This window comes from Elephas maximus, chromosome 21 (assembly GCF_024166365.1).
Source record: "Elephas maximus indicus isolate mEleMax1 chromosome 21, mEleMax1 primary haplotype, whole genome shotgun sequence".
Taxonomy (NCBI): Eukaryota; Metazoa; Chordata; class Mammalia; order Proboscidea; family Elephantidae; genus Elephas; species Elephas maximus.
The window spans coordinates 15,388,927-15,675,650 of record NC_064839.1 but is presented as its reverse complement, the minus strand read 5'-3'; the positions used below and the strand labels follow the sequence as shown (position 1 = coordinate 15,675,650).

At 49.3% G+C, this 286,724-nt stretch overlaps 2 protein-coding genes and 1 pseudogene across 2 annotated transcripts; 1 reads left to right on the top strand and 2 right to left on the bottom strand.

Moving 5' to 3' along the window:
- Positions 1-98,344: 98,344 nt before the first annotated feature.
- Positions 98,345-99,068, bottom strand: LOC126064537 (ribosomal protein L18-like; annotated as a pseudogene).
- A 26,984-nt stretch (positions 99,069-126,052) lies between these two features.
- On the top strand, positions 126,053-267,970 carry PEPD (peptidase D). The gene is made up of 15 exons (XM_049863712.1): positions 126,053-126,134; positions 137,014-137,197; positions 139,202-139,329; positions 149,720-149,783; positions 156,933-156,980; positions 158,847-158,908; positions 177,096-177,140; positions 192,471-192,546; positions 194,985-195,031; positions 240,982-241,050; positions 242,493-242,570; positions 252,900-253,048; positions 263,378-263,562; positions 266,833-267,024; positions 267,477-267,970. The coding sequence occupies exons 1-15, from the start codon at positions 126,118-126,120 to the stop codon at positions 267,612-267,614; spliced, it is 1,482 nt and encodes a 493-aa protein (XP_049719669.1). The 5' UTR covers positions 126,053-126,117; the 3' UTR covers positions 267,615-267,970.
- A 4,329-nt stretch (positions 267,971-272,299) lies between these two features.
- Positions 272,300-283,017, bottom strand: CEBPG (CCAAT enhancer binding protein gamma). The gene is made up of 2 exons (XM_049863726.1): positions 282,861-283,017; positions 272,300-276,451 (listed from the first exon to the last, which is right to left on the bottom strand). The coding sequence occupies exon 2, from the start codon at positions 276,359-276,361 to the stop codon at positions 275,912-275,914; it is 450 nt and encodes a 149-aa protein (XP_049719683.1). The 5' UTR covers positions 276,362-276,451; positions 282,861-283,017; the 3' UTR covers positions 272,300-275,911.
- Between the last annotated feature and the right edge of the window lie 3,707 nt (positions 283,018-286,724).

Sequence of the window (286,724 nt, the reverse complement as noted above, 5' to 3'; positions counted from 1 at the left end):
ACGGTAGGATTCCCCAGAGGCTGTACATTCTCCCAGCCCCATGACAAGAAGGCCAGTGAAGGCTCTCAAAAGGAAGGCAGGGTTTTAAGCAGTGTGCACAGCATGCGTGGTGTGATGGATAGCTTTTATATGGCTTTTCTCACCATGGTCTTGTAACACCACCCAAGTGATTAGGTGGGAACTATACAAATAAGGTAATTATGGCCAAAGAGGATTGGTTAGTTTTGCCATTCTGCTGCTTAAAATAAGCCAACCCAGAGGTGAAAGGAGAAGATACTGCCACCACCAAGAAAGAAGAGCCAGGGGTGGAGCCCATCCTCTGGATCCGGGATCCCTGCCCTGAGAACTAGGAGATTGAGAGAGATCAAGAGAGAGAGAGCTGTAACAGCGAAGACATCACGAAACAGCAGTAAAGAAATGGCAGCAGCGTAACCAGGAGATGGTTAGGAGACTGCCCAGCCCATGGAGCAAGAAAGCTAAGTGCCTTTGGGCAAGAGGCTTGCTGGTGGAGTGGGGTGCCTCTGACCACTTGGTGGAGCTAGCTTTGCTGACCACAGAGTTAGAGCTGAATGTCTTCAGGCTGAAGCTTACTGTCAGAGTGGGGTGCCGCAGGGCACTTACTGGCAGAGCTAAAAGCTTTGTAACACCTGCCTGAACAGGGCAGAGGCAGAGGGGCTGGGGGCCAGAGAGACCTGCCAGCAGGCGCGGCTGAGAAGAGGCTGTCCTGATGGAAGAACCATACCTGAGCATTCCTGAACCTGAATTGTAACCTGTTGCTTCCCTAATAAACCTCATAACTGTAAGTATGGTCTATGAGTTCTATAAGGCCATTGCAATGAATTATCGAACTCAGCTGGGAAGTAGAGAGTGCCGTGGGAGGGATGGTTGGCATCAGAATTGGTAAAGACAGCTGAGAGAGGAGGTATGTCTGACTTCTGCCTCAGGAATCAGCCTTGGGCTGTTGACCTTGATTCTCCTTCCCCCTTGGGAAGTTAGAGGTGGTCAGACACAGCCCCCACACCATTTTTACAGCACGGAAAAACCAGGGTCCCTGCACTCTAAGCTCTATTCCCCGGCAGCAATCGCTCAGATGCAATTTAGTTAATTCCCTTCCATACTATCGCAGCATTCAGGCAACCTCACACAAGAGCAGGAAGGGCAGACTCCTGGGGATGAAGGCACCTCAAAACCAGCCTCTCTCGGACAGAGACCATGGAAAACCCAGCGTCCGACTTGCTCTCTGGCACATAGGAAGTTAGAAGCACTCCCATTCTTTCCCTCAGGCTCTGTTGTTTTAGGATGATATGAAATGAGTCTAAAAATGGCCAATATTTCTCCCCCAACACAGGGCATAAATCACTTTATCTTTGGGGCTTTCTTTGTGGTATTGATTCTTCTGTGAATGGAGGCAGATGGTTTCCATATTGCATCATCTAATATTCCTCCGGTTTGATTTATAGATTTCTTTGTGCATTACCTGAACATCAACAAGCCTTGCATTATTTCTTGCACACTTGTCAAATTAAGGTAAGATTTTCTTATTGGCCTTTACCCTCCCCCACACAAAAAAATGTGTCTGAGACATTTTCCAGCAAGTATTAAAAGGAGCTAGGCCCTCAGATGACAATTAAGAGGATGTAATTACGAAGGGGATCGTCATTGTCTGTGCTTCGGATAATGATTTAATTTTAGTTTCATGTGTTCGCTCAATGGAGGAAAAGAAAATAAGCTGAATAACCTCATGAAAACGACGAGAACAATTTGGCACCATTTATTCCTTAATTTACCAAAATGGGAAGGAGCCGGGGGAGCTTGGCACTCAGGCCTTCCAGAAGGAAGGAACACTTCTTGAGAGGTACAGAAGCCGCGTGGAAGAACCAAAATAGAGACGAGACTGCCGTTCACTGCGATGTAACCAAACAGAGCCAGCGAGGGTGTGAATTGAATCTAACTTCAAGCAGGGCAGGAAATTCCATTTGGGTGCTGCATAAGGCCTTCTCCTACGTTGTTTCTCCCACTGGCCTTCCTACAGCCGGGCCAGGCCCAGCAAAAGGGTGGTGGCATCCCCAGGAGTCTGATCATTGTCTGCTGGGACACAGACAGATGGGCCTGCCCTTCCTTCTCCTTACACAAACTGTGCTCTTCAAGGCAAGCAGATGCTGGCTGTGTCCATCCTGAGCTAGCCTCAGTGTGTCCAAACCTAGGTGCAACACGTGCACCCGTGACCACATCGGGCCTGGGCCACAAGGCTAGCTTTGGCATCCCCATGGTCCCTTTCAGCAATCAGGCTCTAATTACATCTATCCCCAAATCTCAAGAAGCTAACAAAGGGGATTCCATTGGTAATGCCTGGCTGTACTGTCCAGCACCTCTGTCTCCATCTCTGTCTTGGTATCTCACCTATGTGCACGGTAGTTATCCCCAGTCCCTCTCCTCCCTTTCTTCAAACTGTACCCAGCTGTCCCCAAGTTCCCTCTCCTCTCACTCCCAGGCCCCCAGCTCCACCGGCCTGCTCCGCTCCCCACCCCCTTTTGTCTGCTCTGGTAACTGCCCTTCTCTGGTAGCTCTGTCCCCTCTTCCTTCTGGGAGGGACCGATGGGATTTGCCTCTTCTCATTATCTCAACACTGGACAAAAAGGCCCTGGGACCACCAGGCAGACAGAGTTCCACTCAGGGCAGGAGAGGCTTGAGTCCTCACCTGTTAGTGACTATTTTGCAGGAATCCACACACCTACAGGTTCCTCCCTGACATTCCTGGTCACGTAAAGCATGAGGTGCTCAGTTCCCCCGCACAAGGTTTCCATCTCCAGCCACACAACTAATGTGGCCTACACAGCTGTGTGCTAATGAGGCCCTTCCTGTCCTGCAGCTTCATTCTCAGACCCCCAATGTACAAGAGAGCTGAGCGAGCGAGGCCCACCTGGGGTAGAGAGTTCCTGATCCTGTGACCAGGGGGCAGAGGCTAGAGCCAACTGGGCCCATGAAAGTCCTGGCTTTCAGCAACCAGGTGCAGTGACTCCCTGAGTCTCTTCCCAAACCTGAAGATAATTATTCATCTGCCACAAGCCTGGCCCTGCCCGCTACCTCCCCAGAGCTGGGCAACCGCTCCTCCCAGAATTCACTTTTCAAATGCTTTCTGAGTGCCAGCCATGTGCAAACTCAGAACCAGGGGGCCTGGCTCTCCCAGGAGCCCAGAGAGGCAGTCCTCAGGGGGCCTTGGTCCTGGCACCATCAGCCTTCCCTTCATCCTACACAGCTGGAGAAGGCCTCTGGGCAGTGCTAGAGAAAAGCAGGGCCTCGCTTCTACAGAACCCCCAACAAGTCTTGCAACGTGATAATTCTGATTCAATGCCTAAAACATTTCCATCTGCCATTTTTCTCCATTTTCACACCCACATGTGTCTTAACAATCAAAGAAGCCAGGGGTCAGCAAATTACAGCTCACTAGCCAAATCCTGTTTCTGTAGATAAAGTTTTATTGAAACACAGCCATGCCCATTCATTTCCATATTGACTATGGCTGATTTCACACTACAGAGGCAAAGATGAGTAGTTTCAACAGTGACTTTTTAGCCTGCAAAGCCTAAAATATTTGCTACCTGGCCCTTTAAGAAAACGTTTGCTGACCTCCGACTTAAACTACATACATAATTTACTTATAAATCACCTGTCATATAACTTGTCGGGATGTTCAATAAACTTTGGGTAAGTTCCTTGAACACTATCACTCAAAGGGATAAAAATGAAAACCCTAGAAGCTCAGCATAAACTATATACATTCCCAATTCTAACACCGTACAAAACCAAAAAAAAAAAAAAAAAACCAAAAATCTGTTGCCGTCAAGTTGATTCCAACTTATGGTGACCCACACATCTAACTCCACACATCTCTATATATTACACATGTGCAAAGGAATACATTCACCCAGGAAAGAGCTTAAAACATTATCATAGTAAAAAATGGGCAAAAGATATGAATAAACACTTCACTAAAGAAGACATTCAGGTAGCTAACAGATATATGAGGAAATGTTCACGATCATTACCCATTAGAGAAATGCAGGTCGAAACTGCCATGAGATTTCGTCTCATTCCAACAAGGCTGGCATTAATCCAAAAAACACAAAATAATAAATGTTGGAGAGGCTGTGGAGAGATTGGAACACTTCTACGCTGCTGGTGGGAATGTCAAATGGTACAACCACTTTGGAAATTGATTTGGTGCTTCCTTAAAAAGCTAGAAATAGAACTACCATACGATCCAGCAATCCCACTCCTTGGAATATATCCTAGAGAAATAAGAGCCTTTACACAAACAGATATATGCACACCCGTGTTTATTGCAGCACTGGTTACAATAGCAAAAAGATGAAGCAACCAAGGTGCCCATCAACGGATGAATGGATAAATAAATTATGGTATATTCACACAATGGAATACTACGCATTGATAAAGAACAGTGAGGAATCTGTGAAACATTTCATAACATGGAGGAACCTGGAAGGCATTACACTGAGTGAAATTAGTCAGTTGCAAAAGGACAAATATTGCATAAGACCACTATTATAAGAACTTGAGAAATAGTTTAAACTGAGAAGAAAACATTCTTTTGTGGTTACGAGATGGTGGAGGGAGGGAGGGTGGGAGAGGGGCATTCACTAATTAGATAGTAGATAAGAACTACTTTAGGTAAAGGGAAAGACAGCACACAATACAGGGGAGGTCAGGACAATTGGACCAAACCAAAAGCAAAGAAGTTTCCTGAATAAACTGAATGCTTCGGAGGCCAGCATAGCAGGGGCAGGGGTCTGGGGACCATGGTTTGAGGGGACATCTAAGTCAATTGGCATAATAAAATCTATTAAGAAAACACTCTGCATCCCACTTTGAAGAGTGGCGCCTGGGGTCTTAAATGCTAGCAAGCAGCCATCTAAGATGCATCAACTGGTCTCAACCCACCTGGATCAAAGGAGAATGAAGAACACCAAGGGCACAAGGTGATTACGAGCCCAAGAGACAGAAAGGGCCACATGAACCAAAGACTACATCATACTGAGACCAGAAGAACTAGATGGTGCCAGGCTACAACCGATGACTGCCCTGACAGGGAACACAACAGAGAACCCCTGAGGGAACAGGAGAGCAGTGGGATGCAGACCCCAAATTCTCATAAGACCAGACTTAATGGTCTGACTGAGACTAGAAGGACCCCAGTGGTCACGGCCCCCAGACCTTCTGTTGGCCCAGGACAGGAACCATTCCCGAAGCCAACTCTTCAGACATGGATTGGACTGGACAATGGGTTGAGGAAGGATGCTAGTGAGGAGTGAGTTTCTTGGATCAGGTGGACACTTGAGACTGTGTTGGCATTTCCTGCCTGGAGGGGAGATGAGAGGGTAGAGGGGGTTAAAAAAGCTGGCAAAATGGACATGAAAAATGAGAGAGTGGAGGGAGAGAGCAGGCTGTCTCATTACGGGGAGAGTAATTGGGAGTGTGTAGGAAGGTGTATATGGGTTTTTGTGTGAGAGGCTGACTTGATTTGTAAACTTTCACTTAAAATGCAATAAAAATTATTAAAAAAAATTATCATAGTGAAGATCCCTTTGAAAGCCACCCCAATCCCCTCCACTCTGCACTGGAATGTTTGGTTTGTTTCCTTCCAGAGTTTTTTTCGAGACATGTATTTACAAATACATAAGTAGAGAAATAGTTTTGGTTTTTTTGTACATGGTTTTTAGTCATAAATTGTATATATGATGTCCTATAGTTTTATTTTTCCACTTAACAATAGTCTTGGATATCTTTCCCAGTCAATACATATAGATCTACCTCACACTTTTTAACTGCCCAGAATATTCCAAGGTGTGGGTGTTGCAAAGCTTAACCTCAGTGCATACAAACATCACGAACGGCCAGTCGAACTTGGCATAACCAGCTCTCCTTCCTTCCCAGTAAAAAGGACCCGCTGTCTACACATCACCTTGGAAAGGGACATGTCGGTGGATAGACCACAGGTCTCTGCTACACACCCCATCTATTTGAAGACGCCCCCACCCCTGGGAGCCCCTGAGTCCTCATCTATAACAGCCACACTGCCAGGGAGTCTGCCTGACCCCCAGCCTCCTGGCAGTCCCTGAGACCCATGGCTCCAAAGACCCCATTCAAAGAAGCTATTTGACAGGAGAATCACTGCGAATATAAATGACTTTCTCAGAAGCTTGGCTTTTTAAAAAGAAAGATGAATCTGGCCCCTGCAAATAAAAAACAGATTGAGAAGCTAAGCTTCGTGGAGTGACTTAAACAGGAATTGAGAGCTGGCACCCGCTGGGAAGAGTGTAGCAAAGGCGGCGTTTGGAACAGGCAGAGCCTAGAGCTTGGCTCAAGAGCATACCCAGCCCCCCTCCCCCACCTTGTTATCTCATCCCCTTCCCCTCCCCTTCACCATCTCCTCCTGCTCCTCACCACAAACACTCACTGAGTGCCCACCCACTGCACGTCAGCCTGTGGGCAGCACTGGGACCACAGCCCTGCCTCATCCTTCCTGGAGCTTCAAGTGATGCATAGACAGGCCCTGAGAAGGGACCATCACATGCTGAGGTGGTCAGCATGAGGAAAGGCCGCTGTGCCTGGAACATGCAAAGTGAGACTTGAAGGAGGTGGGGAGGGGGGGCATAAAAGGGATGGGGAGGGCAGGAAGAGTGTAAACAGGGGAGCCATGTATGCAATTTTCCATTTTAAATGCCCACTCTGGCTGCTGGTGAAGAATAGATTTGTGGGCGGCAGCTCCTCTGTCCATTTACTCTGCCCACTAAGGGGCAGCCTGGCAGACCCTGCTGGGTGCTGGGCACACATCTAGTGGAAGGAGCAGGGTTCTGCGTACGGCTGGGTCAGGGGCTGTGGAGCCTGCAGGACAGCCTGTGGATGGGCAGTGGCCATCACTTCTCTCCTGATGGCCAAACCCTGAGGGTGCTGGAATGCCTCTGAAGCAAAGGTTTTCCTGTGGGGAAAGAGAGGGGCTCCAGGGAGAGCCAGACTCTGCCCCAGCTGAAACCCATGAGGACCTGGGTGAAAATCATCACTGGGCTGCTGACCAGCTGGAGGACCACGGACATGGGGCTTAGCCTTATTAACAATTCATAGGGGTTTGTTGTGAGAACTAAATGAGGTAATATACATAATGCATTCAATCTAGTGCTGGGCACGTTGGAGACATTCAGCAAATGCCTACTGTTAGCCATGCCTCCAGCAGGCATCGCTCAGCAAATGAACAATTTCTGTACCTGTTGACAAGCAGGGAGCACAGGAAGCCTCCCTCCCAGAATAAAGCCCCTTGGCCCCGGCCACCACACACGCAGGCCATGCTGCAAGTACCATGGGGGTTCTGTGCCCCCACGTAGGGAGTTAGGCGCACTAGAACATTCCCTCCTGTGATGAACTCACCTATAAATAGATGCTGTCCATCTTGAGCACGTGGGGGGTTTGGAGCTAAGGAGGGAGGTTAAGGTGAGTAAATGGGAAAAGAACTTCCTTGCTTAAAAAAGCTGCTTAGAATGCAGAGGAAAGGGACTTCTCTGTTAAGAATGATAATAAACACTTGCAAAAATGGCTCGATCATACCTACTATTGTGAGGATGGCACAGGGCCCAGCAACATTTCATTCTCTTACACGTAGAGTCGCTATGAGTAGGAATCTACTCCTAACAACAACAACCACCATTTGTTTAATCTCTTTTTCTCCCAAATTCCCATTGGAAAGATAAAATAAATATAAAAATGGGGGAGGGGTGGAGCTGGTATCCATGGAGGAAGCTGGTCAGGGTGCAGCAGCAGGACAGACATGGCAAGGAATTCCTGCCAGTCATGGTGAAGAATGGCACATGGTGATGGCTAGCTAGCCATTCAGAACACCAGGTCAGGGTGCCTGGTAGAGCCCAGGGCCCTAACTCTGAGGTCCAGGAATGCTTCAGGAGGGCACCAGAGGTCAGCCCCACGGGGTGACCTGCCATCCACAAGCCCCAATACTTCAAAATATAGCTTCAGTCTATAAAGCACAACAGATTAGGGCAAAAGAAAGGGACCTGACAAGTCACCAATCATAAAGGTTTCAACGCTTTTTAAATGAACAAGCTATGTAAACGAAACTGAGATATGATTAATCGATATAACCAACCAACCAACCCATTGCTCTTGAGTCGATTTTGACTCGTAGTGACCCTAAAGGACAGAGTAGAACTACCCCATAAGGTTTCCAAGGAGCCCCTGGTGGATTTGAACTGCTGACCTTTTGGTATGCAGCCGTAGCTCTTAACCGCTACGCCACCAGGGTTTCCAAATCAATATAATAAATATAAAAATAATAAATCTTTGTTTTCCCAGCAAACAGAATTCACAGTTTTCTCAATCATTCATAGATAATTTACACAACTGGGCTTATATTAAAGTACAGAAAAAAATCTCAGTAGAAGTCTCTACTCAACCATGATGCAATAAAATAGAATCTAACAAAAGTGATATAAAAATGTTTGCTACAGCATTGTTTTTAAAAGGAAAAAGTGAAAAAATATAAATGCTCATTAGCAGAAGAATATTTAAACGAACTTTGGTCCATCCACGTTCTTGAATTCTATGCAACTGTTAAAAAGAAGTGCCCTCCGCGCTTCCCCCCCGCCACAAACTAGGTAGCGCCTGGCTACGATCACTGACTGTCCAGAGAGGGGTCACAATAGTGGGTCCCAGGCACAGTGGGAGAAAAATATAGAACAAAATTCAAATTCACAAAAAAGAAAACAAAACCAGAATTACTGGCCTGACAAAGACTGGAGGAACCCCTAAAACTACAGCGCCCAGACACCCAGCTATCAGAACTGAAGCCACTCCCGAAGTCCACATTTCAGCCTAAGATTAGACAGGCCTATAAAACAAACAATATCACATGTGAGGAAAGTGCTTCTTAGTTTGATCAAGTATATGAGAACAAGTGGACAACACCTGCCAAAGAGCAACGACGAGAAGGCAGGAAGGGATAGGAAAACTGGACAAATGAACATGGGGAACCTGGGGTGGAAAGGGGGAGAGTGCTGACACATTGCAGGGATTGCAGCCAATGTCACAAAACAATTTGTGTATAAATTTTTGAATGAGAAACTAATTTGCACTGTAAACTTTCATCTAAAGCACAATTAAAAAAAAAAGTGATCCGTTCATCTATTATTAAGTACTAGAAAAAGGCTGGTATAAAAAGCAATAGATTGAAGAGATAATGGCTGAGAATGTTCCAGAATTAAACACAGATTCCTTATACTGAAAATGTACACGAAGTGCTATGCAGAGTTTTTAAAAAAAAAAACAACATACACGTAATAAATTCACCCATTCTGATAAAACTCTAGGACAACAAAAACAAAGAGAAAAATCTTAAAGGTTACTGGAAAGAAAAGATAGATCACCTACTCACAGCGAGACTAACAGCAGATATCTTAGCATCAAGACATGCCCAGAAGACAATGGAGTAATATAACATTTTTTTGAAGTACTGAAGGAAAATATAGCCAACCTTTTGAGTTATTCAAGAATGCGGACAAAATAAAGACATTTTCAGACACCCAAAACTAAGAGGTATTGCCACCTAAATTGAAAGGGTTACTAAACAATACATTTTCACAAGAAGAAAAGTGAATTCAGAGGGAAGGAGTAGAATTTTAAGAAATGAACAATGGTAAAATTTGTTAGTAAGTTAGCTATTGACTATAAATATCAATAATACTTTTTTGTATTAGGTGGAAAATATGAAGTACAGTGCTTCATTCCAATGTGCTAGGGTCCTTGCTTGTGTAGGTGGATGACAGAGAATTAAATACGTATGTTAACATTTTAAGGGTCCTCAATAAAACAATATAAATATAGTCTACAGGTTTCAATTCGACAGAAGAAAAAAAGAAATATAGAAAATTATATTGATTGAACAAAGCACAGAAGAAGAGAGTGGTAAAAAGAACTCACAAAATAAGGTAATAGAAATAAATCCAAAATATTAGTAATGACAATAAGTAGTGTGAGGTGTGGAACCCCCTTGCAGTAAACAATTTGGCCTTTGGTCCTGGTTCCTAAGAGCTGGACCACACCTGAGGTCAATGAATGGAAGCTAACCAGACCAAGAGGCACCTTGGTGATTAAGCCTCAGGAGGCATGATATAATCAATCAAAGCCATATGGTGAGGCCAATAAAGGCCTTGGAAGACGAAGGTTCAGTGGAACTTCCTAGATGGTGACAGCAAACATCTGCTCTTGGGAGGGCAAGTGAATTCCCTGGGGACATGGAAGTTCAGTGCCAAGACCCCTCCCAGACCTCATTCTATGTGTTTGCATCCTTTTTTTCCTGCTAGATTAAAGAATGCCCTTTCCATGGAGTTTGTGAATCATTTTAATGGATTATCAGATTTAAAAAACAGAGATGGGGCTGGTAACTGCTGACCTAGCCCCAGGTGAAAGGGGCTGTGCTAGCAGCTGGGGTATGAACTGACCAGGGAGGGGAAGCTGAGATTTCCACAGAATGCGGTTGGCGTGTGGAGTGGGATGTATTATCCACCACACATTTGGTGTCAAAGTTGGGTGATTTCAGGTTCCTTGGAATGGCTTGATATAATTGGTGATGAGGTGGAACTAATGGGAATCAACTCAATGGTAGTGGGTATACTGATAATCTAACATTTATTGATTGCTCACTACATGCTAAACCTTGGTCTAAGCATTTTGCATGTATTGGATCATTTAATCCCCATAAAAATCCAATGAGTTATTATTATCATATTTATTATCACCTCCAAGAAGTTAAGGAATGTGTGCAAATCCCCATAGCTGGTAGAGAGCAGAGCCAGGATTGAGAACTGGGCATCCCGGCTCCTGAGCCCTTGCCCTTCCCCATGCTTTCTGCTTCCTTCAGAAACAGAGGCTTAAGATACACATAGAGCTCACTACTTTCCATGTACACACACACAAAAAGACAGAGACTATCAAACTGGGTGAAAAAAAAAGAAAGACTGTAAATAAATGAGTGAAAAGTAGAATGACAAGAAGTACTAACCAAGGGAAAGCTGACATTGTGATATTATTATCAGATAAAAGAGAATTCAAGGCAAAGAGCATTAATAGAAATAAGGAGCAGCACAACATAATAAGAAAAAGCCGAAAAGAAGGAATAACAGTTATGAACTTGTAGGCAACTAACAACAGAACTTCAAAATACAAAAAAGCAAGCCTGGCAGTTACAAGGCAAACAAACAAATATCATCAGAGTGAAGGATTTTAATAGATCTCACTCAGAAAGGGGAAGATAAAAAAATTAGCCAAGGATATACAAGATCTGAACAATGCAACTTCAAGATTGATTTTATATATGTACACATGTGAGTGTGTGTGTATTCCTGTAACCAGCAAAACAGAGATGATATGTTATTTTCAAGCACATGTGAAACATTTATAAAAACTGACTATATACCACTTTACCACATACCAGGTTACGATATATAGGAAGGAACTAATGTAATACACACCACATTCTCTGACCACAACTCCATATTTTTATATTCTAAGATGCACATTTTTTATATCATGTCTGAAACCAGGATGCATCTTACAATTGATGGCATGTTATAGTTTAACTAGAAGTTTTTTTCCCCCTTAGTGGTACCTAAAATAATGGCATGCATTATGATTGATGGCATTTTAGATTTTCATGAAAATATATCTTTTCAAATTTTACAGGATACATTACTATCTAACTAGAAATTAGTTACAAAATAAAAAGCTCTAAAATAATCTCCTGGATACCTCTCTTACATCAAAAAAAATGCAATTTTATATGATGAAAAATTATGATGACAATTTATACTTACCCAAACTTACAGAGTGTGGCTAGAACTGTACTCAAAAGAAACTTTATAAACCTACAGACTGAAAGAAAATCTTTGGCTACGACATATCCAACAAAGGTCTATAAGTTTCTGAAATCTATAGAATATTTCAACACCTCAATAACAAAAAGACAAATAAGCCAATTAAAAAATGGGCAAAGGATATGAACAGACACTTTACCAAAGAAGACATTCAGGCAGCTAAAAGACACATGAGGAAATGCTTGCAATCATTAGCCATGAGAGAAATGAAAATTGAAACTACAATGAGATGCCATCTCACCCCAGCATTACTGGCACGAATCAAAAAAAACAGAAAATAACAAATGTTGGAGAGGTTGTGGGGAGATTGAAACTCTTATGCACTGCTGGTGGGAATGTAAAATGGTATAACCACAATAGAAAATGATATGGTACCTCCTTAAAAAGCTAGAAATAGAAATACCACACAATCCAGCAATCCCACTCTTAGGAATATATCCTAGAGAAATAAGAGCCATCCACACGAATAGACATATGTACACACGTGTTCATTGCAGCATTATTCACAACAGCAAAAAGATGGAAACAACCTAAGTGGCCATCAACAGATGAACGGATAAACAAATTATGGTATATACACACAATGGAATACTACGTAACAATAAAGAACAACGATAAATCTGAAAAACATCTCAGGACATGGATGAATCTGGAGGGCATTATGCTGAATGAAATAAGTCAGTCACAAAAGGACAAATACTCAAGAAAAGGTTTACACACAGAAAAATCATCTTTGATAGCTATGTGGGAGGGCAGGGGTAGGAATGGGAAATCACTAACCAGATAATAGACAAGTATTAACTTTGGTGAAGGGAAAGACAACAGTATAGGGGAAGTGAGCACAACTTGACCAAGGCAAAGTTATAGAAGCTTCGTAGACACATTCAGACATCTTGAGGGACCAAGTTACTGGGGCTGAGGGCTGCTGACCACGGTCTCGGGGGACATCTAGGTCAACAAACATAACACAGTTCATAAAGAAAATGTTCTACATCCTACTTTGGTGAGTGGCATCTAAGGTCTTAAAAGCTTGCGAGCAGCCACCTAAAATATATCTATAGGTTCCATCCGATTCAGAGCAAAGGACAATGAAGAAAACCAAAGATGCAAGGAAAATATTGGTCCAAAGAACTCATGGACTACATGAACCACAGCCTCCACCAGCCTGAGCCCAGAAGAACTAGATGGTGCCCAGCTATCACCACCAACCGCTCTGACAGGTATCACAATAAAGGGCTCCAGACAGAACAGGAGAAAAATGTAGAATAAAATTCAAATTCACAAAAAAAGATCAGACTTGCAAACAAGTTAGCCAATTAAAAAATAGCTTATTTTTCAAACTTCATTTAAAAGCTTTGAGTCAAGAAGTATGAAGGTCATTATCTTAGATCAGGAAAAACATTCTCATGGACTAACTCTGCTTTGCCTCAGGGATCTGAGAAATCACTACATTTTTACTTCGATTTCTGATTTCTTAAATAAAAACAGGAAATTCAGATGGTCATTTAAAACACTTTAAAAATGGTTCAATGTGAACTTATGCTAAAAAAAATTAAGTTTTTGGTGAGCAGCGACTGGGCTCTTAAAAGCTTGTGAGTGGCCATCTAAGATACAACTATTGGTTTGTTCCTGTTCAGACCAAAGAAGAATAAAGAAAACCAAAGGCTCAAGGAAACAATTAGTGCAAAAGACTAACGGACCACAAGAACCACAGCCTCCACCAGCCTGAGACCAGAATTAGATGGTGCATGGCTACCACTACTGACAACTCTGACCAGGATCACAATAGAAGGTTCTGGACAGAGTGGGAGAAAAATGTAGAACAAAATTCAAATTCTTAAAAATGACCAGACTTACTGATCTGATAGAGACTGGTGGAACTCTTGAGACTATGGTCCTTAGACACCTTTCAAACTTGGAACTGAACCCACTACTGGAAACCACCTTTCAGCCAAATAATAGGCAGGCCTATAAAGTGAACAATAACACCTGTGAGGAACGTGCTCTTCTGGACAATCAGCTACACTCAGCTTTTGCCCAAAAGTAAAGTTAAGAAGGGAGGAAGGGGCAGGAAAGATGGGTGAATGGAAACAGGGAACCAAGGGAGGAAGGGGGTAGAGTGCTGTCCCATTGAGAGGATTGCAGCTAATGTCACCAAACAAAATGTGTACAAATTGTTGAATGGAAAACTAACTTGTTCCGTAAACTTCCACCTAAACCACAATATAATGTTCAAACACAAACAAAAAGACCAGACTTACTGGTCTGACAGAGACTGGAAGAACCCCCGAGACTATGGCCCCTGCATACCCTGCTAACTCAGAACTGAAGCCACTCCTGAAGTCCACCTTTCACCCAAAGATTAGACAGGCCTATAAAACAAACAACAACACACATGAGGAACCTGCTCCTTAGTTCAGTGAAGTATATGAGGCCAAATGGGCAATACCTGCCCAAAAGCAAAGATGGGAAGGCAGAAAGGGACAGGAAACCTGGATGAAAGGACATGGGGAACCTGTGATGTAAACGGAAAGGGGGAGAGTGCTGACACATTGCAGGGATTTCAACCGATGTCACAAAACAATTTGTGTATAAATTTTTGAATGAGAAACTAATGTGCACTGTAAAATTTTACCTAAAACACAATAAAAGAAAAAAAGAAATTTTAGAGTTTTAAATAATTTATTCTGAAAGAAAAAAGATAATAACTGGACTTTCAACTTAAGAAATCAGAAACAGAACAAGAAAATAAACCTTAAGAAGGGGTTAAAGATAAAAGGAGGGAATACTCATTTTTAAAAGTGCTTAATACTAGAATGTATAAGTAAATTCAACAGCTGTTAGAGAAATTCAATAAAAGAGACAAATCTCTTGTAACATCTAATCAGGAAAAGAAAAACAACATTAATGTGAAAGAGATAGCACCAGCGGTACAAAAAAAAATTATCAGAATATCAGAATACCACATATAATTCCGTGCTAATAAATTAAAAAATCTCAATTAAATGTACGATAAGTCTAGGGAAGCAAAGGTTATACAAACCGATCTAAGAGGTAGAAAAACTGAATAGAAAATAAATGTGGAAAACAATCATCCCCATCCCTGGAGGCATTATCATCTTCAGATAGTTTTCACTGGAAATTTTCAAACCTTCAAGGACCAGAAATTTTCTATGCTGTTTAATATGTTCCAGAGCATGAAGAAAGGGAGGAAACGTCCTAATTAATTTTATGAATAACACATAACTCTGATACCAAAACCTGTCCAAGATGAAACAAAAAATAAAACCACAGACCAGTCTTGCTTGTCAGTATAAATGCAAAAGTCCGAAATAAAAGATCACTGCAGACATACCCTACCCCACCATCACCACCCCCAGCTTGAAATTCACAGAAATGCTGGGTAAATTTTAACACAAAATAATGAAATACACAGTTGAGCTTGAAGGAAGAAAAGAGAACCTTAGGTGCAAAAAATGGAGAGATGTGAGAATTGAAGCAGTGCACTGTTTTTTTTTTTTTTTTTTTTTCACTGTCAGCTGGCACCCCAGAGGCCCAGAACGACAGATGGCCAACCCCAGAGGCCAGGGCCTGGGGCTTTAGTGTCCACAAGGGACAGGAGATACACCCTGGGTCCTTGTAAGATGAGGAACTGGAACTAAGCTCCTACACCATGCTAGGAAAAATAGAAATGTCCATTAATAGAAGAATGTTTAAATAAACGCTGGTCCACCCAAACTCTGGAATCCTATGCAATTGTTAAGAAGAGTCATTCCATCCATCTAATAAGAAGTTCTAAGAGAAGAGAATGGGAAGCTGGTAGAGGGGCCCCTAGCTCAGTGAAATAGAGGCTGGAAAACTCAACCCCTGCCTGAAAGAAAGCACAAAAAGGCACTGGGGGAGGTGGGAATGTCTCCATGGAAATGGTGCCAAGCCTGAGCCACATCCATGGAGTCCAAATTTACGTGACCTATGTGGTGCTAGAATCCCCACATCCAGACATACCGGGGAAAATTAAGTCCCAAACTGAGGCATCTGGGGAAGCCCGCTGCAGAAACAATTTTAAAAATGGCCTGAAGCAACACTTTCATGAACCAGGAGGCGCAAGGCTATCATAAAAAGGAATGAATCAATCAGTCAATCAATCATAATCTTCACTAGTCTGAATAATTTTTTGCTTTTCTAGAACATCATGTAGAAATTATAATCCACCAAAGGAAATGATTCACTGTGAGAGAAAATTAGCTGATAGGCAAATAGAAGGACTGGCACCCTATGAGCCTGAGATGAGGAAAAACTTAGAAAGGGTAATAAATTATGTTTAAAATTATTAAATAGTAAAAGAAAGATGGAGCCCTGGTGGCACAGTGGTTAAGAGTTTAGCTGCTAACCAAAAGGTTGGCAGTTCACTCCTTGGGAATCCTACGGGACAGTTCTTCTCTGACATATAGGGTCTCTATTAGCCAGAATCAACTTGACAGCTTTGGGTTTGGTCAAAGAAAGAAATTATCCAAGTACAAGAAACTACAAAAACAAGCATGTAGATTTCAAGGCTGTCTATTAGAATTTCTAGAAATAAGGTGATTAAAATTAAAAACTCAATAGAAGATTTTAATAACAGAATATTTCATAAACTAGGAAATTTAGTGATCTACGAGATATATTTGAGATAAAAACCCAGAATGTAGACATGGCAAATATGAAACTGTAGTTAAGAGAAAAAGAATAGAATGAGAATATCTAAAATAATACTAATAACAGTGAAGAGTCTGGTAGAAACACACTCCCAGGGATGGATGCAAAGTCAAGTGCCTTCCAAGACTTAAAATAATAACCTTGAGGTAAGCATGCTAGCGTCAGTGCTGGGTCTCTGGAGCATTTCATGGAACACTAATAAGACTTACATAGAGCTGACCATGTGCCAAGTGCTCTTTAAAGCCCATTACAGATAGTAACAATTCCTATAGCAACCTAAGAATTTGGTAATATATCATCTGCAATTTGTAGAAAAATAAACTGAGGTACGGCCACCTGTCTGTCTTTTTGTTATACTGTAGTGGATTGTGTGTTGCTATGATGCTGGAAGCTATACCACTAGCATTTCAGATACCAGCAGAGTCACCCATGATGGACAGGTTTCACAGGAGCTTCCAGACTAACACAGACTAGGAAGAAAGGCCTGGTGATCTGCTTCCAAAAATCTGCCAGTGAAAACCTTATGGATCACAACAGAATACTGTCTGATATAGTGCTCTAGGGAGGAAGATGATGACCCTCTAGTTTGGGAGGCATTCAAAATACACAGTGGCCGCAACAACGGACTTGAGCATATCAACAACTGTGAAGGTGGCGTAGGACCAGGCAATGTTTCGTTCTGTTGTACATAGGTTCGTCAAGAGTCTGAGCTGACCCGATGGCAACTAACAACAACAAACTGAGACACAGAGAGTTTAAGTAATTTTCCAAAGCTATTAAGTATTGGAGTAGGAGTCAAATCCAGGTAACTAGCTCCAGGCTCCATATTCTTAACCACAATGCTATACTGCCCTTCATATATCTGACTGGCGTTTCAAAAGCTAATACTGAGAACAGAGAAGAGGCACTATTTGAAGAGACAACTGAAAATTTTGCAGAATTTAGGAAAGCCTTTAGTCCTCGGATTGAAGAAACCTATCAACTTCTAAGCAGGAGAAATAAAAACATACACCTAGAAAAACCTCAGTAAAGCTGAGAAATATCAAAACAAAGAAGAATCACAAAAACAAAGAGAGAAAGACATCCACAAATGACTGACAGACTGATTCCAAGCTCCTCTGAAGAGCAGTAGGGACCAGAAAAAACGGAATAAGGTCTTCAAATGGCTAAAGAAAAATCACTATATCCCAGGAATCTATACCCAGCTCAGCTATTAAGGGCAAAATAATATATCTGAACAAAGGCCAAGAAAGTTTACACAGGCCTTCCCTGAAAGAACTACTAAAGGCTTATGTAAAGAAGTTAGAAATGAAACCCTGAGAGAAGGTGTAGGGTGTAAAAAGCAAGGGTGAGCAAGGAAATTTAATAGACAGCTGTAAGTCTATATAATCATTAATTTTAAGTAATAGCAATAATAATGATGATTAGAAACTGTAGAGTTTATAAATAAGGCGATGCTAAAATTAGACACTAAAAGGAATGAGAAGGGAGTATAATCAGAATTAAAGTGTTCTAAGATCACAGTATTGTTTTGGAGAAAGGTACAGATTCTTATTTATGTCATGTTGGGTTAAACCAAGTATGCATAGTAAAAATGTAGAGGCAGTAACTCAAAAGATTAGATAAGAAACTTAGAGGGCAGTGAGTTTATGCTAATGGAGGAGGAAACCAAAAAGAGGGTGAGAATGGTTGTACAACTTGAAGAATGTAATCTGTGTTACCGAATTGTACATGTAGAAATTGTTGAATTGGTGTTATGTTCTGCTGTGTATATTCTCCACAGCAACAAAATTAAATTAAAAAAAAAAAAATACCCAAGTACTTTCCTGGACCATCCCATGGAAGGAAGTCCAGCCCTGAACAGTCATGTGATGTAAGACCACTCACTTCTGCGCAGATACTTAGAAGAAAAACAAATGTATACCCTACTTAAGCAAAAAAAAAAAAAAAAAAAAAAGAGGTAATCACTGAAAGAATAAAAGTAGAATGTGTAAGTTTAGAACCAGTAGAGGGGACAAAAAAGGGGGGAGTGGGGGAATAAATAAAATCCAATCAATCCTTTAGAAAGCAAAAAATATTTAAAAAAAAAGAATGAATGAATGAATGAAAAAGTAAGGTAAGTAGAAAACATAAAATAAAACAACAAAAAATAATGCAAATACACCAGTAACCACAAAAAAATAAAAACAGATTAAACTTGCTTTGAGAGACACTTCTAAAGCATAATGATGCAGAAAATTTGAAAGTGAAGACATACTAAAATGGATATACCAGGCAAATGCTAACCAACATAGCGGTGTCACTACAAAAATTAATATAAGGTAAAATAGATGTTAAGACAAAAAAAAGCATCCTTGCCGATTAAGAAGATCATTATATACACACACAAAGAGAATTACTCACAAGGAAGAAAGAACAATCTTGAACCTGTAGCACCTAATAACATTGCCTCAGAAAATACAGATTAAAAATTGATGAAATTACAAGGAAAAAAAAATCAACAAATTAATAATCATATTGTAAAATTTTCAAACACCTCATTCTGAAACCTATCAATGAAGCAGCCAAAAAATTAAGGATACGGAAGATACAAACAGTACAAATAAAAGAACTGAGCTTCAAAAAATACAAATATAGGTCTCAACCCACCTGGAGCAAAGGAGAATGAAGAACACCAAGGTCACACGATAACTAAGAGCCCAAGAGACAGAAAGGGCCACATGAACCAGAGACCTACATCATCCTGAGACCAGAAGAACTAGTTGGTGCCCGGCCACAATCGATGACTGCCCTGACAGGGAGCACAACAGAGAACCCCTGAGGGAGCAGGAGATCAGTGGGATGCAGACCCCAAATTCGCATAAAAAGACCACACTTAATGGTCTGACTGAGACTAGAGGAATCCCAGCAGTCATGGTCCCCAAACCTTCTGTTGGCACAGGACAGGAACCATCCCCGAAGACAACTCATCAGACATGAAAGGGACTGGACAGTGGGTAGGTGAGAGATGCTGATGAAGAGTGAGCTAATTATATCAAGTGGTCACTTGAGACTGTGTTGGCATCTCCTGTCTGGAGGGGGCATGGGAGGATAGAGAGAGTTGGAAGCTGGCAAAATTGTCACGAAAGGAGAGACTGAAAGGGCTGACTCATTAGGGGGAGAGCAAGTGGGAGTACGGAGTAAGGTGTATATAAACTTATATGTGACAGTCTGACTTGATTTGTAAACGTTCACTTGAAGCTCAATAAAAGTTAATAAAAAATAAATAAATAAAAATAAAAAATAAAAATATATGTAGAATTCTATGTTGTTGCTGATTTTAGGTGCCATCGAGTCAGTTCCTACTCATAGCGACCCTATGTACAACAGAATGAAACACTGCCCGGTCCTGTGCCATTCTCATAATCATTATGCTTGAGCTCATTGTTGCAACCACTGTGTCAATCCATCTCATTGGGTATAGAATTCTACACCCAACAATCATAGAATCTGTATTAGCTAAAAACATAATGGAATAAAAAACGAGCATATACTAAGCGGGACAAAAAGCAATTCTTGACCAATATTAAAGAACCAATAGGATGCAATCACACTCTCTAACTACAGCGTAATATTAAAAACAGACTTTTTAAAAAAAGGAAAAAAATGCCCTTGAAAATGTTAAAGATTCTAAATAGTTCATGAGTCAGAGAATCATAAAGGGAATTATAAAACTTCAGATTATTGAACGAGTAGTATAATAAAATGATTATATGCCCTAAAAAAGTTAAGATTTAGTCCGGAAATGTATTACAGAATGGCTCAATATTAGATCTATTAATATTTATCACATCAATAGATCAAAGGAGAAAAACCATATTTATCCCCATAGACAGATTAAATACATTTGAAAAAAAGCCCCCTACTATTTATAAACAGTAATATAGAATACTTCTTTAACATCTGAAAAAAATCTCATCTCCATAACTCAATATCATGATTAATGGTGAATCTGAGTCATTCACATTAAAGTCAGGAATAAAATAAGGAATGCCCACTACCACTACCTCTATTTGACCTTTATCTGAAAATGCTTGCCAATGCAATTAGAAAAGAAAATTAAATAAAACTATAAGTATTAGAAAGGAGATAAGATTATCTCTATTTGTATATGGCATGATTTTCTCCCCAGAAAAATCAAACAAGAATAAAAAGTTTTTTTTAAAATAAGATTTTATTAATGTGAGCAATTATAAGATGGACATACAAAGCCAATGGTTTTTCTACACCCGATGATAACTAATTAAAACACGTAATAGAAAAAGATCTCGCTCACAATAGCAATGCAAACACTAGGCATAAATTATATGACAAATATATGAGACCTCCATGAAGAAAACTGAATAATATAATGGAAGACTTGAGTAAATACAAAAATATTTCATGTTGTCCTTAGTATGCTTTGTTTGTTATTTCACTAAGAAAATTTAAGTACTAAAAAGAGAGGTTCCAGAGTCCAGAAATAAACCCTTACACAATTGAGTTTTTACAACAGTGTCCCGACGATTAAGTGGGGAAAGAATAGCCTTTTCAACAAATGGTGCTGGGACAACTGGATCTCCACGTGCAAAAGAATAAAGTTAGACTCTCTTCCCTACACCATTAACAATGATGTATTTTGGCCCTGTGGTACAATGGGTTCCCTTCTGTGGCCTTTTAGTCCTGGGTATGTGGGGAAAAAAAAAAAACCTAGGAGGGGATTTCCCAAGTTGATTGATATTTCCTAAGTGAGCTCTAAATGACTTGATGGCTTGTTATGTTTTTCTAGTCTGGCCTGATAATTGACAAGCCCTGAGTTGATTGACATTTCCTGAGTAATCAAGGATTGATTGAACCCTGATGCAGCTAAGAGGATAGACTGGGCTCCAATTCCGCTCCGAAGGCCCCAGCTTGAAATTTACAAGAAATGGCCTACATAAATGGCTGAAACATAGAGGTTTGCAGGAACCTCCCGATCAACAAGAGCCAAGAGGGGAAGCACATTCTTTGGACACAGGGCCCTGTGCTGAGGACCCTTCCAGACTCGGTGTAACAGCTGCTACACTGAGCTTTGACACTGAAGAGCTGTAATACTGGTGGAAAGCTGGACCCGGTTAAAGAGTTAGACCTGACAGAAAGCAGAGCAGTCAGCTGCAACCAGGAGCAATGGTAGTGGCAGTGGCAGTGGTGGTGGCAGTAGGGCCTGGACTACAGAGCAGAAGCAGCAGTACAGGGCCAAAGCAGGTTGCAGAGCTTGGGCACCTCAAGCAGGGGGCTGCTCTCAGGGCTTGGGTACCCCAAGCAGGGGGCTCCTAGAGCTGTCATGATGCTGGCCTAGAGTTGTCCTGGGGCTGACCAGGGGGAGCTGGGAGCCTGTCAAGAAGGGCAGTCAATAGCAGAGTCCGTCAAGAGGAGCAGCCAGCAGCAGAGCCCACAGAGTGATGTCACTGAGTTTCCTGAGGGGGGAGGACGAACATCAACTTTCAGGAAGGGCAAGCAGGTCCACTTTGAGACACTGAGGCCCTGTGCTGGGGCCTCTTTCAAACTTTGCCCTTTGCATTCCTTTGTTTATATCTTTCTCTGTTTATATCCTTCTGTTATTAAAGTTCTTATCACAGATACGGTATTTCTCTGAGTTTTGTGGATATTGCAATAAATTCTCAAATCCAGTAGAGAGAGAGAGAGTGCCATGTGACCACTGCTGTCAGAAATAATGGAGAAGCTGGAGAGCAGCAGTTATTTGACTTTGCCTCATAGGAACCAGCTTTGGTGGTGATTCTTACACTCAGTGGAGGCTGGGATCTTCCTCTGCATTGTCCCTTATATATTGCCAGTGCCTAGAATGGTGCTGGCATACAATTAATTCTCAAATACTTGTTGAATAAATGGATTGGAAGACTCAAAATAATACTATATAATACATACAGTAAAGAAGTCAATATTTCTGGACACATACTAAATTTATCTATAAAAGAAGCACAATCGCAATACAAATCTCTGTCAAATACTTTTTGAAACTAAAGTACATCTCTTGTTGTTAGTTGCTGTCAAGTTGTCTCTGACTCATGGCAACCTTACGTATAACAGGCAAAATGTTGCCTGGTCCTGTGCCATCTCCCAGCACTATATCAGACAATATTTTGTTGTGAGCCATAAAGTTTTCATTGGTTAATTTTCAGAAGTAGATTACCAGGCCTTTATTCCTAGTCTGCCTTAGTCTGGAAGCTCCTGCTGCAACCTGCCCACCATGAATGACCCTGCTGATTGATTCAAGATGGCAGCCCAGTCAGATGCATCACGCCATTCCTCTCCAGCAAAGACCTGAGAAAAAAGTGTAACAGATACAGATGACAAACCTGGAACCCTGAGCATCAAATGAAAGGATATAGAATTAGATCAAACAGCAGCTGGAAAAAGAAATTTAACGACAGCAACGAATGGGGAGAGATATAAGTGGAGGTGCCTTGTCAGCCGGTCTGGCACAGGGAGGCTATTTTGAGACAAAGCCAGCAGCAACTCTGGGTGAGAAGCATACAAAGACAACATCATGGAACTCTCAATAGGAGATAGAGAAACTGCGAAGACATACCCAGAGTGAAGCAAGGTGAGCAGGACATGAACTGGAGCAGCCACCTGCTCCACACCCCCCAACTGGAGAGAGTACATGCATGCCCCCAAGCCACCTGTCCCGTCCCTCCTCCACTGGAGAGAGTGCCTGAGCAACTCCAGCTGCCCACCGCATCCCTCCCCCGCCAGAGAGAGTGCCTGCGTGGCCCCCGGCCGCCTGCCCCTTTCTCCCCTGCCACCCACCCCACCTCTCTCCTGCCAGAGAAAGTGCCTGCTCTGATATATCAAAACAAAACAAAAATCATAAATAAATAACACTTTAATGCCTCCGAGACAGCAGACAATATCAAATCATATGAAGAAACAAGACAAGATGGCTCAACCAAGTGACCAAAATAAAGGGGCAGAAAACCTTCCTGAGGAAGAGATGGTAATGGAACTGCCTGATACGGAATTCAAAAGGCTTATATATATAAAATATATATATATATATAGGGTCCTCAAAAGAGATCAAGGAAAACAGACAAAACCCTAGAAGAATTCAGGAAAACAATACAAGAACAGAATGACAAATGACACTAAGAAAGTATACAAAAACAGCAACTTGAAATCCAGAAGATTAACAATAAAATATCAGACGTAGATAACCCAATCAAAGGACACAGAAGCAGGATTGAAACAATGGAAGAAAGAATTAACAAAATAAAGGCCAAATCCCTTCACACCAATTTGTTTGAGGATCAGGAAAAAAGAATGAAAAAAAAAATGAAGAAAGGCTAAGAGTTTATACAGAAACAGCAACTTGAAATCCAGAAGATTAACAATAAAATATCAGAAATAGATAACTCAATCAAAGGACACAGAAGTAGAATTGAAACAATGGAAGAAAGAATTAACAAAATAGAGGCCAAATCCCTTGACGCCAATTTGTTCGAGGAACAATCAGAAAAAAGAATGAAGAAAGAAAAGAACGCTTAAGAGTTATGCGGGACACTACAAAGAGGAATAATTTATGTGTGATTGGAATCCCCAGGACAGGAGGAGACCAAAAAAAAAAAAAAAAAAAAAAAGCACAGAGAGAATTTTTGAAGATCTCCTGGAAGAAAAATCCCCAAGATCATGAAAGATGAGAAAATTTCCATCCAAGAAGCTCAATGGACCCCATGCCAGATAGACCCCAAAAGAAAGTCACCAAGACATATCATAATCAAACTTTCCAAGTCCAAAGATACAGAGACAATGCTGAGAAAAAAAAAAAAAGAGCAGCTCGAAAAAAGAAATATCACCTTCAAAGGGGCTCCGATAAGACTAAGCTCGCATTTCTTGGCAGAAACCACACAGACGATGAGAGGACATATATAAGACCCTGAAAGAAAACAATTGCAACCGAGAATCACATACCCAGCAAAATGGAAACCCTGGTGGCGTAATGGTTAAGTGCCGTGGCTGCTAACCAAGGGGTCAGCAGTTCGAATCCACCAGGCGCTCCTTGGAAACTCTATGGGGCAATTCTACTCTGTCCTATAGGGTCGCTATGAATCAGAATCGACTCCACGGCACCCAGCAAAATAGCATCTCAAATATGATGGTGAAATTAGTACAGAAAGTAAAGGAATTTATTTAAAAAAAAAAAAAAAAAGACTATCCTTATAAGAAATATTAAAGGGAGTCCTTCGGTTAGAGAACTGACGACATCAGACAACAATCTGAGAATAAGCCACACAACAGCATCACCAAGATGCCAACCCAGACAGAGAAATTTCAAAAGTAAAATAAAGCTTACAGAACCAAAAACAGGAAACCACAGATGTCAATCTGTAAGCATCAAAAACTTCAAAACAAAAGGGGGAATAAATGCTGTAGACACAGAACTTCCATATGGAGAGAAAGGCATGGTGCTATTAAGAAAGAGCAGACTGTTTTAAAATTAAGAAGATAAAGGTAAATGTCAGAGTAACCACAAAGAAAGTTAATAAACCCACTCACCAAAACGAAGACGAAAACCATAAAGACTCAGTAAACACAAAATCAACAACAAAAGAAATGAAAAGAAAATACATAAACGAAAAGAACTCAGCACAGAAAATTAGGAGGAACAAAGAAAACAGCAACACATTTAAGTGCCACCGCTGGGATTTGAAATACCAGTGGCATAGTTTCCAGCATCCTATCAACACACAAGCCACCATGGTAGGACAAACTAGCCAACCGGTGATAGAAAGTGCACCTACAAGAATGAAAATGTGATATCACACAAGAATAATAATGAGAGAGGATTTGGCTTCTAAGACCTTAAAAATGTGTTCACAAACTATAATTATTACAATAGTGGATTCTGGGACTAGACATAATAGAAAAGAAGAATCCAGAAGTGGCCCCAATTATATGCAAGAATTCAGAAAATAATAAAGCTGGCTTTAAAAATCAATAAGCAAAGAGTGACTGCTCAATAAATAATGCTGGGACAATTGGCTGGTCATTTTCCATACGCAGGACATGCATGTTATTTATTACTACGTGAGTACAGTAATACATGCCAAGGGAAATGGCTTGAAGAATCGTAGGTAGTTGCCTCAGGGGAAAGGACTGGGGCGGGGGGAGGGATTAACAGGAAACTGGGGTTTATTATAAACCTTTTATTATTTTGCCTTTTTCAACTAGATATATGTATTGCTTTGATAAAAAATAAAAGTTATTTTAAAAAGCAATACGCTTGCTTCCCTTTCACCTATCAGATTGACAACGATGAAAAAAAAACGAAGATTCCCAGAGCCGATGTGAATAAGAGAAAAAAATGCTCAGGCACCCCTGGGTATAACAGAGGTAGGAACTTTCTGGAGGGTAATTTATCAGGAAGTATTAAAAGACTTAAAACTGTGCATACCCTTTGAGACAACAGTTCCACTTCCAGGAATTTACCCTGAAATTACACAAAGGTAAAAAAAAAAAAAAAAAAAAATTTTTTTTTTTTTGTATGGCTAGAATGTTCACTTCAATATTCCTTAAAATTGAAAAACAAAAATGGAAACCACCAAAATGTCCAACAGGGACATATAAATTATGATAAATTCTTATGGAGCAACGCTGTGCAGGTGTCAGAAGCAGGATGGAAATAGATCCATTACCGTGGGAAGGCATTCGTAATCTATAAAGCAATTAAACAGGTTATACGATTAAACGGGTTATATGTGGCACGCATAAAGATTGTTGCATTTTTATAAAATGAATATAATTTATGAGCTTAGGTATACTGTTCTTGTTAGTTGCCGTCAAGTTGATTCCGACTGTGGGCGACCCCATGTGCACAGAGCTGAACTGCTCTGTAGGGTTTTCAAGGCTCTGAGCTTTCAGAAGCAGATCACCAGGCCTGTCTTCCGAGGACTTCTGGGCGGGTTCAAACTGCCAACCTTTTGGCTAATAGCAGAGCGCTTAACCTTTTGTACCACCCAGGGACTCCTTATAAAATGAATATAATTTGTGAGTTTAGGTGCATAAAGTTATGTACACATCAAATACCCCCTCTCTGTAACAATGCATGGGTACACCAGATCTGCAGGAATGGTCAAATGTTTATTTCCTTCTTTGTGCTCTTTTGAGGGGCTGAGTTTGTCAGGACCCAGCCACACCTGGGGTCCAGGCAGCACTGAGATCCCAGAGCGGAGATCCTCGAATCCCTTCCCGGCACATGGGGAGGTCCCAGGACAGGGGCTACAAACGGACAGAGCTGAGCCCAACAGCTCTGCAGCAGTGGCCCGTGGTCCTGGCATTTACTGCCTCTTTTGGGGGCTCTGGCCAGGTACTAGGCATCAGGCCCCCACCTTCCAAGTGGGAAAGTGTCCACCTTGCCAGTGAAGGCTATGGGCTACATATTCCCCAAGCCCAGGAAGCCAAATATAGTCCACACAGACATGTTTTGTTTGGTCAGCTTGGACTTCTGTTTTAAATTTTTAAAACAAAAATTGCTCTACAGATTTAGAAGGCAAGAGATTACATATAAAAATCTACCTATTCTTGAGTATTCAGAATACCTGGCCTCCCCGGACCCCGTACCTCCCTGCAATGACTGCTGGAGCCAAGTCCCATTGCCCCTTGGAAGAAGCATGGGCCCTCAGACATCCCAGACCCTACCACCCAGGCCCTGAGACCTACATCACTCATTTTTGTAACCCACCTGGTCCCAGCGGACAGCTGAGTTTGTCACCCTGGGCGATCCCAGCCTCCCAGCATACGGGCTGTCTGGTGCTCTTTTCCCCTACTTTAATAGCAAACAGGAGCTATAGGCGTCAGGTCCCCTCTTCCCCTCAGCTGTGGGAACCAGTGCTGACACCCCAGTGCCCCCACCCTGTTTGCCCTGCCCCTTTGGAATATAGGAGTTTTCTTTGCAGAAAATCCCTCCTAGTCTGCCTATCCAGCCAGAGGTAGGGAGCCTGACCCACTGCAGAGGGGGCATCAGCTCAGAAGCAGGGAGCCCTTTGGCCCTGCTGCTGTTCAAGTCTGCTAGGGGGACCTGGTCCGAGGCCAAGCAACTGGTCAGCACCTCACCCCAGCCTTGAGCTCGGAAAGGGAACAGAGAGCAGAAAGAATAATCCATGGCCCGAGGGACTCTGATTCCATAAATTCTAAGAGCTGGCACGCCTTGGGCTGAGTTCCCTGGAAACTGAGGTGGAGTCTAGTGGACAGCAAGCTTATGCTGAGGACTCTTGGGAGAAACTCCTGTAAGGAGCTGAGGAGGCCAGGAGTGGGCTGAGGGAACAGCTGACCCTATGCTCCTGCTGGTCCCACAGGGTGCCCTGGAGCTGGGAGGGCCCTTGACAAATGCTTCCAAATTGAGACAAGGGGTCTGGTCCTTTGTGCCCTCACATCAGCCAGTCATTGGAGGCAGGATGGGCGGTAACCACAAGCAAGGAGGTCCCCTGAGGCCAAGGGCAGCTTGTTGGAGGGCATCACTGGGAAAGTCAGCAACAGATATGCCCAGCTGCCCAGATGTGGCCTCAGCCCCAAAAGGGTCTGTTGAGGGCAGAGCACCTTTGCGCCCATTACCCGGCATTATCAGGGATGCGTCCTGGAGGAACAGTGACAGGTCTGGAAGGGAGAAGCCTGCTCTCAGTGGTGGTGCCTGCTTGGGAAAGGCCACATGGGAAGGGCGAGAAGCACAAGGAGAGGGCCCTGAAAATGCAGTCATGGCCCCGTCATTTATTTGAAACAGAACATTAATTCTGACTGTCATTAGAGTCCATTTCAACTCTGTAATAACATAAAAAGTTAAGAGACTAATTTATTCATACAAATCTTGTTAGCATCCAATTTCCACATAATGCAACATATTCCTTAAAAAGCTGACAAAGCAGGAGAAAGTAAAAACATCAAAAAAGACATCCACGGCTCTCACTGCCACAGCGCCAAAGGTGAGGAGACGGAGGCCAGGGCAGGGAGCCTGGGATAAGAGCCCACGGGTGCTGCAGGGGCAGGCTGAGCCTGGCTCCCGCCTTGGGAGGCCCCGAAGGTGCTCTGGCCCCCAGCACATCCCAGACCCCCCCCACCCCCAGGTTGCGGGGACCCCCTCCTCACCACCCACTGGTCCCCCAAGCTGTCCCAGAGTCGTGCCCCTGCCCTTCAGGCTCCACAGACAGCTCCCCAGCACCTTCGTCAGCAAATTCATCCTCAAGAGCCAGTAACTCCTCTTAATTACACATCCGCGGTGTTTGCATTAGAGAGCTGTCACCCTGTAATTTACCCGTACACGGGTTTTAATTGTACATTAATCTTTTCTACATGCCACTCCTCTGCTAGAACCTGTAACAGCAGTGGTTTAGGCCATTTTGTTTATTCCTCCACAAAAATAGCTGATGAATCTGAGCGCACACAGGCCCCCCTCCTTCTTTTCCAGGATTACCTGCTGCGTGCTGGGGCTGGAGGGAGGTTCCCGCCACCTGGAAGCCACCTTTAACCACAATACTTGACTGTTTGGTGGCTCACATAAATTCTAGAGAAAAGGTCAGTAGCAACAAGCCATCTTCCAATTACCCACCACATGCTCTCTGGGCGGCCCTCTCCACAGGCTCCCTCACAAGCGTTGGCAAGTGGGTCCTGAGAGCGCTGGTTTCAGGTGCATCTCACAAGGGAACGGAGAGCAATGTGTGCACCTGAGAAATCCCCCCGTGTGGAGGTTCCAAGGTCACTGGGAGGACCAGGAAGGAGAGCTATAAATGACAAAGCCCTGGGCGGCTGCCAGGGCCCCAGGAAGCTACATTTAGTATATCATTCTCCAGGCAGCAGGAGGAAGCCCTAACTCCCTTTCTGACGGAATCTGAATGGAATTTGTTACAAGAACACTGTGACTGAAATATCACCAGTTGGCTCTTCATGACAACTCCGCCATAGATTGCAATTGCAACGGGAGGTGACTGTGGGAGTGTCAGGTGGCTGCTGCGCTCTGCAGCTGGCCAAGAAGGCGGTAAGGGAGCCCCAGACAGTATTTATGAAATCTAGATGAAGCCCTACACAGGCAATGAGCTGATATCATAACATAGATTTCAAAAGCGCCTTGACATTTGCCCAAGATCAAATTCCCTCTCGCAAAGGCCTGCGTGCATTCCCCCACTTCGGCAACCTTCTTCATTTAAAGCCTGTAATTAACACTGGAAAGGGAAAAATCAGAGGGATCAGGGTGGTGTCGCGCAGCGCATAAAATATTACCATGCAAGCCCATGTTTCCTTGGTGGAAAATATTAATGGTGTTTTTCAGTGATGGAAGACAGGGGTTTGATGATTTTAATTGTTAAACATTTCCCAACGGCCAAGACAAAGCTCCAGTGATCTTCTGACTGACAAGGCTCGGGCAGCAAATTTGGGTGAGAAGATATGTGGCCACAGTTCATCGCTCATCAGCCTAGGAAACAAAAATGAATGCAGGGAATCTACTTCCTTGGGGCCAAAGGTTTCGTTTAGATCCAGCCTTTTATTCCTTTTAGGATACTCTTGGAGACACCGAACTGTTAGGAAGGTGACATTCCTGCCGGCTGGTACTGAGCATCACCCGCTTTCCCGGTGGCCTAGGTGACAAGTTATTTGGGAGATGCGGAAGACCAACTTTACCAAAGCAGCCTCCACCTCGTCTTCCACCTCACAGGGCTCCTTCTCCTACCTCTAATACCTGTACCGGGACGAGTACCAGGCAACCCCGACTCATGGTGACTCCATGTGTGTCAGAGTAGAACTGTACTCCGTTGGGTTTTCAATGGCTGATTTTTCTAAAGTAGACAGCCAGACCTTTCCTCTGAGGCACCTTTGGGTGGACTTGAACCTTTTGGTTAGCAGCAAGCGCATTGTACCACCAAGGAACTCCCTTTACTCACCCCTTTTGGAGGCAAAGGCTCCCTGTGTACCAGGATTGAGATCCTGAGTGCTGAGACATGAAATATGTCATGGGACCCAGGTCTGAAGTCTCCAGAGATTGTTTACGATTAAAAGGCAAGGGCAATTTAGGTGGGTTTTGATAAACACTTCATAGTCTACATCCTAAGAGAAGCAGAATACTTGTCAAGCATGCATCTTTATGAGCCGGTCGCCTATAAACCTTGCACGAAAGTTCCGTAGTTAATGTTGGTTTGGCAGTAAATTGGCACGAGGCGCGGGTCTGCTGCATCAAATTAGTATCGACCCATAAAACGTTACTGAATGATTCCTCAAATCTGCCAAGTCTTCAAATCAATTTTGGAGAAAGCATCAAGTGTTGTTTTTTGTTTTTGGGGTTTTTTTTTTTGACGCTGATAAACCTTTCATATTAGTTATCACAGGAGAACCTAAACCTTTTTAATCTGTCTCTCCACACAAAAAAAGGTGTGTTGTTTTCCCAAACCGCTTTTAGCTCTTCCATCTTCACACGTCCGCCTCCGCATCACATAAACAGTGTGTGTCATGGACCCATTCGTTGCCCTATTTTAAAGGGATTGGTTCAGCTCCGGTTCGAACCCATAAGCCACTCCACAGAAGAAAGATGTGGTAGTCTGCTTTTGTAAAGATTTATAATCTTGGAAACCCTAAGTGGCAATTCTACTCTGTCCTACAGGGTCACTACGAGTCAGAACCCACTTGGTGGCAATGGGTTTGGTTTGGTTTGGTTTGATTTGGGTTGGGGTGAGATTAGTGGGGTTGGGTTGGGTTTGGTGTTTTGCTCACACTGTCCATGCCCCGTGGTACTGAAGCTTGGGGAGAACTTCCACCCACATCAGAATAAAGTTCTCACTCTGGTTTTTGACATGCAGCCAGCCCCAAGCTCTCCCCTTCCAGGAAGACTTCCATAACTCTCCTTGAACCCTGATCATTGCTTTATGCAACTAGACACGTTAGGTCTCCTGGGGTCTCAGTACACTACCTTCCTGTGGATTTTACACTGCTGACCTCAGGGGAAGGGCTCACACTGAGTGGTCCATGAGGTGTCACCTCCTGCCCTCTGTCTTTTGAGGGCCAGCCCAGGCGCCCTCCTCCATGGAGCTTCCCTGCAGATGCCCCAACTAGAATCTCTTGCCCTCCCTCCCTAGACTCAGAGATCCCCCCCCATCACCCCCACTGTTTGCACAAGAGTCATGTGTGGGTCTGCCTCTCCTCTGGGGGCAACGACTGGGTCTGTAAACCACACATGGAAGTACAGAACCTCAATTTGAACCTAGCGGTCTGACCCAGAGCTCTCATCCCCAGGCCATGCTGTTTTCCAAGTAAGCCACACCAAGGGAAAGAAGGCTTTGTTATGGAGCCCATCAAAATGCTGACGGGGCAGGATTACATGAGGTGGTAACAGACATGGCCCTTTTGCCTTCAGTTAACCAGATGGCATGTCATTTATGACAGGGTGGTGTTGAAAAGCTGAGGAGGCTGCAGGGAGCAAGGGTGAGTGCTGTACTCAGGAGGGGCCTCCAGGCTTCTCCAGAGGTACCCCAAAACAGATAAGCCCTTTAGGGATGAGGTCACCCATGGAAAGCTTCTAAATGGTCAGCCCTGGAGCACTGGGGGTGAGCGTGGCTACTGTGGGGACCAGCACAGAGCCTAGGGTCTGGGTCCCAAGGCCCACAGGCCTTGGTCTAGCAGCTAGCTTTGGAAAGGGGTAGAGCATTCAGATGAGCAGAGCACCAGCCTGAGTGAGACACCTTCCAGGGACTAAGAGCCCACCTTCCAGAGCCCTCTTGACAGCAGCCCAGGTCACAAACAAATCCCCATCAAGTCAGTGGGGGTGGGAAAAAAGAAAGAAGCCAAAGTGTGGCTGTTCATCCCTGTGGTCCTTTGTCCAGTGGGTGTTCGTGGGGCTCCACTCTGTGCCAAGACCTGTCCGATACAGCAGTGAACACCACAGACTGGGGCGGGGGTGGGGGAGAGGCTCAGTGTGCGTGGAATTTGTGAAGGAAAAGAAAGACATATAAAACCCCTGTCATCTGTTGTTGTTAGGTGCCATCGAGTCAGTTCTGACTCATAGCGACCCTCTGTACAGCAGAACGAAACACTGCCCAGTCCTGTGCCATCCACCCAATTGTTGCTAGGTTTGAGCCCATTGTTGCAGCCGCTGAATCAATCCATCTCATTGAGGGTCCTTCTCTTACTCACTGACCTTCTACTTTACCAAGTATGATGTACTTCTCCAGGGACCAATCCCTCCTGATAATACGTCCAAAGTATGTAAGACAAACTCTCACCATCCCTGTTTCTAAGGAGCATTCTGGCTGTACTTCCTCCAAGACAGATTTGTTCATTTTTCCGGCACGATGGTATATTCAATATTCTTCACCAACACCATAATTCAAATTCTTCTTTGGTCTTTCTTATTGATTGTCCAGCTTTTGCATGTATATGAGGCAACTGAAAACACCATGGCTTGGGTCAGGTGCCCGTTAGTCCTTAAAGTGACATCTTTGTTTTTTAAGTTTTAAAGAGATCTTTTGCAGCAGATTTGCCCAGTGCAATGCATCATTTGATTTCTTGACTGCTGCTTCCATGGGTGTTGATTGTGGACCCCAGCAAAATTAAATCCTTGATCAAGTTCAGCATTTTCTCCATTTATCATGATGTTGCTTATTGGTCCTGTTGTGAGGATTTTTGTTTTCTTTATGTTGAGGCGCAGTCCATACTGAAGGCTGTGGTCTTTGATTTTCATTAGTAAGTGCTTCAAGATCTCTTCACTTGCAGCACACCAGGTTGTGTCATCTGCATAACGCAGGTTGTTAATGAGTCGTTCTCCAATCCTGATGCCGCGTTCTTCATATAGTCCAGCTTCTCTGATTATTTGCTCAGCATACAGATTGAATAAGTATGGTGAAAGGATAGAACCTTGACGCACACCTTTCTTGACTTTAAACCACACAGTATCCCCTTGTTCTGCTTGAACGACTACCTCTTGGTCTAAGCGCAGGTTCCTCGTGAGAACAATTAAGTGTTCTGAAATTCCCATTCTTCACAATGTTATTCACAATTTGTTATGAACCAAACAGTCAAATGCCTTTGCATAGTCAATATGCCATCTAGCCCCAGAGAAACTGATGGATCATGGGCCTCTCTGGTGATTCAAGAGGCTTGGGCAGGGCCTACCGTCTACATCTCTGACTAGCTTCCCTGGTGATTCTGGGGCAGGTGGCCAGTTCCCCAGCTTCACCCATAGAAACACCTATCGAGTCCATCCCTTGTCTTCCAGCACAGCAGATTCAAACCCACCCACCAGAGGGTATCTTAAGCCACCCCAAACCTTTAAGAATTCTACAATTTGGAGATGGAGGTGAATTTTCAAATTTGTTGAATAATGTTTTCAAGTTCAAAATATCCTTGGCAAAAATATACTGCATTAGTCATCTGGGAAGTAAAATTGAAGCCACAGTGTGATCCTTTACATATTCACCAGAATGACTAATGACAAAGACTAGTTACACGAAGTGCTGGAGAGGATGTGGAGCAACTGGAACTCTCAAACGTAACTAGTGGAGGGTGTAAGTACAACACTTTAGAACACTGTTAGACATACCCTATGAAAGATGAATATATGCATATTCTGCGACCCAGTAATTCTCTCCTAGGTACATGCCTATCAGAAACACACGCATATGCCCAAGAGACACGTGCAAGAATGTCCACAGCAGCACTGTTCATAACAGCCAAAAACTGTAAACAAGCCAAATGTCCACCAACAGGAGAATTTATAAATAAACTGGGGTGTATTCATACGATGTGGTCCCATACAGTAATAAGAATGAACAAACTATAACTACAACAGGGACGAATCTCACAAACGTGATGATAAGAAGCCAGACACAAAAACATACATACTGTATGATTCCATTTACATCAAGTTTGAAAACAAAGAAAAACCATCTGCCATTAGGAGTCCGGACAGCAGTTACCCTTGGTGGAGAAGTGACTACAGGGGACACAGGGGGACTTCTGGGATGTTGGTCATGTTCCGACTCCTGCTTTGGCACTTGATGCCAAGATATGTTTGGGGTGTGGATGCCGACTGCATTATACACTTATGATCCATGCACTTTTTTGCATGCATATTGTACTTGGATAAAAAGTTTTAAAAAGGAACTATAGTGAGTGCAGGATGGGGAGAAGGCACTGATGGAAACTGCTTAGAAAAGTGGGACTTGAGAGGACATTGGCCAAAGGGGACACACAGCCCCTAAGCCTTTGTCACGTTGCCAGGCAAAGCCCTTGACCAACATGCTTCCTTATACCCAAGCCCCCAAGCCTTGGCTGAGAGACCAGCCACAGGGTATACTAATAATAATAATGGCAGCTGCCATTCACTGTGGGCTGACCTTTTGTTAGGTAAACAGCTCACTGAAGTGGCTTCTATTGTTATCCCCACTTTTAAGATGAGGAAACTGTGTCCCTAGCCCACACAACAACAAAGTGGTGAAGATGGGATTTGAACCCGGACAGTTTGACTCCAGGTGCTGGTTTCAGTAATAACCCAGAGGCGTGGGGTAAGATGATGCGAGGCGGGGAGGGGTACAGCTGGTTGCCATGGCTGTCCTTGGACATTTTAATTCATGGAAGAGGAATTGAGAAGAGTTAAATAATAGGCATAGATTGTGCTTTCACAAGGATAAATGGTCATGAAATTAAATTTGCAGATGAGGCCAACCCTCACCAGGTAAAATAACATCAGCAGAGATGGAAGCCCAAAATCTGGGCAGGAAACAGCAAGATGGACACACCTCAGAGAGACGCAGTTTACCATACACACTGAGGCAGTAATTCATGCTAAATGACTTTCATGACAAAAAAGCGTGTGAGGGGCTGCTGTGAGGCATGGTGAGGTGACAAGGACCAACTGACAGTAGACTTCAGTCCCCAGCCACCACAACAGGGGCGGCCAGCATCCAGGTCAGAGCACGATGCTCTACAGACAGCCCCGTGCCCCATGCCCATGCCACCCCCAGCCCCGCACCAGCCTCTGCCAAAGGGATTCAAATAAGACGTGGGGAAAGCTAAGAGAGTCCTTAAGGAAAATTTCTCTGAAGAAGCAGGACTCTGATGTGTATAGAGGAAGCCATAGGTAAGAGGATTCCTAGATGTGAGAACCACACAGAAAAAGGTGAAGGTGTCAGGGGCCCAGAACACTGGCCTCAGGAAGCCAGACGCTGTCTTCATCACCCACTGGTTCAACCTGCATCCTGAATTGGGCTCAGCCACTGTGGACAGCCTGCCTGAATCACATGCTAGGCTCAACTAGTATAGACAGAGTGCCTGTATCATGAACTGGGCTCAACCAATGTTAAACAGAGTGCCTGCTTTGTGCCCTGGTTCAACCAGTGTAGACAGACTGCCTATAGCACATACTGGGTTCCAGTAATGTAGAGAGAGTGGCTCCCTGGAGTGGGCTCAACCACACCAGCTCCAGGAAACAGAGCTTGGTAGACCAGGCCATTATCTGAGGGGAAGCCAGGGCCTGAGCTGTGCTCAGCCACCAGGAAGACACCAATGCCAGAGAGAGTTTGGCAGCTCTGAGCCTTGTCCGGAGACCCCAGAGAGTGCAGCAGGCACAGACTAAATGGAGGCTCCTGGGCTCACACCCTAGGCTCAACCAGTGTAGACAGATGCATGGTTTAGCTCACACTGCCTGCCAGCAAGCACTCACTGAGAACCTTCTCCATGCCGAGCCCATCATGGCCAGCAAAGCCAGGAGAGAACAGGATTTGCACCAGCACTGTTAACTGCTCTTGTCTGCTCCCCCTCCTCAGGGCCTGGTTCGAGGTCCTGTGCAGAGAAGGACCTCGGTCAGTGTTTGCTGGGTACCCCATGCTCGCTTCAAGCCCTGCCCTCCTCTGGCAGAAGCTGCGCCCTGCATCTCAGCACTGGGGGAGGGTCTCAGTGCTCACAGAATTGGGCAGACGAGTCTGGTCCAGAGAGATGAGTCAGCCCGGAACAAGAGGCAGCCCCGAAGAGGGGGACAACTTGTCTGCCAAGTATGAGTCAATCCGTGTGCAGCTAGGGGCTGCTGGTAGAGGGGCTCTCTCATCTCACCCTCCACTGCTGAGTATGTGGCCACGTCCATGGCCATGAGGGCCGGTCCAGCTCAGGAAGGCCAGGTTGTTAAGGCCACCCTAATGGCGAAGAGCCCAAAGAATCAGCCCCAGAGAGGCCTGGGGCGGGGGAGGGGGCTGGTCCAGAGTGCAACTGTGCCTCCTAACATCCTCTCCTTGGCTCTCATCCCTCCTGTCCCCGAGTCTGGCCCCAGCCAGGGAGGAGCTGGCTTAGGCCCAGGCAGAGTGAGGACAAGGTGACAGCAACCTGGCTCTTGCCTGTAGCTCAGTGGTCGCTCAGCTTGGGGCCCGCAGCCAGCAACGTGGGCACAATGGGAAGCGGGGTGACTCACAGACCTGTCCCCCGACCCCAGCTCTGGCAGACAGAGCCTGGTGGACCCCACAGTGTCTGGGAGGAAGCTGGGCCTGGGCTGAGCAGCAGACAGCCAGTCACAGGGAAACTCACCAACATCAGAGAGCGTTTGGAGCTCGGAGCCTTGGGCAGCGCCCCTCACGGAGCATGGGAGTGGCCACAGACCAGCTCCCACCCAGAGGAGGCAAAGGAGAGAGGGCTGAGGATAAGGGAAGGGCACAAGACAGGAGTCCTCTCCAGGGCAGTTGCCAGCTGGCTGGTAGATAGGTGGCAGGCAAAGGGCCGACTGGGGGACCAGGAAGGAACTCAGTGGATGAAACACAGGCCAAGGCCACATCTGGCCAGCAGGCCTAGGGGTGACAACTCCAGAGGCAGGTGGACATGAGAGTCACAGCGTGGGGTCAGTACACAGGAGGGCTGAGGCCCAGAAAGGAGTGAGCAGGAGGTGGCACCTGCTCCACTCCCCAGGGAAGGCCAATCCAGAAGGAGTCTGGCCCAGCTGGGAGGTGGAAGCAAAAGACAGGCCCCAGGCAACCTGTCCGTACCACACCACTGGGAGTCTGCTACATGCTAGGGCTACGAGGTGACCATACGAGAGCTTAGAGGAAGGACGGTGGGTTAGCTGGGCAGGGGCACTGGGGTGCAGAGGCAGGACCACACCAGCAGCTGCCTGATCACCCTAGTCTTGGGAGGATAGAACCCAACCAGTGTGCACAGGAGGATGGCACTCTTTAGTCCAGAGGGACCCCTGCCACAAGTCCCGGCCCCACGTCACCCTCCCCTCCCTGCCCTCACCTAATCCTGTGGGATTCATGTCCTAAACCCTCCTAGCCCACCCACTGCTCTTGAGGACCACGGCACCTTTCTCTTGGATTACCGTAGCTCCCTTTGCCCTGGTCTCCTACTCAGTAGCAGCTTGTAGGATAGAGTCGGAAATCCCTCCCTGGCCTTTAAGGCCCTACAAAGCCACAACTCCTCCTGTGTGTCTCTCCTCCCTCCATCTGCTGGCCACAGGGCCTTCTCACAGCTCTGAGGGCGCTCCCCACTCCCCTCTCAGTCTGCGTTCCATGTACCTGCCACACCTCTGCCAGGGCACATCCTTCTCTCCCTCCCTCCCTTCCTTCCCCACTTAGTTCCAGTTTCTCTTTCTGACCTCACTAGAAGTGCCCTCCTTAGGGAGGTCCTCCTAACCCTCCTCTAGGTCAAATGACTCTATTGTAGGTCTCAAAACAACCTGGGTATCTCCTTTATATGTTTATCACAGCCTACAGTCACACATTTCTTTGTTTTTATTATTATTATTAGTGTCATTGTCTGGTGGAGAAAGAATCCCTGGGGGGTAAATCTCCCCCACCAGGCTGCAAACCCCGCCGAGGGCAGGGGCCCCGCCCCCAGAGCCTGGCAGAGTGGCTGACACCTAACACGTGCGCTACAAACATCCATCAACAGCAGAGTGAAGAGTGATGAGGATCTGGCACTGGGAGTGTGGAATTGAGAGCCGTTTGGCTCCAGGTTTCAGCGTTGACAATTCTAATTTAGTTCAAATAAATGTCGCTCACTGGGGCCAACTCTGGCCAGGGCTCAGCAGGCTGAGGGCACCTTACCCTCCCGTCAGGAGCAAAAGGAAGCATAGATTTCCCAGAAATGCGCAGTCTACAAGGTGGGGAGCAGCAATGCCAAGACCCAGGCCGCTGGCCTAGGAGGGCGGCTGAGCCTCCGTGCAGACATGCTCCGATTTCCAAAAGGTGACTTTTGAGATAGAATGAGAGTTGCTTCTTGCTGTCAACCCACCTGGATGCAGGCTTCCCAACGTACCGAGGCCAAGGCTGTGTTTCTGGATCTCTGACTGCCTACAGCAAGTCCGGCAGGCGCAGCCTAGAGCTCCAGACCACAAATGACAGGTAGCTTTGTACAGGGTAAAAGTCACTTCTTCCACGACCAATTTGTAAGTCTCACCTTCTGTCACAGTGATTTACCGACCACAGAGTCACACATCCTTCAGCAGACAAGAAATGACACAGTGTCTCCTGCGTCCTCTGCCAGCTGTCCCCAAGTTTCAATGGCTATCTGAGCCCACGGGTTTCCTCTGCTTTGGGGGCAGCCTTCTCCCGGGAGGGAGAGAAACAGCTGCTCTGCAGTCAGATGAGCCCTGGCTGTGACTCTGAAGACAGGACCAGAGTGCCTACTGCCCATCACTGTTGCCACCCAGGCTGCCCCCAGCAGACTCTGAGGCTCCGGGACACCCGACGCCTCGCACACAGCAGGGCCACATTGATCTCCGGCCAGCACTAGATAAACCTCCTTTTTATGACTCATTACCTTCTGATTAGCTGAAAGGCTGGGCTTTTTTTTTGTTGTTTTTACCCAGCGTTTACTGACCCTAACTGCTACGTGGTTCATTCAGGAGCTGCGTAATCCTCCCTGCTTCCCAGGTCTCAAGTTCTCTCCCTGGCCCACCTTCTCCTGTGTGGCCACCAGGCACAATTAAAGGCAAGGAGGTGAGATTTTCCAAGCAGAAAGGGCTAAGATAGGGACTTCAGACTCCAGGCCAGGCAGCAGGCAGGAGCTGGAGAAGTCGGCCAGAGACCTCAGTTAAAGGCACAGCTTCAGTCCTGCCGGTGTGCAGCCACCCTAGCCTCCACACGCACTTCCATGCCCACCCCAGGCTCCTCCAGCAGACACATCAGCAAACCACAAGAAAAGCTTCAAGCTCCACCACCGCCACCACCACCATCAGCAAAAACCACAAAAAGCCTATCTTACCACGCTGGCACAAACCTGCAGTGCAGAGCGGAGAAGCGGCCTACCATCAGGAGAATCTGACTTCCTCCTTTAAAATGAACTGAAGGCAGATTCTAAGCTGAGCCCACCAGGTACCCTCACCCAACAAACACATGGCAAAAAAGTAGTTACTGAACTTTCTCAGACTTAGTAGCTTACATAAATGGAGATGCGAATAAATGTTTAAAAAATGAAATTCCCTTGATACTCTGTAATCAGTAAATGTTCATTATGGAAACATAGCCGATATGTATGAAATTTCCCAAGCGGTACTCTGGCTGCAAGATGAAAAAGGCATCATGAACAGCAGGCTGAGTTACAAAGCCTCTCCTCCAGTCACAGTCCAGAGAAAGCGTTGCCAAGCCCAGGAGGTCAGACAAGCCCGCTCCTCTCCCAGCCAGAGCCAAGGAAATCAGAGGATGCTTGTTTTGCCGGCTCAGGCAATTTATGAATGAGCCCTCCCCACCTACACTGGCTGACCGATGTGTCTATATAAATCATTAATCCTTGACCTTGCTTTTAGAAAGCCCTGACTTTTTTATTTGGGGTCTTTTTAAAAATCAATATCTGGAGAGCATAATTCACTCTTGCAGTCTGGTTCCAGGTAAATAAATAAAGCTGTGCCATGCACATGTCCCAGGGCGAATGGGCCAGGCACTGGGATGGGGCCATCAGACTCTCCGGCTGTCTGTGCTAAAGAGCTGTTGGATCATTGATCAACCTATTGAGGCTCAGGATCTTCAGGATTTGAATTTTGATCCCTCCTGTGGGTCATTTCGGAGCCCTGGTGGTGCAGTAGTTAAGAGCTCAGCTGCTAACCAAAAAGTGGGCAGCTTTGAATCCACTAGCCACTCCTTGGAAACCCTATGGGGCAGTTTTGCTCTTTCCTGTAGGGTGGCTGAGTCGGAGTCCACAATGGGTCTGGTGGGTCATTTCAGAGGCAAGTCTGCTGCAGGTGCCTGAATGTGCTTCCTCTCCCCCACCCTCCCCAGACCCTGTCCTGCCATATGTGGTGGGCTGCCTTGATAAAAAAAAAAGAGGGTCTCCTGCAGGGATCAGAGTGCCACCCTCTCCTGTGGTCTTACTGCCTTACCTTTGAGAAAGGGAGAGGGTGGACAGGCCATGACAGCTGGAAATTTTTTTAAATAATTTTTATTGTGCTTTGGAAAATTTTAAAGAGGGCTTGATCACTCCAGAACTCAAGGCTGCCCTGTCCTAGGGCAGGATTTATCAACACCACCCCCCCCCAACCCCCACCATGAGCAAGAGTCAAGGTGAACTCAGACTTGAGGAAGTGGGCTTGATAGTTCTGCTCACTAGCAATGGGAAGGAGACCAATTCGCCCTTCATTCCTCTGACCGCTCCTCCCGCACCAACCCCGGTCCCCCAGTCCTCAGCGCCTCTCCCACTGCTCTGCCGCCCCAGCCAAATCCAGGCCAAGTTAGCTCATAAAGGGCCCAGGACGCACATTCCCCCCTCCACAGAGCCAATCACGGCTGGGGCCCATCTGGGAGTCCCCTGTAACACCAAAGACGGCTGTGAGACTGGAAGCCCCAGGATTGGTCCCCTACTTCCCTGTTAGAACCGACAACCGGGCAGCGAGTGCCCCGCAGCCAAGGGCGCTGCGGGCCGGCCACGCCAGCTGCGGGTCAGGGTTTCGGCCTGGAGACCAGCTGCACAGTGAAAGTTAGGGCGGCAGCAGCCCGGAGCCAAGGAAGAGAGAGGGGTGCCACAGACCCAGTCGTCAGCACCGCCGAAAACCGAGAGCGCGCCCACCTGTCCGCTGGCCTCCAACGAGCTAGAGGTGGTGTGCAGAACAAGAAGCCAGCAGCCGGAGTTGCATCCACCGCCAGAGCTCGGCTTGGTCCCGCGGTAAAGCGGTTCCCCTCACTGCCCACCCTGCAGAGCCGCCCGAGGCTCGGTGTCCCGCACTCCCGGACACACGCACGCACACACCTTCGCACGATCACTGACGCACACGCACTCGCCTGGAGCACAAAACAGGCCAGTGCTCGAGAGAGTCGCGGGGCGGGGGTGCGCGCGAGGGAGCGCGGGGCACCCTCCGCTGCTTGGTGGGAAGCCAAGGCAGCCTGAACTCCCCTCGCCCTGGCCGGCCACCACCCCGACCCCGAGTCCGAATTCCGAGCGCGCGGGAAAGCCCCGGGTGCCCTGGGCGCTCCAGCCGGCCCTCTCCGCGCTCACGGCTCGGCGCCCGACGCTGCTTCCCGGCGCCTAGCATCCAGGGTTGGGAAGATGAGCGGAAGGTCTACAGGGACCGACCAAGCCCTATGGGCGGCAGTTCACGGGCGCACCGCGGCCACTGAAATCCAAGGAGCGAAAGTCTAATTAAAGTTCCCGCAACTGGGGCGGGTCCCCAAAGTACAGCCAGACCGAGCCCCGCACGCCCCACCTCTGCCCGCAGCTTCGGACCTCCATTCAACGCCAGGTCGCGGACTCGGGGCGCAACGCAGTCCCGGGGTCGCGAGGGACCCCTCGGAGTGCCCTCTGGGCCGGGAGCCTGCGCAGGGCGGGGGCACCGATCAGGAAGGGGGCTCAGTGCACTTACCTGGCGCAACCAGCGCTCTCGGTGCCAGGGGCGCCTCAGCCCGGGCGCGGTCCCCGGCGCCGAGTCCTTCTCTCCGAGGTGCCCGAGAGGCAGGGAGGGCCCCCGCCCCAGCTTGGCCCGGGTGCTTCCCAGTGGAGCCGGGTGCGGTCGGTGGGCGAGTGGCGTGGGGAGGGCAGAGTGAGCGCGCAGGAGAGGGGAGGGCACCGTAGCGCGTTCCTCCTCTGTCTCAGGACCCGGTGGTCCCCAGCCTCCAGCCGCTGCCTTTCCCTCCCTCTTCCCGGCAGCGCCGGCGAATCTGGCTAGCTCGCGGGGAAGGCTCCCAGCGAAGTGCGAGCGAAGCCTCCGGCAAGGCTGAAAATAGCGCCGCGCCCGCCTGGCGCCCCGCCCCCGGCCCGGGCCCCGCCCCGCAGTGGTGGCTGTGATGGCAGTGGCGGGCCCGGCGGAGATCACTCCTGCGATGGGTACGATCCTCCTGGGAGGTCACGGACGCCGCGCCCACACGCGCTCTGCGGCTCCCGCGGGCTCTGTGGCCTCGCGCTCGGAAGGAACAGCGGATGGGTGCGGTCCTGCAGACGCAGGGATGGGGACGGTTATGGCTGGGGCCGTGTCAGTCTCTGGGTTCCCAATAGCTGGACTCCCGGCTGCCTCTTGTCCCTGCGTTGGTGGGTCGCTGGGGAAAAGGACAGGGTGTCACCAGGGTGGACTGTGAGCACAGCTGGGCAGGGGCGCGTGCCCAGGACCCAGCGCTACGGAGTGTGGGGCTCGCGCGACGCAGAGGATTGAACTTGGGAAAGATTCTGAATGGTCCTTGGGCTACAGCCTCAGGTGGCATTCGGCCAAGGCCTTGGGCCGCCTCAGCCCCTGTGTCTGCTCGGATTGGAAAATTCCTGGGGCTCTGGACTTTGTTGAAAGTGCCCCATGACCCAGGCTCTCCTTGAGGGCTTCGCCCATGAAGTCCAAATAGGGTCATCTGCCTGAGAGCTGGAAGGGGTTGTGGACAAGGCCAACCTGAAGAACCCACCCTCCACACCCCCTATGCACACCCACACCTATCAACAGAGAGGGGACATGGCCAGTCCATTTATATGGCACCAGGGCAGAACAGGGAAACGAACCCTTGCTCCAGATTCCTGTGCCATCTTCCTGAGAAGAGGCAGCCCCTACTTGAGGGGGTGAGCAGCCATTGGCAGGGAGGGAAAGACAGGCTGGCTTCTCACAGGAACTATGAGAAACTGTGAATCAGTCACTTCAGTCTTGAAGAAACATCCAATATTTTTTAAAAACCTACAGAGACGCCTTTAGTAAAATAAAGTGAAAGATGCTTGCCCTCCTCTCTCTCTCCCTCTTGCTCTCATTTTTCTTCTTGGTTGGCTTGCTGGGTTGACCCGACTCCAAAAGGCTGGCCCAGAGTGGGAGGCCGAGTTGAGGACCGTGGTCCTTGAGGGCCAGAGAGTGGTGGGCTAGGGGCAGAACTACTCCCAAGGAAGGCCTGGGAGCCCTCAGCACCAGGGCTCTGGAAGGCCTGGGTGGTACCCAGACTCTGTCCAGGGCATCCTTGAGGTCTCCTTAAATGCCCCAGGTAAGCTCAGAGCATCCAAAGGTGGCCTAGGAATGTGAGAAGACAAACTAAGACCATTATGATCTGCCTTTAATTCTTGCAACCACAAAGTTGTTATTATTCCCATTTTTGCAGATGAGGAAACTGAGTGCAAGGATGCCACCTAGTTGCTGAAGTCCACACATCTGGAGGATGGCAGAGACAGGATCCAGCCCAGGTCTGTTGGCTCCAAAGTAGAATAGGTTCTGTGCTGGGGCTCCCTTTCCAGAACTCTGAGCTCAGAGACTGTGCCACGCCCAGATGCGAGGGCAGCCATGCTTTACTGGCTGGGTGTTGTTTGTGTGTGGGGGGAGGGAGGGTGTACATATGTGGCTGGAACCACCCTGCCTCAATCCAGTCAGGTACAGACTGGGTGAGCTGAATGGAAGCGGCAAGGACTTAGTGTCAGGAAGAAAGCACCATGGAACCCTTATCCAATCGACGTCCAACAGCTGTCAGAGCAGAGCAGGAGGAAGGAGGATGGGCATAAAGAAGGGGAGGGTCAAGTGACCAGGACACTACTGGCCCTGTGTCTGGCCCTGTGTTCCCATCGCCCCTGGCCCTGCCACCACCCAGGGCCCTGGCGACAGGTTGGCTTGGCAGCTGCTTGAGAGCTCCCAGTCTGCATTGGGCCTTTGACCACAAAGACCTGGTGGTCAAGAGAACTCTTCTTACTGTGTACACTCTGGTGAGCAAGTGCGTGCACCCACACACACTCATTGGGCAGTGGAGAGAGGATGGGAGAAGAATTCCCATTCCCCAGCCCAACCCCACAGCCAGGAGGAGGCCCTAGCCACCAGGACTTCCTCAGATGTGTCTACACAGGCTTTCCCAGGACCAGGCTGGCAGTGAGTGGGGCTGGTCAGCCCATCTCAGCTGCTTTGCACATCTGTGCAGCAAGTCTCCTGGGAAGGGTATTTTTCCATTAGTTTTTCCAACTGTACTTATTAGCACTTATTTGCATCTAATATTCAGGCAGACATTGCTAAGAATCAACAATGCTGCGTTCCTTTTGACATACTCTACATTTTCAATTTTTCACTCAGACTTTCTTCTTGTTTCGGAGAGGCCCTCAGGAAAATCCGCAAAGGGAACCTCAACGCCCCTTCCCCCCACATCAACCTGCAATGTTTTCTTAGTCGAGATTTGCCAAGGGCTGCATGCCCTTTTTTGAAAGTCAGCCTGGGCCTCTGCAGCGAGGGAGGAGGCAAAGTGCTGCAAATCCCGGCATGAAGCCCTGTGTGCTTGCTTGCAGCTTTATACGTGTGTCTCCATAGAAAGATTAGTGGGAAACCTGTCCCTTTGCATCTCAACTAAAGTAAAAAGAAATTCTTGTTGGATGCCCTGTGAGTCCACCGTCTCAGTCCCGGGAGAGGTAAACAGAGGAGTCCAGTGGTCACTGTTTGCTGCAGCAGGGGTGGGAGAGGGAGGAGGGGCTGATGCAGGCTGGCTGCAGGCTACAGGCAGCCCTGTTCCGTCACTGACTCTGGGCCCGGCCCATTCCTGCCAGTGATGTTTCCTGCCCTGGGGGGGAGGCTGAAGGCAGCACAGGGAAGCTGAGATGCTCTCACATTGTGCTTGATAACCAAAAAAAGAGCCAAGCCCATTGCTGTCAGTTGATTCCTACTCTTAGCAACCCTATAGGACAGAGTAGAACTGCCCGGGTTTCCAAGGAGCGGCTGGTGGATTCCAACTGCCGACTTTTTTGGTTAGGAGCCAAACATTTAACTACTGCGCCACTCGGGTCCCCGGTGCTTGACAAAGGACACGTGAAACTCGTTGGCAAGGCTCTGAGCCTCGAGTCCCTTCATGGCTAAGAGAAGAGCCAGCACACTTTTCTGCAGAGGGGCGTGGGGGCCATCTGTAGTGGCAAGTCTGGGAGTATCTCTGTAGTCTCCTTCTATCCCATGTGAGAAAGAAAAAATGCTGGCTCTCCAAGGTACCAGCTGGTGGCCTTAAGCGTGTCTCCCAGTCCCTCGCAGTCTGTTTCTTCCTTTGCAAAATGGGGACAATAGACTCTGCCCTCCCCTCCTCCCCATGTGGCAGTGAGGAGTCTCAGGTAAGGTGAAGGGTGTGAAAGCACTTTGGAAAATTGAGTCCTGTGACTTCAAAGACACCTGGCCTACCTGCCTTGAGCCAACCCAGAGCTCTCCAACTGTGTTCTTGGCCTCTGTGCCAAGCATCTAGTCCTTTACTGGCCTCTGAAATACCATGACGCTGAGGTTTCCCCAAGTCGGTTCAACACACACACCAGCCCCCGTCACATGCTGACAGAACACAGTCCAAATGGGAGGCTCTGCCCTGCAAACGTAGTTGCCTTCTCCAGCTGCCTCTGCTATGGATGTGGTGTGGGACTGTGGCCCCAGCCTCAACTCCCCCATTCGAATGGTGGGGGGATTAGACCAGAGCTCTCTGAGGCCCCTTCTAGACCTGAGTTGTGTTTCTACCATTCCTAAAAATTCCTTACCTGGAGGGGAGGCCTTGAGAAGTTTCAGGGTGAGGCGTCCCTTGGCCAACTGGGATCTAATTGGACAAATATTCCTTCCTGGCCCCTTGTTTGCTCTTTGCCATGATCCTTCTCCTTTTCTGTTACCCCCTGGGTTTCTGAGGAGCTGGAGGGAATGGGCCACTTCGTTTCCTTTTCTGTTGAGTCATCTGAATATTTCCCAATGTCGGTCTGCCTGCGTGAGGGTCCCCTGCATTAGCGGGGATGCTGGGGGTTCCAGGCACTCCATGCCCCAGATACGTGTTACCATGCTTGAAATTCCACTACCATCCTTCTAAGCAAAAGAATAGTTCCTCTTGCAGAGAAATTGGAACCCTCGTTCATTGCTGGTGGGATTGTAAAATGGTACAACCACCGTGGAAAACAGTTTGGTGGCTCCTCAAAAAGTTAAACATAGAATCACCATACCAAAACCAAACCAAACCCAGTGCCATTGCGTCAATTCCAACTCATAGCGACCACATGACTCAGCAATTCCGCTTCTAGGTATGTGCTGAAAAGAGTGGAAAGCAGGAATGCAAACAGATACTTGTACACCAGTGCTGGCTGCAGCACCGTTCACAATAACCAATGAGTGGAAACAGCTTGGATACCCACCAACAGATGAATGGATAAACAAAATGTGGTGCATGCTATGGAACACTACACATCCATAAAGAGAAATGAAGCCCTGAAAAAATGCTGCAACGTGGATGAAACTTGAACACATTATGCTGAGTGAAATAGGTCCCAAAGGACAAATATTGCATGATTCCATTTATATGAAATATCTATGATATCTATGATTTTGTCTACAGACCAAAGCTTATTAGTGGTTACTGGGGTGAGTGAGAGGGAGAGGGAAAGGGGGACTCACTGCTTAGGGAACACTGAACTGCTTTTAAGGGTGATGAGAAAATTTAGGAACAGATAATGTAATGGTTGAACAACATGATAACCATAACTAATATCATAGAATCATGCATCTGAAGAACGTTGAAAAGGCAAATGATTTGTTGCATATATATTTACCACAATAATTTTTTTTTAAAGAATAGTTCATATTTAAAGAGCAGATTTAGATGCTCAGTGGTTAAGAGCTGGGCTGCTAACCAAAAGGTCAGCAGTTCAAATCCACCAGGCGCTCCTTGGAAACACTATGGGGGAGTTCTACTCTGTCCTATAGGGTTGCTATGAGCTAGAATCAACTTGACTTCAATGGATTTGGTTTGGTTTGGTTTTAGATGATGCCAGTGTCCATCCTTAACACAGATGGGAGTCAGTGGACAGATAATGCCTTCTGGGTAGACACAATAGAAACCAACTGTGGCTAGCTTAAGCAAAAAGGGGGGCTTTCTAGAAAGGACCTATGGAACCTCTCAAAGCTGAGGGGCTGCTGAGGTCCAGGAGGGAGGCAGGTAGGAACTGGGACAGTAGGCTCCAGGACCTCAGGGCAGGGCTGTGGGCGGCCCCTTGGGAAGAGATGCACTCCATAGAGCTGTGAGATCACCGCCTGTGCCAGCCTTGATGCCTTTACTCCTCACCCAATCTAAAACCTGCAAAGGGCCCTTTGGCCGCAATACTAACCCCAGGCCCTAAGAAACAACCTATCCATGTCGCAAACTGGGCTCAGAGCCAGTACAGCTTCCCTATTAAGGTTTTGCCAAGCTCGGGTTCATTCTGAGCTTCTTAATTAAAAAAACAAAAAACCACTGGGATGGTCTGCTGCTGGTCACTCCTTCAGCTCCCACAAATCCTTGCGACCAATCACTACCTAGTGGCTTGCTCATGGTAGGGAGAGAGGTGCTGTCTAAGGTGAGGTATTAACTGCAGGAGGGGTCCAACACACTCGGAGCATAAACGGTAGAGATTTTTATTTTTACTTTGGGGAAAAGAGTTTTGAAATTCTGTTACAATACTATATTATTATATGTCATAATATGGTAAGTACTATTTAATTTAGGCAATGAATAAAGAAGATTGGAGAAGAATTGATGCCTTTGAATTATGGTGTTGGCAAAGATTATTGAGTAGACCATGGACTGCCACAAGAATGAACAAATCTGTCTTAGAAGAAGTACAGCCAGAATGCTCCTTAGATGCAAGGATATGAGACTTCATCTCACGTACTTTGGACATGTTATCAGGAGGGATCAGTCCCTAGAGAAGGACATCATGCTTGGTAAAGTAGAGCAGCAGTGAAAAATGAGAAGACCCTCAATGAGACAGATTGACACAGTGGCTCCAAAAATGTGCTCAACCACAGCAAGGATTGTGAGGATGGTGAAGGACCGGGCAGTGTTTCGTTCTGTTGAACGTCATAGGGTCACTATGAGTCGGAGCCGACTTGACAGCAGCTAACAACAAAAACAGTTTCATTTGGACCAGACAAATCCAGCATTCATGTCGTGCAGGGCTGAGCTAAAGTTTACTTTTTTACTGTCAATCAAAGATAGTGGAAACAGGCTTGGAGGGGGAATGGGTTGATTTCTCTTAAGACTGGGGCATTTTCTGTGCATCTATCTGTATCCAGATATGAAGAAGCTCATTAGAAGAAGTTCTCTAAATTTCGTCTTGGCTGACTCTCTCTTTTGGTTGTATGTTGTTAGTCATTAATCGAAGTGACTATTAAAGTGAGTAAGTTGCTGCATGACAGTAATAAAACGGCACTTCTTTTACAATGCTGACTGGTTCTCTAGGCTTCCCTCCAGTTTAGCCCAGGTTGGTAAGACTTGGCTCCCTTTTGTATGTCTGCTGGTCACTTCCCAGAGCAGAGCAGCTGTTGGTTACTCAGCTTCACCGAATGCTCTTAGAGTCTGAGAGGGGCTGTGGGGGTCCCTGAGGGCAGGACCTTCTGTCCAACATTGTCAGTCCGAGTGCATTTTCAAAAATTCTCCACCCTTATTAAGGATTATGCATCAGTTTGTTTCTTTCTGTCATGTGGTAGGAAAGTGGAGCTTAAGTATTTTTTAAGTTCCTGAGATTGCTAAAAATGTTTTTTTTTTTTTTTAATGCAAACTTGAATGCTATTCTAAATTCAATGCTTAGTATTAAGAACTAGGTTTGGAGATTCTGAGAAGAAAAGATTGCTTTGAACTAAAAAAAAACAAAAAACTCCCCAGGAACGTATATGAGATGTCACTGTGAGCAGCCATTAGGTGAGGATGCACGCCCTGAGACCCCCCCTGGCTGGGCTTAGAAATGTAACACAAAAACAGAGGACACACATGTGGCCGCTGTAGAGTCAGGCAGAGAGGACCTCATCCTGAGGAGCGTGAGGTCTGCACCCTCAGAGCTGGGAAACAAAGGGGTCACTAAGCTCAAAAGCCATTGTTGCCTGCTGGAGGAAAGATACTTTGAAAATCTCCCAAATGCAATCAGTTATTCTCAAGATTGTCTGAGACCATTTTAGCATAGGCAAGTTGTGCCATAATCCATGTGGTGGCCACAGCTAAGATGGAATACCAGCAGCAGGTAGTGCTCTTCTCTAAGCAGTCCGGAGCAAGTGGTGTTTTCACACTGTGCTGGGAGCCCACACAACACCTGGCAGTATGCATCTCCCCATCGGGACTGAAAACCAGAGCCTCATGGATGAGACATCCAAGGAGACAAGATCAGGAGGATCTCACCCATTGGCCAGGTTTAGTGGCCCTTTAGAGGGACATTCAAGAGCAGCAGATCAGGAATGCCGGCCCCAAGTCCAGCACCCACACTGGGCCCCTGACCTGTCACCTCTGCTGCTTGTTCTCCTGTGGAGAGACACCTCAATTACAAATACCCAAGTCGGCTTTGGAGGGAAGCACTGGAACCCTTATCCTGCAGATTTCCTGTGAAGGAGAAACTGGAAAAGCCTAACTAGATTTGGTTCTTCAGAGGCTCCAAATTGGAAGCAGATAATGCTAATATTTGCTGTTAACTCCTCCTGTCCGATGCCCTGGTGGTGCAGTGGTTAAGAAGTATGACTGCTAACCAAAAAGTAGGCAATTCGAATTTACCGGCCGCTCCTTGGAAACCCTATGGGGCAGTTCTACTCTGTCCTATAAGGTCACTATAAGTCAGAATCAACTTGACAGCAATGAGTTCGGTTTTTTTTTGGGGGGGGACCATCTTTACTAAGCCCTCCCCCAGTGCCGAGAAGGTACCAAGGTCAGCAGGCTTTGGAAGCAGATGATGTAACTTGCAATGTTAGGCAGATAAGGACTGTTCCAGAAGATTTGTGGGGGATTCCTGAGAGCAGGATTGTTCTGAAGAGAAACCCTTGGACACTTGGAAAAAATAAAAAATAGAAGGTGGTTGGTGCAGAAAATAAGACAAGCAACTGCCACTTGAGTATTGAGTTCTCCCTGAGCCCAGGAAACTTCTTCATCCTGCAGGCAGAGCCCAGGATGCCCTAGAGTTCAGAGAGCTGCCCAGTGGCATCCTTATCTGTAGCTATGGAAACAGTGAGACAGTTGCCTCCTTGTCGGCTTTTGTACTGGAGACATCTTGCTGTCAGTAGTGTTTAAAGTTGGCTTAAAAAAAAAAAAAAAGACAACCCAAATCTCTGCTTTTGACACTACGCAAAGGGGCCTGTGGCATGAAGGCAACCCTCCAAGTCCCAGCACGGAGCCTGTCACACTCTGTCCCCCAGATGGAACTTCCTGTCTGCTTGCTCTTAGCAGTGATATCTTGGGTTCAAATGAGTTTATCCTTCATGCCGGTTCCTGTATTGGTGACTTGTCCCAAGATTCAGAGGGACAAGACACAGGCCTGCCTCAGCCCTGGTTACAGGTGTGCTGAGGTGATGCCCATCTTGAACACCAGATGGTGGCAGTTTTGAGCACAAAACCCATCCCCTTTTGTTTGCTTCCAGGTTCAGACTTTCCAACCAAGCCCTCATTAAGGAACTGCTAGGGCCAAGATGGGGGGAGTCAAGGGAGAGAGCAACTCACAATCAAGGAGGAAGACAAATGGAATGCAAGGCAGGCTATGATGGAACCATGAGAAGGGTGGCTGAGTTGTGTGCCTAGGGGATCAGAGAGGGCTTAATGAAGGAGGTAGCATTTTACCTGATCTTGTCTCACCTGGCCTGTCTTTACTCACATCATATAAATATATATATTTAAACAAAAGATACTCTGGTACTTACAGATAAAGGACTCTCACTTTCATGCCCAGAGAAAGGATAAAATCTACCATTAGAAGATAGGATTGCTGAATTCCGGAAAACAAGCCTGGGATTTAGGAAAGGCAAGGTCTGGGGGAAACAGCCAATCATCCAGGACCTTTAGATGAAGTAAAGAGAGTATAGACAAGGAAAGACAAAGCATTTCATTTGTGTAGACTAAAACGGTTTCTCACCAAATTCTATCAAAAATGCTGTGGTTGTTGTTAGGTGCCAATGAGTCAGTTCCAACTCACAGTGATCCTGTTTACAACAAAATGAAACACTGCCTCGTCCTGCGTCATCTTCACAATGGTTCTTATGCTTGAGCCTGTCGTTGCAGCCACCGTGCCAATCCATCTTATTGAGGGTCTTCCTCTTTTTCGCGGACCTTCTACTTTACCAAGCATGATGTCCTTCTACAGGGACTGGTCCCTCCTGATAACATGTCCAAAGTAGGTGAGATGAAGTTTTGTCATCTTTGCTTCTAAGGAGTATTCTGGCTGCACTTCTTCTAAGACAAACTTGTTCGTGCTTTCGGCAGTCTGTGGTATGTTCAATATTCTTCACCAGCACCACAATTCAAAGGCATTAATTTTTCTTCAGTCTTCTTTTTTCATTGTCCAGATTTCCCATGCATATGAGGTGATTGAAAACACCATGGCCTGGGTCAGGTACATCTTATTCCTTAAAGCGACATCTTTGCTTTTTAACACTTTAAAGAGATATTTTGCAGCAGATTTGCCTTATGCAACCTGTCTTTTGATTTCTTGACTGCTGCTTCCACGGGTGTTGATTGTGGATCCAAGTAAAATGAAATCCTTGACAACTTCAATGTTTTCTCCGTTTATCATGATGCTGCCTAATGGTCCAGTTGTGAGGATTTTTGTTTTCTTTATGTTGAGTTGTAATCCATACTGAAGGCTGTAGTCTTTGATCTTCATCAATAAGTACTTCAAATCCTCTCCACTTGTTAGCAAGGTTGTGTCACGGGCATAACGCAGGTTGTTAATGAATCTTCCTCCAATCCTGATGCCACGTTCTTCTTCACATGGTCCAGCTTCTCAGATTATTTGCTCAGCATGCACAGTGAATAAGTATGGTGAAAGGATACAACCCTGATGCATACCTTTCCTGATTTTAAACCACTCAGTATCCCTTTGTTTTGTTTGAATGACTGCCTCTTGGTGTATGTACAGGTTCCTCATGAGCACAGTTAAGTATTCTGGAATTCCCATTCTTCGTAATGTTATCCATAATTTGTTATTATCCACATAGTCAAATGCCTTTGCATAGTCAATAAAATGCAGGCAAATATCTTTCTGGTTTTCCCTCCTTTCAGCTAAGATCCATCTGACACCAACAATGATATCCCTTATTCCACATGCTCTTCTGAATTCAGCTTTAATTTCCGTCGGTTCCCTGTCTACATACTGCTACAACTGCTTTTGAATGATCTTCAGCAAAAAAAAAAATATATATATATATATTAAGCTAACATTATTCTATTTTTGAAAATCACAAGCAGGTAATACTACATGAGATATGTCTGAAATAAGCAATGCTACTGAAATACAGCTTAGTGTCTGTCTTGGGCTGAGTTTCCCCAAAAGCAGACTCAAGACAAGCAGTCGGGTGCAGGTTGTTTATTTAAGTGATCTCAGGGAGCACAAGGTAGGAAGTGGGGAGGGGATGAGAGAGGGAAGGGAGGAAAATAAAGAAAGGATGTATTAATGAATGGGACACTACTGTGGGAAACTGAGACTTAACCCCTCTAGGGACTCAGTATAGAACCATGTAGAACACATCTTGGAATTCTCCAAGTGGAGGATAGAGACTGGGGTGCATCTTCACTGACTCCCAGTCCATTAGTTGATGGTTCTCCTGGAAGTATTAACTCTCTTGGAAGCAACCCAGCAAGCTTTGGTGATGACAGAAAAAGCCCTCGGGAGAGAAGAGAGATGCAGTTGTTTGAGATTGGAATTGCTACTGGGCTTTAGCTCAGGTGGGCTGAGAGGACACGGGGTAGGGCAACAGCAAGGTCTGCTACAATGTTATAACCAGTACAAGATGCTCGACCCAAACTACAATTTACATAGTTTTTCTCCTTTAGTTTGGTGATGCTATAAAGTATTCCCTTAGTGATGTTAAAGTGCCAATGTTAAAAGTTGTTTCTTGAGGTATTTTAGAGAAGATGGCAGCAGGGTTGGAGCATAATTTTGAATCTGCCAATAAAAATATAAAGACTAAGTAGATAGCAAAACAAATCCCATGGGAAACCTTTACAACAAAACTAGTAGACATTGTATCCCCTAAAATACCAAAATATTAGCAGATGGGGACAAGCCACCAATACTTCCAAAATCTGCATGGTATTAGTACCTGGCAGAAAGAAACAAAGGGAAGAAGCAGGGTGCTCGACAGTCCTGAGAACAGGTATAGTATAGTGATATATACCCCAAAATAGCCAATAGGTAGTCACTGGAAAGCACAGAGATCCAATATGAAAGCAGTAGCTAGAACTGGGAGGGGTTTGCCCACTCCAATAGTGTTTAAGAGCAAATGGTCTTAGATCTAAAGGAAATGGGACAGTTTAGCCCTTGTGAACTCTTGAAACTGACAAGCCAGGCTTTCCTCCCAAAACAGGGCCCCACAATGAGGAGAAACTACTGAAAGACAAATAAAAATTGAACAGGGTAGGGACAATAGAGGAGAAGGAAACTGAAGGTCCAGATAAAAGTGGAGATATTTTTATAAGAACCAGGAAATCTCAGGAAACAAGCTGCCATATTTTGAACACTACATAAAAATAGTAAAAGAGGGAGCCCTGGGAAGTTAAAATAATCCTGAACTCCACCTCCTCCTAAAAGTCAACAAAAATTAATTTCATATTTTAAAACATGAGCAACAGAGAAAGTTCAAGATCATATCCCATATAAACTTATTTTTTAAAAAATAGAGAGTGTGGAGTAGAATAACATTTCTGTAGACAGTGAAAAACATGTCAGAAAGACATGCCCATAGAAAAGTTATAATCTACTATTTCAAAATAAGCAAAACAGGATATTAAGAAAAAGATATGATCAAACAACATAAATCAGAATTAGAAAAACTGAGAAATGAAATGACAAACTCAGGAAATAATTAGATGTTAAAGAAAATTTTTTCAGAAATGAAGAATAATAAAAAAGAATACAAGAGTGAATAAACGCAACACATAATGCCTTAGAACAAATATAACAGAAAAAATAGAAATTTTTTAAAATCAAAAAGAAATAAACACAATACAAAGGATTCAAGAGACAGCAACACATCTTGAAGCTAGGCAAAGAAGATCCAACCTACAGAGAATAGGAGTATCTGAAGGAAAAAAAAAAAAAAACCTAAGTAGGAAAAATTTTATAAAAGGTTTGAAACTACATATTGAAAGATCACACCATGTTCTCAAGAATACTAACCCAGAATGACCAACATCAAGGCATTATTTTACCAAAATGATGTGACTTTAAAGAAAAAGAAAAATCCTTTTAGTATCTAGCTAAAAGTAGCACATGACTTTAAGGGGATTATGATCAACTTTTTTATGTAACACTTATGCCAGAAAAATATACAGTATCACATTTAAGTTACTCAAGAAAATAAAACGTGAGTCAAGGATTTTATATCTAGGGAAACTGACTTTCAAGTATAAAGGATACAGACAAACTCATCAACATGGAAGAATTCAGGAAATATTGTTCCCATGAACCCTTCCAGAGACATATACTAGAGAATGAGTTTCAGACAACCAAAATGACTAGACATCAACATAAGGATCTGGCTATTAAATATATAGTTATTTGTAGAATTAAGAATAAATAAAGTTTAAAAAGAAATGAGAATAATATGTAATGGCTATATGCTCTAACAATACAGATATAGTACAATTATTTGTAAATACGAGAAATAAGAGAATGGAGAAAATATATGGAAAAAAAATTTAACTGTTTTCAGTAATGAGTTAAGTGGGGCAGTATTAATATTATTACTCTGAGACTATTGTGGAATAAAGCAATGAATAATTGTTGGATATTTTAATTCTGTTATCTCCTGTGTCCTTGAAAACTAGGTTTCTTGGGAAAGAAAAAAAGAAATTCAAATATTAGAAGAAAGAGATTAAGTAAATCCTCCATAATTCTGAATTGGAATTGGAAGAATCAGTATAGGCTCATGAGGTATTTTATCTTCTTTTAAAAAGAAATAGTGAGTGAGAAAGAGAGGGAGAGGGAACTTCTTCACTAAAAGAAACCAGGACTTCTTGGAGAAATGGCTGATTCTTGTCTGAAGCAGGAAACGAGCCTAGAACGTTTATCATATCAGATAGCAAGAGGGCTAATAGAGACTAGAAGATCGTGTCAAAAGGATTCAGGAACTACCTATAAGAGGCTACCACTGGTCAAATATGGGACAATCTGAGCTTCAATAGAGATTATAATTATAATGGATTAAGACTCATCAAATATTTTTAAGCCTTTTAGTTTATAAAGTTACAAAAACATGGTCACCTCCAAAGGATGGTACAGAACAAATGCATTATCTTGAAAACTGATAAATAAAGGGAAAGTATCAATCATTTGTTCTGCCTTTAATATGTGAACTATACCACTGGGTAACCAAATGGCAGCTGAGTGGAAGCATCTCTTTATAGAAATACTCAAGTTAGTATATGAAAAAAAAAATAGAATTTGAATTTGACCATTTTGAAACCCCCCAAAGAATCAACAGAGCTAGGCATTGTGTAGCAACAGCTGTTAACATCTCTCTCTCTCTCACATGCACATACACACACAAAAGAGGCAACCATACATGAGTCACCTAATGGAAGAACTCAACCCCATCTATGGTCTTACTAAAAGACTGAATCTGAGTCTGATCCAGCCCCTGGATCCAGCTGCCAGTTTGCAGGAAATAGAGAGGAACATGTTGAACTGCACCAAGAATATTAGTCAGCAAAATCCAGACAGTGAGAAACTCTAGATTTTACCCAGGTTTTTTTTTTGTAAAAAGGCCCAGGTTCTTCAAGTGATAAATTGTAAAGAAAAGAGAGATGGAGAAAGATCCTGCAGGCTAAGAGACTCAAAAGATAGATTAAAAAAATGGCAAGACTGCATCATATATTTAGGGAGGCACACTTGGGTGATAAAATTATAAAGAAAGACAGTGAATTGATTCCTGTAAATGTCAGGATGGGGGTCACTTTCGCAGGGAGGGAGGCAGTTGAGATTTGAAGGAAGCACGTGAGGCGCTTCTGGGAATATTTGCAGAGTTCTTTGATCTGGGTGGTGGTGGTTATAATACCACATCAAACTATACATTTGTTTGGCTTTTCTTTTAATAATAAAAATATTTTTATTATAAATATCTTTAATTTTTTTTTCCCGGTCCCCATTCTCCAAAGGCAATGTTTGTGGCTATGACACTATAAAAATAGTGTGGAGGCAGTATCTGAACTCCTCTAACTTCACGAGGGGGAAGGAGAATCAAGAACAACAGCCCAAGGCTGATTCCCATGAGCTAGAGGTCAGACATGCCTCCACCCTCCAACCTTTTTTACCAGTTCTGACACTAGTCATTCCTCCCATGGAACTCTCTGCTTCTCTGCTGTGTTTGATAATTTATTGCAATGGCCACGCAGAACTCACAGACAATTCTCACAATTATGGGGTTTATTAGAGAAGTAATGGTTACAGTCCAGGTTCAAAGCACTCAGGAAACAGTTCTTTGATTAGAATAGCCTCTCTTCAGCTGTACCTGCAGGCACACCTCTCTCTGTCTGGCCCCTTGGCCTCTGTCCTGCTTGGGGAAGTGTTACAAAGCCCATTCAGCTCTACCAATAAGTGCCCCAAGGCACCCCACCTTCATCCTCGGAAATCCAAAATTGGGGTGTTTGGAAGGTAGCATGTTTAAGGTGGTTTAGATGAAATTAGTGCTGTAGTGGTTAAGAGCTCAACAGCTAACCAAACAGTCGGCAGGTCGGATCCACCAGCCACTCCTTGGAAACCCTATGGGGCAGTTCTACTCTGTCCTATAGGATCGCTATGAGTCGGAATGGACAGGGTGGCCCTACTCCTAACCAGAACCTTTGGAGCTCTACTTTGAAAGGGAGGAGTAGGTGGTTCATGGGGCAGGATACCATTTTCTCTCACCTGGCTTTTGTTTACCAGTCTCTCCCCAGGCCACAAATGCTGCCCACTCTTCAGTGTATACCTCCACCCCCTTTCCTAAAGGACAAGTTGCAGAAATCCCAGGGACTCTGCTTCCCTACAGTCAGATCTCTGAGCTATATTTTCCAGAGAGTCATTCTCTGTGACTCATTCAGTTGTAGAGAGGACTCATTCATTAACTTTATTATCCTAGTAAGCAGCAGGCCCAGAGTGAGCAAGACACGCCCGGACGGACCCTCACAAAGCTTACAGCCTGGGAGCCCCTGGGTGGTACACATGGTTAACACACTCAGCTGCTAACCAAAAGGTTGTTGGTATGAGTCCACCTAGAGACACCTGGGAAGAAAGGCCTAGCAATCGACTTCCAACAATTCAGCCACTGAAAACCCTATGGAGCACGTTCTACGCCGATGTACGTGGGGCCACCATGAGTTGGAATTGGCTCCACAGCACCTGGCAGAGGCGGTAGCAGACACTAAAGTTTCTGTGTCTAGTGATTTCCGGAAGTGGTAGAAGCTCCCTTGTTAAAAAAAAAAAAAAAAGGATAAAAATAGGATTGAATCACATATCTCTCAGGCGACCCTTGTCACCGTCGGTTTAAGTACAGTAAACCCATTTTGAGAGTATCACCCAGGAAGCGTAAACTTTATTTCATCGCATCGTATAATCCCCTGTAATGGAAAACCGGTAATGAAGATGCCTGCAGCAGGTGCAAACGGCGGTTTTGCATCAATAGAAACTTCAATTCTAATTAATCTCTTCTCGGCCAACGTAATTGAGTCTTCATGGGGACCACTGGACTCACCCCGCCCCCACCTCACTGTTGCCTTTGACAGGTCTGCCTTGCCCCCTGCTGTGCTGAAATTTGTCTGGAAACAAAGGGGAAAGCAGTGCTGATCCCATCTCCCGCGATGTGGGTTCGCAGTGGAGTCTCTTTATTTCCATCATCAAGTTATTACTGACATCCAAGGCTCTGAGCGCAGTCTCAGAGGCCTTCCCTTAGTATGTAAATAGCATCCTGCTTTGTTATTTATTTCTTAGCTCTCTTCTTCCCTCCCCGGCCCCCAGGGTTTTTTTCTTTCAAAGACATCACAAGGGTCACATCTCTCTTTGCTAACGCTGCACTCTCCACTTTAGCAGCATAAGAAAGAATTATGAGCAGGGCGAGTGCCCGTGCCCTGTGCAGGGTGTGTGTCTTGTCGCCTCTCCATCCTCCCAGGTTGAGGCCATAATTCATGCATGGGTGACAGCCAGTTTAAAAGCGATCACTGGGAAGCCACAAGAAAATGCACAGAATTCATAAGCTCCCAATAGTGCCTCGTCTGATCTATTTCCTTCATTACTTCCTTCTCCCAGTGTTAAATTGTGACCATCCTTAGTGTTGAGCAAAGTTGCATCAGCCTAATGTTCAAACCAGCTCTGTTAATTAAAATGCTCCGTTCATGCTGATTTCCAATAGTCTTTCCTCCCAGCAAATGTGAACACACAAATATACACCAAAGCCCAGGCTTTGATTGGCTCTTCGTGCCCACGCAGGGCAACAAGCCAAGCAGAGATGGGGACTCTGCCCACAAGCAAAGAATTGTTGTGGAAAGAGGAAGCTGCAATTTTGGAGGCCTCTGTTGAAGCAGAGATCATAACCCCGTAATGAGAATGAGTGCTTTGCTAGGGTGGGTGGTCTCAGGGTCTGGGATATGCCTCAGTGTCTTGGAAAGCTCTGCACCTCGTGTTGCCAGAGATAGATCTGGGTTCCTGCCCAGCCCAGGTGAGGCCCAGAACACCATCAGGTGAGGCCCAGAGCATCGTCAGGGATGCCTGGAGCAGCATGAAGGCTCTGCCCCTCCACTAGCCCATTAAACATATCTCTACCAGATACTCTTTTTCCAACTGACAGATCAAAGGCCCAGTCAGGAATTCAGGGCTGGGCCTGGGCAGAAAAGTGGGGTCTATCCCCGCCCCCACCATAGTTCTTGGACCTTGTTGTTTCCAAAGCCAGGAACACTTGCCTTGGTTTCATATTTATGGGAATAAAGACCACCAGGGCCAGCCAGGCCCAGCAGAAAGCCCAGAAGAACCAGAGTGAGGCGTGGGAATGGGGTCTGGTTAGGCTCCACGCCTTTAGGATTTGAGTTCCTTGGTGGGGTTTGGGGTCAGAGGGTCAGAAGGACAGAAGGCTTTCTCTGGGGTCTTGTCCTACCCCAGCTGTTCCCTCAAGGACTTTGAGGTATTTCTGGTGCCCTTGGTCGCGATGAGTTGGAATCAACTTGGCAGCAATGGGTTTGGTTTGGGTTTTTGGGGGGACAAACAAACCCCACTCCACTCTCAAACTCCTCACAGAGCCCCTGCCAGTCCCCATCACCCTGATCTCTATGCCCCATGAGACCTGTCTCTTCTTGCATCCTTGCTGCCCCTGCCAGGATGAGTAGATATTCCCTGCTCCTGTGGGCACTGAGCTGGCTTCTTCTCTCCTTATTTGCCAGATCTAGGCTAATCCCTGGCCACCACTTGCTCTTCTACTGCTATGATGTCTGGATATGGTGGGTAGGGAAGAAGTCTTAATGGCCATCCAGAGGACAATTGACTTGCAGCCAGTCCAGAGGTGCTGGCTGGAGCTACAGTGGTCTATTGTCTCCCAGGCCTGTTCCCCATTCTCACACCACACCCTGAGGTCCAGCAACCCTCACTGACCTGGAGATGACCACTGTGGCCCCAGAACCATATGAGGCTGAGCCAAGGAAGGTCAGAAAATGGAGGAGATTGGGGAAGTCTTGACTATAGAGGGAAAAATTGAGTTAACACCACTGCCTCAGGCACACTGAAGGCTGGGCCACAGCCCCTTGAGGCCTAAAAACTTGAGATTTTATGGATCACTTTGGAGGCCTGGTGGCGCAGTGGTTAGGTAATCTGGCTACTAACCAAAAGGTCAGCAGTTTGAATTCATCAGCCACTCCTTGGAAATGCTATGGGGCAGTTCTATTCTGTCCTATAGGGTTGCTGTGAGTTGGAATTGACTTGATGACAATGGGTATTTACATTACATCCAAAAACCAACGACAAAAACAAAATCTCCCTGTACCCCTTCCTCAGGTATAACCCAAAATGTAGACATTCCTCTCCAGAACAGAAAAAACGGAGGCTGGGGCCTGATGTCAGATAGAAAACAGTTTGGTTCCTGCCATTCTTGAACCTCTTTAAAAGAAGCATGAAACTCATTCCTGGACTTGGTCCCCAAGCTGAGCAGGGCTCTGGGGTTTTGACACCTAAGGCTTCATCTCAACACAAGGCCTGATGTCCTTTGTCACAGATCCTACACAAGCTCCCACACAGCTCCTGTCCTTACCATTGGTTATGGATTGAAGTGTGCTCCCCAAAAGATATGTTGAACTCCTATCCCCTGGCACCTGTGAATGTGAGCTTATTGGAAATAGGGTCTTTGAAGATGTTATTGGTTAACATGAGGTCATACTGAAGTAGGATGGACCCTATGATCATTAAGGTTGTGTGACAACTTGGTTGGGCCATGATTCTCAGTGGTTTGGAAGTTTTGGTGTAGCTTGGCAGTTTTATGATGATGTGATCACTTCCATGGTGAGATCTGGTACAATGTGACCACTTCCATGATGGGATCTGCTGTGAGAAGCCAGTCAGTTGAAAGGGAGTTTCTTTGAAGATGTGGCCTGCATCCAATGTAGGTGGACTCTCTGGCAAGGCTAGCAGACTTTTGCTTGCTCTGAATCCTGCAGCTGGCTCCTGTTGGTCTGACTTCCAGCTCTTGGGACTTGAGCTAGCAGCTTACTTGCTGTCTTTCTTGCCAGTCTTGGCATTTGATGGTCTTCACAGCCTGTGAGCAAGAGCCCTGCTGTCTGACCTGCCAATCTTGGGTTTGCCAGCCCCTATGGCTACATGAATAAGGGGAAGCCTCCAGCCTGACCTACAGACTTGGGACATTCCAGCTTCTACAACCATGTGAGTCATTTCCTTGATATAAATCTCTACATATGTTTATATGCTTTACTGGTTTTGCTTCTCTAGAGAACCCAACAGTTGTCATTCCTGTCATAATAGACTATATGATTGTCTGATTCAAAATGGCCAATGTCAGTCCATTTCACCTTGCCAACGCCTAGGCTATCGATGTTTATGCATTCCATTTCATTTTTGACAATTTCCAATTTTCCTAGATTCATACTTCGTACATTCCAGGTTCCGATGATTAATGGATATTTGCAGCTGTTTCTTCTCATTTTGAGTGATGCCACATCAGCAAATGAAGGTCCCGAAAGCTTTACTCCATCCATGTCATTAAGGTTGACTCTACTTTGAGGAGGCAGTTCTTCCCCAGTCGTCTTCTGAGTGCATTCCAACCTGGGGGGCTCATCTTCCGGCACTATATCAGACAATGTTCCACTGCTATTCATAAGGTTTTCACTGGCTAATTCTTTTCAGAAGTACACTGCCGGATCCTTCTTCCTAGTCTGTCTTAGTCTGTAAGACCAGTTAATACGACTATTATTCAAATTTACACACCAAACACTAAGGCCAAAGATGAAGAAATTGAAGATTTTTATCAACTTCTGCAGTCTGAAATTGACCAAACATGCAATCAGGATGTGTTTATAATTACTGGTGATTGGAAAGTGAAAGTTGGAAACAAAGAAGAAGGATTGGTAGTTGGAAAATATGGCCTCGGTGATAGAAACAATGCTGGAGATTGAATGATAGAGTTTTGCAAGACCAAAGACTTCTTCATTGCAAATATCTTTTTCACCAGCATAAATGGTGGCTATACACATGGACCTCACCAGATGGAATACACAGAAATCAAGTTGACTACATCTGTGGAAAGAGACAATAGAAAAGCTCAATATCATCAGTCAGAACAAGGCCAGGTGCTGACTGTGGAACAGTTATATGCAAGTTCAAGTTGAAACTGAAGAAAATCAGAGCAAATCTACGAGAGCCAAAATATGACCTTGAGTATATCCTGCCTGAATTTAGAGACCATCTCAAGAATAGATTTGATATGCTGAACACTAGTGACTGAAGACCAGACGAGTTGCGGAATGACATCGAGGACACCATACATGAAGAAAGCAAAAGGTCATTGAAAATACAGGAAAGAAAGAAAAGACCAAGATGGATGTTAGAGGAGACTCTGAAACTTGCTCTCGAATGTCGCTCAGCTAAAGCAAAAGGAAAAAATGATGAAGTAATAGAACTGAACAGAAGATTTCAAAGGGCGGCTCCAGTAAACAAAGTAAAGTGTTATAATGACATGTGCAAAGAGCTGGAGATAGAAAACCAAAAGGGAAGAACACTCTCGGCATTTCTCAAGTTGAAAGAACTGAAGAAAAAATGCAAATCCCGAGTTGCAATAGTGAAGAATTCTATGGGGAAAATATTAAATGATGCAGGAAGCATCAAAAAAAAAAAAAAAAAAAAAAAAGAGATGGAGGGAATACACAGAGTCATTACACCAAAAAGAATTAGTTGGCGTTCAACCATTTCAAGAGGTAGCATATGATCAGGGACCTATGGTACTGAAGGAAGAAGTCCAAGCTGCACTGAAGGCATTGGTGAAAAACAAGGCTCCAGGAATTGATGGAATATCAATTGAAAAGTTTCAACAAATGGATGCAGTCCTGGAAATGCTCACTCGTCTGTGCCAAGAAATATGCAAGACAGCTACCTGGCCAACCAACTGGAAGAGATCCATATTTATACCTATTTCCAAGAAAGGTGGTCCAACCGAATGCAGAAAGTATGGAACGATATCATTAATATTACACGCAAGCAACATTTTGCTGAAGATCATTCAAAAGCGGCTGCAGCAGTATATCGACAGGGAACTGCCAGAAATTCAGGCCAGATTCAGAAGAGGAAGTAGAGCCAGGGATATCATTGCTGATGTCAGATGGATCCTGGCTGAAGTCAGAGAATACCAGAAGGATGTTTACCTGTGTTTTATTGACTATGCAAAGGCATTTGACTGTGTGGAGCATAACCAGTTATAGGTAACACTGAGAAGAATGGGAATTCCAGAACACTTAATTGTGCTCATGAGGAACCTGTACATGGATCAAGAAACAGTTGTTCGGACAGAACGAGGGAACACTGAGTGGTTTAAAGTCAGGAAAGGTGTGCATCAGGGTTGTATCCTTTCGCCATACCTATTCAATATGTATGCTGAGCAAATAATCTGAGGAACTGGATGATACGGAGAAGAATGGGGCATCAGGGTTGGAGGAAGACTCATTAACAGCCTGCATTATGCAGATGACACAACCTTGCTTGCTGAAAGTGAAGAGGACTTGAAGCACTTACTAATGAAAATCAAAGACCACAGCCTTCAGTATGGATTACACCTAAACATAAAACAAAAATCCTCACAACTGGACCAATAAGCCACATCATGATAAATGCAGAAAAGATTGAAGTTGTCAAGGATTTCATTTTACTTGGATCCACAATCAACAGCTATGGAAGCTGCAGTCAAGAAATCAAAAGACACATTGCATTGGGCAAATCTGCTGCAAGAGATCTCTTTAAAGTGTTGAAAAGCAAAGATGTCACCTTGAAGACTAAGGTGCTCCTGAGCCAAGCCATGGTATTTTCAGTTGCATCATATGCATGTGAAAGCTGGACAATGAATAAGGAAGACCGAAGAAGAACCGACACCTTTGAATAGTGAGGTTGGCAAAGAATATTGAATATACCATGGACTGCCAAAAGAACAAACAAATCTATCTTGGAAGAAGTACAACCAGAATGCTCCTTAGAAGCAAGGATGGTCAGACCGTGTCATACGTACTTTGGACATGTTGACAGGAGGGATCAGTCCCTGGAGAAGGACATCATGCATGGTAAAGCACAGGGTCAGCAGAAAAGAGGAAGAAGACCCTCAACGAAATGGATTGACACAGTGGCTGCAACAATGGGCTCAAGCATAACAAGGATTGTAAGTATGGTGCGGGACCGGGCAGTGTTTCATTCTGTGGTACATAGGGTTGCTATGAGTCGCAACCGACTTGACGGCACCTAACAAAAACAACAACGACAACAGAGTACCCAACCTAAGACAGACCCTCATTCAATCTGAGTGCTGTCCTTATAAAATAGAAGAGAAACAGAGAGATACACAGAGGGAAGATGGCCATGTGAAGAAAGATTAGCTGCAACCAAGAAACACCCGTGACTACCAGAAGCCAAGATAGACAAGAAAGGATCTTGCCCCTAGAGCCTTTGGAGAGAACATGGCCCTGCCAACACCCTGAATTCAGACTCCTAGCCTCTAGAACGGCAAAACAATAAATTTCTGTTCTTATAAGCCAGCCAGTTAGTAGCACTTTGGTCAGCAGCCTTAGGAAATTAAGTCACCACCTTGGATCTCTACCGCTAACCAAAAGGTTGGCAGTTTGAATCCACCAGTCGCTCCTTGGAAACCCGATAGGGCAGTTCTACTCTGTCTCGTAGGGTCGCTATGAGTCGGAATCCACTCGACGGCAACAGTTCTCCTTTGATGATTTGTGAGTACATAACTAGTCACCCAGTCCACACCTCATCTCTCTGTGGTCTATGCTCCGCCACTGTTTGAGCCGTGCTTCTAGCATACGGCCACCTGACCAAGCACACTGGATGCCGAAACCAACAGTAACTATCAACTACGTACCAAATCAGAACATGATCCTCACTCTAGGGTTTAAGACCAGCTTCTTGTTTCTTTGAACCAGTGTCTAGACATGTCCCTGTCTTTCCTTCTACAAACTGTCATTCACACTGTTCCACTGGAACGCTCCCTCCCTACACTCACTGCCACTCCTCAAATAGCCTCTGGTGCCTGCTATCACCACTGTTACTCAATATTGTTCTGAGAGTTTTAGCCTGTGTAATAAGTCAAGAAAAAATACAGGCATGATGACAGGAAATAGGAAAGAAGGTAACAAAAAAACAAATAAACCATTAAAACGTCATCAACAACAACAACAAGAAAAGAACTTAGATTAATAGTTTCTCCTATATACAAATAGTAACTAGTTAAATATAACAGGGGGGAAAAAAAAGATCCCATTCACCATAGCAACAAAAATATAAAATATCCAGGAATAAATGAAAAAGAAATCTGCATTACCTGTATGAAAAAAAAAATCTATAAAAGTGTACTGTGAGATATAAAATAAGAGCTTAGAAAATGAAGAAACATGTTATGGCATAGGAAGACTTGGTAATAAAAAAAATACTTCAATTCCTGCTAAATTAATCTATAAATGTAAGTCCAATAAAGATCCCAGCAGAATTTAGGGAGAAGGATCTGATAAATTGCATCTAAAGTTCAATTGGAAGAATTCCAAATGGCCAAAATGAACAAAGAAATTTTTTAAAAATGAAGGATATAAAAACAGAATATAAAGAGACTGTCATTAAAAATAGGAATAGATGGATAAAATAGCAGAACAGGAAACAGTCCAGAAATAGATCCTTGCATATGTAGAAATTCGAGATTACTAAGGATAATAACAGGTACTTACTGGGCACTTTCTACGTGCTAGGCCCTATTCTAAGCACTTGGCATGTATTAGCTCATTTAATCCTGGCAATAACCCTATGAGGTAGGTTACTATTCATTGTTGTTAGTTGGCCGTTGAGTCAGCTCTGACTCATGGTGAACTTACGTATAATAGATCGAAATGTTGCCTGGTCCTGTGTCATCTTCAGCTCACAGATATGTTTAAGTCCAATTTTACAGATGAAGAAACTGAGGCACAAAGAGGTTGAATACCTTGCCCAAGGGCATACACGTTATATAATAAGACCGGAAGATAAAGTCAGTACAAAAAGGACAGCCTACAAAATATATGACATTTGGATAAATGGAAGAAATTAAGTTAGATTTCCTATCTCCAATCATGTACAAAATTGAACCCCGGATGTGGTAAAGGTCTAAATGTATCACTCAATTATACGTGTGGAAATTGTTGAATTGGCATATGTTTTGTTGCATATATTTTCACCACAAAAAAAAAAAAAATCTGAATGTAAGAAGAATTGAAAGAGGACTTGCTGTGCATAACAGCGTTATTCACACTAGCCAAAAGGTGAGAACAGCCCAAATGTCCGTCAACTGATGAACGGATAAATAAAATGTGGCATATAGTGGGATATTACTTAACCAGAAAAAGGAATGAAACGTTGATGAATGCTAACCTGGGGATGAATCTTGAGAACAATATGCTATGTAAAAAGTCAGACACAAAAGGCCACATATTGTATGATTCCGTTTACATAAAACATCCAGAGTAGATAACTCCACAGAGACAGGAAGCAGATTGGTGGTTGCCAGCAGCTGCGGGGAGGGAGGAGTGGGGAGTGACTGCTTAATGGATACAATATTTCTTTGGGGGGTGATGAACATGCCTCCGAAGGAGAGAGAGAATGGTTTTGCAACATTGTGAAGGTATTAAACACCACTGAATTGTTCATTTTAAAATGGCTAGTAGTTAATTTTATGTTATGTGAATTTTATCTCATTAAAAAAAAAAAAAGGACTAGAAGAAACTGCAGAAAAGTGATTTTATAATCTTGGTGTGGTAGATTGTCACAATAATGACCTCCAGTGAATCATAGCCCCCTCTGCACAGGCCGCTTTGCCTCATGGCTGTGTGTGTTCTTTCCGTCAAGAAGTAGTCTTTGTCTATGGCCCCTACCCCTTGAAGCTGGGCTGGCCTTGTGACTTACTTTGCCAATATAATGTGGGCCAGTGACATCATGCCAACTCCGGAGCCTTGGCCTTGAGAGACCTTGCAGCTTCCACTTCACCCTCTTGGAACCTTAAGACCATGGTGCTGTGTTTTAAGCCACTGTCTTTTGGAGTGGCTTATTGTGCAGCAGTAGATGGCCTGTACTTCGGAGCTGAGTGTGGCTTTTTTCTTAGTGCAGTGCTAAAGAAAGACAGAAATAGGCCAAATCTGACTACATAAAAATTTAAAATGTCTGTGAGGCAAAATACAAACAAAATACCACTAACAAATGGTACTCATCCTGGGGGTATATCAAAACTGCCTGGGGAGTTTATTCAACATACATGTACCAGCCCCATTCCGAGGAGACATTTCAGACTCTCCAGGGCTAAGGGTAAATAGATGTGGCCTACTTAGAGCAAGGACTCTGTAGCTAGGCAGTGGGCTTGAATCCATTTACTGGTTGTGTGCCCTTGGGGGAGTTATTTAACCTCTCTAAGTTTCTATATCTGTAAAAGTGGTATAATAATAGCACTTACCTCCTAGGGAGCTTGTTGTGAGGATTAGATAAATTAGTACATGCAACGCACTTAGAACAGTGCCTGGCATATAGTAAATAACAAATCTTAGCTAGCACGTGTACACTGAAAAATTTCCGGGTGATTCCAACACACTATTGTAAAGTCAAAAACCAAAATTTGACCAGGAATGTTTATGTGGAGAGTGTTTGCAACATATCATGGTGAGCAAGAGGTTATTATCCTCAACATTGAAAGAACTCTCAAAAATCACTAAGAAAAAGACGCAAAGACAAATGCATAAAAGACAGGCACGATCAATCCCAAATGAGAACCAAATGGCCAATAAACATTTAAAGACGTTCATTCAACTTCAGTGATAATCTGAAATGTATATTAAAATAATATTTTAGTCCCTCATATTTGCAAAAAGTAAAAAAGGATAATTCCCAGTGCCTCTGAGCATGTAGCAATATGCATACCCAATTGTAAGGTGATGCACTTCCCGGAATCTATCATAAGAAAATAATTAAACAGGTTAAAAACAATATACGAATGAGGGTGCTCATAACAACATTCTTTATAATAATCCCTGTATTGAAACAACTAAAATGCCCATTAACAGGCAATTCATGAAATGAAGGGTATTGTTAAGGGCCAAGGCAGGTTTTGAACAGGGTGAATATGACATGATCCATTCCTGAAGATATATATAGAATGGGGTGTCACTGTCCCAGCTGGTGGGGATGAGGCTGGTGGTAGGCTATAATATTTGTTGTTGTTGGGTGCTGTCCAATCGGTTCCGACTCATAGCAACACTGTGTACAGTAGAACGAAACACTGCCTGGTCCTGGGCCATCTTCACAATCATTGTTATGCTTGAGCCCATTGTTGCAGCCACTGTGTCAATCCATCTCATTGAGGGTCTTCCTCTTTTTCACTAACCCTCTACTTTACCAAGCGTGTTGTCTTTCTCCAGGAACTGTTCCTTCCTGACAACATGTCCAAAGTACGTGAGACTAAGTCATGCCACCCTTGCTTCTAAGGAGCATTCTAGCTGTACTTCTTCCAAGACAGATCTGTTCATTCTTCTGGCAGTCCAAGGTATATTCAGTATTCTTTGCCAACACCCTAATTCAAAGGGATCAATTCTTAAAATATTAGGACATCCAAAAGAGGCTGGAAAAGGGGCTTCTCCAGGTCAGCCTCATCAAACCCAAAGCTGCTGATTTCACCTCCCTCTGTCTAACTACTCTGTTTTCTTTTTCAATTGGTTCAAAACTTGGCGAGAGAAAGGAATTGTTTATTGCTCCCTCGAATGCCAACAATTTCCTTCCCTTTTCTTGTTCTTTCACAATAGGTCTGATTTGATGGGCCATTAAACTCAAAGCCCTAATCATTAAAATCATTAGCAACCAAAAAACCTGGTTGCTCTTGCTTTCTTCAAGGGCAGGAAGGGTTTATCGTTCAAACCTTCCCAGGAGGAGAGATGGAACATTTGCATTCTGTCTTTCTAATGTAATGAAAAGGTCAAGAAAGATCGAATAGTTGGATTCTCTAATTAAACAGGCTGACCATCTACTTTCTGCAATCATATATAATATATGCCAATTTTATATAAAACCAAACCAACCCACTGCCGTTGAGTTGATTCCGACTCATAGCAACCCTATAGGACAGAGTAGAACTGCCCCATAGTTTCCAAGGAGCACCTGGCGGATTCAAACTGCTGACCTTTTGGTTAGCGGCTGTAGCACTTAACCACCACGCCACCAGGGTTTCCGCAATTTTATATAAATACAGAAAAAAAGACTGGAAGGCACACACCCAAGGACGAAGTGGAAGAGGGAGCAAGAGAAATTTGTATGACAAAGTGTTAATAGTAACTGAGCTGTTGGGATCAAGGGTCTTGCTGTTTTCTTACATTTGATGATTTTTCTGTAATTGACATATATTTCCCTTGAAATAGAAAGAAATCTTATACATGATTAGGTCTTTGTTCACTTTTCAGCAGTGTTTCCTCAGCTCAAAATAATCTCTAATTCTAACCCTTTATTTTGACAGTGTTGGTAGGTCTCTAGCAGTCATCTTGTCCAATGTGGTCCTTGCTGCTCCCCAAGCCCCAACCCTACCTCCTCCATCCTGGCCTAAGTGCTTTGAGCCAGGGGTGGGCACTAACCCAAGATAGGCCAATTGAGGTCCCATTCTCAGGTTGTTGAAGTCCTGGTGGCCCAGTGGTTAAGAACTTAGCTGGCTATTAACCAAAGGTTTGGCAGTTTGAATCAACTAGCCACTCCTTGGAAACCCTGTGGGGTAGTTCTGCTCTGTGCTGTAGGGTTGCATGAATCAGAGTAGACTCAATGGCAATGGGTTGTTTTTTTTTGTTTTTTTTTTTTTTTGGTTTGCTCAGGTATTTGGAGTCAGGCTGAGAAAGTCATTCCTTCCTGTGACTAAACCAGTAACCTGTATAGCCGGGAAAGGTGGGAGGCCATGCTTTCAACCATGTGGTAACAAGAGTCCAGGCTCTGGTTCCTGGACCTTTCTGAGGCCCAGTTGGGTTTCTGTTCACAAGTTCTGCATCCGCTAAAAGAAACTTTTTTGTTGTTGTTTAAACCCATTCTCAACCTCTGGTACCAGAAGTGGAGTTACAAATCAACAGTCCCTGAAAGAAAACGCGCCGACTGAGACAAGATGGGAGTGAGAAAGTAAGGATTTCCCACCCAACGCTGAGGCGCCTCCCAACTGGGTTACATATCAGAGAAGCAATTGATTATGTTTTTTGGCTCTTGGATATAGGGTTGTTATGTTGTTAGTTGCTGTCGATTGAATTCTGACTATTGATGACCCCGCATGTGCAGAGTAGAACCGCTCCATAGAATTTTCAAGGCTGTGACATTTCAGATGCAGATCACTAGGCTTGTCTTCTGGGGTTCTTCTGGGTGGGTTCAAACAGCCAAGCTTCAGCCAGTAGTTGAGCACTTAACTGTTTGTGCCACCGAGGGATTCCTCTGGGTTTAGGATTAGGGGTCAACAGAGAGTAAGGCTGTAGGGGGCCCCTACAGTTGGATGTTAGCAAGCAAACCAAACAATAGCTCAGGTTTCACAACAGTTGTATTGCCAGAAAAAACAAAGCCTGCCAACAGGACCTTGTGATTCTCAGTGAGTGAGCCATCAAGGACATCAGTCCCCTCAAGGAGCTCTTGCTCATGTTCCTCTCCATGTGTCCCCAGAGGACACTGGGCAGGGAATCCCTCCTGGCTGGCAGAACTTGGAGTGGCTCCTGGCCAGGGAAGCAAGCCACCAAAGAATCCAGGCAAAAATCCACCCATACTGTCACGTCCTTATTCTCTCTTGACTGAAAATGGTATCTGCTCCGGACTGGCAACCAGAATGGGGTGCAGTTCTGTTCTAGAAGGTTTGTAACATGTTCACTCTTCTAAATGGGATTCCTTACAGCACTAGGGGAGTATAGAGAATTTCCATAATGAGCTAGGCACAGATGGAGTGGAGCAAGCTGCTCCCTCCAAAAAAGAGGAGCCTCATGGCTGCCTGCTTGGGAGAGGAGGCAGCAGGGGTTGGATGGGGTTTGGACACTTTCTGTCGGAAAGGAAGTCCTCTGATCCAGGATAGGGAGACCTGGATAGGCAAGAGGTGATATCCTGTTAGCTTTGTGTACCTGGTTCCAGGCCTCTCAACTCTGGCTGCCCTTCTGGCCTTGGGCACCATGGGCACCATGGACCACCACTGCATGGTTAAAAATATGTACTCCTTTATGCAAAATATACCTTCAGCTGTGTTTTGTTTCTTGAAACTTATAGAGTTTTTATTTTTTTACTGAAAGGTAATAACTGAGCATGATAAAAAATTCAAACAGGTCGAAAGGGTATTCAATGAAAGTAGGTCTCCCTTCCACTCCAGACTCCCATCCCTCTCCGGAGGCACCATGAACAGCTCCTCCTAATCCTTTCCGGAACTGTCCATGAGTATCAAATTGCTTTTATGCACTTTTTTTTTCAACAAACAAGAGCTTGTTATATACCCTGTTCAGCACTTTGTCTTTTCTTTTTATTTAATAATATCTTGGAGATCATTTCAGGTACTAATTCATTTTTTATTTAAATAAACCACATAAATAAATAAATGTGGCTGTGATAATTAGCTAACTGCTTATGAAAAAATGTTAAATTGGTTTCCTTCTGTACACTGCCCTCCAAAATAAATTCCAAGTAGTGGATTCAAGATTTAATTATAACAAATGAAACTCTCAAAAACAATGGAAGAAGATGTGGGTGAATGAATCTCCAGAGGTGGATCTTGGGTGGGGGAAAGTGCTGGGCCTGACACAAACATGGGAACTACAAAACCCAAGACCCACAGGCTCTCAGGATGCTGTTTTGTTCTCTTGTAAGAGAAAAGTGAGTTGGGTGGGGTTTGCCAGAAACGGATGCTGGGATAAGCGTCCACTGCAAGCTATGCCTTAAGGAAGTGCCCTTAGGGAGGACCAGGAAGGAGGGGGAGGCAGAGCAGGGAAGGGGTGGAAGCCCAGCAAGAGTAATTAAAAAACAAACAAACAAACCCATTGCCCTCAAGCTGATTCTGACTCATAGCAACCCTATAGGACAGAGTAGAACTGCCCTATACAGTTTCCAAGGAGTGGCTGGTGGATTTGAACTGCTGACCTTCTGATTAGCAGCTGAGCTCTTAACCACTGCACCACCAGGGCTTCAGGCAAGAGTACAGTTTCTGGCAAAGTCCCAACCTGATCCTGTGGGTAGCTATGAAGTTGAAGTTACACCTCAGATTTTGTCCCCACCTTTTTTTGGGGGGGGGGCCAAGGAGCTGGGCTTTCACATTCCTGCATTTGGCATCGACTAAGACTGCCCCAGCGGGACATGAACTTCCGGGCACTTGTTGCTTTCTGGGCCTGTGAGCAGAGCAGCTCCAGTGACCCCCGGTGGGCCTCTGATGAGTGGCATATGCAGCTGTTAGAAGCAACAGCTCATAGAACCCAGGCCAAGGGGCCCAGATGCAGTCAAAGGGAACAGAGGGATCTGGGCAGTGTCCACTACAGAGGTGGTGAGCTAGAGGAGGCCTGTGGAAGTCAGACCCATAAGATGGTCAGCAAGAGGTCAAGGCTTGAAGTTCCAGCTTTGAACTTGCAGTGAAAATCCCAAGAGGATGGGAGCCCAAGTTCTCACATCTACAGCCCTCCCCAGATGGCCTTAGTTAGGTACCGGGTCCCTGAGGCCAAAAGGCATCTTAGACTGAGTTCCCTGGGAGCTGATTGAGATGGAGAGTTTGGGGCAGAAGGTTTATGCTGAGGGTTCTCAAGGGCAAGGTTGGGGGTGGGGAAGAAGGCTGTGAGGAAGTGAGGAGGACAAGGGTAGGCAGAGGGGACAGCTGTCCCCCAGTGTGGTTACAACTGAGGTCTCAGCCAGTCCCACGGGGGTCCAAGATCTAGACGGCCTTTCAGAGTTGCCCCCAACTGAGTCAAAGGGTCTGGGCTTTTCTCAGCCAGTCACTGGATAGGGAGACCTCCCAAGGGGAACATATCCTTGGGCAATGTGCGTCTTTGTGGCTGAGGGTAATTCCCAGTGAGGGACAGCTATATTCCCAGAGCTGAGGGATAGAGACAGCAGCCCTGAAGAAGGATCTGGGCAGAACGCTGCAGCATCTACTGTAAGAGGCAACCTCGAGGCCTCCTCTCCTGGTAGCTACTGGCTGCCCTGACTCTAATAGAAGAGGGCTCAGTGGGAGGCCATCAGGCAGGACCACGCTCTGAGGAAATCATCTCTTCTGGAGCCCTGGGAGTGAGGCTGGGTGGGGGCCCCAAGGCTCTGGAGGTGCTGTTTCCCTGGCAGAGCTGCCCGCGGAGAGCTGTCAGAGGAGACATTCCCAGAAACCTGGCAAGGGGGACACTGAAGGTCAAAGGTGAGACCTGGATGGTTGCTCCAGCTGTGGGTGGGGAGGAGGTTTGAAGTAAGGTGGACCTCAGGGAACTAGCTGTGCCTCTGTGGGCCCAGCAGGCCAAGAAGGGTTCCCACAGAGGGCTAGGAATCTGCCTTTTCCCTTTCCAGCTCCTGGCAAAGGGGTCTGAAGGGCAGAGGGAGCCACACAGGAATGCCTGGGCCTGGCTGGCTCAGACAGAAGGGGGTCTCAAGGGCCCCTGCAGGGTGGTGTGTGCCTACAGGCCTACTGGCCCCACAGCCCCCCACCCCAGGCACCTCAGCTGCTACAGCTTTTAAATGAATTGTCCAGAGGACAAGACGTGGAAGGGGTGTAAGTAGCTGGGGAGCCACAGGAGTAGCTGAGGAGCCACAGGTCTGGGGGAGGCACCTGAGGTTTTTATGCATAAATTTTTACAGATGTGAAAACCGAGGCTATGGCCTAGGACAGCAATGGGGGCCCAGAGAGGCAGTGGGGGAAAGCACCTTCTGGAGCCCTGTGGGCTAGCGCAGGGCAGGATGGCTGCTCAGGGAAGGGGAAGGACTCCTGGCCCAGGTCAGGTCTAGCAGATAGCTGCAGAGTCGGCAGTGGGGTGGCTGGGCAGTGAGGCAGCCTGTGCTGTTGCCGTTCCCGTTCTGCCTAGGGCTGGGCTGGAGCGGGCTCTCAGGAGGACTTAGCTTTGGTCTGGTTGCCAGGTTACAGCACGGCCCTACCTAAGCATCCCTGAAAATCCCACTTCCCTGAAACATCCCTGACCTGGAGCCAGAGTGTAAGGGCCATGCCTCGTTATCGAAGGAGCAGACAGCTCTTCACTAATTGTCCTCGGCAAGCAGGACAGACACGGGTGGGTAGGCAACATGGGGAGGGCCCAGGCACCTCGTGCTGGGGGAGGGCATGCCCACCTGGATAGGGGACAGCCCTGGATCCCTGCTGGAGAGGCTGTCAGTCAGCTCCACCCTCCTCATTGTTCTCCCAGAACCGCCTACCCAGGGCACTGGGCTTCACCCCAGCTGCATGTCCCTCTCTTGAGCACCCCTGAGTCTCTGGGGAGCCAGGCGTCAGGAACCAAGCATTATGGATTATGTCCAAACGAGGAAGGACAATGAACAACTCAGAACGCAACTGTGTTTACACTGGTATCGATCCTGGCCTCTGCCGTGACTCACAGTGGAGAGAGAGGGGGCTTCAATCCACTCAGAATCTCTCCTTGGGACAGCGTGCGCTCCCTCCCCCCACCCCCAGTCACACACACACACCGGGTCTGGGTGGGAGGGGCTGCTCAGACAGTCATAGTTGGATGTGTTTGGGGTTCAAACCCCTAGTAAAAGGGGCTCCGTGAAGGACTCGAGGATCAGGGTGGGGGTATTCCGGGAACTGGGAGAAGTCAGCCTCTTTGTGCCCAGCTCACACGGAGTCTGGAGAACACAAATGACCAGTCCAGGGCCACCGAGTCACTCGTGCCCGCCCAGGCACAGTCCCGCCTCCGGGAGGAGCACAGGGAGGCTACAACATCAGCCCATGTGTCCTGGGTTTCGGCCATGGCTGCAATATCGACTTTCTTCAGGAGAATGTGGGAGAGGCAGACAGGATGGCATTCCATCTCAATTCCTTCCCTCCCTGAGGCCTTCATGACTGGGTTTTCTGGAAGGGGGTCCTGGTTAGGCAGTGGGGAAGGCACGAATGTTCTGGTGCCCTTCAGGGAAGCCGTGGACAGGTAGAGGGGGCTGTCTCTGGCAGTGAGGGGCAGTAGAGGATGGGGAGGGTAGCAAGCAGATTCCGAAGAAGGCAGAGCCTGTATGGACTCCAGAGGAGGGGCTTTGAGATGGGGATGACTTGGGGGTGGGCCAGAGCTGGAAGGAAGCCAGCCCCACTGAGCCCAGGGTTCTAGCTGTCAGCAAATGCTTCCACCTGTCTGGGATGAGTTGGTCTTTGTCCCTTTTATCATCCTGGACATTGTCCTCTGGGGTACTCAGAAAAGGGCCCTGTGTCCACACTGGGCTGGGGTGATGAGGGGCTGCCTGACAGCCAAGGCTAGTGGGCAGGGTCAGCGATCTTGGGAGCAGCCTCAGGGCAGTACTCTACCCAGAAAACTCCCTCATTGCCACCTGTGGAGGTATGTCCTTATCACCCAGTCTGGGCCTGTCCCTTGCACCTTTCCCTGCCCTCTCTTTGCAGCAACTTCAGGGGAGGGAACAGGAATCACTCAACTCTGAGTCTCTTGAATGTGCAGAAGGGCCTGAGGGCCGGGGCATGTTTGGAAAAAGGACACTGGAGAGATAGGTTCATGCTGCAAGCTGAGGCTAATAGCGGAAATCCCAGCAGGCGGCTGGAGGTCAAGGGAGACCTGGGACAGGGGTTATTCCCAGAGCCATTCTGTCCATGTGTGGGCCTGGCCTGAGGTCTAGTGACCAGGAGAGGAAGAAGTGTCTGGAGTCACCAGTAACTGCTGGCTCCAGAGACTGTGTTGGAGGGGCTGGGAGAACTGGAGTATTTCCAGAAAAGACTGGGTTCCCGAGCGGCAGATGCAGTGTTGCCCACGAGGGTGCAGTCTGTGAGCAAGCCTTGTGTCTGGTGCTGCTACTGACAGCAGACAAGCACCCAGGGCCTCAGGATCAGGATAGGTCCCAGGTGAGGGCTCCATCATGTCCAGGCTGGCAAGCTCCAACCTGGGCTTCTAGGGCCAAGGTGCTAGCTGTTTCATCCCAGACCTTCATCCAGAGCTGTGAGGACTGGCCAGGAACAGAAAGGCCCTTCCCTGCAGGCTGCCCTGCCCATGGGGAGCTCTGCCTGCCCCGCCCACAGGAGAAGGGAGACCTGAGTCTTTACCCTTGTGCCAGCCAGCTTGAGGGGCCAAAGGTCACAACTGAAGCAGCACCTGTCAAGAACATCTGTACAAACACATGTCCCCAGGGAGGGCAGGACGAACAAAGCCAGGCCCTGGTCACCCCACAAAGAGGGATTAGACTCACTCTAGGTGCCCATCCAGGGCTGGGACAAGGCTGTGGGGGGAAGGGAGAAGAACGCAAAACCCCTGCTCTCCACGAGGTTGGAACAATGTTGCAGGGGCAGGACAGGCTTCCGGAGCAAGTTTCTTCCAACTGGGGTCCTTGGCCCACATGAGAAGGGGATACCTTCAGGGGCTGCAAACAAAGGATCCTACATCCTTTCGTAGCCATTATGGGTTAGTGAGGCACAACTCCTTGCACCTCAAAACATTCCTCCATTTCACCGTGGGCTTCCTATCAGGAACCTACCAAATGAGTTACTGGGGATCACTGAAATTAAGTTAGTGTCTGTTGCTCTCCAGTGGGTTTTAACTCATGGCGACCCCATGTGTGTCAGAGTAGAACTTCATTCCATAGAATTTTCAGTGGCTATAATCTTACGGAGGAGCCCTGGTGGCGCAGTGGTTTAAGAGCTCAACTGCTAACCAAAAGGTGGGCAGTTTGAATCTACCAACTACTCCTTGGAAACGCTATAGGGCAGTTCTACTCTGTCCAACAGGGTCACTATGAGTCAGAATCGACTCGACGGCAACAAGTAATCTTACAGAAGTAGATCGCCAGGCCTTTCTACCACAGGCCATTGAGGTAGATTTGAACTGCTAACCTTTCAGTTAGTAGCTGAGTGCAAACCATTTGTGCCACTATTCAATCCATTAATCAGCATTTTACCAAGATCTCCGCTGCAGGCCACGTCAAAAAGCCTGCTGTGTGCACAGACACACAGAGCATGAGGGTGGCTAGGTATTGGAAAGGAGGGTTTGTTTTCAAGGCATTGCCAGAGCTACCACGTGTCAGTCGCTGTTATTCTGTGCTCGTAGATGTGTGGAGGAATAACGTGTAATGGAGGGAGAAATTGCTACTACTTAAAACGACAACTCTCTTCTGGGAGGACAGAACCTGGTGAAGAAAGGATGATCATCCCAGGGCCTCTGTTGCTCTTGGCAGAGGGTCTGCTCTTTATTCTGCCCCAGCTGAATCTTCCCATGTGTGTGCAACCACAGTGGGCCTGGAGCCAATTGTGGGAGTACGAGCTGGGGAGAGCATGCAAGAAGAACGGGGCACTCCTGGGGCCATCCACCTCTGGGAGAGGGCAAAAATCAGGACCCAGCCAGAACATGGGAGCCCAGGCCGGATGTGGAGAAAAAAACAGACCAAACCAAACCCATTGCTGTCACATCGATTCCGACTCATGGAAACCCAATATATGTCAACGTAGAGTTGCACCTCCTATAAACTTAGGCGGTAGATTGCTACTGGGTGGATTTGGACTGCCAACCTTTTGGGTAGCAGCTGAGCTCAAACCAGGGACCTTGACAGGGAGAAAAGGGGTTTCTAGTAAGCAGTCCCTCTGCTGTGGCCCACAGGCTCTCAGGCTTCAGCCTTGTTTTCTTAGTTGATTTGGAGAGGTTGGAGACATGAATCATCATGATAAAGTCCCAGGGGCAAGATACAGAGCAGAGGACAAGAATTCAGCAGAGGCAGCAGCTGGGAACCAGAGGCACCATGAAAATATAATTCACTCCCCATTCTCAGGGTTAGATTTGCAGAAATCTCAGGAGAGTTATTTGACTTTCTGTTGCATATGAAATATACCTAGATCTTAAGGGGCATCTGGGTTACATTTGTTAGGTTTCAACATTGTTGTGTTTAATTGTTAAATGTTGTTATCCAAGCTAAGGCACGCACATAGTTCAGAAATTCAAAGATTTCTGAAAGGCTTATAATAAGGAACAGTAGTTCTCCCTCCCTACACCCCAGTCTTAAGAGGAAGACCCTCGACGAAAAGGATTGACATAGTGGCTGCAACAATGGGCTCAAGCACAGCAAAGACTGTGAGGATGGTGCAGAACTGGGCAGCGTTTCATTCTGTTGCACATGTGGTTGCTAGAAGTTGAAACTGACTCGCTGGCACCTAACAACAATAACAACAACCCGGTCTTGCTCCCAGAGAAAACATTTTTACTCTTATGCGTCTTCATCCAGTGTTTTCCTCCACGTTTCCAAATCACATGGAGCCTTAGTGGTGCAGTGGTTATGTGTTCAGCAGCTAACCAAAAGTTCAACAGTTCGAATCCACCAGCTGCTCCTTGGAAACCCTGTGGGGCAGTTCTACTCTGTCCTGTAGGCTCGCTGTCATGGATTGAATTCTGTCCTCCAAAAATATGTGTCAACTTGGTTAGGCTATGATTCCCAGTACTGTGTGATTGTCCAGCATTATGTCATTTGATGAGATTTTCTTAAATCCTATCACTGTGGTGGATCAGGGGCAGTTACACTGATGAGATCTACAAGATTAGAGAGTGTCTTAAGCCAGTCTCTTTCAAGATATTAAAAGAGAGAAGTGAGCAGAGAGACGGGGAACTTCATGCCACCATGAAAGCAGTGCTGGGAGCAGAGCACATCCTTTGGACCTGAGGTTCCTGCACTGAGATGCTCCCAGACCAAGGAAAGACTGATGACAAGGACCTTCCTCCAGAGTCAACAGAGAGAGAAAGCCCTCCCCTAGCGCCAGCGCCCCGAATTCAGACTTCGACCCTACTGCACTGTGAGAGAATAAATTTCTCTTTGTTAAAGCCACCCAGTTGTGGTAATTGTGTTATAGCAGCATTAGATAACCAAGACAGTAGCTATGAGTTGGAATCAACTCTGTGGCAATGGGCTTGGCCTTGGGCTTCTTCATTCATCAGTTCTGTAATTCCGTTTTGCTGTCCTGCTGCGTGAATGAGTTCTTAGCTTTCCTATACCGTGTCTCCTCACTTCTGCTTCACTATTCACCATCACGCTTTTGGTTAAAACTATGGTCAGTGTTTACATTACTATAACTATGCAAACATTGTTTATTGATGAGTCAAGAGGCACACTATGATCTCATCCCCTTTTTTTGTCCAAACTTATGGTGTTTTTGCCCCTAGAATTAGTCGTTTACTTTTTTCTGCCTGGTTTTCAATGTACTATCATTAATTTTTTCCACATGCTTTGGCATCTCTGGCACTAGCCTATTAACAATATCTTTTATCCACTGTAGTACCACGGTTTCCAAACTTCACCAAGGCAGCCCAGGGCATTGTAGTGAACTCACAGAAGCACTGTAGGATATTTTAAGTTTTCAAGGGAAACACAGTGTTACTGGAGATTTGTCAGATATCACAAACTACTAGCAGAAGGTGGTTCAGTGTTTCAACATGAGGGCGGACAACATTCCTTTCAATGATGTCCTATCTTTGCAAAGCTGGATTTTTAGCAGTTGCTGGGTTAAAAAGCAAGTACCAGGCAAAAATCAATGTGAAACAGAAGTTGAGGGTGGTATATACAATCTGACTCAAAGGTTTGAGAAGCTATGCACTGTCCAACAGGTACACACAGCCCACTAGGAAGTAATTGTGGTTATTTAAAAATGAAATAAAAATATCATTTTTGTCCTTCAATTTTTTTTTTTTTTTTTTGCTTTATTTTTTCAAATGACTACTAAGTTGCTGGGACATAAATAATTATTAAGTTGTTTGGACCCAACTATTTAGTAAACAGAACAGTTAGGTATTTCTTTTAGCTTTGGCGCACCATGAAAAAAAATTTACCAAGACACCAAGGACTCCACGAACCAAAGTAGTTTGGGAACCTCTGCTTAAAATGTTGGTTCTGTTTTATTCCTGAGGAATTCTTTCCTGGAACCTTTTCCCTCTTGTTTTAGTCTTCTGTGAAGCAGTCACTTTGGGACCAGCCTTAGTGCCTCTCCTGTGTGGGATCCTTTGTTTTCTGAATCCCATGATGCCATTTTTGTTCTTTCTCATTTTGTTGGGGGATGTTCTCCAGTTCCATGTTCTTTATCTTCCTGAGAAAGAGTATATATGGAAGGTAAATATTTTTAGCATTTGGAGGTCTGAAATTGTCTTTATTCTGTGCTCATTCTTGATTGATAGTTTGGCTGGGTATAGAATTTTAGAAGGAAATTTTTTCTTTCATCAGAATTTTAAAAGCATTGCTCCATTGTGTTCTAGTTGTTAGCACTGTTTTTTGAAAAGTCTGATGCTATTCTAATTCCCAATTCTTTGTATGACGTCTATTGCAGACTGAGCCCCCCAGGAAGCAGGCTGTGAGGTGGAGTTTAGCATGCTGGATGTTTATTAAGTAGTGTCCTCCGGATAGACATTTATAGAAGGGAGGTGAAGGAAGCAAGTTTGAGCAGAGGGAGAAGTTTAGTTGTACTGCAGGCTTAACAATAGCCTTAACTGATCCCATGGGAGCTCTGGAACTAGGGTAACTAATCAGAGACATCCCATAATGAACTAAGATGGACTGACTTTTATATTGCTGCCTCACACAGCCACTAGATGTAGATCATTCCATGAAAGTGTGGCCTTAGACAATGCAGCTTTCTGCAGCAGAAATTCCTGAAGGGCTGAGTTGGGGGCTGTCTGCTGACGTCTGGGGCAACATATTCTTCCTCGAAGGCACATCTGGGAAGCACACCAGAGGATCCATTACAACATTTATTCCTGTTTTCTCACTAAAAAAGCATTTAGGACGCCTGCCCTAAAGCAAAGATGAGAAGGCAGGAAGGGACAGGAAAACTGGACGAATGGACACAGAGAACCCAGGGTGGAAAGGGAAAGGGGGAGAGTGCTGACACGTTGTGGAGACTGCAACCAGTGTCACAAAACATTTTGCATGTAATATTTTTGGATGAAAAACTAGTTTGCACTGTAAAATAAAAATTAAAAAATATATATATATAAAGAGGGGACACACACAAAGTAAATTTTAAAAAGTAGGGGCTTTTAAGACTGTCTCCTTATCCCTGTCACTTAAAATTTTACCTTGATGATCCTTGGAGTAGATTTACTTCATCTGTTATGCTGAGAGTTGATGGGTATTTTAAATCTAGAGGATTATGTCCTTCAGCCCTGGGAAACTATCATATTATATCTTTAATTTCCTCCTATCTGTTCTCTTTGTTTTCTTTTTTGGGACTCTATTGGTTAAAAGACAAATTGCGTTGGGAAAATTGGCTGCAAAAGATCTGTTTGAAGCATCAAAAAGCAAGGATGTCACCTTGAGGACTAAGGTGCGCCTGACTCAAGCCAGGGTGTTTTCAATCGCCTCATATGCACACAAAAGCTGGACAATGAATAAGGAAGACCAAAGAAGAATTGACGCCTTTGAATTGTAATGTTGGAGAAGAATATTGAATGTCCTATGGGTTGGTTGTTTGGTATGGATTGCCAAAAGAAGGAACAAATCTGTCTTAGAATAAGTACAACCAGAATGCTCCTTAGAAGCAAGGATGGCAAGACTTGGTCTCACATACTTTGGACATGTTCTCAGGAGGGATTGGCCCCTAGAGAAGGACATCATGCTTGGTAAAGTAGAGGGTCAGTGAAAAAGAGGAAGATCCTCAATGAGATGGATTGACACAGTAGCTGCAACAATGGCTTCAAGCATAACAACAGTCGTGAGGGTGGCAGAGGACCAGGCAATGTTCGTTCTGTTGTGCATAGGATCGCTATAAATTAGAACTGACCCAATTGCACCTCACAACAACAACATTGGTCAGGTGGAGCCCTGGTAGCGCAGTGATTAAGAGCTCAGCTGCTAGCCAAAAGGTCAGCAGTTTGAATCCACCAGCCACTCTTTGGAAACCCTGTGAGGCAGTTTTACTCTGTCCTACAGGGTTGCTATGTGTCAGAATCGACTCAAAGGCAATGGGTTAGGTTTTTAGGTTTATTGGTCGGGTAGAATGAGCCTCTAAGTTTCTCATTGTTTTGGCCTCCAGAGATCAGGCAGCACGTTCTCTTCACTGGGGAGCCTCCTCAGGCAATGTCTTGGCTCTTCTCCTAGGGATGCTCAATTGCTCCAAGAGGACTCCTCTGGTTTTTTAGCAGGGGATGTGCATGTGTGTGTGCGTGTGTGCACACGTATGTGTGTGTGTGCGTGTGTGTGCATGCCTATGTGTGTGCACTTATGTGTGTGTGCACACGTGTGTGTGTGTGTGTGTGTGTAGGTCTCATATCTGGCAAGTAGAGGGGGTTGAGTTCCAGCAGTCCTCATTGTTCCCCAGGCCTCTGCCGTATCTGGTCACCCAAAGTTCAACTTCTTGTTTCAATTTCTCTAGAAAATGAACCTCTAGCCTCTCATCTCCTGGTTACACGGGCGGGGGGGGGGGGGGAGGACGGGGCTCCAGTGGTTCTGCATAGCACTGTTTAACCAATTCCCCTGTTTTTTTCCCCCACCCCACCCCTGCCTTCCAGAACCTGGCCCCTCCATTGCTGAGTCTGGGGGTTCTATGGTTAAGGAGATCATATCACCAGTGCCCCCACTTCAAGGCATCCAGTGGTCGCTTTCTCTGCTCTGCTCAGCCTGGTTGCACTTCTCCTTCTACTTTTTTCACTTCAAAATCTATTGAAGCCTCTCACCACTGTTGTCTTCCTTATCTGCCTTTGTCTTTTTTGGTTAATACCTTTTTGAAGTGCTTCACTTTCATGGTGGCAGGGTTGGGCGGGGAAGAAGAAAATGCCAGAAGTCAAGCCACTGATTCTCCACAGCAGTTCTATGTTTTGCTTTGCTACTGTTAAGCATCTTGTTCCGGTGCAAGGCAGCATTGTTACCATTGGACAGTCATTTGTTCCTCTGTTTATTGGTTGGAGTCCCTGGATGGCACAAATAGTTAACACATTCTAACCAGATCTACCCAGTGGCACCTTGGAAGAAAGTCCTGGCAATCGACTTCCAAAAAGCCAGCCATTGAAAACCCTATGGAGCAGAGTTCAGTTCTACTCTGGCACATTTGGGGTCACCAGGAGTCAGAATTGACTCCACGGCAGCTGTTTCTCATTCTGATGCTGAGAGGGTGCCCAAGCCACCTGGGTCCAATGCAAGTGGGTGAGCCTGTCCTCCAAGAAGGGCTCAGTGCCAATGGCATCACTAAACCACTCCCAGGCTAAGGGAAAGCGCAGCCGTTCCCTCTTGTTCGGTGTTTAATATTGAGTTTCAGCCTGGCTCGTGATCACAGCTGCTGTCAAAGGGCCTACAGGAAAATCCGTTTTTATTGAAGCTGAAAAGGTCAGTTTTCTTGGAAGTCTCCATGGTGAAAATAATAAATGCTGCCCATTCAGACCCCATATGATATTTAGGCTCTCCAGCTGGAATGACCCCTGGGAACAGGCATGCGAGATTTTAATTATATTTCCTGTCCTTCCGGGCACAGTGGCTCAAAAGTGGCTGGCAGAACTTTCTCCTCCCCGGATAACAGGTAGATGGGTGATCAGGGAGTTGGCAATTGGGTGGCATCTGGCTCAGCCTGGGTGAGCTCCCAGTGGGCCCACAGGCTCAAGTGGGCAGGCTCACCCATTTGATTCAAAATGTGGCCCAGTAGTTGTGTGGTTTTTGCTGTTCAGGGCTCGTCCTGCTAATTGACCTGAATTTGCAGAAGTGTGGGCCTCTCCCCTTCATCTATCCAAATCCCACCTGTAGACAGGAACCCCTTTTTGGAAGCCTGAGCACTGCAGCTCGGCTTGTGGGCACTGCCAGTTTCTGGTTCTGAAAAATATCCTATCACCTGGGCAGGGCCACTAGAGGTGCATGTATATCTCACCTGGGATTAACTGATGATGGATGGAGCAGGGGCAGGAATGTGTAACCAAGAGGTCAGAGAAAGAGAAGTTGAAAGAGCAAGAGGAGCCCCCCTCCTAAGGAAGAGCAGGATAGTAGCGGGGGCTGGGAGAAAACTCAGGCCAGCCTGGTGTTTATGTCCTCATCCATCCAGGAGATGAGATAATTCCACCAGCTATCTCCTGATGTTTTTATGAAGCTTGCCTGGTACATAGTGAACCCTTTCAATCTACAAGTTTATATCCGTTCCTTAGTTCAGTAAAATGGTTTTCTATTTGATTTTAGAATGTCTTTTTCTTTTTTATTAATTGTGTTCTCCAGGAACACCTCTTATCCTTGTTGGATTTCCAGTACCTTTTCTTCATGTGTGTCGCCCTCTCTCCAGTCACTTCTATCTTCTTTTGCCCTTTTTGCTACATCCTGAGAGAGCTTCTCACTCACCCTCCATGTCGCTAAGCCAGCTGTCCACAGTGCCTCTCCTGACTTTTACTGTCCCTCATGCCTTTACAATTCTGTTACCGCGCTTTTTGAGTCCTCAGATTGTTTACCCAACTTCCAGCTCCATTTTGGCCACAGCTTGTTGTCATCTTCTCTTCATCGCCTGATTTTCAGAGTCAGTATTTTCATTCTGGAAAAAAAAAATCTTCATTTGTTTCCTGGAGTAAATATTTTCAAAATCCTGGTTTTTACTCTTCCTTGATATTATCTGATGTGGTTTTCTCTTCCACCTCCCTTTTCTCTGGGTGTTGCACGGCTGAGTTCATTCTTATTCCCAGGTTCCTGCCTGTCAATTTGGGGCTCTGCCGTATCCCATTGTGTGAGTAAGGTGTAGCCATCTTATTTAAGAAAGGGGACCCGAGGACCAAGTAGTGGTCACCACAGTAGTGAAGGGACAGGTAGAAAACAGCCCTGGCCCATAGAATTCTGCCTGGTGTGAGAACAGGTCTTCCCAGGCCCAACACAACTGCCTCGTGGCTGGAGGTCCATGGGGACAAAGGTACTCATCCATGGTCCACGTTACATCTAGCCCAGCTCTCCAAGTTAGACAGGTCAGGAGAGCTTTCCTCCACACCAGTGAATGCCCAGGTCAGAGAAACTACCCAGTAGCCCCAGGGTTTCTTCTGTAGCCAAGACTATGCTCAGGGTCGTGGGGGCTGAGGCCTCTGAAGACCTTCCCCTGGCTGCTATCGCTGGATAACAGGTGATGTGGGTGATGCTTCCCCAGTGTTTCCTTTACTTCCTTGCCCTGATGCCACACTGCCTTCCCAGGGAAGATGGCTGCGACTTTACTTGGGGCACAGTTCACCATGTTCAGCTGTCCAGCCCCTGGCAGAAACTTCCTGAAGGTTGTGGCATGTGTGTCATAGAATGAATTGTATCCCCCCAAAACATGTGTCAACGTGGTTATGCCATGATTCCCAGTATTGTGTGGTTGTCCTCCATTTTGTGATTGACATAATTTTCCCATATGTTGTAAATCCTAATCTCTGCCTGTGGTTAATGAGGCAAGATTGAGTTATGTTAAAGAGGATTAGGGTGGGATTGTAACACCTTGCTAAGGTCACATCCCTGATCCAATGTAAAGGGAGTTTCCCTGGGGTGTGGCCTGCATCACCTTTTATCTTACAAGAGATAAAAGGAAAGGGAAGTAAGCAGAGATTTGGGGACCTCATACCACCAAGAAAGCAGTGCCAGGACCAGAGCGGATCCTTTGGACCCAGGGTGTCTGTGCAGAGAAGCTCCTAGTCCAGGGGAAAATTGATGAAAAGGACCTTCCTCCAAAGCCAACTGAGAAAGCCTTCCTCTGGAGCTGAGGCCCTAGCCTACTGGGCTGTGAGAAAATAAATTTTCATTTGTTAAAGCCATCCACTTGTGGCATTTCATTTTAGCAGCACTAGATGACTAAGACAACGTGGCTGGTACCTTCCTTGAGTTTCAACAGAATTTCCTTTATTATTGTTTTCTTTTTTCCCATTTTAGGGAGGCAGATATGAGGCCTTTTCCCTACACTGCCATCTTTATTTACGTATCTCATACCTGTAAGTTACACACACCATGTCAGTCACAGCCCTTTAAGTACTTTCTACACACACCTGTAGTTGTTAAAGAATTTGGTGGATAATTTTTCAAGTGAAATCTTAATAAACCCAAACCAAACCCATAGAGTCCATTCCAATTTACAACAGCCCTCTAGAACAGAGTAGAGCTGCCCCACAGGGTTTCTGAGGCTGTAATCTCTACGAAGCTGACTGCCACATCTTTGTCCCATGATGCAGCTAGTGGGTTTGAACCACCAACCTTTCGGTTAGCAGCAGAGCACTTAACCACTGTGCAGCCGGGGCTCCTGAAATCTTAATAAGAGACAAAAATGTTTTTCTTGTGATAAGGCTGGTAGCATGTTTCTGAAGAATTTGGAGATAAAGAAAGCTCAGTTTCTTTGTCTTAAGATGGGGAAAATAACTTACCTATCCCAGAGGTCCTGTGGCCTAAATCAGTTAAGACAATCAGTACCTGTGAAGCCCTTAGAACAGTGCCTGGCACACGGAAGAGATCAGTAAGTGATATTTAGGAATTGTTGATTACGATAATAATTATAACTGCTATTGTTAAATTGCTACAGTGTGGTTGAATTCCATTCTGTATTTACAGTGATGTATACAGCAAGTCTCCAAAATGCAAAAGGCCTGAGGTTAGGATTATCTTCTTACTTCATGTTCAAGGCCGTGAGAGCTTCTTACTAAAGCACATCAGAGTATAAGCAACCATTTCCCAGGAGAAAAAAAGACCACGGTGCTATTGAGGTTTATCCTATAAAACTAATCTTGCCTCGAGCTCTTCTGATCAGTAAATAAATTTTATATCCACAGTAGTCACTTTCGAGGGACTAATTTTTAACTAAATGTTTAACCCTTTACAATCATACTGCACTCCACTTGGGGTTATTTGAGGCCCAGAGTCAGCTCTTCCTTTTCACAGAGCTTCTGAGGTCTCAGAACCTAGCTTCTTAGACCTGGAGCTATGATTCAAACTAGGGGAATTTCTTCTCTCTCAGAGAACAATTTGCAAGCAGAAACAGCTCTGTAAATTGGATCTGTGGCCTAAGGCTGTGATGAAATAAAACCTTGTGCATTTTCCAGCATCAGGGCTCCCAGGCTCTGAACCAGGGACGGTCCCTCCATTTTTGGACTCTCAGCTGATGGATTAGGCACCTGTTGGCCCCTAATCTCTGGCTGCAGTGACAGGAGAGGAGGGCTGCATGGGGGAGGTGGCACCGTGGGGGTCAGGCAGTTCCGAGGTAGGTTACAGTCTGACCATGCCAGCTGTGTGGCCATAGGCAGCCACACAACCTCCCTGAACTTCAGTTTCCTGGTCTGTGAGATGGGCTGACAATGCTGCTCCTGGGTAAAAGGGGCATCTTTGGGGAGGAGTGGTCTGCATACGAGCAAACACTGTCGGTCTTGCCTACCGGGTTGTCCCATCCTCTCCTGGCCCAGCTGTTGACTGTCCACACGTGCCTTCACTTACTCCCTCCCAGACACCCCATGGCCCACTCGGTCAGGCTCGGTAAACAGTCAGGCTCCACTCACCTAAGGGCCAAATCCCTTGGCCGCCCCCCAGCTCCCAGCCCCTCCACTGCCTTCGGCCTTGAGGAGGCAAGAGGAGGCAGAGCTCAGCTGACTCTCTAGGCTGCCCAGGAAAGATTCTTTAGGTCCAATAACAACCTGTCAGTGAGGGCCCCACCATCAGCTAAACACACAAAGCAGCAAGCCGTGGAGAAGGGAGCAGGCCCCCATTGCAGGCTGGGAACTCCCCACCCCCGTGGTGGGCACAGAGGGCCTGGGCTGTGTCCTGTGCTCACCGGGCGACCTAGCGACTTTAGCCCCACCTGTTCCGCCCTCAGCACTGACACTGACAGATCAAGGTTGGTGTGAAGGGGGCAGGGAGCAAGATGTCTACCCTTGACCTCAGCCCCACCCTCTGCGGTCAATCAAGGTTGTCGTTTCTGGATCGGGAAACACAGGTCACTTGCGCACACATACAGGCACCAGTGTACACATATGCACACAGTGCACACACAAAGATCTGCACACCTACATACATGTTTACACATGTGCCACACGCATGTGCACCACCCCAGAGACACAGGCCTTTGGGCACCTTTCCTGTCTGTGAGCCCCCAAGGCTGCCCCTGACCTGTCTGGTGCCCCCTCCCTCTCAGCTCAGGGTGGGCCCAGAAGGAGGACTGGCCTGGCTATCATCAGATGCCCTCTTGCCCCCTTGGCCCTGCTGCGCCTGGCCTGGGCTGTCCCAGGGGGCAGCCGCTGCTAGTTTTCCATTTTTTTCCCTCACCAAGGAGACTTCAGAAACCTGAGCCGCCTAAGGGTATGAGCTGTGTATGCAGCTGTACAGGATTCATTCTAGATCCTCCAGCGGCAGTATCAGACTGTACCGATTCCTGGCTGTCAGTGTCTGGTCTAGGCATGCATCTTCTGGCGACATCACATACACACACGCACATACACACACCAGGAACCTGCACACACAGTCCTAGACACAAATCCCCAAACATGTGTGAGCACGTGTCACACAAGCACACACACACGCCCGAGAGATGCAGACACACAGACGTGTGCACACGCTCACATAGATGTGAGCACACCACACATATTTCGATACACACAAACATACACGGGGCACTATCATATACAGACACATGCACACACACAGACAAGTTCACATACACTCTCACGAACATGTACAAAGGGGTGGATTACCCAATAAGCAAGGTAAGTACAGGCTTACTTGTGCTTACTTACTAATCTGTAGTGAACAATTTCACTTCATCACAGATTCTGCTTGTAGGTATGGCTGGCATCTCTCTCTCTTCCAACCCTACAGCACCTTCCTACAGAATCAAAGTCTCTTTTCAATTTACAGTCCCTGACAGGGGCAGATCACCTGGTGAGCAAGGTAAGCATAGTCTCTACTAATCTGTAGTGAACAGAAGCCATGTGAAATCGTTCACTACAGGCTATGAGTACGCACAAGTAAGGCTGTGCTCACCTTGCTTACAGGGTCATCTGCCCCTGCGTGTACAGACACAGGCATGCCTGTAAACACAAGCATGGAAGCAAACATGGTGCACACCCTCCTGGGTGATGGTAGGCTGCTGAGAGAGAACCCTAAAGCTGGTTTGGAAATGCTGCCCCTGTGTTCCCTTGTTCCAGGATGGGGTCCTTTGCTGAATGAGCAGGAGACCCTCAGGCTTGACTGACCTCTAAGAGAAGGGAAACAGAAAAAGTTGGTTCCACCTGCTCATTATTTTTCACAAGCCTGCAAGCTGGTGACCCCCATCTCTGAGCTGCAGAGACATCTTCAGGAGCATTCTGCTCAGGTTCCAAGGACTGACATTCCACATCTCTACAAATGGTCCCCCAACGGTTACCATGCTGTGATCCAGGTACTCAAATCTCCTCTCCCTTCCATGGACCTGGAAGTCATGGCGGCCTGCTGAGAGTCACCCTCTGTCCTGCCAACGCATGTGTCCACCCCAAACTCCTATGCATCCTTCAAGATCCTTCAAGACCAGCTGGATGGCCACTACTCTGACCCCACTCCCCAGGCAGGGGTGGGGCCCCTCTTCTGCTTTCCCTGAGCTGGGAACATACATCTGTTATTGTCCTTGTCACACTGTTGTTTAGTAGGGCTTGCTTATCTCTTCCTCGCCCGTTAAGCCATATTTGGAAGGCATCCTCCATGTCTGAAGGTGACATGAGTCTGCTCATAGTAAGCCCTCGGTAAATACGTGTTGGCTGAATGAGTGAACAAAGGAATGTGCCAATGTTGCTAAGTTGGTGTCTGTTCTCTTCTGTTTGGGAACAAGGATCTAGGCCAGCTGGAGAGCCATCCCTCTCAGCTCTAGCTCCTGGGCTCAGCTTTGTCCCCGGAGGGAAGGGTCTGCAGGGGAAGCCTAGAGAGGAAAATGCCATCACCTCCCAGCCCTGTTAATCAGGAAACGTCTGCCTTTCCTGGGACTCTCCCTTTTCTAAGTGGAAAGGGAAATTGAATCAGATGCTCTGTATTCAAATCTGTATGGATTTCAGATAATTGAATCCAAACTTTGTGTTATCATCCGGCTGTGGCTCAGATGAGATTTTCAGTCACACAGAGCGCTCGCTTTGTCACTCTAAAGGGAAACACGCAGCAATGATGCAATGACAAGAGAAGTGTTCCCAGGATGGCAGTGCCAACAGGCACGTCTCCATCTCCACACGCTGAACCTGTGCCCAGTGGGCACCCGAAGATGGGAACCTCTGCCAATCCCGAATGTTCACAATTTATTCATCTCATCCCATGGGTAAGGTCAAAATCCCAGATCTCCTTCCCTTCTGAAATAAGGTCATCTCATCCCAGCCTTAGGTTTTCACCTTTAAAGATGCTTGAGATATTTTGGTTCTTGAGTTTCCACATTTACCATTAAAGCAATTATCAGCTATAAATGCTCTGCTCCCTAAAACAATGCCATCAGAGGGTGGGAGCCTATTTGAAGTTATAAATACTTTTCTCCCTGCTATGTGTTTGGGGTGCTATATAAATCTTTAGGTGTGCAAATTTCACCATTTAAAATGTTCTTTAAAATGTAATGAAACTTTTTTTTTTTAATTCAAAAAGCCAGCCAATCAAAACAAGCCTCTCCCAGCCCCTCAGCCGTAGACCCTCGGTATTTGCATTGCAGAGCAACTGTCATTTTATTCATGGGTTGGCATAGCCACAGCCCATCAGTAATTAAACAGGGAACAGCTGTCACTCTGCGGTATCCAAGGCAGACAGGATGGAATAATGGGCCGGCAGTAGGGGGCTGGCATGATGGGGGTTGGCACAGGGAGAGGGCTGGTGCAGGAAGAGGTTGTGGGACTGCTAGGTCTGGGCGCAGGGTTGTCCCTTGGCTCACCCACTCCAGACTTCTGTCCTGGATTCTGTGGAAAGAGGGGCAGACGCTACATAGATGGCGGAGATCGAGGGATTGGGGGGATGTTTGCTCATTTATGCGTAGACGTTTACCGGAGGCCACAAGGGACTTGGGGGGAGGGGGGAGGAGTGGGGAGGGGCACTTCTATCTTCTACCTTGTAGCCTTCTGTGCTGTTTGAAATATTTTAGCAAGCAAGCAGGTATTACTTTTGTAATTGATATTTTAACAAGCAGGCCAGATATTACTTTTGTAATTGAAAGGGCTGATTTAAAAGAGGATGGAATGCTGAGCTGTGGGGACAGAGGAAGGGAGGGGGCTCCGGACCCACCAGAGCTCCTGCTGGACTCCCAGAGACTTGGAGGGAGTGGTCCTAAATCTCTGGATAGTCAAACCAGAAGGGGTACTTAAGACCTTCTTGCCCAATATCCCCATTTGGCGGATAAGAAACATGAGGAACGTTGAGGGCTGGAGAAGGCAGTGTTTTGGGGTAACCCAGTAACTGGGGTAGTCACTGGCAAAAGCCCAGCACTGGACTGAGAATCCAGAGGTCTGATGTAACCTCAAGCAGCCACATCCATCTCTGGGCCTCCATTTTCTCCTCTAGATGAATGGGAGGGGTTTTCAGGACTATTGCACAGAGGTCCTGCTGTAGTCTTCCTGGGGCCCTGTTTGAGGTGGGCCCATTCATGCCTCATGGGGCCAAATGGGGAGCCATAGGGTGGCCCAGCCCACTGCCTGTCCCTCCCACAGCAGCCTCCACCTGGATTCCCCTTGCACTTCCCCGACTCCCAGTCTGCACAGCCCTTCTCTGGGCACCTCTCAGGGTCTCTCTCCTTCCCTCCCTCTCTCTTCTGGGCATTTTCAGGCACAATGCCTCCCAGAGACTCCTGAGAAGTCCACATCAGGGGTCTGAAGGCAGGACCTCAGGACTCTGCATTCCTATGGGCCCAGATCCCTGCCCACAGCCTGAGGCTGCTCACCACAGGACAGCCTCTTTGAGGGCCCTTCCATCCTGACTCAGGACTCCTGCTGGTCTAGAGGTCAAGGAAGGGTTCTTCCTTCCTCCTGGTCCACATGGCTCCCTTGTCTTTCTTGATTCCTGCCCCACATGAGTCAGAGAAGAACTGAGCAGACCTCCCTGGCCAGGCTACAGGAGGGGAGCACCAAAGGCTCCCCCAGGTGGGGCTCAGCTGAAGGGGCCGTCTCAGTGACACTGGATAGGGGGGACACACCTTAGGGGAATGGACTGTGCTGACTGTGGTGTCTAAGATCTGGTAGACCCAGGTCCTGCACCCTCAGTGACAGTGCTGGCCCCTACACAGGGTCTTGAGTGGGGCACTGCTTGTCCTGGGTGTGCAAATGGTGATAGGAAAGGTCCAGGGAGCCTGTCTGGGTGATGGCTCTTGTGGGAGGCTTAGGGAGGAGGGTCTGGAGGGAGGGGCAAAGGCTGGGAATCTGGAGAAGATCCTTGAGTCCCTCACTGGGAGAAGGGACTGATGACAGAAAAGGATGTTTGAAATCAGGGGTCTCTGGTGAGGCTCCTGGGTCCCAGTGGAGAGAATTCCCCATGGGATAGACGGGGCCAATGTTTACATGGAGCAATGGAAGCTTTGTGCAACCTGTCAAGCTTCGGACCCTGAGGCCTGGGGAGGACACAGACACCCAGGAGCAGAAGGTCTCCTTGGCTGATGGCACACAGTGTCCCTGGCAGTGGCTGGGTTGTGTGGCTTCTGTATAGCACCACAGAAGGGGTGGCTACCAAGGTCTCTGTGCTCTGGGACGGGCAGAAAAAGCAAGCATTTTTGTGCAAGTGAGCATGTATGTATGTGCATGTACGTGTTAGTTGCAAGTCTCTACTAAACCATTTGGTTGGGTGGCCCAGGAATCCCCAGAGTCAGCTAGACTTTCCAGCTCCAGTGCTCCTCTTGGCCCTTTCCCAAGGAGGACCCACCCAGATGAGCCACCGTGGTGGAAGATGTCACTCCCATCACGTGGACAGTGGGGGCTTTCCCCATGCCCCTGAAGCTGTTTGTGAGAAAGCTAGTTGGGAACCAGCAAGGAGAAGGCATTCCTGGGACAGAGCTGCGAGGCTCCCACCACCTGTCGGCAACTTTCACAGATGTGGCTTCCAGGGCAAAAGGCTGCTGTGAGAGTGAAAACCTGCTCAGAGTGGGTGGGAATTTAGATTTCCTTTTGGCCTGCAGAGCCTGTTGGTGTCACGGGGCTAGTGGGCAGGCAGGCCAGACACTCTTCAGCTCCAAACACAAGACTTCAGGGGTATTTGCAGCGTGGTGGGAATACTAAAGTATCCGATAGCTCTGCCCAGAGCTGGGAGATGGTGAGGAGAAAGAAGCAGGAGCCAGGTTAGGTGTCTTGTATCCAGGGCTGGCACCTCTGGTGACCCAGTGTCTTGGGCACATGGCGTTGTTGTTAGCTGCAGTCTAGTGGGCCCCTGATTCCTGATGACAGAACAAACGCTTTCTGGTCCTGCACCATCAGTTGTAGATCAAGCTGTGTGATCCATGGGGTTTTCACTGGCTGATTTTTCAGAAGTAGATCTTAAGCCTTTCTTCCTAGTCTCTCTTAGTCTGGAAGCCCTACTGAAACTGTTCAGCATCATAGCAATATGCAAGCCTCCACAGACAGTCGGATGGTGGCTGCCGCACATGAGGAGCGTTGGCCGGGAATGGATCCCCTGAGTGGAAGATGAGAATTCTATCACTGAGCCATAAATGTCTCATCTTGGGTGCTGTCATGGATTGAATTTTGTCCTCCCAAAATATGTGTGTAAACTTGGCTGGGCCATGATTCCAGGTATTGTGTGATTGTCCACCATTTTATCATCTGATGTGATTTTCGTAGGTGTTGTAAATCCTACCCCTATGATGTTAATAAGTGGTGAGGGGTGGCAGTTGTGTTGATGAGGCAGGACTCAATCTGCAGGATTCGACTGTCTTCAGTCAATTTCTTTTGGGATGTAAAAGAGAGGCGGGGTACCTTGGACCACCAAGAAAACAGCGCTGGGAACCGAGCAAGTCCTTTTGACCTGGGATTCCTGCGCAGAGAAGCTCCTAGTCCAGGGGAAGATTGATGACAAGACCCTTCCTCCAGAGCTGACAGAGAAAGCCTTCCACTGGAGCTGAAGCCCTGAATTTGGACTTCTAGCCTACTAGACTGCAAGAGAATAAACTTCTGTTCGTTAAAGCCATTCACTTGTGGTGTTTCTCTTACAGCAGCACTAGGTGAATAAGACAGATGCATAGTTGGATCCAAACGTGGTGGAGAGATGGCTCCTGGCCTCTCCCATTCCCTGTTCTGGCAGATACACTGTCTGTCCCTTCCTGTACCTCTGGCTCCTTCCTTTCACCCTGTCACGTGCAGAGGGGGTCAATGTGGAACTGACTCGGGCATAGCAAGGGGCCCAGGCTGAGCACAATCAATTGTGCTCACAGGAGGGGGACTCTGATGGACAAGGCATCTCCATCCATCCACCAAGCCAGCAGGGAAACTTCTCCTGCCGCCACTGAGCATGTGGGGGCAGAGCCTCCCAACAAGATGCAGGTCCCACGTGGGTTGCAATATCCCCTCCTTGCCTCTCCCTGTCTTCTCTGTCCACACCTCATACTGGCCACAAGCATCGAGTGCCCCTAACAACAGTTATGATCACCATTTATTGATTACTTACTCTGTGCCAGGCACCAAGCTCTGTGCTGTACACGGATTATCTCAACAGTGCCTCGTAACAAACCCACAAGGTGGGAGCTGTTACCTTCTCCCTTTACAGATGGGGAAACTGAGGCTTACAGAGTTCTATCAATTAGGATGTACTAGCTCACCTATCCAAAACATATAGCAGTAGTCCTAGCTCCAGGACCAGGTGCCCAAATGATACCGCCAGAACTGTCTCTCTTCACCCAGCTCTCTGCCCAGCTCTCTTTCATATCGATACCATTCTCCAGCTCCACGTGAGGGAAAGATGGCAGCCAGCATTCCCAGACCCTTATCCACCCAGGAGCCAATCCGGTAGAAAGAGCAGGTGCCATGTCACTAAGCTGGGTCATATGCTTAGTGCCAAACGAATCACTCTGGCTAGGAATTGTGATGCTGCGGTTGGCACACCCCAGGGCTTATGAGACAGTCAGCTGCTCTGGAGGCAAGAGGACAGAGTGGGGAGAGGTCCCCAGAGGAGAATGGGGTGACCAGAGATGGATAACTCAATGCTGGGCAGGTGCCTACCGTGAAGGCCAGTTCTGATCTGGGGTCTGTGCAGGCTCCAAAGAACTCTTTCCCTTGCTTCCCTGCAATGGTCTGGGGTCAGTGGGCTTGTATGCCTGCCACAAAATCTTCACCGCACATCCACTGGAAGGACTTTGATGTGCCCCAGGCCTTGGGGACCCGTTTCTGTCAGCATCACCTCTGCTTGCGTTTCTGGGGAGGTGCACGGCGCTGGAGGTGGGGGGGTCCTCCAGCACAGGCCCTTCAAGCTGGGACCCTGGGGAACCGAATTGGGATGGCTAATGCACTTACATAACTTGAATATATGGGATGTAATTATTTTTAAAAATTTACCAATAAAATTGTCTCTGATTATTCTAGTCACAATACAAATAGCCTCAATTAGAGCAGAAATAGGGCACAAGTTTATGGCGCCCATGAATCTGAAAGTAACCTCAGCTCCAAGGCAGAAAAGCCTGCAGCTCCCTCCCGGTCCTGCCATGAATCCTGTGGCAAAATGGCCCAACTCCAGCTCGAGGGCAGCGGGCTGGGGAGAGAGAAGGAAGCTCCCTGGATCACTTGTGCCGCCAGACTTACTGGTCTCAGGCTTGTTGGGAGAGGGGAGGTCCCCAGGCCTGCTGGCAAGTCCAGGACTCTGACCCACTCGTAGGTCCATGCACCCCCTCCTTGCAGCCCTGGTGGCCCATTTGTCCCTCTGTGGTAGGCTGAGCAGCCTGAGACCCCGAGGGCCTGGAAAGGTCTCATTCAGGGCCTCTCTCCCAGCTCTCCTGGGGCTTCAGCTCTGGTCTGGCCCACCTGGCCCTCCCAGGCAGCTGGATTTGCAGGTTCCCTTTCATATCAGCTTCCACCTGCTGAGAGAGGCAGCTCCTGTTGAAAAGACCCAGGCTCATGAGATCCAACCAACCCCCCACATCACAAGTGGGGAACTGAGGCATCAAGGAAGAAAAATGTTCCAGGGTCCCGCAGCTAACAAGTGACAGGCCAGAGGGACATAAGACCCTGCCTCCCAGCCCCAGGAAGCCATGGTAGAAGGTGGGGATGTCTCTGAGACAACATCTGCCCGGTTAAAGGCCTGTCGGGACAGAGGTGGAACAGGCCATTCCTCAGCCGGGAGGCCAGGCCCTGGCAGTCCTCCCTGCCATCCCACCCCTCTCCTTCCCCACGGGCATCTTCACAGTGCTGAGACCCCGAGAGCCCAACTCATCAGGGCAAGATGCCCTCACCAGACAGCCATCCTCCAGGCCCAGTTTGTGAGCTGGGCTCGGCTGAGGTCCCCTCCTGGACCCACCGCTGTTCCTGCTCTCTGGTACCGCCCAGCCCAGCAGGAGGCTGGGACCTGAGGCATCTGAACATGCAGTAGCTCTCCCCTTCCCACGGCAGTTCCGGGACACACTGCTGACCATCCGCTCCAGCCTGGGCCACCCATCCAGGAACAGTGCCAAGTCTGCAGCTCGCTTAAGCATCACAGAAGCCTGCTTGTCATTGGTGCCCACGCACTTCCTGTGCCTGTGGAGACCCTGTGGCTGATGCTCCTCCAGGCTGGGGTGGGCTGGGCAGGAGCAGGCCTGAGAAGAAGGGGTGGTCCAGGGCCCCATAGCTAATGAGTGACAGGGACACAACAAGGTTGGCAATGCCCGTCAGCCTGGGTACCTTTCCTCTTTTTCATGAACTTTAGCAATTCCCTGCCAGGTTCTAATGAAAATATTTTTAGGATTTTTATTGAAATTGAAATAAAAACAGAAAAATTTGAGGAAAGCAGGAATTTTTATAGTATCAAGACTTTCCATCCAGGAAAGGGACATTTTTCTCTAACTTGTTGTTAGTTGCTGTCGGCTCCAGCTCACAGCGACTTTACTGAACGTTGCCGTCTTCATGATCGTTGGCATGTTTGGCCCATTTCAGTAGCTATCGTGTCAACCTGTCTCCTTGAGGGTTCCTTCATTTTCATTAGTCCTCTACTTTACTGAACATGATGTCCTTTTTTGAATATACTGTGGACTGCTGAAAGAACAAACAGATCAGCCTTAGAAGCAATTCGACCAGAATAGTCCTTAAATACGAAAATGATGAGATTTTGACTTGCTTACTTCACATATGTCTTCAGGGAAGTCCAATTCCTAGAAAAGGACAAGTTGGAAAACTTGTGAGACCTAAAAAACAAGGCAGTCCCTCCACACTCCAGCTGTCACTGTTTCTCCAACTTGGCATGCCTTTTGGACATTTTATATTTTTCTTTGTATAGGTTTTGCCATTTTCCTATTTATATAGTTTTAGTTTTGTTGGTAGTGTGAATTAGGTCTTTTTTTTTTTTTTTTTTTACTTTCTGGTTAGCTATTCACTGGTTTACGGGAAACTATGAATTTTTCTCTATGTATCTTCTATCAGACCACTTTTAGTGGCTCTAATTGTTACTGAAATTTTTAAATAACAGGGCAGGATCTGGGGTTAGTTGTTGTAGCCATGGCTGGCCCATTGGCCTCTGGTGTGCTCCAACTTCTGACCCTTGAGTGGACGCAAGGTTTGGTGTGCTTGTGCAGGGTTCCTGGCACCTTGTTGAAATGCCTGTATACCTCTCAGCCCTTGTGCAGACCAGGCAGCAGGACCGTGCCACAGTCCTTCAGGGAGTCCAGGGCCAGCTGGTCAAATGTGAGGGTTTTCTCTCAGCCTTGAGGATGTAGCTCTGGGCCTGGCTGCTCACTCTTAATGCACACATTTTTAGTTTGGGCATCTCCTGAACCCACCCACTGCATTGAATTGATTCTGGCTCGTAGCGACCCTATAGGACAGAGTAGAACTGCCCCATAGGAGTTCCAAGGAGCACCTGCTGGATTCAAGCTGCCAACCTTTTGGTTAGCAGCCGAGCTCTTATCCACTACACCACCAGGGCTTCCCTGAACCCACATATCATTCGTTATGTTCCCGACGACCACAGCCATATTGTTTTCCCAACCAGAAAGCTTCATCTCCTGGATCATCCAAGAAAGGGACAGGGCGGCTGGTTGGTTCAGCTCATGAACAGCCTCTTCAACACGATTTGGTTGAGGGTAGAGTCGGTTCATCTGGCCAGAAACCTGTACAGCTTGGCCAACAGCCTCAGGTAGATGTCCTGGCTCTTGGGCTCCTTGGGCTGAAACTTTTGGTACTTGTGGTGGCAGATGCCGACTCCCATGGTAGTGCCTCTGGCTTAGCCAGGTCCAAAAAAGCTGGCTAAAATAGTTTTGCAGTTAATTCTCTTGGATTTTTTAGATAAACATAAACATATTATCTGTAAAGAATGATAATATTGCTTCTTCCTTTCTACTCTTTGTATTGCCTTTTTTTTTTTCAGTCATATTGTCTTGGCTACGTACCCTTGTTTAAAACATCTCCAGCTTCTCACAGAGGCACCAGAGATAGACCCCTAAGAGCCCAGCAGACCCAAGCCCATCTGCCAAGACCCCTGATTCTGTGTTCCCCAACAGCACTGAACGTTCCTGTCTTTTCAGCACACCCACAATTTCAAATGCACTACATGTTCCAGGACTGTCTCTTCCTTTTCAGGGGACCTCCAGGGCCAGGCTATACATCAGGCACTGCTGGGGGTAGAGGCAACTGATCCCTGATCATCTAAGTGGCTCCTTATGCTGGGGGCTTCAAGGAAGATGTTGCCTGGCCTTGTTCTCAGAATCTCAGAACCTCTTGGGGGCCAGCGACCCACGGTTGCTACAGTGCTGACCACAGGAATGAACCCATTCCCTGATTTGAGATCCCTCTGAGCGTTTCCTCCCAAGGCCTGGCAGGCGGGAGTCTCCATGATGCTCCCAGCTGTGAAACCCTGGTCCCATCTTCCAATGGTGCTGTCAGATCCTTGTTCAGTGTGTGTTTACTGAGCACCCACTACCTGCCACACCCAGTGCTGTGGCCTGGGGGTGAAGAGAAGACCAGATGAGGATGGGGGAGAAGACTTGACCCATGGTGCACATGGCTCAGGAATTGGGAGCCAGGGACTGGGGGTGGCTTGGGGCCCAAAGTGGCCACTCCTGCTTGGCTTTATGGGGGCAGGGTAGCAATGTAGGGAACAGGTAGGGATCACCTGGCAGACAAGACAGGAAGAGCATGCCAAGTGGAGGCAACAGTAGCCCAGGGGTGCAAGAGGGCACTGTCTGAGAGTTCCAGGTCCAGCCAGGGCAGGACATGAGCTCGAAGGGAGGATAGGACCTTGGGCGAGGATGTCCAGGACAAAGGGCTTGTGCATTATACGGAAGGGCTCAGGTGTGCAGGTAGGAAAGGTCACTGCTGTTCCTGGATGGAACAAATGCATGCTACGTGCCAAACACTCTACTAACAAAGTTTAACAGAAGCAACAACGTCCCTGCCCTCAGGAGGCTTCCTTTCTGATGGAGGAGAGGGTACGTGTGGCACTCCTGGAAAGGTGTGTATGATAAACATCTTTATGTTTAACCTCTCTTTGGGGTTTGATTAGCTCCCTGACCCTCCCAAAACCTAAAAACTCATTGCCATCTAGTCAATTCCAACTCCTGGCAGCCCGATAGGACAGAGTAGAACTGCTACATAGGGTGTCCTGGACTGTAATCTTTATGGAAGCAGACTGTCACATCCTTCTCCCTTGGAGAGGCTGGTGGGTTTGAACCACCGACCTTTCGGTTAGCAGCTGAGTGCTTAACCACTGTGCCACTGGGGCTCCCTTAGCTCCCTAATCTGCTACCCTACAATTAATGACATTTTTAAAAACTATGTTAAGGACCTTTATTTTTTATTAAAAAAAATTTTTTAAATGGCAAATATAATCATTTTAAGTATACAATTCAGTGATGTTAATTATATTCACCATGTGGTGCAATTATCACCACTATTTTCGAAAGTTTTTCTTCACTCCAAACAGAAACTTAGTACTCCTAAGGTCCCCCTGCCCCACTCCACACACCCCCCCATCCCTGCCCAGGCCAGAGGAGTTTACACTCCAGGGACAATCATCCACTCAGACAAACCATTTCCATGGAATTATGTCAAACAGCAGGGGCATTAAAGGGAAAATGACGCAATTTTTAACTTGGAAAAAAGTTAACATGGCCTGGATTACAACAATAGCAGCAGCCACTTTTTTTCACAAGCTGCCCACTGGCATGAGCCCCTCTTCTCAAAGTCCTTCCCTTTCTCTGGGAAAGTCCTGGCACTCAGGATGTGCCCTGGCAGCCATGCCTGTGACACAGGCTTGGCCAAACAGATTTCCTTTCCTGGGAACCAGATGTGGATGGAGCTGAGCGCCCTGCTCACAGCCAGCCCTGGGGAGAGGAAGAGCCAGAAACTCCAGCCCCGAGGCCTTGGGCCATTGGGCCCCTCTTATTCAGTTCAGCTCTCTCTTTGGTCCACCCAAGAGTCACTCAAGCATCATGGTACTTGTTGGTTTGGGGCTGCCCAGCACCCATTCCCTCTTCCTGGGGTCGTGATTCCCCTGTGGGAATCACTACTCCATGCTCTAAGCCCATGTCCTATGGGTAGAGTTGTGTCCCACATGGAGGCAGGGGACAACATGTGACCAAGGCCAATCAGAACACTGCTTTTCTTTGAACTCAGTGATTGGCTCTGCGGTGGGCATGTGAGTGGCCGCATGGCTAACCCAGGGTTTTGTCTGAGCAACTGGGAAGAAGTACCTGCCATGCCCTAACGGACCCGCGCCTGGATGGATGTGGCCACTGTCTCCCACCATGTGGAGCCCAGGAGTGTAGCCAACAGTCAGCCAGAGCCCAGAGCCCTCAGCTGAGAGACTGTGGCTAAATCCAGCCCCACCTGAGGCCAGGCTGCCCTTGACAGGGTCTGCTTAGACCTGAGTAGGTTAGGTGTTGTCCCTCTTGCTACCCCAAAAAACTGCCCACATCCAGCATCCTCCCAGTAAGCCCACCTCCACTCTTCTGACTTACGTTAGCCCGAGGCAGTTTCTGTCGCCCAGCAGAGGAGCCGGTCCCAGGGTGCTTAAGGGGATGAGAATGGGGCAGTCCAGCCCTAGGAAAGCCTTGGAGCTGGCCAACCCAGGGTTCAGACCAGCACAAAAACCCATTGCCATCAAATTGATTTTGACTCATAGTGACCTTATGGGTCAGAATAGAACTGCCCTATAGGGTTTCTTTGAGTTGGAATTGCCTCGACAGCAGTGGGCTTGGATTTTTAGTTTTATGGGGTTTCTAAGGAGTGGCTGGTGGATTTGAACTTCTGAGCTTTTGGTTAGCAGCCATAGCACTTAACCACTGTGCCACCAGAGACAAATGAACCCAGCATTTTCCTTGGAGGGTAAGGACTGGAGGCGAGATCTTCTGAGGCAGATAGGACACAGCGTTTCTCCAGGATCAGGGCCTCAGGGGGCCACAGGAGGGTCACAGGTAAGGTGGCTTGAGCCGGGCCGGGGTAGCTTTGGGATGGAGGAGGGCATGGTGCCGTGGGAAACTAAGTGGACAAAGACCTGAGCAGAGGCAGGAGCAAGAGGCCCAGGGAACAAGCACGGTCTGTTAAGCAGGCTGGGGAGGTTGGGTTTGACACTAGGAAATAGGAAGTCACCACAATGTGATTTACTCCAGATGGGTGATCATTGATTTAGGACTTCTGACAGGTGTGTTATCCTGAAACCTGATGGAGGGAAACATTAAATCTAGAAGTCCCCATTTTGCATGGAGCAGTCGCATTTCTCTATGCCTGGTCAATTCTACAGCCAAAGCACTTTTGTCCCCTGGAGGGAGTGAGGATGGATTTGAATTAACCAGGAAGTTCTTTGATTTTTTTCTTTGATTGCTGTTTTAAAACTTCTCTCTGCTACCTGGCCTGACATAATAATTACCTGCCTGTGATTCATCTCAGGCAGATTATGAGTGATGATAGGGTTTGGGGTGATAACTGAGTGTATCCAACACCTCACCTCCTCCCTAAAGGTTCAAGCAGCCTCACTTCCCTGAGGGTCACTTCTGTTCACTGCCACCTCCCTGAGGATGGATTATGGGATGAGAGGGGCATTTTGCAGTGACTCTGGTCAGCTCCACACAGCACCTTGCTGTGGCCATCCCAGTGGGGGTCTTTCCAACTCTGTCTTGACCCAGCACCTTTTAAGGCATCTCTTAGACTGAGACTTGCAACCCCAACATACGCCAGACCTGGGATCATCCCTTCGCTTAGTATTTCCTGGACTCCCACCATGTGCCTGGTCACTGTTCTGGGAACACATCAGTGAATGAAAGAGAAAAGGCTCTGCTCTTGGGAGACTGGTATGAAAGTGGGGCAGAACACCCAGGCACACATAAACAAAGAAACAAAAGGGTGACTTTGGACAGGGGCATGTTCTACAAAGAAAGCACCGTGGGGGCATTGGAGACGCAAGTCATGGGAGCCAGCCTTGGAAAAGGCTGCAAGAGCAATCCAAGCAAAGGGGATAGTAAGTGCAAAGGTCCCAGGGGGCTGGGGAGCAATGGGGACCAGGCTTGGAGGCTCAGGAAGATAGAAAGATGGCCAAGGGCTGCCAGTGGAAACTGAGGGGAGAGTGGAAGATGTAAACACAGAGAGGTGACAGATAGAAGGGGCGGCGGCACTCTACACGGCTCTCTGTTGGAATCTCCTGCAGCTGTAGGTTAGGTAGCTCCAGAAGAAGCCCACCCCATTCTTCCATGGAGAAAACCCTCAGGGAGGGCTTGCAGGTTCTGTCAGTAGAAAGCTCTGGGTTTGAGTTCAAGGGCATAGGGGTGGCATCTGTATGGTGGGATACACCTGGAAGCACGGTTAGCTACATAATTTGCAGGGCCAGGTACAAAATGGAAATGAAGTGTTCCTAGTTCAAAAAGCAGGAAAAAAAAATCTTTTTTTCAACAGTCTCTCCCTCCACTTGTCAGAGTGTTTTGTGATTTGCCATTTAATGTCCTGCCTCAGGCACAGGAATATTTGTGGGGTGAATGCAGACTGTCCCAGGTGCCTGCAGTCCCACCCTGCAACTCTGTGCATGGGAAGTCTGAGCCCAGCCCTAACCTTCCCAGAGCCTGTGCTCAGGTCCCACGGGGCTGGAAGGTGGCAGCAGTGGCTGGGTGGAGGTGGGGGAGCCAGCAGCCGAGAACCCATCCCAGGGAGGTGGTGGGAGGTGGGACACATGTGAGCCGAGGCTCTAAGCCCCCAGCCCGTGCTCCATTGTCCCGTTGAACTTCACTTACAAAACACAAATTTGAAAATAAAATTATTAAGCATTTCAAGACAGTGACTGCAGAGCATTATACCCCAACACTGGGCACCCTTCTGAGCCCTGCGCAACCTCACTGGTCACACACCTATAAAGCTACCCCTTCCCCTGATCTTAAAAAAAGCCTAATGGGCCTGGAGTGAGATCCTGAGGGTGAGATCCTGGCATTAGAATTTTCAAAATTTACAGCAAGAGCTGAAGACCACTGATACTGGTCTGATTTTACTCCAGGTGTTGTGGGAAGCCATTGGGAGTAGGGGAGATACCTGATGTAAAATGTAAATAAGACTCCTTCAGGCACTGGGTGGAAGGTCCTCTCAGGGGGTCAGAGACAAAGCAGATGACCAGCAGTAAGAGACATCAGAGGCTGTGGAGCAGCTGAGACAGGGTGCCCACAGGGTATGTCGTGGAGGTGGAACTATAGGGTTTGCGGGTACGATGGAATCAGTGGGAGGGAGGTAGAAAGAGGATCATCTCTGACTTCCAAGGTTTTGGACTGAGCAATGGAAAGGGTGGTGGGACCATTTGCTGAAGAGGGAAAGACTGGGGGAGAAGAAAGTCAGGGAATAGCGCAATCAAGTCACCCACGTATTTGAGCTTCTTTTTTAGAGAAACCAGTTTTCCATTTATAGGACACACTGAGGGACCAAAAGCTTTCACTTCTTCCATTCTTAAGACCAAAACCGGAAACTTTTCTGGAAAACGGGGCTGACAATTAGGACGGGGCCAGAAAAATAGCAACTGAATCACCTCTTGAGATATTCTCACAGGCACGAGGGCAGGTGGCTGGAGAAGTATGGAAAGTAGGGGGATACTTCTGTGGTGACAGTAGATGGCCCTGGACAGACTCAGGGCTCTGGAAGAGTGGGAACACTACAGAGTTTTGGTGAATCCCTGTTAGAGTTGAAGCTGCCACGTCAAAGTGGTTTCTCATTACACCAAGAGAGCTTCATTATCATAAAGACTGAGGTCCCACCTGGCTGTCCCCACTCACATTTCACTCTGTCAGGCCATCAGCTACAGTTGTCATTTTCCCTCGAGGATGAGAGGGGAGCATGTTCTCGGGGTCTGATGGGTAGAAGAAAACGGCAGGTCAGTGGTCAAGAGCCCAGGTGCTTGCGTCTTGACAGGAGGATTGGCCCAGTGGGGGCAGTTGGATTGGCTCTGGGAAGTCGCAGACCTCTTGCATCTGTGAAAGGGCCACGTGGCCACCATGAGGTGCTTGGATCTCCCTTCAAGAACTGCTGTTCAGCTGCAAGGTGCTTTCTGGCTGATGCCAGGCTCTTTCAGGCTTCCCTAGCCAGTGGCTGGACATGGCATGGCAGCTAGGGCCTGGGTGTTTGTGCCCAGTCCTTTAATGGGCAACTTTTGCTCCAGAACTCCCATTTAGCTGGCTGAAACTCTGCCAGATGTGCATCGGGCTCTGAGGCTCCCCTGCCCCATCCTGCTGCCTATCCTTTTTATCTTTCAGAGGCATGACTCCCAGTAAACCTTTTGCATTCCTGCTCCATCTCAGCATCCACTTCCTGGAGGGCCGCACTGACACAGATAATGATACCTTCCTCATGGAGCTGTAAGAAGGAAGAAATGTAATAACATAAATGAGAACGTCGGGCCTGGGGTCCAGAGGCACCACTCCGGGAGGCACTGTCCACCTAGAACACAGAGCAAGCCACGTTGCCTGGAGTTGGGCCTGCACTGCCCAGAGGCACCGCAGGGGTGAGCTGCCTGTTGAACTGGATTCCCTGAATCACTGCACTTCCTTTCTGCTATATCAGAAAGTAAAATGTCCTAGCACCAGGGAGTCCATGAGCAAAAGCACATTTGATCCCAGCAGTGATTGGCTGTGGGTCAAAGCCCTCCGAGCCTGGATGGTATAGCCCTGCTGCATGGAGAGACTAGCCCATGCTCAGACACACCTGGCACCTTCCCCAGCATCCAGCAGCCGGTGTGGTGATGGCTACCTTTTGGAACCCAATGTCCAGAAACTTCCAAGGAAAGATGTCCTCAGTGCTGCCCCAGCTGCATGGTCACAGGTTCTGTGGGTGCACCAGCCTCCTGAGCCCTGGCTGGGCTGGTGAGGCGCCAGTGGGTGGGGGTTCTTGCCTTGTTGGTGCTCCAGCTGATGGTCTGTTGATGCGTGGGAGCACAGGATATGGGGTGGTGCGACAGTGAGTGTATGTCTGAATCAGTAGCAAGAGACCTAGTCTAGGCCCTGGCTCTGCTACCAGCTTCCTGCATGTCTTTAGCTTGGCCTCAGTGTATTTACCCATAAAATGAGAATAATGCCTTTTTCGATCTAGGGCTCTGAGCTGTGGTGAGGACTATGAAGGGCCTGGGGGTCAAGCAGCTGCTGGGCTGGGGGTCTGGGCCTAGTGGTTACATGCCTCAAGCTTCCATATTAGCCCACAGGGGAAGCGAAGAAAAGAATAAAAACTGATCGGTGACTTTCTGGGTCTAGAAACATGATAGTTGGGGGTTGTATCATCTTATTAAGATTGAGAAGATCAGGTTAGAAGGGGTTAAACCAGGAATACAGGTCAGGACATGGTAGGGACTGGCATAGCCTGGGTGGTGCAAATGGTTGATGTTCTCGGCTGCTAACTGAAAGGATGGAGGTTCAAGCCCACCCAGAGATGCTTCAGAAGGAAGGCCTGGTGATCTACTTCCAAAAAATCAGCCATTGAAAACCTTGTGGAGCACAGTTCTGCTCTGACGCACATGGGGTCACCATGAGTTGGAGTCGACTCCCTGGCAACTGGTTGATTGGCAGGGCATCCTGGATTTCTGTCTGCTCAGCATGCTTCCCTCCTTCTCCCCTTCTGGTGACAGAGCCTGTCCCTGTTGGGCTGAACAGGCTCCATATCCTTGAGTGGGATGCAGTTGACGTCTCCCTGTTGCTTCAGGTATGAGGCATGATCCAGACCTGGGCAGTGGGAGTACCTTATTCCCTTAGCCATACTGACAGTCCAATGAGGGGCATGTGGGACTCTTGGCTAGTGGTGCTTGCTCTTTTTCTCTGGGATCACCATTGGTTTATGGAGGTAACTTTGGAAATGTTTGTGACTATTTTGTCTGCCAGACAGTCAGCCTGCCTGAGAATAAAGCCAATAACACAAGAGAGCTGAGCAAAGAGGGTAGAGTCCTGGTGATACATTTTGGACCCCTAGATCCAGCTGTACCTGAAGCAAGCAGCTCCCTTGAACTTCTCAGTTGTACAAATCAATACATTCCTTTTTTTTTTTTTTTTTTCATTCAACTAATAATAGTTGAGCATTTACTAAGTGGTGGGTACTATGTCCGGTACTGTGAAAACGTGAGTGAAAATAGCCTTGGTTGAGCTCCTCAAGAGTTTACAGATTGATCAAAAGACAGTGTTTCCCTAGCTATGAATCTGACAGGAGTTTGTCAATTGGGTCTTTGGAAGAGATGTGTGCAACACAATGGATGGCGTCCACGAGAGCAGGTTTATGAGAAGTGCAGAGGTAAACAAACTACACATGTGCATTTTGTCTATTGCTCCTCAGCAGACACTCGGGGGCACAGTGTTAAGAGATGGTTTGGTAAAAGTGAACCTGTGAAAGCAGAGAAATGCAGGACCTGGGTCTAACTTTCGAGCTGAAACAGGGGAAATAGGACTTGGAGAATCTGTGAATGACTAGCTTGTCCCCTGAGCAACCCCTTCTGAATGACAATTAGCAGCACTCTTGATAAAAGCAAATTGGTAGATGCATTTGAAATGTTTAGCCTTTAAATTATAAAGATAATAAAAGCATATTAACAAACATTTAGAAAACATAGAAGAATGTCCTTTATAATTCCACAACGCTTATACAACTATTGTTAAAAATACTATTTTGAAATTACAATGCCAGAGTCCTTGGTGCGGTTGATGAGCCTGTGTGATGTGTTCATTTTTCTGTTCTTGGCTCAGAACCAACTCTGAAGCCCGTCTTCCCAGGTTAGAATCCTGTCCTATTCATTTAAGAACTGTGCGACCTTGGGCAAATTACTCGGTTTCTCTGAGCCTCGGTTTCTTCATCTATACAATGGGATAATAATGATATCTACTTCATCAGTGCATTATGAGACTGAAATTAGATGGACTTGAGCAAGTAGTGGTTCTCTGTTCACCCTCCTGCCTTAGCCGTTGCCCATGCACAACCACAGACACTTGACCTTGGTTGCACCTTGAGTCCTGAATCTTCCAGCCAAGAATGTGGATGGCCCAAACCTGAGCCACCAATAGGGTATCAGGAGGAGGTGTCACCTTTACACAGGAAAGACAGCGTGTCTCTCTGTGGATATGGATGTGAACACGTGTGCTTGTTCTCTCTCTCTGCAGACCTTAGGATGGGCCTGGGGTCAATGCAAGTGTCTTGCGGGTGAGTCTCCTGTTTCTTCCCTGCCCCATGAGCTCCTTAAAGGTGATTTGACATAGTCATGGACATCAGACCCCATTTGCGGCCCCTGTTTCAGGAGGCCTTGCTGGGGCGGCTCACAGCTCCACCCTGTTGCCAGAGGAACTGGGCTGCGCATGGTGTCTGGCTTAAGTGCAACCTGCTCTGTGCCCAGTCCCCGCGTGCCATCTTTCACCATCTCTGGGGACCTTGACTGACGCTTGCAGAAGGAATTTGCATGCACCCATAGTAGGGACAGGACCATGTGGGAAGTTCAGGGGGCTCCCAGCTCCCACTGCCTGCCCAGTTCAGGCACATCCCATCCCTGGCACTCCCAGCCACTGCTCCACCATTCATTCATTCAGTGTCATCCTCTGTCAAGGTCTGTGTGGGGCGCCAGGCTCTCTGAGGTGGGAACACTCAGCTCCTGCTGTCAAGGCCCACAGTTTAGAGCAAGGGCTACAGCTCACACTCAAGCCCCAGTGCTGGGGCAGCAGGAGGGATCGTGTCCGCCCAGAGAGAGGGCCTGCTCACCACAGATCACAGCAAGTTGAGGGCAGAGCCAGGCTTTGAACCCAGGTCTCCTGATACCAAGCCAAGCACTCATCTTTGGGGAGGAGTTGACAGAGACTAGGAAGGTGTGTCTTCCAGAACATGGGCGTCTCAGGTTCTCCACCTCAGAAACTCTGCACTCTTGAGACTTTCCTCGTCTGGCCCTCTCCCATGGGTCTGTCTTATCATCCCTGGAGATGCCACCATGGGGAATAGAAAGGAGTGTGGGTATCTGCGGAGCCCGGGGGAGCCCACCTAGGGGTAGGGGTCTCTGTCAGTCTGATGTCTCTCCCTCCTGTGTAAGCCTGGCCAAGTGCCGCTGCCATGGGGCCTCCGATCTTCCTTGGAGGGGTGGGAATGACATCTCTCATGCTGCCTGCCTGTCACTGGTGCACCCATCATGGCAACAGGACTAGGTAAGCACCTGCCTTGTGTTATGGTGATCAAGGCTGATGTAAGCCCACCCTGCTGGAGCTTCCATTCTAGAGGGACCAACAACAAGTTAACAGGCCTCACAAAAGAGCGCTTTGTGATGGGGAAACCCTGGGGCAGCGAGCATACAGAGGGCACCTAAGCAGACGGGAGGTGGGGCAGTCAGGGACGGAGAAAGTGAGTCCAGGCTGATACCTGAGGGCAGTGGAGGCAGGTGGTGGCAAAGAGAATGTGTGGAAAAATCAAAATCCCACTCTTTTCTGACACCACCTGTATACAGTGAGAGCCAGAATGTGGAGGGACTGGCTTGTTTTTTAGGTCTCACAAGTTTTCCAACTTTGACAGGGGGAAGTCTTACAACTTTTCTGTCTCTCATTCTAGTGGAAAATACAGTTTTTCTTCTCTGGCAGATTTCCGCCTTACACGGGTTCTGGCTTTACTGTACCAAATCTCCACTTTTCTCTGCCACTTCTATTCTGACACCAGCGGCACATGCAGCACTTCCCCTGACCCTAATGACCCCGAGCTGGGTCTGACCCCACAAGTTTAAGGACACGGTTCCTCCAGACTGCCAAGTCAGCACAAGACTTCAGACGCCAGTCACTAGCATGATACTCTCACTTCTGACCTGTTGGCTACAAATTCAGGGCATCCCCACTATCCTTTCAGGGTACTAGCTGAAAGCTCAGGGGTTCCCAAACCCCCTGACTTCTGACCTGCTGGTTCTCGTTACTCCCTCGGGTTTGATAATTTGTTGGAACGACTCACAGACCTCACAGAAAGCACTAACATACAATTATAACTTCATTATAAAGGATGCAAACCCGGATCCTCATAAAGAAGAGATGTATAGGGCAAGATCTGAGAGGGTTCCCACCACAGAGCTTCCATGTCCTTAAAAGCAATGTGCTACCCTCCCACATACAGCAGCAATGTCTTTGAACAACCAGGAAGCCCATGGAGCTTCCATATTCAGAGCTTTTGTTGGAGTGAGTGGGGAAGGGACAAAGAGAATGAGGGGGTGGGAGCCCATGGTCAGCCTTTAGGAGGCAGGTGCAGTGGACGATGGGTGCCCAATGGGGAAATGGGTGGGAAGTTGGCCAGCAGAGAGGACATCCTATCTAGGGACCATCCCTGCCTTCCCTCCTGTGGGAGCCTTACCTCCTTTACCCTGCCTGCATGGCTCATTGTCCCTGAGCACAGTGCTGGGGAGGACTAATTCTTGGACAGTCCTGGCTTCCTGTAGAAACAATCAGGGGGCTTTCAAAAATCCCGATGTTCTACCTCCATACCTGGGAATTCTCATTTCATTGGTCTAGGATGAAGCTCAGGCGCTGGTAACTTTGAAAGATTCTCCAGGAGAGTCTACTGGAAGCCAGGGCACAGGATCACTGCTTGTCATAGAGCAGTGGAACCTGAGAGCACAGTTGGTTCCCAAGAATCTAACTGCCCAGTGAAGACCACTGCCCCCTCCCCTCACCCCAGAACTTTGTGCCAGGCAGGACTGTCGGTGGCAAACAACAGAAATGGACTTGGGCAAATGTCTGCTGAGAAGGACCTCATTGGGAGGGGTCAGGCAGCTCCCAGGACCTGCTGAGACAGGGCTGAGGAAGGAGCCCAGGGAGGGTGGCTTTGGCCACACTCCCCTGTGGGGTGCTTCCTCTACTTTGTAGCCAGCTCAATCTCTCTGGTCCCGGCTCTGACTCTGGCTGTGCTGCAGCCATCATGAATTTTTTCTGGCTTAGCTGGACCCTGGACACAGACATTGGCCTGGCCGTGTCAAAGAAGTAGGGCGTTGGATGCTGGGCAGTTACCCGAGAGTGTCCACAGCAGCTCCCCCACCGCAGGCTCACGTGCCTTGGCACAATAGGGTGAGTGGGTAGGGGTGGGGAGCACCCTGCATCTGCTCTGGGAGGGGCTAAAGTGGCACAGGTGGACAATGGCCAGCGACTTCCCATCACAGACTCCTCTCACCTTCTCTCTAGGAGCCCAGATCCTGCAGTCAGCAGAGACAGCGCTGGATGCACAGGAACACGAAACCCGAGTGAACTCTCTGCTGGGTCCCCCAGGTCTTGGCAGTATGAACACCAACCCAGCAATGTCCTTGGCTCCTTTCCCAATAAAAGCTCTGAATATGTCCTACTCATGCTCTGCCAAACGTCAGAACCCAGAGCTTGGATTCAGAGCCCAGGGATTAGGATTTAAGACATAGCAGGGGTTGAAGTCAGGGTCAGGCTGAGGGTCAAAATTTGGGACAGCTCTTCCCACCAAGAATGTGCTCCTTCTCAGGTTTGTTTGAACAATGTCCCCTCTTGCTGTGGCATTTTCTGGCTGGGGGTGACAGCCACTCAGCGAGTTTGATTCATGGTCCATCAGGACAGGGCATGTGTCCTAGAGCCCCCAGGGACATCCAAAAGGAGGATGAGGCACATCAGACCCCCAGCAAGTTCAGGACAAGGAGGATGAGGCGCATCTGGCCCCCAGGAAGTCCATGACAAGGAGGACGAGACATGTCAGACCCCCAGCAAGTCCACAACAAGCACCCCCACCACAGTCCCAGTTTACCTCTGACTGCTGAGGTCTCTGGGAGTTAGGGATGGGGCAGTGGGCCTCTGGGGAACTCTTGCGGAGTAGCTTTCCCATCACCCCCTCCGCCAGCTGGCTCAGCCACTCCTGTCACTTCTCTCCCCATCTCTTCTGGGCTCAGGTGCTGGGAGCAAATCTCTGAATCCATGGAAACCACAGAGAGCTGGAAACCAGGAAGGAGGAGGGGCTGAGGTCTGTCTTGCAAATCCTGGGGAGGTGGAGGAGGGGTGGATAGTCTCCTTCCTGGTAAGTTTTTGTTGTTAGGTGCTATGGAGTCATATTGACTCATAGCCACCACTATGTGACAGGGTAGAACTGCCCTGTAGGGTTTTCTTGGCTGTAATCTTTATGGGAGCAGATCACCAGGTCTTTCTCCTGCAGAGCTGCTGGTGGTTTGAATAGCCAACCTTTCAGTTAGCAACTGAGAGCTTAGCCTTTTCACCACCAGGGCTCCCATCAGCTGGGTAACCCACTCCCCAGTGCAGGTGCCCCACCATCGCCCAAATGTCCTCTCAGCACAAGCTGTAGTTTGTAAATAAGAACCAGCCCTTTTCCTTCAAAACAAGCCAACCAACCTCCCCTCCCCAGACAGAGTTTGATGTGTGACTCTGGACCCAGGAACTGGGAAAGTACCTTGGGGTAGGAGGCCCAGAGTGGGGGGCCTAGGGAGTGCCCGGGGACAGCTCCCATAGATTCTAGAGGTCACAGGATTAAAACAATCTCCTCAGAGCTTGTAAATGTAGCCTCTCAACCTGAGGGGGCATTTCTGGTGTCTTAGTCATCTAGTGCTGCTATAACAGAAATAGTATAAGGGGATGGCTTCAGCAAACAGAAATTTGTTCTCTCACAGTCCAGTAGGCTGGAAGTCCAAATTCAGGGTGCCAGCTCTAGGGGAAGTCTTTCTGTCTCTGTCGGTTCTGGGGGAAGGTCCTTGTCATCAGTCTTTCCCTGGCCTAGGAGCTTCTCAGCACAGGGACCCTGGGTCCAAAGGATACACTCTGCTCCTGGCACTGCTTCCTTGGTGGTAGGGTGTCCCCCTGTCTCTGCTGGCTTCTCTCTTTTACATCTCAAAAGAGATTGACTCAAGAAACAAACTAGTTTTGTAGATAGAGCCCTGCCTCATTAATATAACACCCCAATGCCTCATTAATATAACTACCTGTAATCCCACCTCATTAACATCATAGAGGTAGGATTTACAACACATGGGAAAATCATGTCAGATGACAAAATGGTGGACAATCACAGTACTGGGAATATGGCTTAGCCAAGTTGACACACATATTTTGGGGACACGATTCAATCCCTAACATCTGGGATAGAGTTTTTTTGTGTTTATTTTTAACCCTGCAAATACATGAATATATTCTCCTTTAGAAAAAAAAAATTAGACTGTTAGATAAAGCTGTGGTCCCTTTGAATCACTTCACTTCCAATTTTCTTCCCCGCTCCTGAAGACAACCACTTTGGTTTATTTTCTTCCAGATCTCTTAAATGCTTTTATACACTTAAATACGTGCCCATAGAGAATTTATAGAACTGTCTATTGTTTTACGGGTTTTGTAAATATCAAAGGTATAACAACATACATACTGCTTGTCAACTTTTCATTCAACAATGTGTTTTTGAGATGTCTCCATATTGACCCCTGTAGATTGAAAGGATTCCTTTAAATTGGTCTCCCAGTGTTCCAGTACCCGAGTAGACAAGATTTCACTTACCAATAAACACTCAAACTGTCTACGGTTTTTCACTATTACAAATAATGCCACAAGTGTTCTTAGTTGTGTCTCCTTGCGCTCATGAGCAGAGTTTCTTTAGGATACATAATAAGAAGTGCAATTACGGGTTCATAAGGCTTTGTTTCTTTTTTGTTTGTTTAATATGTGCTGTGACAAAATAACACACACTGGGTGGCTCTAAAGAAGAGAAATTTATTGTCTCACAGTTCTGGAGGCTAGAAGTTCAAATTAAGGCGTTGGCCGTGTTGATTCCTTCTAAGGGCTCTGAGAGAGAAACTTTCCATGCCTCTCCCCTAGCTTTGATAGCTCCCAGCAATCCTCGGCGTTCCTTGGCCAGTAGAAGCATCTTCACGTGGTGTCCTCCCTATATCTTAAAAAAAAAAAAAAAAAAAATCCCAAACCTGTTGCATTTGAGTCAATTCCAACTCATAGCGACCTTATATGACACAGTAGAAATGCCCCATACAGTTTTCAAGGAGCGCCTGATAGATTTCAACTGCTGACCTTTCGGTTAGCAGCCCAGCTCTTAACCACTGTGCCACCAGGGCTCCCCACTGTATCTACTCTCCCTTTTATAAGACGCCACTCAGAAGCGTTTAGGACCCACCCTACCAGTGGTGTCTCTAGGGTTAGTGTCACCCAGTGCAGTAAATCATGTCACCCTCCCCCAAACACATAAGCCTCCTCCCGTACCAGACCATACAGAATCCTTAGTAGTGTTTTTGTACTAATGTACTCGTAAATCGTGATTCCCGTATATCACTGAATGTAACGTTAGTGGCAGTGACATAAACAACTAGCAAAATTAATACACCTCTAAATTACAACATCATACCCACAGCCTAAATGTATTTACATTTACATAGTTTCATGTGGTTAAAAGTGAAATATATTCATATATGAAATGTATTCATCAATGAATCTTGGCTCCTTACGAGGGAAATGCGTACGCGATGGATACTGACTCTGAGACTTTGCAGGGGTGTGAGTAAGGGGAGAAAGGGCATTCCTTCTCCTGAAAGTGCTCCTAAAGCCAAACGTTACCCATTGCCTTCAAGTCAATTCTGACTCATAGCCACCCTATGACAGAGTAGAACTGCCCCATAGGGTTTCCAAGGAGGGGTTGGTGGATTCAAACTGGCGAACTTTCAGTTTGCGGCCATGCTGCTAACTCCTGTGCTGCCAAGGCTCCACAAGTGTCCCTAAAAAAATAGAGACAGCTAAAGGTGCAGGGGCAGTGCCCTCACCAAGGGCCCCTTCTTGGCCTATTTTTTCCAGAACCTCTCACTCCTCTCATGTCACTTCCCAAACCCTAGGACTCCGGGCCGGGCTTGAGCTGTGTTACTAGAGGAGTCCCAAATCCTGAGTGGTTGACGTCTCCTTTTCACAGCTGCACCTTCCTGGCTGGTTCCAACTGGGGCTGGGGGCCTGAGGGGGACAGCCGTAGGGTGGCCTGACCCTATTCCAGTATGGCTTTATTTTAACCTAACCGACGGTATTCCAAAGACCCTGTTTCCAAACAGGGTCAGATTCACAGGTATAGGGGTTAGGAATTCAACACACTTTTTTTAGGGCACAATGCAATCCATCACAACAGATATTTTCAAAGTGCCCTCCAAAGTAGTTGTTTCAGTTCAATCTCCCACAGCTTCACAGCTTTAGCAAACTTTTACTTGGTGCCAATCTTGGAGCAGAAGTGATGGGCCAATGCTCCCCCTGGCTACTGAGGTCTGGGCCCCTGCAGGTACCACAGGGCCCTTGGCCAGGTCAAGGAGCTCTCCTGCCTGGGCTATTGTCTGTAGGGAGGGTAAGAGGAAGTGCCTGAAGAGAAGAAGAGCTCGTGAGGGCCTTGTAGAACTATGGGCCCAGTAGTTTGGTTTCCTCACTTTGTGGGAGAGGGGGAATAAGCTCAAAGAGGAAAGTAAGGAGAAAATGAATTGGACTTGATGTCCAAGGCCCATGCTTTATCCCAGGAGAGGCTACAGGCAGGGCCCGGCACAGCAGTGTGTATGCACTAAAGGCCCGAGAAGGCTGAGCTTCCTGGGGTGCTGCCTAGACAGTGAATCCAGAAACAGCCACAAACCACAGGCGGCAGAGTGCAGGTTAAAAATCCAGGTGCCACCAAGTTGGGATCCCTAGGAATGGGCTGCAGGCCTCCTACCCCCTCGCCTACACCCTCAGAAGGAGCCTGTCCCTCTGCTGGGCGAGTCTTCCTAGGGGATCCAGGGATAGGTCTTCACATAGCAAGTGTCCCCTCGTGGTAGAAGGGACAAAGCCTACCCTCAGTGCCAGATGCAAAGTACCAGGACGATTTTCCATGCAGCCAGCCAGCTCCGCAGCCTGGAGTTCAGGGAAATTCCACAAAGATTCCTCAAGCTCTTCTCAGCCCAGTTTGGGCCTCTTCCTCCTCTCTTGCTAAAAGCAGAGGTGGTGCCTGGGGGCAGGGGGCTTTCAGGTCCTTCTCTCTCCCACAGGCCCATGCAGAAAGGCCTGGCCCCCACCCTGCCTGCACTGATGCTGAGGCCTGGACCAGCTGCCTGACCTCGCTGGTGAGGAGGGCTCAGGGGGACCTTGTGCTGGCCCTGCAGGCGACTGCACTGCCTGGGAGCCTCTCTGGAGGAGCCTCGTGTGCAGAAGCACTGTCTTTGGCATTCCCGCTGTGAGGTGATGTTTCAGTAAATTGTCCCTGAAGCCCTAAACTTATAGTGTGATATTCATCTTTGGTCGACGGCACTGGGTGGGTCTGGGTTGTTGATCTTTGAGGTCTGGAGATAAAATTGTGATTTTCCCAAAGCCTGTTTGAATTGAATGTCCAAAAAGAATGGGCAAGGGAGAAGGGCCCCTGCTGGCCCTTCACCCCACCCAGTGAGCCTGGCTTCTGATTCAGAAATGGGGGCACTGCAGGGACAACTTCTTGGGTCTGTTAAAAGATGCTCAGTACATAATGGCCAGCACTAGCGAGGCAGGCAGTCATCACGGATGGTCCACACCGTGACCATCTGCATCAGGCCCCTTGTCTTCAATTAGATGAGAAGGTGTCTTTCTTTGGGAAAATAGCTCTCTCCTCTTGCTCTATGCTTGGCTTCCCCAAGAGGTTTGGTCTGTAAGGTTGGCCTCGGGATGAACTCCCCGCTGACTCTAAGCTGTCAGCTACCGGTTCAGGCCACTGGGTATAATTCCACACCACGTGCATCCTTATCTGTGACCCCAGCCAGTTCCCCAGGCTGGACTCACCAGCCTGTGGTGTGCACCAGGCCCTGTCAATGTAATTTTTCAGACTTAATCAGCTTCTGCCTCATCTGCAAAACTCTGCCACTATCACTACCCAATGCAGCAAATTAGATGTCCGTGTGTGGAGTGCCATCTCTCCATGTCCTCAAAGCAATACAGCCACACAGTGCCAGAGCAGAACTGAAGTCCCTGCAGCCTTCTCTGAGCTGAAGTCATGCCATTTCCCAAACATGGGAGGGGTGAAAGTCACACTATCTCCCCAAGACTCACACCAGTGCTGCTGGGACCCGCATATTTCATAGTTCCTTGTGAAAACAGCCCCTGCAGCATCTGCCCGCAGCCTCCTCTCCGAGGCAGTAAGTAGTCCCAGGCTCTCCTCCCACCTGCTTGTGTTAGTTATCAATCATTGCATAAGCAACCACCCAGAGTAATGGCTCAAAACAAGCATTTATAGAGCTCATGATTCTGGGGGCCAGCTGGGCTGCTCTCTGTTGGATCCATTTATGTGTTTGTGGTCAGCAGTCAGGTGGGCTGGGGCTGGATAATCTAGGCTGGTCTCGTTTGTATGTCTGCTGGTTGGCAGGCTGTCGACCAGGTGTCATACCATCCAGCAGGCTAGCTAGGGCATCTTCATGTGGTGTCAGTGGCATGGCTCCCAAGAACAGCAAGAGGGCAAGCCCCAGTGGGTGAGCACCTTCAAAGATCTCTGCTTTTGCTAATGTCCCATTAGCCAAATGAAGTCACCTGGCTGACTGTCCCAGTTATCTAGTGCTACTGTAATAGAAATTTCACAAGTGGATGACTTGAGCAAACTGAAATTTATTCTCTCACAGCCTAGGAGACTAGAAGTCCAAATTCAGGGTGCTAGCTCCAGGGGAAGGCTTTCTTTCTCTGTTGGTTCTGGGGGAAGGTCCTTGTCATCAACTTCCTCTGGTCTAGGAGCTTCTCAGCACAGGAACCCTGGGTCCAAAGGACACTCTCTGCCCCGACACTTCTTGGTGGTATGAGGTCCCTCTCCTCTCTGCTTGATTCTCTTTTTTGTATCTCAAAATACATTGACTCAAGATACAACCTAATCCTGCCGTATTAACATACCAAACCCATGGCCACTGGGTCGATTCTGACTCACAGCAACCCTATAGAACAGAGTAGAACTGCCCCCTAGGGTTTTCAAGGAGCGGCTGGTGGATTCAAACTGCCAACCTTTTGATCAGCAGATGAGCTCTTAACCACTATGCCACCAGGGCTCCTAAAAGCAAACTTCTTGCCGTCGAGTCCATGGCAACCCACACTGACCCTGTAGGACAGAGTAGAATTGCTCCATAGGGTTTCCAAGGAGTGGCTGGTGGATTCCAACTGCTGACCTTTTGGTTAGCAGCTGAGCTCTTAATCACTGTGCCACCAGAGCCCCTTAAAAATCCATTGCCAGCGTCTGGGGTCTGAAATGCTAGCAAGCAGCCATCTAAGATGCATCAATTGGTCTCAACTCGCCTGGCGCAAAGGAAAATGAAGAACACCAAAGACATATGGTAAAGATGAGCACAAGAGACAAAAAGGGCCACATAAACCAGAGACTCCATCGGCCTGAGACCAGAAGAACTAGATGGTGACTGGCTACCCACTGATGACTGCCCTGACAGAGAACACAACAGAGAATTCCTGATGGAGCAGGAGAACAGTGGGATGCAGGCCTCAAATTCTTGTAGAAAGACCAGGCTTAATGGCCTGACTGAGACTAGAGGGACCCTGGAGGTCATGGTCCCCGGGCTCTTTGTTAGCCCAAGACTGGAACCATTCTTGAAGCCAACTCTTCAGACAGGGATTGGACTGGACTATAAGACAGATAATGATACTTGTGAGGAGTGAGCTTCTTGGCTCAAGTAGACACATGAGACTATGTAGGCAACTCCTGTCTAGAGGTGACATGAGACAGAAGAGGGGGACAGGAGGTGGTTGAATGGACACGGGGAATATAGGGTGGAGAGGAGGGACGTGCTGTCTCATTAGGGGAGAGCAGCTAGGAGTACATAGTGAGGTGTGTATAACTTTTTGTATGAGAGACTGATTGATTTGTAAGCTTTCATTTACAGCACAATAAATAAATAAAAATCCATTGCCATCAAGTCAATTCCAACTTGTAGTGGCCTTATAGGATAGAGTATAACTGCCCCATAGGGTTTCCAAAGAACAGCTGGTGGATTCAAACTGCCAACCTTTTGGTTAGCAGTTGAACGCTTAGCCATTGCACCACCAGGGCTCTGCTTCTTTAGCATAACTGCCTCATCTTCCTCATCAACATCATAGAGGTTAAGATCTACAACACAGGATAACCACATCAGATCACAAAATGTCCGACAACCACACAATACTGGGAATCATGGCCTAGCCATGTTGGTACATATTTTTGGGGGACACAATTCAATCCATGACACCAACTTGGATTTGAGGGGTGGTAAAATAGACTCCATCACTGGTGCAGTGGTCAAGAGCTCGGCTGCTAACCAAAAGGTCGGCAGTTCAAATCCACTAGCCGCTCCTTGGAAACCCTACGGTGCAATTTTACTCTGTCCTATGGGATTGCTGTGAGTCAGAATTGACTTGACGGCAATGGGTTTGTTTTTTTGGGGGGAGGGGGGTTGGATGGGAAGATCTGCAGCATTGCAGTGTAAGGGTGTGGATGCTCAAGGAGAAGACTCTGGCCATTTTTACAATCTGTATACGTCCCTAACTGCTCTTACAAACCCTGTAGACCCTCTTCCTTATATGCAGGCTGAAGCCCCAGGCTGGGCCAGAGGCCCTCGGTGCAGCCAGGACCCCTTCTCTGCAGCCTCTGCCACTCACTCTTGTTCTCCAGCAACTCTTTAGCATCTCTATGTTTGACTGGAATGCCAGCTCATGTGCAGGGAGCCCAGGGCTGGCGCCAACTGGTCAGGCAGCCCCAATACCGAGTCAGTCCCCTTGAAGGTGGTGAGCACAGACCACCTTGGTTTGGGGTTATGAACTTCCCTCCTTTGTGCCAAAGTCGCCCTGTAACCAGGCAAGTCTGAGAGTGAGCTCGGAGGGCATCTCACCCACCTTCACCTTGGGGATAAAGGTGCTGGAGTCCAGTAGTCTTCTCCTGCTGTCCTCACTTTGCACAAGACCTCCGTAATAAGCAGGGTTGTTGTCATGAGTCAGGAGCTGCACTGACTGTCCCACAGGACTATCCCATTTAATCTCCTCAACAATCTCCAAGCTGGGACCACAACAATCCATTTTACCAATGAGGAAGCTGAGGCTCAGAGAGGTTGGATGATTTTCTCAATGCTACACAGCAAGTAAATAGCAAAGCCAGAATTGGACCTAGCTTCCAATGTCCACATTCCTAACTCCATGCACAATAAGTATCATAACAATGAAAGTGGCCACTGCCACATTCTGTGGTGTTAAACTGCCTCCCAAGGGCCTGAGGTTCAAGACCTCAAATGACCCTTGTCGGATGGAATCAAGGCAAAGAACATCTTGTTGTCTCCATCTCCAAATGGGGAAAGTGAGGCTCAGAGATGTGGGGCACTTGCCCGAGGTCACGCTCCAGGACTTAATCCCAGGGTTCTTTCTGCCTTTGAAGTCCATGCACTTCTTTCCCCATCACACGATTTCTAATGGGGCATTTGGTGCTAGGAGATATTTATTTGGCAAAATGACATGGCAACAGGGCCTGGTAAGACCTTTAGAGCCAAAGAGGTGAAAATTATGTATCCACCCCTTGCTAACTGAAAAGAAAATGATGCCAACCCATATAATTTACTTACATGCTGAACTGAAAATAGCTGCATCCTAGATTTTGAGTTGCAATAGGATTAGTTCACCCAGGCTAAACTTTTTAAGGATTTATTGTGTATATGTGGGTGGGTGGGGGGAGGTTTGCTGGTACCCAAGCTGATCCATAACTGTATGTCATAGGGCTTTGCCTAAGTCTACCAGAGTCTTAACCTCCCTCCCACTTTGGGAAAGGGACTTGGTGAGGTTCCAAATATCCTACCCCCTGCAGGAGTGCCTGGGTAGTACAAATGTTTAAGTGCTTGGCTACTAACCAAAAAGTCGGTGGTTCGAATCCACCCAGAGGCCTTTTGGAAGAAAGGCCTGGCAATCTACTGCTGAGAGATTGTAGCCATTGAAAACCCTATGGAGCACAGTTCTACTCTCTGACACACTTGGGGTTGCCATGAGTTGGGATCAACTCGACAACAACTGGTTTTCTTGGTTTGCAGAAACCAAAGGGGACAAGATAGCCAGGGTGCAGACACGTGACTTGGGTTTGCCACTGGCAAACCAAAGGGGACAAGATAGCCAGGGTGCAGACATGTGACTTGGGTTTGCCACCGGCTGATACTGCCTGCAAGGACTTTGGCTATTCAGGGAGTGAAGCCAAGATGCTATACCTGTCCAAGGTTATGCCCGGGGCAGAGGTGGTGGCAAGGGATCTGGGCAGCAGTGTCAGCTGCCACATTTCCTAGGGTGTGGCCTGGCAGTACGCTTGGCCACCAGCCTCCCTGGCTCCTACCTGTTTTCTGAGCGTGCCTCTCTTTCAAATGTACCACCTGACATCCTTCCAACACATCCCTCTTCTGCTTGAGGTGGGCAGACTCAGGGGCTGTTTGTCACAAAGAACCCTAACGAACATGGGAACTCAGAATGGGCAGAGGCTGCAGACAGGCAGGTGGCCACGGGGCCTAGGGAGTCACACAGGTGAAGGTGGAGGGAGAGGCGGGGGTAGACAAGGCACTGAGGAGGAAGAACAGATGGGGATAGGACAGGGTAAGTTCAGGAGAGACTTCAGCAGAAGGAGAGAGGAGCTAAACGTGACCCCAGTTGTGACGGTGGTGTGGGCAGGATAGGTGGCTGTTGGGGATGCAGCCTGCGGGTGATTTCATGAAGGGCTGAAAGTGTTCTTCTGAAAATGCTACCCTGAAGGAGTCCCTGAGAGGGGCAGTCAGCAGAGACCCCCAGTGCAGTCAGATACGCTCAGGGAACTGGAGCCAGGCAGGGGGTACGTCCACTCCCAGGGAGATTTCCCTCCAGGACACGAGCAACAGAACCCTGCTCTGGGACTTGCACTCCTAGTTTTGAAATTAAGAATTTCATCCTTTTTTATCAAGACCTTGAAATGTGGTAATAAAGTTACATCAACGAATAGCCCAGCACAACAAGGGAATGTAATAAAGGTGAAAGCAATAAAAGGGGAGATACCAGCAACTGTGCACTGATCTGACCAGTCAGAAATAAAAGTAATTATCACCTGCCCAGCCTGGCCAGGCCACTCTGAGTGCACTAAAGAAAACCATCTCAGAACTTTATTTCCTGTACTGAACGTCAATAACTGGATGTATTTATACGTCTCTCCGGAAGAAAACAGCTTGTGATTTCAAGACGGGAAAACAGTCTTCCAAACAGTGAAAAACAATATATTCCCCATTCTCACACACACACAAAGAGCTTGTTTCCTTCCATGTTTTTAAGGTGCTGTTGGAATGATCTGCCTTTTGGAAGCCGCCGTTCCATTTCTCATCTCGAATTGCCTCGTAGACCCTGGCGAAGCACTCAGCAGGGACCACTTCATCTGAGGCAGTGACGGGGGCTTCCTAGGAAGGCCCCGCAGCTGCTGCCCCCTCTTTTCTGCAGCAGGAAGGATGCCCAGGCACACGGGCTCGGGGAGGAAGGGCAGGAGGAGCTCGCCGGGAATTGGGATTCCTCTGGGGAATGATGGATGGCGTGACAGTTGCGGTGAGCCCCGGAGGAGGGAGCAGGCTACGCTGGCCTCAGAGGGGGAACTGTAGCTACCACTGCTGCTGCCTCTGCAAAGGCCAAAGGCTGGATCTGCCAGAACCGTGATGGAGAGAGAGCTGCATGGGCATTGCCTTTCCATCATGCTTGTCTTTCTCCCCTTGGGAAGAGGTCAGGTGGGAACATGCCACCCCCAGCCGCCACCTCAACCCACACATATCTCTATATTCTTTCTGTTAGTCTAGTTGGTGCAGCTTTTCTGAGCCCGGTCCCTGGCTCTGAGCAAAAGCAAACAAAAACCCAAATGACACCCTGGGTGGGATTTTACCATCTGTGCCTGGTGCCCCCACACGGTTGGTACAGGGCCCAGCCCTGGGCTCTTCCCAGTCTTCTCCTCCAACCCTCCTGAGCTCCTGCTGGAGTGGTGGGCTTGGACCCCACTGCTTTCCTGCTCAGAATCCCTCAGTGACTCCCCAATACCCCAAGGAGGAAATGCCAGCATACAGCCCCATCCTGAGACCCTCCCAGATGGGGGCTTCTCAGGAGCAGCACTGAGGTCATCTCCTCTGCACCCCAGACCTGAGATCCTCCAGAATAGGGTCTGGGACCCCTACCTCCTACAGGGTGGCCAGTCTCAGGCTGGTACCACTTAGTGGCTGGGGACAGAGGGAACTCAGCATCCAGGCCACTTCCAGTGTGGTCCCATGGGGCCTTCCCATAGACCGTTGTTCTCAGTATGCAGCAGAAGACGACAGGGACATCCCTGCATGGTCCCAAGGGTGGCTTATGGGGCTGAGTCTGGTTGGTCACCAACTTTGAATCTACCAGCTGTCAGCAATGTCCATGGAGCTGCCAGGGTGTGGTAGATTAAGGGGGGTGGACAGAACAGGGGACCTGGCGGTACACCCAAAGTTGGCACTAAACAGAGTCAGTGGATCCTGAGGACATGGGTTTCTTTGGCAGGCCTCTGGCTGGGACAGGGTGCTGCTGGAGTCACGAGCCTGGTTGCGCATAGACACCTCCCAGCCACCTGTAGTCGTGAGGAGGGGAAACTGTGACCTTAGAGGGGATGCTGCATGCGGCCTGAGTGTGCTGCCTGGTGCTCTCTCCTCTGGCTAATTCACACACTCCACTCTGACTTTCTAAAATCAGTCTTTCCCTAGTTGCCTCCCAGCTCCCAGCAGTGTCCAGGGTCTGCCCTGGCTGAGTAACTAGGAATCTTCTCCCACACCCTGGCCACCTCTCCTGGAGCCCCTGCCAGAGTTTCTGATGAGGAGAGATGAGGGGTCGGGGTGAGGGCAGTTCCGGCAGAGGGGGGGATAATTCTGCCAGAGTCTCTGATGGGGTGGGGGCAGCTCTGCCAGAACCTCTGATGGCGGGGTAAGGGGTGGGGGCAAGGAGTTGGGGGTGGGGCAGCCCTACATGGGCAGGAGCCGTGGGCAGGGCCTCCCTACGATTGCCCACAAACAAGGGCACTCCACCCAGTTGGTGGGTGCCCTCCCCCTGTTATTTTGTGAATGTTTAGGATAATTCTTTCTCATATTAATAAACACTCAGGGCTAGCAGTTGGCTTAATCTTGCCATAGTTTATGTCAAAAGAAGGGGGAGCTGTGATTAGCTCGGGGGCAGGTTATCCCTCTTTTACAAAGGAGAAGGAAACTCATTCTGCTCACCCTTCATTATGTTTAAAAAGGCTCCCTTATCCAGGAGTAGAATCTCTTCAGCTGAAGGGGAAGCTATTGCTGAATCAGGTCCAAGTTCTTGGAGGCCCTCGGCCAGGCAGTGGGTGTGGGGACTGCATGCCTCAGGGGGACCTTGTGCCTCTGCTGTCCTCCCCAGGAACTGGCAAGAGAACAGATAGGCCCTTTCTGGGGTCCTGCCCCTGGGGCAAGGGTGGGGAGTCACAGGGACCTCGAAGGACTGCAGATCTCCTCCTGGGCATGCCTTGGCTGAAGGTCAGAGCAGTCTGCGGGTGTAGTGGGAAGGGGAGGAAGAATGGGGGTCTCCTCTTCTATCAACTCTCCTCAGCCTCAGCTGGGCCAGGGAGGTGGGAAGGGCTGCCTGGAGGTGTCACCTTACCCCCAATGGCTTTGACCTCTGTAGCTGTGCCTCAGGTTAAAGGTGCCCCCACCAACATTTGCTGGTGAAATCCTACAGCAGCTCTGCAAGGTGGGCACCATTAGCCCCCACCTGACAGATCATGTGCCCGTCTCCCCCCTTGCTTATGGTCTGGCTTGATTCCTCCTCCTATTTTGGGGGCCTGCTCTCTTCCTGGCATTGTGGGGACAAATAACAGCTGCTTCTGGTGGCCCTCAGTCCAACCATGGAAACCCACATCCTTGTCTCAACAAAGACGCAAGAAAACCTGTTGTAGTCGAGTTGATTCCAACTGATAGCAACCCTATAGGACAGAGTAGAACTGCCCCATAGGGTTTCCAAGGAGCGGCTGGTGGATTTGAACTGTCAACCTTTTTCGGTTAGCAGCTGAGCTCTTAACCACTGTGCCACCAGGACTTCAGGAAGGGCCACGCCCACAAAGACATCTCTGGAAGACCCAGCACCTACAACCAGTGCCCAGCGGGACAGAGAGGAAGGCTCTCCAGATTCTCCCTCCTGATCTCCTCTCCTCTGTGCTCACTTCTCCCCAGCCCTCCTCACTGGTCTCCCTTCCTCCGGGCCCTTCTCCACCCTGCAGCTGAGGGCGCTTGAAAAAGATCCTGCCACAGACTCAACGCCCTACAGGATCTGGCCTTTGCCCTGAGTCCGCACCTCTCACTCCTCACACCTCCTCTCCTTCGTTTAGGTTCCTCCAATCGCCCCGATCTTTGCGCAAGCCGTTTCCCCTCTTAAACAACAGCTATAACCTCTGTCCCGACCCTAGACTGGGTCAGAGGCCACCCCTCACCACCCCGCCTACGTGTCCTTCCCTCCTGGCCGGGCGGGTTGGGACACCGGGTTGGAGCAGAGCTAGAATCCAGGGATACACTGCCTCGGGACACTCCCTCCCATCCTACGACTTCTTGGGATGTCGCCTCCACCTTGGTTCCGTCCCTCTCCTGCTGGCGCAGGCCCACGTGTGGCTCCCGGCCCCGCCCCCGTGGCCCCGCCCCCCTGTCCTGGGGAGCCGCCCGCAGAGGGCAGGGGCTTCCGGCCCCGCCCCCGGCCCCGCCCCAGGCCCGCCCAGCCCCGCCCAGCCCCGCCCCAGCCCCGCCCCAGCCCCGCCCCGCCCCTCAGGCCGCCGCTCCGGAGTGGAGACCTGGCTGGTCTCAGCTGACGCAGCACTTCACGTGACACTCTTGTCGGGTCGACATGGCGGCGGCCGCAGGGTGAGTGCTGCTTTTCTCCCTCGCTCTTGCCGGTGGGCGCGGAGAGGGGGCCTCGGTCTTCCCGGCTGAGCCGTGGGTGAGAGTCCCCGCCTCCGGCCCGCTCCCCGGCCGGGCTCGCTGTGTGGCCGCGGGCAGCTGGCTTCCTCCCGCGGTTCCAGTCTCCCAACCCGGGGTCTTCGGATTCCGGCTCCGAGTCAGTGGTCCATGCTGGCTCTTGCACCACCCCCCTCCAGCCCCGCTCCGGACTCATTTTAGGGGGCCGCCTGGCGCTCAGGCCCCCCCGTGTGTGGCATCCCCACTGTGTACGGCTGAGGTGGGGTCCTGGGATCGACACGCGCGTTCACCGCCACGGCTCTCAGTTGGGACGGCGGCGTTGCGAGGGCGCCAGGGACTCGGGTGCTTCCCAGGGAGACGGTTTTTGAGGTGGACTTGGAATCCCTTTTCCTCAGCGGGGCACTTCCCCACATCCCTTAGGGTCCAGTGCCACCTCCTCAGAGGCCTTCTCTAACCTATGCCACTTTTTGCAGCCCTTATCTCCTGATAAGCTATATACTTGTTCATCGTCTTCTCCCCCTCTAGAACGTCAGGGCAGGACCCTTCTGTTCCCAGCTAGGCGTCCCTAGCAGAGTACTTTGAACACAGTGGGCCCAAATAAATTCTGTTGAATTAAAAATTGGGTGAGTGCTCCTACTAGAAAAAATGTGTATAGCTGGATCCACGGAGGCGTTGGGGAGATTTTTCACATCAGGGAGCGTCGAACAAAGGTTGAGAGACCAAGTAGTTCAGAGTGTGCTGGGGACAGGAAGGAGCAGGGTGTATTCCCTGGGCCTGGTGTCCCAGGTGGCCTCCCCAGACTTTGCCCTGAGGGGCTGGAGCTCTAGAAGGATTTTAATCTGCTCAGATCTTTTTCTTTCTTTTTTTTTTTTTTTGAAACCCTGGTGATGTAGTGGTTAAGTGCTACAGCTGCTAACCAAAGGGTCAGCAGTTCAAATCCGCCAGGCGTTCCTTGGAAACCCTGTGGGGCAGTTCTACTCTGTCCTACAGGGTCGCTAGGAGTCGGCACTGGTTTTTCAGATATTTTTAGAGTAATCCCTTCCCTGGGCTGTATGTGGATTCAGGGGGAGGCCCAGTAGTGGGGAAGGGATGTGTGCCTAGTGGTGCCAGGGCTAGGAGGAGTCTGGGTGGGAGCGGGGCTAGGAGGAGTAGGGGTGGGAGGGGCAGTGCCCCAGGTGCCTGATTGGGAGCTGAGATCAGGAACTGGTGGACTGAATGCACCTCTTGTTTGGGGAGATGGAGAGAATGGTTAACAAAAAATGGAATCTCAGTTGGCTGCCAAGGTTGGGGGAACTTAGAACATACTCTCCAAAGGTTTAGTGGGCATTTCAGTAACCATGCTGGGCCTGCCATGGGGTGCTCAGAGGCCACTGGGACAGACACATGGGACCCTGTCATCTGGGTATCTGCCTCTGGTCTTGGTGTGTGCCATGGAGGGGCAAGGGTTCAGAGCTCCGAGGAGAATGTGGTAAGACTTCAAGCTCTGGATGACACTTGTGCTAGTCCTTGAGCAGTGACACCTCTCAGGCAGGGACTGTGGGTGTAAAGGCCCAGGTGAGTGCCAGGGAACCCAGGGTGAGGTCCCTGAACGGATGCCCTGGAATATAGAACAGAGTGAGCATGTGGATGCAGGCTGGTGTCCAGATGTGGGTCTGTTGCCCCCAGGTGGTCACAGGGAGATCCAGGGGCTGCAGTTGGGCTCAGGGCTCCTGGCTGGCCTGAGGCCTGCTGCTTTCCTCAAGGTACAGAGGAGCCAGGTTAGGTGGTTGGATGGGAGTGAGCCTGGAGCTGGCTGGATCCTGGAGAAGGGGTCTTCTAGCAGAGATAAGGTTGAGAACAAGCTGATTCTCTGGGCCATGGTATGGGGATAGTTGAGGGGTGAGGGGTGACAGAAATCTTAGAGAGGTGTGCTATTGGAAGGGAGACCTGACAGGTATGGGAAGCTTCCAGAGCTCGACAAGGCCTTCTTGAGAAGAACCATTCCAGACTGGTATGGGGCTGTCCTGCCGGATACTTTGAGCCTGAGGTTTGTTCATCCAGCTTTTACTGAGCACCAATCACAGGCTGGCTCTGGCGCCCATGGCTTCCTTAAAGGGAGGAGGTTGGAGTGTGTTTCCAGCAAGGCTTGGCCCTCACAGCTGGACTCACAGGGCAGGTCCGGTGGCCGGCGTGACCAGGCGTCAGGCTGTGGCCATGGACTGCCTGAAAGTCAGACTGGGCTGCCTGTGCAGCCCTACCGAGCCTGGGATGAGACTGTCTGTGAGAGCCCCGGCTGGCCAGGGTGTGCTCCGTGTGATCTGAGGGCAATGAAAGCCCTAAACTGGCATCTCAGATTCAATCCGAAATGTGAGATGCTGCACTGGGGGGTGTTGCAGGGTTGATCCTGCTCCACCCTGCCAGATGGGGGTCCCACAAAGGGTCTGCACTGAGATTGCTCCCTGCCTCTACTCTTAGGGAGAGGGACCTGCCCCATGGCACTTAGTCAGAGGGAGTGCTGCCTCCTCCCTGAGCCCCTCCTTGAGCTTCCTGTGGACAGGCTCGAGACCTCCCAGCTCTGTCTCTATCTACTTCCCCACAAGGCTCTTGCCTTCCTCCTGCTCCCTTTGTCACTTACCTTCTGGCCCTGGAATGCCGTTGTCCCCCAACATAGCTGTTCACATGCTTGGGGAGATGGGGGAGGGAAAGGGGACACTCTGGCCAGCCTGCCTCTCACAGACCCACCCCAACCCCAAGGTCAATTTGCCACTTATGCTCCCAGAGCACAAGGGTCACATCAGGATGACTCCTCCAGGCACTGTCCCTCCAGAAGAATGCTGACTTCAGCACACGACCTAAGACACAGCAGGTGCACACCCAGGGCAGCTCACTGGTTGCTTGTCACCAGCAGAGTTCTCTGCACGACAGCTCCCTGGAGCCTCTCAGTTAAAGAATTAAAGATATTTCTTCATCCTGCTTCTCCGAATCCTGTCCTACCCCCAAGCGCTTTCCTCAGCCACTCAGAGTCTCCCAGGAGAGCGGCAGGGGTGGATGTGTGGACTCACTGAGAGGAAAGCCTCTCTTGTTCATCCAGCTTTCACAGGTTGGCCCTGGCCCCGAGGATGCTGGCAGATGCCTGCAGGGAAGCAGCCCCTCACCCAGCCTTAAGGAGCAGATGTGGAAAAGTGTCTTGCCAGTGGGAAAACTGGGATTCTCTGGAGCTCTGAGCAGGAGACCTTTACTGCGGGGAAGGAGAAGGGGCATCAGGAAAGGCTTCTGGGAGGAGGAGCCACCTGAGCCTACCTCCGTGTATATCTGCTGTGTCTTAGGTCGTGCTGGAGTCAGCATCCTTCTGGAGGGACAGTGTCTGTAGGACTCACCTTGATGTGACCTTTGTGCTGTGGGAGCAGAGGTCTTGGGCTGACCTGGGGTTGGGGTGAGTCTGTGAGAGGCAGGCTGGACACTGAGGGCCTCCTTCCCCTTCCCCCATCTCTCCCTCAGGCCTGATTCTGACTCCACACAGCCCCCTCTCTGTCCCCACGTGCCTCTCATACCCCATCAGGAGAGAGGGAGGCTGAGTGGGGGATCTCACCAGCTGCTCAAGGCCCTCTACAGCCAGGGTGCTTGGGCTGGCCCTGCTGACTGGTGCCTGGTGTAAGGTGATATAAAAACACCATGGGGACAGTGTCTGACCTCCTCCAACCCCACAAGGGAGAAGGAGAACTAAGATCAACAGCACAAGGCCGACTCCCATGAGGCGGAGGCCAGACAAGCCTCCCCTTTCCACCATCTTCACTAATTCTGACACCAACCATCCCTTGCACAGTACTTCCCACTTCTCTGCTGGGTTTGATAATTCATTGCTGTGGCTTTATAGAGCTCACAGGCCACGTTCACGATTATAGGGTTTATTAAGGAAGTAACAGGTTACAATTCAGGCTCCAGGAACACTCAGCATACAGTTCTTCCATCAGGACAGCTTCTTCTTGGCTGTGGACACGCCTCTCCCGGGCCCTAGGCCTCTGCCCAAAGGCACTCAGCTTCATCTCTCCATGGACTGGGAAGCCCAACGCACCCTCTCCTATGCCGGGTCTCTGCTGCTGATCTCCCCTTCTTTGGTGGTGGGCTTCTCCTCTCTGCTCTGGAATTGGCTCTCTTTTAAGGCAAAACTGACCATTCCCCTCTGTGGGCCACAATTATTTGCACAGCCCCATCCAGTCACTGGGGTGGGAGCCACAAGACCATGGTTTAGAAAGGCTACATGCAAAAGTAATTAATCACACTGCAGGTGAGAAAACAGCCTGTCCCTGGCTGACCTCTTGCCAGAAGCTTAGCAGCGCAGCCACATCCAGGAGAGGCTTCTAATTCTCGTGTAGGATCTTGCTCTTGTCTGTGCTAGGGACCCCAGTGGCATCTGGTAAAATCTATGGACACTTCTCAGCATAGTGTTTTTAAATGCATGAAATAAAACACAGTGGATTACAAGGAAAACCAATTATATTGAAATACAGTTAACACAATGTTAAACAAGTTTGCGATATGGTAATATATACCCCTTTATTATCCTATTAAATAATAAAAATCTAGCAGCAGGTCTAATAACCACCTTAATTTTGAAGTAGTGACAAACGTAACTGATAGTTTGAGATATTGCAACAATAATGTGATATGAAAATATCTGTGGTTGCTCTTGGTGACAGATTCCCATGTGCTGCGGATGCTGCCCTGTTCCTTATTTACATTCTAATTGGAAGGAAACGTAAATTTGAATTAGAGGTTAGAGAAAATTGAGGTATGATTTGTTTCCACCCAGGTTCATGGAGCCCCTGATTTCTCTGCATGGATCCCCAGGGTCCTGTGAGCCTTGGGTAAGAACCTTGGAGGTGGCCTTTGAGGGGGAGAGGAGAAGGTGGTTCAGTGCTGAGGTGGGGTCACAGGGCTGAGTGGGGGCAGGGATGAATAGCAGGAGCAGCGGATCACACGCTCCCTGGGGACCTGGCCCCACTCCTGGTCATCTGGTCTCGCCCAGGACTGATTACTGTCTTCTAGCCCTTGTGGCAAAGTGGTTAAGAGCTCAGCTGCTAACCAAAAGGTCGGCAGTTTGAATCCACCAGCCGCTTCTTGGAAACCCTAGGGGGCAGTTCTCCTCTGTCCTGTAGGGTCCCTATGAGTCAGAATGGACTCGATGGCAATGGGTTTGGTTTTTGGTGGTTGGATGGGGGGGAGTGCTAGATGGGGTCTTGCTCTGTGGGCCTGTTGGCCACGTGGTGCCTGCTGGTCTGCTGGCCTCTGCTGCTTGTCCTCGAAGCAGAGAGGTAATGGAGCATGGTGTGGGCTTTTGGCCACTTGCAATCAAGCACGCCTTATGTATGCTGGGACTTGGGGATGACATGGCTTTTGGCTTTTAACTTTCGGGAGCCAGTTAACAAACGCTCAGGCAGAATCCAGCTGGAGATGTTTTATTGCTGCTGCTTTTGCTGAATTTGCAGGGAGAAGTCATGGCTTTGGCTTTGGGCCTGACAGTCTCTCTAGGGGTTTGGTTTATGCTCTGAGAAATCAAAGGGCGTGTCTCTATAAACTGTGATTCTGGGGGTGGCAGCATGTCACTCCACCTGGTGGCTCAGCCATGCCTAGAGCCCAGGATGGGAGTGGGCCTAGGGTGCCCTGTCCTGACTGTGCCCTGTGGAAGGACAAGCATCGTTGTAGATTCCCCTCACAGCTGCAGCTGACTGGTCGAGCAGGGGCACCTTCTCAGGTTTCTTGTCTTGACCTGGGCAGTCTAGGTGCCCTGAGGGAGTTAGGCCTCTCGGAAGCCTTGTGGACAAGAGGAGTTGCAGCCTTCTGAGAGCCGTCCAGTTGAGGGTGCAGTGCCAGGCAGGTGGGTTGGGCACCTGGTGTGTTTAAGGGAGGAATCCAGGGCAGAGGGAGAGTGAGTAGTGGGAGATGGGGGGCAGGGCTAGGCTCTGCGGGCCGGGTGGGCCAAGGTGGTTGGGTGACAGGCACAGGTGGACCTGGGGTACCTTTGGCTGAGGCCTCCTGCAGCAGTGGCCTCAGTGTGGTTCCCTCTGTGCTCTTGGGGAGTCTGCAGAGATGTGTTTCTTCCCTGTACTGCCCTTCCTCCTCCCCCTCCCCTGTGGGCTTTACTGAGAGAGGGCAAGGGACGTGGAGGGCTGAGGGGATCCCATGCATGGGTGCTGGCGGCTGCACTTTCAGTTCCTGACTGTGGAGCCAGCTGGGGCGCAGACATGTGTATATGCTGTCATTGTGTCCCTTCTGCCCTTTCATCTCAAGAGGCCCCTCTCCCAACCCTTAGTGGCTGATGGCAGTAGAAAAGCAGCCCAGCTTAGAGGAAGCCCTGGCTGCCCATGTCTACCAGGACGGTGCTGGGGCACATGCCTGGGAGGCCGGCCTGAGGCCCCAGGGCCGGCTGTGGCACTCAGGCTGCCCTGGCACCTCCTGATTAGCACGGCTGTGTGTGACCCCTGTGCAAACTGTGGCATTGGCTCATTCAGCAAGTATATACTGAGTAGCTGCTGTGTGCCAAGCAGGCTCTAGGCACTGGGATGCAGCAGTGACCAGAGCAGACACGGATCTCTACCTTCATGGAGTTTGCATTCTGATGGGCAGAGACAGACAACCAGTGAATACCCATAAGCCCACGCTTCACTTCTGTTTAAAGGTGACCTGTGTTGGTTCGGTCAGGGAGCTGGTGAAGCATAGTTCACTCAGAGGGCTGAGTGCCGAGAGCTCAGCGCAGGACGCTTATGGAGCTGGGGGCAGGTGAAGGGAACCAGGAGAGAGGAGCAGGGACGCTGGTCAGGAACCAGTCAAAGCTGTGCCGTTGGAAAAGGCAGCCTTGCCCGAGGGATTGCCCTGAGTGGAGTGCCCGGGCCATGGCATGGCTCGTCAGGGAGGGGCTCGGGGAATACAGCTTCTGCCCATCCTCTCACCTTGCCGCTGCCCTGCTTCCATCGGCCGAGCCCACCTGGAGGCCAGAGCCTAGAGAGCCTACTGATGATGTCCACGTGGTGGCCTCCGGGGCCCAGCACAGGGTACAGAATGGACCCAGAGGGCAGTGGAGGAAGCCCCACCCTAGTGCTGAGGGGAAAAATAAACCAGGCAGTGGGGGGTGGGGAGGGCTTAAATAGCAAAGCCAGGGAAAACTACGCCATAGGGTATAGAGAGGGCGTCACCTGCTCATGTGTCTCAGGGTCCACGAATTCACTCCCATCCGTCTACCGTGAGGGTCCCAGGCAGAAGGCGCCCGAGGCCTCTTTGTGGCTGCCGTGCTGAGAGGGAAGGTTCCGCCAGCCCCCTCACTGCAGTCACCAGGCAGTGGCCTCTCCCCTCTTGCCTTGTGATGGCAGCAGCTCTGGGCTGTCCTGCCTGCCTCCATTAATTTGTTCCTTTTAGAGGTACTGAGCATCTGCCTTGTCCCAGGCACTGTTTTAGGTGCCAGGAACAAGAGGAAGTCCGTGCCCTCACAGAGCTGATGTTTTAGCTGGAGAGACAACAAGCAAAAGAATATATAATGTTAAGTAGTGATGAGTGTTAAGTAGGGGTGAGCGTAGGATAGGGGTGAGTGTGGAGTAGGGTGAGCCTGGGGTAGGGGTGAGCCCGGGGTAGGGGTGAGGGTGGGGCAGGGGTGAGTGCGGGGTAGGGGTGAGCTCAGGATGGGGTGAGGGTGGGGCAGGGGTGAGCCTGGGGTAGTGGTGAGCTCAGGGTGGGGTGAGGGTGGGGCAGGGGTGAGCCTGAGGTAGGGGTGAGCACTGGGTTAGGGGTGAGCGCCGGGTAGGGGTGAGCGTGGGATAGGGGTGAGTGTACTAAAGAGAAAGGAATCAGAGTAAGGGGATAAGGTGTGGCTGGGGTGGTTTAGATGGGTGGTGAGGAAAAGCTTCCCCAAAGAGAGTGAACCTTGAGGGCGTCGAGGAGAACATTCCTGGCAGGGAGAGCAGTAGCTTGGTTCTCAGGTGGAAAGTTCTTGGTGTTCAGGAGACCTCAAGAACGTCTGCGCGGCTGGAGCGAGGGGGCAAGGGGGTAAGTGGGCTGGGCCAGACCCCTCAGTGCCTTGTAGCCTGGGGGATACGTTGTTCTCAGTGCAATAGGGAGGGAGTGAGGGGTTTGAGCAGGGCAGTGCCTGGTCTGATTAAAGGATAACTCTGGCAGTGGGTGGAGTCTAGGCTGTGGGGGAAGCTGGGCCAGTTGAGAGATCCCTGTGGATGTCCAGGCAGGAGATGGGATGAACCACACCAGGAGGTGGTCATGGGAATGGGAAGAAGCTGCCATGTTCTGGGTGTATATTAAAGTTAGAGCCAGCAGGAATTGCTGACGGATTGGAGGTGGAATGGACTGAGAGCAGCCAAGGATGACCTCATGGCTTTGTCCTGAGCAACTTCAAGGGCACAGGTTCCTTAGCCCGAGGTGAGGTGGGGAACACTGGGGAAGGAGCGCACTCAGTGGGAGGAGGGAGGCAGGGTCTAGGGCTGTGTTGTGCCTGTTTGGTTTGAGCTGACTGACATCTGAGAGATGTCACGTGGATGGGCTACCATGGGCCTGAGGTGCAGAGAGTACAGTAAGGGGGAGGGCTGGGGTAGGGTCAGCTGTGCTAGGGCAGGGAGTGTGGTAAGGGAAGAGGTCCCAGGGCTGAGGTGAGGTGGAAGAGAGACTGAGGGTGGAGGCAACCTGCAGGGGCTAGTGCTCAGTGGGGTTGCCACACAGACAGTGGCCCCAGGATCACAGGCATGGAGAGGCCAAGAGGACTGGGACCTCATCAGTGGATTCAGCAGCGTGGGGGTCACTGTGGGCTGACTGGCTGCAGTGTGGCTGTGGCTGGGGCCTAACTGGGGTGGATTGAGGGAGGACCTTGGGATGGTGGGCTTGGATGACTCTTTACAGGATGTTTGCTGAGAAGGGGAGAGAGAAAAGGAGGAGGATAGAGGTCAAGGAAGGAGCCCTATTGGCACAGTGATTAAAGCAATGGACTGCTAACTGAAAGGTTGGTGGTCCGAAACCACCAGCGGCTCTGTGGGAGAAAACTGTGACAGTCTGCTACCGTAGAGGTTTACAGCCTTGGAAACTCCATGGGGTCACTGTTGACTCAAAGGCAGTGGGTTTGGTTTCTGGGGGCTGTCAAGGGAAGTTCTTTTTTAAGCTTGTGGCATTACTGTATGCCTGGATGCTGAGAGCAGCCCTGGTGGCACCGCAGTGGTTAAGAGCTTGGCTGCTAACCAAAAGGTTGGCAGTTCGAATCTACCAGCTGCTCCTTGGAAACCCTATGGGACAGTTCTAAGCTGCCCTAGAGGGTTGCTGTGAGTTGGAATCAACTCGATGGCAATGGGTTTGGTTATGGGTTGGATGCTGAGAAGGATCCCATAGAGGGGAAAATGGATGCAGCAGCACAGAGTGGAGGAGAAAGCCTCAGCGAGGAGCAGCTGAGACGGGAGGGTCCAGAGGCAGGGAGGATAAGCTTGTCCCTTCAAGTGCACCTGTTTCCTCAGTGGAAAGGGAAGCAAGCAGGGTGGGGATTAGAGACATCTCCCACTCTGCCAGGCCTGGCTCTGCTCAGCAGCTCCATCCCTTTTGGGGGTCCTCAGCTCTCCTGAGTGTGTGCATACCTGGGGCTGCTGCTCACCAAGTCTGTCCTGCTGTGGCCCTACCCCCTCCCCCGCCCCCGCCCCCCCGCCCTGCCACTCAGCTCGTCCTTGCTGGGCCTGGTGTTGGGTGCCCCGTGTGTGTTGTTATGGATTGAATTGTGTCCCCCCAAAATATGTATCAACTTGTCTAGCTCATGATCCCCAGTATTGTGTGATTGTCCACCATTTTGTGATCTGACGTGATTATCCTATTGTAAATCCTAACCTCTGTGATGTTAATGAGGCAGGATTAGAGGCACAAGTGAACCTACAAGATTAGGTTGTATCTTGAGTATCTTTTGAGTTATGAAAGAGAGAGGAGCAGAGAGGAGAGGGACCTACTACCACCCAGAAAGTAGTGCCAGGAGAATAGTGCGTCCTTTGGACCTGGGGACCTGTGCTGAGATACCTCTAGATCAGGGAAGATTGACGACAAGGACCTTCCTCCAGAGCCGACAGAGAAAGCCTTCTCCCGGAGCTGGCGCCCTGGATTCGGACTTGTGGTCTACTAGACTGTGAGAGAATAAACTTGTTTGTTGAAGCCATGGAAACCCTGCTGCCATAGTGGTTAAGTGCTACGGCTATTAACCAAGAGGTTAGCAGTTCAAATCTGTCAGGCGCTCCTTGGAAACTCTATGGGGCAGTTCTGCTCTGTCCTATAGGGTCGCTATGAGTCGGAATCGACGATGGCGGTGGGTGGGTTTTTGGTTGAAGACATCAACAAATACTTGTGGTATTTCTGTTACAGCAGCACTAGATAACTAAGACGTGTGTTGAGGAAGGTCAAGGGGTTTGTGGTTTGCAGAGACGGTGGCAGCCAGCACGCAGGTCGAGGGATTCAGTATCGTCTGGGCCGGATTGGAAGTTCCCTGAGGGTGGGAGTTGAGTGTGTGCGTCTCTTGAAAGCGTGACAGGCTTTACCTCCACGGACCTCACCTGCCCACTTGGGTTAACCACACCCAGCTGTTCCTCATCCACACCTGTGGGTAACATGCTCAGGAGCCGCAGGAGAGGGTGTGGTTGACCCCCTGTGGTCCTTAGGTAGCCCAGTGATGGGCCGTTTCTGGGTCACAAGCGGGTTGAGCTCAGGCTGCTCGCCATGTGCCCGTGGGGGTCCCATGGCAGCCTTGTCCCTCCCATTATCTCAGCCATGGGTGATGGGCAGTGCTTCATGCTGACCAAAAGCCAAGTGGCCGTGTGTCCTCCTGTCTTTGCAGACCTTCATTTTGGCTGGGGAACGAAACCCTGAAGGTGCCACTGGCACTCTTTGGCCTGAACCGGCGGCGCCTGTGTGAGCGTCTTCGAAAGAATTCAGCCGTGCAGGCCGGCTCTGTGGTGCTGCTGCAGGGCGGAGAGCAGACGCAGCGCTACTGCACCGACACCGGGGTCCTCTTCCGCCAGGTGAGCCTGTCCTGGCGGTCTCCCCATCTCTGAGCGTGCATGGGCCTCCTGTGGGCCTGACTGCCTGCCTCCGGCATTGGGCCTGGTGGAGTCCATATGCCAGGCAGGGGTGGTATGGGGGAGGGACAGCTGTCAGCAGCCAGCCTCAGCTCTCTCAGTTCAGAGCTCAGAAAGATATTTCTGGGGAGCAAGCAGGCAGGGCTCCATGGAGGAGACAGCATCTGGTGTGGGCCTTGAAGGTGAATTCTGACAGGTGGGAGGAGGGCGAGCAGAGAGAGTGGTGGGCAACTGTCCATGGCTGGGGAGCGGCAGATGTGCAGATGGGGAGGCTGAGACCCTGGGCCTGGTTTTGCCTTCAGGAAGAAGGTGAGGCTGCAGAGGTCTTTTAGCGGGGGTGTGACCATGGCAGTGTGTCTGGGCACTAAGCAGGAGTCAGAGGCCCGGACTTTCATCCCGATTTGGCCAGCACTGACCCTGTGACCACCTGGGAAATGGTCCTGGGACTCCCTGAGGCTCTGGAACCTGGAGGGTGGTGGGTGGCCCAGTTTCAGGAAGCCAGCATAGATACGGCATCCTTGGCTGAGAATCCCTGGCAGTGCCTGGTCCCCAGAAACTAGGAGCAGGGACAACCAACCAAGGGGCTCACACAGGAAGCCAGGGAGGTTTTGAGCCAGGCCTGCTCTTGTCTATCCCTAACACTGTGCCCACTTTGCAGATGAGGAAACCAAGGCTCGGAGGATGAAGCTGGCATTAGAACCCTGTTTTCTGACCCCAAGTCAGTGCTGTTTTCTCCTCCCTCCCACATGCAGAGCTGGGCCTGGCCACACTGGAAATGCTAGGCCTGGAGGTGGGCAGTGCCCAGTGGACATGCTGTCCAGGTTAGAAGGAGACAGGGCGTGCGAGGAGAGCCGAGTGGTGAGAGGAGGTGGCAGAGGTGGCCTCCCCCACCTGACTGTGTCCACACAGAGACCTAGTGCTGGAAGTGACTGCTATGTGTTTGACTGAAAGCACCTCCTGGCCAAAGGGCCCTGTCCCTCTGCTACCTTGTTCATGTAGCTACAAGCCTAGTGATTGCGAGCCTGCCACCCCCTGGCTGCCAGGGACATGGAGGTTTAAAAAAAAACCCTTTGCCACTGAGACTATTCTGACTCCTGGCAACCCTGTAGGACAGAGTAGAACTGCCCCATAGGGTTTCCAAGGCTGTAATCTTTACGGAAGCAGACTGCCACATCTTTCTCCCGGGAGTGGCTAGTGGGTTCGAATGACTGACCTTTCCATTAGCAGCTGAGTGCTTAACCACTGCGCCACCAGGGTTCCTTTATGGAGGTTGAAGTAAGTTTGTTTTTGAATAGTCGGTGTCTCCTGAGGTTTACATATCCTGTGGTTTAAAAACCATTTTCCTAAAGTCAGCTGTTGGCTCCTTTACTGATGTTATAGGAGGGTAATTTTAGGAGAGATCCTTCTCCACTTCCTACCTTTATGAAGCTGTTTTAGCTCAGTGTTTATTGCTAAACACGAACGTCATCAGCTGCCTCGGGGGCGGGAGAAGGAAGTAAGGAGTCCTAAAAGGAGGAATTGATTTAGTGCAGATGTCTGAGTCAGGGAGGTGCCTTGCCTGCCTGTGGGCAGCAGGAGAGGCAGAGGGGCACAGGCAGGACTGAGCCAGACCCGTGACGTGTCCTGGGCCACTGGGTATGGGGGCTGCAGTGAGCACGGGAGTGAGGCTGGGCTTGTACATGAAACCCACATCATCAGATAAGACTCCAAGCAGGGGTGGAGGTGACACAGGCTGCCCCCTGCTGATTCATGGAGGGACAAGAGGGACACCTGTCAGTGAAGCGAGGAACAGAGTGCTGAGGTGGGAGGACTGGGTGAGACTGGGGGGCAGTTCCCAAGAGGAGCGGGCTCTGTGGGGTGCAGGTAGGAAGATGCTCCATGCAGTGCCCCACCCCCCTCCTGTGCCCCATGTCTGTCCCGCTGACTGGGATCTTGTTCTTGCCCCAGGAGTCCTTCTTTCACTGGGCATTTGGTGTCACCGAGCCAGACTGCTACGGCATGATTGACGTCGACACCGGGAAGTCAACCGTGTTTGTGCCCAGGCTTCCTGCCAGCCATGCCACCTGGATGGGAAAGTAAGAGCACTCCCTGGGGTTACTGTGCCGGCTGGGGGGTGCCGTGGGTGGGGGCCAGGGCTGGGCCTGTTGGTGGGAAGGAGGGAAAGAGGAAGAAGAGGGTTAGTGGCCAGGCCCATCCACAGGCATGCTCTGTACTTGCTCCTGGTACCTGTGATTGGGAAGGGGCTCCAGAGCCAGAGATACGGACTAGTGGTCAGTGTTTGTCTGGTCTACGGTTGGTTAATCTTGAAATTCCAATTTCTAGCTTTGCTAAAACATCCGAGGCTTTGGCCCCCGTGGCTGTCACTGCCTGGCATGGATGGCGGAGGTGTGGGCTGCGTGTGTGGGTATGGTGGGCTGTTGAGGGTCAGCGCCCTCCTGTGAGGCCATCACCAATGTGCAGGGAGTGTTACTTGATGCCAACTGTGTGTCTGCCTCTGGGCTGGGCTGCACAGGGCCACAGATGTGGGCCCTGCCCTCAGGCTTCTCATCTGTAAAATGGGTAGGGGCTCAGGACTGTGCTGCGGGAGAAGTGTCAGACTGGAGGCCTAGGTGATGCTGAGACCACCTCACCTATCCCCCCACCAGCATCCATTCCGCCTGTCAGCTCCAGGGCTCTCTGTTATGTCTAGCCCTCCTGGAAGCCATTCCTGCCTGCTCAGCGCACTGAGTCAGTGATCAGAGGATCCTGCTAAATGCTCGCTGCCATTCAGCAAGTCGTTTCTGTCTGGAAAGTGATTATTCTGAGCTAATGTATAAATTGCAGCCTTCACTGCCTAGTGTGGCAGAGTACTCATTACCGGGTGGGCTGGCAAGTCTGGCTGGTTTGAATGACAGGCTCCTGGCTGTTGTAGAGACCCTGCTTTGCCATTTCCTCTGCTTTATGCGCCGCCCCCCCCCACATGGCCCTTCAGTATAAACTTGTAGCCGCCTTTTTTTTTTTTCAGATTTATTTTGTTGTTGTTGCTGAGACTATACACAGCAAAACATGTGCCAATTCAAACCGTTCCTAAATGTACAATTCAGTGACATTGATTATATTCTTTGAGTGGTACAACCATTCTCACTTTCCTTTTCTGAGTTGTTCCCCCTCCATTAACGTAAACTCACTGCCCCCTAAGGTTCCTGTCTAATCTTTTGGGTTGCTGTTATCAATTTGATCCTGTATAGATAGCTCTTAAAAGAGCATAATGCTCAAGGTAGAACATTTTTTACTAGTAAAACTAAATTATTGTTTGGTTTTAAGAAGACTTCAGGGGATATTTTTGGTTTAAGTTTTAATGATTATCTCAGGGCAATAGTTGCAGGGGTTCATCCAGGCCCCTTGGCTCTAGAAAGTCTGGAGTCCATGAGAGTTTGAAATTCTGTTCTGCATTTTCTCCCCTTTGAGCAGGACTCTTCTATGGAATCTTTGATCAAAGTGTTCAGTCATGGCAGCTGGGCACCATTCAGTTCTTCTGGTCTCGTGGCAAGGGAGGCAGTTGTTCACGGAGACAATTAATCACACCATCCATAGCCTCCTCCTATACTTTACTCTCCTTCTTCCTTTGTTGCTCCAGGCAAATGGAGACCAACTGTCATGCCTTGGATGGTGGCTTGCAAACTTTTAAGACCCTAGGCACTATACATGGAACTCGAAGGTAGAACAGAGGCACTAAACACGTTATTAGGCCACTTAAGATTTTTATTTTTTTTTTAACTGGGATGGCCTATAAAAACATGACCCTAAGCCTCCAAACTAAGGAACCAAATCCCATGAGGTGTTTGGTTGTACATAAACACCTCACCAGCTACTCTTTGTTTTTGTCATTGTTGTAAATATATCTATTACACAACTTTTGCCAGTTCAACTTTTTACAGGCGTACAACTTATTGACAGCAATTACAATAATTGGCTGTGCAACCATACCCTTAATGCGATTTTTCCATCACCATTAACCCCTCCTTTCCCCCTCTGTAAAAATGGCTTGGGGGCAGTATCCGACCTATAACTTCACAAGGGGGCAGGAGAACCAAGATCAACAGCCCAAGGCAGATTTCTGTGAGGCGGAGGTCAGACATGCCTCCTTTCTTGGCCATCTTTACCAATTCTGACACCAACTTCCCTCCCACGGCACTCTCTACTTCTTTGTTGAGTTCGATAATTCATTGCAGTGGCCACATACAACTCAGACCATACTCACGATTATGGGGTTTATTGGGGAAGTAACAGTTACATTTCAGACTCAGGAACACTCAAGGTACAGTTCTTCCATCAGGACCGCCTCTTCCCAACCATGTTTGCAGGCATGCCTCTCCCAAAGGCACTCAGCTTTCTCTCTCCATGGGCCAGAAAGCCCACTAAGCTGTTCTCTGCTGCTGGGTCTCTTCTGGTTTTTCTTTCCTTGGTGGTCCTCGCCTCCTTCTCTCTGCTCTGGAATTGGTTCTCTTTTAAGACAAAACTGACCAGTCCCCTTAGTAGGCCACAGTTACCCTATCACACAGTCACCTGGGTGGGAGTTATAAGACCATGGCTCGAAAGACCACACAGAAAAGTAATTAATACACTGCACCATCCCTCCTACCCTTGGTGACCACTAATAAACTTTGTTCTTTATACATTGCCATCTCTTATCTTTATATATGTATATGTATGTATATATATAAACAATATTTGTACTTTTATGATGGACTTATTTCACTCAGCATAATATATTCAAGTTTTATCCATATTGTAGCATGTATTAAGACTTCATTTCTTCTACTGGCTGAGTAGTATTCCATTGTAGGTACATACCACGTTTTGTTTATCCATTGATGGGCGTTTAGGTTATTTCCACCTTTTGGCTATTGTGAATAATGCTGCAGTGAGCATTGGTGTACAAGTCTGAATCTCTGCTTTCAAGTCTTTTGGGCATATACCTAGGAGTGGAATTGCTGGGTCATATGGTAGTTCTATTTTTAGTTTTTTGAGGAACCTTCACACTGTTTTCGACAATGGCTGTACTATTTTACATTCCCACCAGCAATGGGGATGGGTTCTAATTTCCCCATATCCTTGCCAATATTTGTTATTTTTTGGGTTCTTTTGTGTTAGCCATACTTGTGGCAGTGAAATGGTATCTCATTGTGGTTCTGATTTGCATCCCTCTGATGGCTAAAATGACATTGGGTATCTTTTCATGTGTTTGGTGGCTGTTTGATTGTCTTCTTTGGTGAAATGTATTCAAGTCCTTTGTTCATTTTATGATTGGGTTATTTGTCTTTTTGTTGTTAAGTTGTCAAAGTTTTGCATATACACCTTCTCAAGTATCTCATGATCCTACATTTCACATTTACTACAATAGTAAAGAATCTACTCTCTAGCTATTTTGCTCATTAACGAAGTATGTCTGGCAGTAACAAATGCTGAGGTGGGAGTAACGCTGGCTTTGCTAGTGAAGGTTATGTCAACTTGGCTGAGCTACGATCCTCAGTGGGTTGGCAGATGTGTAATGATGTGACTTGGCAGTTATGTGATGAAGTAATTTGGCACTTATGTAATGATGTAGTCATCTTCCATTTTGTGATCTGATGTGGTAATCCTCAATTTTTACGTAACACCCATCTCACATAACAACCTGGTCTTTGGAACCTAACCGTGTTGATAAGGAGAGAGGGTGTGTTTTGGTTATTAGATTCTTATCAGATATATGATTTCCGAAGATATTCTCCTAGTCAGTTGCTTGTCTTTTAATTTTTTTTGGTAAAGTCTTTTGATGAACAAAAGTTCATAATTTTTATGAGGTCCCATTTATTTAACTTTTGCTTTTTGTGCTTATATCCCCCTTTTTTGGCCCTGGCATGGGCCTCTTTGAGTGTCTTGGGGTGAGGGAGTTAAGGCTGACAAGCTGGTGTTGATCCTGCTCTAGGGCCACCTGGCAGGACCTGGCCTGGCACTGGCCTTCGGCTTTACTGTGAAAACTCAGCTTTAAGCAGAATTGGCAGCAGAAGAGAAGCGGGCTGTGCTTCTTCTGGCAAGGCCCTTGAGAAGGGGGGGCAAGGGAGTAGGCATGCCTCTTTACCCCATCTTGTCCCCCTGCTCGACCCCCTCCTCCTACACATCCCCACCCAGGCCTGGGGCAGTGTAGAACTGGAGGATCCATGCTGAATGCCCCTCAGCTCCCTTTGGGAAGAGGCCCCACCCTAATCCAGGCATCCAGGAAACCTGCTCCGTACACAACAGTGATCCATTTCTGTCCATCTGGGCCTCCAGGGACTCCAGTTCTCCGCTGCCCTAGGCATGGGCGGGGATGTATAGGAGGAGGGGGAGGCCAGGCGGATGAGATGGGGGGAAAAGGCCAGGCAGACACGTGTCTACTCTTACCCTCTGACTCTCCCGACTGCTCTGTTAGAGTCATCTTGCACCTGCAGAGAAATCTGCCTCAGGCTTGGTGTGGCGTGGGGTTCTCCTCAGTCCATTCATCCCAGGCCCCTCCTCCTGCTCCATCACCAGACCTAAGCCAAAAGACCAAAAGAAAAGGGGTGCTCATGGGAAAGGTGGCATCCACTCTCCTAGCTCTCGTGGGGTGCTCATGGGGAAAGTGGCACCCACGCCCCCACCTCTTGTGGGATGCTCCTGGGTAGGTAGCACCCAACCCCCCATGCTCTCTTGGGGTGCTTATGGCGAAGGCAGCACTCAGCTCCCCCAGCTCTTGTGGAGTGCTCATGGGGAAGGTGGCACCCACCTCCACCTGCTCTTGCCTTTCCACTCCACCATGATCTTTATTATATTCCTGCCTGAATCCATATGACTGCCCTCGGAAGGGGTCTTACTGCCTTGCTATAAAAAGGAAACTGAGGCTCAGTGTGATGGAGTGACGGTGCAGGTCTGTGAAGTGCTCCTGCTGATCGCTCAGCGTGGTGCCTCGGCAGAGCGCAGCACTAAGTGTCGGCGTGATGTGTTACAGCCCTAGTAGCTGCGCGGCCAGCGATGGAGATTTCTCTGGTGAGGGTTTAGATTTGGTCTCAGTAAGAGGATACTCACAGAATTCTTTCTTCACCCCAAGTGCCCACATGAGCAGAGTTGTGGCCTCAATCTTTTCTGCAAGTAGCACGTCCTAGGAGCAGCCAGGGCCAATGTGCCAGGTGGCACGTGGCTTGGTGGCACTATGGTTTTAACCTGGCTGCCCTCTCCACTTTCCCATGACCTCCCTCCTGGATCAGAGCTTGACCCAGCCACAGCAGTTGGGCAGATGTGGGGTGGAAAGTGGTGGAGGGAGGGTCTGATCAGGGCCTCAGCAGGCCTCCATGAGGGGTGGAGGGGCTCTGAGTTTATCTCCTCTTCTGTTTACTTCCTTTTATGAAGCGCTGACTCTCGCACAAAGCCAGGAAGTGCCATCCACTCAGCAGACATCTGCGGGTTGAGGGTGTCCATCCTCCAGGCTGTGGGAGGAGGGCCTGGTCCCTGCCTTGGGGACTCAGTCCGGTGGGAAAGCCTGAGCCAGCCTCCCCGTTTCCCCACAACTGCCACCTGGGGAGCCAAATGACAGGTGACTTGAGGGTTTGAAACTCAGGCTCTGATTGGTCAAGGAACAGCTGTTAGCAGGTGGCTTTTTGGAGCCTCATCTTTGTTAATACAGGAATAATTCTGGACCTTGGCCGCAGTGGGGCTTCAGAGCGGCTGTTAGTCTGTCCCTGCTTTGCCAAGCCAGCTGGTTCTAATGCGGACATTTAGGCCTGGATGACCTTTGAGGGTACAAATGGGTCTGTGGGGTATGTCTCCACTGTTGGAAGGGGTTCCCTGTGCATGCCCACTGAGGTGGCATGGTGTGCAGGGAGGGGTCTGGCCCACAGCAGGGAGAGCCCTGTCTCCTGTGGACCTGGCTTCCCCCTCTGGCCACTCCCCCAGGGTTTCTTCCTTCCTCTGCCCTGCTGGGACCCTCTCCTAGTCCCCATGTCCCTGGCCTCTGGGGGAGACTGGGTTTGTTAGGGAGTGGCTGCTTCCAGTCACTCATTATCAGGAAGGCACAGAGAGCAAGGCTGAGGGGATTACCTGGCCTTTGCAATCAAAACCCACCAGACTAAGCACTTGACCTTCAGCTCCTCAGCTTTGTTTTGTCTCTATCTATGGCTTTTGAAAATCCATCTGGCAGACAGTGCAACCCAAAACTGCCCAGGAAAACCGCACCCCGTCTGCAGGACCTGCTGCCTCACTTCCTGTGTCAATGGTCTGTCCTGTTGTCAGAACCGCAGACACCGGCTGAGGGGGGCCGTGGGCAGCTTGGGGCTGGGCCAGGTCCTCTTCTAGACCCCCTTTAGAACAAGATTGTGGTGCCTTCTAATTTGTTTTTATTTGGAGTCCTTACTCAGAAAAGCTAGTACCTTTTTGAAGCAGGGCTTCATTATCCCTGCTGAGTGTTCTAATTTCCTCTTCAGATATACTGAATCAGAGTCTACATTTTAACAAGATCCCCAGAGGATTCTCAAATAGACGTTGTTAGAAATGCAAATTCTCTCCAGGGAGCTAGTTAGAAACGCAGATTCTCAGCAGGGTTCGAACCTGGACCTGAACTCAGTTGAAGCCCTGTTTTGAAGTGAGAACCTGAGTGCCTGGGCCCTCTGAGCAGGCAGGAGGTTGCCTCTAATTCCACACCCTGGGCAGCTTCAGAGCCCACAGAAGGTGAGTGGCTTTGGGCCAAGTTGGGGGGGACCCCCCAGAACCATTGCAGCTTGGCTTTGTTCTGTTCCAGGCTGTGTCTGAGACTGTGAGGTTAGGATGCGAGTTGGGTGCCTGGCCTGGGCTGTGTAGGGAGGAGGGTGCCCACCCTACTGAGAATCTGTGTGAGCCCAGGCTGCTCAGAGAGAAGTGGAATGAGTGATTTCACCAGGGCTGAGGACCCAAGGCTCTGAGCAATGCTCCTTTGGATATGGGAAGGAGGGGAGGGAGGGGAGAGGAGGGTTTAACAGCCTCCATGCCCCCACCCCCCCATCCCACATACACACCTAGTGTTTCCATGACCAGGGCTGTCTCAGCCTGTCTCCTGACCCCCACCCTGGCTTCCTCTTTTCAGGGAGGGTCCATGGGGCACTGTTTGAGGGGTACAGGCCTTCCTGAAAAGGGACCAGGGGAATTCCTTGACTGTGATGCGGGGCGGTTCTGAGGGAGCCTGACCCTGTGCAGCCTGAGGCCTCGCTAGGTGGCTTCCCTGGCTCAGGGACCTCATTTGGTCCCTCTCACCTCTGCCAGCCTCTGAGGAGGTGCCGCAGGCCTCGCCCCTGGGAGCGGTCTCCAGGACCAGCCTCCTGCATTGCTCTGGAGAGGCCTGCTCTTCTCTTTGATAAGCTAATAGAACCTCGAAATGGTTGCCGACTTCTGTTCCGGAGCAGGTGCTGACGCCTTCTGCAAGCAGCAGTATGAAAGGCAGTGGCATCGTTTGTAGCTGAAGGCAGGCTCCAGCCGCTGGAAATTGATGGTGACTGCTGTAACTTGGCCCTATTACTTATTCATTACCCGCATGCAGGTGGTCAGCAGCCAGCAAGACCTGCTCTTTGAAATTTCATTTTCCAGAGGGCTTCGTCATGTCTGCACGGGTACAGTGTTAATTTAATGTCCCCTTCCTGCAGGAGGCCATGTGCAGGGTGTTGGCACTCACTGCGGAGTGAGCAGGCATCAGCTCTGACCCTGAGTTCTTGGAAAGGTCTCCTCTAACTCATGCTGGGCCCAGCCGTGGACAGAGAAGGCCTGCACCGGCCAGGTGCCTGGACTCTGGCTTCATCCTGGGGACATGAACCCCTTTGAGTCAGGGTTCTTTCTCCGCTCTTGTGCCAAAGCTGCCACTTCTACTTGAAGGGAGTTTTGGGGGGCAGATCGGCTTCCCCGCTGGCCCGTCCTGGCCCCTGGCTGGAGGACGTCCTCTCCCGATCTAGATGTTTCTACTTGGATCTCCCGCATGATGGGACCTGGCATGAGCTGGCCTGCTGGACCCCAGACTCCAGGCGGGGCAGGGTGCAGGCCCTCCCGGCAACCACCTTGGCCGTGGCCAGTCCGGCCCTGCAGCAGGCCCAGTGACCTTTTGGGGCAGCCTTGTGGGGCTCTTACGGACATTCCACCCATTGTCCCCGCCCCCGCCCCCCTGCCCGCAGGTTGTGGCTGCTGAGCTTTAGGTGCTGGTTTGATGTGGCGGTCTGTCAGGCTTATCCCCAAGGGTGACATTTAAATGATTTTTACTCTAATTAGCCCCCAAAACATGAAAAATAAGTACTCTTCCAACTTAATGATCTCTGCCCTTTTAAAAAGAACGGAACGCAAAGAGCTAGAGAAGATACTCACAGCTTTTGTCTGTCAAATGGTTTTTCTTGATGAGAAGTAGGCTTGTCACTAGGGCCGTGACTTTTGACCTTCAAGGCCCAGCTGTGGTCTGGCTGAACTGTGTCATCTGGCCTTCGGTGAGGAGAGCAAGCACCTCCTGAGCAGAGGGCGTTTGGTGGGACGGGAGCCTGGGTACTCCTCTAGGACACTGGGGCGGCAGCGCAGGGTCTCCTGTGGGCTGGCTGGCCCTTGCCCCTCCTTGGTTCCCATGGTGAATGGAATGGTGAGTGGGCAGGGGAACGTACAGCCCCGGGACCACCCATAGATCACAACTCCCTTGTATTCACCTCCTCTTTGCCTCCCCTCCTCCCATCTCCTCTGGCTCCACATCAAGACCTTGACCTCGGGCTTACCGTATTTCTGCAAGTAACGCACACATAACGTATGGAACTGGCTATCTGAGGACCAGAGGACGCTGGGGCTTGCTGGCTGGGGCTTGCTGAAGATGCAGGGCATCTGTCTTGGAGCTAGGACTGGAGCCAGGGTGTCAGTGGATGTGGCGATGGCGCCTAGATATGCATTTTACGGATGGCCCTGCCTCCAGCTCTCCAGGCCTGTGCTCTGTGCATGGCTGCAGGGTAAACTCTGTGCAGAGAGGGTACCTGCTCAGTAGCAAAGGCTCTGCAAGCTCTCCGGTCATAAACCCTGAAACTGGTGCCTGCTGAGTCCCGGCGAGGTGCTTATTGTTAAGAGATGCCAGACTTTGGCCATTTAACTTTCAAGTCCGCTCTCAAACAAGGAAATGAATGTGGCTGAACTGTGCAAATCAACGGTAGAAGCTTGACACCTAGTGCACCTCAGAGAAACCTGAAGGGAGATAAATCAAAGAGCTTTTGGGGGTTACATTAAACAGTCATAGTGGGACCCTAGTCTTTCCTGCAGGTGGGTTTCGGAGCCGAGCTCTGCTTGCTGCATGTGGTGTGAGTGCCCTGCTGATGCAGGCCCCGCACCCGTCTGCCTCCAGGCTCCTATGGTCTGTGCTTCTGCCACAGTCTGCTTCAGGAGAGGGAAGTGGTGGAGGCTCAGAAAGGAGTGGGCCTTTGTGTGCTGGGCAGTGACGCTGGTCCTCGGTGTTGTTCTACAAAGGACAAGAGTGACATATGGGATGCTGACATGAGACCTTGCTTTTAAGGAAGTCATTTCTGAGTTCCAAAGTCCTCTCATGGCAGCCCTGTTCTCTCGGGGCCTCCCCAGGCACGTTGTTCTCTACACCCCCCGCCCACCTCCCTATCATCTGCTCACCCCTTGAGAGCCCAGGGAGCACAAGGTGAAAACCATCTGCTGCTTTTTTGGGGGCCTCCTTTGGGTCTACCACCTGGTGACCATGATAATGTGAGACCATAGATGGGCTGGAGTGGAAATGGGACAGGATGGTGCATGTGTGTCATTGTGTTGGCTCGGGACACCTTCCTGCATTCAGTAAGTGTTCCTCCTGCTCTAAGTTCTGTCACCAGCAGTGACACTCATCTGCTGACCGGGGAGGATGGGGGGGGAGGGCGAAGTGCTGGAACCAGGCTGGAGCCCTGCCCAGCACAGCTGTGAGCCAGGAGCCCTTTGCAAGGTGGGCAAGTGCTTCCAGCCTTGCCTGCTCTGTGTCTTTGTCTTCTCACAGGCTACTTTTTCTGACATGATGAGTAAACTTGAATTTTTCTCCTCACACTGAGTAATACTGATACTGACTACTTTAAAATGCTAATTAATCTTTTACCTTTCCTTTAAGGAGGCTTCGTTTGGGGCCAGGAGGCACCTCGTTTCATGTCCCAGAGGGTGGCACACTGGCCAGCTTCCTGGTGGGCTCTGCTGGCAGTGGAGGGAGATGACTAGGGAGCTTGTCAGCAGCTATATGTCACCAGCTGCCAGAGTCACAGACTGGAAGCAGGAGTGAGTGGAGGTTGGCTGGGGCCAGTCAGTGGCCCAGTGACCTCTGACCTCTGAGCCTCTGCTGGGCAGACTCGCTTACTGCTGGCTGTCATGGGGGTGGGCCTGCAGGTCCATGGCCTGGGCTTGGCAGGTGGGAAGGTGGCCTGTGCTGAGCTGTTGCCAAGCCCTGACCTGGCATTTCTTGTGCTTCTCTTTGAGGATCCATTCCAAGGAGCACTTCAAGAAGAAGTATGCTGTGGATGACGTCCAGTACACGGATGAGGTAAGCAGCAGCTGACCCTCCTCTGAACAGGTCAGGGCTTGCATTCACCCTCCTCTGGATTATCTGTTCCTGTTGCCACAGCCCAACCTCATCAGGAGTGCCCTCACTTGGAAGCAGCAGGCAGGACACCTGTACCCCAGACCTCTCTGAGGATGCCATTTTGCTTGGGCAGTGCTCCTGACTCAGTAGAAGTGACCTGGCTCGTGGCTGCTGAGGTGTGCAATGGGAGGAGGGCCTCTGAGAGACGGGACTGCCTGCAGTGGGGCAAAAGATCTGACCCAAGTCACCCCAGGCCTGGGCCTTCCATGTGCTGTGAGCAGAGCTTCAAACTACTTCATTCTGCTTTGACCCGCTGCTGAGAATTTGCATTTCCACCCCAGAAGTACTGAATCAGAATCTACAGTTTAACAAGATCCCCAGCTGATTCTTATGTATAATAAGAATACATAAGAATCAGCTGGGGACCTTATTAGAATTCTTATGCATACTTAAGAATTAAGATTCAGTACATGTGGAGTAGAAATGGAATTCTTCAGCAGGGGGTCCTACTAGGACGAACGGCTTTGAAGCCCGGGCTTTGAGGCCCTTGCAGCCTGCAGGTACTGCTATCTAAAAAGTCTGTGAAGGCCTGTGGGGTGAGGTGGAGTTGGGGGGGGTCACTTGGCATTAATCCACTTCCCAGTTTGGTTGCCTGGTGGGTGTCATGTGCCCTGGGTAGGTGCGAGTGTCCTCCTGGGGCCTTGGATCTGTCCTGAATCCGGGCAGGTGAAAGGGTTATGAATTCTGGAGTTGGCAGCCTTGGACCTGCCTTGATCAGGGACCGTGGCCCACCAAATCAGAGCCCTTTCTGTGTCTCAGCCTCCCTAGCTGCTGTCTGGCCTATTTGTTTTTATACCTGGGGGAAAACCCAACTTCATTTATTCAGCGATTTGGGGGGAGAAGGAGAGCCTGGACTCAGGTAAACTGTTCTGTAAATGAGGTAAGCTGCAGGAGGTCTGGAGTATCAGGCAAGGAAGTCTTTAATGATGGGGTAGAATCACAGCCACACAGACCAGCTCATGCTTCACCTTCGTTCATCAAGCAGAATCGTAAATGAAGGCGTCAACGGAGTTCAAAGGACAGACTATCAGGATTCAAGTCTTTCTGTAGCACTCCATCATCAGCATTATCAATCTATTTTGCTGTCACTGTCACTGCTGTTCTTGTGGGAAACAAGGACTCTTGATGACAGTAGGACAGGTGCTTTACTTTGTGCAGCAGCCGTGGGTCCCAGAAGCGTGTACAGCTCACGCGGGGTTCTCACCCCAGTTCCAGGGTGAGGCATAGCTATCACCCCATTCACTGAGGGGGAAACCCGGGCTGTGAGGTCGGTGGCAGAGTTGGGCTACAGCCCCAGGACCTTTGAACCCCAGAGTCCCTGCCCTCAGCCCCTGCACTTGTCCTCTCAAAAATGCAGGACACTTCTATTGAGGTGACACAGACTCCCAAGCGTCTTTTTCTGTGGCTTGAAATGGAGCCTCCAGCAAGTGGAAACTGCTGGACTGAACCACCTGGGCTGGGAGGGGTTTCCAAGTTGCTAGAGGTAACTAGGGCCACTTGATCATGGAAGGTGACAGGAAGCTTCCTGGGGGGAAGGGTTCTCCAGGCTAGTTTTATAGTACTTACTCAGTCCCGTCTAATTGCAGGTGGCTTCTGGCCATCTGTGACAAATCACAAATGGGAAACACCTGACACAAAGCTTGTGCACATGTCTCCTCAGAAAGAAGGCAGCAAAGGCAGCCTTAGGCCATGGGTGGTCACGTGATGTAACGTTAAATGTAGATGTCTAATGTCGCAAACCTGGTTGTCTAGTTTTCCTGTGGAGGATCCTGAGTTTAGTTATTGAGAAGGCAGAACAAATGGTGGTCTCCTGAGAAGAGGTGGTACAGTGATGAGGGTCCTGATGCTCAGCCTTGGTGTGGAGAGGCATCAGGGAGTGGTGGGGACTGCGGTGGGACCCGAGAGAGCTTATAGCCCCTCTGAAGGGCAGCTGGTATGCAGGACTGCTGGCCCAGGGTTGCTACATATTCTGATTGTTCAGGAGTAGCTGCAAACCCCGATTGTTTGTGATGCTTCCTGATGTTTAAATTTTAGAAACAAATTGAGATTTTTAAAAGCATTGCAGGCAAAAGAAAGCCCATCTTTGGGCCAGATTTGACCCATGAGTCACCAGCGCACACCCTTGTTTTAAGGAAACTCCCACGGAGAGTTTGTTTTCGAAAGCTTAGGTGCTTGCAGGGGTTAAGCCCAGCCATCTGGAGCAGTGTTGGCTTTCTCCTGGTGCCGGCGAAGGAAGGCCTAGCCTCATTCTCTCCATCTTCACCCCAAGAGCGGGTACTCTGTGAGGGGCCTGGGTAGGGCCTGGTCCTGAGGGCACATGAGAAGTCCACGGGAAGGCTTTGTTCGTCCCAGGGCAAGGAGTGCACCCACCCTCACATCTGATGAATTTTGCATGTGCCGCATCGATGAGGCTGAACTGCCTGGGGAATCAGTGCTGGCTGGGGCATTTAACAGTACTGGTTTGTGAGAGCTGATGGGTCCCCAGCGACCATGGTCCATGGAAATGAGGTCCTGGGTTGACAGATCCATGTCATTAAGCATGCTGGGGCTGCGTGTGAGCTGGCAACACACAGCTGCATCGTGTTCCCTTAATTTGCGAGGCCCGGAATCAGGGTGTGCTGATGAGCGTAGCGCTAATGGGTCTCCGTGGGGAGGGGAGGATGTAGCTGCCAGGCTGGGGGAGGCTTTGCAGCCACAGAGGTAACCAGGGCCCACTCAAGCAGTTGTGATCAATAAAAGATGCGGCCCTGCCAGGAATAGCAGACGCTCAGCCCGCTCTGCCAGTCGGGCTCGATCTTCTGTGCATCAGACCACGCTGAAAGGGCTGCTTTCTCCTCCATTATTCCTAACCAGCACGTCCTGAGAGTCGTTGTGGAGAGAAAAACCATCAGCCCGCACATTTGTTATCCTGCTCCTCTCTCCCAAGGACAATAGCAGATACAATGCCCAAGTGCCTTCTCGCTCTCTGATTCTGCTGCTGTAATTGACGGAATCGTGGTGTGCTGATGAATGTAGAGCCTACCTGTCAACCTAACAGTGCACCCCGGGCCCCACACGTGCCTCTCCTTCCTGTTAATGAGCCTTCCTCCTCCTGTAGGAGCCAGGGAGGGGAGGGACTCAGCCAAGCCTTTAACTGTGGAACACAGAGGCCAAGGAATTCAGCCATTCTCAAGGCAGTTTACTGGGTAAATCAGGGAGGGCTCCAGGGCAGGGGGTGATCGGTACATACCTAGAGGGTCACCTGGCCGTGACTATCAAAAACCTGACAAAGTGCAAGGTTTTTGACCTAGCAACCACACTGGGTCAGGTTTTATTTTCTAGTTCATTGTGGTAAAATATATCTGGGAGTCCCTGCGCAGCACAAACGGTTAAAGCCCTGGACTACGAAATGACTGGAAACCCTGCTGGCATGGTGGTTAAGAGCCAGGGCTGTTAACCACGAGGTTGGCAGTTCGAATCTACCAGGTGCTCCTTGGAAACCCTGTGGGACCGTTCTGCTTTGTCATGTAGGGTTGCTGTGAATTAGAATTGACTTGGTGGCAGTGGTTCACTAACTGAAAGGTTGGCAGTTCACGCCCACCCAGAGGCACTTCCAAGGTAAGGCCTGGTCATAGCCTTGAAAACCCTATGGAGCAGTTCTACTCTGTAATACTTGGGGTCACCATGAGTCGGAATAGACTCAGCAGTGGCAACAAAATATATGTAACAAATGTACCGTCTTAGCCACGTGTAAGTATACAAGTCAGCATATTAATTACATCCACCAGCTTCTGCAGCTATCACCGCTGTCCGTTTCTGAAAGTTATCAGTCACACTAAGCAGAAGCTCCGTGCCCCCTAAGCAATTCCTCCCCCTTTCCCCCTCTCCCAGCCCCTGGTGACCACTAATCAACTTGGTTCTCATGCATTTGCCTATTTTAGATATTTCATGTAAGTGGGATCATATGGTATTTGTCCTCTTACGTCTGGCTTAACTGATTTTTTTTTTTTTTAAGGAATTTTAAGAAAATCACCAAAGCCTTATAGACAAAGATGTCCATCCCAGCATTATTTATAATGGCTAATCACTAGAAGCAACTTAAAGGTCCAGTAGGGGAATGAATAAATAAGCTATGCATATCTGCCAAGAGAGGTGGTTATACAGCTGTAGGTTCAAATCTGTGGTTTGCTGATTTGTAACCGAGCTTGAGCAAGTTATGTAAGCCATAAACCTTTCTCACTTATGAAATCTGGGTAGTTGTAGCACTGCCTTCCTGGGTGATTGAGATGTGTGTGAAGTACCGACACAGGCCCTTGATCGAGGACTTGTTGGATGTTTACCATCCCCAGCAGTAGTGATGGCTAAAAGTTACGTGTTTGATGTTTTTGTATTTAATGACAGGAAATAAGTGAAGCGTGTAACTTCATATGCTCCAAGTGCCATTATAGATCTGTTTTTATGTGTAGATAGAAAAAGACCCGTACGTTAACAGCGATTGCTTCTGGGGTGGGTGGGGTTGTAGGTTCCTTTTATCTTTTTGGTTCAGGCTTATATTGTATTGTGAGAGTCTGGTCATGTTCAAACAGACATAGCTCTAGAAACATTAGCTCTGGTAGATACAGGCAGTCCCTGACTTACAGTGGGGTTCCGTTCCAGCAACTCCATTGTCAGTTCTGATGTAAGTTGAATACCGTATTTATTTTTCATTATTATGGCCATAGCTTACTATAGGGCAGGGTTTTGAATAGTAAATCGAAACATTGAACATTAGTGAGTGAACATCTGAGAATAACATCAGCAAATTACTTTTTCCAACATTGTATGTAGTACGTGTTACTAACGATAAGATGTACCAGAAAAAGTCCTTAGTGCAGTGTTTTAACTTGAATAATTTGTACAGGGGACCACCTGTATAATGCTCAAATTTGCACTTGACTCTCAAATCCATGGAGCACTAGTAGAGCAGTGATTAAGAGCTTGGCTGCTAACAAAAAGGTCAGCAGTTGGAATCCACCAGCCATTCCTTGCAAACCCTATGGGGCAGTTCTACTCTGTCCTGTAGGGTTGCTATGATTCGTAATCAACTCAATGGCAGTGGGTTTGGCTTGTTTTTTTGGTTATCAAATCCATTAAAAATGAAACATTTTATCTCTTCATAGTTTTCAGTATATCCAGGTTTTCTCAGGGAGTATGTCAGTATTAAAAAACATGTGTGTATATCAAAACTAATCAAAGTGTACATTTTAAATTTGTACAGTTTAGCATATGACAGTTATACCTCAATAAGTTTGTGAAAACAACAGCAGACCCTCCTTCCTCTCCTGCTGTGTTGAGGGTGTTGAGAGTCAGGGGTGGTGGCTGGGGGGCTGCAGAGAGGAGACTGGTTTCTGTGGGGGAGGGGGGAGAGCATAAGGCTCAGATACAGTAGGGTCTGCAGTAAGCAGGATACAGAGCAGTCTGAGGGGTGGGGTCAGGAGAGGAGGAAATTGCTCTCACCAGGGTAGCTGGCCACATTGCGGGGGGGGGGGGGGGGGGGGGTGGGGGGTGGGCAAGTGTCACAGCCAGCACTGTTTTGTAAGTGCTTTTCCAGGGATGGTGGGGGGGGGCAAGGGGGCGGGGTGGGAGGTAGAGGTAGAGGAGTGAGTGAGTGAACCTGCCTGGGAACTGAGTCCTAAGTATGGAGTTGTGCAGCAGCAAAGATGGGGAGCAGGCGTCCTAGGCACAGGCGGAGCAGGAGCAAAGGCGTGGAAAGCCGCGTGCACATGGCATGTTCATTTGAGAGGTTGGTGTCGGAAGCAGCTGTTACCAGAATAAGGCTCTTGCCTCTCACTGGTCAAGAATGAGCAGGTAAGGCACATAGTTTTCTGCAGGAGCAAAGCTTTATTGAAGAGGCTTGCAAGCAGAGATGAGGAGGGCCTAGAGCAACGCATACCCTCATTTCGCAGAACAAAAGACAAGCCTGAGTTTTTGAAAGTTCTTGGGTGGGAAAAGATTCATGTTTATTCATAGGCACAGGCGGGGATATCTTAACTAAGGTGTGCATGCAGCAGCTTTCCAAGATGGCTCCTGTCCTGGAGGCCTCTGGAATTCGTAGCAGGACTTATTATGGGGTGTTGTGCCTGAGCAGTCTCTTGCTCCTTGGATTCAGTTCCCCAGCTGGGGCTGTAGCCCCTTACTGCCCCTGGTGGAAGGTCACACAGCAGTCACAGGTGTATGTTCTGTGCTTGTCCCTGGGCCTGGTTTTCCCCAGCTGTTTCTGAAAAGCAACTTTAAAGAAGTTTTTGGGCTATTTTTAGATACCCTGGCCCCTTGTTCTGGGGAATGGCTTTGTTTCTGTGCCCTGGCCCATTTCTTGTTGCTTTGTTTGCAGATTTGGGGGCCCTTCTGTTCTCTGTTTTAATAAGTCTCTAGGTTCTCCACTTAACCCCTATTACTTCCCTGATAGTATAGACTATCTCTCTTTTACTTGTTTCTCCTCTAACCACAGCAGTCTCTTCGCTGTTTCTCAGACAGGCTCCTTCTGATCTCAGGGCCTTTGCTCCCTGTCTTACAGCCACAGGCATTCAGGGCAGGGGGTGAGGTATGAGCGCCAGGGCAGAAGGATGGAGGGTGGGAGTATGGGGTGGGGGGGCCAGAGGAAAGCTAACTCCACAGGGACTAGGAGATGAATGGCGGGAAGGGAGCCAGGGAGGGAAGGAAGTAAGGATGCTATTGAGGCATCTGCCTGGTGGATGGGAGGCTGAAGGGGCCAGTGCCTAAGGGATTGCCAGGGGACAGGTCTTTTAGGAAGGGCTGGCTATTTGGAGCCAGGACTCTCTGATACGTGGCAGCAGGTAGGGGATTGTGGGAAGTTTTGGGTTTGAATCCTGTGGTACCGTTGATAACTGTGTAATTTAGAAGTCCTTAACCTGTAAGTCTCCGTTTCCTCACCTGTAGGATGGGGACAATGGCACTGCCCATTTCAAGGAAGTGCTCTGTCAACCTAGGTGTCATTAAGTAGTGCTAGTATGTTGTCTCCATCAGACGTGTTTGTGGACTCTCTAACGTGGGTTTTTCTTTCTGACCTCTCAGATTGCCAGTGTCCTGACATCACAGAACCCCTCTGCCCTCCTTACTCTGGTGAGTGGCTGGCGTCCAGGGACCGGGCAGTGTTTGGGCACAGGGGGGAAGGTTAGGGAGCAGCCTGGCCGTGCAGAGGATGGGTCGTGGGGAAGGGTTGAGAACTGAGAGGAGGAGTATACAGTTCCCCCTCCAGCCACTAACGTGGTTTCTGTAACAAGCAGCGGCCGCTTCTCAGCCAGAGCCAGCTGCAGAATGTGTCCAGGACCATGTTCTCAATTCTCAGGTCCTCCCTTGGAATGGGCTGTGTCCTGTCACGAGGCCACCGTGACAGGCACCACACCCAATCTAAGGTTTCAAACCTGGGTTGGAAGATGTATTTGTTTCAAGTTGAATCAGTGGGGTTTGTGGATGTAGAATGTCCATTTGCTTCCAACCAAAGTCTCTGTTGTTAACACAATTTGGAAAACACACCCGTGGCGCCTGCTCCTGCGGTGCTTGGGCAGTGAGGCCCTGGATTTTGAACCTGGAGCCGTGAATGACAGAGGCTCCCGCAACCTGGTGGCTGGGCCTCTCAGGGCTGGGGGGCACTCAGCCTGAGAAATGACTCACAGAGGCTTGCTTTCTTGCACTTCTTTTTGACCTTGGGAGTTTCAAATATGAAGAATATGTGATTCTCCCCATACAAAGTGACCTCTCTCCCTTGTTAATTGATTTTTCTGGAAAGAGTTTTCCTTGGTTGTTTATTAGCACTTTATGCAGTCTCCTTTTTCCACTCTGCTGTTCCGATGGCTGAGAAGGAAGGCTGTGCCAGATGACTGTGGTTAGAGAGCGTCTAATGTGTTTTATTTGGCCCTGCAAGTGGATATCGACCTGAAGTTCCTGAGGCGTCAGTGGACGTTTAAAATGCCTCGCCTCTCCGAGGATGCACGTTTTCCTCTGACTCCCGTGTTTTGTCACCACACTGGCCTGAGTTCCTTAGTCTCGCCACCGTTAGGAAAAGGGGAGGACTGTGATAGAGCTTTGTGGGGTCCTCTGAGAAAGGCCCACCCTGCCTACGTGGGGTCTGACCTGCGTCTCTGGAAGGATGGATCCAGTACTCTCCAGAGCTAGAAATGCTAGTAGGTGGTGCAGTTGGTTAATGCGCTCAGCTGCCAATTGAAAGGTTGGTGGCTGAGTTACCCAGAGGTGCCTTGGGAGAAAGGCCTGGTGATCTCCAAAAAATCAGCCACCGAAAACCCTACAGAGCACAGTTCTACTCTGACACACACGGGGTCATCATGAGTTAGAATCTTCTCCACGGCAACTGGTGTTTAAAGTTGGTGTAAGGCGTGTGTGCGTGAGAGGAGATGGGGCTGGCCGTGGGAGAGCAGCTTGGCTGGGGGGAGTCCTGGTCGGTAGCTCTTTTCACTTGGGCCCCACCTGTGTCCGAAAGCAGCCTGACCTGGTGCCAGCAAGTGCCCTGACCATCCAAGGAGGGGGGCTTGGGGTGCACCTGGGATGCTGTTGATGGTACCCCTGCTTCCCCCTCTTTCCAGTCTGTGACATGATGTTTGCCCCTGAAGGAAAGGAGGGCCTGCACCAACATTAAATACCAGTCGCTGTGGAGTCAGTTCCACTTCCCAGAGGCCCCGTGTGTGGCAGAGTAGAACTGTGCTCCATGGGGTTTTCAGTGGCTGATTTTTTGGAGTAGATCACCAGGCTTTTCTTCCAAGGCGCCTCTGGGAGGACTCGAACCACCAATCTTTCAGTTAGTAGCCGAGCACATTAACCGTCTGTGCCACCCACTGGCCTTGCTAGCATGGAGTTGCTTGGCTTGTCAGGGAAAGGCGGGGGGTGGGTCTGCCGACTGATGTGGGGTCCTAGGCTGGCAGGAGGCTACCTTCCGTAGCAGGCTGTGCTCACATGCTGCCTCTCTGTTCCCAGCACGGCATCAACACGGACAGCGGCAGTGTCTGCAGGGAGGCCTCCTTCGAGGACATCAGCAAGTGAGTCCTGGGGCCCCTGGGTCTATCTCTCTGCAGCCTGCTGGTTCACCCCACTTACCAGCAGGTATTTCCCAGTCTGCAAACTGGGTGTGAAGTGCGCGCGTGCACACACACACACACGAGGCTTCTAAAAGGACTTGGATTGGGCATTTTGAGGAATATTTAAAAAAATAATTTCCTTTAAGTCACCCCAGCTTTTACTTTCAGGAAGGGATGACTCTCCTCTTGCTCCCCATGATGAAAGTGCAGGCCCTGCTGAGTGTTTGGGGAGCCCCAATGGCCGGGTGTTTCTCTCTGGAGACCTGCTCTGAGTGCCATGGTCTTTGTTCTTACCTCAGCCTTTGACGTACAGCCCCTTGCCCTTAGTCCTAGTCACTGGCCTCCCCCATTCTGGCTCTCAGCAGCTTCCCCTTGGCCCCTGCTGCCCCAGTCTCAGGCAGGAGCCCTTCTTACCTGCCCTCACTCCTCAACTTGGCTCCAGGCTGAGCCCTCAAGCCCTGTTTGGGAAGGAGGTTCCCCTTCCAGGCCTCTCCAGGCAGGAGGGCAGATGTTGGGCACAGGGAGAGAGGCAGCTCACCCTCCTTGTCGCCCTGCACCCCATGGCCCCTGGAAAGTGCTGCTTGTCAGTGGCGCCCTTGTCCGTGGGCTGGCTGGTGACTGGCCTGGGGGCCTGTGGGCCCTGTGTTGGTGGGCTGATGAGCCCTCGGGGGAGACACCTGCTCCCTGAGGCTGCTCCCAGCCTGTCCTCCCTAAACCTGGATTCCCAGCCCCTCCCCCACCAGGACACTGCAGCTGCTGCATCCTTGGTCGTCCTTTGGTGGGCCTCCAAGGAAGTGCCTTATAATTATGTATGAGCCTGAGCCTCGGGAGTTGTGCCTGTGTGTAATGTGGGGGTGATTAGGAAGGATTATGAGCTCATAAATATGTATCATTTCCCCCAGTGATATAGGAGCCACGGGGTGGGGTGGGGGGTGAGTCTCAGGTTTGCTCCTTTTCATTGCGCAAATCTCTGCATTCTCTCTCGAGCTTTCCCACAGTGGCCATGTCTCCCATACCTGCGGTGTTTAGCCCAGCTCATCGAAATGCTGGCCGTGGCACCACAGGGGCTGGGGGATTGAGGGCCACAGCTGGCTGCTCCCCATCCCGGGCTGGACCTCCCCATGTCCCACTAGCACTGCCCAGTGCCCTGCCCACCTCCCATCCTCTGAATTCCTCAGCCAACACCATGGAACGTCTCTGCAGTCCTGTGGGGACCACCCCCCCACCAGCCTCTGGTTAGGGTTTTGCCTTATGGGGCAGGCCCTGAGCTAGAGGTGGGAGCCCTGGTGGCTGCCTCACCTTGGACCCTGTGGCCTTGGCAAGTTGCTTCCCCTCTGACCCTCAGCCCCCGTGTGTGACAGGGTGCTGCTGGGCCTTGCTATGGGGTCTAAACGTGGTCACACTCACCCAGAACCTGGCCCGGAGCTGGCACTTCGTAAATGGCTGCCCACAAGCAAACCCCTGATGAGGTCCCAGCACCTCGCTGGGCCCCAGCTCCCTGTCTGTGCAGGGGGGCCAGGTGGACGCCAGGATCTCTGATTACAGGATTCCCAGATGTCAGTGTGCTGTGGAGCTGCTTGGCTGAGGGTCCTTTGTGCACCGTCCTCCAGAGGCCTCCACTGCAGAGAATGTTCTCTGATTGCCAGGGCCAGATCGGTGGGGCGTGGCTGTGCTTCAGGAACATGGCCCCTGTAAGCAGAGCTTTGCTGCCTGCTTCCCAGGAGGAGAGGCTGGTGGGGCCCCCAGGGACAGCATTACCGCCTTCAGGGCAGCAGGAAGCTGAGGCCTCATCACACCCCACTTGGAGTGTTCACCCCTGTGAACTCCAGCTTCTTCCTTTAGGAAACAGACCCCATATTTGTCCCTTGTTCCTCTTCTGAGCCCCCGAGGCCCCTGTCAAGAGCCCAGAGGAGCCTGTGCTCTGCCAAACCCCCACCTAGGGTGGCATTTGGGGGAGGTCGGGTTTTTATTTAGGTGAGCCAGGAGCTGCTTTACATTTGAATAGTCTCCCGAGGCGCTAGGCTGGTACCTCTCCAGTCTATAGTCCAGCGAGACACTGACTATGCCGTGCTTGCCAGGCCCCTCAGTTGAGAGAATACGCCCCTTTGTGCCTGAGTTGGGGGCATTGAGTTCCCACATGCATATGTTGGGCTGCTGGCTGATTTTTCTGACTTGGCCAATGTGCTGCAGGTGGGAGCCCTCCCACATGTCTGCTTTGGAGTCCCCTGGGCTGCTCGTGGTGCTCTCTGTTTTCCTTGTCCCCTGGGGGGCTTGCCCTCTGATGTGTCACTTTGGACCCCATCCTACCACGTCACTCTTCTTGTAGCTCTGATCTGAGGGTCTCCTCCACTGGGGCAGGAGCCTGTGGTGGTCCACTACGCCCCCACCCTGCAGACCTTGGGCCCTGCCTCTGCCTTCAGCTGCCCCCCACCTCCTTTCCTGTGGAGACAGTTCACAGTCATGTCTGTATTCCTGGAACCTGGGTGCCTCCCACCTACCTACGTTGCTGTACCTTGACTCTGCCACCGGCTGTACTCTGTGCCGGGCCAGAGAGATACCGTGCCCTCCAGGGCCACTGCAGCTCAGCCAACCGCATTCACCTGTGAGCATCTCCAGCTGTTTGCTGGGGATAATAATAGCTTGTTTCCTAAGCAAGATGAATCTTGCTGTCGCCCTAGTTTCCAATGCTCAACTGCTCTTGTCACTGGCTGCTCTCACTGCCCTAATGAAACTCCTTAGTTCCTGGAGTTTTTTGAAACTGTTTTGAACCTCTCAGAAACACCCCCCATCTGCATCTTTGGTTGAAATTCTGCTTTCACAGAAGTTCAGGTTTGGCATGTGGTTGTCCTCATGGGCTATCTCAGGCTGCCTTGACCTGGAGGAGGAGGGAACTTGTGGTAGGACAGTGGTCTCACCTGTTACCTGTCCCTGGTCCAGCTGGGCAGTCAGCCTGTGACCTTCTCTCCAAATACGGCTTCTTGGGGTGGTCTGCCTGCTGCATTTGGGCTCAGCCTTGGGGGGCTGTGAGTTTAGTCCTGGCAGAACCAGGCACTCCCCCCTGGCTTCAGGCCTCCCTCAGCCTTCCAGATCAGGCCACGTGGAGAGCAGGCAGCCTGCCAGGTCTTGTGGTGGGGACAGTGGTGGGCTGGGAGCTGAGGGAGCAGGGAGGCAGAGGTGGTGGGGTGCCAGGCTTGGGAGGCATGAGGGATCCCCCATGGTTTGAGGCCCCTGGGCCTGCCCCTGGCCTGGTGCTGACTTCAGAGTCTGGCCCTGGCCATGCCCCTCTGCCTGACCTGATGGGAGTGGGCACAGTTCACAGGGAATCAGTTATGGAAGCACCAGGCTGGATTTGCGCTCTGGTCGGAGGATGGGCTATGTGGGGGGGGGGGGGGGGGCAGGGTCAGACACTTACTGTCAGGTCCTGGTGAGGGAATGGTGGAAGGGCTGGGCCCTGGGGACCAGGGGAAGGTGAGATGGGGAGCGTAGCTCTGGAGTAAAGGCACTAAAGCTGCCAGCTGGGAGTAGAGTCATACCTGATAAATCTTTATTAGCATCCAAGGACGTAGATTTTAGAGCACATTTTCTGAGAGAGACTGACTGTGAAAGGAAAGAGACGGCTTGTGGGGGCCAGGTGGCCTGACCCCAGGAACCACTGCCCATCAAGTTTGCAGAGCTTTAGCAGGGGTCCCTCCTGACAGGAGAGAGTTCCCTCCAAAACAGGAAGAATCTATGCCCAGGAGCCCTGGGCCAGGGCTGTGAGTTACCGAGGACTCTGACTCATGTAGTTGTCTGAGAGAGAAATATGGTCGATATTTTACATCAGCTGGTTATTCAGGATAAGCATATTTCTTATCTTTTGGCATTTACTTAAATTGCCTTGCATATTTGAAGACAATTGGTTACAAATTAATTCCATTTAAACAAGCAGTTAAATATGAAATTGCTGAAGTTGAGGGTTGTTAATAAAGGAATATTAATATCCAAAGATGTGAATTTTAAAATTCAGGAAGTACAGGGACATTATTAAAACTTGACAATTACAGCAGAATGCCCAGTTTGTGGCTCAGGGGCCATGGCTTTCTGGTTACCAGTAACTTGCGTATCAAATTAATATTTTGGATTGGGTCTCCAATCATGACCATGGAAACCTCTTTTAGGAAAGGGATCCTGAGGAGGTGAAATCTGCCCCAGTTCCCTAGCTAGGGATGGGGTTGGGGGCCTGTTTTCTGGGCTGGCCCTGCCTCCTTCATTGGTTTGGAAACTCCCAGGGTGGTTGGCTCTGCATTCCTCACCCTCCTATTTGGAAATTACTCTCCTGCTTCTGGGACACTCTCCCACCCTCACAGGTCCCGGTGGGGTTTTGTTGTTATTATACAGTTAATGTTTACTGTAGAAAATGCTAACCAGCAAGAGACAAACACAAGGAATATCTGAATTTCTTTTACCTGGAGTTAAACCTTGTCAACATTTTAACAGTGAAATGAATACCTTTTGGATTCTTCTGTGTGTGTCTGACTGTGTACTTGTCTCTGTGTGGGTCCGTCTCTGTATACATTGGCCTGCATGCATATTTGTGACTGTGTGAGACTGTTTATCAGTATATGTATATGTCTTTGTGTGTCTAAGTTTATGCCTGTCTGAGAGTGTGTGTCTTTGTCTGCCTGAGTTTGTGTGTGTACCCATGTATGTACTTGTGTGTGTGTCTGTGTATATACATATGTGTGTGTTTATGTATATGTATCTGAGTGCATTTGTGTGTGGGTATGTGTCTTTGTACATATGCATGTGTATCTGTGTGTGCCTGTCTGTAGTGCGATTGATTACTTTTGTGTGGCCTTCCTAGCCATTGTCTTGTAACTCCCACACAGGTGATGGGTGGGGCTGTGCAGATAGGATATTTGTGGCCCACCAGGAAGGTTGGTCCCTTTTGCCTTAAAAGAGAGCCAGTTTCAGAGCAGAGCAGAGAATCTCAGCACCAAGGAAGAACAGCCAGGAGTAGAGAGTGCATCCTTTGGACCCTGCGATGAGAAGCTCCTGGAAGAATGAGACTGAAAGAGAGAAGAGCCCACCACTACCAAGGAAGGAAAGACCTGCAGGAGACAGTGCAGTGGGCATCCCGGCTCATGGAGAGATAAAGCTGAGTGCCTTCGGGCAGGGGCTGAGGGCCGGGGAGAGACAAGCCTGCAAGCACAGAGGGGAGGGGACTGTCCGATGGAAGAACTATGTCCTTGAGTGCTCCTGAGCCTGAACTGTAACCTGTTACTTCCCTAATAAACCCCATAATTGTCAGTATGGTCTGTGAGTTCTGTGTGGCCATTGCAGTGAATCATCAAACCCGGCAGAGAAGTAGAGAGTGCCTTGGGAGGGGCAGTGGATGTCAGAATTGGTAAAGATGGCAGAGAGAGAAGGCTTGTCTGGCCTCTACCTCATGGGAGTCAGCCTTGTGCTGTTGACCTTGGTTCTCCGTCCCTCTTGTGGGGTTGGAGGAGGTCAGTCACTGCCCCATGCCGTTTTGACACTGAGTGTGTATCTTTTGTGTACACATCTGTGTGTGTCTCTTATGCCTGTCTGAGTGTGTGTGTGTGTGTGTGTGCATGTCTGTGTAGTGGGTCAGTCAGTTTCTATTGTGGGCAACACAAGTCAGCTGGCCTGGTGAAGGGGAAAAGGAACTGCCAGAAGGATGTTGTAGTCACAGAGTCACCAGGGAGGTGGAGAACCAGGTTCACTTTCAGGCGGGAGTAGGTGGTGGTGGGGCAGGGGGGAGGATTTGGACAGGCATATCCTCATCCAGAATCATGGCGCAGCAAGATTGCAGGGACCTGCCTTCTTGGTCTCCAGGGGATAGGAGGCCCCCCTTCCTGAGAAGATCCACTGGGAGAGAATCCCTAAACTAAGAAGATGCAGGGCAAGAAAGAAACAAAACATCCATAGTGTATATGTGGTGTATGTTTGGATACATGCACACACATGGTAATAAGAGCCCATGTACAGAGCACTTCCTGTGTGCTGGACACAGCACTGAACACTGTTTTAGCTAGAATGAACTCCTATAATCCCTACAACTATACCATGAGATAAGAACGGTGATCACCCCCATTTTACAGATGAGGATACTGAGGCCCTGGGAAGTTAAGACAGTTGTCCAAGGTCACAGAGCTAATACACAGTGGAGCTGGGATTTGAACCCAGGCAGTCTCCAGTGTATGACTCCAGACTCCATATACTTTGCTGCTTGTGCGCCTAAGTGTGATGTGCCTGAGAGAGAGAAAACATACCTTCTGTAAAGTGAAACTTTACTGGTGTGTTAGGGTATTGGGTAGACAGGCCATTGCTTTTCCTAATGTCAAAGTGATAACTTGGCAAAAAAGGAGGCACAATCTGTGTTGTCTTGATTTGTCATCTGCTGTTCTGTTCTTTACTCTTGAACAACCTTGGCTGCCCATGGTCTCTGGTATTTCACAAGTGGAGATGGACTCCCCCACTTTTGAGTTGATTTTGCATTAAGTAGTTCTGTTTGTGTAGTTAGGAATCCCAAGGGCTTTGGAGATCTGGAATCTTGTCATCCTGCTAATATCTGCATTCTCTCTTCTCTCCCATGTTTAGTCTGGAGGGGAGTCCCAGGCATACAACCTGATAGGTGTTTTGAAACAGTGGTGAGTCTTTGGAGAGTCCCTGGTTTGCAGGAGGGTAGGCGATCATAACCTTGCACTTACTTCTGTAATATCCTGACCTGAGATGGAGCAGGTCTCTGAACCCAGAAGGTTGAAGGCTTGCCTAGACTTCTGTGCTGAGGCCTGAGCTTTGTGGTAGGCCACGTCTTACTTCCTCAGCTGTTGCATCCATAGCTTGAGCTCTGGGTCACACATGGTTTTCTTGTGTCGGGGTTGTGGCCTGACCTGCAACTAACCCTTTGGCCTTCTGAGGTCACTTTAAATTATGTTTATCTTATTAAAAAGCAACTTTTGGCCTGTAGATTTCCTTCTGTTTTATATTGGCTTTTTATTTCGTTGCTCTTTTTAATTTTCTTCTAATTTCTTTAGGTTTTACTTATTCTTTTAATAGCTTCTTGAAAAAGAAAGGGACATTCTTAGGATGGAAGCTTAGATCATTGATTTTCAGTGTTCTTTTCCATTATATGCATTTAGAGCTATAAATTTTCCTCTGCGCTCTGTATTTACTGTATTCCATAGGTTATGATATATTACTGTCATTTAGTTAGAATATTTTTTAATTTTATTATCTCGTTTTCTTCTTTGAACAGTGGATTATTTAGAAGTCTAATACTTAACTTCCGAATACTTCGGGATTTTATAGATTTCTTTCAGTTACTGATTTCTAGTTTAATTCTATTTTGATCAACTAACATTCTCTGTATAATTTCAACGCGTCTAAATCTGTTGAAACTTCCAGCATATGGTCATTCTGATAAATGTTCCATGTGCGCTTGAAAGGAGCATGCATTCTGCAGTTGTTGACTGTAGGGTTCTGTCCATGCCAAGGAAGTCAGGTTGGTTCATGTACTGTTTGTTTCTTCTACATCTTTATGATTTCTTTGCTTGCTTGTTCTATCAGTTACTGAAAGGGGTGTGTGAAAATCTCAAACTATGCTCTTGGATTTGTCTATTTGTCCCTTTAGTTCTGTCAGTTTTTAAAAATCAGCTTTATTGAAGTACAATTTACATACAATAAAATTCCATTAGTTTCCATAAACAGCTTCATAGAGGTATCATTCACATACCATACGATTGATCCATTTCAAATGTCCAATTCAATGATTTTTTAGTATGTTCAGAGAATCTCAAAAGGAACTTTGTACTCATTAGAACTCACTCCCCATTTTCCCCTAAGCTCCCCAGCCCTAGACAACACAAACCCACTTTCTGTCTGTGTAGATTTGACTCTTCTGGACGTTTCATATAAACAGAATCATGTGATATATGGTCTTTTGTAACTGACCGCTTTTCTTTAGCATAATGTTTTCAGGGTTCATCCACATTTTGGCATGTATTAGTACTTCATTCCTTTTTATTGCAGATTAATATATCATTATATAGATGTATCAGATTTTGTTTGTACATTCATCAGGTCATGGACCATGGTTTTCTGTTTACCATTAACTTTCATACTGTCATGGATTGAATTGTGTCCTCCCACAAATACAGCAACTTGGCTAGGCCATGATTCCCAGTATTGTGTGATTGTCCACCATTTTGTCATCTGGTGTGGTTTTCCTATGTGATGTAAATCTTGCCTCTATGATGTTAATGAGGTGGGATTAGTGGCATTTATGTTAATGAGGCAGGACTCAGTCTGCAAGATTAGGTTGTATTTTAGGTCAATCTCTTTTGAGGTATAAAATGGGAGAAGCGAGCAGAGAGACAGGGGGACCTCATACCACCAAGAAACAAGGGCCAGGAGAACAGTGCGTCCTTTGGACCTGGGGTCCCACCACTGAGAAGCTACTCGACTGGAGAAGATTGATAAAGACCTTCCCCCAGAGCAGACAGAGAGAAAGCATTCCCCTGGAGCTGACACCCTAAAGCCACCCACTTGTGGTATTTCTGTTATAGCAGCACTAAGACACACATCAAGTTAATATTTGAGGTTGGGTTTCTGAATTACGGCCATAGAAACCTCTTTGAGGAAAGGGGTCGTGAGAAGGTGAGAATCTGCCCCAGTTCCCTAGCTAGGGGTAGGGTGGGAGGCCTTTCTGGGGCCTGAATATTTGGGTTGTTTCTAAGTTTTAGTTAGAATGAATAATGCTGTTAATGAACATTTTCATGCAAGACTGTATGAGCTTATGTTTTCATTTCTCTTGGGTGTACCTAGGAGTGGAACTGCTGGGTTATATGGTAACTTTTGACCTGGTTTAACATTTTGAGGAGCTGCCAAATTATTTTCCGAAGTGGCAGCACCATCTACTTTCCCAGCAGCAATGTAAGAGGGCTTCAGTTTCTCCATATCCTCACCAACATGTTCTTTTCATTATTATTTTTTAAATTATAGACATCCAAGTGGATGTGAAGTGGTATCTCATTGTGATTTTGATTTGCAGATCTCTTGGAAACCCTGGTGGTGTAGTGGTTAAGAGCTACGGCTGCTAACCAAAAGATCAGTAGTTCGAATCCACCAGACGCTCCTTGGAAACTCTGAGGCAGTTCCACTCTGTCCTATAGGGTCGCTATGAGTTGGAACTGACTCGACAGCAATGGGTTAATGACTAATGATGGTGAACATCTTTTTTACGTGTTTTGGTTAGTTGTATATCTTCTTTAGAGAAGTGCCTACTCAGATCCCTTGCCCATTTTTAAATTGGGAATATTTTTGTTTTTATTGTTGAGCTATAAGAGTTCTTATATCCTTATTAGATATATGATTTGCAAGTATTTTCTTCCATTCTGTGGGTTGTCTTTTCACTTTCTTGATAGTGTCCTTTGATGCACAAAAGTTTTTAATTTTGATAAAGTCCAATTTATTTTTATTTGGTTGCTTATTTTTTAAGTGTCCTATCGAAGAAACCACTGGCAAAGCCACGGCCACAGAGACTTATGCCTGTGTTTTCTGTTAAGAGTTTAATGTTTGTATATGGTGTGAGGTAGGGGTCCAACTTTATTCTTTTGCATGTGGCTATCCAGTTGCCCCATACCAGTCACTGAAAAGATTTCTCTTTTCCTCACTGAAATGTCTTGGTAACTTTTTTGAAAATCAATGGAACATAAATGTATGGGTTTACTTCTGGGCCCTATATTCTAGTCCACTGATCTATGTCTATCCTTATGCTAGGATCACACCATCTTGATTACTATTGCTTTGTAGTAAGTTTTGAAATTGTGAAGAACTTTGTTCTTTTTCAAGATTGTTTTGTGTATTCTGGGCCCCAGGTATTTCCATATTTCAATAAGTTTTATCTTTAGAGTGTCATACAAATGGAATCACATATAACATATAGTCTATTGTGTCTGGATCCTTTCACTTCGCATAGTGCTTTTGGGTCCGCTTAAACCTAATGCTTTTGAGGTTCATCCATGTTGCATGCTTCAATAGCTCATTTCTTTGTATTGCTGAGCAGTAGTCTGTTGTAGGGCTGTATTCCAATTTAATTATCAATTCATAGTTGATGGGCATGTATTTAGTTTTTTTTTTTCTCCTCCTGATTTTTGGCTGTTGCAAATAAAGCTGCTATGTATTAGTCTTTGTGTGGACATATGCTTTCATATTTCTCGGATAAATTACCTAGGAGTGGAACAGTCGAGTCCTAGGCTAAGTCTATGTTTATAAGAAATTGCCAAACTTTTCCTAAGGGGCTATACAATTTTGTATTCCTACCACCAGGGTGTGAAGAGTTCTGGTGTTCCTCATTCTCACTACTAACACTTTGTATTGTCAGACTTTTAATTTTTAACTTTTCTAGTGGGTGTGTAATGTGATCGCATTGTTAACTGCAATTTGCATTTCCTTAATGACTGCTGATGGCTGACCATCTTTTCATGTGCTTATTTGCCATCTGTCTTCTGTTGTGAAGGACCTTCAAATCTTAGTCTATTATCATTAAAAAAATTTTTTTTAGTGAAAGAGTTGTGTATATATTTTGGATCCAAGTCCATCATTATGTGCGCGTGCGTGCGTGTGTGTATAGATAGATTGATTGATAGAATATTTTCTCCCAGTCCAAGGTTTGCTTTTTCATTTTCTTTCAAAAAGCAAGAGTTTTTAAATTTTGATGAAGTGCAGTTTCTTGATTTTTTTTACGTTTAGTGCTTTTTGTATTATCTTGCCTGCTGGAAGGAAATGAAGTTTCTATGTTTTCTAGAAATTTTGTAGTTTTAGCTTTTATATTTAGATCTATGATCCATTTCAGGTTAATTTTTGTGTGCAGTGTGAGGCGAGGATCAAATTCATTTCTTCTCCCAAACGAATATTCAGATGAATTAGCATCATGTTGAAGACACTATTATTTCTCCATTGAATTCACCTAGCAATTTGTCTTTTTATCTTATGGCAGTATCATGTTGTCTTGATTTTTTTTCTTGTCCAATTAAGTCTTGAATTCAGGTGTTTTGGGTTTTCCATTTTTTTTCTTCTTTTGCAAAATTGTTTTAACCATTCTGGGTCTTTACATTTCCATATAAAATTTAGAATGAACTTATCTGTTTCTTATTAAAAAAAAAAGTCTTCTGGGGTTCTGATGGGGCTTGCATTGAATCTGTAGCTCAATTTGGAGAGAATCAGTGTAGACAATATTGAGTGTTCCAATCCATGGACATGGTACACCTATCCATTTATTTAGGTTTCTTTAATTTTTCTCAGCAGTGTTTTGTAGTTTCTTTGTATTTTCTAATCCATTTTGACAGTATATCCTTAAGTATACCACTTTAGATACTAGCGTAAATGACTTAAAATTTTCATTTTCCGATTGTTTTTTGATAGTAGAAAGAAATGCCATTGATTTTTAATTTATCTTGTATCCTGTGACATTATTTGCTAAAGGTCTAGTAGCTTTTTCTGTAGATTCCATAGGATATTCTATACACATAGTCATGTCATCTGGGAATAAAGACAGTTTTACTTTTTCCTTTCCAGTATGCATGCCTTTTATTTTGCTTGCCATTTTGTCCCAGCTAGAACTTCTAGTACAGTATCAAATATAACTGGTAAGAGTAGACATTGTTTCGACTTTAGGGGAAAACCAGTCAATAGTTACCTGTTAACTATGACTTTAGCTATATGATTTTTTTTTTAGATCCCTTTATCAGGTCGAGGAAGTTCCCTTCCTTTCCTAGTTTGCTACAGTTCTAAGTTGAATAGGCATTGAGTTTTGCCAAATATTTTTTGTGTTCTTTGACATGATCATAGTTCTTTTTCTGCTTGAAGAATTACATTGATTGCTTTTTAATGTTAATCTTTTGTCTGAGATAAACCGCACTTGGTCATGATATAAAAGGCATTCAACTGCATGGATCATAACAAGTTATGGATAATGTTACAAAGAATGGGAATTCCAGAACTCTTAGTTGTGCTTATGCAGAACCTGTGCATGGATCAAGAGGCAGTCAGTTAAACAATACAAGGTGATACTGTGTGGTTCAAAATTGGAAAACGTGTGCAGCAGGGTTGTATCCTTTTGTCTTATCTCTTCAGTCTACACTGAACAAATAATTCAAAAAGCTGATCTATATGAAAAAGAACACTGGATTGGGATTGGAGGAAAACTCATTAACAACATGCAATATGCCCAAGACACAGCCTTGCTTGCCAAAAATGAAGATAAATTGAAGTACTTAACTGATGAAAGTCAAAGAGTATAGCCTTCATTATTGTGGTAAAGTGAGTTCCTTTATGTGGCCTTTTGCCTTGGTTCTTTGGGAAAAACAGCTTGAGAGATTTTTCCCCTAAGCCCTGAGGAGTTACCTTTGCCCTAGTTTTCTACTTCAGAGTGTTTGCTTTTGTCCAGATTGATGACATTTTCTGGGTAAGCCGTAAACAGGATGATTTGATAACTTTTTGTCTGGTCTGGGCAGCAGCCTCCCCTGTGATTGGTATGCATCTTGCAGGAATTTGTCAGTAGGCTATGCAAATGAAGTATCTGTAGCCTGCTATGCAAATGAAGTGCCTGTGGCCTGTCGAGAGGGTTGGTCAGTTTATGGCCCTGGTTGGGAGAGCCATGCCTTGAAATTGACAAGGAGTTGTAGATATAAGCAGCCAACCTTACAGAGGTTTCAGAGACAGAAGCAGAAGAAAGAAGAAGCAGAGAGGAGGCAAGGAACCTCCTAAAAGAGCTGTAACATGGGTCAAGGGCTATAACCCTGAAGACAGCAAGAGGTCCACAGACAGCGACAGGCTCTGAAGGGGGGCCCTGCCACAGAGTCAGTGGTAGCAGACAGCAGTGCCAAGACGAACTGTTTTGAGGGGGCCAGGAGGCAGCCTGTCCCCAAGGGGGCTGGGAGGCGCTGAGAGAGTTGTACTACACTGAAAAAGGGACACTTTGCCTACATGCTTCCTGATCTGATCTCAAGTTGTCCCCTGGTGATCCTGATCCTAAGACGTACCCTGTTATTTCCTTAATAAACCACTCAACTGTAAGTAGGAGCCCTAGTGGTGCAGTGGTTAAATGCTTGGCTGCTAACCAAAAGGTCGGTGGTTTGAACCCACCAGCCACTCCATGGGAGAAAGATGTGTCAGTCTGCTCCTGTGAAGATTACAGCCTTGGAAACCTATGGGACACTTGTACTTTCTCCTGTGGTGCTGCTATGAGTCGGAGTCATTTTGGTGGTAATGAGTTTTTGGTAACTGTAATCGTGGTCTGTGAGTTCTTTGTGGCTATTGCAAAGGATTAGCAAACCCAATGGAGATGTAGAAAGTACTGTGAGAGGGATGGCTGGTGTCAGAATTGATAAAAAGATTGGGGAGTGCAGGTATGTCTGACCTCCACCTCGTAGGGATCAACTTTGGGCTAATCTTGATTCTCGTCGTCATTGTCAGTTGAGTCAGTTCCGACTTGTAGCAGCCCTGTGTACAACGGAACGAAACACTGCCTGACCCTGCACCATCCTCACAATCCTTGTTATTCCTCAGCCCATTGTTGCAGCCACTGTGTCAATCCATCTCGTTGAGGGTCTTCCTGTTTTTCCCTGACCCTCTACTTTACCAAGCATGATGTCCTTTTCCAGGGACTGATTCCTCCTGACAACAAGTCCAAAGTATGTGAGATGTAGTCTTGCCATCTTCGCTTCTAAGGAGCATTCTGGTTGTACTTCTTCCAAGACAGATTTGTTCGCCCTTCCGGTAGTCCATGGTTTATTCAATATTCTTCACCAGCACCACAATTCAAAGGCATCAATTCTTCCTTATTTCTTGTCCAACTTTCACCATGGATAGGAGGCGATAGAATATACCATGGCTTGGGTCAGGTGCACCTTAGAGGTGACATCTTTGCTTTTCAACACTTTAAAGACATCTTTTGCAGTAGATTTGCCCAATGCTATGCGTCTTGATCCTTATTATCCCCCCTGAAGTTAGGTTCTGACACGACCATTACTACTACTCCTACCACTGTACAAGTATGGATTACACTTGAATACAAAGAAAATGAGAACCCTCATAACTGGACTGATAACAAACAGCATGATAAATGGTGAAGAAATCGAAGTTGTCAAGGTTTTCATTCTACTTGGATCAACAATCAACCCCCATGAAAGCAGCAGTCAAGAAATCCAATGACATAATTGCACTGGGCAAATCTGCTGTGAAAGACTTCTTTAAAGTTTTAAAAAGCTAAGATGTCACTTTTATGACTAAGGTGCCATGGTATTTTTAATCCCCTCCTATGCATGGAGTCTGGTGGCGCAGTGGTTAAGAGCTTGGCTGCTAACCAAAAGGTTAACAACAATATATTACTGGATTTGATTTGCAAATATTTTAAGAATGTTTTTAGTGTAACTGTACGAGGTATATTGGTCTGTGGTTTGTTCGCTTGCTTGCTTGCTCCTTGTAATGTCTTTGTATTGGTTTGGTATCGGTAAAGCTCTCACTGTAAAAAGAGTTAGAAAGTGTTCCCTTTGCCTCAGTTTTCGGAAAGAGTTTGTGTAAGATTGGTATTGTTTATTCCTTAAATGTTTGATACAGTTTTCCAGTGAATCCATCTGGGTTGGGATTTTTCTTTGTGGGAAGGTTTTTTTGATTTCTCTAATAGATATCCTCTTCAATAATTACAAAGTTATTCAGATTTTCTGTTTTTGTATAAATTTTAGTAATTTATGTCTTTCAAGGAATTTGTCAGTTTTATCTAAGTTGTCAAATTTATTGTCATAAAGTTGTTTATGATATTTTATTATGTCTTAAAATCTGTGAGATCTGTGGGTATATTCCCCCTCCCTTTTCCTCCTAATATAATTTATGCCTTTTTTTCTTAATCAGTCTAGCTAGAGGCTTATCAGTTTTTTTCCTCATCTTTTCAGAGAACCAGGTTTCGGTTTCAGTTATTTACGTTTTTTTTTTTACCTTATGTAGTTCATGGATTTTTCCTTTTATCTTTATTGGTTTCTTCCTTCTAACTACTTTGGGGTTATTTTGCTGTATTTCTGAATCTTAAGGTGGAAATTTAGATTCTTGATTTTTAGACTTTTCTAATATAAGCACTTAAAGCTATCAGTTTGCCTCTAAGTACTTCTTTAGCTGCATTGCACACATTTTGATATATTGTGTTTTCATTATTATTCGGTTAAGAATATATTCATTTCTCTTGTGACTTCTTTAATCCATGGATCATTCAGAAGTATTTCAATTTGAAATTTGGGAATTTTCCAGCTATCTTACTGACTTCTGGTTTAATTCAGTCGTTATCAGAGAGCACACTTTGTATCATTTCAGTACTTTAAAATTTATTGAGACTTGTTTTATGACTGAATATATGGTCAGTCTTGGAGAATGTTGCATTTGCATTTAAGTGAATATATATGCTACTGTTGTGTTATATGTTTTACATGTATTTGCATATATATGTCAACTGGATTAGGTTGGTTGATAGTGTCTTCTATATTCTTACTGATAATTTTGTCTATTTTTCTATCAACTACTGAGGGAAGGAGTTTTTGAAATCTTCACCCCTAATTGTGAATTAGAGTTGTGTCAGTTTTTGCTTCATCTATTTTGAGGCTCTGTTAGTAGGTAGGTATAGATTTAGGATTTTATATCTTTTTGATGAAATGACCCTTTTATCATTATGCATTATGCCCCTTTTTATATTTTATAATACTTTTTGTCTTGATGTCTGCTTTAATAGTAATGCACTTACTCTAGCTTTCTTATGCTTAGTGTTTGCTGGGATCATCTTTTTTCATCTTTTTATTTTTATCTTTACATTTGAAGTGCATCTCTTATAGGCAGGATATACTTGGGTCTTGCTTTTTTTTTTTTTTTTTTTTTTAACCAGCTCTAACAGTCCCTGCCTTTTAGCTGAAGTGTTTAGATCATTATTAATGTGATTGGATAAAAGTGTACTGTTTATTATTGTTTTGTGTTCCTTCTCTTTTTTTTTTTTGGTGTTCTCTTTTCCTTTCTAGCCTACTTTTGGACTATTTTTTAGTATTCCATTTTATCTCCTCTACTGCTTTTTTTTTTTTTCCCCACTGCTTATTAGGTATGTCTTTTTTGTTTTATTAATTCTTTGTTTTTGGTGGTTGCTTGGTTTACAATATGCTATGAGTCGGAATCGACTTGACGGCAGTGGGTTTTGGGTTTAGTGGATCTTTAACTTATCACAATCTCCCTTCAAATTACATACCACTTTGCTTATAATGTAAAAACCTTACAACAGCATCCCATCATTTATAATCTTCCATCCTTTGTGCTATTTCTGTCATACATTTTACTCTATATGTGTTATATCCCACACAATATATTGTTATTTTAGCTTTAATTAGTCAAGTATCTTGAGTATTAGTAATTCCTATATTTGTTTCCCTGTGTATAACATGTCTTTTTTTTCCCCCTCTGGTTGCTGAAGATTTTCTCTTTGCCATGTTTTTCAGCAGTTTGAGTATGCTGTGCCGGTAGTGATTTTCTTTGCTTGGGGTTTATTGAGCTTCTTGGTGGTTTATAGTTTTCATCAAACTTGGAAAAATGTTAAATCGCTGAAAGAATAATCACCACTGGCATCTTATAAGGAACAACGTGACTTGATGTATGATATAACAATATCTTAGTACTAAAAGAACTGAAAGAAAAAAAGTCAGTGCAGAAATCTATAGCCAGTGAAAAAATTCTTCCAAAATGGAGACGAATAAAGATTCTTTTCCAGACAAACTAAAGCTGAGACAGTCTGTTGCCAGTGATAGTGTGGAGAGCAAGAGCTCGGCCACGATTGCTGCAGGTACCCCCACCTTCCTGCCCGGGGCGGACAGCCCACTTCTCTCAGCCCCATCAGTGCAGAGCCAGGCCGTGGCTCCAGCCCTCCTCCGGAGAGCATCACGGGGGAATAGGATAGATCTGGAGGGTCTCGCCCCTCCGTGTGAACACTGGGGACTTGTCAGCGTGCTGCTCGCAGTCATTGCCCTCTGCCTGGCCTGGAGGGACTTCACCTGCGTGTGCTGCACGTCTCAGTGTTCACAGACTCGCGGGGCCGCTGGGCCTCTCCGGACGCGCTTGCTGTGGAGCTTCCTCTGCTCTTCTGCCTCCCTGAGCTCCACTCAGTTTCCTCAACTCAGTGAGACCCCCGTGCTCTGTCTGGGTTCTCTCTTCCTGCACCAGGGTCCACAAAATGTCTCCAGGCAGGAACCCAGGGCGAGCGCAGGGCTCACCTCATTTGTTTTTCTCAGGGATCACGGTTTGGCGCTGCCTGTTATCCAGTGTCTGAAATAGTTGTTTCATATTTGTTAAATAATTTTTTACTTGATGATAGGAGGGTAAGTTCGATGCCAGTTATTCCCTCATTGAAGTCAATTATTTCTCTTTATTTAGTCCTACAGATTTTTCCTTATAACCATCTTATTGGCTCATGAATCCATTAATACACACATGATGGTTCTGGCTAGGTGATGGGGCCTGTAACCACCTTTTCCCCTTTTGGGGTCCTGTACCACAGTGACACTAACCCCATGCCACCATTTGGAGGTAGAGAGAACTCTCTGGGTGACTGAGTCCAGGGCCTCTTTCTGAGGTACTCACAGAAGTATGAGCTGGTAGGATGCTAAAACCTGTCCTTTTCCCTTATCCTTTGTTTGGCTCTTTGTTACCCCCAAGTGCCTCACTGAAAGGCTTAGATGCTCAGCTCTTCAAGCATCTTAAACTTTCAACAGATTCAGAAACCTTTAAGTCTGTGACATCTTCCTTCCTTCTTAATGCTCTTCCCCAGTTGCTGGAGCCGTAACCTTTCTCTGTCACTAGTGGGGTAGGAGGCTGTGCTTGTCCACCTAGTAGTGGTGGGGAAGGTGGTGGTTTGTAGCTGAGCTCTTGCGCTCCAGCTGACGCAGCCCAGGCTGCCAGGTCTGCTGCAGGAGGTGATCAGCAGCAGGCCTTCTGGGGGCCAGGGAGCCATGCAGTTAAAGTTTGGGGACCTCTCTTGGTCATGGTGTATATGACTTGGATGAGGTGTTTCTTGTTGGTCGATGGTAGACCATTGAACTAATGGGCTTGATTTGTTTCCTCCCTATAGGTTCAATGTCAATAACACCATTCTTCATCCCGAGATTGTGGAGTGGTGAGTATGGCCTGTGGCCACCTTGCTGTTCATTGTGCTCAGAGAGGTGGGAGACCCTGCTGTTCCCATCCATCCCGTCTTAGAGAGCCCCTCAGACTAGCCCAGTCCATATACCTCCTCCCCCAGCACCCCTTCTGCTTTTTTTCTTTTTTGTTTGTTGATTGGTTTGTTTTTTTTTTAAAAAAGGCTGAGTCACTTGAATGTCAATTAAATTTTTTAAAAATCTTTTCCTCTATTTTCAATATTCTAAAAACTCCTGCCATAAGCCTAGCTAAGTACGTAATGAAAAGAGTAAAAATAAACATCACACATAATCCCTTTACTGTTGTTCGTGGTTGTCGGGTTGATTTCGACTCATGGCAACCCCGTGTGTGCAGAGTAGAGCTACTCCGTAGGGTTTTCAAGGTTGTGTGATGTATTAGAAACAGATCACGAGAGGCCTGTCTTCTGAGGTGCCTCTGGGTGGCTTTGAATTGCCAACCTTTTGGCAAGCAGTCGAGCACTTGATTGTTTGTGCTGCCTAGGGGCTCCTTTACTAGGAAGGTGAACATTGTCTCCTCAGGTCACGCATGTATCTTGACTAGTGTGGCATTCTGTTATATGTTCCTTCTGTCACCGGCTTTCTTCCTGTGGTGGTACAGGCAGCCCTGCCTATAGTATAACTGGTTTCTGTTAAGTCAGTGCAGCAAAAGCCATTTCAGGTTGGAAGTCACCTCTGGGTCCTGGATGCCCCCAACTCTGATGCACCACCAATTTTCTTCCTAAGCCATCAGGTTGCTCTTTGATAGCCCACTGAGCTGCACTCAGAAGATGGCAGGGCCTTGGCCAAGTCATCGCTTGACTGAGAGATGTGCGGACTCTTTGCATCAGATCCTAATTCCATGTGGCCATGTTTTTCTGTCTAGTTGGCAGATCATACTCATTCACTTTTGGAGACTGCAACCTGAAGGATGAATAGGAGTTGGCTGGTGTTGCTGGGGGAAGTGAGGGAGGAGAGAGTAGTCGAGGATGAGGGGCCAGTCTTTAAGCTAGAGACAATAGAAAGGGTGATGGCCTTGTGTGGATGGCAGGGGCCAGGAAGGTGGAGCCTGAGGACAGTCAGAGAAACTGGCAAGGGCTAGGCTGGCCTTGGTGCAGTTTTGACTTTCTTTGTCTTGAGAGAAATGGGAAACACAGGGCTTTGAAGGGTGTCTTAGTTATCTAGTGCTGTTATAACAGAAATACCAGAAGTAGATGGCTTTAACAAAGTTTATTCTCATAGTCTACGAGGCTAGATGCCCAAATTCAGGGTGCCAGCTCCAGGAGAAGGCTTTTTCTTTCTGTTGGCTCTAGGGGAAGGTCCTTGTCATCAATCTTCCCAGGTTGAGAAGCTTCTCAGTTCAGGGACCCCCGGTCCAAAGGACACGCTATTCTCTTAGCTGTTGTTTCTTGGTGGTATGAGGTCCTCATGTCTCTGTGCTCACTTCTGCCCCTTATATCTCAGAAGAGATGGACTTGAGACACAACCTAACCTTGTAGATTGAGTCCTGCCTCATTAACATAACTGCTGCTAATCCCACCTCATTAACATCTTAGAGGTAGGATTTACAACACTAGGAAAATCACATCAGATGACAAAATGGTGGACAATCACACAATACTCGGAATCATGGCCTGGCCAAGTTGACATGTATTTTTTGGGAGACACAATTCAATCTATTACAAACGGTATAAGGAGACTGGTAGGATCAGGTTTGGTTTTCAATCATTTTGGCCTCAGACTGGGGAGTCCATTGTAGAGGGACAGAGGTAGGGACAGGTAGCCGGTTAGGGGATTGTTGCCGGGCCCGAGGGCAAAGAGTTGGTGAAGAAGAAAGCTCCTGGTGAGGAACTGGCTGGGATGGTTGAGTGAGGGTTGTAGTTGAAGGTGACTCTGGATTTCTTTCATGAACTGCTGGGTGGTGCCATCACTGAGTTGGGGAAGACTGGGAGGTGCATGTACAGTGGCAGATCAGGAGGGCATTTGGAGTGTGTGGAGTGGGAGACAGGGCTAGGCCGGAGAGGCCATCGACAGGGTCACTGTTGACCCTTGAGAGAGTTCGAGAGCAGGTGGGCCTTCTAACCCTGTGGGTAGCTCCCAGCCCACTGTCCACCAGGGTCTCATGTGTGAGGGTGAGGGCCTGTGTCCTTCAAGTTCACAACTGTCTCTCTTTGTTTTTATAAAGTAACAAATGCCTGGCCCGCCCGAAGCCTCAGTTGGCAAAAAAAATAAACTCTGGATACTCAGGCACAGGCCTGTGTCCATGTACAATTCCTGTACGAAATTCCTCGTGGTCGTTTACCGTTTGAGTGCTTTGGAGACCAGGGCTGGGTCGTGCACATGACTTCTCCTAAGGGATAAATTATTAGCTCGTCACTTGGAACAAGCACACTTTAATTCTGGTGACATTTCCAAGGCTCTGAGGTGAATTTTGCGTTCATAAGGCTTCCCAACTTTACTAAAGTGAGCAGCAGAATGGACTTATTTGGCATTTGATGGCAGTAGAGCTGTTTTAGAAATGTCACATTGTCCTTACTGCCTCAGGGGTGTGTTTCATAGTGTGGGTCCTGGCAGCTCTGACGACTGCAGTCACTCAATGAGGTCCACTGCAGTCCTGATCATTGTCTGCCTGAGTGACTGAGGTAGGATTCTGGGAGGTGTGGTGGCAGGTCCCTCCCACCTACAGAAGAGGGTAGGCTTTCCATGATCTTAAATGATGACTCATCAATACATCTAAATAGACCCCTGTTTCCTGTCAGCTTTTACACCCTCCACGTCCTGTGGAGTGAAGTCACTTAGAATACGTTGTCGTGTCAATTCCGGTTCATGGCGACCCTGTAAGACAGAATAGAACTGCCCCCTAGGGTTTCCAAGGAGTGGCTGGTGGATTCGAACTGCCAGCCTTTTGGTTAGCAGCTAAGCTCTTAACCACTGTGCCACCAGGGCTCCTAAGTCGCTTAGAGGTAGTGGGAAAACCATTAATTTGGGATGCGGGTGCATCTGAATTCTAACCTCAGCCCAGCCCACTTGGGAAGTCACTTTTCTGAGCTTTGGCTTCATCACCTTAAAATGGGGATGTAGGAATATCCGACTCACAGTGTGGGGTGATGATTCACTTGAGCCTCCTGGTGGTAACTCCTGGTGGATGGCTTAAGGATTGAGTGAGAACACAAATCAAGTGCTGACACAGTTTAATTGCAAGGGCCGTCATCTTTTGAGATTTCCTGTGTGCAAGGTGCTGCGCTAAGCACTGAACACGTCACCTTATCTAAAGAGATGTTTCATTTATGTTATGAGGTAGGTGCTATGATTACCCCCATGCTACAGATGAGGAAGGTGAGGCTCAGGGAGATGAATGATTTGCCCAAGGAACAGCCAGGAGTTGATGCCAGGCCAATGGTTCAGGGGTCTGTGGTTAGGCTACCCCTTGCAGCTCTGAGGAGCTCCCTGGAGGGTGGGGGTCTGCTCCAGAGCCAGCCTTTACCTCAACTTCCTCTTGGCCCCACTGGACATACAGGTGGTGAGAGCCCTTGGTGTGGATCTTGTGCTGAGGCCGTCGTGTAGCAGTGGCGGTGGGGGGAGGGGGGGTTGGGGTGTGTGGCTGAGTTTCCCCTGGCACCACGCCCCACCACCCACACACACTGCGGCTCCAGTGGCACCTGGGCTGGGGATTGGGGTTCCTCCCAGAGCCTTCTGTTCAGGAGATAGCAAGCAGCCTCTCCTAGCACAGGGAAGCTTCCTTTCTCATTTCTGTTTGGGTGACATTCATTTCCTTTCTGTGACTGTTTTATTGTTTTCCATTCTCTCAAGCAGTGCCTTTTTGATTTCCTGTAAATTTCCCTGTAATCATACTCTTCCCCACAAACATGAGATTATAACTGATAATTTCTTTTCTCGGGTTGGGTATTGCAGTTTGAATGTGAAGGTCAAAAGTTGAAGTTTAATAAGAGCCAGTCGCCTGACTTCCATAATTTAGGCTGTGGTTCTCCTTTCCTGTTTTGCAGGTGATTAAATTGATCTGCAGGTAGGGTAGGAAATAAAAGGAGATACGTTCATACCGTATAATAGCTCGGCGCCTTGGGTTTCGGTTAAGTACCTCTGCAAGCGTCAGAGAAGAGCAAGCATGTCAGCAATCACCGTGTGTATTCTTGGGTTTTAAGTGAGACCGTGCTAAATTGAGTCATCTGCTGTTTTTAGAGCTGTTAATTACACAGAGCGAAAGTGTCCTGCATGTATTAATCAGGCAGTGGGGTAACATCTATTTCTACTCCCCAGCCTGTCTGTGTCCACAGGAGATGGTGAGGGCAGGTGGCTTAGGGGCAGAAATGCACCAGGTTCCTGCATCCCGGGTAACACGTCCCAAATTAGAAAAGCTACGTAGATAATGACCTAGATTCTGATGCCTGCGTGGAAGGTATTCCAGTAGGGTTACTCATCTTTTGTCTTCTGATGAATAGCCGTTTAACCCTAAGTTAGCCTAGAAAACCAAGTAGAAAGTGGAATTCTTAGGGCATAGCGACCCCCTGAGATGTCACCGTCTGCCGGAAGACAGGAGATGCGATGTGGGAGCGTCAGGCAGAGGGGAAGGCATGGCCAGGCCAGGGCTGGGGAGGGGTCCCAGGCGCATGTTAACTCACAGCTGAACCAAACCATTTTCTTCATGACTGGTTCTTTGAGAGGACTTACTCATCTGAGCCTCCTGAGGATGAACAGTTTCAACCAGCACTTTCCTTTTGGTCCCTCCTGTTGTGGGATTTTATCTTTTGCGTCACTGGGTCACAGGCTGTGGAAGGGATGATCACGGGGGTCCTGTGGTGGTAGATTCCCGCCCACCCAGCTCCTGCACATTTATCTCCAGGAGAGATGGGATGCCTGTCCCTTTAAATGGGCTTTGTTCACCACGGTGGCATTTTGATGCTTGGAGGCTGAATTTGGAGATACTTCATCCTGTCTTGCCACCATTTTTAATCAGAGGAGCATTCAGGCCTCAGTTAATTGATGTCTTAATCCTGGGTTTAAAGCCCTGAGGCAGTTTTGTGACCTGTGAATATTAAAAAAAAAAAGATTGCACAAATAAATTTCTGCCTAGGCCTGTAGCAGGAGACTCCAGGCCTGGGGTGGGCATAGGAGCCTCTGCCTTCTCTCCCTCCCCCAAGCTCAGCTGGAGGCCTCTCTACTGGAGCAGCCCTTTGGTGTGGTGATGCTTCTGGGCAGAGCCATGACCTGGGACCGTGTGTGAGCCTGCGCAGTGCTCATGTCTCCCAGACACTCGCCAGTGCCTCCTCTTCTGGTCCAAAGTGCCTGAGCTGCCTGTGCCTGGACCACACATGTGGCTTCAGTGTTGTCCTGCCCTGACTCACTCCTCTGTTGATTCACAGAGGCGGTGTCCTTTGTCCCTGGGAACGTAAACCCTGTGGGCTGTGTTTCTAACCACTGCCTGTGCTTCCTCAGACCAGACTTAGCTGGGACTGAGCATGTGTGACAAGAGGCCCTCGTTCCAGAGGCCGGGTGTCTTAGCCGTCTAGTGTTGCTGTAACAGAAATACCATAAATGGGTGGCTTTAACAAACAGAAATTTATTTTCTCTCGGTTTAGGGGACTAGAAGTCAGAACTCAGGGCGCTGGCTCTAGGGGAAGGCTTTTTATCTCCGTCGGCTCCAGAGGAAAGTCTTCGTTTCTTCTGAGCTTCTTGCTCCTGGGCAATCTTCGTGTGGCTTGGCATCTCTCTCCCCCATCTTTGCTTCTCTCCTTTGCTTGTTTAATCTCTTTTATATCTCAACAGAGATTGACTCAAAACACATTCTAGGCTAATCCTGATCGTTAACATAACAAAGACAACCCATTCCCAAATGGGATTATAACCAGAGGCATAAACCCATTGCTGCTGATTCCAACTCTTAGCAACCCTATAGGTCAGAGTAGAACTGCCCCCGTAAGGTTTCCAAGGAGCAGCTGGTGAACTCAAACTGCGGACCTTTTGGTTAGCATCTGAGCTCTTCACCATTGTGCCTACCGGGGCTCCACCACAGGCATAAAAACCCATTGCTGTCAAGTCGATTCCGACTCATAACAACCCTAAAGCACAGAGTAGAACTGCCTCATAGGGTTTCCAAGGAGTACCTGGTGGATTCGAACTGCTGACCTTTTGCTTAGCAGCCATAGCTCTTCACCACTATGCCACCAGGGTTTCCACAGGCATAGAGTTTAGGAATTACAGACATGTTTTTGGGGACACAATTCAATCCATAGCACTGGGCCAGGGCAGAATCTCTTTTTCTGCCTTTTTGGGCTCAGGAATAGCAGAAATAGCCTCATCAGATTCAAAGCAGTGAATTTTTGCTGGAAATAGGGAGAAACTGCAGAATGCTGGAAAGCCTTGTTGTTTTCTACAGCAGTCTTACCACTGTTTCTGGCCCTTGTGGTCGTGGAGATAACCCGGCCAGGCTGAGAAGCGAGACTTCAGGCCCGGAGTCACCTGTGGATAATTGGCTAAGCCAGCACACAGCGGATGTCTATTTTCAGGGCCTTTAAAGCTTAGATTAAAAAGGGGAAGGTCAGAGCCCAGCCACGCCAGTTTCATCGGAGAGCTGCCTCTGTGAATAATGTGTCCTGCTTTGGTTGGATTTTTTTAATGTGACTTTCTAGAAAAAATAAGTTCTGGGTAAACCAGCTATAGGCCTAGTTTCTCATCTTCCCCAAAGTAAAATTAGAAAAGAGCAGGACTCTGGGCCCTGATGGCTGAAAATGCTTATGATCTCTGATGGGAAGAGAACAAGATTTGAGATCAAAGTCTTCCTTGGACTGATGGACATCAGTTTTCCAGCCTCACCTCCAGAAGGAGAAAGTTCAAGATGCAGGGGGGAGGCTGGACAAGCTGCTGGGAGGAGGCTGGACAGAGGGCTTGAGAGTGTGGGCTCTGATTCAGCTCCTGGGGGCCGAACCCCACAGCTGCCTCTTCTTACTTGTTTGGCTGTGGGAGAGCCCATGGTAGTCACAGTTGGCTACTCAGGGCTGGAGGGGGTAGCCTGTGTCGCCCTGCACTGCTCTGGGAAGGCCAGACTGAGCAACGGCCTACACCAGCCCGGTGAGCTGCCCCAGGGTGGGTAGGGTAGGGTGGAGTGGAGGAAGCCTCTTTTTCTTTTTGAAATGAGACTGTTAGCTCTCTTTCTTGAAAATAAGCTGTTTTCTAGCTTCAGTGCAGCACCCAGGTATTTATAACTAATGGCCACTATGTGTCTGCTCTGGGCCAGGTGCTGTTTTGGCACTAGGATTCTGCCCTCCAGGGCTCTGGCGTTTTGGGGGACACTTAAACAAGAAATGACAAGTGTAATAACTTATCAAGGATTCCTATGGACTGCCCAGGGAACATGGAGAAGGGATTTAGCCTGGAGCCTGGTGGGGAGTGGAGGGAGCCCCTCACTCACCTGGAGAAAGGTGTGTCTGAGACAGGATCCAGAGGATGCAGTCAGGTGAAAGGGCGGTAGCAAGTTCAGGCTGAGGCTGGAGTTGAGAGCGGGGTGAGCGGTGGGGTCAGACAGGCACCTGGACAGCCTCGTGGGTCATTTGCTGTTGGCTACCGTGGGGTCAGCTACTGATTCATGGTGACCTTGTGCACGACAGAAGGAAACGCTGCCCGGTCCTGTGCCATCCCCCTGATGGTTGCAGATCGGACCATTATGATTCATAGGGTTTCCACTGGCTAAATTTTGGAAATAGATTGCCAGGTCTGTCTTCTTAGTCTGGAAGCTCTGCTGAAACCTATTCAGCGTCTTAGCACCACACAAGCCTCCGCTGACAGATGGGTGGTGGCTGCAGAGGAGGTGCACTGGCCGGGAATTGAACCCGGGTTTCCGGCATGGAAGGAGAGAATTCTACCACTGAGCTACCACCACCCTTCATTATTCATGTTGTAGAGTTTTAACTTTATGCCGAGGAAATCTAGAGGCCACTGAAAGCATGATCTGATTTTGCATTTTCTAAAGATCCCCAACTGCTGTCAGGGAGCAGGCAGACCCAAGGCTGGTAAAAAGCTAGAGAGATTGTCCAAGCTGGAGAGAGAGGCGTTTGGGGTAGTCGTCGTAGGCACGGAGAGAAACGAAGAGGTCAGAATGAGATTGGGGAGGTGGACTCGTAGCCCTTGGCCACTGGCTGAATGTGGGGAGTGATGCACAGATGAGAGGAAAGGTCCAGGGTGATGCCCAGGGCTCTGTTTTAAGCAGCGGCTGTGGTGCACGGTAGGGGCTGCTGTCATGCTGAGTTGGAGGTGCCTGAGGGACCTATAGAACTGGAATTGGAGGGGCCAAAAGAGAGGAGGGCCTGTCAGGGGAAATTGAGGAGCAGCTGGAGAGGGCAGAGGAAAGCAGTCGGCCTCAAAGAAGTCTCTAGGAGGAAGCAGGGCTCTCTGGAGGTCCAGGAATGCGTGCTGGGGTGGGCAGACTGGAGGTGATCATGGCGAGGAGGTCTGGTGTAGTGGTGAGGCTGAAGTGAGAGCAACAGAGAGTGGAAAGTGAGGAAATAAATGGAGAAGGGGGTTTGAAATAAAAAGTAAAAGCTGCCCTCCCTTCTTCACCCCAAAGACAAGGACGGTTAATGGTTTCCTTTCAGGAAGTGGGCCAAAGCTGGCTGTGTAGCTGGCTGAGGAGGAGGAGGTAAGAGGGAGGGAGCTCTTACTTGTAAGAGGAGCCTGCTTCCCAGTAGTAGGGTGGGGGGGGTGCATGGAGGAGGCTGGGGGTATAGGGAGGGGCAGAGCCTCAGTGGGGAGAAGGCACCCCCTACCTTGTAAGGGGAGGGAGGAAGGAGCAGATGGGGTGGGAACGTGGAGGAAGGGGTGGGCAGGGGGGTGGGAAGGTGGAGGGAGAAGTAGACAAGGGGTGGGAAAGTGGAAGAAGGAGTGGATGGTGAGGGGTGGGAAGGTGAAGAAGTGGACGAAGGGGGTGGGAATGTGGAGCGAGAAGTAGATGAGCGGGGTGGGAAGGTGGAAGGAATGGACGCGAGGGGTGGGAAGGTGAAGTGGATGAGGAGGATAGGAAGGTGGAGGACGGAGTGGAGGGGGGGTGGGAAGGTGGAAGAAGGAGTGGGTGTGGGGGGTGGGAAGGTGGAAGGGGTAGATAGGGTGGGAAGGTGGAAGAAGGAGTGGGTGTGGGGGGTGGGAAGTTAGAGGAAGGAGTGGATGGGGGTGGGAATGTGGAAGAAGGAGTGGATGGGGGGATGTAGAGGAAGGAGTGAAGGGGGGAGGTAGTGAAGGAGTGGATGGAGGAGGGTGTAAAGGTGGAGGAAGAGTAGATGGGGGGTCAGGGGGAAGGTGGAGAAGGAGTGGATGTGGGGGTAGGAAGGTGGTGGAAGGAGTGGAGGGGTGGGGATGTGGAGGATGAGAGGCAGGGTGCCCCCCGATGGCCCTGTGGCCCCCCCTCCTTGGCCCTGTGGTCTCTGTAAAGTAGATGAATTCATTCCTCTGCTGTCTGCCGGGAGGGAGGCAGGGGAGAGTGGAGGTCCAGAGGGTGGAGGGCGGGGAGCTTAGGAAGGTGGAGGAAGCTGAGACTCGCCCTTGCACATGCTTCCCTGAGACCCTGGCAGAACTGGGGCCAATGAGGAGGCCCTGGTGAGGCGGGTGACAAGGAGCTTTCGGTACATATTACCCGGCTGCATGATTTCCCTTGGCCATGCTCAGTGAACTGGGAGCAGGCCCCGAGCAGCTGGCAGAGGCTCTGTCCCCTGCACAAGGGTTTGGCCAGGCCCATGTGGATGGATGGGCACAGGGCCTAGTGAGTGCTAAATGCTGGCACCAGGGATGTCTAGAGGGATGGACTGGGGATCTCAGCTGAAAAGAGAGGCAGAGGGAGGATACCTCCTAGGTGTAGGAGGAGGGGCAGTGGGCTGGGGTGGGCACAGGTGTGTGCTGACTTTGGGGCCTCACCCTGGGCCTGGTTCGCACCCCTGGGTGTCACTCTGTGGTCATCACTGCATTCAAGACTGGAGAGGCCTGCTCCCTGGTGCCCAGTTCTCGGGCTGGAAATGGCCGAGGGCAGCAGTGGGGATCAATGCATAAGCAGACATCAGTTATCCTGAGAGTGCAGGGCCCCAGGATGAATGAGCCCCACCCAGGGCCATAGACCTTCACCCTCCAGGGAACGAGTCAGGGTGTCTTGCCGCCCCGAGGTGGACTCTGACACGTTCATGATGAGAAGCAGCAAACTGTTAGGCTTCAGGCTCTGCTTCCTCACAAAGAAAGGACTTTCATATGGAAAAAGTCTCTGGAAAAAGCCTCACTGGGTTCGAGGGCTTGTTTTCCACTTTCCCCAGAAGGTCTTAGGAAGGACGGCATTGCTGAGCTGCCAGATTCCTTTCTCTACTTCCCAGGGACAAATGTCTGGCCGTCCTCACTGTGCGGCTTCAGGGAGCTGGTGTGAGTCAGTGGCCGTCTTCTGTGGAGGTGCCTGAGGATTCGCTGCCACTAATGGAGGTGGGGCGGGGAGCGGGGTACGGCAGAATCGATCCAGCTCCTCAGAGATGCCCCTGTGCAGTCCTGCCATCCTGGCTCCACACTCCAGTCGGGCAGGGCCTACCGCGGGCTCCCTGCTCTGCCTAGCAAGGTGCCTCTGGGTAGGCCAAGGAGGATAGACGGTGGGTGAGCCTCTAGGGAGGATGAGGGGTGCACGCTGCCCTCACCCTGGACAGAGAGTCAGGCACTGATCTGCCGTCATGACAGGCTCCAGCTTCTCGAGTCCTGATGGTCTTGAGCATGTTCCCTTTGTGAGAGGGCAAGTGGTCACGTGGGACCCTTAGTGACGGCTGAGTCACCTTTAGGAAAGGGATGGGAGCTGGCGGTTGAGATGCTCTGAGGACACTTTCTGCAGAAGCTGTGACCTTACTGAGAGGAATGTGGTTGGGGTGACCTCCTCCCTTCTCCAGGCCTTCCGCACTGGACCGCCATCCCCAAACGAGATTGCTCCCTTCCCCTCACTCCCTTCCATAACACCTGCCACTCTTTCTCCACAGCATCCCTTCTTCCAGTCTGTAATGGTGTATTTGCTTGTGTAGTGTTTCTCTCTTGTTAGTCTGAGCTCCGTGAAGGAGGGGAAGACGTGCCTGTTCTACTCCACTATGTCACTGGTGCCGGTTTTACTCCACCGTGTCACCAGTGCCCGTTCATCACATTGGCCTTTATTCAGTAGTTACGTGAAATGAATGAATGGGTATTTGCCATTATGGACAGTACTTCATTAATTTTTTTGAAGTTTTATCAAAGTAATATGTGCCTGTGGTTGAAAACAGCAGCTAGTACAAAATCAGTACCCAAAAAAAACCCGTTGCCGTCAAGTCGATTCTGACTCATAGCGACCCTATAGGACGGAGTAGAATTGTCCCATAGGGTTTCCAAGGAGTGCCTGGTGGATTCGAACTGCTGGCCTTTTGGTTAGCAGCTGTAGCTCTTAACTACTGTGCCACCAGGGCTTCCAAAATCAGTACAGTGCAGTATAATAAACAGCTAACACCTGCCCAAGCTTCTGTACCCTCTCCGTCTCTTCTCCCAGCTTTTACTAGTTGTATTGTTATGTTTAGTTCTCGCCTCGGTTGCATGTGCCCTCTTATCATACACTTGCTTCTCCTTTATTTCTTGCTCTGTGAACTTCCTGCACCGTCTCGCTTTCCTGCTGTGTAAGCTGAGGCCGCGGGTCCCTGTCCTTTCCAGGTCTTACCCCCATGCCTTTAGCTCCAACTTCTCTCACTGTTTCCGCGTCAGGATGCATAACATTCCCCTTGTGTTTGTGTGATTAGTAAGTCTTATGTGGTTTTTGAGGGGAAGGTAAAAAACCAGAAAACTGTGTTCCCACTATTATCACAGTAACTCTGATATGTGCAGAACTGAGGAGTACACCAGAGCTGGCAGCTCCTCCTTTTGGGGTCCAGTGTTACATCCCAGGGCCTCCCTCAGGAGGGGGCTTCTAGTGTCAAGGGCAGGTGTTTTTTTTTTTTCTTGTATAACCATCAGTTGTAAAAACTGACTCCATATTTTAATTCTATGTTTGGAACGGGACTTTCTTTATTGGATTAAAAAAAAAAAACTTATTACAAAAGCAACATATGTGCATTGTTGAAAGTTAGAAAATACAGATAAGCGTGAATTTCCCCAGTTTTCCTTAAAACCTCTTTGCTGATCGGTTTGTCCAGTTCAGATCCAATCCAGTTCTCCATGTCTCACTTAATACATAATGACAGTTTTTCTCTCTATGGTGCTGACTTACTGAAAAGATTGGACCAGCTGTGCTATAGAACGTCCTACTTTCTGGATTTGGATGGTTGGTTGCTCCTTTGTGGCATTCAGCTTGTTCTTCTATCCCCTGTGTTTCTTGCAAACTGGAAGTTAGATATCAAGCTATCCAAGTTCAAAATATTTGCCTAGAATACATGATAGGTGATGGGCCTTTCTTATTGCATTGAATCAGGACACACATAATATTGGTTGACCCACCATCAGTGCTGCTGAGATTCACCACTGGGGTACATCTACCCCCTTCCCCTGAACTAGAAAGCAAGCTGAATGGTGTTGCTTTGGTTCTATGAGTAAATGTGGCTTCTATATTTATAGATATATAGACAGATATAGATATATAGTTTGTTTTTCCTGGAGTTTCTGTTTACCTTTTCTCTTGAAAGAAAAAATATATAGCTTCTTCATATTACTAAAAGTTTTGAGCTTCTTATTAATTCTATCTGTGGAAATTAATCTATTCCATCTTCTTGTGAACATTCTTCACAGAGCCACATACTTGAAGTTCTGATTTCTGTGGGTTGCTTTCTAGACTTGCTCCCCAGTGTTCTCTGGGATTTCTTTTAAGTATGCTTTTTTTGGTTAACTCTACCTTTTAAAAAAATCTCATTACATCCTCTTTATTGGTTTGTAATCTTTTTCTTTTTTTTTTCCCCCTCTGGAATACATCATTAAGTACTTCTCCAGAAAGGCTCTTTGGGCAGTTAACTTTCTGAGTTTGACTATTCGAAAAGGACCATTTTCCCTTTATATTTGATAAGTAGTTTATCCTGGTATTTAAAGAAAAACCATTGTTGTCGAATCCATTCCAACTCATAGCGACCCTATAGGATGGAGTAGAACTGCCCCATAGGGTTTCCAAGGAGTGCCTGGTGGATTTGAACTGCTGACCTTTTGGATAACAGCCGTAGCTCTTAGCCACTATACCACCAGGGTTTCCTGTCCTGGTATAGAGTTCTGTATTCAGAAATAACTGATTTGCTTGGAGTGTGAGGAAAAGGGAGTTCGGTATGGAAAGGTGGGTTGCGAAAACATTGGCAAGTTATTTGATCTAAGCTTCAGTTTCCCATCTGTAAAATGGGGATGATATCACCTGTACCAGGTTGGGTTTTCTGAGACTCTGAGATTAGTGGGAAGTGTATTGAGCCATATTCTTGGAATCAACGCCTGGAGGGGAGGGAAGGAGCAGGACTGGGCTGGGGAAAAGCTGGACTGCAGTGCGGTCACAGGAGGCCTCAGCCAAGCCCATGTGGAACTCTGGACAGGAGTGGCCCTGCAGAGGTGTCCCCAGCTGAAGCAAGGGAGCTGGGCCTTTGCAGAGAGGACTTGTTGGCAGCCAACTCTCCTGCAGCGGGGGGGAGTGCCCTGGCCCTGAAGGGGTCGGTTTAGGCAGTGCATCCAGACTACACTACCACTTAGAGAACTGCATAGAATTCCAGTTGCCATCGAGTCGGTCCCAACTCATGGCAATCCATGTGTGTCAGAGTAGAGCTGTGCTCATAGAGTTTTCAGTGGTGGACTTTTCTGAAGTACATCGCCAGGCCTTTCTTCCTAGGTACCTCTGGGTAAACTCAAACCTCCAGCCTTTTGGTTAGTAGCCAAGCACGTTAACTGTTTTTACCACCCAGGGACTTTCTAGCATGGAATATGCCCTTAATAAATAAAAAAATAGCAATTTAGAAAGGAGGGAGGCTGTGTTTGTTTTCTAAGGTTTGTCCAACTTTGTGGGCCTGCTATAAATATTATAAATTTATATAAATGGTATCTGTTGATGAGAATCTAAGGAGGTTGGAGGGTCCTGTGTGGCTTCAGGACGAGTAGTGTGTATGAGGCAGCATCTACAGGCTTTGAGTGTGATGGAGTTTACCTAACAGATGCTTACGTAACACTATGTGCCAGGCTCTGTTCTTGGTGCTTTGAAAATGTGAAGTCTCTTAATTCTCACAACAATATTCCTATGAGGAAAATACTGTTGGTATCTCTACTTTACAGATGAGGAAGCGGAGGTAGAGTCAGGGTCTCGCCTAAGGCCTACCAGCTGGGAGGGCGGAGCTGGGATTGCCACCCAGAGTTTGTCTCCTGGGCCTGTGCCTGTAATATTGGCCGTTAAATACCCATGGGCCTGGAGTTACTGATTTGAAATGACTGGCTGTAGAAAACGAATCTTTACTTAGCTTCTCCATGTGAGTCTTCCTTGGGGGTGGGCTTGATTGCAAGAACAGAAACCTAACCACAGTTGGGCAGATTAACCTGACTTCATTGTGAGGACCCTGCAACTCCACCAGAGTCCAGTTGCAGGGGACCTAGCTGAGTCTCACAGGGACAGCAAGGTCTCCTGGTGTGTCTCCTGCCCCACATACACTCCCCCCTTCTCTCATCCCTGCATCTCTTTTCCTGTCTGCTCCTAGTCTACTGCTTCTCTCTGCAGACCAGCTGTTTCCACGTTGGCGCCTGCACACCCATGGCTAGAAATGGCCGCCAGCTCCCTGTTTCCATCCCCCACCTGTCTCAGGCAGGGGCCCAGAGTCACATGGCATTCTTGGGCTGCCCAGTGGGCAGATGTGTAGGGGTGGGAAGGAAAGAAGAGGCCTCTTCAGCCAACTGGGAAGGGCCCTGAGAGTCTGCACACTTAAGGTTGAGGTCCAACAGTTCTGCCATGTAGATTTTATTCCCACTTGATGGATGAGGAAGCTGAGCCTCAGTGAGGCAGGGTGTGCCTGGCTGCAGAGGCTGGGCTTGTTCCACTACCGTCAGCAGCTTCCAGACCTTGTAACAAAACAACAGGCATGTCCATGTTGCCCTGGTCAGGGATTTCCCTCTAGACCCTCTAGTCACTCCTGGGACTTGGTGGCCCCCTGCCCAGGTAGCCCACCTGCAGCAGGGCTGGGCACGATCTGGCCTTGCGCAGCTGCAGGCAGGCCTAGCATTGGTGCTCCTTCTCAGGCTGTGCGGGCTGTGACAGGCCCAGTGGTGTCCCCGGAGGGGTCCAGCCAGTCTCTGCTGCAGGCCACTAACTTGCTGCTCTGTTTTTCTCCTGTCCAAAGCCGGGTATTTAAGACAGACATGGAGCTGGAAGTTTTGCGCTACACCAATAAGATCTCCAGTGAGGCACACCGGGAGGTAAGTCGGGCATTGGCTTCCCTGTTGCCTGTTGGTCGTTGTGTCCTGGCTGGTTCCCTGTTGCTTGTTAGACATTGTATTCTAGCTGGTTGTTTGTTGCCTGTTGGATGTCATGTTCTGGCTGGTTCCCTGTCACCTGTTGGCCGTTTATGTTCTGGCTGGTTCCCCGTTGCTTGTTAGACATTGTGTTCTAGCTGGTTGTTTGTTGCCTGTTGGATGTCATGTTCTGGCTGGTTCCCTGTCGCCTGTTGGGCATTGTGTTCTGGCTGGTTCCCTGTCGCCTGTTGGGCATTGTGTTCTGGCTGGTTCCCTGTCGCCTCTTGGGCATTGTGTTCTGGCTGGTTCCCTGTCCACTGTTGGGCATTGTGTTCTGGCTGTTTCACTTGTCATGTGTTGGGCGTTGTGTTCTGACAGGTTCCCTGTTGCCTGTTGGGTGTTGTGTTCTGGCTGGTTCCCTGTCGCCTGTTGGGCGTTGTGTCCTGGCTGGTTCCCTGTCACCTGTTGTGTGGTGTGTCCTGGCGGGTTCCCTGTCGCCTGTTAGGTGTTGTGTCCTGGCTGCTTCCCTGTCGCCTGTTGGGCATTGTGTTTTGGCTGCTTCCCTGTCGCCTGTTGGGCGTTGTGTTCTGGCTGGTTCCCTGTTGCTTGTTGGGTGTTGTGTTCCGACTGGTTCTCCGTTGCTTGCTGGGTGTGGTGTTCTGGCTGGTTCCCTGTTGTCTGCTGGGTGTTGTCCTCCTGGCTGGTTCCCTGTTTGCTTGTTGGGTATTGTGTTCCATCTGGTTCCCCATTGCTTGCTGGGTGTGGTGTTCTGGCTGGTTCCCTGTCACCTGTTGGACGTTATGTTCTGGCTGGTTCCCCGTTTCTTGTTGGACATTGTGTTCTGGCTGGTTCCCTTTTGTCTGCTGGGCGTTGTGTTCTGACTGGTTCCCTGTCGTCTGCTGGCTGTTGTGTTCTAGCTGGTTCCCTGTTGCTTGTTGGGTGTTGTGTTCTGGCTGGTTCCCTGTTGCCTGCTAGGTGTTGTGTTCTGGCTGTTTCCTTGTCACGTGTTGGGTGTTGTGTTCTGGCTGGTTCTCCATGGCTTGCTGGGCGTGGTGTTCTGGCTGGTTCCCTGTTGCCAGTTGGACGTTGTCCTTCTGGCTGGTTCCCTGTTGCTTGTTGGGCATTGTGTTCCAGCTGGTTCCCCGTTGCTTGCTGGGCGTTGTATTCTGGCTGGTTTCCCTGTCACCTGTTGGATGTTGTGTTCTGGCTGGTTCCCCGTTTCTTGTTGGACGTTGTGTTCTGGCTGGTTCCCTGTTGCTTGTTGGACGTTGTGTTCTGGCTGGTTCCCCGTTGCTTGTTGGGTGTTGTGTTCTGGCTGGTTCCCCTTTGCTTTTTGGGCATTGTGTTCTGGCTGGTTCCCTGTCGCTTCTTGGGCGTTGTGTTCTGGCTGGTTCCCTGTCGCCTGTTGGGCGTTGTGTTCTGGCTGGTTCCCTGTCTCCTGTTGGACATTGTGTTCTGGCTGGGTTTGGCCAGCAGCATTGCTGTGTGGGGCAGTAGGGGGCAGTATCAAGGTAGACAGTCCTGGGGCAGGCCTTCCTCCCCAAGCTCCCAGTGAGCAGGCAGGAGGCAGGAGATCTCACCTCAGGCAGAGGCATGGTGATGTCTCTCTTTTCTGTGCCCCAGTAGGGGCTAGGACAGGAGGCCGTCTGGCCCAGCTGCTTACATGGTGTTTTAAGGCAAAATGGGGTCCTCCTTCATGGTAGTAGGTAGGATTTTCCAACAAAGCATCCCAACTTCCAGGAGGAAAGGACTCTCCTTCCTGGCATCCCAGCAGTTCCCAGCTAATTTTAAAGAATCTTTTGTCCTTAACCATGATTCAGGCCCATTTATTATGGTCATCTATTTTTTTGAAAACAACGTCTTCACATGGAGCTTCCCCAGACCTTCCCACTCTACCTGGGGAGTGAGACCACAGATAAGGCAGTGTGTTTCTTGGAAGATGTTCAGGAGGACTAGGTGACCTGGTGGCTCCTTAGTGACAACAGCAGCTTATGTTAGAAAAACAGATAAGGGTAATTTATGGGCAACAGGATCTCTTGTACAAGTTGCTTGTCTCTGTGTTTTATGAAAGAAAAACATTTTAGTGGTAGTCATTTTAGCTCTTACCATTCAGGGTTCACCAAACCAATCTTTATGTGTCCTCTGCCGCCACCTCTGAGCCGGCCCTGGTTGCTGCCGTGTTCATCAGTCTCAGAATGGAACTGCTCCACGGTGGTTTAAATAAACTATGGGTTTGGGGCCTTAAAAAACTTATTATTTGTCACATTTCCACACCACTGTGTGTGCATATCATTTTTTTTTTTAAGGTGAGGTTCTATTGAAAAAGTGCTATACATTATTTATAAGGCAGTGTTAACTTATCTCCTTGCTACAAATCTCTCTGCTTAATGTCCATCCTCCAGGTAATGAAGGCTGTAAAAGTGGGAATGAAAGAATATGAGATGGAAAGGTAAGCTGCTGTGTTTCACTGGGTAAAGATTAAAATGTAAAAAACAGTAATTTATGTTCCCTGAGCAAGTAACAGATGAGGCGCCGCAGCAGCGCACAGACTGAGTGGGGATTATGAGCAGGGCTTCGGGATCGCCAGGAAGGATTCTTTTTCCTCTGACTGTGGTCACCTTCCTGGCTCTTGGCAGTGTGTTTGATGGTAATGGCCTTTGATTACTTTTCACGGTGGTTTAGTGCCCCATCCTTCCACCCTTGGACTTTATTTCTGCAACTTGCAGGAAACTTTACCAAATAGCTGCTTTTGTGCCTCTGAAAACACTAGCAAAACAGCTTGCTATTTTTATGTGTGAACACTGCCATTATGTCCGCTGTGCATGGATGTCTGGGTCGCGCATGGTTAAGTGGTCGTAAAGTACTCTGGAGGGCTCCATTGGCCGGCAGCTCCAATTAGGCCCGCAGCGAGCGATGACGGGTGTGACCCAGCTGGCTCCTGAGCCCTGTTCTAGGGCCCACGGGTCAGCATGCTGCTGCCCATGGTATGAGGGAGCCAGTGGGTGAGACTCCAAGTGTCCTGGTGTCCCCTCTCCCACCTGTGTCCTGGAGCAGGAGGCCTCATTCCAGGCACCCCCGCCGGTGATTGTACCACCTGAAAGCTCGCCTGGGGAGAGGCTGCTGTGTCTCCCTGCTGCTGTACCCACTTTCTTACCTGGCCTTGTGAGAGCTTTGTTGCTGCTGCCCTGCCCTGCCCTGCCCTGAGGGCCCAAGTCCATTCCAGAGCCTCAGGCCACCCTCAGAGCCCTGCTGTCCAGAACATCACTCTGGGGAATCCTGTCTTTGCAGCTCCCTGCCGGCCTTTGTGGCCTGCCTGCCTTGCTGGTGTGGGGTACAGCAGTCAGCAATGGTGGCTGGTCTGGGGTGCAGCGGTCAGTAATGGGCAGTGTGGGAGTTTTTGTTTACTATCGCGGTGGCTTAGGGTTAGGCATCTTTTTAAGTCTAACCCTGAAAGGAGTTCTGAATGGTCAGTCTCCATCTTTCTCTCCTCACAGCCTGGACAGTAAGAGGGTAAAATGACCTTGAAGGCCCCCGGCTGCTGTGGCATCCCTGGAAGGGGGCATGTAACAAGCTTCATCAAGGACACGGCTTTGTAGAGGCCCCATGCCCACAGTGGCTCGGAGAAGGCTGGGGAGGACATCCAGATCTGCCCCAGCTCTCGCCTCCACCATGTGGTCTCCTGTTGCAATGCGGAGTCTGTGGCTTGGTATTCCCAGGGTCCCTGGCCCCTTGAGGGTCTCTGGGACATGGAGAGTTTAGTGGGGCCAGCCCAAGGAGGTGGGCTGGACAGCAGGTCCCTCACATTGCCACTGTGCAGAAACCTGTCCCCAAAGGAGTTCAGCCATAGTGATCACAGCTGATGCCGCAAATAAATATAACCAAGGAATTATAGCAGAAATAGCTTGTCCGAGCAGGGAGCCCTGCCATTCACGCGCACTAGCAGCCTGCGCCCTAAGCTTTAGGAATCCAGTTCTGAAGCGGGCTCCTGGGAGGGGCCCTGAGCCGCCCTCTTGCCCAGTGTCCCAGCACCCTGACCCCGCTACAGCTAGCCGCTCACCTTGCAAAGGTCTGTGCACACAGCCTGTCTATAATTGCTCCTGTGTTTAAGCTCTGGGTCAGGCCTTGGGGGTCCTTGGAACACTTCTTCCCTAGCGCCTTGCTTCCTCCCAGGTAATGTAGGTCTTTGTTTCCTTTTAATGGCAAATTTCAAATTTCCACAAAAATAGAGCTTATTTTTGAATCCCCCAATTCCCCATCAGGTTGGTTTGTTTAGTTGTTATTTTGCCGGAATAGTTAAAACTGACCCCAGACACCATGCCATTTCACCTGTAAATATACTTCAGCAGGTACTCAGTTGATGAAGTATTTGTTTTTCCCTTACAGAGCCATCTTGCCGTTATCACATTCAACAAATTAACCAGAATTTCCTTAGCATTATCACTACCTAGCCCGTATTGGTGTAACACTCTATTTGGAGTTGGTTTATTTGAATTGAATTCAAAGCCTGCACATTGCATTTGGCTGTTGTTTGAAGGAGGCTGTCTTGTTAAAGCTGACCCCTGTGGAGATCTTGCCTTTGCCTACAAACTGCTCGACCTCCCTCCCTCCCTCCCTCCCGGCAAGATTCCTGCTTAGCTCCTCTGCTGCCTTGTAAGTGAGGCTCGGGCGGCTCCCTGAGAAAGGAGCCTGAGCTAGGGGCCAGGAGCTAGCCACGTGACCAGAAGCAGCTGCTGAAAGGTGTTAAGTGGCATTCATTCATTGCCACCTGCCAGGTGTGCTCCCTGGTGTGCACCTACTAGGCACTGGGCCCACACTGTGGCTGGACACAGGATAGACAGCAGGGTAGCTGTCTGATCTGTGCGTCCCTGAAAGCTCAGGGTAGGGCAGGGTGAGTCCTGGGGTGGGGCTGGGGTAGGGGCTACTCCAGGGGAGAAGCTCATCTGAGTCAGAGATGAAGGGAACAAACGCCAGGAGCCTGTTCCTGAAGGACAGGTGGGTGGGGCGACCTTTGGGGGCAGAGGATATCAGTGTCTCAAAGATGGTGGAAAGATGATTGTCTGGGGAAGTAGGTGACATCATGGGGTGTGTCTGGGAGGTTCGAGGTGGGCACCTTTCCTGACCGCCCCTGGGGGTATCTGCAGCTATGTGCTGGGTTGGCTGTTCTTTCTACCTCAAGCTGCCACCCCGTGGGGCAAGCAAGTTTCTCTGTCGCTGCCTGGATGGCTCTGTGACCATTTTCTCATTGCTGGCCTCTGTATTTGGGCACCAGAGGTGGCTTCTTGGGGACCTCAGCTCATTCATCTATTTGTATAGCAGCTGAGGCACAGTTGGTGTCAGGAAATCTGAGTGGGTTGGTTGGATGGATGGCAGAGAGAAGACAATATCCTGGGCTCCTTTTCTGCCATCCTTGACGGCACCGTGAAGTTAAGATTTCTTTTCTTAACTACGTAGTTGGGGGACATAGAATCTTCCTGAAGCAGATGTTGTGGGTTGGCCAGGTGGCGTGGTGCTTTTAAAGCAGGCCATGACTAGTGCCCAGGAAGGTCAGGGGCGGCCAGACTGCCGTGCCTGCTGACTCACTGGCTTAAGAGAAGGCAGGCGGCTCTTTGTGTGGGTGCTGATAGCACCCTGCCAGCCCAGTGAGCACTCCTGAGACCTGCTGGGCATCTGCTGGGGAGGGATTCCTGCCTGTGGGGACTGGAAGCAGAGTGGGCGGGTGGGGGTGACAGGGCTGATTTCCCGAAGGTCGCAAACACCAAGACACTTGTGCTGAGGCCTGAGTGTGGCTAGCCCACTTACAGACTGAGGGTTAGAAGAGAGTCAGTGAGCTGATGACATTCGTGAAAACACCTTTCCTTTCTGCTGCCTGAGTCTATGAGTGCCGTTTCAGAGGAAATGAAAATCCTTTTCTGCAATTGAGATGTAGTAAATTGTGTTAAGCCAATAAGACACTTGTGTTTGCGTAAATCAGGCTCTAACAGCATTTGACTACAGGTCCAATCAGGCAGTCCATTTTACCGCCTCATATTATTTAATGTTAGTGGCATAACCAGCTTGTAGCCGGCTGGCATGGGGCTGGCAGCTGAATCAATTACCTGCAAACCCTAGTTTAGAGCATGCTCAGTTGGCTGTGTAAGCAGGTCCTGGTTCACATTTGCCACAAGGAGATTAATAACTCGATGTTTTTGACAGCCTGGGACCTTAATTGAAATTATGCTCTTTCTCTCCAAGCTGAGAGTGGAGCCTTTGGGTCCCATCAGGACAGCTTCTGTGGGGGTGTGGGAGTCATTTAAAAGGCAAGGGTTCTGCGAGTCTTGAGATGGGGGATCCGTGGTCTTGCCACCCCCTCCTGACTGGGCTCCTCGCCGTATACTCCTGCCCACGTCTGGAGACCCTGATCAAGGCCTGGGTTTTCTGGGCTCTTCCGTCACAGGCAGCAGCCCACACTAATAGCCTCCTGTTCCCTTCAGTCCTTGGTCAATGAAGAGCTTGCCCAGCTGTGGACTTTTTATTTGTCCTGTCCTTTGGCCAGATGGAGTGGGGCATGATTCTGGGTGTTAAATGTGCCCACTGGGTCCAGATTGGGGTGTGGGGCACAGCCTAAGGGTCTGCTCCCTAGGGTTGCACAGAAGTGGAGTCCCCTTTCTTCCCACAGATATTACATCCAAGCCACAGGGTGCCGGGTCAGGTGGTTGATCGTTCAATTTCCCCACCCCAGGGAGCCAGTTGCAAAATTCTTGTCCTGTTCTTATTAAACAAGGTCAGTTTTTTTCTTTTTAGGATTAGAAAATTTAACCCCAGTAAATAGGAAGGATAATTGAAAGGCAGAAAAGTTTATAGGGAACCCCACAACCCTGTTAACCCATGGTGGTGAGGGTGGTTGCAAAAAGCACGGGCAGCTGTAGCAGACAGGCTGCTTTTCAGTCTCACCTCCCCAGCCTTGCCCTTCACAGCTGACCTCCGAGCTCATCCCTTACTCTGTGGTGACAGCCCTCCTGCTGCTGATCCAGGAACTGGTTTCTGTGTCATCTCTGCCAAGGCTGAATTGCCAGCTCTCCAGAGGCTACCGCGCCATATCGGATTAGTACGTTTGTCGTTGCATCTCCCTGGAACCACTGAAGAAGCTCGCTCGGATGCCTTTGCCCACGTGCCCTTCTCTTGCTCCGGGTCTCACCCAGGGGACTCTCTCTGTTGCATGTGCTGGGCGTGGTGGTCAGACCTAGCCCTGATATGTCTGGCCAGCGTCAGGACCCTCATAGGTCATGCAAAGAATCTGGGTTTCATGGGGATGGAAGACCCTAGGTGGTCTCCATTTCCTTCCTCCTGGAGGGTCTAAGGATGTACAGTTTCCAATTATCTGGGAGGGGTTTTTGGTCTAATATAATGCCTGTGGGCCTGGTCCCTGTCTGGCCAGTGTGGGCATCAGAGAGGCTGCCCTCTGCTTCCCTGCTCCTGTGAGGGGTGCTGGAGTTTTGTTTGGGGCCTGTCTTAGGCTGGGTTCTCTAGAGAAACAAAACCAGTAAAACGTATAAATACCTACAGAGGGGGATTTGTATAAAGGAAATGGCTCACACAGTTGTAGAGGCTGGAATGTCCCAAGTCCATGGGTCAGGCTAGAGGCTTCCCCTGATTCATGTAGCTGCAGGGGCTAGTGAACCCAAGATCAGCAAGTCAGCAGGGCTCTGGCTCATAGGCTGCGAAGACTAACAAATCCCAAGATTGGTAGGCAAGGTAGCAGGTAAGCTGCTAGCTGAAGTCCCAAGGACAGGAGGCCAGACGATCAGGAGCCAGCTGCAGGATCCAGTGTGAACAAAAGCCCACCAGCCTTGCCAGAAAGTCCACCTACATTGGATGCAGGCCACATCCCCAAAGAAACTCCCTTTCACCTGATTGGCTACTCAAGCAGATATCATCATGGAGGTGATGCCATCCTTATACAACTGCCAGAATACATCATAACTGCCAAAGCACTGAAAATCATGGCCCAGCTAAGTTGACACACAACCTTAACTATCACAGGCCCCTTGGGGCAAGTCTGGGGCCAGGCAGCCTCTGAGACCTAAGCCCCTGGGTGAGAAAATGTACATGAGGCTGCCCTTCTCTCTGGGCCTGGTCACTGTCTGGTCAGTGCCCTGGACCCTCTTTAGCAGACACATCCTCTCTCGTTGGCCATGTTGAGGAATGAGAGCTGTGCGAAAAAGGATGACCAGCTGAGACCCCTGGTGGGGAAACCCACACTTTGCCTTGTGTTGTGAGGCAGACTTGGGTAGCCTGATGTGGGTTTCCTGCCTGCTACTTCCTTGGCTGTTGGAGATGGGCCACAGCCTACCACAAGAGAGGTCAGGAAGCCCATCAGGAAGGCAGCTCGTGGCTTCTGCACCCTGGCTGGCCACACCTCAGTGCCTTTGAGCCAAGCCATTTCTGAGAGCCAAGGCAGTCTTGGGTGGAGAATGCCAAGACGTTCTGAGTGGGCTTTATACCATCCCGGGCCACTCCACGCTCAGCAGGGCAGTTCCCATACACCCATCCACCCTGCCTGTCTACCCCACCTGATGTCAGAGGGGGCGACGCACTGTGAGAGGTAGCTCTCCATGAGGCTCAGCAGAGGGAAGGAGGGACCCCTTGGGGTGAATAGGCTGTAGGACTCTGTCGTTTAAAGCAGAGAGAGTTCTTTTTTGCCTCTAAGGGAGCAACTGAGAAATGGGCACATTTAGGGCACAAACAAGCTTGATATCCAGCCAGAAAGCTGGACAGAGAGCCAGAGAGAAGGGCTTTCTGCAGCTATACAGCCTGGTTGAGGCAGCCCTAATTAGTTTTGGGGGCAAAAGGAGACCCTTCGAGAATCACATTAATAAGAGTGGTGCCAGCAGGCACGTATGTGTTTGCCTCTAGTGTGCCACCATTAAACCTGATCCGGATGGTTGATTGGAGATAAATGGTTAGCATCTGTCTAAGGGTATTTATCATCAGTTTAGGGAAGTACTAGTATTTTTTTCCTGGCTTACCGGGAGATTTTATCAGCAAAGTATGTTGAACTTTAGCAGCTGCCTTTTTGACATCTCCCTTGGTCTTTTGTGTGTGTGTGTTTTAAACAATAAACTTCTTATTTTAGAATAGCTTTAGGTTATAGAGAAGTTGCAAGAATATGACAGAGACCTCCCCTGTACCCATCACCCAGGTTCCTTGTTGTGTTAACATTACTGCAGCACACTGGTAACCAATGAGCTGATGTTGATACATTGGTATTATCTGAAGTTCATGCTTCATTAGGATTTCCTTAGCCTTTACCTAATGTCCTTTTTCTGTTCCATTATCCCATCCAGGAAATACCATGTTACATTTAGATGTCATTTCTCCTTAGGCTTCTCTTGGCTGTGACAGTTCCTTAGACTTCTCTTGTTCTTGATGACTGACAGTTTTGTGGAATATCCTTCAATCTGAGTTTTTCTGATGTTTTTCTCATGGTTAAAAAACCAGTTGCCGTCGAGTCAATTCTGACTCATGGCGACCCCGTGTGTGTCAGAGTAGAACTGTACTCCACAGTGTTTTCAATGGCTGATTTTTCAAAAGTAGCCTGCCAGGATTTTTTCCAAGACTGAACTGGAACCATCGTCTTTCAGTCAGGGCTTAGAGCCAGTCATTTGATTCGAACCCTTGCTGAGAATTTGCATTTCTAACAAGTTCCCAGGCAGTGCTAATGCTGCTGGTTAGGGACCAATTCTGAGAACCACTGGTAGAGCAGTGGGTCTCAAAATTTGTTATACCTAAGAATCACCTGGGCATCTTGTTAAACTGTAGGTTCTGATTTACTATATCTGGGGGGTGGAAACGCACAGTCTCAGCAGGGTTTGAACTAGAAAAAATCAGTTTGAAGCCCTGCTTTCAATGAGCAGCCAAGTGCATTAGCTGTTATGTGGTTCTTGGAAGACCATAGAGGGAAAGTGCCGTGCTCATCATATATCAAGGATACCTCTCTCAAGCTGACATTTTACTGATGATGTTGCCCATGACCACCTGCCTGAGGTAGTGTTGTCAGCTTTCTCTTCTTTAAAGTTCTCTTTTTTTCCCCTTTCCATACTGTACTCTTTGGAAGGAAGTCACAGTGCTCAGCCCACCTTTAAGAAGTGAGGAGTTACTCTCCACCTCCTTGAGGGGGGAGTAGCTACATAAATTATTTGTAATTCTTTTGTGCAGGAGTTTTGCCTGTTTTCCCCCACTTAATTCATTCATATCTGTGTGGAGTCATGGATGTTTATTTTACACTTTGAGTTACAATCCTGTACTACACTATTTATTTTGCTTCTCACATTGCTCCAGCTTTGGCGCCACTGGGAGGTCTCATTTGGCTCCTGTGTCCCTCTGACACACTCCCATCTTTTTGCCTTTTGAACACTCTTACTTTATGACACCACCAACCAGATTCCCAGCCCCAGAATCAGCCATTTCTCCAAGGAGCCCTGGTCCCTTTTATTGGAGAATAGTATTAGAAGCCAAGATCTTGGCGCTGGGTCTACCTTAAAAAAAAAGGTGGATTTTATGGCCAGACTTCCTGCTGGGGAGCCAGTGTGACATCCCTGGCACACACCCTGCATTGTTGTGCTAGATTATTATTTTAATAAGCTGAAGGACTGGTCATAGGTTGCTATTTGCTTATTGTTCCAAATGGCGGACCTGCCGAGTTGGGAGAGCCGTTTGCATTTATTGTGGTAATCAGTACGTTTGCTGTCTCTTACGGATTTTTCTAGTTCTTCCTTTCTGGCTTTTACATTTTTGTCTGTCTTTGAAAAGTTGACCTTTCCTTTTTCTCTTGTATATACATCCCAATTTTATTCTAGAATTAATTTTTAATTAAAAAATAAAAACAGCCCTGTTTCTGTATGTGCTCTACATATGTTAAAAAGTTCAACAGTACTGATTCTTCACTTTGAAAAATGAGAAATTTAGCATGATTTTACCTTTTCTGTCCTTTCCCGTCGTCCAGGGTTTTCATTGTAACTTCTTTTTCTGCCAATTATTTTCAACATTTGTGTTTTATAACTTTAATAACAATTATTTAGACTTAATACTATTTTACTAAATCCAGTGTGGACCCATATTTTTGTACCTTTTTTTCTCTTTTCTCAAAAGCTTTTACTTTGAATTTTGACTCAATACTTCCAGTCCTTGCATGTCAGAGGGTCCTTTTGTTGCCTTCCATGTGAATGATGGCTTAACTAGGTATTGAATTTTTGTTCCATGAAACCAGTCTTTCCATTGTTGCCAGAAATCTTAGGCAAATTATACCCTTTCTCCTTTCTGAGAAACTTTTCTATTTTTTGTCTGGATACTTATAGGATTCTTTGTTTATTTTGAGAGTAACAATATTTCCTGAGTATCCGTCTAGCTACTGCTCTGTCTTCTGGGCTTCAGCAATATTTTGGGAATCAGAATCCTGCCACCCCTGCCAGCTGGTTGGGAGGACCAGGCGAAAGTAGTTTTCCTTGAGAAGAAGGGCGAGCTTGGTCTTGCATTAGCCTCAAAGTTCTTCACCCTCAGGTGGCATGGATGGGTGAGGAGGTTCAAACAGCTCAAATGGCAAGATTCAGATCGGGCTTATTGTGACTTTTGCCAACTAAAGGTAGAGCAATGAAGCAATCACACCTAACACACAGACTAGATGTGGGGAGCAGGCTACAGCTTGTTGACTGCAGTCCAGGTGACTGCCCTGGTCATGTCAGTGATAGTTCTGTAGAGTCAGCAGTCAGCACAGCATGACCACCAGTGGGGCTGGTCTGTCTACGGTGGACAGGCTAGAGACAGTGGCCACTTAAACACCTAATGATGTGTTATATGCTTTTCATTTCCTGTCTGCTATCCCGCTGGTCACTTTCCAGCGACAAGCGCTTATCCTCCTGAGTGATATGATCTGAGACCCATGATGTAATTACTGACCATCTCACCCTGGACAGATTTCACTCCTAGATCTCTCTGTGGCTGCTTTCTCAGCTATAGGAGGAGGGTGACCTGTTGAGGGTCAGAAGCCCTGTACATGGGCCTGGGCTTGTCCGTAAGCTCCAGTGATGGTCTAGGACCCAGTTCTTTAATCTGAATAATGAGACGTTTCTTCACCTCAGGGCCTTTTTTTTGAATTCCTGTTCTGTGTGTATTGGATCTCCTGGAGCACCCCTTGTGTCTCTTACCTGCTCTCTCATAATGTCCATTTCTGTGTCATGGGAAAGTTCTCAAGCTTGTCTTCCCATTCACTTCCTCTAACCCACTTACACGTCATAGGTTACTCTTTGTAACTTGGCCACTACACCTTTCCTCCTAGAGAGCTTGTTCCCATGTTTTGGCTCCTTCTCCATCCGTGACCATTTGCTCTTGCTCTGCAGATGTGCTGTCCTTGCAGAGCCTGTGAGAACATGGGATAGAGACTCGTTTTCAAGTTTCTTCCCATTTCCCACAGTGAGACTTGCTCTAGCACCACGGCTGAGGAGAGCTATCTCACTCACCCAAAGATGCACATCTGTAGAAATTGCTCAGGCCCAAAAGAAAGGAGAGGGAAGTTTGGGCCGCTGGTAGATTCACCGTACAGGGTGAGCAACCTCAAAGTATCTGAAGAGTGACCAGGCAGTGTGAGTCTCGCCTTTGTGAAAGTAGGAGGTGTCTTCTCTGCAGTGGGCACTTGGCCTGGAGTTGGCTCTGGCCGCACCCCGGTTAACTGGCCAGCTTTGTTCCTGGGACCTCTGTGAGGGAGACTGCAGCACCTGTGGGCCTCTGGAGGCCTCTGTTAGGTCAGGGTCCTGGCCGTGGCCTCAGATTCTGCCCCTGCCTGTGACTTTGGCTGGGCTGAGAGAGAAGACCCCTGGTGTCCCCACCTCTCACTCCTCAGAAGGAGTTTTCTAGCAAGACAAAGGCTAGAAGTTGTAAACTGGTAGCCTCAGGGCTGGATCCAGCATACCCACAGCTTCTGTTTGGCCCACATGGTGGGTTTTTGTTTGTTTTGGTTAATTTCAGTCAACAATTGGAAATCTGGAGATTTTCCCAGCTTTTCCTACCTAGTGACATTGGAATTCCCAGAGAGCAGCAACTTGGTGGGACCTGAGCAGCCTTGGAGTGGGCACCACAGGCCCCACCCCTCCCTGTTGCCTCCCCAAGCACGGGGGCTGGCTTCTAGGTGCCCATTTCCATTGTTTTCATGCTGTCGGTTCTTTCATAGTTGAGAAATACTTCTCATACCCGTATCTCTATCAAAAGAGGGGGGAAAAAATAGACAGTTGAGAGGGTCATGTATTTCAAGAAAAATGGGAAGTCTATGGAAAAAGATTGTTTTTCGTGTTTTGTGTGTAAATGCTTGGTCAGCCTTACTCCTTTACAAGTTATCTGCCAGGTGCTTCCAGGCCTCTGAGCTGGTCCTGCCCTCACACCGCCCCAGACTAGCCTTGCCCCTGTTCCGTATACTCTCCTGAAGATGCCCCGTGGTAGACAGGAAGGAGCAGGCATTGGGTATGTGGACCAGATGCCTCTCTTGGAGGGGGTGGTCCTGCTTGGTTTTGACAACTATAAAGCATCACTCCAAGTCTTGGGAGCTTACTGAGGAATTACCCTGAAGGAGCAGTTATCTTGGCTGGCTCCAAGAACAGGCAGACAGTTGTGATTATCCTGCCAGGTTTGGTGCCGGTTTTCAGGAAATTTTCATCCAGACCTATTACATTCTGGTGCAGAAAGATGCTCCCTGTGGGAGCAATTATTCCAGGCCCGAGTTTTTTCCCTCCTAACTCTGAATTCTGTAGATGTCATCAAGGGCTTAATCCAGAAACTCTGAAAGGCCGTTTCCATGCCTGCCAGCAGGCACGTCTGCTCTTGAAACCTGGAGGTGATTTATGATAAAACCACAGAGGGGCTCCACTTAGAGCCTCAGCAACAGACTGGGTGTCCTTGGGCCATGGAGCTGTGTGTGTCCATATGGTGACCGGGGCTGTGCCTGGCATTTGCCTTGCACTGCGCTCAGGCCGTACGTTGACTCCCATTGGCTGTGCATGGAGGTGGTGGTGTGGACCTTTGAGCAGCTTCTAGCAGTTGTCGAAGGGGCATGCCACAGCCCTGGCCACCACCACTGCTCCCACTGCTGCCCCAGAGCAGGGCGAGGAAGAGTGCAGTGGCGGGGTGGACGGTCAGGAGACCAGGCTGTGGCCCAGCTCTGCCCCTGCGGGAACTATACATTCCCGGCCTCCTGGGAACTCTGCATTCACTGCTGTGCCCGAGGTTCTGAGAGAATAGGATGTCGTCGGGAGGGAACAGGGGGCTCAGCCGCCCAGGGGAGCCAGGCTGCAGATGGCTGGGGTCCATGCCTGGGACTGGGGACAGGCCTCTGGCCAGGGGTCTGGGCTAGCGTGACCCTGCCCTGCCCATGACAATGGTGTTTCCACTCTGGCACATACTGGTTCTCTCTGGGCTCAGGCGCTGCCCTGTCTGTCCCCAGGGCTCCCCCATGCCCCCTGCTTCCCTGAGCAGAATGAGAGAACAACCCTGCTCTCTAGCAAGGCCCTGACCACCCAGGCTAGCCACTGCCCCCTCCAGCACCTGCAGGAACCTGGGCTGGGCCTGTAGGAAATGGGTCTGGAGTGGCTGCCCTGCTCACAGACAGCATTCAGGTCACTTCTAGCTCTTTGTTAGGAAAACGTGTTCTGTGGAGCAGAGCCCCAGTGCTCGAGGCTCCGTATGCCTCCAGCCCACCCCCACACTTGCTCAGCTGCATTCACCTCCCCGCCCCCCGCTCCGAGCATGCCATATACACACCCATGGCTTGGTCCAGCCATATGTACTCGATTTGTGGCAGCACTTTGGGGTTCCCTTGTTTCCAAGTGCCAGTTGCTGATCTTCTCTGTCTGGGGCTGGGCATGCGGTCGTTCCCACATCTTGACCTCCAGGTGCAGCACTGTGACCTGCTTGGCAGGCTCTCCCGGGCATCCTGGCTAGGTGCGTTGTGGCTATCCCTCCAGCCTGGGCTGACTGGGCTTGTTGGCAGAGGGCCCTGCCCAGCAGATGCCAGAGTAACTGGTTCAGGTTAGGACAGTGGGCTTTGTCTCACTGTTCAGCTAAGCACGAAAAGTGAGGGTCAACCGCCCTTCCTGGAGCTGGGCTGATGGCTATGGAGATCGGCACATGGGCTTGGCAGGGGGAGGCACTTTGAAAGCTGTGGTCCCAGGATTGCAGTATATCAGCGTAGGTGGCAAAATGCCTCCCCACCCTGGATGGGAGAGGCTGATGTCTGCTGATCCTGTGGGTGGGAGCACCCATAGCTGAGAGCATGCCCCTTTCAGGGTGGGGGTTCTTTGGAAAGAGGGTACCCGCCACAGGGGCTGGGGCAGGAGGCCCCTTCTGGATGCAAGGGAATAGTTTGCAAACCAGCACCTCCTTCTCCCCACTAGCCACAGCCAGCCAGCGTGTGCCCCTGGGGCCCTTGGCGCACTCCACCTGGACTGAGGTGGGAGAGCTTGGGTGTAGCATGGACAGCTGGTGCTGGCTTTGGCTGGATGAGTGTCACTGTCCTGCAGGTGAAAAGACATGAGAGTGTCCAGGTGTCCAAGTGAGTCAGGGGTTCAGCTGCCAGCACTGACCCACCCAATGAGAATGTGGTCGGTGTTTTTCTCCCCAACTTTGGGTTATCCTGAGTAGGTTTTAAGCAGTCCGTATATTTTCAGCACAAGCTGGAGTCTTTGAATCATTTATCTTGACAGCTCTTCTTTTAGCTGGAGAAAGGTGGAAATTCATCTAGGTTCTGCGAGAGGAGCCTGGAAGAAAAAAGCGTCTGGTGGCTGCTGTGATGGGTGGCGTGCCTGGAGATAGTGCTGGTGGCTCTGAGATCAAATAGCTGAGAAATGGCTTCCCAGGAAGAACTCAGGGAATTCTAAGTAGGTAATGAGTAGTGACTTTTCTTTTGATTTACGGCAAGACTTGGGAATCAATCTAGAATGCTTTGAAGAGGGAAGAAATGGATCTATGACTGGCTGCACACAGTGGTCGGCTCAGGACTGCCGGCCCTTCCTTGCTTGTGTGGGATGGGGGTAGGGGAAGAACCAGACCCCAGCCAAGAGCCAGTGGGGCATTGCTTCTGTCCTTGGCCACAAGCATTCACCCTCCTGGTTGTCTTGGCTCTGACCCCAGTGGGACTTGTTCAGCGCTCAGGTCATGGGGTGATATAGATTGCTGGTGGTTTGTGGCCACAGACTGCTGACAGGTCTGGGAACCTCATCTCTCACCCGCCTGGCCTGAGGGTGCGCTTTGTTCTCTGGAGAAACCAGGTACAGTTCTTTGTGTATTCACACCCGTTTTCTCAGTAGCCTACTTTTGAAGTGCCCGGCTGGCCTCAGGGTAAGCGCAGCACAGCGCATATTGCAGAGAGGAAGACAGACAAGCAAGAGAATTATAAATGGTAGCAAGTTGTAGCCTAGGAACAGGTTGATCTCATGGGGTGACCCTAGAGCTGAGGCCTGAGAGAGGGCAGGGGGCCAGCCCAGCCCATGCCAAGGGGTGAGGGGCACATTTGAGAAAAGCAGAGCTGGTGGGGCACAGCAGGTAAGAGAGGAGAGCTCGGTGGCACCAGCTCCCAACACGATGCCCTCAGAGGTTCCTGTGAAGCTGGGGGTGACACGATCAGCTTAGGCAGTGGCTATGGGTGGAGAATGGACTGGAGGTGGCAGCAGGGAGGGGAGGACAGGGAGGAGGCTGCATCAGAGGCCAGGGTGGTTGGGGTGGCCGAGGGAGTGGGGGACCAGTGGGGTGGAGCTGAGAGGATTTGCTGATGGGTTAGATATTGGGGGGAAGGAGAAAGGAGAGATGGAGTTGAGTCCCAGCCTCTGACTGGACAGCATGAGGTTCAGCACTGGCACTTGGGATCATGCTGTGTAGACCAAGTCACCTGGTGTCCATTGGCGGCTGTGCCAGCGTCTGTGGTGAGAGGCGGGCGGCTTTGGGGCACTTCATTCTCAGACTGTCTACTCTGTGTCCTCACTGCCTGCCTTACAGCTGTTGTATTTCCTGCCTAACTGTTTTTACTTGGCTGGTCCCGCAGAGTGCCTGTGCCTTTTTGAGGCCCATGAATTCGGATGGAGAGAGGTCCTCCGGGCCCTGGCGCTGCACTTTCAGCCGTGCCTGCCTGGCTTTATTTCACGTTCAGGCCTTGAGAGAGAGTGTGCATGTGTGTACTCACCCATTAAACGTGCCCCCTCACGGTATCCACCTGAGGGTCCTGGGTGAGTGGCAGGGGAGCCAGGACAAGAGGTAGGGCTGGGGCTTATGGCACCTGCAAGGCACATCTGCAGAGGTTAAGGACAGGCAAAAAGTGTGGGGTACATCAAGGTAGAAGAGTGGGAGGAGCCAGGACAGCAGTTCTAGGGTCTTAGAAATGGCACTTCAGTGACATTTGTAGACGGAAAGGTGATGGCTCTCAAGGAGGGAGCAGAGGGGGGCTGGAGGGCTGGGAAGTACCTGGCCAGCATGCCAGGCATAAAAAAAAAACCCTGAGGTCAGGGACCAGTCAAGCTCCTTCAGCCAACCCAGTCATTTCAGCAAGCATTTACTAAGCACCTAATGGGTTGTATGTCAGAGCCCTGGGGGTACAGCAGCCGAGGAAGGGTCCTGCTCCCATAGAGCCTAGTTCTGGTGGGGGAGAAGGGCAGCAGGCAGTCAACAAATAACAGCAACAGCTGACCTTTCCTGAATCTGACTACGTGTCAACACTTGGTTTGGATCCATTTAATCCTCAAGCAACCTTCTGAGTGGTGGGCACTGTTATTAACCCCCTCTTATAGAAGAGGGCAGTGAGGTTCTGAGAGGCTAAGTACACTGCCCACGGTCACATGGTTGGCAAGTGGGGGAACCAGGATTTGAACCCTGGCCACGCGTCTCAAGAGCCTGCATTCTTCACCACTTGGCTGCAGCGACCTCAGCTCGGTGAAAGAGTACCCAGTTGTTTTGATCTAGCAATTACTTGAGTACCTGTGGTGTTCAGGGCACTGGGAAGACACGGTTGTCTTTTGGAGTGTTCAGATTTTAAAGAAAGGCAAGTACCTATCATCTTATTAATTACGGTGACATATAACCTAATGCCAGCATCATCCTGTATATAAAAGAAGATTCTAGCTCATCAAGGGAAAAGAGGCAACTTAAGAAAAGGCAGGAAAGTCGACTCTCTCTTCCCTCCCCTCTCCAGAGTCACCCTCATCTCGGAATCACTCTGGGGACTGGGTGTGGCTTATGGAGACCACCCCAGCCCCCAGCATTATATTCTCTGTGGCCTTTCGGAGACCACAGGTCCAGAGCAAGGGATAAGCTGGGGGGCTAAGGGGCAGCAGTGGTCACTGGCATGGGTGCCTGGCATCTCAGGAGGTGTTCCAACCAGCGTTGGGCTACAAGCAGGACAGAGAGAAAGTGGCCCACCCCGCCAGGGGGCCCAGGTTCTCTGTCTTGTTCACACCATGCCACTGGCACATACTAGGTGCTCAGTGAATGTTTCAGGGTGAAGAGGAAGAACAGGGCTGTGTCCTTTGGTAGCTAATTCAGTTCACAGGCACAAAGAAAACCCCTGCGCCTGGCTGTCTCCTCGCCCAGCACCCTGTTCAAGGAGCTTCCATCCTGGCTGGGGAACGCAGTTGTGTACCTCAGAAAAAGGTTTCAGCTTTCATGTGGCTCTGAAGTCTCCTGGGCAGGGCTTCACTTCCTGCGGATGTGGTCACTGGCCCAAGGGAACATGAGGCCTTGTGGTTATCGAGGAATCAGGACCATGCCACTGGGCTGGCAGATAAGGGGTGTGTGCTGATGTCGCAATGAGGTGCATGTCACAAGCACAGGTGGTCCCAGGGCCAGACAAAGGCCAGCGTTACTTGGAAGGATGTTAAATGCCAGGGTGAGTTTCTGAAGGCGGCAGTGTATTAGTTCCCTGTAGCTGCTGTAACAAGTCCACAGACTCGGTGGCTTAAAACAACAAATTTATCTCAGTTCTAGAGGCAAGAAGTTCAAAACCAGTTTCACTGAGCTGAAATCAAGGTGTTGGCACGTCTGGGATGCCTCTGGAGGCTCCATTCGTTGCCCCTTTCAGCTGCTGGTGGCTGCCAGCATTTCTTGGCTGTGGTTACATCACTCCAATCTCAGCCTCTGTGGTCACTCTCCCTCCTCTTCTGTGTGCCTGTCTCTTACAAGAACACTTTGGATTGGATTTAGGACCTACCCTGATAATCCAGGATAACCTCCCCATGTTGATACCTCTGACTTGATCACACCTGCAAAGACCCTTTTCTTTATGACATATACGGCTTCTAGGGAGCAGGACCTGATGTCTTTGGGGGAATCATTCAGCTGACTATGGCAGGTTTACGATCCCATCTCAAGAGACCTTTAACCCCAGGGCAGAGGTCACTGTGCTCGATGGGAACAGCAGAAACCAGGCTCATTGTCCCTCCAAGACCATGGTTTTCCAATATTATTTCCAAAGGCAGCCTAGGAATTCCGTTTAAGTTTGTTCCATTTAGCCAAAGAGCTCTGGTTCTGCCATTCACAGGGTCTTTCCAGAGTCCAGCAGAAGGTGGACAGACGCCCACTACGCACTGCACATCCTCAGCAAGTGACTGCTGTGAGCTCGTGCCCCCTGCTGGCACGCACTGGCGCCCAGCCTGCTGGTGCCAGTTCACAGACACTTATCAAGCAACTAGAAGAAGACCAAATGATGCTGTTGAATTGTGGTGTTGGGAAAGAATATTGAATATACCATGGACTGCCAAAAGAAAAAACAAATCTGTCCTGGAAGAAGTACGACCAGAATGCTCCTTAGAAGCAAGGACGGTGAAACTACGTCTTACATACTTTGGACAAGTTGTCAGGAGGGATCAGTCCCTGGAGGACATCAGGCTTGGTAGAGCTTCAGTGAAAAAGAGGAAGACCCTCAACGAAATGGATTGACACAGAGGCTGCAACAATGGGCTGAAGCATAACAATGATTGTGAGGATGGTGCAGGACCAGGCAGTGTTTCGTTCTGTTGTACATACACTATGAGTCGGAACCAACTCTACAGCACCTAACAACAACCAGGTATATTAGGTGGTGACAAACACTATGGGAAAAAATAAAACTGAGAAAGATGGTGAAGTATTGGGGGTGGTTTGCAGTTTCAAATAGCATGGAGGGAGGGCCTCGCCTATAGGTGACTGGCGAATAAGACCTGAAAGGATGAGGCCAAGCCCAGGGGCAGCGAGGAGTGGGCAGAGATAGGAGCTGAGGTTGGAGAGGCAAGGGGTAATTCACGTGTGGCCTGAGAGAGCGATGGGGTGACGGGGTCTGAAGTAGGTGTAAAGGAGGCCTCTGGCCTCTGTGCTGGGCAGGGGCGGAGGTAGGGGAAGGGCAGAAGCAGGGAGCCCAGAGGAGGACACTGCAGGGCTGAGAGGGGACAGGGGCGTGGGCCAGGAGCAGGAGTGGAGGAAGTGAGAACAGCTGGGTTTGGAGCATAGTTTGAAGGTAGGACCAGCATGATTTGCCGTCAGGTTGTTGGAGAAGAGAGTCAAGGATGCCTCTAGGGTTTTGACTAGAAGGATGGACAGGGAGAAGAGCCCAGGCCACCTGGACCTGGGGAGACTGAGGCAGCAGATGGGAAAACAGAAGGGCATGTGGGGAAGGGCACATTTTCCACCACGTCACCCACCTTGTGGAACGTCCCACCAGATGTCATTTAGGGCCCTTAGAAATGAACCATTGTCATGCTTGAGGAAAAGCCAGTATAAGATCATTATTTAGGAACATTTCCAGGAACCCACCTTGTAAAGTTTGGCACTTGCTGCAGGGAGTTATTAAAGGCATTAATCAAGGCCTGAACTTGGCGGCACCTGTGAGACTGGGATTTGATTTAATCATAGGGCAAGCTGACATTCAGGGGCTGCGGTTCCCCCCAGTCATGGACAGAACGCTGAGTGGTGGAAGCTGGTCAGGACGGTGCTGTATGGCATGGCCGGCAGCACTTGAGGGACCACCTGTGGTGGTTCTCTCTGCCAGATTCTTTCCACCTGGGGAGTCTTCAGGGGGCCTAGTTTGATGAGAGTCTCCAGGAAGCCAAAACAAATGGCCTGATCCTGGAGGCGTTTAGACCCAGCTGCTGGGGGTGAGGGATGATGGGCTCTGTAGCCAGCCCAGTAGGGGCCACTGGAGCCCATGTGGACAGAGAGGGAAGCCTTTGCGGCCCTCCAGGAGAGCATTTGGAGGGTCTGGGGCTGTTCCCCAGGCTCCTGGCAGAAGTCATAGCCACCTATAGCTGGGACCCCTTGGCTTAGGTGCCCACCCAGATGGAGGCAGGGGTCCTGGAGGTGTGGGACCCAGGTGTGTACTCTCTGGGCTGTGAATGCATGGGAGATGTGCCCAGGTTATGAGGAGCCCCCCCCCCCCACTATGTAACACTTTTTCCTTCTCTGGGGAAGTGTTGTTGTTAGGCATTGTTGAGTCAGTTCCAACTCATAGCGACCCATGTACAACAGAACGAAACACTGCCCAGTCCTGTGCCATCCTCACAATTGTTATGCTTGAACCCATTGTTGCAGCCATTGTGTCAATCCATCTCGTTGAGAGTCTTCCTCTTTTTTGCTGACCCTCTACTCTAGGGAAGTAGACGCCGTAAAGGGGATGTGACCAGTCTAGAGTGCCATCTCAAACCTCCATTCCAGGCCATATTTAGAGTGGCCATGTTTGCATTATCAGGGAGGAGAACCATGCCCTATGCCTCTGCTGGAGAGCAGCCCTCTCTCTGATTAGCATCCTGTTTTTTCTTAAGTCTCTATACAAGAGTGGGGAGGAGCCACCCCTCAGTCCCAGAGGTAAAGAGTTACTGAGACCCCACAGTCTGCCCCAGGAGAGCACCAGTATGGGGGGAACATGTTCCTCCAGGCCATCGGCTTGCTGCACCTGCCGGGGCTGGGCTGTTGGCTGCGGGCAGAACCCTGCTGTCCCCGCCTCCGTTACGCAGTGGCCACTCCAGCCCTGTTCCTGGATGATTGCACAGTGGACGAGGCTGCCCTGAGGCAGGGTGGCAGGAGGCGTAGCGGGCCTGGGCGAGTCTTGGTGTTGCATACAAAAGAGCTGGGGCAAGTGGACCCCTTTGACCTGCCTCTTCTCTGATGACCTACAGTGTCTGCTTTCCAGCAACCAATAAGAATCAGACCAGTCTGGCCCAACAGGAATCAGCCAGGTAGTGTTGGTCTGGGGGCTCCTAGCTGGGGCAGAATTGCTTTTCTGGCTGAACAGGCACTGTGTAGGCCCGGGGATGATTTTCTAAGACCCCGTGAGCAGGTGGGCCTGTTCACTGTGCAATAGGTGATTGTCCTTGTTGGAAACCCAGCGCCCCGTGGCCTGCCCTTTGAAATCTGCCTTGGCTCCCCGGCACTCCCCGAAGTTTCCTTTGCAGCATTCCTTGGGGCTTGTGTCTGGGCAGTGGGCCAGCCAGTGGGATTTGAAGGTTGTTTACGGCCATCCAGGAGAATCACCCATGGCATGAATGGACCTCTCAGATTCACGGTTAGATAGTTCACCACATTACTCTTTCTGCATTGTTTTTTCCTTGTTTCATCTCTGCTGTGACTTGGTTGTTGGGAAGCGCCTAGGGGTCAGACCCCATTTGTTGCTGAGGGCTCGAAACCCCACTTCTTCCAACAACACAGAGAACAGAAGAGCGTGTCGCGAGGGTTGTTGAGAAAACGGGCCCCACGTCACAAGTCTGCCTTTGGAAATTACTGTCCACATCATCACACACACACACCCTTATACAACATCAGGTTCTCCCCTCGTGTTACCAGCTGTTTACCTGTCCTGGGCAATTTTGTTGTATTTATTCTGATGGGCTCGATTCACTTAGCAGTTGAGAAAGAGATTTGTCATTTTGCTATAAAACATCAAAGACATCATGACCTAAATGATTGTGAGAGCAGAGAGTTCAACCGTGGTCTAAAATTTTAGTGTTATTTATGATGCTTAGAGGCCTGGTGCCTACAGTATCTACTTAATCCCGTCTAAATCTGGAGTGCTGTCTCCCGGGCCTGCCTGTGTGTCTCTGATGGCTGTTAATAACCGCTCCTCCAGTCGCCCCGTTTGCCAGCGGAAAATCCATCTGAAGCTTTTGCATCTCATGTGGCTGTTAAAAATTGACATTTCTTTATTGATGTAACTGGTGTCTGCCAAATACTTGGGGACAAACAAAAGTGGCTGAACTCAGAGACGAGCAGAGAGAACCATTTATTCATGGAATAGCTGGCCAATTGACGCTGGTAGTTAAACAAGCTGTCATTTAAAAAAAAAAAATCTTGAAAAAAAAGTTGACTAGAGAACTTAATGTTGAGAGAGATTGTTCCAGGAACGGGAGCCACAGGTTTTCTGAAGGTCAAAGCCTGGTAGCCAGGAAGTGTGTCCATTTACCAGGCTCCTAGTTCACGTTCTTGGAGAACCCAGCTTGTTGGGTTCCCTGCTACCCGCTGTGTGCTGGCTGGCTCCTCGGGTGGACCTCCTGCTGCCCTTCTCACATGTCCCATATCTCCCCACCTTGAATTTCACACTTGCTCTTCTCTCGGCCAAAGACCCCTCCTTCTCCTCCAGGAAGTCTTCCCACAAGTCCCATGAGGTCCCCATGGTTATAACTGCCTAGCACTTGACTTCTCTGTCGTTGAATTTTTTTTTGTTATTAGTTGCTGTTAAGTTGGCTCTGACTCGTAGGGACCCTATGTATAACAGAATGAAATGGCTGGTCCTGCACCATCTTCATGATTGTTGATATGTTTGAATCCATTGAAGACTCCCCTTGTTTGCACCGACCCTCTGCTTTTACCAACCATGATGTCTTTTTCTACTGAGTGGTCTTCCCTGATGATGTATCCAAAGTAAGCGAGCTGCCATTCCCGTTTTCACTTCTAAGCAGCATTCTGGTGGTATTTCTTCTAAGACTGATTTGGTCATTCTTCTGGCAGTGTACAGTATATTCAGTATTCTTTGCCAACACCACAGTTCAAATGTATCAGTCCTTCGGTCTTCCTTGTTCATTGTCCAGCTTTTTTGTATGCATATGAGGTGATTGAAAAGACTATGGCTTGGGTCAGGCGCACCTTAGTCATCAAAGTAACTTCTTTGCTTTTTAAAACTTTAAAGAGATCTTTTGCAGCAGATTTGCCCAATGCAATGTGTCGTTTGAGTTCTTGACTGCTGTTGCCATGGACGGTTGAACTTAAAACCGTCATATTAATCAATTCACTTGTCTGCTCATGGGCTGAGAGCCTGGGCTTGCTTTGCTCATCCTGGACTCAGAGTGCTTCATGGCTGGCACATAGTAGGTGTGAGATAGTTTTGTCAGCTGACCTGATGAATGAGCCCCAGGGGCCTCCTGAGCCCCCACACAGCTGGGATGATGGGCGATGGACCCTTCTGGGATGCAGTGGTGGGGCGGGCGGGCAGAGGACTGGCCTGGTTCTGGCCTGCCGCCCATGGAGTAATTCCGTTAGACAAGCAACAAGTGTGGGAAGATCAAGGAGTCAATAACATTGATTTTCCCATAAAGTGCAATTTGTGGTAAGTGAGAGAACCTTTTTGGCAATACCTCGCTTGTCTTAGCTGACGGGGAGGAGGTCTCTCCAGTGGCTGTTAAATCTGCAGCAGCTACTGAGGCCTTTCTAGGGGCACCAGGCTCATGGCTGCAGCGGGGGGACAGATGGCTCCTCAGCCTTGGAAAAGGAGAGCCTTCATACTGGGCCCAGTCTTGGTCAGGCAGAAGCACCTTGGCCTGGAGTGGAGGGAGACCAGTAGAAGAAGGCCTATACTAGCCTCCAAGTGAGCCAGGGAGAACTGCCCCCTGGGCCCTTCCACCTTTCCTCTCACCTCTTTGCTCGCTTACCCCCCTTCAACCTCCCCCCTCCTCCATCCCTTTCTTTTCCTATTCTCTTCCTCCCTCCCCCCATTTTCTCCCCCTCCTTCCCTCTCATCTTCACATTCCTTCTCTTCCTCTCCCCTCCCCTGCTTCCCTAAGCCAAAAGCAGCCCCCTGAAACCAAGATGGGGGCAGAGAAGACGGAGCTCTGGGGCCTTCCCAGTTAACCTCCTGTCTTTCATCTCTTCCTCCAGCCCCAACCTGCCTCCTCCTTCCACCTGCTTCCTGAAGGCCAGCCTTCTCCCTCTATGCCTGTTCCCCTTCCTCCAACATTTGTTGATTTAATATTTTGCACCAGGCACCAGGAAGGCAAGGAGGACAGGTCTCAGAGTCTGGGACACCGACATGCACACCAGCCTGAGACTAGGATGAGTGCTTCAGTGGGGCTGGTGCCTAATACCAAGCTGGGGACCCCATGGACAGTACATGGGATGTGCTAGGTGTGAGGGGGTAGACACAGCCCTTAGAGGGTATGACCCTTATATGTGCTGCTGTGAGAGAACGCTGAGGGTCATGAGGAGAACAGATGAAAGTCACTCAACGTTTATGTGACAGCTTCCAGGTACGATATTATCATCAGACCAATGGTACAGATGGGGGACCTGAGGCCAGAGAAGGGTGCTGTCGGGGGCCAAGGAATCCGCCACCAGGACTGAACTAGTGGGGTCGGCACGGAGATGCTTTGTCCCCCAGCCAGACCTGAGAGGAGCCCGATTGTTCTTTGTTCTAAGCTTGGGCAGGGTGAGGGCTTGGATCCTCCTCAGCCTCCTGACCACCTGTCCTTTCAGAGGGTCTGGACAGCAGGGAGTGAGGGGGAGGCGACCTGGTAAGTCAGCCACCCTGGGGCCTCAGCTCAGCTTCCACATTCTGTTTTCCATCATGTTAATTACATTTATTATTCATAAACTTCTAAAACTGGCTTCTGGGGACCTCAAGTTTCCAAACCCTCCAGGCTTTCACAGCTGAGGCTCCTCTGTGTCGGGTGTGCCGAGTGTCCCCTGTGGTTTTGAATCAGGATCAGACATGGGCTCAGCCAAGGGGCCTGTGAGTTTGGAAACAAAAACAAAGGATTCCCTGGCTTTCTGGCAGCTCCAGCGGCTGGTCTGTCCGTCTCTGTCCTCTGCCTGGAAGTGTGGGCTGCATGGGGGCTGTCACCTCGCCCACCCTTGGTCTCCCCCGGTGCCCGAGGCCTCTGCTTTCCTTTGTCCTACAGCTCCTCTCAGCTTCCTTTTCCAACAGTGCCTTTACCAACGACTCCTTCATGCTTCAAGGCCACATTTGGACCCCCTGCTGACAGCTCCCTAGCCCCCCTTCACTAGTTGATTGAGCTTATGTTTTCTATGCCCCCCTCCCCGCCTTTGTCCCTGGTAAAATTCCCACTCGTGCTTAGGCTTCCATTTATGCCATGTGTAGAAACAGCTACCTCTGCGGGGGCCTCAGGCTCAGCCTGCAGCTCACTGTTTCTCAGAAACGTGTCACAGTCCCTGGGGCCGAGGAGGCCAGATCCGCCATCATTATATGGGATAGGTGTGATCTTGGGGAAGGCTAACAGGCAACAGGTGCCTCCCCCGGCTGGTGAGGAGCTGTCACGCCTTCCCTGTGCGCAGGTTCAAGTGTCTAGGTTCATGAAGTGATGATGGCCTTGAAGGTTTCTTCCCTGTGGGGGGAAAAAGCAAATGTAAGAGCTGCTAATGTCCACCCACAGATGATGGATGGCAAATACAGTGTGGTCCAGAGACGTGAACACCTGACGTGTGCCACAACGTGGATGAACCTTGAAAACATCCTGCGGAGTGAAATAAGCCAGACACAGAGGGCAAATATTGTATGCTCTCGCATAGATGACATAGACAAACAAATACAGACTAAAGCTTATTAGTGGTTACCAGGGGCGAGAGAGGGGGGAAACGGGGCATCTTTGCTTAGGGGACACTGGGTTTCGGTTAACGGTGGTGGAATAATCTGGAAAAGGATAGTGGTGATGGTTGGACAGTGTGATGAACGTAATCAGGGTCACCGAATGGTAGAGGTAAAGTGGTTGACTTGGCAAATGTTTTGTTCTATCTGTTTTAACTACAGTTTTAAAAAAGTTGCTAAAATATCTGTTAGAAAACTATCGGGAGCATCTGCCATGGCTGAGCATCCCATTCCTTGTGACCCAGCAGTTTCACTTGGTGTGCGACAGGTACCCAAAGACATGTGCAAGAGCGTCCTGTACATGGACTGGGTGTCATCTAAAATGGGAGAGAACCCAACGCCCATCTCCAGTAGAATGGACAGATCATGGTGTGTTCATACACTGTACATCAAGCCTTGAGAATGAACAAGCCATTTGCTACACACAAGACCACAAGGTGGATGACTCTCATGAAGGGTGCAAGAAGCCAAGCACAAAGGAGCATGTGGTGTATCATTCCTTTTAAATGAAGGTCCTGAACAGGTCCAGCTAGTCCTTGTCGGTAGAGGAGCAAAGAGCAGAGGGGCAGTGACATTCGTGTCTTGATCTGGGGGATATGCTGGTGAAACTTCACCAGGCTGGACGTCTGAGATGTGTGCCCTTTATACTGATTGTATGTTATATTCCAGTTAATATGTTTGCAAAAAGAAAAAAAATGAGAAAGCAGGGCCGCTGCAGTGGTAGTGGGACAGAAAGGCGGCTGCCTTTCCTTTGTCCTAAGTGGTCCTTGTGACTTCCGAATTTGTAGTCATCTTGGGAGCTGCAGACTGACGTGGTAAAATGACCGTTTGGGTGCCTTCAGAATTATCCCATTGGCCGATGACAGAAAGAAAATGAAAAGTTAAATGCAATTAAGGGAAGTACCGCCTGGGCTGTCTGTTAAGGCCAGGACCTGAATATCGAGTCAATTAGGAGCAATTATAAAGAGGACAGAGCTTCTTAGTGCTTCTCATTTGACAGAAAGGTTTTTAAATATGAGGCATTAGTTAATAAAAAGTCCCCTGAAGCCTATCGTAATATATTACCTAATTCCTAACAGTTCAGAGCCACTGAAATAGGTAAAAGGAGGGGGGTATAAAATTAATAATACATAGTTATTATTAAAATTGCCTTATAAATTAGTTAAGTCCCCTGGAGGTAAAAGGTGGGCATCATTATTCTAAGACGGTCTCAAGGGCTCTAGTTGGCCCTGTGGGTTTGTGGGATGGGAAAGCCCCCTTAGCAGGGAGGGATAGCCCTGGCTCTATAGTTTAATGGATAAAACACCTGCTCACACTGAAGGAGGAGGTTGTCAGAGATGAGAACTAGCAACCTGATTACAGGAATCCCATAAAGAAATCTTTCCCAAGTTATTGAAGTTTCTGGAGAGGCCGGCACTTTGAGGACCCACAGGCATGGTCCGTGCCTGAGGCTGGGGAGGCCAGGAACGACGGTGGATCACGTGGGTTGGAATTGATGAGAGTGACATGCGAGTGGCTGTGCAGCTACTGGGTCTTGGGGACCACCGGCTTGTCTCAGAACTGGTGAGGTGGAGGCAGGCCCCTGAAAGTGTTCACCCTGGAACACCCTGCTACAGGCGGGCAGGTGGGAGGGGAGCCTGTCACTGCGGCCAGCTAGCACTGCAGACAGGTGTGCCGATGACACCAAGGTGCCCCTGGAAGACGTGTACGAGTGGGTTGGGCAAGTTTAAGGCAACAGTCTCCAGGCCGTGTGTGGTGGGAGCCCCACCGGAGATACTTCTACACCCAGCTTCACTCCTTTGCCTCCCAGGTGTAGGTTTAATTTGAGGATTTGGAAGCTATGAATGGAAATCCATTCAGATCTGAGCTGTTCGCTGAATCAGAGTTTTCTGTCCAGGCCCTCCCCCAACCCCAGTGCTGTCCAGGGGGATTTAGCAAATGTAATGTTTTATGCATTCTAGCTAATTTGCCATGTACCTGCTGGATCCGTTCACAGTAGCAGGATCGTTTCAGTGGGATGGCTTAATTCTCCTGGGCAGAGAAGATTCCCTCTGCTCACAGGGGAGAGAGAGATCTGGGGTTTTCCCAGTGACAGAGCCAGAGGCCAATTTGCTTCTGAATTCAGCCCTTCAGAGTGGCAAGTGCTGGCCTCCCCTGCAGAGAAAGCCTGAGCTATCCTTGTGTCCCTGGTGGGGAGGGAGGCTCTCTCCAGTCAAGGGTTGTCCACAGAGTGCCCTCTGCATGTGTGAGGCCGGAGGAACCAGGCGAGGCTGCTTTCCTAACCAGTCTGACAAAGCTGACTTGTACTGCAGAAAACAGACCTCCTTATGCAGACAGAAGTTTTAGCAAAGAATCCCAATCCAGAGAAAAAAAATTGGGCTTTTGAAGCAGGGCTAAGCAGACATTCTTCTGTTTTGTATTCTCCAAACCTTGCACAAAGAACCTTGCCTACGGGGTTTGTCTCTGAACCTGCCAGCATGATGGGGGAGGCCAAGGAGCTCAGTGGGTGGACAGAGGGGTGGGGGTCCCCATTCCCTCCCAGGGGTGTAGCCCTTACCTGGCAAGGTTTTCTCTCAGCCTCAGCCTTTGAGGGGCTCCCATGGCCCCTTAGACTGGTGATGGCCACTTCGGGTTCCATCTTCCAATCTTTATCTCGAGGCCCAGAAACAGGAGAGGAGGGGCCAGCCACATCCCTGAGTTTCAGCACCTGTCTTCAGGCTGAAATGCCACCAGAGGGGAGTTGAGAGAGGCTGGGAGAAAAGAGCCCCCACAGATGTTGGCCCTCCCGCAAAGGATTCGTGCAAGGGTGGCAAAGCAGAGGTGCGAGGCAGCCATGGGAGACTATTAAGGAAAAATCAATAGGATTTCAAATGACTTGTCACGGGCAGAATCTGAGGGGAAATCCATGCTGTTTCCTGTCCTCCTGTCCCGAGTATTTCTCTGCACATGAGACCTGGGATGCCAAGGGCGAGACCCCAGCTCTGGCCTCCATACCGGGCCTGAGGCATTCAGACATTGCATGGTCTCCACCAACCACAGGGTTTTCCGACTCCGACATCAGGGAGGAATTGTGCCCAGGTTGCTCATTTGTTAAATTTGTCAACAACAATGATGCAGGAAATAAAGATACAATTGTGATCCCTTAAAGCCAGGCTGAAGGTTTTTCAAGGTGCTCTGTGTGGGTGGCAGATGGGTTGCAGTGGCGACCCCTTGTGGCAGCTTCGTGGAGTCTTCCTAGATGGTGGCTTGTGGGCTGTCTGTATGGGCAGCACGTCAGAAGACGCCCAGAAGGGCAGGGCCGGGCCACGGGGAACAGGTGTCGAGTAGGTGGCTTTCATCGCTACCAAAAAATGTTTTCAAAGTGAAAATATCTTTACTCTGATAAACAAAGATAACACGTATGCCAGTAGGAGATTGAGTTAGAGAATATTAACCTTAAGACATAGAAAAACAGCATGATGCAGAAGGGTCACTAATCCCTGTTGCTTTGACAGATACCCTTCTGGATCTTTTTAGGGGCCCAGACAGACAGGATTTGATGTGGTGGGATCACATGAAGCTAAGTTTGTCCTTTCTTCTGTATGAAGTGGGCATCTTTACATGTCCGTGAGCTGAGGTGCACTGCCCCCTCTGGTGGGCCCACTGCAGTGCGTTTAACCAGTCCTTGCCGGTCCAGGTTAGGCAGTTTCAGACTTTCCAGGGTAGACAACGCTGTGAAAATCAGCCTTCTCTGTCACCTGTTGGGTCTTTGACTGATTGTCTCTTCAGGGTAAATTCCTGCAAATGCAACTGCTGGGGGAAGTTCTGATACCCAAATCCAGACTGCCCTCCAGAAAAGTCATGTTCCCATCACAGCTGTGGATGGCATTGATGCCTGCATGCTTCACAGGGGTTTCTCGTTTAATCTTGTCAGTGGCAAGTAGCATCCTCTCCTCTGTCTAAGGCACAGAGGCCAGGGGGGCTTTTAGGATTTTGTGCGAGATCCCCGTGTGGACAGATAGGTCTGGGAGGGTCCAGGTGGTCTCACTCCAGAAGCCATGCTCTCAGTCACCTGCCGGACACACCCTCCTGAGTGCCCAGTTGCCCAGTCAGTCCTCAAGGCTAAATGTATGATTTTCATGATTATTCCTCTTTACCAGTCTGATAAGGGAAAAGTAATGTCTTTATTTGCACTTGTCTGATAACTGGTGAGGTGCTTTAGGTGACGTGCTTCAGAATGTTTGCAGGGGGGAAGGTGGAGAAGTCCAGGAACTTTCCTGCCCCATGGCTGAACAAGAGAGGGGGGAACCTAGGACACCCCGCCCCCCGCTATCTCATAGCCAGCACTCTGCCAGCTGCCAGAGAGACTGCCTCCAGGACAGGTGATTCACCTTGATTCCACCAACACCTAGTGGGATGTAGCTTTCCTACAAGTACCTTTATTGTTACACAGATGACTGAAATAGGGTTTCACACATGGAAGGAATTGCCTCCTAGTTATCTGTTACCTAGTTGATTAGCAGTGTTAGTACCATAAAAAAAACTAACTTTGCATTAATAGGCGAAGAATAATTAAAATATAAGTAAAAGCAAGAATTCTTCTAATCATTGGCATTATATATATAATGTGCGTTTAAAAACAAGACATCTGTTAAAACTTCCTGTTGAATATATGCAGAAACCAAGAAAGGCTAGCATTTTAATTAAAAATGGATTATATAAGAACAGTTTAATCATCCTGTTGTCAAAGGACTTAGACCTTATTAATTAGCGATTGAGAAATAGGTTTAAGTTACCCAATACTTAAATTCATGGGAATTGTCTCTTGCATCCTGCAGCTAGAGAAGCATTTTTAGGAACCCGCCCTGTGTCTCTGGGATGTCAGCAGGAAGAAGGCACAGAATTGTGAGTCAGCTTGTAAATCCTCTTGCATCCTCAGTGGGCCTGGAGTGGACAGCCCGAGGCAGGTTGGGGACAGATTGGATGGGGAGCGCCTTGGCTGTCCCACCTCCCCCCAGCTCCTGCCTCTGGTGTGAGAGCGCGCCGAGGCCCTGGAAAATGCTGTCTGCATATGGAGTATGTCGGGGCTGAAGGTCGTTGGTGTTCTGAACTGTGTCTGAGGCCCCGCAGTGAGTCTTCGTGGGAGCATACTGATGCAGCATCTTGCTGGAAGTTGCCACTTAGGTCGAGTTGGCCTCCCTGCACACCCCCATCTGCCCTCACCCCTGGTGCAGGGCGTGCCCAGTGATGGCACCTCCTCTCTTCAAGGCTGATCTTTCTATTGGGGCAGCATGAGTGCACCCCCCATTTGTCATCTTAAGTGATAAATAGCATTCAAAGTGATAAATAGCATTCCTGTTTTTCCTTCAGCAGAGTGTGACTAATGCCTAGAGCCTCGAGTGGTGAATGGGAAGGCTCATTAGGAGAGGGGCTTTCGGCAGTTCAGACTTAACAGGCAGTATGCTGCCACAAAACGCAGCCCCACACCAGGAAGGCAAGGGCTGTTTCCACCCAAAGACTAGCCCAGGCTCGGTCCTAGGAGATAGTGGGCATGGCCTTCCTCCGCTAAAGTGTTTGCTTAGTCCTGGGCTTCATGGTTCCAGGACACTTTCAAAGAACTTTCTCAAAAAAGACACCTTGTGAAGGTATATGGGATAGCGCCCACCTGGCCAGGCCTTCACAACCCTGACTTCTTCCCACTAGCCTGGACATGGCTTTTCCTGGGACTCTCTGCTAGGGATGGTCATGGCCTCCTGTGCACTGACCTCTGGGTTGCCTCCCTGTCCCATCACCTGGAACAGTTTCCCGGATTCAGCCCGTAGCGAGCTTTGTGTGCCCAACTGGCCCAGACTGGCACCACCACTCAGTCACAGCAACCCTGTAGGGGTTTCTAAGGCTGTAAATCTTTAGGGAAGCAGACTGCCTCATCCTTCTCCCATGGAGTGGCTGGTGGGTTTGAACCACCAACCTTTTGGTTAGCAGCTAAGTGCTTAACCACTGTACCACCAGGGCTCCTTCTGACTGGCACAGTGCCTGCTTTTCAGCCTTTTCTCCCCTTCAGCGCCTTGAGCAGAGGGCAGTTGAAAGGGAAGCTGTGGGCATGAGACCCAGAAGATGAATTGGAATAAGCTGGCCCAGCCGTGGACCCATAGATTCAGAAGAGAAGAAGGGGCTGCAGGTGCCTGCCCAGAGCTGGGACTCAGGGTGGGGAGGAGAGTGAGGCTGTGCTTCAGACCACTAATTTAAGAAGGCATTGATCTAAAATGGTGCTTACCAGAAGAAGTTATGTCTGAAGTGACGCATTTGTGAAATATTAAAAGATTATAAGGCTGAGAAAGGAATTACTTAGAAATAAAGTAGCACTGGATTCTGTTAAAAAAAAAAAAAAAAAAAGAGGAGTTCAAAAAACAAGCTACATGGTTCCACTTCCCACAAGAGTTGAAAACAGGGACCCAAAGCAATACATGCACATGTATATTCATAGCAGTGCTATTCACAATAGCCAAAAGGTGGAAACACCCAAATGTCTGTTAAAGGGTGAATAGATAAACGAAATATGCTCTGTCCATGCAGTGGGGTATTATTCAGACATAAAAAGGGAAGATACATGCTATGACGTTGATAACCCTTGAAAACGTTATGCCAGGTGAAAGAAGGCAGACACAGAAGTTCACATGTTGTGTGATTCCGTTTATCTGCATATCCAGAATAGGTAGGTCCATGGAGACAGAAAGCAGATTGGTGGTTGCTATGGACTGAGGGAGGGAGAAACGGAGAGTGACTGCTAAGGGGTGTAGTGTTTCCTTTTGGGGCGGTGAAAGTTTTAGAACTAGATAGAGGTGATGGTTGGACAAGGTAGTGAATGTATTAAATGCTTCTGAATTGTTCACTTTGAAATGGTTAATTTTATACTACATGAAGTTCACCTCAAAGGGAAAAAAAAAAAAAGCAAAGCACATTCTCTTCCTAGAAGAGAGGACTTGGGGGTCTGTCCTGACTGCAATATGTAGAAGCTGGGGCCCTTTTCTGCTGCATGTCGAGTGTGCAGGAAACAGCTGCTTAGTGGGGGAATTTCGGGCTGTTTCATTCATCCCTGCAGGGAGTTCATGGGGTGGGGAGAGTCACGGCAGGCTGGGGCCTCCCAGAATGCCCTGGTGGGGTGGGAGAGCGACTGGGCCATGTGTCTCGACAACTGAAGCATCTGAGAGAGACAGTCCTTGCCCTAACCAGGCTTTGTCTAATGACCCGACCTTACGATGCACTGTTAAAGGAAGGTGGACATGTTGCCAAGCACGACTCCTGCCAAGATTCTTCAATGGCACATGTGGGCTGAAGGAAAGCCCTTACCTGCGTGTGGTCACCCCGACCAGAGTGTGGTGAAGACAACCACTTGGCATCTACTGGTCAGAGGCCCAGCAGATGGCCACGTTTGCTGGAGGTGGCCTTGTTCCTTGAGACCCTCAGGCAGCCCAAGCAGCAGGGAAGAAGGGACCCATTTTGTCTTTTGTCCTCAGGGTCCACACTGGCCTGGTGTCCCAAGGCTGCTGATCTGGGAAAGGAGCAGCTTGGGGCACAGGAAAGAACTTGGGTTCATCCAACCAGGAGTTTTAGAAAGACTGGCAGATGCTGTTCACAGACTTGGGGAGCTTCTGCGCCAGAGTTTCCCCTCCATTCTTATAAACAGGCTCTTCAAAGACGCCTTACAGCAGGATTTCCCAGCTTCAACCATTCACATGCTACTTCATGATTTCTGCTAAATCATCATCCCACCCGTACTGTTGTTTGCTTAATAGTTTTCTTTAAATTGGCTTCATAGTTTTCCTCTAAGTGTATTTTAAGAGAGCTTTATGTCCCTGTCATGAGTGAAAGCCAAGTAAATTTGCCATAAATGGAAGAAGGTAGCACTTTGAAATAAATACCTAATACGTGAAATTAAATGTTTATCTGTGTACCCTGTAATGTCATCTCAGGGACCCTTAACATGCTTCGGGAAATATCAGCTCAAAGAAAGTCTCCCAAGTGCCTTTGGGTACTGGGCGTCCTTCTTGTGCTGGTTTCTGGGGAGGCAGAGAGGGGGTGCAGGCAGAGGGCTTCACCATGTCCCCTGGAGAGAAAATGACCTCTGGGTCATGTTGTACAAAAATTATCTCCCTCCACCTTGGAGAGCCTTTTTGCTTTCTGTTCATTGCGGTGTGAACTTCCTTGCATTATTCCTGTGGTGGCCTGGTCCAAAAATGGGGATCTGTTAGGGCCAAGAAAGGAGTGATTGCTGAAGCCAGCAGGACTAGTAGTGGGATTGGGTAAGATGTGAGCAGACATTTATCCCAGGACAGTGCAGAAAATGGCTGGTAAATTGTACTTCCATTTACACAGCTCTTCCCAGAACCTGTTAAGCCTGGAACACTCTCACTTGCTCCAGGGCATCTGTCCCCAGTAGGTCTGGATTCATAGATCCAGGTATATGCTGCGGCTCCAGATTCTTTCTCTTGTGTGTTGTTGCCCCTCCTCCTGGGATCAGCAAAGAAGCCACTATAGAGGGTCAGAACAGACCAGCTGCTGGGAGAGGGGAGGCGGCAGGAGTTGCCCCACCAGTCAGGGAAACTGGTACTCTAAAGCTACAATGAGGGAGGTGGAAGATTCCTGCACAAGAGCAGACTGACAGAGTTTCAGACTAACTCTAGTATATAAAGGATTCATCTTAGAACAAAGATGGTGCTCCAAGCCGGTGTATGAGGGAGATTCATGCAAGCAAATAAAATCAGAGCTGTACCTCAAGACCTACGTCAGAGTAAATTCAAGATGGATTATTATATAAGGTAAATATAAAAACAGAAAACTCTGCAAAAGATGATAAACTTTATGTAATCATAGGGACAGGGAAAAAAGATTTCTTAAATATATCACCAAAGAAACCATAAAGGAAAAAAAGTTGACAGATCTGACCAATAAAAATGTAAATTATCTTCTAAAAATGCCATAAAGAAAATTAAAGAGCAAGAGGGAAAATTTGTTACATACATAATAGTCAAAACCACTAGCTAGTATCTTTCATATATAAATCCCTTAAGGATCAATAAGGGAGAGATGAACATTCAGATTTTTAAAGCTCCAACAGGCAATTCAGAAAGCAAGAAATACAAGGAAATAAACATGAAAATGTTCAAAGTTGCTTATCAGTGAAATAATAAAATACTTTTTTTGGTTGTTTTGCCTATCAGATTTGTAGTCTGTGGGCAAGCAGGCACTGGGGTGCACTCTCTGAACCCTGAGAATCCTTAGGAGCTTTCTGGGGTCCATTTGGCAGAACGTGCCCCGAGACTCAAAAATGTCCATGTGCTCATTTCCACCTGTAGGAATTTAGCCTGAAGACACTGAAGAGGCTTAGGGCCACGGGTGTTCATTGTAACACAGAGGTGGAAGCAACCTAAGTATCTATCAGTGTGAAACTGGTTAAGTAAATTGTAGGGTGTGGTACCACCCATGCAACCATTTATTCATTTGTGTGCACAACAGAAAAGTGCTTCAAACCTCTTATGTGCCAGGCGTTGTCCTAGGCTTCAGGGAGTACTACCCTGAACAAAACAGACAGAACCCCTCAGGGAGGGAGGGAGGGATAAGTCAGATGGTGGTTGAGGGTTAAAGGCTAAGTGGCTCAGGCCAGCCTCCCTGAGGAGGAGACAGTGGAGGAGAGATCTGAAGGAGGAGAGCAAGCGAGCTGTGACTGGGACAGACACTCCAGGCAGAGAGAATGGTTCATTCAGCGGCAGTAGGGTGGGAGCCTGTTTGGTCTTCCAGTAGTAGCAAGGAGGCTGACTGAGAGAAGACCAGAGAGAGAGGGGCAGAGTGGCTGCCGATGGCAAAGCCAGGGCTGGATTTGAGCCAAAGAGTCCCATGAGTCACGTGGTCTTGACTTAAATTGTGAATGGATGCCTCTGTGGGACACGTTCTGTAGGGGCAAGAGCAAAAGCGGAAGCAGCAGGGCCAGCTTGGCCCCGACATGGTCATCCAGGCGTGAGAAGATGGCAGCCCGCACCAGGGTGGACCCACCAGTGGTGGAGAGAAGTGGTCAGGTGCTGGACAGAGCGACAATATTTAAAATATAGTATAGCCATGTATCCATCAAGAGGGGAAAATGTTCTTGGAAAGTGAAAAAGGATATAAGAAAATGAATCAGTTGATAAAACTACTTGGAAAAACTGTTTGGCTTCATCAGCTAAAACTGAACCTACACAACAACCTGTGACGCAGCGTTTCCACTGGCGATATGCTGCACACATGCCCAGGAGGACGCACCACAACGTCCATGCAGCACTCTCTGTGATAGCTGCAATCTGGAAACAACACGAATGTGCACCAGCAGAAGAATGGAAAAACGCCCCTGGGTATATTCATTCACCCGGCGGTGAGAGGTGAGAACGGGCGGACCGTTACCGCCCACGACCTGTGGATCTCACACACAGAACGGAGCAGAAGCCAGACACCAAAGAGTTCCTCTTATTTGAAAAAGTTCAAAAATAGGCAAAACTGATCTATGATGTTAGAAATCAGGGTAGGGGCTGCTGGGTGCTGGGTACATGGTCGTGCTCAGTTTGTGAAAGTTCGTCGTTCTACGCCCATATGAGGCTGGTCTTTTTCCGCACGTGTATTGTGTGTCAGTAAAAAGGTGACTTCTAAAATCTGCAGTTAATTTTTAAAATCTGTGTTTAGGCATAAAAGCCTGCAAATATGTTAAGCAAAATACTTGATAAAGGTTATTTCTGGGTGATGAGATGATGGGGTTTTTTGTTGTTGTTTTCCCTTTTGTGTAGAGAATTTCTAAGCTCTCTTCCATTAATATATGTATATATACATTTTAAAGCTTATTAGCAGTCTGAAGCAGTCAAGGTTTTGAAAACTAAGGCGATAAAGTGTTTTATCCAGTAACTGATGCTGAAGAACTCAGAAACTCAACCTAATCAAGCGTGTCACGAATAAAGGGGAAGATTTGTTAATTGAATGTCATGTTATGTCCTCAGTTATGCTTAATACAAGATAGGCAATTTAGAATTCCCAATTATCCAATTAAAATGCTAATTATCTCCTACCTTGATAACGGCTGCTCTTGGAGGGAGGGAGGGTGAGAGGCCTGTCTCTGTGTGCCTCGGCTTCCTTCCGTGACCCAGCTGCCTTTGCCGCTGTCCTTGCCTCTGGTTGGTGGATTCCCCCCTCCCAGGTTTCTCCTGTTGACGGAGCTCCTACTTTCCTCCGGCCTGCCTGGGATATACCTTCCTGGGACAGCCCAAACGAGCTCCTCAGCCAGCATCCAGCACTGGCCGTTTGGCCTCGCAGACTCCCTCAGGCTCCATTTGGGCGCCATGCGTGGGAGTGGTGTCAGGGGCCTGTGAGGTGTTAGCATCGCCAACCACTGCTGCTTGTAGAGCACAAAGCTATTGCCTCCCTGGCCTTTGTCAGTCCTCACAGCAACTGCTGCTCCAAGCCCCCACCTCCTAAAGGAACCCGAGGCTTTACAGGGCATCAGGGTTAAGACCCTAAGCTTTTTAAAATTGTGATATAACATAAAATTTGCTATTTTAACCATCTTTAAGTGTGTACCTTGGTGACATTAACTGTATTTACGGCGTCATGCAACTCCCACAGCTATTTAAAACGTTTCCATCACCCCAAAGAAATGCAGTGCCCATTCAGCTGTGCCTCCCATTCCCCCTTCCCCCCAGACCTGGTAACCACTAATCTACTTCCTGTCTCTCTGTACTTCTCTGTTCTAGACATTTTGTAAAGAGCCCTGGTAGCGCAGTGGTTAAGCACCCTGCTGCTAACTGCAGGGTTGGGGGTTCAAACTCACCAGCCACCCTGAGGGAGAAAGATGTCTTGGGATCCCCTATGGTGCTGCTCTGTCCTCCAGGGTTCCTATGAGTTGGGATTGACTCTGGCAACGGGTGGGGGTGGACATTCCATATGAGGCATTAGTAGTGGTTCAGTGGTAGAACCGTCATCTTCCATGGCTTATTTAGCCAGCGCATCTCGTGTGCGGCCACCACCTGTCTGTCAGTGGGGTGTCGTGTGTTATTGTGATGTGATGCTGAACAGATTTTAGTGGAACTTACAGACTAAGACAGGCTAGAAAGAAAGACCTGGTGATCTAGTTCTCAAAATCAGCCAGTGAAAACCCTGTGAATTGCAGTGGCCTGATCTACAGCTGATCATAAGAGTGGTGCAGGACTGGGCAGCATTCTGTTCCTCTGTGCGAGGGGCCACCGTGAATGGGGGACTGACCCCAGGGCAGCTAATAACAACAGACATTTCGTACAAGTGGGATCGTACAATGTTTGTCTTTTTGTGTCTGACTTACTTCGCTTAGCATAATGCTTTCAGAGTTCACTGATGTTGTAACACACCAGGACTTCGTTTCTCTTTATGGTTGAGTGATATTCCATTGTATGTATAGAGCACATTTTGCTTATTTATCTGTTGATGGACACTTTGGTTATTTCCACCCTTGGGCCATTGTGAATAATTGTTGTAGTAAACATTGGTGTACAAGTATCTGTTTGAGTCTCTACTTTCAGTTCTTTTGGGTATTGTAAACTAGCCAACTCTAAGAGTCTGTCTACATTCACAAGGGGGAAGAGATTTATCTCAAGGAAATGGCTCATGCAGCTGCAGAGGCTGGCAAGTCCCAAGTCCATGGGTCAGGCTGTAAAGGCCGACAAATCCCAAGATTGGAAGGCAGTATGGCAGGCCAGTGGCTCAAGTCCCAAGACCCAGGGGTCAGATGCTGATGAGCTGGGTGTAGGATCCCGAGCAAGCAAAATCCAGGAAGCTTTGCCAGAACGTCTGTATAAATTGGATGCAGTTCATACCCCCAGTGAAACTCCCTTTACAACTGATTGGCTGATCCCATCAGATCACAGCATGGAGATGATTACATTATATCACAAAATGGAAGCTAACTACACCATTATATAACTGCCAAACTACATCATTACATAACTGCCAAACCACTGAGAATCATGGCCCAGCCAAGTTGACAGACAACCTTAACCATCACAGTTTCCTTCACTCTTGTTTGCTGCAGTTGGGTAGAGACCAATAGTTGTATCTTAGATGGCCGCTTGCAAGCATTTAAGACCTCAGACGCTACTCACCAAACAAGGATGTAGAACACTATCTTTATGAGCTTTGTTATAGCAATCAACATAGATGTCCCCGTGGACTATGGTCCTTAATTTTTAATCCCAGTAACTCAGTCCTACAAGGTGTTTGGATATGTCCAAGAAGTTTCCATCCCTCTGCCCCCCTGTGCTCCACTACATACATGAATATATATTCAGCACACACACACACACATATATATATATATATAAATGCCCACAACTATACCTTTGTATGCACACGGCTATATAGCATTTTTTTTTTTTTATAGCATACATAGCTACCTATGTAACCACTCACAAATTCTTGGTTGTTACTACTGTTGTTGCAGAATTATGTATGTCATTTACCATAGTTGTCCTTTATTCTTGCGTACCTCTTGGTGTCTTCATTTACCTTGGTCATATTATGCTAACTTCCCCCATATTGTGTATTGTCTTTCCCTTCCCCAGAATTAACACGTCTACTGTCTAGTAAGTGATCCTCCTCCCTCCCTCTCTCATCTCTGGCAACCACCAAAGAACGTTGATTTCTGCATGTATAACTATTTTTGTCTTTTTATAAAAGTGGGATCATAGAATATTTGTCCTTTTTGACTTATTTCACCCAGCATAATGACCTCCAGGTTCATTCATGTTAATAAGGTGTTTCACAAACTCATAATTATTTATAGCTGTGTAGTATTCCATTGTGTATTGTATGTATGTACCACATTTTGCTTATCCATTTAGCCATTGATGGATACTTAGGTTGTTTTCCTCTTTTTGCCATTGCGAATAATGCAGCAATGAACATGGGTATGCATATGTCCACTCATGTCACTGCTCTTATTTCTCTTCGATATATGCCTAGAAGTAGGATTGCTGGATCATATGGTGTGATGGTTAAGGTTGTGTGTCAACTTGACTGGGCCAGGATTCTCAGTGGTTTGGCAGTTACATAACGATGTTGTTTGGCAGTTATGTAATGATGTAGTCATCTTCCATGATGTGATCTGATGTGATCAGCCAATCAGTTGTAAGGGGAGTTTTCCTCAGGAGTGTGGCCTGCATCCAGTATACACATATGGACGTTCTGGCAAAGCTCACTCGCTTGTTCTGGATCCCGCATCCACCGTGTTGTCATCTGACCTCCAGTTCTTGAGACTTGAGCCAGCAGCCTGCCATATTGCCTGCCAGTCTTGGGATTCCTTGCCTCTGTAGCCTGTTAGTCAGAAGCCTATGGCTTTACTTGCTAATCTTGGATTCATTAGCCTCTGCAGTCCATGAACCAGCAGCCTGTTGTCTAACCTGCTGATCTTGGGTTCGTCAGCCTATGCAGCTTTGTGAGTCAGGAGAAGCCTCCAGCCTGACCCACAGACTTGGGACTTGCCAGCCTCTGCAACTGTGTGAGCCATTTCCTTGAGATAAATCTCTATCTCTCTCTCTCTGTCTCTTTTGCTCTCTATTTATAAATACATGTGCATACACTAGACTGGTTTTATTTCTCTAGACAGTCCAACCTAAGACATGTGGTATTTCTATTTCTAGCTTTTTGAGGAAGCGCCATACCATTTTCCATAGTCGTTGTACCATTTTACAGTCCCACTAGCAGTGTATAAGAGTTCCAATCTCCCCACAACTTCACCAGCATTTGCTGTTTTCTGTTTTTTTGATCAGTGCCATCGGTGCAGGGGCGAGATGGTGTCTCATTGTAGTTTTGACTTGCATCTCTCTAAAGGTTAATGTTAGTGAGCATCTGTTCATGTGTTTGTTAGCCGCCTGAATGTCTTCTTTGGGGAAGTGTCTAATCACGTCCTTTGCCCATTTTTTGATTGGATTGTTTGTTTTTTGTTGTTGAAGTGTTGATGTTTTCTATATATTTCAGAGATTAGACCCTTGTCAGATGTTGTTGCCAATTTTTTTTTTTCCCCGTCTGTAAGTTCTATTTTTACTCTTTTGGTAAATTCTTTTGATAAGCATAATAATTTTTAGGAGGTCCCAGTTATCTAATTTATCTTCTATTGCTTGTGCATTTTTAGTTATGTTTGATAGTGTACTTATGCCATAAACTAGGACTCTCAGCTTTGTCCCTCTGTTACCTTCCAGGTACTTTATAGTTTTAGGTTTAACATTTAGGTCTTTGTTCCATTTTGAGTTAGTTTTTTATGTATGATGTGAGGTATGTATCCTGTCTCATTTTTCTGCAAATGGATATCCATTTTTGCCAACACCACTTGCGAAAGAGACTATCCTCTCCCCACTGAATGGACTTTGACCCTTTGTCGACCATCAGCTGTCCATAGCTGGATGGATTTACTTCTGGGTTCTCAGTTCTGTTCCATTGGTCTGTGTGTCTGTTGTTGTACCAGTACCAGGCTCTTTTGACTACCGTGGCTGTATAGTAAGTTATGAGATCGGAAAATGTGAGGCCTTCTGCTTTGTTCTTCTTCAGTAATGCTTTAGCTATTTAGGGCCTCTTTCCTTTCCCTATAGAGTTGAAGATTAGTTTTTCCATTTCATTAAAGAATGTTGTTGGGATTTGGATCGTCTGGTTTTAAAGGAGTACTAAGAGGCTGTTTCTCAAAGCCCGGTGCTAGGTGCCTGTGACCTGCTTTCTTCCAGCTTGAACAGCGGACCCCTATTGTGTGGACTCACCACATCTCCTCGGAACAATTTCAACAATGGCTACCGTGTCGTGTACATAGTGCTCATTGTGTGCTGTCTCATTTATCTAGTGCTGCTATAACAGAAATACCACAAGTGGATGGCTTTAACAGAAATTTATTCTCTCACAGTCTAGTAAGCTGTAAGTCCAAATTCAGGGTGCCAGCTCCAGAGGAAGGCTTTCTCTCTCTGTTGGTTCTGGGAAAAGGTGCTCGTCATCAATCTTCCCCTGGTCTAGGAGCTTCTCAGTGCAGGGACCCCTGGTCCAAAGGACATGCTCTTCGCTTGGCACTACTTTCTTGGTTGTATGAGATCCCCCATCCCTCTGCTCACTTTTCTGTCTTATATCTTGAAAGAGATTGATTCAAGATACAACCTAATCTTGTAGATCGAGACCTGTCTCATTAGCGTAACTGCCTCCAATCCTGCCTCATAGAGGTAGGATTTACAACAAAGGATAATCATGTCAGATCACAAAATGGTGGACAGTCACACAATCCTGGGAACCATGTCCTAGCCAAGTTGACACATATTTTGGGGGACACAATTCAATCAATAACATGTGCCAAGCACTAAGTCCTTCACATGTATTGAGTTGTTTAACCATCACGGTGACCTCCTGAGGGAGGAGGTACTATTATTATCCCCATTTTACAGATCAGGTAACAGGCATGGAGAGGTCATAGGGCTGGTAGGTGGCAGAGCTGGGATTTGGGTCCAGAGCCTGTGTTGAGGAGTGCCCCTGAGGCTGGGTGTGTGGGACATGGGACAGGCAGCCCCCTCCGGGAAGGACTGACTGCAGGACCCCACAGAGCTGAGGGAGCCTGGCCATCAGAGGACCCTGCCACTGCCAGAAGAGAACATGAGGCACTTACCTGCCCACAGGTGCAGTGAGAGTGGGGTGGGGGCTGCTGCCCTTGCCCAAGAAGGCCTTTGTGTAGCTCAGAACTTCCCAGCCCCTTGCTCTGTCCCTTACCCAACTTCATACCCTATGTCCAGAGTATACACTTTCCAAACCCTCTGTTCAGCCCAGTGGGCTCCACCACCCCCTGCTCATTTTCCTGTCCATGCTCCTTCCCCAGCCTGGCCTGACCTGACCGGACATCTCTCCACCTTTTGGGAACTTGAGGTTCTTTGAAGCAGTTTGGTAACTGGGAATGATGGGGTTAGGCCACTGCTGGCCTCCCTGGCCCCATCCGGGCCTGTGTTCACAGTGTGTGCCGAAAGCGTGGTCAGCACTTGCTGCCTGGGGCAGCCCTCTGCCACTAACTTGGGCAGCTAATGTGTTTTTATAGGGCTGTGGCTTATCTCCTCGTTAGATGATAACCTCTGTAGGGCAGGAGCTGGGCTATGCGCCCAGGAACTCTCTGCGAGTTAGATTAGCTGGTCCCTGGGGAAGGCCCAACAATGCCGTTCCTGCAGATCTGGGCCTCAGAATCCGCCATTCCTGCTCCGTTAGTCATCTCTGGGCACTGACAAATGGGCCTGCCCTCTCTGTCGCCGCAGTAACCGTTCACCTCCTTATTCACAGCACAGTTTCTTCCAGGTTACCTAAAAGTTCACATTTATGCTGGGATATGAAGGATTTTCTACCAGAGTCTTGCGTGGGAGAAATTTATAGGCTAGGGTGTTAGAGGACCGGATATGTGGGAAGAGCTGTAGGAACCACAGGGCAGGAGGGGTGTCTGGGGGACTTGTGGGCTGGCACAGTGGGCAGCCCTGCCCCGCTCCACGCACTGCTCATAGGAAGCCCTCCCTGGCCTTGGGCCTGGTGGGGTGTCCGCCTTCCCATCCACCTTCCAGCGTGAGCAGGAGGGGGCAGGAGAGTCAGGCCAAGCACGACACTTGGGCTGCATGGTGGAGTTAAGATTTATTGCAAGAGCAGGCGGAAGTGGCTTGCGGAGCAACACTGCCTGACTTGCTTTGTCTCCTGTCCTCTCCTGGATGTGTTGTGTATTTCCACAGGCTTTATTTGGTTCTCGTTAAAATCTGTCCTTTTTTTCCTACTGTACTTCGAGGTGTTAATTATTTTATACGTGTTCATAGTCTCTGTCTGATAGTCTTATTATCTGAAGTTCTTGGAGGTCTCAGCCTGCTGCTGGCTGTGTCTGAGGACTCTTGGGGGCCATTTTCTTGCATGTTTTATCATTTTGGATTGTGAGTTCATCATGTGTGTGCACATGTGTGCATACCTGTGTGTGTGCAGGGAAGCTTTATCTGTGCCAGTCCTGACTGGCCTGGGTTAAGGGTTTGTTTTCTTCTGTTGGGTGCTCCACGTAGCACCAGTCTGGGACCAAGTGTTTGTTAATTCCTGGCTTGGGGTTTCCAAACCATGCAGGTGGTTCAAACTTGAACCTGAAACTCGTATGAATTCTGATGGAAAAATTTTTTTTCCTTTTTACCCAGTACCCAGGCAAGCTTCCTTGTTGCCTCCTTAGGATGGTGGTTTTTTTTCCTGTCCACCCTTTTACTGAGGGTACAACACTGTACAAGTCCCAGCTTTTGTGTTGGCGTGTACGTGTGTGTGCGTGAACGTGTATTGTGTGTGTGAAGATCTGTTTCAGCCCCCTACCTTCCACAGGACCAAGGCCTGTCATCTGTCCCCACCCAGCAGTTAAAGCCAAGGGCTCTGTGTCCCCAAGACTGATGACTTCCTCTTCCTTCCAGGCCTCAGTTTTTTCCTTTCTTAGGAATTCAGCTCAATTTGTTATAATTTATGCAGCACCTCTAAGTGTTTGAGGTAGGAGAGTTTTTGTCTAAGTAATCTGCCACCATTTTATTGTTCCAGGGCTGATGGAACAGCTGGGTTTGGCCATAGACTTTGGTCAGTTGATAGCTAGCCCCCTCTGGTTATAAATCTACTGGACCCCCATATCCAGCTTACTGTTTGCCCTATAGTATAGCGGTGTCTTTATTAAATGTCGTTCTGGTGCAGCCTTGGTCTGTGAGCTGTCAAATGGGAAATCCGCTGGTCACTGCAGTCAGTTCTCATGGCCTGTTCTTGTTCCCGGTGGTCCCAGCTCCGACCTCTGAGCTCTCACCAAGCCATGCTGGAACCACGTGTTGCCTCATGTCAAGCATGTGGCCCCAATTTGGAGCATCCACTCCTCAGTCCCCAGCCCCTGAAAACTTGAAATGTGTCAGACTCCCATCTACCCGTGGGCCCCCTGAGTCACCCGCACTTGCCCCAGACCTGGAGTGCCTCTGTTCGCAGCTCAGGCGTGAGGTCCCAGGGAGAGGTCCTCGGACACATGCTAGCAGGAAAGTGGACTCCATTGCTGCATCTACCTGTCATTGTCACCAAAGAGCCAATTTGCCCTCACATTGTGCCAGGAGAGATAATTTAAACAAAATTAGGCACGGAAGTCCAATTTCCCAGAATTCTAAGCTCTCTTAGGCTAGAGTGAATCTCCAGCACGTGGCGTGTTCCTCCTTTTTTCGGCCTTTCCTTTGTGGGTGTGTAGAATCACGCATGTGGTTGGCAGAAGGGGCCTGGTGTTGGGCTGCAATTTGAACGGGGGAAAACTGGGTCAGCCTTTCCTTAGTTGAGTGCTTTTATAAGCTGCGCCTTTTACTCTGAGAACTTTTTTGTTTAAACTGAAGCCGTGGCCTAGAATAATGAAGGTCATCTCTGCTGCGGGGATTGTGCAGGAGTGGCACTGACTTCTAAGCTGAGCTGTGGGCGAAGGAGCCAAACCCGCCCACTTGTCCGGGCTGCCTCCTCCTTCTCAGCAGAATGTACTTGTTGGCCCATCTGCCTGTGTGATGGCACAGCCATCCCCTGGCCTGTTCTTCCTGAAGCCTGCCATTCCTGGTATGTCCTGGCTGATCCTCCGCTTGTCACCTGCCACAGCAGAGCCCAGCTATTCACACTCCCCTGAGAATGGCTGTCTGGGGCAGGGCTGTGCTTCCCAAAGCCGTCGGAGCACCACAGCTCTGTGGCATGTATGGGCATCTCCCATCAAGTGTGGGCTCATTGGGGGATTTCTGGTTGTTCGAGGCCCTGGTCTCTAGGTTAGGAGCCGCGAAGACATGGAACAGGCTTCTGAAGGTGCCAACCAGAGGGCGTCACACAGGACTGCTGGGTGGAGCTCTGGCCTTTGCCCCCCTCTGAAAGAACGTGTCGGCTGTAGCTGCGCTCTGGCTGCAGTGACGTGGGTCTCACTGTCCTCATGGCCCCTGGAGACTGAGGTGGAAGTTGCTGCCAGCTGCTTTCATGGCAGAGATGTGTAGGCTCCCACTGTGAATACGGGGGGCAGTTGACAGGGGGAGTATGTAGCTTTCCTTGCTTCTCTGGCAGTTCCCAAAATCCTTCGTGCTGAGGAAATCATCTCGCTTGCAGATGCCCAATTACCCTGTGAGGTTTGGAAGGCGAGCCTGAAAGCCAGCTGCATATAGCAGAACTGTTCCTACATGACAACGAGTTAACACTAGTCACAGCAATTACACGTAATTGGTGTTTACGGTGCCTGGAAGATTAGGCTCTTCCACATGGACATCTCCAAAGCAGGCCTGGAACATGCAGGGTGCCAGGCCACTCCACGTGCCCTGGGGCGGTGTTCCCTGCCCAAAGATTGGTTCTCTTCTAAGCCCCTGCCTGGTGGCAGGTGGGTGGGGTGGGGGTGCCGCAGCCTGCTTCTCAGCGACAGCCCAGCTGGGGCCAGGGCTTTGGGGAGGGTGTGAAGGCAGCTCCCTTCTGTTGCCTCCCTCACCAGCTGGTTTCTGCAGAGGTGCACACCTGGGATGCCCAAGAGACCAGGGCAGACCCTGAGGCAAGGCTTAGTCCCCTTGGAGCTGAGTCCCGTGCACAGGTCCTGAAGCATATGGCAGGGGAGGAGGTGGGGAGCCTCCCTGGAGTCCAGCACTGCTGGCTGGGTCTTGATGTGGCCAGTCAGCCCGCCAGCCCCTACGGCCATCTCTAGGACCTGCCTTCTGGCCACCGCGCTTGTCCCCACTGCCTGGCCTTTGACAGGGCTGGACCATCCTCCAGCCTGCTGTGCACACTGCTGACTCTTGGGCCCTGCTGGCCTCCACTCTCCTGGAAGGTCTCTCCCATGGCTCTGGCCTGGGGGCCCTGGTAACCAACTGCCTCCTGCCAGGGTCTTGTCTTTTCCTCCAGACCTTACACCTTGCCTGCCTGCCCAGAGTGGGAGCTTACCTGGGGAACCCAACCTGTGTGCTGTTTGTCTCTAGCAGGGAGAAGTAGGGCCTGCCCCCAGACCTTGCCTGTTTCCCCATCCCTGGAGATTGCCCTGCCCTGCGGTCCCCTTGGCCCAACCTGCAGACTGGCTCCTGTGCTCCTGTCCTGCACTGTGCCCTCCTCAGGCAAATCCAGGGACAGCGCTAGGACTAGAAGGCCTCTTGTGTTCTTCCCTGGCTGTGTGCCCAGTCCCTCCTGGTGGGGTGGGGTGTGGTCACTGGACACAGGGGTTGCCTGGAGGCACTTCCTCCAGCCCTGCAGAAAAGTGTGTGGCCCCTGCCCTGGTCTCATCTGTCCTGGCCTGGGAGGCTGGGGCAGTGCCGTGGTGTTCTAGGCCAGTGAGCTCTGCCAGCAGGTGGCTAGGCCTGCTGGTCCCTCAGTTCCAGCCTTCCTCCCTCCCTCTGCGCTGACCTGTGTGATCCTGTGGCTGATCCCAGGCTCCAAGAGTCACAGGTGTAATCTGGGGATGTCAGATGGCACTAGGGACACAGAGTAAGGCCTGGGCTGAGGACTTGCACTTGGTGGGGGAGAGGGAGGGGAGACAACGTTCACGCCCCGTGACACCCTGACGCGTCTCCCTTCGCCTGCAGCCTCTTCGAGCACTACTGCTACTCCCGGGGCGGCATGCGCCACAGCTCCTACACCTGCATCTGCGGCAGGTAAGAGGGCACCTGGGTCACGGGGACCAGCTTCCCTGTGGGCAGGTGGCCATGATCCCGGGAGGAGGCTAGGTGGTCCGTGGAGTGGGCCACACCTTCCCCATCCTCCTCAGCTCCCCCACAGCTTAGACGTCCACACCAGGGTCCAACTTCCCAACCTTGGAATTCGCTCTTCCTTCCTAAGGCTCAGGGAGCCGAGGTTGCCTAGGCCTGCTTCACTAGAGGGGCTGGGCCCAATGGTGGGGTGAAGGAGGGAGAGCCTGGCATCGCCTCCCTTCCAGTTCCCAGTCGGGCAGCCTGGAGGCGTGAGTGTGGCTGGCATAGGAGCTTAGGCTGGAAGCTGGTCCCTGAGCAGGCTCCTCCTGGGGCCCTGCCGGCCCTGGGGTTGGCAGGGTGCCCTCCCCGCCTCAGTCCCGACCAGTCAGGCACACACACCACATGTAGGGCTGGCCTGGGACCTCAAGCTGGAACACTCCTGTGTGTGACGGGGCTCCGTGTGTGTGCACGGGTCTGTGTGTACCACTCTTGTCCCCCAGTTCTGCCCAAGTTCAGGCCCTGGGATCTGCCCTGCCCAGCCAGGACGGAGCCGGTAGCTGTCTGCTAAGTGTATATCCTCAGCACATGAATAATACATGCGACCATCTCAGTCCTTGGAAATGTTCTTCTCTGGTGGATAGAGAGAAAAATCATTATTTCTACTTTTATGATTCCTGAGACTCCCGAACGGGGCCACAAATACTACACCCAGGTGGATTTTTTTCCTTTGGACAGACTTACAAGTACATTTTTTTTTCTTAAAGCCATCTCTCATTAGGGAAGCTTGGAGGCCGCTGGCTTCCTCTCTCGGGCGCAGCGGCACTGCCCCAGCTCCTCCCCTTCTGCATTCCCCTCTCTCTTTAAAACCAAAACCAAACCCACCCTCATCAAGCTGATTCCAACCCATAACGACCCTATAGGACAGAGTACAACTGCCCCATAGGGTTTCCAAGGAGTGCCTGGTGGATTCAGACTGCCGACCTTCTGGTTAGTAGCCGAGCTCTTTAAGCACTGCACCACCACGCCTCCACCCTCTCCCTTTAGCCACCAGAAAAAGAGGGTTTCCTTGGAGTTCCCTCCCCAGACCCACAGCCGTTGCTCCCTGTTTTTGTTCTTTCTACGTGCTGCCCACATTGTGAGGGCCTCCAGTCTTGCCCCCCACCCCAAACCCAGAGGCCACCAGCCTGAGGGCCACTCACAGGTACCCATGCCATGAGCTGAGAGGCTGGCCGTCCAGCTGCAGGGCTACACTGTGCCTCCAACCTCCTCAGGCTGTGAGGCCTGGTCTAGCTGCCCCTGGGCCTCTGCTGGAGGGTGGATGGTGCTGCCCAGGGGTGGGGGCTGTGGTGCCAGCGCCTCGGGGGCCACTGGTTGAGGTGTGCATCGAGCATCCTCTCTCTCTGCAGTGGTGAGAACTCAGCCGTGCTGCACTATGGGCACGCCGGGGCCCCCAACGACCGCACAATCCAGGATGGAGACATGTGGTGAGTAAGGCCACCCCTGCCCTGGTCAGGCTGATCACAGCGAGGTCCCAGGTCTGCGGCTGCCAGACTTCTCTGCCAAAGCCGCAGGCCCCCTGTGTGGTGCCTTCTTTGCCAGGGCCAAGGGCCTGTACCCCACAAGTAAGCACCAAGGGGAATTGTCCTGCAGGGCCCCAGGGTGGCAGGCTCTCTAAGGAGGGCCTAAACTGTCCCCAGCCTGTTCTCTCACTCTCACAAGCATCTCTGTGGCACGAGACAGTCAGTGGGGCAGGGCACCTCGGTCTGGAGCAGGGAAGACCAGCTCCAGGGAGCCTCTCACTCTCCGAACCCCACCAGACTCGGTCACCAGAGCCCTGGGCATAGGCACCACCTGAGCCAGCATGTCAGAGATGGTCCTCTGTCCCCCAGGCTGTTTGCAGGGCTTTCCTGAACACTGTTAACCATGGTCGAGGCTCTTCATGGAGGTGATGACTAGGCAGGTGTGGGCAGGTTCCTGCCAGTCAGGGCAGCCCAAGCCATGCTTCAAGTTGGCCAGGTGCTGGGTGTGGGGCCTGGCCACAGCCCCACCAGGCCACCTGGTAATGCCCTTCAGCTCTTTGGCTGTGGTTGTCAACCAGCAGGTGGGGATACACAGTCCCACTCCTTGGTCCCTTTTCATCCTGTGGCTGGTACTCCTGGACATGGTTCCCTCAGAGCCCTGTGTGAGGCAGACTCGTGGGCCTCCACAACAGGGCACAGGCACGTGTGTACAGACCCGCAGGCTGCCCCAGAGATGGCTGTGTTCTTAACTGCCGTTGCCAAGTATTTGCCAATCGCCTCCCTGTCCACAGGGGACATGGGCACCAAGACTGGCCACAGCCCTTCCACTTACTTGAGGTCAGTGGTGGACAGAATGTTCTGGCTTGGGCAGCTGTTGGCAGGAGCCCAGCTCATCCTTCTAGAGGGAAACAGCCTCTTCCTTCCCTCCCTGAGCCTCAGTGTACTCATCTGAGTGGAGAAAACATGGCTGTAGAAGAGGCCTATTAGGAAGGCGAGTGCTAAGCTGATGTGCCATCTCTCCCAGGGGCCTGGCCAGCAGGTGGAAAGGTGGGAGCATGCAGAGGGGTGATGCCACAAGTGGCCAGAGAGGAGGACAGTAGCACTGCCACTCACTGGCCACTCTGTGTGGCCCACTGGACCTGTGTCCCAGCTCCCAGGCCTGCCTGCTTGCACCAGCTCCTCAGAGCTCACTGTCTGTTTCGCCCATGGGGTGCAGTGGGTCCCACAGATTGTGGGCTGCTACCAGTCTGCAGGGGGGGCACATGCTGCCACTGGGCGCCTAGGCAGTGGGCTTGGTTGGGGCAGTGGCCATGCCCAGGGCTGGGACCCTCCTGGAGTGTCTGATGTCCTACCTGGTCTAGGAGCCAAGGGCAGGTGTAACTTGGCCAGGGCCCTCCCCTGTACCTGACACCAGGTGTGCCTCCTTACGTAGATTTTCTCACCTACTCCTGACCTTGACCCCATGAGGTGGGTATCTCACCTTCAGTTTGCAGACCAGGTGTCTGAGATACAAGGAAGGTACCATATCCAGGTGTGAGCTGTGGAACCAGAGCGTGGGGCCACCTCTGACCATCAGAGCAGGGGTGGCTGCTCCAAACGTGGCACAGCTAGAGGCTAGGGAAAGGAAGGGTAGAAGCCCCTGCCCTCTGAGCCATGGCTGAACCACTGCTGGCCCCAAAAGGAGACCAGCTGGCTGCTTTAGGGACTGTCACCCCTGAAACCTTCTCCAATGCTATTTGACCCTGTGGGCCAATCCGGCTGGGCTGGGAGGACAGGGCGTAGCAGAGGCCCAGCCATGCTACAGCTCCCAGCCACCCCGGTGATAGCTCTAGCCAGCTGTACCCCTGGGGTGGCCCCTGATCGGGGGACCCCCCACTATCAGGCCCTCATATGGCACAGATGCTTCCGCCTCAGCTCTCCTGGGCAATGCATGCACCTGTCTCCCGGCTGCAGCTGCAGACCCTCGAGTGATCCTAGGAAGCCCACGGGTATTACTGCCGACCCAAATTGGTGATTTTGTTTTTATTTTTCTAGTGCTAACTTTGAAACGTAGCCAGTAAAATAATTACGAGTTTATTATAACCAACTTATTATGCAGCATTTAGAACAACATGTTTTGTTGATTACTGGTACTACCAGATTGCTGGCGGCACTTATAAGCCATTGTTTTATTGAAATTGATCTGTCAAACGCCTCCCTCATTTGGCTAACAACAAATCACTCTGCTATCCCAACATAAAATCCCCAGTACTTCATCAGGTGTGGAACTAAAATCTGGGTGTAGTGCAAATATTTTCCTAAATCTGAGTGCCCCCAGAGTGGTGCATGTGGTCTGGGATGTCTACCACAGGTGTACAGCCTGGGACTCTGTCCTTTGACCTTGGATAAAAATGCCCCAGAGACATTTTAACATTTAGTAATGGGGCTGTTTAGGGGGTGGGAGTGCATTCCTCTACCCATAGTCCTAGACTTGTGTACGCCACACACAGGAAGTCTGATGATGAGCACAGAGGGTCCTGAGTTGAGTCCCCGCCCTAGTTGCATGGCCACCTCTTTGAGCCTCAGTTTCTCCATCGGTCATGAGTGGGGGCTCTCCTAGCCAGCACCTCACCATGGGGAGGCTTCGCTGATAACCAGTGCAGTGCTGAGTGTGGAGCCTGGACCGTGTGAGCCCTCAGCAGGCGTGAGCCCTCAGCAGGCATGAGCTCCGCCGGTGATGCTCACCACCAGAGCCGGGCAGGCCGGAACCACCCCTTACTTGTACTCCCAGCCCCCAAGGCCCTTCCTTAGTGTTCCCCTGGCCCATCCAGCAGACAGGTACTGTCTCTTGGCTTGAGGTCAGAACCACAGGCAGAGCATGAGCCAGGCCTGGTGTATTCATGGACAACTCTGGGCTTGTGAGGCCTTCCTGTTCTGTTTTCAGCCCCAAGGAGCCCTCTGTGTGTCAAGGTGGAGCTTCAAGTTGGCCAGGCCCACTTCCCTCCACTGTCCTTGCAGTACCAGGAGTTTCCCCATGAACTGGGCCATGGCCACGGTCATTGCCAACAAGGTCTGTAAATTGGGCACGCTGCTGCTTACTGCAGGTTAAGCTGGCCACTCAAGAATGGAGGAGGGCATTTTGAGGGCCACTCCTCACACCAAGCCTGTGGCCCTTTGGGCCCCTTCCTGTCTCTCTGGGCTAGGTGGCCCCACCGGCTCACTGTGGATCCAGGGGTGAGGGCTGGGCCTTTGGCATGTTTTCAGATCCCCTTGGTGTGTTTTCAAGTCTTCTCTGGACTTGGTTCAGAGCCACGAGGCTTCTTGTGGGATCTGGGGCCATGATGCTGTGGCAGTTAACTGCTGTGTCCCTGGGTCACCATGAAACCCCATCACCAGGTCATGACCCTAAAAGGGCCACTTGTGGCTTTTTGGTTTTATCTTTAAGGCGGGCAGGCAGACCTTCTGAAACAGGGTTACGGAGGTGTGGTGCCCTGGCAAATTAACGCTCTTAACGTGCTCACGCAAATGACGATGTCTAAGGCTTTTTGAAACCCTAAGTGTGAGGCCCCCCAGGCGCCTCTCCACAAATTCAGTCCCAAGCAGGTCTGTGTGTACACAGGTGTGGCTGGCACCACCCCTGCTCCGGATCATCCCCTGTGCCTTCACGCCTGGGCCCTGGAGACTAGATTCCCCAAGGCCATGGAGGGACTGAGGGCCGGCGAGCTGTCCGTGGACCACCAGGAGGCGGCATCACCCGTGTTTAAATCCTCTGGGAAGCTGTGGCCCAAGGTGGACCCTTGTGCTGGAGTCCAGGGTCACGCCTGCCTTGCTGCACTCTCTGCCTCCCCTAGGCCCATCAGCAGTCACACCCCACAGAGCTAGAGATGAGGGGCCCAGGATGTGGAGAAAAAAAAAAAAAACCCGTTGCCGTCGAGTCGATTCTGACTCATAGCAACCCTGTATTCGAACTGCCGACCTTTTGGTTAGCAACCGTAGCTTGTAACTACTGGGGCCCCAGGATGTGTAATGCAGCGAGGAAAGGCAGCTGATTTGGAAAGCAGCTGGGACACCCCTCCTTGCCTATAGCCTCCACCCTGTGTTGGGGTGTTCTGTGGTGGGGTGCCTCGTGACCCCTCAGAACCTTCTTCAGCGTGAGTCCAAGGATGTCTCAGAGCTGGGTTGCCCAACTGCAGGCAGGATGTGGCTGGTGGGCTGCGAGTTGGACCTTCCATCACTGGCCAGAAGAGGGCAGTGTCGTCTCAGGACGTGTGGGATGGCCCTCGTCCCTGCTGGGTTGTCGCCTTCTGTGTCCTGAGGGCAGACAGCAGCAGCCTTGCCCCTAGCCATGCACCCTGGGGCATGAGAGGTGAGTGGCCAGCCCAGCTAGGGTGGAGAGTCCTGTCCCAGCCCCACACTCAGCAGCCAGCCAGAGGTATCTCCTGCCTCTCTTTCCTATTGTAGGGCTAGGCCCCATCAGTCTCCCTGCCCTGATGGCGGTCAGCAGGAAGGCCCAGCTCATGTATACTTGTCCTGCTGACCAACAGAGGTGGGGACATAGCTCTTGTTCACTAAAGCACGACTTATCTTTGTCCAGATAAACATAAAAAACCCAAAACCATTGCCATCGAGTCGATTCCAACTCATAGCAACCCTGTAGGACAAAATAGAACTGCCTATAGGGTTACCAAGGAGCAGCTGGTGGATTCGAACTGCTGACCTTTTTGGTTAGCAGCCTGAGCTTTTAACCACTGCACCACCAGGGCTCAGCGGGAAAGCCCTTGGAGACACCCCGAACGCTTGCTGCCACATAGAGCCACTCCTACCTGTGCCACGTCCCCAAGCCAGGCGACATCAATGTCCTTCCTCAACACAGCTGGGAGAGTCACCACTCTGCCCCATGCTTTCTTCCTAGAGGTGAGGAGACAGGCCCACGAGGGGTCATCGCCAAGGCAGTGTCCCTTCTCCCCCTGGCTACCCTTTCTCTGCCACCAGTGCACTCCATCCTGTCCCTTCTCAAGTTCATTCCCTGTTAACTCAGCAGATCTGATGTGGATCAGACACGAATTTAAATGGCTTGGGAAGCTCAAGCCTCCTCACCTCCTCCATCCAGGGGTACTGGGCCGTGAGCAGTTTCCCCATCCAGACGCCCGCCTCGTCATCCCTGCGGGCTTTGGGGTGCCCACTGCTCACCTGGGCTTCAGCACCCTCCTTGGGCCCTACAGGCTGAAAAGGGATGATTCTCCCAACCCTGGTTGGACAGTTAGGCTAGTGTCTGTCTTGCATCTGTGCCTAAGGGCTATTCCCCAACACCAGGCAGGAAGTGGCAGTCAGCAGAGGGGCTGGTGCAAGAGGGCACCCATCAGGGCCTCCATCTATGGCTTAGTGGCCTTTGGAGTAGAGTGCCCCCCTCCCCCCGCCCGCCATGTCCTTCATCCTGCTGCCAGGCCCAGCCCCACTCCCCCATCTGGCCGTTTCCTCAGAGGGACACTGGGTTTTCACCAGCCAGCTCCATTTCAGGGATTTCATGGTCTCAAGGACATGCCCAGTCCTCAGGGCCAGAGAGCACTCTCAGGAGGGCCCAGGCTTCAGTCAGTCATTGGTCCAGACCAGTGGCCTTGGCCTTCACCCTTCCATTCCAGGTAGACGCACCCTTTGTGTTCCAGCCCAGTACTCACACACGTAGATATGCCCAGGTTATCTCCAGGTACCCGGGCCATAGTTTTCTGTCTGTTCTGTTTGTTACTGTTGTTTGGTCGCACCCCACTCAGTTGGTTTCATGACCCACAGTTTGAAAAACACTGGCCAGACAGCCTGGGTGCCAGCAGACATCACGGGACGCTAGTCACCAGAAAAGTGAGAGGAAGCATGTGCTGTGTGCATGACGCCGACTCACTCCCTCCCCCGCAAAGGCTGCCATCCTGACGCCTGCCCGGGTCCACTTTGCGCTATTGTGGCAGCAAACCTCAGGTCAGACAGCGGGGTCCCACCCACGTAGCAGGCAAGGTATCCTGTAGTGCTCTTCCTAGGGACTCGGCCCCATGTCGGAGCTCCACTTCCTGTCATGTTGTCTATACAGTGGTGACAATGAGTCTCTCCAGACACAGCAGGCCCACAGCACATGGCTGCTGTTGTTGCTGAGGGAACCCAGGGTTAGCAGCCCAGGGCCTGGGAACCCAGAAGCTGCTTCCATAGTGGACTGATGCTTTCCCGTGTGCCCCCAGGAGCAGCTACCCTGTAACTGGACAGAGAGGTGCTCTCTGGGTCAGCCTCGAACACTCTGCGCGATGTTGGAGCTTCGCACTCGGCAGAGGCCTGGCCGGGAGCGGGTGGCCAGCCCATGCCAGGGAGACCAAAGCTCGCCACTTTGTCTGGAGGGGCTGCCCACTGCCACTGAATAACAGAAAAGTGGCCCCGTGGCCCTTCCTTTCTGACACTGAGGTCTGAAGGGAAGCTAGAGTTGTCTGCTGTTCAGAAATCCCCCTGCCTGTCCTGGGACGCAGGCTGGTGGCTGCACAGCGGGCTCTGAACTGCTTGCTCCTTGGTTGTGTGTAGGCTGTGCGTGTACATGTCTGCATGTGTAGCGTGTCAAAATCGACTCCACGGCCACGGCTTTGGGATTTTTTTGGGGGGTGAAAAGTAGGTAAGAGCCATACTCAGGAGATCAAAATGACGCCACAAACTTAGTACAGAGTGGCCGTTGTATAAATGTTGCAGCATTTCCCCAAAACTGTTCCCAAGTGTGATATCACTGGCCGAAGCATCTCGCAGGCCTTCTGCCCATGGGCTGGCTGGTCGCTGTAGTGGGGCTGAGGGAGTTGAGGGGGCCTGAGGAGGGGCTGGGTGGGCCGATGGTGGCAGGTAGCCCAGGCCCAAAGCTGCCCTTGGAAGAATCAATGGAAGGCAGAACCTGTCATCCCAGCCAGAAATAGAATCAGATGAGCACATGTGAGGGCCAAGAAGCCAGCATGTTACTTGGAGATGTGTAATATCTCCCCAGATGTCTTAGATTATCACACAGATTCACTCGGCCAAAGATGGTAATGTCCCTGGTGGGTGTCCCCAGGCAGCCACGAGGGAGGGATCCTGTGTTCTCCTTTGAGCCAAAGTATGACAGAATTCTCCATTATTGTCAGTTTGCATTCAGAGGACAGATGAAGTGGACACCCAGGAGTTGGAGGGAGGTGATTTATAAAAGTGATGGCTGTCATCCCTGGATTCCGGAATGGCTTGAATCGGCATTAACTTATGTGTGTAGAAACTCTGAGGGGGACTTAAAAAAAAAAAAAAAAAAAGATAGGGAACCGAGAGCACGAAAATAGACTGCAGCCCCATGCCTGAGTGTCGCGGGGCCACCGGCCAGCCGGGTGTACACTTCCTTCTCCAGAAGGGGTGTGATTCTAAAACAAAGGCTGCAGTTGAAGTCTTCCAGAATCTGAAAGATAAAGGCAGGCTGGCCGAGGCTGATGGGAACTCCGAGCGCCACTGTGCCTCGCTCTTTCTGGTTTTTTGAGGTGGTTTGGAGAACTTGGTGGAGAAGCTTGCATGGGAGAAGTTGTCTTCACCATCCTAGCTGTACTCGATGTGCTCTTGTGGGCGCTCACCAAGGCTTCCTGGTTTTTTAAATAGTTCAATTTCTGTTTTTTCTTTTAGAAAAGCACAGTCCATGAGGATTTTCTGTCCACCTGGGGCGCTGCTGCAGTCTGCCCTCTGATGTGGCAGCCCCCAGGAATCTGTCCCCCACACCCCAGCTCTGCCCTGTCTGCTCAGTCTCTTCCAGGATGTTCTAGATCACCAAGCTGCTAACATCCTCCTCTGTTGGCTCCTGGGAGCCCAAATGAAAACGCTCTGCTTCCCTGGGTGAAACTGGGCCGCGGGAGCTGGCAGCCATGGCACCATCCCCCTATTAAAAGTGGAAAAACTGAGGCCTGGAAAGCTGAGTGCCTGAGCCATGACAGGAGAGCAGTGGCTAGCTCTGAGTTGCTCTGCTGAACCACTGTTCAGAGCCTCAGTTTCTCCTTTTGGTTTTAGGGGTTAAATGTGCTCCGCCCTCCTGGGCAGCTCTGTGGGGGTGTGGGCTACAGTAACCTCCAGGCAGCTGTTGGCCCAAACACCCCACTGCATCTGGACCCTCCCAGGGAGCCAGATGCCTGGGTGTGTCTGCTCAGGGCCAGTCTCTGTTTCCTTGTCTTCCACTTGCACGCGGGGCTCGTATGGGTCCCCCTCAAATGCAGCCCACATCCCGTCTTCAGCCTGTCCCAGGCAGGGTCCCCCCAGAGTCTGACTTTGACCCAGCCCCAAAGTTCCCCAGTTGTGCAGGCAGGAGCTCCTCCCCACCCCCGGAGAGATCACCTGAGGTGTTATCTGGTGCTTTTTGCTCCTGTTGACACTGTTTATGGTGTTTTGCAATCAGAAAAGCCAGGAGATTAAAAAGCCCCTGGCTGGGGACTTTGGATTCTAGCAAAGCATCTGGGGATCCTGAGCATTCAAGTTTTTCCTCTAAAAATCTCTTTCTGAGAGGTAGCTCCACACACAGGGCCCAGGTCCCCCACCCCTGCTGTGTCCCACAGCGTTGGACCCCCAAAGGCAGGTGCCCAGGCAGCTTCTGGAATGTTCGTTGAGCAGCTTCTTCCCATTAGAGCCGCATTTGGATGAGAGGCCCTTGTAAACTAGGGGGAGACAATGGCCCCTGGGTTCACATTTGCCAGGATTTGTGCAACTGCAGACTGACCCCTACAGGAAGCCGCGGGTGGGGAGACATGGAAGATGGAGCCAGTGAGGGGATCTGGGCTCCAGCCAGTCTGCAGAGGACAACCCCCACCTCCTCTGCTCCCCCTGGCTCTGTGGTCACCTAGTCCAGAGTGGTGGCACAGTCCCAGGCCTGGGCCTGCACCACTGTCCTTCAGCTTGTTTTGTCACTATCGGCCTCATGACTGGCCCAAGGCCCTGGCAGGAGCAGCCCCCACTCTGTGGCCAGCTGTTGGGCAGCCTCCTGTGGGGCTGAGTTGGGATAGTGCGGGGGATGGGCCATTCAGTTCGTCCATCTCCGTTCCTCTTGTCCATGCTCCGCCTTGTCCTCTTGGTTGAAGGGGCTTTGTGGACATCTGGAGCCAGGTCTGGGCCTGGTAGCCCCGCTGTCATGTTCACCTGAGAGGTGAGCATGGCTGGGTTCTTGTGCCCTTGGCCAGCGTGGGGCCCCAGGCCCAGGCAGAGCATGGTCAGGCAGCAAGGTTATGGGATGGGGCTCCCCCTCCTGCTTCCGGGCCCCTCTGCACCAGGGGCCCCTATCACGGGATGTGTAGGGTGGCGAGGCGGGGGCAGGCTGGGCTGGGCGCATTCTCCTGACTCAGCAGACCTCCCCATCTGTCCACCTGCCCACCTCTGCTGGCTCATGGCTCCCAGCCTCTTCTGTCCCTTCCCTACACTGACCGCAATGGGACCCACTCTTCACACCCTTCGTCTGTGTCCTGCAGGACCGTCCGTGTCTGCTGGCCATGCTCTGACCTCTGGCTTCCTTCCTGCCCTTCCCTTGGCTCCTGGCAGAGCAAGTCCCTCCCACCCCAGTGGGGAGAGGGACAATGTCAGACACTGCCCCTGGCTAAGGGGATCCCAGAGCTGGTGCAGAACCAGAGGCCCCAGCTGTCTCCTGGGTGTCCTCAGGACTGTGAAAACATGAAACATGTTCTCTCGGGCAGGTGGGTCCATCCCAAGGCCACTGTCAGCCTCCTGCTCTCCCTCCCATGAGTGTTGCCTTGTGGGCTGTAGCCGGGCTGTGCTGGGGGCCAGGCAGCCCTGGGAGGGTCTGTTGGAGTCACTTGTCTGGAGCTGGGCAGTGGGTGGGAACCTGGTTCTCTAGGCGACTCCTCACAGCGGGGTACGCAAGGCCTGGCTAGACAGGATCAGCTGAGGACAGGGGTTATCTACGGAGTATCAGCCCTGCCCCCCTGGCCTTCCTGCTCAGGCTGAGCCCTGTACTCCCTTTTTTTCTGGGGACAGAGGTCTCCCAGGATAGCTCTGGGTGTCTTTGCTGCTCATGCACCGGTTGGGAGGCACCAGGATACAAGGGCCCCAAACTGCTGCCTACGCTTATCCCATGCAGAGATGGCGGGCTCCATGTTCAGGGCGTCACCCAACTCTCAGGCCCACCCCCCATGTCTCCAGCTGTCAGCACTTATGCACTGCAAGGCCAGGGGGTGATGCTGAGCCCAAGGGCCCCCAGTGGCTCTGGCTGCACTCCAGGGCTGAGGGGGGTGACCCCAAGGGCCCCCTGTGGCTTTGGCTCCGCTCCAGGGCCGACACGCTCTCCTCTCCCCCCAGCCTCTTCGACATGGGTGGTGAGTATTACTGTTTCTCGTCTGACATCACGTGCTCCTTTCCTGCCAATGGCAAGTTCACCGAGGACCAAAAGGCCATCTACGAGGCGGTACTGCGGAGCTGCCGCGCGGTCATGAATGCCATGAAGCCAGGTGAGGGGGGTGGGGCTGCCAGAGCAGAGCCACCACCACAGGGTACCTGTAAGGGACAGGTCCTGCATTCTGTGGCTTCTCCATCCTCCACCTCCAGCTTTATACCAGGCCAAAAAGATGTAGCTGGTGGGTCCTTGAATGTCCCGCTATCCCCAGGATCTCCCAGGAAATCCTGCCGAGAAGCAGGGACAGAGCTGGGATTGGGGGGCTCAGTCCCAAGATCGCCTGTATTCCGTTGGTCTTCTCCCACCTACATGTCTCCTGCCTCCACTGGCCACTGGGACGTCAGTGTGTCCCCTGCCCTGAATCAGGGTCCACTCCAGGGAGGGCTCAGTCAGTCTGGCCTCTGCCCCACTCAGCTGCTCACTGGCTCTGTGACGCTGGGCTCCTCCCTGAGTGGCTCCTTCCTCTTCTGGGATGTGGGGGAGCAGCACCCCTCTCAGCAGCTTGGGAGGATGGAATTGCACCCCGTAAAGCACCCACAATGCTGCTTCGTACGTGAGTGCTCCCCAGTGCTCCCCATCACCGCTGTGACAGCAGCCTTGATCTGGACCCGGGCATTTCTCCCTCCCACCAACCAGGCGGTTGATGGGTCCTGCACCTGCCCACCCCTCCCACACCCACCCTGAAGGCCTTGGGGCACAGGCAGTCCACCAGGTCCCACCAGGCTGCCCCTTGGCTGTGCACCACATCCACCAAGTACAGAGTGGTTGGAGGACATGTGCAAGGCGACTTACTGGTGGCACCTCTGGGAGGCCCATGCCCCCATGTCATTGTTGGCCTTGCTCCTTCCCTCCATGGCCTGGGTGGGTGAATTCGGCACAAGGAGTAGCAGTTCAGCAACTGCAGGCTCAAACCCCAGGTCTGGTCTTTGGCTTTTTCTGCCCTGTAACAACAAGACTTCCAGCAGTAGTCCCAGTGTTTTTACCTTTGTCTCAAGGGGAGTATTTAGGGCCGTGGACTTGTCCTGTTCCTGCTGCAGGCCTTCCAGAGCTTTCAAGGTGGTCCCTCTGAATTCCTCAGTGCCTGAGCAGATTTCTGTGGGCCACTACACACCCCACACACCGCCAGGTCACATGGCTCCTGATGACCGTTGGCCACAACCTGATGGTCTTTTGGGCTGCTGCCAGTCCCCCATCCTGAAATCCAGAAGGGGCTTTCCCTGCCTCTGCGCCATCATGGCCAGTGACTCACCAAGCATCCCAACAGCCCAAGTCACAGCTGTCCCACAGCGAGGCACCTGTGTTCATGTTGGTTCAGTCTCTTTGGCTGTAAGCAACCAGAAATGGACGCTAGCCAAGTTAGGTCACTTGGCGCCATCAGAGATTGGTAGGAAGTAAGGAAAACCAGGTCTGAGGTGGAGCCAGAGCTGAGTCAGTGCCAAGGTTTAGGAGTCCATGGGCGTGGTGGGAGAGCCCAGGACCCCTTTTGTATGTCCAGGGCCAGCCATGGACAGGTGGGCTCCAGCCCCTTTCTTCACTCTGGGGACGCTCCATATGGGTCACAGAGAGCACCTGGCGTTGGTCAAGCTCTGGCTATAGCCCAACCCCCCCTCCTTCCTCTACCACACCTTCCCCCAGCTCTAGAGGCTTCAGGAGAGGCAGGAAGGCTCCTGGACACTAGGCAGATCACCGGACTCCCTGGGTGGCAGAGCTCACGTGTCCACCACAAACCACATGGGGGCCACTGCAGACAGCACAGGGAGCCCTGGGGCGTGGCTTCATCCAGTGTGCAGGCTCTGGACCCAAGAGCCCGACCAGTCACAGTCAGCCCTCGCTGCCTGTGTGCCCTTCCTTAAGCCCACCTGTCTCCTTGTTCCCACGGCGTGGCCAGGGTCAGCACCCCCTTGTTGAGCACCAGCAGAGAGGTGGCAGCTGCTTGGCTTGGTGGGTGTGTTCAGAAAGAGGTGAGCAGAGGACTGGGACCAGGACCCGGGCCGTCAGACTCTCATCCCTCAGTGGAGCCTTTACAAAACACAAACACACCAAACCCCCTCCATTCCTGAGCCCCAGGGCCGTAAATGCCCCAGAATGTAGCCTCTCCCCTGGCTCAGCAGCCCCTGTGGTCCTGTGGCTAATTGTTGTGACGCACGCGGTCAGCAGCCCAGTGCTGGACCAAGTGCTACTTTTGAGGGGTCCTGAGCAACGGCTGTTTCCCAGGGAGGCCCCTTGTCCAGCCCCAGGGGCACCCTCCAGAGGCTCAGGAGCCATGAAATGGTCTGGGCAGATGCCAGGCCTCTGCCCTGCCCTGCCCTGCCTCACGTGTCCAGCAGGCATGGAGCTCCGTGAATAAGTGAGTCCCAGGGCGGGGAACTCAGAGCTGCCGCAGTGGGAAAACGAAGGAGGAAAACCTAAAAGGAAGTAAGATCCTGATGAGGTGACGGTGCTAATTGGATTTGCCGGGTTTAGCAGCTGCAGAATAAATCAGCCTCTTGTATTGAATTGTGTTTATCAAAGAAAAAAGCCACCTCATTTAAGTATTTATGTGGAAAATCTCCATGACAGAGTGTGAGAACAGAATACTATAGAACAGGGTGGCCAGTTTGACTGCTTCTGTGTAGCAGAAAGGAGGGAGTAAGAACCCGGGTTCACCTTTCCTTTCTGTGAAGGAGGTGCAGGAGGTGAGAAGGGCGGGGCAGGTGCAGAGTGAGGGTGTTGTTCACTATGTCCCCGTCTATACTTTGTGACTTCTAAGCCATGTGAATGCATCACTTAAAAAAAACAGTTGCCATCGACTCTGACTCATGGCGACCCCATGTGTGTCAGAATAGAACTGTACTCCTTAGGATTTTCAGTGGCTCATTTTTCAGAAATAGATTGCCAGGACTTTCTTTTGCGGTGCCCCTGGGCAGACTCAAACCACCAGTCTTTTGGTTAGCAGCCCAGTGGGTTAACTATGTCCACCACCAAGCACTGGTATGTACCACTTAAAAACAACCAAACCCATTGCCATCAAGTCGAGTTACAGAGTGGAACTGTTCCGCGGGGTTTTTTTGGCTGTGATCTTTACGGAAGCAGATCACTAGGCCTTTCTCAGGTGGGTTCGGACTGCCGACCTTAGGTTAGTAGTCAAGCCCAAACCATTCGTGCCCCGCCCCCGCCTGTTAAATCCAGCCTCCATGAATCGGTCATCCTTGGGGGCATATCTCTTCCTCCTGTCTTTACACCAGGGATGAGAATGTTTTGTATAGGACAATGTTCGTTTCAGCTGTACGTATTTTAGATGCAGTGAAAGTTTTTGGCTAGTGTAAAGGGGCTGTGGTATGTTCTTCCAGTGTCTGTAAGGACTTACCCCCCACCGCCACCCCGCCCCGGGGAGCAGCTGTACCCACCGATGCGGGCCCTCCAGGGACCCAGCCTCTGAGATGACCAGGTATCTCTGCCACATGGTGTCGGGGCCGGGCGGGGGGGGGAGCTGTGTAGTTGTATAGGTTACGTAACCTGTGTCATCTTTACCTTAAGTGACATCTGCAAGCATCAGCAGGCACCTTTGAATGTCCAGGAGGTCTAAGCCCGTGGGAGGGCCGACGTGTCCCCCTCTTGCTGAGTGGAGAATGGGTCAGAAGCAGAGCTGTCTGTGAGGGGTGGGGGGAAGACCCCACCCTGAGCCCAGTCTCCCCTTCACACCCACACCTGGTGCCAAGGAACACAGCAGTGGTCAGCATGGTCGGGGCCAGTCGGGAGCATGGACTGGCCCCCTTGGGCCTGAGCCTGCCACCGGCCACAGGCAGGAGGGAGTAAGAGTTGGCTATAGCCCTGAAGACAGGGTGGGAGGAAGCAGACGGGGTACAGAGGGGTGGGGGCTGCGTCTGCAGCCAGTGTGGCCGGCAGGGACTCAGGGCAGGGCCTCCCCAGGAGTTCTTTGCCCAGTGCAGAGCTCCAGGCCTCTAGCCCCTGGTGCTGCCCACCCCTCTCCTTCTGCTGAGATGGGGTGGCAAAGGCCTGGCCGGACCCCAGCTGCTCACCCACCCACAGGAATGCCTGCCAGGGTTCTGGCAGCTCAGTGGCCCAGCTCAGCCAACTCAATTCTACTCAGAAAGTGGCCAGGCCCACAAGGAGGTCCCTAGGGTGCCACATCTCACAGGGAACAGCCTGGGGCTTGGTCCTGGCACATACCTGGCCACCCTTGTTATGTGGGGTTGCTTGGCACAAGGCCTCAGGCCTGGCCGGGGGTAGCAGGAGCAGCCAGGCAGAGCGGGTCTCTGCAGATCATGTGGGACTGGCCTTGGGCTTGCTGTAAGACTCCTGTCACAGAGTGGGGCACTGGCTGGGGTCTTGAGATTCCCGTGGAGGGGAAATGGAGCAGACCCCCCAACAGTAACCCCCACCCCCCCAACCTGTCCATTGAGATTGTGGCATGCCGACTCTCCCCAAGTTTGGGCCTGATTCTATCTGGTGACACACAGTGAAGGCCTGGGGGGACAGTGGGGGCGGCCGCCGCCTCATAGAAGTGAGGAGACTGTGGCCGGGCCAGCCCCATGCCCTGTCCCAGCGGAAATGCCCTTGGTTTGTGGGTGCAGCTCCTGGGCCAAGACAAACAGCCCGCTGAGACTGTGGGACTGCTTCCTGTGAGCGTCCAGGGAAAGCAAATAAACAGGATCAGGAAGTCACACCAAGATGCCCGAGGTGAGGCAGAGGTTAATAAGGCTGGTTCACACGGCCCCAGGGATGGTGGGGTGCAGGCCTGGGCCCCGGCCTGTGGCCAGAGTGTGCGCCATCCTCACTGTCCAGGCGCAGAGGAAAGGCAAGGCCATCAGAGGTCCCAGGGGGTGGCAGAGCAGGGAGAGTGCCGTTCACGCAGCCCCCCAGGGAGGGGGCCTGGACGCGGTGCCTGCACGCTAGGCCCTGGCTGGTGCAATTGCAGCCTTCACGGCTTCTGTGGCAAGGCATCTGCCCAGCCTGTGTGCACCTCCCAAGCCCCAGGGAGGTGCTGCTGGGCGGGGGTGGGGTGAGCCAGGCAGATGGACCCTGAGACAGGTGTGCCTGTCCTGCGCACTCTCAGGCCCTCCCAGCCCCACGGGGCTCAGAGTAAAGGAAGCCCTGAAGTCTCTGTACTCTCTGCCTGTGAGCACCTAGGCTGCATGCAGTCTCAGCCCCCTCCCCCTCCTTGCACACCTGCCCACCCCGGTCCTGCCGCACCTGTGCTCCCTCCACCCCCACAGTTCTGCAGGCAGCACTGGTGTCAGTGGTCTGTGAAAGCTGTTGTGTGGCAGGCTGTGTGAACGATGCCTGCTTTGTTCTTTGCACTTCCTCCCCTCCGCCAGCTGTCTCAGGTCCCAGCCCCTCGGTGGGGCTACCAGTGTGAAGTCAGAGGAGGGGCTGACAGTGGCAAGATAACCCCCACAGAGGTACTCTGGCTCTCTCTCGGTCTGAGGGCCAGAGAAGGGCACTGTTACAGCGGGTGGCCAGGCTCCCAGGAGCGGGCACTGACTCTGTGTGGCTTGTCATGTTCTGTGGTAAGGGGGGTGCCTTTGCTCCCACCCAGGCAGGGGCCAGAGCTGGAGTGGCTGGACTGCCTGGTCAGGCCCCATCCTTATTGATGGGTGCGGAATGCAGGGGGCCAGGCAAACAGGTGGCAAAGACCACTCATCCCCCGACCAGGGGCACCCTCTGTGGTAGGAGCCAGGAGCAGGATCAGAGTGTAGGTGTGGGCCCTTCTTCTGGCCCTTCTGCTGCCTGTAGGATGGTGGGTCAGGTCCCCCTTACCTCCATCCACCCCCTGGGGCTCTGTCCAGGCTCAGAGGAGGGGAGTGGGGAGGAACTGAATGAGCAGAGGCTACACAGGGCTCAGCATGGAGGAGGTGCCTGCAGCCCCAGTGGACGGCCTCCCCTGCCCATCTGCAGGGTGAGCGGGTTCCCAGAGGTTCTGGCAGCAGACGGGTCTACCCACCCCTGGTGCAGGGTGAGCTGGCAGCCCGCAGCCCTCAGCCTTGGGCCAGCCCAGCCTGTCAGGCAGCCCTCAGCAGCCCATGAGGCCAGGCCTCGAGACCCTGAGGCCTCCCACCTGCACCCTCAGGCTGAGGGCCATTGTCCCAGCAGATGAAGCGAGCTGTTTGTCTGGAAGGCGTGCTGTGAGGCCCTCGGCTGCCTTTCCCCAGGCTGTCAGGCTCTGGGCAGGAGGCCTCCTGGCTGTGGTGACTGCTGCTGAGGCTCTGAGGGGCCAACCCCACCACAGCCCAGCAGGCTCCAGGTCCATCAGGAGAGGGTGCTGGGGGCTTTGGATGGGCACAGAACACCTGCCAGTGGCCTGGGGCCTGGCACTGGGGTGCATGCTTCTCTGAGGCAGATGGGGGCGCTAACCCAGAGGTGACCCTGCCTACCCTGGGGCCAAGTACACAGAAGTGGAGTGGGAGTCACCAAATCCGGGGCCACGAGGTCATAGTACTGGTGGTTGGAAGCCATCGCTCACACCATAGCAAGAGTTCACCCAGCACCTGCCGATGGTCAGCCTGGAGCTGGGTACAGGCACACTTCTGCAGGGCTCCAAGGCTGTACCAGGCCACAGTCCTGCAGTGCTCTGGTGGAGGACTCTGGCAGCACAGAGGAAGGGCAGTCACGGAGGGCTTCCTGGAGAAAGCACCTCAACACAGAGACCCACAAGAGAATGGGAGTTAGTCTCAGGAAGGAAGGGACTTAGAGGGGGAGTGACAACACTCCGGGCCGCAGGCCCAGGTCTCGCGGCTGCGGCCCAAGAGCTGTGGGCCCAAGAGTGGGTGAGAGACGAGGCTGGAGAGGGACGCCAGCCCGAGGAGGTGGGCTTTGTCCTTGGGGCGTGGGGGCTAAGGGGTGCCTTTCTTCAGTGGGGAACTATTCTGAATAGATGGCCCTGGCACCCAGCCATATGCAGGAGGGAACTGAGGGGATGAGGCACTGGCGGGGGCCTGGAGGAAGCCGGGCAGGGATCCAGGAGAGGTGGGGGCCCAGCAAGGAGGGAGCAGGTTCAGGAGATGTTCTGGGAAAGCCAGGACAGGAGGCAGTGCTTGCTGGAGGTGGGAGGGATGGCACGGAGGATGCCACCCAGTTCCCTGCAGTGTGTGTCCTGATGTGGGATCCCAGAAGAAGCAAGCTTGGGGATCAACAGTGAGGCCTCACAGCTTAGACATGTTGGCTCTGGGTGCGTGGGGGCTACCAAGACGGGAGGGTCGCCGGGGACAGAGCCGTGTCCACTGCGTACTGAGCCTGGGCCAGCAGGGCCCCCTCAGGTTTGAGCCCACCCTCCGCCAACTTAGCCTAAGGACACACTTCACACAGTGACACACTTCAGGGCTCCTGTCTGCTGTGCGTGTTGTAACCACCATCTAGGACAGATGCTGGGGCCAAGTTGCTGGACGTTTAAGCACTGTCACAAGCCCAACCACACACAGGCAGAAACACCCCCAGTCACAGCCAGAAGACTTGTGTGCAAGGCCTTCCCCGAGGGTGCACGGGCGAGGAGGACTCCAGGCGCCGCTGGGGCCTGCATATCCGGGCAGGCGCCGGGCCGGCCTCGGTGAGGGGCTATGAGGACCCGAGAGGAGCCAAGCTGCCACCACCGAGCATGATTTATACCTGACTCCCACCCTTGGCCAGAGCCTGCCAAGACCGCAGCCCCACCGCTGCAGTTAGCCAGGCTGGAAGTCAGGCTATGTTTCCAGGGGCTCCCCTGGCTGAGAGAAGCTCAGGAGACCCAGGGTTGGGGGTCAGCCACCACACTGGAGGCCCTTCCTCAGCCTGATCAGCCAGCCCTCATGATGGAGCCAAGTCTGAGAGCTCTTGGGAGCCTCTGTTAGAAGCTGAGCCTCTGAGCGAGAGCCAACCTTCGGGAAGCACGCTTTGCATTCGACCCTGCACGAGCTTGCCCTGTGGGCAGGCAGAGATGCCCTGGGGGGACCCAGCGGCCTGTTCTCGGGAGAACGTCCATTCTGTGGGGAGACACAGAAGAAAGTAAGCAAGCCTGTGTAGTAGCCAGTGTTGGGCTGAAAAGTGCTGAGGGAAACAGTCGGGACAGCAGAGAGTGAGTGACTGGGGAAGTCTCCCTGAGGCCGTAGCCGCTGTTACACTAAGACCCCCGCGATGAGGAGTCGCAGGCCAAGGCCAAGGAGGGAGTGGCTGGGGGTAGGTAACAGCAAAGGGTCTTACATAGAAAGACCTCAGTGTGTTTCTAGAACAGAAGGTGGCCTGGCTGCAGGAGGATGCGGAGGGAGGGAGGGGGAGGGAGAGGTGGGATGGGAGGGGCTTACCAGGGTGGGTCAGGTCTTAACTGAGGCCAGCAGCAGGCTTGGTTTGTACCCAGGTACACAGTGGACATAACCGTGGAACCCAGGTCTGGCTTGTCAAAGTGATGGATAAACAGTGGCTGATGCTGCTGTGTAGGGGGTGCTGCCCCTGGCAGATGCCAGAGATGCTGCAGCCAGCTTTCTGGGGCCAACATGGTAGCCCGATGTACCGAGGTGGGGTCCCAGGCGCACAGAGGTAAAGGAGTTTGCCCAGGTCACACGGCAGGGGAGCAGTGTGGCCGGGATGCAAGTCTCCTGGGTCTCTGTTTCAGGGACACGGTACAATCAGGGAAGACCCCCACTCTGGCTCCACCTCAGGGTACAGACCAGGCCAGCCCAGGATGCCGTGTGCCCCAGGACTGCTCCAGACACCGGCTGGCAGCAGCTGGAGGCTCTCCAGGCCTGCCCAGGGTCTCCCCCCGACACTGCACTGGACTCTGCCAGACTCTGGACTCCAGCCTCAGGCCCTCTCAGGCAGGCAGGGACAGTCAACTGGCCCCTGGACTATAAAGGGAAGCAGGGTCTGTGGACAGGCCCAGGAGTCTTCCCATCCTCTGCTTGGCTGAGGGCTTGGGCACTGCCCTGTGGACTGGCCAGGCTGCAGCCCCACCCTCCTGCTCAAAGCCTGGATCTTTGGGATCCAGGAGGTAGAATCCGACCTTTGACTGTGGGTCCCAAGCCTCTGTCTCTGGCAGGAAAGGGGCCCCAACATAGGGACCTGGTACCCATCAAGCATCTCCCAGGGTGGGCTATCACTCATGTTCACCTTCAAGCCGCCATCTGACTCTGTCCACTCCAGAGGTGCAGGGCTTTGGGCCCAGATCCTCGTGACCCAGCCCTTGCCCAGTTCAGGGTCAAACAAGGTCCCCAACTGTGCAGAACCTCCAGGGCCCCTTGTACGTGGCAGTCAGTGAAGGGGGATGAGGAGGGCAGGTTCCAGCTCTGAGCCAAAACAGGGTGGCTGGGGGAGGGGAGCCAGGGCCCCCTTGTAAGCAAGGGGATGAGGAGGGCCAGTTCTGGCTGAGCCGGGGCCCTGGGGGCTGAGCTTGGCCAGAGAGGGTGTCGCAGGGACTGGCCAGAGCACTGCAGTGATGTGGAGCCCTACCTGTCAGCCAGGCCCAGTGTCCACCGTGGGGTGGGGGCAGGACCTTATTGGATGCTCTGACTGGTCCAGAGGTGGGGGGGCTCTCCCTTAAGGGAGAGGCTGCAGTTGGGGGTCCCACAGAGCCTGGTGGGCAGGGCAGGGGCATGCCAGATGATGGCTGGAGCTCTTAGAGGGTGGCGCTCCCTGCGCCCTATGCGGCAGCCCACACAGGCCAGGAGGGGGACAGGCAGGCTTGGGGCTGGCTCTGGGCTCAGGTCCCCAGCCCCACTGAGCCTATGTGGCCTTAGGAGCTCTGTGCTTGGGGAAGCTCTCCACTGTGGCCTTTGCCCCCAGAAACACCGGGCAAAGATGAGTTAGATTAGCAGCCGGGGCTCAGACGCTTGGGATGCCTCGGAGATGGTCGCCCAGACCCCTGCCAAGCAGCTCGGGAGGCTGTGCCAGCTGTACCTTCACCCCAGAAACCTTTGCTCCCCGCCACAGCTCCAAGGGTGATTCAGCCACATCCCAGAGTGTTCAGGGTGCCCCCTCCCTCAGCCCCAGGCTTTCCCTTTGCCCCACAGCAGCACAACCCAGGCCTGAGGCTCAGAGGCAGCTTTGTGGCCTGGGCCTTGGCCGGGTTCACTGAGGCCACAGCATTTCTGCTATTGGGGGGATGTAGGATTTTCTGCTGCTGCTGCCAGAGGGTCCCACTGGGTTCCCATAGGTACAGAAGCACATGATGGTCAGGGAAGGACGGAGCATAGGCCGCAGAGTAGACTGGGGGGTGGGGTGCCTGTGGGGAGCAGGCCTATGAGTGCCCTTGGCCCAGGTGTGCAGGCTGCCCCATCAGCACTCCTGCCCTCACCTCAGGCTCCCTGCCTCAGCCAGTTCAACAGCTTCACGTCTTCTCTGACCCTTGGGGTCAGACCCTGGGGAGCCCTGGCCGGGCTGCTGACCCCACCACTCACTGCAGCCTTGTTTTGAGCCACAGGCGTCTGGTGGCCTGACATGCACCGCCTGGCCGACCGCATCCACCTGGAGGAGCTGGCCCGCATCGGCCTCCTGAGCGGCAGTGTGGATGCCATGGCCCAGGTCCACCTGGGAGCCGTGTTCATGCCTCACGGGCTGGGCCACTTCCTAGGCATTGACGTGCACGACGTGGGCGGCTACCCCCAGGTCAGTGTGGGCACTGGGTGGTCTGCTTCGTCCAGCACTGAGCCTGCCTCCCCAGTGGGACAGGCGGGGTCGGGCTCCCTGGTTCCCGGTGGCACTCAGACGGGGAGGAATGGGGAAGGCAACATGACGTTCACTGCCCTTCCTCCTCCTCCACCCAGCCCAGGCCGCCGCACTATCCCCTGGGGCCCTTCTCCGGTGGCCGCCTCCACAGGACCTGGACATGGAACTGGGTGCTATGTGTAGCACCAGCCCTGAAGGGTGGCAGGGGTCCCCTCAGGGTGCTGGGAGCCCTGTAGCTGGATCTGGGGGTTGAGTCCAGTGCGACACCCGTCACGGCCTCCTGCATCTGTGCTTTGTTCAGAGGTGGTGACAAGGTCTCACCACCTGGTCACTCGCCCTGGTCATTTTGGGGAATAGCTGGGCCCAGCCCCTCTCAAAACCCTGCAGGAGACCTCCCCCCCCGCCCCACCCCGGCCCCGTACACCCTCTGCTTTCCAGGCCCCTGAGCCAGTTGCCCCTGCTGTCTCCTTGTCGCCAGGCACTCTGGGGACCCTTGGCGGGGGAGAGAGGGGGGCTTCTCTGGGGCAGCTCCAGACAAGGCCTCTTTCCCCCCTCCTAGTGGCTGACTAATCCTTGAGAGAACCACCCAGAGGGCACTTGGGGGCCTCAGGAGGCCCTACTGGGCAGGTGGCTGCGGCCTCTGGGCCCCAGGTGGGTGGGGTGGCCCGTCCCTGCTGCTGGCCCGCTGCTCCCGGTGCAGGGGGCTGATTGTGCAATCGGCGTATGCCTTGGGGCCTCACCAGTCAGTTAGCCAAGACCAGGCTTGGCCTTTTGGCTGCAGGGTATTTTGAAAGTACTAGGATCGATTTTTGGGGGGAAAAAATTGCTCAAGAGAAGCGTTATTATTCAATTATTTTTCCTCAAGTGTAAACAGTTAAATTTGGAGGAACAAAATCAGTTTTAATTTCCTAATTTCTCTCCATCACATTGTGTGCAGGGAGCCAAGAGCAGGGCCTCCCAGACATTGTTAACTGAGGTTCGTTAGTCATTAGTCGCCAGAGCGCTTTTTTTCCACCAGAGAAAATTGGCAGCGAGCTGTTTTCATCTTTTCCAGTAAGCAGCCCTTTGTGCTCAGGGTCTATTCTTCTGACAGATAAACACTGTGGAAAAATAAGACTTTTCCTATAAAAGTTATTTGTTTTATTTCAGGCCTGCAGATACATCTGGGTCTCTTCTGCCCTGAGCCTAGTGACAGTTCTGGCCCCATCAAGCCCTCCATCCAGGCAGATGCCGGCATGGACACATGTGGCAAGCACCCCCTGCCCACCCACCAGGGCTGCAGTTCCGAGGCCAGAGAGTGCTCTAGACGAGGCCTGTTCCCTTCATGGGGCAGACGCTCCACTCCGGGCCTCTCCCACCCTGCTCTGGCCATAGGGCTGGCCTCACAGGCACACATGGGCTAGGCCTATTCTTGGTGGGCCCCGTGGGGCAGAATTCCTGGGAGTTAATGCTCACATGGGGTAACAGTCAGTAGGCCGGGGCAGGTATATTCTCCATGCCCCCCAGGGATCTCTTCCTTCTCTCCTCCTGCCCCTAATTTGAGTGGGGGTCCTTTCTCTCTATGAATGTTGCAGACCTGCCTCCTGCCCTCCACACAGTCCATGGAGAAGCTTAGCAGAGGGGCAGACAGGAGCCAAGGGAGGATTTGTCAGGTCTCTGCCTTAGCCAGGCCTCTGGCTTTGACAGCCATGGAGAGAAGGGAACGGGCACATAGCAGGAGGCAAGGGGCAGGGAGAAGGGTGCCAAAGGGAGCAGGAAGACCCTGGAGCAGAGAGCCCGTCTCCCAGCTCTAACAAGCAGCTTCTGGGGGGGTGACAGGCCCCTGCCCCGCCCCACAGGCACCTCCCAGGGAGCACGGGGACTATCATTGCTCCTGCCTAGCCCCTCCAGGCCAGAGGCCCAGAAAAAAGTTCTGGTACCGGGTGCTACCCCAGACAAGCATCCATGCTGAGAGGATGGCCCAGGCAGACCCCTGACCAGCAGGGTCATGGTGTCGCCTAGTTGCCTGGCTCACAGCAGGTCAGGGTGGCTGCTCCCACCCTCATGGTACCACAGTCACACAGCTTCCCCCGTGGTGCCAGCCTCGAAAGGCTGAGCCGGCCTGCTTCTGATTACCTTACGTGAACCACTAATTCAAGTCTGATGGTCTGGCCCCCAACCAGTCAGAAATGACAGCTCCCTCTCCAGCAGCCTGGCTTCCTGAGGAGCATGAGCAGTGCGGGGCAAGCTCAGATCCTGACCAGAAAGCTCACTTGCTGCCCACGGGCTCAGGGGCCCTGGCCACAGGATGGACGGGTACCACAAGGGCCTGGGGAAGGCCAGGACACTGGCAAGTCCCATGGACACCACTGGCTCACATCCCAGGGCAGCCCTATTGGCTGTACCTCTGAGTGGACAGGCCCAGACTGCGTATGCCCTCGCATGGGGGCAGGCACTCCCTGCAACCCACTTTTCAAGATCTGGGAGCCTGGTTTCCCAGGGTTACCTGGAGCCAGCCCCTCGTGGGGAAAGACAGGGGCCATGCAGGGATGCCTCTGGGAGCCACCCCTGCCTGGGCCGTACACACGTGTTTACACATGTACGTGCTGGTGCTGGCAGGGCTGTCCTGACAACAGCACCTGTCCGTCTCCCTGGAAGGCCACACAGAAAGCCTGGGACTTGGCCTGGGGGAGCTGGGACTGGCACTTAGGGGGCTGGTTTCCACTTGAGCTGCTTGGAGGGCACGATGCAGCCTCCTTAAGAGCTTTTTTGGCTTCACTGGTGTTGCCTGTGCTGTTCCCTGGCCAGAAGAGGGGCCTGGGTGAGGACAGCAGACCCCCAGCCAGCCCCATGAGCCAGCCTGGGCAGCTTTCCCTGAGCCTGTGCCTGTGGGTGTCAGTTGTGAGGATAGCGAGGAGGCAGAGACCCTTGAAATCCAGGCTGTGTGCAGAGTGGAGGGTCTTTCCCAAAGTGCCCATGGCCCAGCACAGCAGAGGTGAGTCTGGCCTGAGACGCCCAGGGTCAGAGAGCCTTACATGCAGCTTCTATGAGATCCCCCGTGGCTGGAGCTGCCCCTTTCACGCAGGCAGACTCCTGCACTGGGAAGCGGTAGGCTCAGCTTATATGTTCGTCCCTGCCCACCCGTCTCCTGCATGAGGCAGTGTGATGGTCTGGAGCTAACACCCTCCTTGGCCCCGTGGCCTAGTGTCATCTCTGCCGGCTCTCCCACAGGGTGTGGATCGCATCGACGAGCCCGGCCTGCGGAAGCTGCGCACTGCACGGCACCTGGAGCCGGGCATGGTGCTCACCGTGGAGCCGGGCATTTACTTCATTGACCACCTCCTGGACGAGGCCCTGGCAGACCCGGCCCGTGCCTGCTTCTTCAACCATGAGGTCCTGCAACGCTTCCGTGGTTTTGGTGGGGTGAGTGCCCATGGCCCGGTGCTCTTGCTCCCACAATGCCCACCCACCACTCCAGCTGCTCAGCGTGCCTCTTTGGCCCAAGACAGGGGCCTGAGTGGGAGAAGGGACAACCTTGACTCCTCACTGGAAAAGCACCTGGCCTGCCCCTTTTTGTGGTTTGTCAGGAAGAGACATTGATTCCATAAAACCCCCGGCCACTAAAAGGTCTCTTCCACCGGGCAGGGTGCAAGGTGAGGACAGGGTGGGCAGCTAAAGTGAGCAGCCGGCCCCACGGGAGGTCATCCACCAAGACTGTGAGACCAGCCTCTTCTGTCACAGGGAGTTTTGACCATTCCTTAGAAAGGCCTTCTTGCACTCAGTGGTGGGGGTCCGATCCGAGCTGTTGAATCAGACCCTCCAGCGAATGAGGCCAGCTCAGTAATAATGACCATCTTTCTGTCGGTCTGACCCAGGTCCGCATCGAAGAGGATGTCGTGGTGACAGACAGCGGCATGGAGCTGCTGACCTGTGTGCCTCGCACCGTGGAGGAAATTGAAGCATGCATGGCCGGCCGTGACAAGGCCTTTACCCCCTTCTCTGGCCCAAAGTAGAGCTGGCCGGGAGTACCCAGCAGGACTGGGGACTCGGCCTTGCACACCCTCTTGACACCAGTCAGCCTGCCGATTGCCTGGCCCTCCTGTGGCAAGAGATGGTGCTCAGAAATGAGAGCCTAGCATTGACACGGATCATACCAAATAGTGCAGCTTCCTAGGGAAGAAAGCTTTTTTATTAATCTGTGAGATCACATCTGTTATATACTTTGCTTAAATGACAGTGATTCTTAAAATGGTGATTGAAAATAATCCTTTTAGCAGTAAAACATGTCTGGTAGACATTTGTATGTACTCCTTTTCTCTGTGTTTTCCCTCAAAAATCAAAATGTATTAAAAAGATTTCCTAAAATGGCCCTCGGTGCATGGCTTCCTCTCCTTCATCCTCGGCAGCTGAGTGCTGGGACATCTTGGGACCCAGGGGTCTTGCAAAGATGGCTCACCTGGTGTCAGCATCAAGGGCCAGCTCTCGGAGAACAGTGTCGGCGGCACAGGCTCCCCAAGCTGTCCTGGCCTCAGGCTGGCCTGGTGGCACAGGGCAGTCCTCCCCCCGCACCTCCTAGAAGCCTGCTCTGAGTGCCTTGGACTCTGCTGGGCTACCATCACCCTGTCACTGGCTGCACTGCTGCCCAGTTTTAACAGGCGTCAGAACTACTGGGGCACTTGGTACAGACAGGTTCCCAGGGCCCACTCTCAGGCCTGCAGGGATGACGCTCCCGGTGCAGAAGCGTGAGAACTGCTCACAGACCAGGTGGCAGGGCCTTATCTGGACCCCGCAAGCCAGAGGTTTGGGGGCAGCACCCAACCCTGCAGCGGGATCCCGGTGAGCCTAGGCACTCAGGTCAGTCGGATGGCGGAGTTACCCCACACCACGCCTTTGCACACGCTGGAAGGTAGAGCCATGAAGTAAGACATCTTTTGGATATGGTTACTGTCCTTAGGGGCAGATTCCTGAAGGGGGATCATAATTATGCAGCACTTGATGTCAGTTTAAGCCCCCACTGCTGTCCGTTCCGACTCAGCGACCCTCTAGGACAGAGTAGAACTGCCCCATAGGGTTTCCAAGGAGCAGCTGGTGGATTTGAACTGCCGACCTCTTGGTTAGCAACCAAGCTTTAACCACTGCACCACCAGGGCTCCAAGGCCCGTTTAGGAGCAGTTATTTGGAACTTCAGACTTGCAGAGATTTGTTACCCTTGATTTCCTGCTCATGTGGGATGTAACCAGCAAAGCCAACATCTGAGAGACGCTAAGGCAGCGCCAGGGCAAAAGTGAGCTTTCTCCTCCTTCCACACCTTGAGACCACTGGTCTTCCCTGAGCTTGAGCCCGCTCTCTGGAGCCATGAGTGAGCCATCCAGGGCCCAGCTGGGCCTGATCCCTGCCAGTAGAACACATGTTCTTCCTTCTGATTGTCTGATTCTTCACAGTCCCACAAAAACCGCCCCCACCCCTGGAGCCAGCCTTTAGAATTCTGTACCCCATTTCTGCTTGCTTCCTCACAGCGCTTTCACCCAGGAGTTTCTAAGCCCGAACGAAGGGCAAGGGAGAAGAAAAGACGCCAGAGATCTAAAACCACAATGCAACAAATTCTGTAGCCCAACCTAGAACCACTTAGAGAAGTCACTGAAGAGTTTAGCACACACTGATTTCTTCCATGCCAATAAACAAAAGTACTTTTAATGTGGCCACATTGAAATAATACAGCCAATCTCAGCTCCGAATCACCATTTATCTTATTTGCTTCTTATATTTGTAAGATGCGTTTAGGGTTTTCTGTTGGTACACAGATACATTCCCTAAGTCATCCATTTGTGGCATTGTGCAGTTTGGCTAATAACTGTGTCTTTCTGAGTGTCAGGAAAGTATGTGTTTGCCAAACATTTTTCTACCCCAGCTATGCCTGGGATAGGCATGTTCTAATGGGTAAGGTTTCAGTTCCCCCATCCCAGGGATAAAACCAGTTAAAAGTTGGGTTGAAATTCTAAATGGACTGTTTAGTTTTGTTAATTAAAAAACCAAAAACAGCAGAATATAACATCTTTCTTCCTCCTCTGTTTAGTTTTGTTAATTAAAAAACCAAAAACAGCAGAATATAACATCTTTCTTCCTCCTCCCCTTCAGACATTCCATCCCAAAACTGCCTGTTCACAAAAACCATTTCTCTATCAACCAAGTGGACAAAAAAGAGCAAGGAGAAACTTCTCAGAAACTAAGCGCTGTTTGTTCAGGAGAGATACTGGGTTTAACCCAGGTCAATAGGTCAAAGGCATTCTTTGAAAGCACAGGTCTCAAGTGACCATAGTAGCTGCCTACCCTACCCCAAGTTCCAGAAGACGCATCCAAATCCAAGTCACCCTGAACCTCTGCAGAAATGCACAGAGCTTCATTAGAGACCCTTCCAGAAAGCTGGAACCCTGATCCATGCTGGTGGGCTGTAAAATGGTGCAGCCACTGTGGAAAAGTTGGGCAAGTCCTCAGAGTTAAATATCACATTACCATGTGATCCCAGCGATTCCACTCCTAGGTATATAGTCAAAGGAATTGAAAGCGGGGACTCAGATGTACACCAATGTTCACTGCAGCATTATTCACAACAGCTGAAAGGTGGAAACCACCCACATGTGCATCAATTGATGGATAAACAAAATGTGGTATATACATACAGTAGAATATTATTCAGCCATAAAGCAAAATGAAGTTCTGGTACATGCTATCACGTGGATGAGCCTTGAAAAAATACTGAGCTAAGTCAGACACAAAAGGACAGATACTGTATGATTCTACTTACGTGAAATATCTAGAATTGGCAAATGCGTAGAGACCAAAGTTTATTAGCGGTTACTAGGGGCAAGAGGGAGGGGCAGACGGAGTTACTGCTTTAGGGCTATAGAATTTCTGGGGTGATGGAACACTTTTGGAAATGGAAAGTGGAGATGGTTACACGATATGGTGAATGTAATGTCAGTTTTATACTTAAAACGGCAAATTTATACACACATACACACACACAGATACAGGGCCCTGGTGGTGCAGTGGTTAAGGGCTCGGCTGCTAACCAAAAGGTGGGCAGGTTGAATCCACTAGCTGCTCCTTGGTAACCCTATGAGGCAGTTCTACTCTGTGCTATAGGATCGCTGAGTCAGAATTGACTCAACGGCAACAGGTTGTTTTGGGTTTTATATATTTAAACCCATTGCCATCGAGTCGATTCTGACTCATAGAGACCCTACAGGACAGAGTAGAACTGCCCCATACAGTTTCCAAGGAGCGCCTGGTGGACTTGAACTGCCAACCTTTTGGTTAGCAACCGTAGCTCTTAACCACTATGCCAGCAGGGTTTCCATGTATGTATATATATAATCACAGTATTAAAAAAAAAAAAAAAAAGGACTGAAAGATAAAAACAAAAAAAAACATGATCCCTGCCCTTGCAAACTGCCATGAAAGAAAATAATTTGACTGTGTCTGGAAAACCAGGGTACCGAGACAGGAAGGGTTGTGAGTGAGGAGACAGACATTTCAGACAAAAGGAGCAGTCCCAAGAAGGCCTTGGAGTAAAAAAGGAACTGCTCCATAGGGTTCTCTTAGCCGTAATCTTTAGAAAAGTAGATCACCAGGCCTTCTGGCTGCAGCGCCACTGGGTGAGTTCAAACCACCAGCCTTTACCAGTGGAGCACAAACCATTTGCACCACCCTGGGACCTTAGGGTGGGGCCAGGGGAGTTGTAAAAGGCTCAAGAAATACATTTTGGAGGTAGAACTGAAAAGTGGTGATGTGGAAAAGTGTCTGGCTAAAATAGCTGCCTTGAAGGTGGTGGCAAGACTTGGGTGTTGGGGTTTGAAAAAAGGGTACCGTTTGGCTGCCTCATTGACAGCTCCATTCCTTTACAAGCCCAATCCTACAACCCCAATTCTCTACACACCTCTGTGTAGCTTTCAGGCCCAGGGCTCTGTGAGTTGGGATGTTGTAGTAAAAGAACATCTAGGAGTTAGTGTTTGTCATGAACTGTGTCCTCCAAAAATATCTGTCAACTCGGCTAGGCTAAGATTCCCAGTACTGTGTGACTGTCCACCATTTTGTCCTCTGATGTGATTTTCCTGTGTGTTGTAAATCCTACCTCTAAGATGTTAATGAAGCAGGATTACAGGCAGTTATGCTAATGAGGCAGGACTCAATCTACAAGATTAGGTTGTGTCTTAAATCAGTATCATTTGAAATATAAAAGAGACAGGGGACCTCATACCACCAAGAAAACAAGGCTGTGGCAGAGCACATCCTTTGGACCTGGGGGAAGACTGATGACAGGAACCCTCCCCCAGAACCAACAGAGAATGAAAGCCTTTCCCTGGAGCTGGTGCCCTGAATTTGGACTCCTGCCTCCCAGACTGAGAGAGAATAAATTTCTGTTTTTAAGGCCATCCACTTGTGGTGTTTCTATTATAGCAGCCCTAGATGACTCCAGGAGTGTTCTCTGAGTGCATGAAAAGTACATACGAACTGTTCAGATACACACAGGCAGCAAAATAGCAACAGGTCTACAAGTGTTCTTATTAAAAAAGAGCTGGCACCTTCACAAAGAAAGAAACCCTGGAGAAAATTCCCAGACAAGTTACTGGATTTTAAATCTGAGCTAATTTATAAAAATGGGACATACTACCCATAATAATTGTACTACAATTTTCATTAAGATGCAACAAGTAGAAATTTATTTCCCAAGGCATGAAAATAACTGAAGCATCATAGAAAAGTATCTCAATGGCATCTTCTCTTGAAACGCTCCAAACAGGCTGCCTGGACTTTTAACAGTTAGGAATTCAGCAAATTCGTCTCTACAGATCCTCTACGGCATCGCATTAATGAAGATGTTATACACATTATAAAACTGTACTATGGGGGAAAGGGGGAAAGGCCTTACTTTATATTCTTAACTGTCTACCTCAAAACATAAGAATTAGTGACTTATCACTCTGAAAATGGAAATTATATACTGAGAGACAGGGTGTCTAAGCGGAAACACCATTTATTGCTTTCTCTATCCTTTTTTTTTTTTTTTTTTCTATCCTAGTATACATGTTTAGATCAGACCAAGTGACTGAAATGCCATGTTCAGGGAACATTTTCCTGTCCGCTAAGGGAAATCCAGACTTGGACAGAAGCACCTCTGCCTGTTCCCCCACCCTGGGCTGGGAACGCCAAAGACAGCAGGTATCTGGCTGCTCCTCAGAGCTGGTTGACATTTAGACTGCTTTCTTGGTATCTAATATAAAGAAACCCACAATAAAATACAGTTATGATTACCAAAGTTTTTTTTTTCTTTTTATTTCAAATTCACTGAAAAATAAAATTATATTTTAAAAAATAGAGTCATGTCACAAACTGAGGAAAGTCAGGAACAAAAGGAACAAGTCAGTGCTTTTTCCTGAGACACATCTAACAGCTAAAGAAGGGACTTTCTCCTTCCTAGCTTTTGTCACACAGAAAAACCATTTCCCCCATTCCCAAGGCATCGAAAGCAGTGAGTGCTCAGTGGGCTGTTAAGGTACGAGGTTCCAGGCTCTCTAATGGGGGTTAAGAAACATCAAAAGCCGCTACAGTCTCCTTTAACAGCAAATATTAAATTGCACATACTTCTACTTTTTATGTAAATTTTAGACTTTCATACTCATGACCTGAATTTCAAAAATCTGGTCATATTTCATTAAAATCTCACCAATTCTTAGCAAGAATGTCAAAGTATCTCAGCTCACGTCTCAAAAAAACGAAAGAAGAGCCGCCCTGATCTCACCATCTGCAGCCCAACCCAGTCAAACAGCACTGACCCCAGGAGACGCAGATGCGGCTAGAAATCTGCTCCAAGGCCTGATGCCTAAACCACTGAGCCTGCCGGCAGGGGCAGACCAAATCCTAACAGCTGAAAGGTAAAGCACAGAAGAAGAGTTACAAAAGTGATCTCACAATTCTCAAAGCTCCAAACTCACTCATTCCCCATTCCGGGTTCCCCCCAATTTTATACTGATTAATCTACCGAACTAAAAACTTTCCCCCTCAACCAGTTCAGTAAGATAGTCAAGACAATGGTTAACATTTTAGATCTATGCATAACTGATTCACTGTGCTAAAGTTCGTATTTGCATAGGTAATAGGAAAGCTTGCATCAATTTTTCCAACAAGTTCCAATCTTATATTCTGATTTAAAATATTGAGAACACACCTCTGACAATTTCCTTAAAACTTCTTTTTCAAGATAGTTAAGTGAGTTCATATAACTGGTAACCATCAATTCCACAGGGACATCAATTTCTGAAAGATTTTTTTTTTTTTGTAAATAAAACATGAAAATGTAACACCTACTATTGGTGTCTAAAGAGCCAAGTGAACTAACTGCATCTCCAATCAGGCTAATTAGATAAGATCAATGAGCTATTACAGATTCTGTGGGGTGTCCTAGTTATTCAAAATGCCTATCAATCTTTACAGGTGGATCAATACTCCAACCAAAGTACACTGGTATTGGGCCCTAAGGAAACCTCCATCCTGTTTCCTGGCTCGGTGTCTCACATGCGACAACACCAGGCTTCTGTCTCTTACATTCACAAGGGGCCCGTGGCTTTAACAGTGGCTCTGCTGAGTTACAAGGCACTGTGATGTCTTCGGGATGGGAGAACAGCACATCAGCCCTCTTCCACAAACCCAAGGGTGCCACCTCGGTTATACTGAGTTACGTAACGGCTGCCTCCTTGTATGAACAGTAATGTGGCCAAAAATGGTCATATTCAAATGAGATACCTGGTAACACAAACTTTTTAATCAGATGTGATTCAGTCTCTCATCACCAACCCAGGCATAAAAAAAATACAAAAAAAGCCAACAAATCTGAGCTAGAATTGTGCTGGAAAAAAAAAAAAAAAAAACAGTTAACAAGGACAATCAAAATTACCAACATGGTTATAAGCCAGACTCTAGAGAATCCTTACTTTAGTGATTGGCCATTTTTTAGTCTCCACACAAATGTCAATATCCTGAGTTTTATCTATTTTCAATCTAAAATAATTTATGGAACATAAAAGCATGCAAATGAATAAACAGAAGCAGCGGTACAAAAAGTCTGGAGGAGCAGCCACCAACTAGAAAAAGAAATGTCACAAAAATAACAAAAAGATGTATTTAAGTGAAATAAATTAAAAGTTCACACCTTACACTTTCAAGTTTTTTTTGGACTAGTATTTTTGGGAGATGGCATGGAGTTGGGGATACATTTGTCTAATAATCAGCTACTGAAGATCAAATACTAAAATGGTCCTTCACGAGAAATTCTTGCCTTTAAAAATCATCGCCCCACAGCAGGTCTTTCGAACACAGCAGAAACTACCTGCTGAGTTAATATTCCACGTCCTGATCGGTAGCCTGTGTGATCAAACTGTTAAGACACTATGTTTACTAACTTGGCCGCCAAAATGTTACCCCAAAAATGCCTACTTCACTAGCATCTGCAGAAACTAAAATTGTGGTATGCAAGTTTCTCTAAACCACTGCGATTTTTTTCAGGCAACAAAATAATGTGAATCCAATATCCCAAAGGTATCCCAAAAGCGTAATTCTAATATGCTTTACTTGTATTTAAGAAAAAAGAAAATCTATTTACTTCCTAAATGTTAATTATATTTTTAAGTCAATCGGCTGCAAACTGCCTTCAAAATGCAGTGACGTTTCTTTACTCAACCTGGTATCGCTGTTAAAAAACAACTTGTACTTGCTGGAAAAAAAAAGTACTAATTACGTTAAAATGGGATTTATGCTATACATAAAATCACTCCAAATTACAAAGTGATTAGTTTCTATAGCTCTAAGGATTTTTAATACATAGTTTAGGAAAAAAACACAAATATATTAACACAGATGGCATTCAACCTTTCTAAGGAACCATACTCACTAAAACAAGGAAACTGCTGCCTGATCTGCCAGGCCCCCATTCCTTCTGTCCACCTGAAAAAGCAGTATCGCTTGGGGTCTCAAGATTTACCAAGACCATCAAGGTCCAAGATTTTTTTTTTTTTTACCACATACCTTAAAAAATTTTTTTTGTTCCCCACAAAAATCCGTATCATTTAAAACCAAATATTCAAATTACATGGCTAACATGTTTAGCTAATCAACTCTTCAGTGCTAATCCTAGAACACAAACTTCAACGGATCTTTGAATAATGGAACGAGACAACATTTAGCCATTGATATGAGTGGTGTAAGTCACACCTTTAACGTTCAAGCCACGAGCTGTGACGTTTGGAAAAGGGGAGGTCTACTGTCCTGCACTGTTGGAATTTGCTGTATTTTCAGTGCTAATGGGTTGCACGTTGTCTGCAAGGTTGTGTGCGTGCTCAAGAAACAAATCTTTAAGTACACTTAATTCCTTAGTCAGCAGTTTAATTTTTGCTTCCAACCGTTCATTCTCTTCTTTGAGTTGATTCACTCTCTGCAGTGTATCCTGTGCTTTCTGCTTGCTTTTCAACCGGCTCTTTTTCACAGCCATGTTGTTCCTCTCTCTGCGCTGACGATACTCATCACTGTTGCGATCCATAGGTGAACTCTTTTTGCTTTGTTTGCTTGGAGGCACAGCTTTGCCTCCTCCTCCAGGGCCAGCCGGCACCAGCTGAGGAACCTGCTGTAAGCCACTGGCATGTGCCTGGGTATGAATAACACTTATTCCATTCACTCCTGGAGTACTGTTTTGCTGCAGTATCTTGCTCATTTGGGCACTCTCCCTTGTCAACGCAGGCAGAAATCACGGCAGGTGATCAATGGTTTCCACACTAAACTGCCAAGAAATCTTCACATGCACCTAGTGAAAACCAAATTGCATTAAAATATTTGAAATGACAGGATCAGATGAGATTACACTTGCATGTACCTAACAGCAGGCCAACACTAACCGATTATGCTGAGAAAAGTCTAGAGCAACTGCCGACTGCTCTGGTTTCAGAAACCCAAATCATTTCATTTAGAAGGTGAATTAGGACAGAAGCACCATAAGGCCAAGTTCAGCCCACCTGAATCCCCGAGGGTACTGCCCATCTGTGATGTTATCAAGAAGGGGAGAAAAAAACAAAAGAATATCACTAATTAGGTAGCACATATGAGCTAACAGGATGTGACAATCTGCCAGGGAGAAATTTGAGATGTTTGGGTTAAACATGGAAAAACTGAGTTCAATATAGAAGAGACACTTGCAACGAAAGGGGGAAAAGTTCCAATTGCTTGTTCACGTCAAAACAGAATGCTGGAGTGCCCAGTGTCCAACATTCACCAGGAAGGCCAGGCTGTGCTATCTGCACGTCCCTCACTCCAATTCACAGGGAGTGGGTCAGGAAGGGCTTGACTTTTCTCCCAAAACATACCCTTAACAGATATTTTGAAAAAGTGAGTTTTTTTTTTTTTTTTGCTTATGTTCTTTAATGACTTTAGATGATAGCAATTCACAAAGATTTACTGAGTTACCTTCCTGGATCACAGATTTAGGAGCTCTGAAACACCCGTTTGCTCCGCCGCTCTACCACCATTCTAACAGTTCTTTCTTCTTGATATAATTAATAAATTAATAAAACACCAACATGAAACCACAAGGAAAGAACCGAAAGCTCTAATGGTGTATCTCAGGAAGTGCACGCACTGGGACCTTGGCTGGACAAAGGGACTGAAGAGACACAGGGGCTCTACCCATTTCACATGCTCAGTAAGCTCCCAGGAAATGCCAATTCGGAGCATTACTACAGTGCTGTCTGCAGAAACAAAGTCATGTTTCAGAAATTAGTTATATTTGGGTTACTATGAATCCAACTAAGAGTCAAAAGCAAATCCATCCTATTATCATGAGGCCATTTCAAGACAAACTGACTCAGCTGAGTGAACCATGTTCACCACCAAGTCATAGCACTCCTGGAAATTTACAAAACAGTATTAAAGAACTGTAAAACTAGCCCGTCCTCTTCTCACAAAACTGTGGCCACCCCTTAGCTAGTGGGTCATCTGTTCTCGTTCCAGTACTAAGACAGAAAGCTTCTTTCCAAACCACCATGGATATCTAGTCCAAGTCTATCTTCAGTAATGGACTTCTCACAATTTCCCTTGATAATTTATCATGTTGCCTAATTTCTCTTGCAGTTAAAAAAAATGGCTGGCGAGTGTTAAGCCACCCTCAGTGCCATCTAGCACTATGGTTTATCTATCTGGTATACAGTGAATCTAAGTGTTTCATTCAGTGTTTAAAAATTTGTTTAACACCTCTCCTGGAATCATCTTAACCATGATCGTGTTCATCTTCTGTATTTTTCTTACCACTTATAACCTCAGTCCTTAAAGCTAATCTCTAAAGTCAACCTGGCAAAGCTCAGAGATAGCAATGATCTAGAGAAGGTCAGATTAGGAACTAGGTCGTTCTTATCTTGGCTCCGGGTTTGCTTCACTCTGGCCATACCCCTTCCCTTCTGTGGGCCTCGGTTTCCCCACCTACGAATGAGGGGATATGGAGTAGATAGGATGCCTTCCAGCTTTGACAACATACCATGAACTCAGTCACTAAAAACTCTTATTCATTACAGGCTCCAAATTCAGCGATGATCATGCCTGTTTCTGTACCCAAAGCTACAGGGACAGAGAAGGGCTGGCTCTGTTAGGTCAACCTGACTTATTTTGCCAAGGCACTAGACAGAACATAGCAGGCAAGGTTTTGAAAGTGTGCGCTTTGGCTTAGAAGAATATTCGTTGAATTTACAAACTGGTGTAAGTGTAAAAAATACGAACTTGGAAATAATAAAGATTACACCAAGAAGGTTAAAAAAAAAAGTTCTTCATTCATAGACAGGCCAAGAAAATAGCTCGCAAAGCCATTAAGGAAAATGAACCAAGTAAAGGGGGTCAAAAAGCTAAGTGCTCTAAAAGACTTAACTCTAAACATTATCGATTTTCTTTTTACACTGAGCACAGTAGCTGCCTCTAAGGTGCACACTTTACAGTTTATAGTTCATGCATGCTTTTGCTCCTTCCACAGACATTTATTGAGCACCTACAATGGGTTAAAAATAATAAGTTTATTTCATATCTGAATAAATCAAACCAAACAAAACTGGTTGCCATCGAGTGTATTTCAACTCATAGTGACCCTGTGGGACACAACAGAACTGCCTCCACAGGATTTCCAAGGCTGTAATCTTTACAGAAGCAGACTGCCACGTCTTTCTCCCAAAGAGAACAGCCAACCTTTCGGTTGGCAGCTGAGTACTTAACCACTGCGCCACCAGGGCTCCTTTCACATCTGGATGCTCAACCTTAAATGGAAGTCTGGCTCCTATGTGACAAATGCTATTTCAAATTCAGTCTACAGGAAGCAGGGCAGTGCCCTGTTTCCTAGCATCTGAATCAGTCAAGTAGGCAGCAGTAGGAAAGCTGAAGGCAGTGGTCCTCAAAGTGTGGTCCCTGGGAACTTGTTACAAACCTGAATTCTCAGGCTGACCCAGAGCCAGGAATCAGGAACTCTAGGGGTGGGGCCCAGCGATCTCACTGTAACAGGACCTCCAAGTGATTCTGATGACGCTAAAGTCTGAGAGTCACTGCTGTAGATTAACAACAACAGTCCAGAATGCTGGACTAAGTGGGTAAGTTTTTTTAATTCAAATTTCATAAACTCAACTAATGTTCATTCAAATCAGAATGTTGGAATGAATAAAACAAAATAAAAAAATTCCCAATTTTCATTCAGGAAAATAAGCCAGTCAAAAATTCTCTCAGTGAGGGATGCTGATGAGGAGTGAGCTATTTGCACCAGGTGGACACTTGAGACTATGTTGGCATCTCCTGTTTGGAGGGGAGATGGGAGGGTAGTGGGGATTAGAAACTGGCAAAATGGTCACGAAGGGAGAGGCTGGAAGGAGGGAGTGGACTGACTCATTAGGGGGAGAGTAAATGGGAGTATGGAGTAAGGTGTATATAAGTTTATATGTGAGAGACTGACTTGATTTGTAAACTTTCACTTAAAGCACAATAAAAATTATTTAAAAAAGAAATTGAGCCCTTTAAGTCCCTTTTTTTTAAGTACCTAGAAGAACCAGACACCCCTCCTCCCTCCCCCCAAATAAAACAGTCACTCGATTTCCTCAGGGAAGGTCTACCTCTCCCCCAAAATAAATGTTCCCACTCAATTTCCTTAGGAAAGTTTAAAAATATTCATAAATATTTCTCCTTTGCCCCACCCAAGTCATTGGGCTCTAAGATTCTACCTTAAAAAAAAAAATCTCACATCCACCATTCCTCTCCAGTCCTAACACCACAGAAATTACCTCAGGCTGACATCATCTCTCAGGGGCACTACAGTCTTCTCAGGTTTAGCTGTGTTCCCTCCAACCACTGTCACCAGAGCTATCCAACACTCAAACCTGAGCATGCCACATCTTCCTGCTGAAAACTCTCCTGTGGCTCCTACCTATATGATCGAGTCCAAGGCCCTCACCTAACTCTTCAGCCCCTGCTCCTTCACACTTCACAACTCAACTATCCGTGCTTTCTTTTCATGTGGTTTCCCCCAGTTTCCTGGTCAACGCCGGTTCTATTACCCATCTCCCTGTAGACTAAGCTCGCGGCAGGATTGTCTTTTCATCTTCACATGCTCAGCAACTAAATCAAACCAGCTGCCATTGATCAATTCTGACTCAAGGCAACCCTGTGTCAGAATAGAGCTGCGCTCCACAGAGTTTTCAAGGGTGTGACCTTTCAGAAGCAGATGTCAGGCCTTTCTTCCAAGGTGCCACCAGATGGGTTCACTAACCTTTCAATCAGTGGTCAAGCGCTTGACCCTTTGCACACCCAAGGACTGCATCTAGTGCAGGGCTTGACATACAGTGGTGCTCGATATTTGCTGAATTCTGACAAAAAAGGCTAAGAGAGCACATTTATTCTTCTAAATATCTTACATAAAAATGAGACTCTCTTGCATCAAAATCTCTTAAACCACAATTAAATCGATAGTGTTACTAAGATATAATCTTACTACCTAAACTTCTTGATCTTTCTTAGAGACACACAGGAAAAATAAAAACACAGTTCCGTTTGCTACTTCTAGTCACCAGCCTATACACTGAACACCATTCTTGTCTAGCCTTCGCTTCATTTCATTTGAGGACCTCTATATTTTTTTTTTTTATTATTTAGCCCCAGTTATGTTTTCAAATTAACAAGCTCAAGTCCTTAGGCAAGCATTGCCAGAGCGCAACAACTCTGTACTAGACATGGCAAAGTCTAGGTGAGCAAGTAAAGTCTGCAGACGCCCAAATGAGAAGGATTTCTATTTTGTTGCCCCTGCTTGCTTCGTGATCCAAAGCAGCGGGCCATAGAGGAGGGGACACCCCTTCGGGGGGGGACGTAAGTGATCCCCTGGGCTATGAAAAAAGATTTATGTTCTTTTTTTAAAAAAAATAGTACACACACATTGCTTGTAAATACACATCTACTTGGAGCCCATGCTCAATTTTTTTTTACTGATGGGGTAGGAAGCCAGAAAGATAGGAGCCCAATGTACCTATCAGTACAAGAACCCAGGGATGCACCCCTCCCAATACCCAATAAATCAGACTTAGAACTGTGGCTACCTGCATTTACCATTCCTATGGAAACCCTGGTGGCGTAGGGGTTAAGTGCTACGCCTGCTAACCACAAGGTCGGCAGGTGGAATCCACCAGGCGCTCCTTGGAAACTCTATGGGGGCAGTTCTACTCTGTCCTATAGGGTTGCTATGAGTCGGAATCAACTCGAAGGCAATGGGTTTGGTTTGGCAATGGGTATGACCAAGTGAGGCAATCTCAGGCCACACGACCAAATTCAACCCCCTGAGGTCCTATTTGTCTTTACTGGGGACTTGTGATGTGCTATTTAATTCCCCAAGGCTGAAACCACCTCTCCATCATCAGAGAGCCTTGCTGACAGTTAGATGTGCTCCTAAGAATTTAAAGGCTCTTCTGAAAAATAAAGTTTTGCTTCTACCTATTTTTTCTTAGGTGGGAAGCAAAACAAAAATCATTGAGCCAGTCAAACGTGCCCACCATAAGCAGGAATCAAGAAACTGGAAAATTCTTCAGCTCACATAGCATCTCCTAACTTAGTCTGGCTTACAGTAAAATTTTCCAGAAACAGAGAGCCACCTTTAAAAGCTGCTTACCCCAAGTATGACTCAAATGGTAAAAGCTGATCGGATCTTAACTTTCAAATGTCAACAACTTTCAGATACAGACCTTCTTAGTAAGGCAAGTCCATGATTAATAATATTTTATTTCAAAATGTATGTGACCTTGGGAGGCATCCATACTTCCTGAATTAAAGAACAAACAATCTACTCAAATAAGGAGTGAAGCCAGCGTATGCTGGGAGACATAACTACCAAGTTTTCGTGTAACCCAGGAAAGGTAAAACCTTTCGAAAACTGACTCACTATAGTATAAACCTCAAACAAGAGTAGAAACATAAAGGTTACTCGGAAGACAGACTACCCTGCTCTTAAACACGGACGTCCCCCCTCTCCACGCCCCTAGCTATTTTCCTAATTTGTCTTCCTCCCACCAGACCACTGAAGGGCTTCATTTCCTGGCCCGTCTCTTTTCCATTCAACTCGTGGTTGTTACGTGTTCATCTAACCTTTGTTAGACAGCGAGCTGCAGACTATTCAAACGAGAGCTCCGTAAAGAAGCAAACAGGCCTCCTCTGAAGTTCGGTGTTTAAAGGTCCGCTGGTTGCCCTGACTATCACCGCAGGAACTTCCGAGCGGACTTCTCAGCCGCCCGGGACGCGCAGTCCCAGGCGCAGGAAGCAGCCTGTGTGGCACTGGAAGGAGGCTGCGTCCACCTTTGGCTATTCTGGCAACGGCCGAGGTCCCCAGGGGCCCGTACGCGCCCGGGTTGTCAGAGCCGTGCGTTCCCCCAGCAAACAGGGCCGGGCCTTGGAGGGGTGCACCGCGGCCGGCAGCGAGGGGCGCCCGGGGACGCGGCGGGCGGCGCGGCGGCGCTGGGCGGCGGCCAGCGATGAGCTCAGCGCCCCCGCCGGGTGTTGCCGGCAGGTTGCATCAGACGCCGCGCGGGGCCGCCGCCTGCACTGCGGGCCGCGCCGGGCCTTCCCGGCGAGCCTACCCCTTCGGGCCGGCCCGCGCCCACGCGAGCAGCCGGCTCCGCCGCGGCCTCCCCGTCCTCGCTCAGTCCGCCCACCGGCCTCCTTACCTGCGCCTCCAGCCTACCCGCCCGTAGGCGGCCTCCACTCCGAGCGGCCCCGCGCGGCCCTTCCCGACCCAGGCCTCGCAGCCCGCGAGTCAGCGAGGAGGAGCGACGGTTACGAAACCGGCAGCCTCCGCCCGTTCCGCCGCCGCGGCCACCGGCTGCCCCTCCCCTCCGGGACCGCGTGTGCTGCCTCCACCGCCTCAACCAATGGGAACGCCGGCCTGCTGGGGACTCGCCCTCCTCCGGAGACGGGCAGCGCCTTCAGCCAATCGCCGACGGCCTGGCTGCGGGAGGCGGGCACGTGGTGGAGGCGTTGGTCTCCGAGCGACCCGCAGGCTGGCGGGGCTGGCGGTGGTGGAGGGCGCAGACCTCGCGGTTCCTGGCAGCTCTCGTGGGTGGGCGACTGGCGACGGCTGCCTCGAGCTGTGGGGGAAAAAGGGTCTGTTTGAGGTGGAGGCGCTGAGAACCGTCACCTTGTGAGGACAACACCCTTCTTGAAGTTGCTTTCACAGTTTTCTGAGGGGATTTTTTGAAGTCACTGATTTCTGTTTTGGTTTCCACCCGCCCCCGGGAGCCCCTAGGCGTCCCTCACGGAGGCGGACTCGCCTCCCGGGACGTGGGGCGCCCGACGCCCCATCACCGACGGGGACTTCACGGTAATGAAGGCCATTGCAAACTCTTTTTAATAAAATGAATGAAGCAAAAAATTCCCAACATAGGATTATTATAGATGTCACGTTCGTGAAAACTGCAGTCCGTGGCTCGTTTTTACAGCGAAATCAATTTCCAAAATCGATTGCCTTGCGGTGTCTTCTAGATGAACAGATTGAGATACGTGATTTCTTAAAAACGAATAGCAATCCAGTTCCCAGGAAAGCTTTTTTACAACCAGGAAGCAGCCCGCTGGCTGGCGGACAGAGTCCACCTGATTGGTCTGATCGCTTCCTCTTTAGCAATTCTTATCGTTCAAAAAATAGAGTCTTTGAAAGAGGAAACGTTTCTTCATCCCTCAGGCCATGGGACCAGTTCTCCAGCGTGAAGACTGTTTCGAGGAATCACTAACGAGATATAAAAACATTTGCAAAAAAAGCGAACAAAAATAAACATACATAGTATCGTCAGAACCAGTATGTTGCTTTCACGTTGCCCTTCAGTGCTCTGAATTGAAAATTGGATTATATTCTGTTGCTCATAAATTATAATCTTATCCTTAACAATTATCCTCTGATTTGCTAACCACGCTGCTAAGCTGCTCCAGCTTCTTTGGGTCTGTGTCTGGGCAGGCCTTCTCCCACGCCCAGCAGACCTAGCCAGTGCTACAGAGACTAGGGTGTTGATGTCCTCCCAGCAGATCTAGCCAATGCTACAGAGACTAGGGTGTTGATGTCCTCCCAGCAGATCTAGCCAATGCTACAGAGACTAGGGTGTTGATGTCCTCTTCAGCTGGTAACTAGTCGTCCTCCTTCCCACCACTTAATTTACAAATATTTATTTAGTGACAACTATGTGCTAAGCTGTGGGGCTGAGTGCCGGTGATTCAGCAACACACAAGACAAACACTGTCCCTCAACAGTCCCTGCCCACTTCTAACCTGGGAGACAGACTTTCAGTAATTACACAATTTTTTAATTATCGTTTTCATGCGTACTGTTAAGAAAGAAGCACAAGATGCAAGCAGAGATTATAAGAAGTGAACCAGATCTGGTCTGATAGGTCAGGGAAGATCTGAATGGTGAGTAGGATTTGGCTAGACAGGTAGATGAAGTAGACCTTCTGGTCAGAGGGAATGACTTGTTCAAAGGTCCTGCCATAGCAGAAGTTGTTTTTGTGTGTATGTGGTTATGTTAATTCCTTTCATTTTGTCCTTTCTTGTGTGTGGTGAATATATATATATATATAACAAAACATGTGCCATCTCAACAATTTCTACATGTATAATTCAGTGACATTGATTACATTCAAGTTGTGAAACCATTCTCACCATCCCTTTCCAGATCATTCACTGCTATTGACATAAACTCAATGCCCCATAGGCAAACTCACCCCTTCTTCCCCTCCTTCCCACCCCTGGTTCTATATATTTGCTTATTTCATATACGTGAGATCATACTATATTTGTCCTTTTGCACCTGACTTATTCCCTCAACATGATGTTTCCAAGGTTCATCCCTGTTGTGGCATGCATCAGGACTTCATTTCTCTTTATGACTGAGTAATATTAAATTGTGTGTATGTACCACAGTTTGTTTATCCATTCATCTGTTGATGAACGTTTCAGTTGTTTCCACCTTTTGGGTATTGTGAAAAGTGCTGCAGTGAACATGGATGTAGAGGTTTCTGTTTGCGTTCCTGCCTTTACTTGTAGGTATATAGGTAGGATTCGGATTGCTAGGTCATATGGTAGTTCTACATTCAACTTTTTGAGGAACTGCCAAACTGTTTTCCACGGTGGCTGTGCTATTTGACATTCCCACCAGCAATGGATGAGGTTTCCAGTTTCTCCACAACCTCACCAACACCTGTTATTTTCCGTATTTTTGATCATTGCCATTCTAATAGGGGTGGGTGGTATGTTGTTACAGTTTTGATCTGCATCTCTCTAATGGCTAATAGGGTTGCTATGAGTTGGAAACGACTCGACGGCAACAAGTTTTGATTTGGTGCTCACTTTTGGAACCCCTGGTAGTGTAGTGGTTAAGTGCTACTGCTGCTAACCAAAAAGGTCAGCAGTTCAAATCCACCAGCCGCTCCTTGGAAACTCTATGGGCCAGTTCTACTCTGTCCTATAGGGTTGCTATGAAGCGGGATCAAAGGCAACGGGGTTTGGTTTTTGGTTTTATCTGATATATGGTTCTCGAAAATTTTCTCCCAATCCGTAAGTTGTCTCTTCTCTTTGTTGATAAAGTCTTTTGATGAACAGAACTCGAAACTATTTAGTTTTTATGAGGTCCCATTTATCTAGGAGCTGCGGTGGTACAACGCTTAAGTGCTCAGCTGCTAACCAAAAGATTGGCAATTGGAACCCACCCAGTGGCTTCATGAGGGAAAGACCTGGTGGTCTGCTCCCGTAAAGATTACTGCCTAGAAAATCCTATGGGGCAGTTCTACTCTGTCACACGGGGTCACTGTGAATTGAAATTGACACGTCAACTCCTAAGAGCAACAACCCATTTATCATTTTGTCTTTTGCTGCTTATGCTTTTGTTGTTGTATTTGATAATCCTTTGTTAAAAACCAGGCTCTGCGACCACACCCTATATTTTCTTCTAAGAATTTTATGGATTTAGTTTTCACATTTAGGTCCTTGATCCATTTCTACCTGGTTTTGTGTATGGTGTGAAACATGGATCCTGATTCATTCTTCTGTATGTGGAAGTCTCATTTTCCCAGTACCGTTTATCGAAGAGACTCTTCTTTCCCCATTGAATGGACTTAGCATCCTTGTCAAAAATCGGTTGACGATAGATATATGAATTTATTTCTAGGCTTTCAATTTTATTCCAAAGGCCTTTAATCTGTTATTAGACCAGTACCAAGCTGTTTTAATTACTGTAGCTTTATGGTATGCTTTGAAATCAGGAAGTGTGAGTCCTCTTACTTTATTCTTCTTCAAGATTGCTTTAGCTATTCAGGGTCCTTCGCCCTTCCATATAAATTTGAGGTTTGGATTTTCTATTTCTGTAAAGAAGGCTGTTGGTATGATGGGAGAATTTAAGGCAAGAGTGCCTAAAGCCCAGTGCTCCAGTAGAGACTGATGAGAGAGACAGGGCCTTGTAGGCCCTACAGGCTTTCTGATTTTTACCCTAAGAGAGATGTGAAGCCTTAGGAAGATTTTGTCTCACCATAAGGACACAAGGAAAGACAGGT

What these genes read in the sequence shown, in the direction of transcription:
- CEBPG (XM_049863726.1), bottom strand. Translation starts at nt 276,361, where the DNA reads ATGAGCAAGATACTGCAGCAAAACAGTACTCCAGGAGTGAATGGAATA.
- PEPD (XM_049863712.1), top strand. An exon ending in AAAGAATATGAGATGGAAAG is followed by an intron (nt 195,032 to 240,981) that starts GTAAGCTGCTGT and finishes CTTCGCCTGCAG; the next exon opens with CCTCTTCGAGCACTACTGCT. An exon ending in GCTTCCGTGGTTTTGGTGGG is followed by an intron (nt 267,025 to 267,476) that starts GTGAGTGCCCAT and finishes GGTCTGACCCAG; the next exon opens with GTCCGCATCGAAGAGGATGT.